The following is a 288,358-nucleotide window of genomic DNA, read 5'->3' as shown; positions in this document are numbered from 1 at the left end:
CTTGCCCATTGAGTTAAAAGTGGTTACTGTGTATAGCTGTACCGGTTTTTTTAATGCCTAACTTGTGGTCAATCATACTTGAATGTGACAAAACAACAAATAAGTAAATATACCTATGCTTTCTGCACGTTCAAGTTGATTCCATCAGACACCCAACACTTTGTACTGCCATTAACTTTATTTTTGCTGCTTCAAGTGAAGCCATTCAACTCCTCGCATTTTCTTTCCCTGTATCCACTACATGAATACTGGTCGCACACACCTGAATCCGAAAATTAAATTTAGCACCATCTAAGTATGATTACCTACCTAACTCTCGACTCGTGTAAATTATTCAGCAACCTATCGACAAATGTGGTCACGTATGGAAATCGATAGTTCCCAATGTCTTATTTTAGAAAAGCGTTCAGACAAACCAGTATTATTTTCTTTTAAAATTCTATTAAATAAAAAATTTCGAAATATAAAATCCTAATGTATAATTTTATTACTTACATGTGCTTCAAAAAAAAAAAAGTCACCTTCGAAAGGAAACTCGTTTGATAAAACCAAAAAATAGATCTGTAGTGCTGCACGTGTTCGATAATCATGATTCGAAATCGGTAATCAAACAACTATTCAAATCCACTACCTAGCTAATTACATCGCGAAATGATTAAACCTTGCAAAAAACCAACCACTGCACTGTGCAGCAAGTTGCACTTGAAATTATTCTAACAGGAACTTCATGTTCTCAGACTCTTGGTACTTGACAAAAGGTGAAAAAAAATGTACAAATAAAACAATCGGTACGAAATTTTATTCGTAGATGATCGTAATATTAATTAAAACACGTGTCTTCCTGGCAACGCACCTATTGCGGGATTTACTCGAGTAGGTATAAACTACTATGAATCAACTCGTAAACCTGTCGGCATTCATTCATAAACTAGCTACAGAGCAATCTCCTTGATCTAGTTCGGTAATGAAGTTCATTCAGTATACGCTTTAATAAGAGGGAAAATGATACATTTGAAAAACGCTGGTATAAGATTCACCTTCGTACTACATAGCCTATGTACGAGTTGGAGGCGAATTTCACCGCGTTTTTAGTGCAAATTCAGTGTCGAGTGTAGGTAAATTATCATTATTTTAATTATTTTAAATACATCTATCCCATAAAATTAACCTTTTAATGGCTAAATACACATTTGCTGGGAAGGTTTTGAATCTAAAAAAAAAAAAATTAAATCAAAGTAATCGCATCGTTGAGCGTTGAACAAATTACTTCGTTGGTCATCCCTTGAGCTGCTTATGCTCATAAACCCTACCTAGGTGCTCTTTTCCTTTCATCGTCCGTATCGAAGACGAAAAAAAAAAAAACTAATCAAACAAAGTGCGTTAGGATGGAATAAATACTTTACACTGCATTAGCCAAATACACGTAGAATTTTAAAAGAGAAAAAACGTAGTAGGTACAGAGAAATAGAGAAGTATTTTTTCCAGCAGGTATTTTTATTTCAACGACGAATCTTCGTATCAAAACAACTTCTATTATTTTAAATCAAAAGGTAATTTAAGGTTTTCAGCTATTTCCACTCCGATAGAAATATATATCTAAGTGCCTCTCTTATGAACCGGCATAAGTATATTTTTTTGAAAGAATAACGGTAGTTATAATAAATTTATCGAGACGAAGCTGCCTCGGTAATTTTAATTTCTTACACTCGAATAAAAATATTGCATTTTTTTTCGTTTCATTATATACTGCAATTTACTACCACGCGAACTTGCTATAATAATTTTTAGTACCAAATAAACAGCACTTTTTTTCTTTTTTTTAATGAAAAGTGAGAAGAAAAATACAATTTATTTGGTTTTTTATTGTAATATTTTTAAAAAATATGCTACCTACGTACTTGCTTGTATTCATTTGCATTACAATTTTGAGAAAGAAAATCATGATACCTACCTGATGCATAAATTTTAGTACCTACCTATTTTAGTCCATTAAAGGTGTTACATCATCCTCCTTCCTTCACCTCATCCTCCACTTTTCATAATTTCAGTACATACGTATTTTCAAAGAAGTCGTGAATCAAAATTATTGTTCAGAGGTGCATTTAAGGTATATTCTTGAAGAGCAATTTCTCGATGAATATTTGGGAGGGAGTCTTGTAATTATACAAGAAGGGGGATGATTTTCTTCACATGGACTCAGAAAATACATCTACATTCTTTAAGTATGTTTTTTTTCATACATACTATGAAGATAATAATTGAAATACCCCCCCACTCTCGCGCACCCTCTACCCATACAAAATGACTCCCAAATTCGAAACAAAAATCCAACACTTCTTGGAATTTTCACTTTTTTTTGGAAATCGTTGATGGCATGAAAATACAGAATGGCTCATTCGCAATGTTCTTACAAAAAAAAACATTCAATAGGTATATTGTATATTTGAGCATTCCAAATTTTTCTAGAAGTATTTCAGAAGCTAAGTCCCTTACAAGAAAACGTTTTGAGCTTACATATTCCAATTTGAACGAAACTTAGCCAGATCGTAAGACCATGACCTAAAGGCTAAAACCCCCAAAACCAAAATTTCAGGAGCTGGAGCTCATTTTTGGATCTGTTGACGAATTTTTCAAGATTCGAAAAGTCTATTTTAACGACAATTTTCAAACTTTATAATGAAATGTAAGTTTTACTGAGCAAAAATAACAAATGAAAATAATTTCTTCAATTCAACTCCCAAACATCAACGACCAATAGTTTTGAAAGCTTTCGGTAATTTTTTAATTTCCACCAGCAATTTCAAATCACTCTGAGAGAGTCAAAAATTGAGCTTTAGCACCTATAACTTTGATTGGTGCTTATTGGACACCCTTTCGACTGTTTTAGGTGGTTATACTTACCTCGAAATTTCAAAAGTGTGGGAGGGGAGGGGGGTCAAAAGTAATTTTTTTCAATTCCAGAAAAACTGAAAGATGTCAAAATGTTTTTGAGAAAGATAAATTAAAATTAGGTAACGAAAATGGTCGAAAGGATGCTCAATAAACACTGACCCCTTTCAGAGCAATTTGAAATGTCTGGAGTTTGCAAAAAGGTTAAATTGAGATTGTTTTATAGTAGAGTGAACAACAAACGATATCTTGCTGAACCCCCCCCTCCCCCCTCGTTTTGAGTCTTCTTTAAAATTTTGATTTTTTTTTTCACTTTTTCTGAAATTTACAAATTTATTAAAAATTCATTTTTGAACTCACGTTACTGTAATTTTCATCGACCAAAGTTATTACAAAATCGCTCGAGGCTCCATTAAATCGTACAAAACCGCTAGTTTTTTACGTCTGAGAGTTGAATTGATGAATTATTCACACTTTTGTTCACTATGCTCAAAAAATAATAATATTTGATGAAAAAGTTTCAAAATCGTAATTGAAAGTTTTTTAGGAAGGAGGAAGAGGGGGAGGTTAAAACAGCTTTTTTGAATTTTCAAAAATTTACCAAAAATTCAAAATTGTAGGTACTTATACGTTAGCAATTAAAAAGGTCAAGTGGTTTTTTTCAAGTTTTCAATCCAGCTTGGTTTTGTTCAATTCGAAAAATGCGATGGTGTGATTTCAAAAAGTCCCCTTGTTGAAAACAAAATGATAATTTCTCCACAGATCAGAAATGTTGGGCTCCATTTTTCCGCAGAGCCATGAATTTGTCTCAAAAATCCGTTCTTTGGTGATTATCAGTTATCACTGAGATTCTTGCAAAAAAAAATAAAAATAAAAATGAAGAGAAGCAGCCTGAAATTACATATTAATCTGTGAAAATATCAGGTCATTTTTTCCTACAGGCATTTTTGAAAAATTGTGAGTCCAAAATGCAAATCTCGATTTTTGAAAAAATATCATTCAACTCGTCCAGATGAGTTAAAATTTTGGTAGAAAATCAGAAATCTTTATCAGAACTTTTTTTTGAGCATTTTTGAAGAATTTCCAAGATGAAATTGTGTCACGACTTTTGGGATTTTTGCGAAAAAGTCATGCGATTTGCACATAAAAATTTTGAGAGAAAATCAAAAATTCAATTGATCCAGTTTTTTAGAATTTTAAAAGCATTTTAAGAAGTTTGAAATTCTGTCATGATTTTCAGGGTTTTTGAAAAAGTGTCGTGCAACTAATCAAAATTTGTTAAAATTTAGAGAGGAAATCAAAAATTCCCATGAAAACTTTTTTTTGAAAGTTCACTCAAATAGGTACTTAGATCGTTTTTCAAGAAAAATTCCAGATTTTTTTCAATACCCTATTTTTATTCCAAAAACTTGATTATGAGAAAAAACAAAAGATTCGATGGAAAAATAAAGAGAAACAAGACTATGGAGTATGAAATTACTTACTTACTCGAAAGACTGATTTGTGTTTTTTTCACAATTAGAAGGTTCAACTTAAATTTGTATTTACGTAAGTAAAGACCTCTCGAGTAAAAATTACATTATATCATTTATTCACATTCGACGGAAAAAATGCTAATTAGGTACTTACTTAAGCTCAATCTATTTTTAAAATTTTAATCTAATTTATTCAAGTGCTTTCGACTCTCTATTTTCCCTCATTTTCCGAGAAAAAGTTTGAAACCGGTTGAATTGCCAAAAAGAATATATTTTAAGATAATTTAACCGATTTTCTTTTTTTGTCGACCAAATTAAAAACTCTCCTGAAATGATTCAAATGTGATCTCAGACTGATTTTGCATACTTCAACATCGATTAGAAGAATTTGAAATAAAAAAATACGCATAAATAAATACTTAAATACTCTACTAATTTCCAAGTAATGCATTTTTTCAACCTCGATAATTTTTCTGATTAATATCTCGAATTCCTGTATCCATTCCAAAATGCATTTTCTTTGAAATACGAGTAGGTACAGTACCTCAATCTGAACCCTCTACATAAAATTTTTCTCCAGAATCAGGTCTTCAAACAGCTGAAAAAATGTTTTTTTCAAACATATCACGTTTTTTGGTGATTTTTTTTCATAACTTGGAAACTGATGCAGAGCTTATAATTTTTCAAAAGTGGAAACTTATGTTTAAGTAAAGAAAAAACCAACTTGTTTGTTTGTTTTTTTTTTTTACATAAGATAATTTCCACACTTTAAAAACACTATGCAAATAAATATCTAATTCTTTTTTCATTTTTTTTCTACAGCGAAAGGTTTCATTCAATGCAAGCAAAGCGATCCACAATTTGACCAATGTGTAACCAAAGCAGTCAACGAAGCTGTACCAGAATTAGTAAAAGGTAACGATATTTTTATAAGTATAAATCAATTATTAGGTACTTAGTGCGTAGGGATAATCCCGGATACGAGCACACCACGTTTTTAAACGATTAAAAAAACATTTGTCGATATCCCATAAAACATCAATCAGCGATGGTATTGAAAATATTATAATAACCTAGGAAGATAAATACTCACAAAAATATAAACCAGTTCGGTATCTATTCTAGGAAAAGTGTAGAAAAAATGAGGAAAACCCATTTCAAAGTTTGTCAATACATAAATTAAAAGAAAAATATACGAATGAACACAGTTGTTGTCACGTAGCATCTTCTTGTCCAAAACTAGTTTGATGATTCATCTGATTAGAAAAAAATAAAAATTACGGGTAGTCGCTAGGTAAATATCTCTTATTAGAAAACATACAACGAATCATCAATTAAGATTCGTTTATTATCACCACCGATAGTGATGCATATTCATAATGTGGAAAAAAAATGTATTACGAGCATTAAGAGTGATGATTTCGTTGTAGAAAGGATTATAAAGTAAAAACCAACTTCTTGGTTTAATAAACGTATCCTTATCCTATATCTCATTAACATATCTGTCAGATTTTAATGGTCTAAGATGATATTATCTTTAATAACCTACGAATTAAATAGGTAATATGGAACTATGGACGAATAATTTTTTTTTATTTGAAAAAAAAACGATATAATTTCCGCGTAATAACATTAATTTCTCAGAAAATGTAGGAGAAAAGTCCATCATACGTGAGTATCTTTATCGTCACGAATACTCAATTATGTAATAGGTACTAAGATACCTACACATTGACGTCAAAATAAAACAAGGTGCGCCGTAATTATACAAATAATTAAAAAATTCTGCCCCATTTGGACGTGCTAAAAGTATAAAACACTTGATCAAAATTTCTGCCAAAATTACCAACGATTAAATTGGAAAAAAATTTAGTATTTTGTAATCGAACAAAGAGAATACGTATCTTCGATTGTAAGTTATTTTTAGAGAAAGAGAGAAAAAATTATTTGAAGAGTGCCATTGAATACGTGTTTCGTATAGGTCTAGGTGCTAATTATTAACCTTCGTACGAGGCAAAGAACCTAATATGAGTCAAGATCAAGGTTACTCTATCGAGACATTGGAATAGGTACTCGTAAAGAAAGATCAGCTTTGAACGCATTAATGAATGGTCTGATTTAAACTAATCCGTCTTCTTTTCACCAACCACTGAATTCTTTTTTTTTGTGAAGGTTTTTAAGCATATTACATGATGTTTTATGGCAAGGACAATAATTGTGTATACTTAATTCTTGTAAAAAATATACCTACCTATAGTTGTAATTAACGTAGCGTGAGTTGAGCATGAGAAACGCGAACGAGTAGTTAGTTTTTAACTAGATTTCAATAATTTTATAAGTAGGTATACTTATAATAAATGAATTTATGTACTGGATAAGGTGGCAAGTGCGGGTATTTGGATTTCATAAACGTTTTTTTTTTTTACCATCACTCGTGCAGAACGAACAACGAAGTGGTGAGGTAGGTATTTCTAGGAAACTCGAATCTGCATGTGATTATTCGTAATAATGTTTTGGCAATTGTTCATATTTCCAGTGAAATGAAATACCTATTTATACCCGCAGAGTCGCGAAATCCAGTACCTATACCTCGAGGCACTAATAAAAATTTATAAATAGATAGAGTACCTAACGAGTGAAAAATTTCTTCCTTGATTCGAGACGACATTTTTGTACAATTATGGCGAAAAATTACGAGCTAAGTCTAAAATTAAACTTCGTGGTTGAATTCCAGACAGGTCATTGCTTTAGAGATTGTTGGTATTTTTCATCTACTCGACAAAACAAATCATATCCACCTGTGATTTGTTTGTTTTTTTTTGCATTTTGTTAGAGTAAGGTAGACAGAAACGCGAAATTCCGTCTTGCTAGCGGTTTTTTGTTGACACGTGCAAATGGTTTATTCTACAGATAGATTGGTATTTCATGATTTGAAACCACAGTGACAAAATATTATCTCTGAATGAGTTGAAAGGTTGCTCAAGAAAGAAACCATACTCCCAAAATATTCAAAAATGAAAAATCTTAGCTCATATGGAACGTGGAACCCCTCCCCCCCCCTTTGAAGACGAACCAAAAAAGTTTTTTTGGCCAAAACAGGCAATCCTCAAAATTAAAAGAGCTAAAAACAATTGAACATTATTTCAAAGAAATTTCCAAAGTGAAATGGATTTGTTCCACTTTTTTGATGCAATTTTTCAAGAAGAACCAAGAACGAAAAAGGTTTCATAACGAAATAGATCATTTTCGAAAGTGAAGCAATGATATCGCAGAAAATCAAATTATTGAAATTTGTAGCTTGGCCTCAAAATTTGGGTTTAATAACCTCCCAGTCTTTCAATTTTGAAGACCGGTTTATTTTTAAAAATTATAGGAATCAAAATCCGAAACGAGAGTTCGACTATGAAACGTTGGTCTTATCATATTTCTCAGTACTTAACCTATCTCACTCGTAAGTCAATATCTAGGTAATTGTCTATTTGATTATTTTGGAAAATGGTTTGAATTTCTATTACCTACCGCTTCAAACGTTAAATTTTTCACTGAACATCATAAAATTAACATTTCTAATTAAATTTCAAGGGCATATATACCTACCTATACTTACTCATTACATAATAATGTAAAAAAAAAAACGAATATGAAGATGAGAGTATCAGCTGGATATTTTTTATGAACCCCTGCTGTTCTCAAATTCATCGACTCTTCATACGATCTCCATTTTTCACTCGTAATAAAATGGGACAAAAGTTATGAGATAAAATTTATGTAAATTACCGACACACAATTCTGTTTTTATTGAAAGCAAGCCTCCAAAGGGAAGATCGAGGGATAAAATTGATCATTTCAAAATCTCGAAAAGCTTCAAATTTTATAAAATTTCTCATTTCAATTTACGCGGCGGAGAAAATGAGTTGAAAAAAAATTAGTACTGATCTAAAAAATGATGCGTTGGAGATTTTGATTTTTAGATGAAAACCATTGATGAAAATTATACGAAGTAACGAGAGTGAATTTTTCCGCCAAAAAGTAGGTTTCTCATATGTTGTGAACAATTTTTAATGTCTCAAGTGACGACTGAGTGAATTGAAAAAATAAACAAATTTTAATTTTTTCAAAATGAGTGTAATTTTTATTGACTTTTTCATGAAATATGTCAGAAAAAGGTCGAAATAAGATAATTGAATCAATTTAAAAAATTTTTTAATATGTTTGGCATTGAAAATTGCATTTTTTCGAATTTTGATTTTTTTGTGATGAGTTCGTTTCATCGAGTGAAAGGGGGTTTTTCAACTTTTTCAACGGATACGTAAAAATAGGGTTTAAATGGGTCAACTTCACCAATCAAAACTTTTATTCATGTTTTAAATCAAAAAATCATATTTACGAAATAATGCCATCCCAATTTTTTGACATGTTGTTCAGCATGAAAAGTTGTCCTTAATATACTTTTTTCAGAATTTTTAATCATGAGTTGGAACAGCATGAAAACTACGTTTTGAAACTTTTCGAGCTAATTTTTCGTACGAAAAAAAGTGACAACACTGATTTTTATGATATCACCAAAAAGTCTTTCAAAACCCCTATTTATTGTAAAAAATTCCATTTTGGTAGGTATCGCGCTATTGCAGCTATCGATTAATCCACTGCTGAAATGGACGATATTTCAAGTTCATTGAAAACTTTGACCCACCCCCACCCCCTAATACCCTTTAAAAAAGGGCAATCGCTGACTCCCCCCTTTACCACTTCTTGATCGAATTGACGTGGAATGACGCAGTTATTAAAATAACTTTAAAATATTATAGTCTTAATCTTCTTTATTTTTGAAAATTCGCCAGAAAAGGTTTTTGTTTTTAAAATTTGAATGTACAACATATATGGGCCACAAATAGGGAAAAATAAAAAAAAATGTCTATTTTTGAAACAATATTTGTGACAATGACAATACGTACCTACTTTTATGGGCTGATTAGAATCAATAGACATTTTTAATCAATTACGTGTATCATCAGATGCCAGTTTTTGAGTTACTCTTTACACAAAATATTTTTAAAAAAGAAACTTGATTTTTTCATTTTTTTTTAGAAAAAATATACTGAAAAAAATATACGAGGTGCTCGTCTTCGATTTGAATCAGATCTGAAACTCCTACAACTATAATTTCAGCTACCCAAATTGATATTTTGATTTTTGGCGAATTTTTGAAAATCCAAATTCGACCATTTTCAACGATTTAAGCCATGGCCATCGACTATGCTTTTTTTTCAAAATATAGGTAGGTCTGGTAGGCCTAGGTACACATAATAAGGAAACTTAATTCTAAAAATAATATCTTTTTTTACCATTTTCGTGTATTCTGGAGCCTCCAGTGCCATTACATTCTGAAGGGTTCGCCTGGAAATCGGCTTAAATGTGGATAAAATTATAAATCAGGTTAAGGGTAAGCTATGTACAATCAGATTTTAAGCTGCCCAATGAAATTTGCACACCTTCTGGAAAAGTTTTAAAATTCTGAAGAAAATGAGGGTCGCACTGGAGACTTTACAATGACTCGAAATGGTGAAATTTGGATTCAGAGGGAGGGGGGAAGGAGGATGGGCACAAATTTTTAAAAAATCGTTTTTTGATTTTTTGAATTTGTTTTCTAAATGAAATTGACTCAAATGTGAATAAACTCTTCAAACAGGTCGAGAATAAGCCACAACTCGACTTTTATAGCAGTCCAGATTTTACCTAATTTCTACGCTTTTTGAAGGAAATTCACATTACGAAGCATAATTTAGGCAAAAAGCTGTTTGTTTTCAAAGAAATTCACATTCTACGAAAATTATCAAAAAATTAATTAGATAGGAAATGATTTTCCACGAAAATAAACGCTAATCATTTTCTTTTCAAAAAAAAATATATTGATGTCAAGCTACTAATATCAAGAGGGTGTTCATTCAATCGAAAATACGAGTATTCCGAAATAAAAAAACGTCACTTTTAGAAAAAAAAATAAAGAAAACCTATCCAAACATTTTTTGATAAACATCGAAACAATACGGAAAATTTTCCACCCTGTGGCCTGGCAATCAATAAAAACAACAAAACCGGAAGAAATGCATCAATATTTATTTACGTAAAACACAACTCTTCCTTTCTTTGGATACCTAATTTTCCACCATCGTCGTAGAAAAATTAAAACAACTGTCACGCCCTTGGAAAAATTTCCAACAAACACATAAGTAGCTATGAAGTCGTGATTAGGTACCAAAAATCTTTGCAACAAACGTCAACCGACTTTGCACTGGTCGTATGCTTAGATAGGTCTATCTATATGGACAGATAGGTAGATATTTCGTATCGTATTATTTTCCATTTTCAGAAACGCTTCGAAGTTGAGTCACAGATCCGTAAAAGGTAAACACCCGTAATTAAAGCAGACAATAAAAATAAAACTGAATATACGCTACTATTTCATAACATGTTGACTACTCGTATAAATAATTCGTAAATAGTAGAATTAAAGGAAAAGAAATAAATAATAAGATAGGTAAATGTCTTTTCGATTTTTACATAAATGTATTGTCAGGCATGATAAACAGGAAGAGTTTGATGAATTCATATTTCCTTTTGATTTTGTTGCAACTTTGCAAGTGAAGATGATATTGTGTATGTGTTTTTAAATAAATTTGTTTTCAAATTCGTAAATAAGCGTAATCAAATTAATTACCTACCTAACGATTTAATTTAATTTAAACGATTATCACGATGGAAAAAACTACTGGCCAATTTCAAGGTTTATATATCGCAATCGCTCGTAACAAAAAATTTACAAATGTCATCGTTGCTCGCTTATTTCATTCTGATTTTACTTTTCTTCCAAAATCCTATACCTACATTCATTAACTAACCCGGTTTCTTTTTTATTTTATAGGAGTACCGAGATTCGGTTTACCACCAATCGATCCCTTAAGGATATCTACGCTTAGCATTGACCAAGGACATGGACCAGTGGCCATAAAAATGGATTTCAACGATTTAGATATTGTCAACATTGGTACCGCTGATGTGAAGGACGTAAAGTAAGAATAATTTACTCTATTGGAAATTTACTCGTTGAGTTGTTTACATTGTTGAATCTTCCATAATGAATGTGTTTTTTTCTTCATCAGAGTCGACATGGGTAAGAAAGCTATTAATATGAAACTCGACTTATCGGCTCCAGTCATCTTGGAGGGTCATTACAAGGTCAGCGGAAAAGTTTTAGTTTTGCCAATCCAAGGAGATGGACGAAGTAAATTCACCTTATGTGAGTATCTAACCAATGGTTTAGTTTCTCTCAGAAAGATCCAGGAAGTGAAAGGCCAAACTGAAACTTTGGATATGACAGAGGACCTCAAAGAAAGCCTCAGATGAACATATTGTTTAATCCAACTTAGTAATTGAAACAGCATACCTCTGTCTTTTGAAGAAAAACAGTCTGAAATAGTTTTTTGATCACAGAAACAGGCAGTACATTAAAAAGTGAAAAAATTGATTAAATGCATTTTTTGTCCAAGTTGCAAACTGAAGGGGCTACGAACAGGTGTTTCGGAAAAACAGATCCAGGAAATGTGACCTACTGTCCCTAAGTGGCAATCATTATGCACAACTTTGTGGAAATTTAAACATTCAAAAATTTACTGGAAGCTCCAGAACTGTTCGAAACGGTTTGAAGCCATTTTTAATCTTATCGGCTGGTTGAAAATGAGGTATTTCTAGGTCAATTTGGAAAACCCTTGTTCTTTATTTTTCAAGTAGTCGCTTTTAGATTTTTCTAGGATGGTTTTTCTTGGGCAAACAAATTGCAATCTTCAAAAAGAAATTCCTTCCTGTAAATTTGATTGATTTTTTGAAAAATGAGGTGTTCAAAAAATGTGAAATTCACTCTACCTCCGATTGATAGGTATGATTTTGAAACCGCCAATAGGTTGTTCACCTGAAGTTTTTTTTTCAAATGATAGGTAGAGGTACTCAATTGCACTCAAATTTTCAGTCAAACATTCACTCCTGGGACACCCTGACCATGAGAGTAAAGTAAGTGTAAATCTACTCGTTTAAAATGAATTAATTGGTGTAATATTTCTCATATTTAGCTGGCTTCAAAGCTGAAGCAACGTGCAATTTCAAAGAGACCACCAAGGATGGCGAAACGTTCTGGAGTTTGGATAATATGGATTTCAATTTCTCCGTCACCAAATTACACATTATAATGGAAAATTTGTTTAATGGAGACAAGGCATTAGGTAAGATGAAAATTTTCCTATGATGAAACAGCTATAGGTAGCTATAGCTAACATAAATAACAAAATACCTATATATTACGTTGAGTCATAGCCACGTGTAAACAATGTGAATATGATTACGTATCCAAATTAATGGATTATCAAGTAATGATAAAATTGTCCTTAAAATTAAAGACCATAAAACGGAAACGGTTTCGAAATGATCACCACCCACTTTTGCATTGTTGTTTTGGAAAATACATAGAAGCTATAATGTCTTAATTGCTCTTAGAATAGGTACCTATAGATACTTAGTAGTTAATTTTAAATGCTTACCTTTTTTTCCTTCATTTCTTTCCTGCTACAATTTTTTAAATTGTATTCTGGAATTTTCTCGACAAAAATTCAAATCTGAAATTTAAAGGGAAAACAATTTGTTAGTTGTCGGTTGGCATTACACATACGTATGTAGTATTGTGGGTAAATACATGGAAGGAATAATAATCGTTGGTGATAATTTTTATTATTTTCCAAACGGAAATACCTAGTGCGTTTACAATAGCAGATTGTAACGGTATTATAGGTACCTACTAAGTATGATACATTGATAATAACTTAGCATATAATTTAGCTACCTGCGGGTACTTCTAATAACGTAATAAAATTGTTTGTTGTAATTTTACAGGAGACAACATGAACGTATTTTTGAATGAAAACTGGCCGGAAATTTTAGGAGAATTACGTGGTGCTTTCAGAACCGCCTTCGCATCTGCGTTCTCGGAAATCGCTCAAAGATTCTTTGAAAAAGTACCGATTGAACAAGTATTCCCGAAATAATAAGTTCCTCGATTATTTTAATTTTTTATCATAAGTGCCTATTTATTGTATTTATTTCAAATTGTGTGTAAAATTATTGTAAAAAATCTCATTGTAGCTATGCATTTTTCACGATTAGCTACTTAGACTATATTAAATGTGATTATTATTCTTTTTCAATTTTCGAGTTTTCGTTCAATCGTTCGTCAATATTACCTTTTTCCATTCAGCTTTCAGCTTTCAGCTTTCAGCCTTCAGCTTTCAGCTTTTCAATTTTTTTGAATGAGGTGAATAGAAAGGAAAATGGAAACTCACAACCACAACGAAAAAAAAAACACGAGAAAACTGAAACTTGAGAAAAGTAAAATGTGAAATTAATCAAAAAAGAACTCAAATAGAAACTGAACCAAATGAATTTGTAAAAAAGCTGAAAGAAACCTGAATAAATAAAGCTTTTGGCTGGAGCTTTTAGCTTTCAAAAATCTCAAACTTCCTCAGCTTTCAACTTTCAGCTTTCAGCTAGCTTTCCATCTCTGACATTATGATGAAGAGGGGTGTTACTGTTATTGGATGGAAACGGCCATCGGGAGGGTGAGGGGTAAAGAGGGAAGTTCACCCTCGGTCCTCGCTTTCTGAAGGGCCCGGCAAAAGAAGGGCATGTGATGAAATAAAACCTGGTTTTTCTACTTCTAAAAATACAGATTTTCAAAATCTTTCCACCTCGCTTCACTCGAACATATGTTCTTTTCTTTTTCAAAATTGAAATTTATTTCTAAAAAAAAAATATCATTCAACTTTCAAGGTTTCAAAATGAAAAAATCAACTTCTTGCACATCATTTTCATGCTTCTTAAAATACGTAGGGTAAAAGCAGGTAATATGGGGTTGCTAGTTATATGGGGTACCCGCTTTTTTCATATTCTATGGGTGCTATCCAACAGGAAAAAATTTAAAGAGTGTTTTTAAATGATTCTAAGATGATCTGATCAGACCCGGAGGCGATTGGTCACGTGTACTCTTTTTTATTCGTCGGTGGTGACTTTTTCATGCAACCCCAAAACAGATACGTCAAGTTTTTTGAACATTTTCGCAAAAAATACAATCATGTTTTTTTTGAAATTTCAAGTAGAGTGCCGGAAAGAGCCATGATTTTACTACATATCTATTTCACAATTTACTTTTTCAGTGAGTCGTTTTTCGGAATTGAAAAAAAAATAGAACATTTTTGGCGTTGAAATTTCCACATGCTGGTAATATGGGGTACCTTGTTTTTTCGCAGATTTTTGACATATTCTGAACCGAAAATGCCTAAAACAGAACCAAAAGACTAATTGTAACAAGTGTAAAACTGATGAATAAAAATCATTTTTCCTGTTTGTTTTATTCGTTCATTTTCATTTTTACAAAATACTTCATGTTATCTGCCATTTTTTGGTGAATTTTCAACAATTTTTTTGAAAAATCAAAAAATTATGAAAAAAATCATGGGGAACCATGGTTTGTGTGTGACATAAATGTAAAAACTGGGAAAAAAATATTTTTTGGCTTTTTAAAAGTCATTTTATTGTAGTTTTTATTGGTACCCCATATTACCTGCACTTTTTCAAAAACGTCGATTTTGAACTTTTTTTTCAAAAAAAAAATTAAAAATAGTAAAAATGATTTTTAGTGGCCACAATTTTTATCACGGATGGGTAAATGTTTGAATTTTCGAATGTCGCAAAAATTTTCATTTTTCATCTATTTCTCTCCATTCAGGAAGAGTTTGAACTTATGTACCCCATATTAATACCTGCGTTTACCCTACATATAAATTTTCAAGGGATTAACTTATGTACTTCTTACATTTTTCCATCAACTTAACGTCCATTTACTGCAACAAAGGCCAGAGGCACAACAGGTAAAAAAGGTTACAGTTGAGTTAGAAGTCTGCTTGACTATGGTTTCTGGGCCATCACATAGAATGTCTGGTAAAGTAGTTAGTTGGTCTTGGTAATTTGAACTTATTTTTTAATTTGCGACATTCAAGATTAAGACAGTTAATTAGAATGTGATGGACGGCGATATGGACACAACATAGGGTACATATGGAGGAACATTCTACACATAACTACATTTCCTCTCGACAGTGGATTTGGTAGGAGGTGGATTAGAATTTCACGGAAAGTTTAATGGATCTCAGTTTATTAGAAGTGTTGATACAATTCCAAATTATTAGACCATTCTGAGCATAACCGGTTATTCACAACAATTTTGAAGTCAGCACTACAGACTGGTATGTGCTTTCACCCTCATTTGAACCAGTTTTCTTTTATTTTTCAAAATAAACATCCTAAAAAAGAAAATCTTTCAGATCCTCAGCATTACATAGTAACGACCCTATAGAGAATTTGTTGATGTGCACCCCTAGAGCGGAACTTTGTGTGCTGTAAAACGTACGTATGTGTGCGTACGTAAACAATCTCATTTGGTCCCAACCTGCGGAAGCGTTCCATAAGATTGCATGTAAATTTGCTACTTTTCAGTTTCAATTTTCTCTGAAATGTTGTGTTTAAAAAAAGCTAGTTTTATAATATGATATATTGGAAAGTCTAAATTTTTGTTTTAAATAAGTTCTTTATCAACAAGTGTCTTATTCATTGAGAAATTTGAACGACAAGCATACCACCCACTTGACAATAGATTCAACGATAAAAAAAGCCAGTGAAAAAGCCGGCTCAAATATGACAGTAAATTTACCATTGAAAAAACGCCAGGAAAAAATCGGCTGCTGTTTAAATACCTAATGCATTAAATCGCTGAATAAAAACCTGAAATCTACAAAAAATTTCCAGCTCAAGCGGGGATTGAACCCAGGACTCCCGCTTGACAATCCAATGCTCTAACCACGCAGCTATCATTGCAAGGTGAGTATTTCTGTTTTCAAGCGGTATACATGTACCGCACTTCGTACTTTTATTCAATTTTTTAAAAAGAAGTTGTGAATACCCATTGCGCATGTGCACTATAATCGGTGAATAAAAAACAGCTGATTTGTGAGAACCGGCAGTTCGGCAAATAAAAAATTCTGCCAATCGCTGGTCAAAAACGGCTGTTTAATGGCTGTTTTTATAAAAAGTAGCTTTTTCTAACCCGGCGTTTTTTCTACGGCAAATTTACTGTCATTTTTGCGCGCCTATTAAACGGCAAATTTACAAAAATCAACCGGCATTTCGGCTTAACCGGCAAATCTCTTGTCAAGTGGGCATTTTTACATGGTTTCTTATGGGACCACGGTTTTGTTTGGGACCAAATGAGAACGTGAAATCCGGTAAAAATGAGCTGTGACGTAATTGTGACGTCGCACTTCAATTCCCAATTCGTGAATGATAATGGTCACTAAGTAGACTGAAACCCGTCTCAAAAATTATGTTTTAATTTCAATTTTTTATACTAGTTTTTGTGTGAATAAAGTGTTCATACAGTAAAAGGTGTACCTATATTATTAAAGTAAAAAATGTGCGAAAAATGGAGAGTAACACTACATTCGAAAAAATTTGTCGCAATAATTCATCAAATCATATGTACCTAAGTATGTATCACGCACATTATTTTATTATGCGAGTGCTACGCAGACAGCTTATACGAGAGAGCCAAACTAAATTTGAATGAGAAAAATTCGTTTATCGAAAAAATCACCTTCACAAACATTTGTACAATCAAACGAGTAAAATTTATGACCACAATACGGTAGGTTAGGAAGGTATAGGCATCGTTATGATATCCAATTCAACACCTGTGGTTACTCTACCTCTGTCTACCCATTTGTGCAATTCGTTCACCAATGAAACATTAGGTAGACCTAGACTCCACTACATCGAACTTGAATGCAATACTCGCAGAGGACTTTTGTTTCGTACATATCATCTTCAACTCCGTACAGCAGCGAGTGATTAATCATGAGCACGTAAGTACACAACGATTTTATTCGAACCCATTAATAATAAGCATACGTCGATTTTACCTACTGTACCTCCTTAATGAAAAAAGTCTCTGAATCAACGATTCTTTTTGATTCCTTTTCTTCCTCTCATTCAACGAAGAAGAAACTCCAACTCTACATGATCATAGAATTGGAAAACAAATTCAAAGTATGACCAGTGGTGCAGGCAATAGGTGTAGGTACCACTGAAGTACTTGTTGACTTTTGTAATAATTATTTCAACTGCAAAAAAGAGTTGAGAAGTGTTCAAGAGAGTTCAGTTAGACTCCTAGAAACGATGTAACGATTCAATATAGTCTTTTCAACTGTTACGTTATCTGCTACGTCTTTTCGATAAATCATCAATGAGGTTTATTCACCAACTTCGATTCGTTTTAGGAAGGAATCATTTTTTGTGAACAATCCTATCACCCCTGAGAACGAACGCGTGCGTTTATTCCCAATAAATGTGGAATTCGCCACCAGGAAAGGATGTTTTTTGTTTGGAAAATTACATATAATTTATGTCCTGGCGTTGATACTGGTCATTGGGATACTTGCGATGTGGCATCATAAACATGAAAAAAATCAGGTGAGAATTTATTTGTATTTTGTTACCTAGGTTGAGTCGTTTATGTCATCATCGATCGTCGCATTATTTACCAACCGGTACCCATTTCAACATATTGAAACTCCGTCAAGTCGATGACGAACAATACCATATTATACACAAGCATTTTCATTTATGTACTTTGACAAATCTTCCTTGAATCTCCAGGAATTACGCGTAGAACCTTTATTCGCACAGCGTGCACCTTACGCAGCTGGCAACGAAGAGGATGAAAACTTGACAAAATACAAGCGAAAAAGTAGCCAGCTTTCACAAAATCTATATCCAAACGCGATAGATGATGATCCAGCTGAAGGGGATACACTTCTGCCAATAGCTTCGAGTCAGAGTATATCCGACGGGAATGAGTTCAGGACGACAGGTTTTCTTGAAAGTACGTCTGAGGGTATTAAGGATATGCCAACAGGTATGATTGAGAATGAGGTTTATGGGCGTAAAATTCATCCAACAGGTTCGGGTTTGATTGAGGAGAATGAGAGTACATCTTCAGGGAAACAGTTTCAGCCGGCAAAGCATACATGTAAGTCTGCAGGGAATAAGCCTAGGCCAGTAGATATTGCAACTGAAAGTATGTCTGAGGGGAGTAGGTATGAGCCGGAAAACGTGATCGAGGATAACAGCGTATATGATGGGAATAGGTTTCCGGCAGCAAATTTGATTGAAAGTAAGTTTACTGAAGATACGTGAAATATCTAAATTGAGCATAACTTTTAGATTAAATATAATTACGCATCTAATAGGTATTTGTATAAACAGACAGCAGATGTATTCACTCTTGTTTTGGATTAGATAGGTAAATAAAGATTATACTACGTTTCTGTTTTTTCTCAGTCTTGAAAATTCTCAATTTGACTTTTGAAAAACAAAATGTTGTTTTACTCAACCATCACCTGATGGAGCTTTTAGAGGATTATTTGGATTGAAGCATGGAAATTTTCAAACATCTCAGAATAAAACTTACAAGTGGTGATCGAATATTACAAAAGATTTTAAACATTTCAGAATGAGATTTGTTCTTTTCTTCAAGGGAAGGATGATTTTTTATAGGACGATCGAAAAGATATTATTTCTGAGACTAGAAATAATATTTTGGAATGCAGTGGTGCTGGTTTCTTGGTCATTATTGCAAATTTCAAAGAGTCGAGGAAATCGCCAAAAACTTGTCAATTTTTTTGGTGTCTTATAAGAAAAGAGAAAATATATAATCGAACGACAGAAAAAAAATTGCACAGCAAGCACAACTTACAACAGAATGTGGCATATCAACTGCAGTATTTGGGGTAGGTATAAACTGCATTTCATAATAGAAGCATGATATTTTTGTTAAGGTGCACCGGGGTAAGTCAGAAAACCCGCTCTAGAGGCTTATATGTATCTGCCAAGGTGCTACCTAAAGGTGACTTGAGGGTACTATCCCTACTTCATCATGGCATAACAATTTTCGCGATCGTGTTTAATTTTACATGCCTTTGGTTCAATTGTATTTTGTTGTTTTGAATTTGTTTTCAAATACAGATGTTCAATCTTCTAGTTTTTCGCATATAGTGGACAAACCGTGCGTCTTGGTTGAAATCTGATCACAGTAATCTGAAAGAGAATTAAATTCTCTACAATTTTGTTCGTGCGCAATTTTTCTTGGACGCTCTGTTTGGAACTACCCCTCTGCAAAGTAGAGCCTGTTCTGACACCTCAAATCGGGGTAAGTCGGAGCAATTTATATTTTATTCCACTGAGCGAAAGCTGCTGTGATAATCGCGCTCAAATTTTTACCACAGGTGAAGAACCCTTATCGGAACCTACATAAATAAAGAGCCTTATAGGATAAGATAGTGAAATCCGCACTTTCTCCAATTTTGACGAAACTCACCCAAAATGTTAGTATGGATGTAAAACCATCCCAAAAATTTTTTTGAGCCGACCCCCCCCCCACCTCAACCGGAGAAATGCCCCCCTATGTGTTGAAAATTCAAAATTCTCGTTCTCCGGAGGGGGTGGTCCAAAAATTTTGAAACTTTCACAAAAAATAGTCACTAGGTAGGTGCGTGTGTGAAATTTTTTTCAAAAAAAAATGTTCATATTTGGGGGTTGTTTGGGGGGGGGGGTTCCAATTTTCAAAAATTCGTAGGAAAAAAACGGGGAGGGGGCACATTACGAAATTTTCTCAAAAATTTAGTTACACCATAAGGTATAACATATAATTTTTCCAGGGTCCCAAAAGGGGTGCAACATGGTCAAAAAAATAAAGTTTGAAAAAAAAACATGTATCTCCACTCTCCAGTACTACCGCGCGTTTTGTCAACACTGTTCCACGGCACCACCCTGAGAAAACTTCATCAATCGCGCGCTCTCAAACTTGGATTTTTTTGAGAACCCTACTGAAATACCATAATTGCCATCAAAGGTTTTTTGGTGAAAATTTTCTAGGGTGGTGTGGTGAACTACAGAGGTATACCTACAAGAATTTTCAACCCCCTCTCTTCATATTTACCCCTCAAAATTGCGTTTTTCAACACTTTTTTAATGCTTTTTACTAAAAATGAAAATTGTGAGGTAGGTACATACAATATTTTAAACACGTTTTTTGGATGTATTTATGACCACTGAGTATCATATTTTTTTCAAAATTTTTGTTTTGGTGCGTCATGCTGAAAAATTGAAAAAAGGTGCCATAGCGGGGGTAAAATGAGAATTTTGAAAGAATCAAATATTAATGAATGTGGTATCGTTTCCGCATGATTCGGTACCGCTGAGCACGAATATGACGTCACATTTTCTGCTACACTAATTTAGACCCTCCACAGCCTTCAGCCCTCACCTCAATTTTTACTACACATTTTTGAAATATGTAAGTACATATAAGTTACTTTGATGTGATAATTATTGGTGTCGTTTCCATGTGATCTAAACACAAATAAAGACGTCTGATTTTGTTTTACGCTCACCCCCTTCAGAGCGTTTGCCCCCTACGGAGAGGCTGGGTATGAGCAAAACGAAATCAGATGTCTGTATTTGCATTCAGGTCTCTAGGAAAATATGGGAAATTGATGAGAGGGCTAAGCTTCGGAGGGGCCAGGTGAGTGTAAAACAACATCAGACGCAATATTTGTGCTCAGGAGGTTTGAATCATATGAAAATGAAACCAATATCATCAAAGTAACTTTATTTCAAAAATTTGTAGTAAAAATTGTGGTGGGGGCTGTAAGCTGTGGAGGGGCTAGATCATCAGAAAACGTGACGTCATATTCGTGATCAGCGGTATCGAATAATGAGGAAACCACACATTGTACCTCGCAATTTTCATTGTTGGTGAAAATCAAAAAATAAGTGTTGAAAAACGCAATTTTGAGGGGTAAATATGAAGGGAGGAGGTTGAAAATTCTTGTAGGTATACCTCTGTAGTTCACCACACCACCCTAGAAAATATTCACCAAAAAACCTTTGATGGCAATTATGGTATTTCAATAGGTTTCTCAAAAAAATCCAAGTTTGAGAGCGCGCGTTTGATGAAGTTTTCTCAGGGTGGTGCCGTGGAACAGTGTTGACAAAACGCGCGGTAGTACTGGAGAGTGGAGATAAATGTTTTTTTTTCAAACTTTATTTTTTTGACCATGTTGCACCCCTTTTGGGACCCTGGAAAAATTATATGTTATACCTTATGGTGTAACTAAATTTTTGAGAAAATTTCGTAATGTGCCCCCTCCTCGTTTTTTTCCTACGAATTTTTGAAAATTGGAACCCCCAAAAAAACCCCAAATATGAACATTTTTTTTTGAAAAAAATTTCACACACGCACCTACCTAGTGACTATTCTTTGTGAAAGTTTCAAAATTTTTGGACCACCCCCTCCGGAGAACGAGAATTTTGAATTTTCAACACATAGGGGGGCATTTCTCCGGTTGAGGTGGGGGGGGGGGGTCGGCTCAAAAAAATTTTTGGGATGGTTTTACATCCATACTAACATTTTGGGTGAGTTTCGTCAAAATTGGAGAAAGTGCGGATTTCACTATCTTATCCTATAAGGCTCTTTGATCCATATTGTTTCATTTGTAGAAGAGTAAGAGCTGGTCAAAGTTGAAATTGTGAGAAACTCATTCTGACTTACCCCGGTGCTCCTTTTACAATGAATAAGGATCCTAAAAGAGATTTTTGAAGCATGGGAGGTATTCAAGAAACCCCATAAGAGGGGCATGGAGGGATTCAAAGGCAGAGTTCAGCACCCCAGTCCACATTTTTCAAAATTTAGGTAATTATTCTGCCCGTTCTTGGGAACATTTCCGTACTGTATAATTCACCCACTTCAAGTTCAGAAATATCATAAAATACTTTCGAGATCTGAGAAGGATTGATAAGATTTCAGTAAATAAGCCAGGAGCTGTGCAGGAGGAATGAGAAGGGGTAAATAATTTTGTTGGGAAATCATATTTTTCGTCGAAATTTTATTCCTTCTCATTCCTCTCTACGTCTAGGAGTGCCCTAATGGTAAACCTGACAACGTATTCGAAATAATGTCCTTGAAAACCATGAAGGATTCAAACCACTAAATCGTGTTTCTATCATACATACATACATATGTATTAAGTACCTATAGTCGCATGTTTTGTTATTTTCAACTTTCTCGTTCGATGGTGGTGATCTGGTCTGCAATTATACCTATTATGATTTCCTGTTCGATGAATTTTCATGTCCGAATTATTAATGGTCCCTTTGATTAAATATTTTCATTGTTTACACTACTTCTTTCATCTGTGAAATATTTAATTGCCATAAAAGTAAAATTGTTTACCTTTTTTTTCGAGAGGCATAAAAACAATGTTTTTTTTTTAATGTGAAGATGAGGAGTTCAGTATTTGGGTTTTAAATTTTAGAATTTAAACGATAAAAGCTCTTTAAAATTTGTATTTTGAAAAACATGAAAAAATGTTTTTTTGGTGAGTTCGTTTTTTGGCATTTAAAATGAAACTCGATTTTTTTTAGAAATTTTGATGTTGATCTTGAAAAAGAAAAGAAAAGCAAGGGCAAAGCTTGCGAAAATTTATGTTTTGAGAAGTAAAAAATAATGTTTTTCATCCATCACAGGCCCTTATTCAAAATTTGCAATATATGATCATTTTTTCAAAATTCCAGGGGTTTTGTGTGAAAGTTCCAAAATTCCTTAACATTTCAAGACCGACTAAATTCCCAGACTTTTCTAGGTTTTTCTGAAGAATGGACACCCTGGGGTATAGAGGAGGAGAAGAGAGATACTGAATGAACAGGGCCATCTAGAGGGGAGCAAAGAGGGCAGTTCACCCCGGGCTCATGAATTCTGTAGGGCCAGACAAAAGAAAGGCCTGTTATGAAAATTAAGAAAGAAAACCCTGTTTTTTTACTTCTAAAAATACAAAATTTTGAAAGCTTTGCCCTCGATTAATTTCTTTTCTAAGAATTGAAATTTCTAAAAAAAAAAAATACCTATCCAACTTTTAAAGTTCCAAAGTGAAAAATAAACTTTAAGCATGAAAAGTATTGTTTTTATGCTTCTCGAAATAGAAATTTTCAAGAGCTTCCGCCCACACTTGCGCCTGTTTTCATTTATTTTTTAAAATTAACAAGCCAAAAAATAAACTTCTTACATAAAAACATTGTTTTTAGTTCTCTCAAAATACAAATTTTTTTGCCAGCCTATACCTCGTTTTGAAATTTTAAAAAATCACACTTGGGCCCCCAAAAATCCAAAACAGAAAATGAAAATTTTTATAAGTTCAGCCTCCCCCCCTCAAAAATCCTCTTTTCCGGGCCCACATTCTCTCTAGACGGCCCTGTGGGTCGATGAAATTGATGAAATATTCATGAGAACTTGGTTATCAAAAGGTAGGTCTTCTAGAGCTGTGATATTAATGACAAACTGCACTCGTAATTCGGTTTATTCATTTCAATTTACAGTCTTGATTGAAATGTGCACATAAGCTCGAGATACCTATGACGAAAATAAATTCTGTTCCCATATCGTGGTTCAATATATGCATTCAAGCAAACTTTTTTGAGATACGTATGAAATTCGTGAATCATGAATCTATCTTCCAGCTCATTCTGTATTCATGAACCAAATGCTTCGCAAGAAACCTTTTGTTGAAATTAAGTTTAAATTCGCTCCTTTTCAGTTCCAGATTAACAGGATCATTAACCAAGATATTTATTCATTTTTTTGAATGGTTCCCTAAATGAAAATAGCACCTTTCATCACGTAATCACGAGAGTATATGATGGAACAATTTGCCACTTTAATTCATCAAAAATCATATCATGCACATTTATAATGTTATACTGCTACGCAAATAGCTCATACCCGAGATCCAAACTAAATCAAAAAAATTCACCTTCATGAACATTTGTGCAATTAAACGAGTAAAATTTATGACCATAATACGTGGATTATAAAAGTAAGCATCTTCATGATATCCAGTTGAACACCTGTGGTTGGTAAACTTTCATGACAAGCACACAACTGTACCTATAAATTTGTACTTTATGACCACAATGCATACAAAAGCTAGGAAGGTACGCATAATTATGGTAACCTGTTATTCCTGTTCAACATCTGTGGTTGGTAAATTTTCATGAGAAGCGCCCATCTCTGGTCACATCTATATGCACCAGTTTGTTTATGAATGAAACATCAGACTCCGACTCGGCAGCATTGAACGTGAATGAAATAATCATCGAGGACCCCTGCATCATCTTCAACTACAGCAGAGAGTGATTGATTATGAGCACGTAAGTACACCACAATTTTATTCGACCTAATTAATAATGAGTAGGTAGGTACATGAAAACGTTACTCCAGTCATTCAATAAAGAAAGCATCTGAATCAACCATTATTTTTGATTCTTTTCTTCCTTTTCTTTCAACGAAGAAAGATTAACTCTCAGGGCCGTGCCGAAGTGGATCTTGAGGTGGGGGGGGGAGATAAAAATTCCAACTGGTAACATTTTTTGCCTTACCCAAGTTGGAAAAATGATTCTTAAAATACCTATCTAATCCACCTAGAACAAGTTTGATCGCATCGCCGTTAAATGTTATATCAAATTTCTTTTCGATTAATCAATGATGTTTATTCACCGACTTCAATTCGTTTTAGGAAGGAATCATTTTTTGTGATCGATCCAATTACCCCTGAAAACGAACGCGTGCGTTTGTTCCCTCCAAATGTGGAATTCACCTCCAGAAAAGGATATTTTTTATTTGGAAAATTGCATATTATAATTTATGTCCTGGCGGTGATACTGGTCATTGGGATATTTGTGATGTGGCATAATCATAGACATGAAAAAAACTTACCTTATGCTTCATCTGCTACGCCTTGGAAAGTATACGATGCGGATGGCAATAAGGTGGAAGAAAAATTGACAAAATACACGCAAAAATACAGCCAGATTCCACAATATGAATATCAAAGCGTGGTAGATGGTGACCCAGCTGAAGGGGATATTCAGTCAACAGATTTACCTTATGCTTCATCTGATAAGCCTTGGGAGATATACGATGCAAATGGCAATGTGCAGAATGAAAAATTGACAAAATACATGCGAAATAACGGCCAGATTCCACAATATGAATATCAGAATGTGATAGATGATGACACAGCTGAAGGGGATGCAACAGATTTACCTTATGCTTCATCTGCTAAGCCTTGGGAAATATACGATGCAGATGGCAATAAGGAGAATAAGTTTCCGGCAAAAGATTTGATTGGGAGTAAGTTTACTGAAGATACGTAAAATATGTACTACATATTTTCAATTGTGCGTAACTTTTAGATTAAATAATATGCATTATGTAATATAAGCAGACAGCAGATGTATTCACTCTTGTTTTGGATTAGGTAGGTAAATAAACATGTGTACAATTTATGTTTTTTCTCAGTGTTAAAAATTCTCAATTTGACTTTTGAAAAACAAAATGTTGTTTTGCTCAACCATCACACAACGGAGCCGAGGGAATGATTTGGATTATGGAAAGTTTTAAACATCTCAGAATAAAACTTACAAGTGGTGATCGAATATTACAAACGATTTTGGACATTTCAGAATAAAGTTTGTTCTCTTTTTCAAGAGAGGGATGATTTCTTATAGGATAATCAACCCCAAAAACTTGTCAATTTTTTTCGGTCTTTTATAAGAAAGCGAAACATGTGATAATTGAACGACAGAAAAAAAATCGCACGACTGGCACAACTTACTGCAGAATGTGGCATAATCACGTCAGATTCAAACGAAAACCTCATAACGTGATTTTTATATTTATGTCCTCACAACCGCACAACGACATAACGACTACAAGTATCAATACCTCCAGCTCGAACAATAGAGAAAACAATAAATGCAGGACTGGCTTTTCAATTGCTGAGAAAAGGATTTAACTAATTAGTCATAGTCAAGTGCTATCCGCCAATTAGAATCGCCAGTTTGTTACTATAACCGTGTGTTAAATTCCTCATGCGTTGGAAAAAAAAGGCCCTCAGCCTCAGACAGAAACAAACCTCAGTCATGCCCAATGAATGGAAAAATTGTGGGGGGGAGAAAGTAATTATGGCGCATTTTCTCTCGTCGTCTATGGTTGTACTCTTAAAATGCACACATCCGCGTCCAAAATGTGGGGGGCACGTCTCAAAATCGAACACATTACTTTTGTCAATTCTCGATATAATTGCATTTCTTCGCATAAATGCAATTATCCACCAACATTATGTCCTCTGACTCTTTCCTAAGGAGCCTCGTGAACGGAAACAGATACACGATTTAACGGGGAACTTGATATCGTGAAGCGCAAAGTCATAAAACAGTAGAAAACGTCATAAGTTGTTCAGGTATGAAGCCCTGATAATAGATCTTCTCAGGGTTAAAGCGTACAAAGGAAATTATGACATCTTGATTAACCAAATAATAAATTCATGTATTGATAGCGTAAACACGTAATATCACAGGTTGCTCAAATCATATACATGAATGAGACTTCTATAATTAAATGATAATTATAAACTTCTAGTAGAAAACGTAATAAATCAAATGCGTAATTTGATGGCAGGCTTTCAACATTTTTAGTTGCATATTGAGCCCAAAACCAAAAAGCTCATATACAACCCCCTGTTGGGGTCTTGGTTAAGGACATCGCGTTCAGTGCCGTGTCTACTGACGAGCTTTTAACCCCGATGCCCGAGTGCTAGTTACATTCCACAGTTCCTCATTTATGATCCTTCATGACTTATATCCCACAATATGGTGGAGATATAAGAACACGTTAGGCGTGACTCGATATGTTGGTCCATGATGAATGGGAAAAGTTCCAAGCGTCCTTAGAAAGCGTATCCACAGCATAAATTGGTATTTCGTAAGTCTTGGTCACCAAGGTATTCCACTGGGCAGCAAGAAGTCAAAAGCGTGAGGAGGAATGCGTACAACAACTGGAAGAGCTAGCGTGGTGAGTTGTTGGAACTAACAACTGAGGAAAAAACGCTTGTGCAGCAGCTTATAAGGGCGAAAGTTCAATGTAAAAGTAGCAGAGATGACGAATATTTGGTGTGAAAGTAGGGACATAACGGCGGGCGTTGCATAGGTCTCATTGGCGGTAGCAAATTGGTGGTGGTATCGTGGAAGGGTTGATGAGTCGCGAATATTTCCGGCGACTGACGTCACAAATACCTTAATAAAATGCGTATGACGTCACGACTACTTTGTAGAATTACGTAGAAACGTTCATTTTCTACCACCTATAGTGGAAAAAGTGATCATTTCTACCACTACAAAATAATATCATTTATGGTAATAAAATTATTAGGTTCCGAAAGAAGAAAGATGATTTTGAGATTCTGCATCGACCGAGTAATAGGTAGCTTAACGGCAAATTTCAATTTCAGGGGCATAAACTAGGTACATTTCATGATAGAAGCACAAAATTTTTGGTGTGATGCAAAAGGATTCTAAAAGAGATTTTTAAGCACGACGGTCAGAAAGTTGGCACCACTGCATTCAAAAATACTTCCTCAATTTCAGAAATTATTTTTTAACCGCTCAGCAGAACCCTAATTTTTGTTGTTTTTTCCTAGGGGAAGGGGGTGTTTATAATTACAAGATTATTGCTGGCAATCCATGTTTTAAAACTGGTCCTTTTTTTTAGAACCGGTTGGGCTAGAGCGAAAAAAACTATGATTTTAAGATCGAAGACCTCCCCCCCCCCCTCCTACTCATCGAAGACCTACACAGGGTGTCTGATAAAACTTCCAGACAAAAAATCATGACTTATTCATGACCTTTTTTTTCGCATTTTTACTACATGAACCACACTTAACAGAAACATCGACATGGTTTCAAAATTCAAAGCAAGTAATAAGCAGCGCTGTTCTCAATTCAACAACGTTGAAAGAGAAAAATGCAATAATGAAATGGAAAATTTTACTCCAGCCGTTCAACTAGCAATCAGTATAATAGATAACTGACGATAAATTAGTCCAGAGTATCCACCACTAGCATCTCATGGCACCTAATATGTGTAGATGAGTAGGTACTAGGTAGTGGGTCTAGGTACATTACGCACACAAAAATGTATCCACGTCCTTGCTTTACATAACATTCCAAATGTAGGTATAGACTACGTATTTTAAGGACGCAATGACTGTAATCCAATTCTCAAAACACAACATCATCATCGTCATCATCATCATCAACATAAAACAAACAAACAAGCAATACAGGTACCTGGTACCTCGAATAAAAATTTTCCGTTAAATTCAATAAATTAATTTATAACATGTAACTGGCGCAGAAAGGTAGGGAAGGCTCTTTTCACCAAAAAAACAACTTGATACCTACGTCAAGTCAAGTACACATTTTTCTCTATGGTTCCTTATTGAAAATAACACTTCTCATTCTCATCGTATAACCCGCTCAGGGGAACGAAAAAATTCGCCACAATTATTTGTCAAATCATATCGCACACATTTATAATACGTATCTACGAGTACCATGCAAACAGCTCGTATCACAAAGCCAGACTGAAATTCGGATGTAAAAAAAATTCATAAATCGAAAAATTCACCTTCACGAACATTTGTACAATTAAACGTGTAAAATTTACGACCGCAACGCGTAGGTTAGATAGGTAGGTAGAGAGGTACATGGTATCAAGTTTACCTACCATCTGTATTGGGTAAATTTTCACAACAAGTACCTAACTATACCTATGTATCTATTCGTTTATTAAAGAAACATTAAACCTGGACTCGGTCACGTCAAAACTTAAATGAATAATTATCGAGGATCTTCGCATCATCAACAACAACAACAACAGCAGCAGGAGCTCGTAATTAATTATGAACATGTAAGTACACGACGATTTATTTCACCCTCTTAATAAAGAAAGCTTTAGCTAGGCTATGGCAACAAACTTGATGTGAAATTTAAACCATATCGAAATTCGTAATGATTCTCGCAGCGGCGTCGAAACCATCAGTAGCCGATTTCCACACGTTAGATTTTCTCAGCCGTCAAACGTAAACGAAAAAAGTAGTTTGATGCAATTTCGTGATTGGAAAAGTAGCGAAAGTATTGAGATGATTTTTAAGTAAGCTGAAGAATTTTATTTGCTTCATTGACCGAGCTAGAAAAATTTCATTTAAAATAGTGTTTCGGATTTCGACGCCGCTATTGGAATTTCATTTTGACGAATAATGAATCAGATCTATTTCCTTCCATTCGTTTTAGGAAGGAATCGTTCACTATTGTTGATCCGATTCCTGTTGAAAACGATCGTGTACGTTCGTTCACTCTAAATGCGACGGAATCAACGACCAGAAGAGGATGTTTTGTGATCAGAAAATTACATATAATATGCGTCTTGGCGGTGATATTAGCCATCGGGATAATCGTGGCGTTACATCAAAAGTATAAAAAAGATCAGGTGAGAATTATTTACCTGTTTGGTTCGTACCTACTTGGGTAGGTATCAATGAATGATGTTGGAGAGGTGGATTCGCGATAAATGTGAGCTTTTTGGTAATTTTCTACTCTCACCGATTCAATTTTAATGAAAAATACCAACAAAAAAAATCAGGAGCAAAATTGTACATTAATTGTTACCGATTTGGGGAGTTGGGTTCAAGCATTACTCGGTTTATGTGTTCATTTCTTCGATCCGAACTCTTTTGACTTCTTTCTTCTCTGTTTACCAAAAAATCATCAAAACTTCAATAAATTGATTTGAACAATTCACCACATCCAATTTTTACAAAAAGCCAAAAAATTATGAAAATACCCAACGAACTTTTTCATTTGCCAAGAAAGTAACAACACTGATTATTAAAGTACATAGGTATGTATGTTCGAGTATTTTCTAATTTTTCTGTTTACAAAATTCATTCTTTATTTTGATAAAATCAGGCGCTCACCCCAAAAGTCTGCGTCGTCATTAAGACTAGAGCTAAGATTTTTATGCTTTGCAATCTAATTTTGCATATTTAGCATATTTCAGATCAAATTGCATATTTTAGCAATTTTTAGGGGAAATAATCCTGCATATTTCTTGAGCATTCTCAGGTACTTTTTTGCATATTGAGATTTTGAAGACTTTTTTGTTCAAAAAATCGCAACATTGCTGAAATGTCATCAAGAAACTTTTTTCCAAAATAATTTATGAATTTTATAAATGATTTGTTTTGCCCATTTTTCAAAAAAAAAAATGTACCTAGCCTATGTTTTGATTACAGGGTTCATCTAATATTGAATTAACAGTTTTCATGTTTTTTAGCTTGAAAAATTCTTTTCAGGCATGGGTCACTCAAACTGAAATTTTTGCATACTTTTTGCATATTCTGGGTAAAAAAATTTGCATAAAATATTGCATCATTTCTTAATATTTCTGCATAAAAATCCCAGCTCTAATTATGACACTGTTTGAATCTTTTCAAGGAAGGTGTTTTAGAGGGTGGAGGAAGGGGGAGGGTCGGATTAGAAAATAAAATCATGAATTCAAAATCTAAAATCAACATACATGAAAACCCAATATGAATTTTTGAAACATTTTATTGGCTTATTGTAGACTGTAGAACTAGTGGGCTCATGTAAAAAAAAATTGATACCTATTAAAATCAGCACCTCTGAAAACTCAACAAACTGAACTAATGTTACCGAGATTTTCTAATCAAAGGCTAATTGTAGGAATGTGCGTACCCTTATCAAAAAAATAATATCTAATAATAATAATTTAAAATAAGCACTGTTTTAAAAAAAAACGCATGATTTTGGATTTTTTTTCAAAAGTGGGCCAAATTGAGGAAAAGACTACTTTTTGAATTTTTTTTATCATAAATTGCGTATTTGATGCTGAAATTTCACATTCACTCCTATTCTGACCCCCCCCCCTTCTATACATCGATTGGAAACAGTTTCAGACTGTTTTGAGCAGTTCTGGAGCCTCCAGAAAATTTTTGAAAGCTTAAATTTACGCAAAATGTTACCCAATGAAGTTGGAAAACAAAATTATTTTATTAAAACTACGATTATTTCAACGTGTGTCGGATTGCCGATTCAACTAAACGAAGTTTCTCAAACCATTCTGAAGCTTCCGGCAAAATTTTGAAAATTCCCCATTTTCAAAAACTGCCATAAAAATTGCCCGAATTAATTTCAGCTCATACATATAAACGCAATTGGTGCATTGTTAGTAACCAAGTTGACTGATAAATATGCCATTTTTTCAAAATCCGTTCCCGCTAGTTCACAATCATGACATTTCTCCAGCGGTTTTATTAAGCTGCTAAAAAATTTTTAAATGACCGTTCTGTACCAGCAGAAATAAATTTTGGAAAATTGTTGAATAATCCGTCAAATAGGTTCCTACAATTCACTTGAGCCGTTTATTTTTCTCGAAAATTTTTTTGCCATTTTTTTGGGAATTTACAAAATTTTGCTAAGAGGCTCCAGAACTACTTGAAATGACCTCCTATATCGACTCAGCATGTTGATATTAGGGTATACAGTTGGTATCGGCTCATCAACTTATTAACTGGGTAAAATTTCGAGTATAATTTCGACCTTCAAAAATCCTCTGGAGGTTCCAGAACTTTTCAAAACGTTTTGAAACCGTATCAATTTAATTTAGGGGATTGAAAGTAAATTAATTACGACATCAAATTTCGTTTTTCTGGGTCAGTTTGAGAATTTTTATGTTAGTCGGGATACCTCCCTGGACGGTATTTCTGAAAGACTCGTCGAAAAAGAATAGGGGCGGGGGTGAAAAAGTTCGTACCAAGGACAAAAGTAAGTAATAGGGAGAGGGCCGCCAAATAAAATATTCTCGACAGCGCTGATTCTGATTCTGAAAATTGTTTGATCTCAATGAGATCAAAACTGAGCCTTCCATAGGTGGAGATTGAGGCCCAAAATGTTAAGAAAATATATTAGGGGTGTCAAAAATAAGGCTTTCAAGGGTGCTGATGCTCATTCTGATGTCCCTTTGCCCTAGAAACCAAAAAAGAGTGCTGCAGAGAGGTTGCAGCCCAAATTTTTTAAGAATTTTTGTGCATTGAGGTCAAACAATTTTCAGAATTAGAATTTGGGGATCGATGTCAAGAATACGTTGAAAGACTCGATGACGAACTGAGAAAAGGATCACACACACCCTCCCCTTCCTAGCGTTCATAATATTGGACTTGAATTCGGGAACATTGGATTTTAGTACCATAAGGAAATATTCAATTGTAATGATCTGATTATTCGGAAAAAATTATAAAAAATTGGAGAATTACAAAAACTTTGAAAAATTTATACCTACAGAGCATTAATTAGTAATTTGAATTTAAACATTGAGAAAATTCGCAAATTGTAGATGATATAACATTACAAACATAAAAGGACGGAATACATAATAAGAAAGAATAATGTCGTGAATTCACTAAAGTATAACGAAATCAGGTAATATTTCAAAATTTCGCCAAGCTTTCAAAACTGTCCATAAGAGTACGAGATACTTACTCGTATAATGTACACTTAGCAATCTAGTCGTTGAAATTGACTCTCACAAAGCAATTGAAAACTGTCGGAGATGTTCAATTTAACTAGTTCATATACAGAAATGTCAACCCTTTTAACGATTTTTACCCACTTATAGAAAAGCTCGAGTCGAAGTAACATAATGTTTTTAAACGTAGGTACTAGGTACGAATAGAGTACGATGAGCTCTCGCAATAACATTCACATTATAACGCTTTTAAGATTATGTGGTTTTCGGACAAAGCTCCGGTTTTCGGAATTAAGAAATTTCCTCATATTAAACGTATACAGAGGTAGAAATATCTATACGAGTACTTGACGATTTGCATTATTCATTTGACATCTCGCACCTCGTCGCTACAAGATGACGAAGAACACATTCGGGCTTCCTACTCGTACCAAAGCACAATGACTAGTCTACGAGATATTTCTACATTACATAAATACCTACATACGATATATTCAAACGAATAAAGTAATTTGCCAAACGATTTTATAGCGCGGTTATCCCTTCCTCTTTTTCGAACCTTTCGAGATGTCATGTCAAGCACTTACTACTACCTGCCTTAGCTACAGCGAGCTAACCGCTTACTTTTTGTTTGTCGTTTTAATCTTACATCGATCGCGGTGTGTTTTTAATAAAAATTCCTTTGAAGCTTTTCATACTCCGTAATTCTCGTTTATTTGGTTTTAATAAATATCTAATATTGTATACAACGACCTAACGTAACTAGGTATAAACTTATGTGTACCTATATAGTTGTGAAGTATGTTCGACGACGACGAGGAAATGAAGTTTTTTACATACCTAGTTTTTTTTCTCATTTCTTTTTTCAACTCATCTTCACATGAATAGAAATTACCCATTTTTAAGTTTCGTAAACAATGTCAAATTAAAATAAAAAAATTCTATTTCCGAGCAACCCAATCAAGGAAGTTAATTCAAAACACACAAAATCACACTGGCAGTTGCAACAATCTTGCAAAAGAACCTTTCGAATAGTTCAGTTTCAAAAGGCATGAAATTTGGATTTTTGGAGTTTATTGTAGGTATAAAAAGAAACAGTGAATTGTTTGAGTTTCTTCTTCACTCCTCTTTTCGTTTCGATTCCGTTCTTGTCCTTGAGAATACTGAAATTTTCCTTTCCACGTTTGTTCTCACACCCGAGACAAATAATATTATGAAGTTTTACTGTTTTAAATTAATGTTGAGAGGCCGGAAGGAGGAAGGGTATAGTGAACCCTGTAGCGCAAACATATTCACCTCTCTCGTTGAACTTGCCTGAAAATTAGCTAAGTAATTTCTAACGTCATCGTCACATCATTTACGTCTTCAACAACACACTTAAACTCTTTCAAGAAGTCGATGATAGTAAATAATACACGCGAGCATTTAACACTCTCTCGCCTTCTCACTCAAATAAGCTGTATACTCGATTCTCATAAACGTAAACAAAATTCAATAATCGGTAGCAAATGGAGAATGCGAAAACCTATTAAAAAGCATTCTCGTGTATCTTCGCAAATCTTTTCCGAATCTTTAATTAATACGATTATTCTCGCAGGATTCGCCTCTTGTTTCGTCGTGGGAACCGTATTCCAGCTACGAACCTGGGCCTGCTTTGGAGTATGGCGCAGAAGACAGTGCTGAGATGGAAATCTCGTCGGTGTTCGAACCAAACGATGGCATTGCTAGAGGGGATGAGTATAACCCGGCTGAAGAGAGTACGTCTTACACGTCGTCTCAAACAGTACAACAAAATGAAAATCGTATGTAAAATATTTTAGCTGTGTATATAATATCTTTTAAATTAGGTAGATAAATACTCGTATGTAGGTATAGGTATCTAACTACCTATACCTAATATCAGCAGAAATGAGCAACGACGCGACGAGTCGTGGTTCGTTAAAAGAGCATTCAACCAAACCTCAAAACAAAATTTTGAGCTGCCGAAGTTAATTTTTCAATAAATGGCAAAAATAGCCTCTCGGTATAATAATTCTTCACAAAATAATGCATACTGAAATTCACCCCCCCCCCCATCAACACCACCAAAAAAATCGGAGTTCATCATTTCTGAGCCGATTTGAAACCTATAACTTGACAGAAGTAGATTTTTTTCGGCAATCTCAAATCGCAACACCGATGAAGAAAAATCTAACTTATAGCTAGATAATCAATTTTGACAGATTAAAATGAAATCCCATTGCTAGGTCAATGTTCCGAATCGATTAAGGAACCTGACTCATAACTAGGTGAATTCGGTCCATCTAAAAAAAGATCAGATTTCTGTCAAAATGAAGTCAGATCTTGTGTCAAAATTGCAAAAAAGTCAACTTTTGCGTCAAATTTGCAAAATAATCAAATTATGTCTCAAAATTGCAAAAAAAAGTCGGATTTTGTGTTCAAATCGCAAAAAAGTCAAATTTTGTGCAAAAACCAAAAAAGTCAAATTATGTGTCAAGATTGCAAACAAGTCAGATTTTGTGTCAAAATTGCAAAAAAAAAAGTCAGATTTTGTGTCAAAATTGCATAAAATTCGAATTATGAGTCAAAATTGCAAAAAAGTCAGATTGTGCAAAATTGCAAAAAAAAAGTCGGATTTGGTGTCAAATTTGCAAAAGAGTCAAACTATGTGCCAAAATTGCAAAAGAGTCAAATTATGGGTCAAAATTGCAAAAAAAAAGTCAAATTATGTGTCAAAATTGCAAAAAAGTCAGATTGTGCAAAATTGCAAAAAAAGTCGGATTTTGTGTTAAATTTGCAAAAGAGTCAAACTATGTGTCAAAATTGCAAAAGAGTCAAATTATGTGTCAAAATTGCAAAAAAAAAAAGGTCAAATTATGTGTCAAAATTGCAAAAAAGTCAGATTGTGCAAAATTGCAAAAAAAAAAGTCGGATTTTGTGTTAAATTTGCAAAAGAGTCAAACTTGCAAAAGAGTCAAATTATGTGTCAAAATTGCAAAAAAAAGGTCAAATTATGTGTCAAAATTGCAAAAAAGTAAGATTGTGCAAAATTGCAAAAAAGTCGGATTTTGTGTCAAAGCAAAAGAGTCAAACTATGCGTCAAAATCGCAAAAAAGGTCAAATTTTGTGTCAAAATTGCAAACAAAGGTCAGATTTTGTGTCAAAATTGCAAAAAAAAAGTCAGATTTTGTATCAAAATTGCAAAAAAGTCAGATTTTGTGTCAAAAACCAAAAAAGTCAAATTATGTGTCAAAATTGCAAACAAAAGTCAGACTTTGTGTCATAATTGCAAAAAAAAAGTCAGATTTTGTGTCAAAATTGCATAAAATTCGAATTATGTGTCAAAATTGCCAAAAAAAAGTCAAATTATGTGTCAAAATTGCAAAAAAGTCGGATTTTGTGTCAAAGCAAAAGAGTCAAACTATGCGTCAAAATCGCAAAAAAGGTCAAATTTTGTGTCAAAATTGCAAAAAAAAAGTCAAATTATGTGTCAAAATTGCAAAAAAAAGTCGGATTTTGTGTCAAAACTGCAAAATAAAGTCAGATTTTGTGTCAAAATTGCAAAACAACAGATTTTGTGTCAAAATTGCAAAACAACAGATTTTGTGTCAAAATTGCAAAACAACACATAATCACAAAAAAATTAGTTATTTTGTGAAAATTGCATAAAAGATGACTTCTTTATCAAAATCGCCAAAAAGTGCATTACTTTTGCTCCCATTTTCGAATTATCTTTTTCTTTTTTTTTTTTGAAAGAACTGTACAAAAACTCGTTTTTTGTCGACTTTATCAACATAAAAACAGCGCTTAGTGACAATAAAATTGCCAAAAATCTGTTTTTTTGCCAAAATCCCAAAAAGACCAGGGTTTTTTCTTGTCATAGTTCTCCTAAAAATCTAGCTGACTTTTTGATTATCAAAATTGCAAAAAAAATCTCATTCATATAAATTGTGGAGAAGCCTCGTTTTTTGTCAAAATTGTCTCGAAGTTGTGTTTTGTTAGTGAAATTGCGAGAAATTTCTACATTTGGAAATTGAGTTTTTGGGGAAAATTCATTCGAAGGAATGATCATTCGCGGAATATTGATTCCAGAATTCAATAGTCTAGAAACAAAACTTATTCGGAGAAATGGTTACCTAAATGATCAATTTTTGATTTTCAAAAATTTTCTAAAATTCGAAAAAATCAACTTGCACGCTGGAATTTTATTTATTGGGTTTAAAATCATACCCTGCTCGAAAATCGTGATCGCGTTCAAATCTAAAGCGGGCTCCTCTTGTGGTTGGATTGTGAATTTCGCCAATACGTTCGTTTGTAATGAATTACCAACGACTTTGACAGAAAATAAATATTTAAAAATACATATTTTCAAAACAATTTCAGCTTTAAACAAAAAAGCATCCATCGCGGATCGTACAGCCAAACACTGGGACCCGACAATTGAAGGAGACAGCACAGATGTCAGCGATTTGAAACATCTCATACAACCTTTGGCGTACAAGATTTACATAGAAATGCCCGATAACGTGAACACGTTCAATGCATTAGAACAATTCACTTTTCACGGCAATGTATCGATAATAATTCGCGCCAAGCAGGAAATCAAGTGCATAATAATTGGAGCCAGCGATTTGAGGATTAGCTCGGCTAATTTGATGTCTCTGGACGTTAGTATACGTAATTATACATACACACACATACCTACATAGATTAGGGGTTATACTCGTAGGTAGTACTGGGTTAGATAGTACATACAATCGTTGCGAATATTAATTTCGCTCAACTAATTCCAATCATATTATGCGATTCGTATTGTACGCTAACATATAAAATAGACATGTTCATCTGTAAATTCGTTCGTGTATTTCACTTATCCATCTACAGGAATCAGAATACGGTGAAAATTATAAGATAAGCATCGATCAATATGACGCCGACGAAGGAATGCTAGTGTTACAAGTAGACAGACCTCTACGTCCGAATTTCAAGTACAGTTTACAAATCGAATACAATGGCGATATACAACAAATGCCTTACGGCTTGTTCAAAATATCCTCCAATATGACAGAGACCGGAGAGATCAAGTATGTATATCTTTTATATGTAATATGTTACGCGACGTACGAGGCTATAGCCTATGCTAGAATATATGCACTATACCCGCACTACTTCATAACGAGTAGGCACTATACTTACATATAATATTACAAGTATCATTCATAATAAAACTCTCGTATATTCTTCACATGCTCTTAATAAACCGCTCAACCGACGAATCCGCACATAATATAGAACATTAATATCTACCAACACAAACGTCCCTTTCGCTCGAACCATATTTCCATGTTTCGATTTACCAACTCAGACCGCCTCTTACGAGCTGCATATATGTCGAGGTATGAGTATGCTTACGGAGGCCAGTAGCCCTTACACAGTATCTAACACGGATGAGTAAGTATATCGCTATATTTATGGGCTTTTGTTTTCCTTATATTATAGTACATACGTACCGTATATGTCTTTATAGTACATATGTGTAGGGTGACCTGTGGTAGGTTGGGGAGGCTTAGCTATAGGTACAAACGTGTAAGTCAGGTACCGAACTTAATCCACCTATACCGAAAAGTACTACTACCACTGCAGGATGCTAGAAATATATTATGTAAAATAAAAGAAACGATACTTACTCGAGTATCTATTGATTTCGATAGAATAGAGCATCATTGAAAAACTATATATATAAGCAAGTTGAAGTATAACTGAGGCAATGAATTGATCAAACCCTAAAGTTATTTCGTAAAGATAGGTACTTATTGGATTTCGTTCATTTCTCTGTCGCTCTTACCCGAATCCAATTATTCGCGAAATTTCTCAGATATGCATACTTTTTGAAAAAAGCACTCCTGGCGCAGAAGCCCCCTATACTTATTTAGTCAGATATATTTACAAATTACACGGTAAACTGGTCCAAAATTCATAAATAAAACATTGTAAGAAAGGTGAAACGAATTGACAGGCAAAACAATCACGCAACAAAGAGAATGCAGGTCGTGTTGATGAGGTTGTGGAAAGGAAATCCTTCCTGCTGGTTTCCGAAGGTGAGACTGTAATGAAACCGTTTCACAGAGGAAAAAAGCTGCAGGAACAGACCACCAGGAGAGGCTGTACAAGTAGTTCAGTGGCTTCAAAAGGCCAATCAGCTGGCTCAATGACCTCAACTCAAGAGGTCAGACAGGCAGACAGATGACTTCCGGAGAGGAGGGCAGGAAAATTGCACGTTTAAGATAATTTAACGTGTGTGAAAATTGAACGTCTGAAAATAATTTAATGCGAGGTGAAAAATACAACTTTAGTTGATGCTTATTTAAAAATCTGCTGGATCATTCCAAGTAAAGAGCATATTAGTTGAAAAGTGAATTTTCGCCCAAAAATAAATACTCAAATAGGTAGATCAGAACATTATCAACCAAATAATTTATTTTTCAGCTGACACGCTTGAAATTTCACGACAGTCGGCTAAAAACAGTCCAGAAGGTCCTCAGTATAGTTTTTTATGTACCTAATCGAAGTTATAATTTCCAAACCTGATTTCTGGTTTTTCTGGTTTTTTTTTGAAATTCTTAAAATAAAAACGAAACCTCGCTGGAGGTTGCACAACTGGCCAAAAATTGGTCGTTTTTGAGTTGACAGGATTGGTATGAAATATTCGTCATAAGTATTCAAAATGGTTTGTTTTGTTGTTTTTTTTTTTCAATTTAAAAAAAAACACAAATTTGTCATAATTAGGTCCTTGTTAGCCGATTATATTATATATTTTTTTCAATTTTTTGAACTTGTCTTTTTTGCTAGTCGACCTTTGCAACTTGATCATTCCGATTGATCGGAATAATTTGGCTCACTGAAAAAATTTATCATCCACATTCTCAGAATCAAATTTTGAGCAGACGAAGTTGATTTTTTTATTTTTTGGAGAATTTTTGATTGGTATCTCAAAATGAGCTAAGAAAAATGAATAAATTTACAAAATTGCACAACTCGCATTTGAATAGCCGAATTTGAGGTTCAACTTTCATAGACGTTGAATTATCGTACATGTTCAATTGTAACGTGCAATTTCAAACGTTCAATTTTCACCAACCCGACCTCGGGAAGCCAGACAAAAAGGTCAATGACCTTGAGAGTGCAGACACGCGAGACAGACAAACAGACAGACGTCCTTGCGAAGCTGGATAAGTAGGTCAGCAATCTTGAGAGTTCAGACACCCGGGTCAATGACTTTGAGAGGCCAGACACACAGGCAAACAACCTTAAGATGCTAGACAGATGGGTCTCAATGACCTTAAGAAGCTGGACAGGCAAACAGACAACCTCTACAGGCCAGACAGACACATTGATGGACTGGCAGACGTTTTTGGAAAGCCAGACTGACGGGTCAATGACCCTAAGGCGCTACAAAAGAATAAAGACGACCTTGAGAAGCCAGATAAACAGGTTCACGACCTTAAGAAGCTAGACCTTTAGGCTGTAAAGATAAACAGACGACTTTGGGAAGCTTGGCTAACAGGTCAGTGACCTTGAGGGACCGACTTTGGAAAGTCAGACAGACGAGTCAATGACCTTAAGGCGTTGGAAAGGAATACAGACGACCTGGAGAAGCCAGATAGACGGGTCAATGACCTTCAGAAGCCGGACAATAGGGCTGTAAAGGTAGACAGTCGACTTTGGGAAGCTTGGCTAATAGGTCAGTGACCTTGAGTAACCAGACATACGGGCCAATGGCCTTGAGTGGACAAAAAATAGTACAGACCATCTTGAAAGGTCAGACAGACGGGTCACTTCAGTGACCTAAAAAGGATACCTACATAATACAGATAGACGACCTTGGAAACAAGGCAGGCAGGTCAGTGGCCTTGAGTGACCACACAGAGGGGCCAAAGACCTCAAATGGACAGAAAATATACAGACGATCTTGAGAGGTCAGACAAATGGGTCAGTGACCAAAAGAGGATTGACAGACAGACAGACAGACAGACAGACAGACAGACGACCTTGGGAAACAAGGCAGGTAGGTCAATGACCTTGAGTGTTCAGATAGGTAGGTCTATGACATTGAAGGGCAGATTCTTTGTCTGGAAAAGTGAAAGGTAAAAAATACGCCTACCCACAGAAAACATGAAAATTGGAAGTAGGTATATATTAAATATAAAAAATTGAGTACGTAGGATTGCTCCATAGGCTAAAGCTCATCTAATCACAATTTTTCAATTTTTGATCATTTTATGATGTTTTTTTCTCACAAGCAAGGTATTCCAACTGTAAGAAAAATTTTTGAACCTCAAAGTTCTAAATCGACAGAGCATAATATGTATAAAAATACATCATCTGCAAAAATTTCAGGGGCTAATGAAGGACATTTTTCAACATTTGGTGCTCTTTGTAAGGGAAATCTTTATTTTTATGCTAAAGTTTAAACCATTTTGGACCAAAAAATGTCCAAGATTGAGCAGAGAGTGTGAAAATCTTATGTTTTAAAGTCACATCCTACCACAGGGTAATAAAGTTTTAATTATTCACTCCAGTAGGTAGCTGAACCTTTTTTTTTGAAGTTCAAAAATGGGATCCAAACTCAGGGGCATGATTTTTGAAAAAGTAGTTAATATGATGGCAACTTTTTACGCGGATAAGTTTGAAATATTGTTCGTTTCAAAATGAATAATTTCGAAGGAAAGCCCCTCCCCCCCCCCCGTTAGAGAAAGATTGAAAACAGATGTCAAAATAATTCTGAGTCTCCAGCGCTCATCTACGTACTAACGTAAGCTCAAAATCTGAAAAAAATTGACGATCTCGTGTAATGTACAATTACGTTCTCAAAAGAGCTGAACACGAATATGATTCCATTTTTTCTATCTGATTGTTTCCAGCTCCCTCCCACCCCATCCCTCGTTCTTAGCTTACTCACCAAATAAAGGCAGTACACCGATCTGTGGGGGCTAAATCAAGAAATGAAACCACATTTTCGCGCAGCATTTATCAAAACTTGCCACTCAATTCATACTTGTATTATTAAATTCACAGTTCTAGAATGTGTATCTGGGAGAATTTCCAATCAAGCGACGTAATGCCTTTACATTTCTTCGGTTTCGTCATCTCAGACTACACGTTCAAACGTATATCGATCCCGAAGAATCGAACATTCACCGTATGGACACCTTACAAAACATGCGACGAAATCTCATACGCTCTAGAAATAGGACCAAGACTGATCAGCATTTTAGATAACTATTTTGGAATCGATTTACCAGTACAGAACATAGATATATATCCGGTACCTTCGGTATTTCCGTACTTATCTTCCAAATTGGGTTTGATTATAACGCAGTAAGTAATACATAATCTAGATATTTTTCCACAATTCACCTACATACTCAAACTTTTAGGCAAAAGTTGATATTTTTTTTCCACTCGTAGAGAATCCGAGATCTGTATCAAAGATTACATCACATCTGAGGCGGAAAAAGAGCACATAGTCAAGAATCTAGCAGCTCATCTGATAGAACAATGGACAGGTTTCATAAATTTCGAAGAAGAACAAGATAACTGGTTGAAAGAATCGATAGTGCAATATTTGCAGTACATCGCTATGGATTTGGTAAGTGAATATTCCAGTGCTTTTAAAAAATGCACAATTTTTCACGTTCGACCGAACACGTTTATGGTAAGTTGTAATACTTGTATCTACGTACAGGCTGAGCCCAGATGGAAAGTAATGGAGCACTTTTTCGCCGACGTTCATTTAACGGAAATGGACACCGATATCATCAACACACACAAAAAAGCGTTAAATTTAAAATACGTATCTCGTCTAAAACGACTCAACAAACACGCTCCTTTGTTTCCCATAAAAGAAACTTCGGTTTTCAGCAGTCACACTGATTATTCGAAAATTGTTTATTCCAACACGGACCAAGTTCAAATCATACCGGATATTTATTCGGAAATATTCGATCGTAAAGACATTGATAAAGGTAAAAGTTTTCTCTCTATTTATACGCTGAAAACATGCCCCTTTTATGCGATTCCAGCGAAATGGCGACAAACGTCGAACTTTTCATACGTATTTTACTCGTATATATACCATCACGTCTATACTATGAATCCAACATATCTAGTGTCACTATGCATGTAATATGTATAGGTACCTACATACATATATATGTAGTACATAGTATATCGATAAACACGAGCTATTTCTATTCAAACCGTAGGTATTTGTCTGATCAGAATGATACAACATATTGTTACCGAACCGGTGTTTCGAAAATCCATTAAAAAATTCATCGAATCGAGGTAAGTCATCGTAATCGTTTTATGTTTCGCTAGAATGGAAAAAATATTCGTCTCCGATTTTCATTTCATCGATAGAAAATTTCAATTTAAAAAAGAAAGAAAAAAAATATCGTCGAGATTTCACGTCGTGTTCATTTGTTAACCGAGTCTTCTTTTCTTGGCAACGCCAAACTTCAGTTTCCGGTGCGTTTCGAAAAAAAAGAAGGGAAAAAATGTGTATTCAATTCTCGACGTGTTTTGAGATAGACGATTCGAAGAGTGAAGGGTAAAAAGTAGCGAGAAAGAGGAATCGGTAGTACGAGAGGGTGGATGATTAAAAAGGCAGTATCGTAGGACATGGATATTTACGAAACAAAACTTTCGTAGCCCATAAAAATGAAGTTCAATGGAATGGATACGAGTTGTTTGACGATGACGAATGATTTGACCAAAAAAATGAATGAAAATTTGAACATGACAAAGAAATGGTCAGAAGTGATAGATGCCGATAAAAATGAAACTTTGTTTTTGCATGAAGAATTATTGGGGAGCGAGACGAGAGGGAGGAAACGATCGGAACTGTTAACAACAAACTCACCAGCCAACTCCCCCTGCAACACCCTGAAAGAAACAATTAGACACGCTAGATACCGGCTAATATAGATGGACATATACGCTATCTCCTGTAAAGGAGCGCGACTACGACGACGACGACGTTTGGCTGGTGATACGAGTTCAAAGGGCAATGTTTTGGAAAAAGTACGTATTACGTACACAACTACACATCTCGTATAACAAATCGTTAACTCTGATCGCGAGCTGAAATTCAGCTCACTGAAAGAGCATGTAAATCACACCTCAAAACAAAATTTTAAGCTACCTTACCTACCGAAGCAGATTTTCTGATTCTAGGAGAATTTTTGAAAATGGCGAAAATGGCTCGTTAGTATGTAAGTAGTATAATAGTATGGGTATTGATTCATTACAAAAAAAAATTTCAATAAAAAGAACGGGTCCCTCTACATGAATAGCCTGGTTCAGAATGGGATACAACTTCTAAAAATATGATTCAAATCACTGATTACGAATCACCGCCCCAAAAAAATATTCCACTCATTTTCACGAATCAGTTATTCAATAACTGAGATTCGCAAATCATTGAATTTAAAAAGTCTTTCGAATAACGCAATTTTTGAACCATTTTTTATTCAAAATGATTGTGTTTTATTTTTATTTATGATAAATGCTCTAAATTAATTTTATTGCTTCATTTGCCCTATTTTTTGACAAAAATTACGTTTAAAAAAATGCAAAATTTGTGTAAAAAAATCGAGAAAAAAAGATAAGAGATAACGACCAAAGATAAAAGTAAATTTTGATAATCTTAATACTAGAGAAAAAGAAATGAATAAATATTTATATGTACAATATTCAGTTGCTGAAAATTGGAAGCGTTCAAATTAAACTGTAAAATTGGTATAAAAATCACTTAAAGTTGCCAACAATTGATGGAATATGAGAAAACGATCAATAATGTTTTAAAATTTGGATAAATTTTGCATACATCGCTTACGTATGGGTAATCGAAAATTATCAAAAATTAATCAAAGTAATTCTCAAAACAGTGGCTCTGTCCAGTTATTAAAAATCACAATAAATTGAAGAAAAAAATTGACAACTTGAGCAACATTTTGCAAAAACTGCTTGAAAATTCGTTAATAAATTCATTTGAGCACTTTCAATTTTCAGCAACTGAATATTTTCAGCAAAGGTGCCTCCAAACTGTGCAGTGCAGAGTTATTTGTTTAGAAATTGACCAATAAATAGCCATTAAATAATGCTATCACTGCCCAACTTGTGTGCAGACACCTTCACTTTTCAACAAAATTTCACAAAAGAATTGAAAGCGCTTGAATAAACCTCTAATGCCAAGAAAATTGTGAAAATTTGTTGAAAATTCACGAAATATCACGAAAATGGTCAAATATCAGAAAAATTTATTGTGATAAACTATTTTTGATATTAAATAAGATTGTGAAAAAATCACATGCAGAATCCCAATAACTGTAAAATTTGTACAGAGACCACTAGTTTGTCAAAAATTGATGAAATTTCAATGAAATTGTTTAAAACTTTGTAATAATTGCTTAAAACGTCATCAGAACTTGTGAGAACAACAAAAAAAATTCTAAAAACGACCAAAACTTGATGAAGCTCTCAAAATTTAAGTAAAATTATGTCAAAGTTGCCAATTATAACACTAAAAAATATCAAAATTTCATGAAAATTAGTCAAAATTGTAGAAAGTACATAATATTATAAAATTTATTAAAAGTTACTTAAAATCTCAATGAGTACAAAAAACATTGATGAGAAAAAATGAAAATTGGCATAAATATCCAGCAAATTACAGAAAATTACGACAAATTGATCAAATAGGCTTTTATTATAAAATTGGATAAAATTTTGCAAAAATTACTTGAAGACATGAAGTACAAATTTAATAAATAATTATAACAGAAAGTTGCCAAATTGGCATGCAAATTGCTAAAAATCATCCCCAAATTGATGAAGTGCTGACAAATCAAAAATTGCAGGAACATCATTTTTTTAAAAAATACCTTAACCAAAAGCTGATGAAATAAATTCAAAAATATAATGTCGTCTAATGAAGAGAATCAGGAACAAAAAAATGATTCGTGAACGAGATTCATGGCTCTATTTTTGTTCCTGAACGTGATTCGAATCCATTCATAATTCAAAGTGTTCTAAACCAAGGTCTGTTTTCTAAAAAAAGATAAATATGCAACCAAAGTTACATTACGTTATGATGGTTGCATATCAACCAGATCGAAGATGGGCACACGATATACCTACAATAAACAATTTTCAAAGCTCATTTCCTTGGATTTTTTAAATTGTAAAATTGATTGACGAGGACCTTGGAGTTGAAGAGAAACTAACAATCCCAGAACCGAAACACATTCTAATAACTAAGCAATCATTTTTCTTAAACTTATTCTTAAACATTTTTTAATTTTTAAAAATATAATTAAAAAACATTCGAAACTTGACAACTAAAAGAGTCACAGTTCTGACGTGTTTGGTACATCATCTCGGTGCCAAAACCTCTTTGAAAACTTTCGAAAAATCAAAAATATGGCCAGAGGAACTTTTTTTTAATATGAAAGAAGCCCCGAAAATTTGTATTTTTTGTTTTTTTTTTTATTTATTTGCTTCTCTCTATTCTCTAAATTTTTAACCGGATGAGATGCTCCTCACATTGAGTCAAGTATGCATGCAACCCATCTCAGCATCCAACAGCCTGCAAAGTGCCACCATTTTGAATGTTTTTTTTTTTTTTAAATTTCCAATACAGGTACTTAATGCATTTTAGAAAAATTTTCAAGTTTCAGTAGGTAGGTATTTTGTGTCTCCTGCAGTCTTATCAATAGGTATGCAACTATCATAACATGATGTCATTTTGGTTGCATACTCGTTCAATTTAGAGGACCTGGACAACTCATGATTTACCCATCACCTTGTATACTATATAGGTTTCCACTGTTAAGAGTGAATTTAAAAAATGAGATAAGGCCCATTTCACAGAACTTGAGACGTATTTTTTTGCCAAAAATTCCACAAAAATCTCAAAATTATTAAAATTTTCCAATTATTCTGCTCCAGCAAAAAATCAGTAGAAACAGCCGAAGACTTCTGGGACCTTCTGACCATAGAAGCCGGAACCGGACTGATTCCACCCGAGATCTCATTAAAAGCAGCCATCAACGATTGGATATACACTCGAGAGTATCCGGTCATAAATGTAACTCGAGACTATGACAAGAATACAGTCACATTTCAACAATTCGTTGACCCTGAAGTACGACCAAGTATTTCTCACAATAATTTTGCACTTAAATATTGAGCAGGCAAGTCATTATAAATTCAAATTTAACCGAATTTGTAAACAAAAATTCCAGAATGATAGTCGAACAAGTCACCGATTCTTTGCTTCGATACCAATAAGCTACACGACCGAAGAAGAAAAATGTTTTTCATCGACAGCGCCGATATTCTGGATGAAGCATACTAGACAAGCTGTCAGAGACAATATATCAGGACTGAACAGAGATACTTGGATTTTGGTCAATCCTAAACAGACTAGTAAGAAATGAAAAACTCTTTCTTTATCTTTTCATTATTTTATGTTTTTCATCGCAACCAATTTTTTTTAAAAATTAATGAATTTTCTACAATAGATTTATACAGAGTAAATTACGATTTGACGAACTGGATAATGCTGCAAAGAAGCGCAGAACGAGGTGAACTTCCTGCAGATGTACGGGCCCATTTGGTAGACGATGCATTATTCTTAGCTCGGAGGGGACAGCTGAGTTACGATTTTGCGATGGATTTTACGAAAAGTTTATTAAAACTGGAAAAAGATTACGTTGTTTGGAACACAGCTTTACATCAATTTGGATACATGAGGAGTGCCATTATGATCGATGGTGAACAAAAGTACGAAGATCAACGACTCCTTTTTGAGGTACCTACATAACTTACCTAATTTTTGCATCTTATTTTTGGAAAATTTTATGAGAAAAATATTGGGGAAAAAATAACAAGGTTTTTCTTTCATTTTTTTTTTAATTTGGAAAAATAAAAATTAAGGTCATCCAAAAATTAAATAAAAAAAAATGCAAAGGTAAAATCACGTAATAAAAGATACAATACTCAATCACAATATTTCGTCGAATCCCAGAACGGGCAAATTTACATGCAATCGTGTTATTTAAATCATCGTACGAATATAGATATAGAAGGCAATACAGCAATCGAAACACGCCACATGATGACGTACGTCACTCTGTAATTAAAATTAACGTTGTAATCCACAGTAGACGACACATTTTAATATGCTTGTTGCGTACACTAAATATGATAATGACCCCCAACCACCTCATATTGACAATACATCCTCATCCACCATCAACGAGTATCAAATCTGTGTTGATCTCGTAGAATACAGAACATCTAATTCTCAATCACGTGGTTATACCTCTACCTACGTGCGTATTTTCCTTAGGGATTTCTCAAGAACATCATCCAGCCTATATACACGCATATTAATTTTCACGGTATAATAACCAAGAAGTACTACGCTCTGGATCAGCTATCGCCTAGCGAACACAACCAGCTACTAATGGAGTCGCAAATATTTCGATGGGCTTGCGAGGTGAATATCGAAAAATGCTCAGTCAAGGCTAAGATGGATTTTAGTCAATGGAAAAGGCAGCCGAATCCGCATCGTAACGTGTAAGTGTACAAGCTAAGCTTTGAAAGCTCGCGAAGAAACCCTTCGCCTATCCTACATACCTATACGATGAATTCCCCACTCGATAAATAATTTCCGATAATAATTCACGCGCAGAATAAATCCGAACCTACGCTACGCTACTTTATGTAACGCGATGCGAGTCGCTGGAGAATCGGATTTCGAATTCTTGTACCAAATGTATCGCAGAACGTCGTTCATGAATCCGAATAAATTCGTGTATTTGAAGAGCTTATATTGTTATAATGGAATCGAGCAAGTTATACCCAAGTAAGTGTCTAAACGAGTAGTTACGTTACGTTAGATAAAGACCCATTCTATCCACCAAGTATTTATTTAAGAGTAGGTAGGTAGCTAGGTACATATTTTAAGAGCATACTATGCGATATTATGGATCGCTTCAATATCCTACTCACGCACAGAGATGGATTAATTATTTTCAAAAATGAACTCACTTTGCAGTAAAATCGAAGAACAGAATTTTTTAAATCGTTAGATATGGTATTCGAGGAGGTAGGTAGAGGGCGAATTCATCTATCGAGAAGAGGCTTCAGCCACTCACCATAAATGTAGCCGCAAAAAAGTCAAAAACTGACTTGGTGAGTTCGGGTGAATCTCTCACCAGAAGTCACCAGGATTCACCAAGGCGTTACCAGATATCCGAAAACAATTTCTAGGGTCATTATGGCATTCTGGAGATTTTTTCACCATAAATTTAGTTGCAAAAAAGTCAAAAACTGACTTGAGGAGTCACCGAGCACTAAAAAAAATGTTCAAAGCCTCTAAGGACATTCTCGTGATTTTCTCATCATAAATTCACCTGACAAAAAGTTAAAAACGGACTTGGTGACTTCTGGTGACAGATTCACCAGAACTCATTCACCAGAAGTCACCAGGAATCGCCAAGGAATCACCAGCCATCCGAAAATAATTTCTAGGGTCATTAGGGCATTCTGGAGGTTTTTCCACCATAAATTTAGGTGCAAAAAAGTCAAAAACTGACTTGATGAATTTTGGCGAATCAGTCACCAGAAGTCACCAGGATTCACCAAGGAGTCACCAGATATCCGAAAACAATTTCTAGGGTCATTAGGGCATTCCGGAGATTTTTCCGCCATAAATTTAGTTGCAAAAAAGTCAAAAACTGACTTGATGAATTCTGGTGAATCAGTCACCAGAAGTCGCCAGGATTCACCAAGGAGTCACTGAGCACTGAAAAAAATTATTCAAAGGCTCTGACGGCATTCAGGTCTTTTTTTCACCATAAATTCAGCTGGAAAATTGTCGAAAACGCACCCCAGAATTCACCAAGCAGTCACCGAGCACTAAAAAAAAATTTTCAAAGGCTCTGAGGGCATCCTGGTGATTTATTCACCATAAATTCAGCTGAAAAAAAAATTGAAAACTGACTTCGTGAGTTCTGGAGAATCTGTCATCAGAAGTCACCAGGATTCACCAAAGAGTCACCAGACATTCGAAAACAATTTCTAGGGCCAGGAGAATATTGTGCTGATTTTCTCGTCTTAACGTAACCTTTAAAAAAATCAGATTGGGATCACTGACCATGAAAATGATAAAAATTTGATCAGATTTAAGTAAAAAACTAAATTCTGTTTTGAATTTCACAAATCGATTCATGATGATTTAATGGTCTTCTGAAGCCTCCAGCAGATATACCGGATTTTCCATTTTCATGAAAAATTACTACTAAAAAAAAAACAAAAATAAAATTCAACATTGCAAACTTGAATTTACTTCTTGAAAAATTTCTAAAAGACTGTAGTAGGTAAGGTACTTCTAAATCAAATTCAACACCGTATTTTTTCAGTTTAATATCTTTCTTTGGAAAATGTACCTTAAATGGTTAAAAATTCGCAAAAAATCGAAAACAGAAATCTGAAATTCACCTCGAAAATGTAATCTTCTCATTGGTCATACCTCGTGAAAAAATGAACGAACTGAAAAGAAAGAAAACACGATGAAAAAATTATGAAGTTGACAATATTCTCATCTCTCGGTCAATTTGAAAAAAGAGAAAAGAAAGTATGGAAAAAGAAGAAAAGAATGACTTTAAACGTTAAGAGTTTCCAAGTAGAATCTTGAAGTGACTCTTGGAATCTGTTCAGAATTATTACAAAATGATAGAAAAAAAAACTTGGTGTCCGTCTCTATGCACTTATACTTACTTAATATACAGGTACTTTTTTTCTCCACCCACCCTTCACTCTCCCTCCATATTCGATATAAAATTTATTATGTGTACTTTGTATCAAGTATGAATTTAATATATTTTATTTACAGAATCCTATCGTTAACGTTACTAAACGATTATTCGATAACGCATTTGAACGAAGTCAGCAACATATGGCAAGCACTCATCGAAAACCCGATCGCAACGACTGCTCCTTTCGACTACACGCTTATGTATTGGAAAAGTATACTGAAAACGTAATATAAAATATCATTTGTCAAACTCGTTCTAGGTACTCCCATCGTCAATTTTTTTTTTCACTGCTGCTTTCAAACGTCGCGTCATCGCTGCATACTATACGACCAAGTTATAATCTTATAATTCAAAATATTTCGCGACGCGACGTCGAAAGCTGCAGTAGGTATATGTACAAAATGCAACAAAATTTCATTAAGTACCTACCTATGGTACACGAGTAAACCTAATAATTTTACATGAAAAAATTACTTTCGAAAATTACCATAATGTAGGCACCAGCTATGCCTACCTAGACACGGTCTGGACGCATCGATACTTCGCACATGGACATTAATTTAATTCCAAACGATACGATCCTTTTTTTCACAACGTTAATTTAATCTGGTAACGATTTTTTTTTCGTTCGCAGGTTCGGCGATTTTATTCCCATCATACGTAATATCATCGAAGGGGCTACAATCAACATTCATAATGAACAGCAATTGAACGAGGTAATGAGATTATCTAAACTATAAACTATTTAATAACGTTCGTAGAAGGGATGAGAAGGGGGCAACATAGAAACTCGATGTGCATTTCCTATATGCTGAAATCGTTTTTAAAACAATTTCAAAAATTGATTGAGCCATTAAAATTTGCAACAGAAAAAAATAAAGGGAACATTCACGAGCCAGTTAGTAGTGCAGGTTTTGTTAAAGGATGGAATCAAAACATCCAGCACATAGAATGAAGTAACTACACCAAAGGGTGAAAATTCGTTAGAGAAATCATTCTAATAAATTATACAATTGTAACGATATTTCTATATTTTTTCGACGTTATGACAAAATATCGAGGATTTTTTCACACATATGTATTACACGTCAAATACACAATAAAATTTTATCATTTTCGCATTCTAACTGGAATTTTTATTTGTACTGTGCAGCTGATCTCCCTCAAGGATAGTTTTCGCAATAGTGACAAAACTGACATCTATGAAATTCTATACGTGTCATCGAGGCATGTTCATAACAGGATAGCTTGGAAAAATAAAGAAATGCCCGGATTTCTGGCCTGGCTCGAGAAGACTAAACCAGCAGCTCGTTAATGTTAAGCTAGTTAATTGGCCTCCTCGTCTGGATCCATTTGTAAATAAATCGTTTCAAATTGTCGTTAACTATAATTTTCTAATAGGAGATGAAGTTGTTGCTACAGTGCAATTTATACAGACAGAGGAACGAAGAAGACGGAAACAAAAAAGTAAATAAAACTGCTATATAAGTAAAGTAAAACGATGATGGAAATACGAAATAAACAGCGACGACTTTGGCCAATTAGAGCAGAACAATTGACCTATTTTAAATTTTCAAATTCGTCGTGTATTCGTTTCTTATACGTACCTACTTATCTGTTGTGTGGATGTTAGGTACCCGAGCTAACTACACATAAAAGTCGAACGGATAGCATTTTCATCGAGATACGTTTACACGTCATTTGACTTCGGAAACAATATTTATAATGGTTGTGCGAATTCGCACGAAGGGAAATCATCCATACGGCGAGTCTTTCTAAATTTTCGAGTGTGCGAAAATTGTAGTACATACAATTGTCCACCGTCTGTCGATCGTTATTCGTTCAAAATGAATATAAATTAGATTGGATCGGAAAAACGTAAAATTGAAAATTTTATTTCCAATCATTGGAGAAGTATTAAAAGATTAGAATTGAACGATTTCGTTTCAAAATCAAAACTGCTAACAATAAGTGAAAAAGATGCAATTTTTCAAGAAACAAAAAAAAACTATTGGAAAAGTCATAGGTTTTGAGAGAAGATTTTTTTTTACAGAATGAAAAGTTGGTAACATTGCAGCAAGCTGACAAAAAAACAGGCGCATAAATTTAAATTGAATGGGCGAAAAAATCTAATTTCAAATTCATTTAGCAGGTAAATTTTTCATATTTTTTTCCACAACCTACTAAAATGCAAATCTTGTTTCAAAACTTACTAAATTAATTTGATTATGAAATTTCAATTTGATTTTGGAAGCTTGCATGACCTTTAAATGACAAAATCTCAAATCATTTTTTGAAATTCGCTTGGCCTGCACATTAATTTTTAAAGTTTTCAAGGCTTCCAAGTTACAAAATTTTGATTTGATCTTTGGAGTTTGCATGGACCTGTAAATTAGGAAATTTCGATTTTCATTTTTAGAGCTAACATATGGCCTCTAAATTATGAAATTTTAAATTGATTTCTGGAGCTTTCATGACTTTTAAATTAAAAAATTTCAAATTGATCTCTGAGGCTTGCAAGGCTTCCAAATTAGGAAATTTCGATTTTAATTTTTAGAGCTAACATGGCCTCTAAATTATGAATTTTTAAATTGATTTCTGGAGCTTCCATGGCTTTTAAATTAAAAAATTTCAAACTGATCTCTAAGGCTTCCAAATTAGGAAATTTCAATTAAATTATCGAAGCGTAGCATAGCCTTCAAATTACAAAATTTAAAATTGAATTTTGGAGTTGGCACGGCTTCTAAATTACGAAATTCCAATTTGATTTTTGGAGCTGGCATAGCCTCCAAATTACGATATTTCAGATTGATTTTTTGAACTGGCATGGTCTCCAAATTACTTACTAAATTAAAAATAATTTTTCCGAAATCCCATGTCCTTGAAACTATAAAAAAGCAAATTAAGATTTGGAGTTTGCATGGCCTTCAAATTACAAAATTTAAAATTGAATTTTGAAGCTTACATGACCTCCAAATTACGAAATTTTCATTTCCATTTTGAAGTTTTGGGAAGCCAGAAAAGAGAACTTGAAACGCAGACAGACGACCTTGACAGACCCGGAAGTCAAACTGACAAACTTGAGAGATCATGACAGACGGGTTAATGACTCAAAGAGGCCAGATGAAAAGACAGACGACTTGAGGAAGTCAGACAGGCACACATACAACCTCGAGAGGTCAGACATGACGACCATGAGAAACTAGACAGGTAGGTCAGTGACCTTAAGAGGCCAGACAGACGGGTCAATGACCTTAAGAGGTCGGGTAGGCAGACAAACCACCTTAGAATTTGCCATATTGACAGGTCAATGACATTAAGAGGATATAACGACAGATATATACGGCACTGAGTGGCTAGACAGGTAGGTCAGTGACCTTGAGAGTCCAGACACAAGGGTCAATGACCCTAATAGGCCAACCAGACAGACAGGTAATGACTTAAGAGATCAGCCACTCAGACAGGCTAACAGACGACCTTCACAGCCCAACGACACAGGTAAACAACCTTAAGAGGTCAGACAGGGAGACAGATCGCCAATTCAATCCAGACACACAGGTCATACGACCTTGAGAAACCATCCATGTGGGTCAGTGACCCTAATATGCTTGACAGACGCCCCTTGGGAAGCCAGACAGGCACGCAGACAACCTTGAGAGGCTAGAAAGGTAAGTCGGTGACATTGAGAGGCCCGACAGTGAGCCTGAGAACCTTAAGAGGCCAGACAGAAAGGTCAATGGCCCTTGGAGGTCAGACACGAACACAGGCAGACAGACGACCATGAAGGCTAGGTAGGTAGGTCAAAAACGAGCCATGACCTTAATCGACCAAGCAGGCAGACAGACGACCTTGGAAAGCCATACTGACGGGTCAATTACTTTAAGAGATCAGACAGGAAAACAGACGACTTTGGGAAGCTAGACAGCGGTGCAGACAACCTCGAGAAACCAGACGGGATTATTTTCATGAATTTTGGACAATTTTGAATGGAAAAAAAATTGGAATTTTTTCAAACAGAATTTTTCATGACATTGATTTTTCTCGACTTTTTAACTACATATAAGTATTCAAGATAGGGAAACGGGAATTGCACCCTTGAGAAGACCAAACTTTTTTCTTCGAGAAATATCACCCCAACAAAAATTACCTAGTATGCATAATATTGCATAGTTACTTACTTGAAGAGAAATTTTTTTTGAGATATTCGAGAAAAGTCGTAAAAATCGTCAATTTTTCATCACTTTTATCAGATTTTTTGTTTTGATGGACCCTTTTTGAAACACAAGATATGCTATTATCAAGTTAATTAACAAGTTCAAAACTGTGACTTTTTATTCACTTAACATTTTTCATATCTAAATTAGAGCCTTTTCTGTTTCACATGAGTTCAACTTTTCAATTTTCTCAATCGGAAATATCACTTTGTACATTGAATATTAAGGTATTTTGGGGAAATGACTTGCTTTTTCATATTTAAAATCAAAAATTTTTGAATTTCTCATTTTATTCTTCCCTATTTATTTTGAAAATTTTAATTTCTAAATATTTTCTCTCAAGTGGTGAAAAATTTTGAGGGAAAGATCTAAGCATCTGAAAATTTAGAAATTGAAAAAAAAATCGAAATGCTTTCATAAGTAGTGAAAAAAATTGATACATAATAATAATATTGAACCTCTCCCCCCTGCATTCGAATAAAATTTGAGAAATTATCCTGCTTTTGTCTTCATTTATAATGTACTATATTTCAATAATGGAACACAAATGAGACTCCCCTTTCTGAAAAATATTGAGGTACCCTATTATTGGGGAAATGACTTGTTTTTTCATATTTTGAATCAATAACTTTTGAATTTTCCACTTACGCTTCCCTAATTTTGGAACATTTAATTTCTAAAAATTTTCTCTCAAGTGGTGATAAATTTTGGAGAAAAGATTTAAACATCTGAAAATTTTGAATTTGAAAAAAAAAATTGAAATGCTTTCTTAAATAGGAAGTGAAAAAAATTGATAGTAATAATACTTAATTGAACCCCTTCCCCTTCTATTCAAATAAAATTTGAGAAGTTGCCCAGCTTTTGTCCTGTTTTTTCATGTTTTTTAGTTTGTTGGACAACTTTTCGTCATGAAAATCACCATTTGTGGAATCTGCGCGCATTTTTACATCACTACTAAGGACACGATTTTCTGCCATATTTTGGCTGAACACAATTGTGTTTTCATTTTCCGGCCACATGTTTCGCAATTTATTAAATATCACGCAGCAATATACCTACACAGATACCTTACACATGAACGAAAATTCCCTAAAATGCAAACAAATTTTCATCCCATTTTGTTAGGTACTCGTACTTTCATCGAAAAAAAAATCTCACAACGAGTAAATTTTGCAGATGTATCAGATAGCAACACCGAGTAAGAGAAAATTTTGACCGTGAAAAGTTGCATTCAATGTTGAATACGAAATAAATTTCGCGTTAAAAAGTAAACACGGGAACGTATATCGAGTTGTTGATGACAATGGAGATCGCATACGTGCCATGCAAATTTCCACCTGGTGTCACCGTGTTGCAAATCGAACCAAAGATGAAAGTTATTTTAGATTATTCGTGCCAGGTTTTAATTAAGTAATCTGAAATCTGAAAATTAATACTTTTTCTCAACGAGGTTTCCAAAAGAAAACAGCTCAAATGCATGATAACGAGTAAGTAGGCAAAAAAATTCAATAAGTAGAAATGTTTACAGGATAAAATTTAATTATAAAATACCCTGAGTGAAAAAATTAACTCAAATATTTGCAACGTTGTTGCGAGCACTTCAAAAGAGCCAAGTTCACATTTAGGTTGATTTTCTTACTTATTACATACAAACAACCAACCATAAGGCGAAATACCACCTACCTACATTCCGACGACAAATATCCTACTATAAACAAGGAAGAAAACTCGCCGATTTTAAATTATTTATGAACCAAAATTAACATAAATTAGTGGTCGTGTTTTACTTAATTAAGAAAAGGGTAAAAAGAAAGAAATTTACTGTAGCATTAGCAATGATCGTTCCAAGCTTTTGGTAATTTCCAACATCAATATACTTTTATTTATTCTACACCGCTATTAACCATTCCCCGTACGATAACTCCATTAAAAACCGATAAACAGAACGAAAGTCTATAACCATTGGTCCCTAGAGAACGCAGACGAGAGTTCGAGTTGGCCTTTTTTTTTATCAACGTTAAAAATAAAAAATTAGCAAACAAATCGATGTTTAAAAGAATTTAAAATTATATTTTAGTTTTTTTTTTCAGAAGGGTTGTCGATGTAAAAAAAACACAGAATTTAATTAGGGATCCGTAAGTTGTTTGTTTAACAACGAGGGGTATTTTTGATGGAGCTTGTTTCGAGGCAGATTTTTTTTAATTGTCAGAATTCATTAGAATATTGTCAAAATATTCATCGATCGCGGAATTTTTCTTCTAGAGAGGAGGGGCTTCTTAAAATGAAGTTTGGAATACTTTTATCCAATACTTCGAACGTTTTCATTGCTCGTTGGTAAATTTTTCAACTATTTATACAGGAGAACAATTCGTCGATGCTCAAGTTTTCGATTCGAGATGTAGTTTTTTGTTGAAAAGTTACCACTTACTAGTAAAATTTTTTAATATTAACCAATTTGTTACCAACTACGTGGGCGTATCGTGTAATTATACAGGGTGTCCTATCAAATGTATGCCATAATTCAGATTTAGGCACGAAGTGAGATCAGAAAAAAATTATGAACTATTCACTTATAAGATATCTACAGTTTTTCAATATTTTAATTTACTATTACCAATTAAACTCAACTAAAAATACTATTTCAACAGCGACGAGTTTTCAAATGTGGACTTGCTTCCCAGCAAAAGAGAAGCGTTTTCCATCGACGATCAGAGTGCCATTTGTTACTTAGAAGACGAAATACTCGGCAGTAACGATCGTAAAAAAGTCACATATGGCAAAAAAGGCTGGTTTATGACGAGATGGCAAGCTTCACTAATCGGAATATCAATACTCATAATGCTATTTGTAGCCGTTCACATTAGCAGATCTAGAACTTCCAATGTTGAGAATATCAACGAAGTAAGAATTTTGAACTTCATTGCATATTAAATAGGTACCTATCTAACACGAATTTTGAATGAATCGATGGATAAGTATGAGAATTTTGGTAAAAACAAAATAAGTTTGCCCATTCTTGGTCAAATTTGTTGAAAGGGGCGGGGGGATTAAACAAAATTAACAATTATCAACAAGTAGCAATTTTTTCAAAAGTTTAAGAAAATTGATCAAAAAAAAAATCACGCTTGAACTGCTTCAAAGTATTTTTTATTCAATTTACGTATGACTGCAAGAACCACAGGAAACTTCTTTACCACTCAAAGTTGATAAAATTAATTTTCAAGAAGAAAGAATATCAGAATAGGTAGTTCCTCACAAGGAAGACATCCTGACAAACGGAACATTTTTCAAACCGGACACGAGACTCAGAAATATTAATAGAGCATGCAAAAATACTACGTCATCAGCCAAAATTTCAAGGGTTAAAATGAGTTTTTCAATTTTTGGTGAATTTTTGAAAATTTAAAGGCCCAATGTAGTTCTGAAGTCTTCAGCAAATTTTCAGAAGTTGAAATTTCCATAAAATTTTACCCAAAGAAGTTGAAAAGCTAAAATTCACTTTGCACTCTAATTTTAACACGTCAAGTCGATTGTAGAGGGTTTCATGCAATTCGAAATCGGATGCTTCCGGTTATATTTTGGAAATTCCACACTTTAAAAAAAACATAAAGCTGTCCAAATCAACCTTTAGAAGACAATAAAAGTGATTGGTGCTTCTTAGTGACTTATAATGTCTCCTTATGTATGACTGATTACACATCATTTTTCCAAAATCGACTTCTGCTGCTTCAAAACTGGATATTTCTGCAGCAATTTCATTATAAAAAATTTTAAAATTTCAAAAAAATTTGACACATTTGCTGTACTTGCGCTGCTTGACGAAAAAATATAATTCTGTATAATGCCTAAAACGACTAGAGAGGATTGAAAAATTGAAATTTTGCACTGAACAATTTTCCTTCTGCACTTTTTTTACGTACCTACTTATTTCGCATACTTATCTTCACCAAAAAAACAAATAAAAGTCTTTAAAGAAGGTTTTTTGTAAAAATGTGCACCTTGCAGACAGTTTTTTTTATTCAACTCGTATGTTGGAAAAAAGTACTACCTAATCAAAATACGCATTCTGACCGAAAAATAGTTCGTGAAGTAAGTATTTTTCAGTCCGAAGCTATGGCAATTCAAAGTTTTCTTTTGCCAATTTCACCCCAACCCCTGCGATACAAAAAAAGGCTTTAAAAAGAGTGCAAAAACCACAAAAAACTCACTTTTCGTATACACGTGACAACACCGGTCAATAAGAGTGGGGGTGGTGGAATTTCGGCTTGATTTTTTTTTAAAGGTACACAATCATAATACATCAATGATTTCCCAAATTTGAGAACAGGGGCATTTCACTTATCTTACCAGGAAATAGATATAAGTACTCTTTGAAAATACCTCAAACCTCGATACTAAATCATTGTAGGGGCTTCTGGTCAAGGATTTTCTTTTAAAAAGTAGACCTGGTAAATTTCCTGAATAATTGCATTTTTGAATTTGAGGGAAATTTATGAAATTCCGCAGGCTCATGAAATGTTGAATTAGGGTATAAAGTGAATTTTAGCTTTCAAACTTCAATAAGTAGGTAAAAAAAAAATTGTGAAAATATCAATTTTCAAAAATCTATTGAAGGCTTCAGAACTGCTCAAATCGGTTCAAAACTGTTTGCGATCGGTTCAGGGGGTCAAAAGATGGGTATACTACATACTAAATTTCAGATTTATAGGTTAATTGAATAAAATTGTGATTTTTTTCACATTTTTCTTCCATAAACATTTTCAAAAATTCACCAAAAGTCTACATAAAAGTGCACTTTAGGACTTTGAATGTTTATTGGTGATACGTATCTTTGTACACTCTTTCTATTTCGGTTTGTCCGGTTCAGAAATTTTCTGTTATTTGGGGTACCTTAGCTACGTCGCGAGAAAATCATTTTTGATCATTTGTCCAAAAAATCGATTGGCATTTCACTTCATTATAAAATTCAAGCTCTTGTAATAGTGAAAAAACATTACCCAATCTGGCCTTTGCGAATATACAGCTGCTCCTTGATAGAATAGCATAACTTTTTTTGTTCAAAATTAAAACACAATTTTTTTCTCGGAAAATTACGAGTCTCTCATCGTTCAACACTTTTTGTAGAGATTTATTGTGAGACAAAACTACTTACGTTGAAACTTCATCCCCAACAAATCAAGTTTGATTTTAATTTTTTTTTCTAAATAATATTCGTTGCTCACTTCTTTCACACAGCCCAAACCATGCTGTAGATTTCACGCATCGCACAACTTACCAGAAGCCAGCTCATCAGAAATAACTCCAGCAGCACTGGCAACAATATTTTCATCCCGTGCCAACCCAACTTCAACTACCCAAATATTAAACGACGATATGAGATATCTGGTCGAGCCTAAAAATTACGTAATTTATATCCAACCGTTCCTCGAAACATCTGCAGGAAAACACAATGCGTTTACATTTCGTGGCAATGTTTCCATAACTCTGAACGTGAAACAAGAAGTCAAATATTTGGTCATCGGCGTCAATGATTTACGTATCGTGTCCACGTATTTGTACGAAATCAACGAAGCGACTGCTGAAGAAGTAAGTTTTCCAAAACGTTCCTAAATAATTCAGTAAATTACTCGTACGCACTAAAAAAGACTTGATTTGATTTGAAAGGTAATACATCAGATAGAAGACACCATTGATCTGAATATCGATTCGTACGACGTTTACGAAGGTACCCTTAATCTGGAACTTTACAAATGGCTTCAACCTGGTAAAATCTACGAGCTTGTGATTGAATTCAACGGCGATGTTCAAAATCTACCTTATGGTTTGTTTAAATCTCAATTCTACGATGAGATAACTGGTCAAAGTCGGTAAGATGGTGATAGAATTAAGAAAAAAATTTAGGTAAAATCTAACCAAGCTGCAGAAATCAAGATTGTCAACTGATTTCCATTTTTAATAGATGGATCGTGGGCACCAATTTGGATGTACCATTTGCCAGGACAGTATTTCCATGTTTCGATGCTCCAACTCAAATGGCCACGATTCAGCTGAATATTGCTCGTCAGGATAATATGCTGGTTCAATCCAGCACAGAATATTGGCAATCTGTTGAATCAGGGTAAACCTACCCATGAATAGAATTTTCAAATTACTTGCCATATGATAGTATTCTTAAGCACCTTAATTCAAATATCTATGTAGATCACACATTTCTACTTATTTTTCTTAGCGATGGTTGGACTTGGATACTGCACAAGAAGACGAGTCCATTACCAATACATTCGTTGGCTTTCGCAGTGACCAATTTCGAAAACGAATCCAGAGTAACTCCACAAACATCTCATTTTATAATCTGGACTGCTACAAAACGCACAAAGGAATTGGAATACGTCCTAAACTTAGGCCCATTGCTATTGAACGACATTGAAGTACATCTAGTAATGGCCCTACCGGTCAAGAAAATCAATATTTTCGGTTTACCTCAAATACTACCGAAACAAAAGGCCAAAATAGGAATTATTTATATGTCGTAAGTTTTGCCACAAATTGTAGCCCTCAAAAAATATTATCAATCACTTGATTTTTTTTTGTTATTTGGATTCATTGAAGAGAGGCCGATTTGATAGTACAAGAAGGTAAGACTTCAGCAGCACATAAACAACATGTGGGTCACATGTTAGCAGGTCATTTGATAGAACAATGGATAGAGAATTCAATCACGTTTCGATGGAGGCAAGACAATTGGATCAAAGAAGCATTGGTGCAATTCCTCGAATATCATTTGCTCAAATTTGTAAGTTCAACTACCCATACTTATGCTTTGTATGCACCAAAGAAGTGCCTCCCTATTGCCTAACTAATCTTTATATGTATACCTATTGAAATTGATTTATTTGGAATATAATTCATAAATAGGTTGAGCCATCGTGGAAAACACTCGATCAATTCTTTGTGAACGTTCAGCAGTTGGAAATGGATAAAGAAATAGCTGATCCGAGTAGACAAGGAAAATATATAAGATGGATTCCACATATTGAAGAAAGCGAATTGCAGCATTTGTATCCCATCAATGAAACCAATGTATTCCGGCGAAGCGCAATGGACGAATTTCAATCACATCAATTAATAACAGAATCGCAAGCTAATCCAAACATTTACACACAATTGTACGAAAAGAGATTGGTAAATAAAGGTAAACTGAATAAATTAGTCAACTTATGAATTCTCGCAGTCACATGTTCGGATATGTAGTTTCCAACAATAAGGGAATATGTTGAACTGGTCTTCACCAATTTAAACGAAACCAAGCTAAGCCAAAAGAGCAAGTCTCAAAACTCCTAGAACCAAAATTTCAGATGTTGAAGTTCATTTGTAGATTTTTGACGAATTTTCGAAAATTTAGGAAATTCAAAAAAACTTTTTCAAGGGTTCGATTTTTAAACTTTTTTACGAAGTATACATTTTTTGATCAAAGTGAATCATTATGAACAATTCCTGTAATTCTACTCCCAGACATCATAGTAATAATTTTTGGGCCATTCTGGAGCCTCTAGTGAATTTTTAATTTCCTCCAGAAATTTCAAATCGTTCTAGGGAGAGGTTAAAAAGAAAATTTGGCACCCTCTAGACCATTCCATGTGGTTATCGTAGAATTCTAGAGGAATCAGTTTAAAAAAAGAATAATTTTAGCTCAATTTGTAAATTCCAAAAAAATTGAAAAAAATCACCATTTTCAATCAATGTATTCAAGTATAATCAGGGTAGATCACCCAAAAAAAGGTTGGCGGATTTTGACCAAATTCAGCAAACACCTTTATTTTAAATTGAAAGTCATTCAGAAAAAATTTTACCTCCGGAGGCGTCCCTGGAGGGGAGAAATGGGTCCTCAAAGAAGAGGCATTAAATTTTCAAAAAAGTCGTGATTTTTTTGTCTGGTTTGGGAAAAACGATCCCGTCCGTATAGGTAAGGTACGTTATGAAAAAGGTTGAAAATCGCCCTTAAAACAGCTTTTTAAAAGTTTTTTAAATAGGTAATCAAAAACTCTCCAAAATTCAAAAAATGATCTTTAGACTGGATTCTAACCCTCAAAAAAACAATTCTGTAAATCAAACCGAGGAAGGAAATGAAAATGTTCTGCATGGAAAATAGACTTACGGAAGAGCTCTCGCAGAAAATGCAATTTCCCCAGCGTTGCACCCGCTCATTTTCGAGATTGGTGTCCAAATGGGGCCGATTTAGGGCCCGTAAATTATCCGAGGGAACTAGGGAAGTGTGGGGAAATCGCATTTTAGGTAGTGTTGGCATCACAGATAGAAAATTTTCAGCCACCCCCCCCTCTTACAAAATTTCGACTTTCCAATAGAAACTCATTAGAATACAAAAAATTCACACTTTTAGTTAAAATTTTGATTACTTACTCATGAAGGCATGAAATCATATCCAGCGAGTTTTGGTCTTTCCAAGCTCCACATTTCACCTCCCCGATTTGATTTATAGAATCGTTTTTCTGAGCGTAAGAATTCAGTCTACTTTAGAACCTGAAATTTGGGTTAAAGAGGTTTCAGGGAAAGCTCTTTCGATCCAGCTTGATTTCGTCCAAATCGGAAAGTGTTTTAAAATGAGAAATAGAGGGAAGCACCTCGCCATCGTTGGCTTTTGCTAATTTTACTCTCAGTGTTTCTAATTGATTAACTTGATTTGAAGTTATTTCTGTTGCTTACAGGAGCCTGTTTAATAAGAATGATCGAACACATAGTCTCACCGCCCTTATTCATAACCTCTATCAGAATTTTTTTAGAAAAAAGGTACGTAAATGGAAGTACATTCGTCTTGTTTCAATAAAGCTCATGCGGATTCCGCCATTATCTTTTCAGTCGAGGAAAGGTTGTCGATGGAGAAGATTTTTGGAAAATAATGACAAAAGAAACGTTAAACATCTCTTATGCCGGTTATCAGCTGTTACCAAAGGGTGTTTCCCTGCAAACAGTGCTTGAAGACTGGATTTATACGAAAGGTTATCCGTTGATAACTGTGACGCGAAATTATGATAAAAATACTATCACATTCGCCCAACATGTTAAAACAACATTGGTATGAGTATGTAAAAATTTGATTTACATTTACTTACCTATGTACTAGAGACATGTCTTTCTTTTATATACACTATCAATATAAGCTGTAGCAAGTCTGTTCTAATAGAGATTAGAAGAACACAACAATGATAGGTATTTACTGGGTAGCTTGACTTTTAAAAAGTTTTACCTAGGAACCCAGTAACTGACTGTAGGGCAGAAATCACTGAAAATGTGACTGTTGATAAGAAATCTACCTAAAACTACCCGATTCGATTGTGTTTTTTGTGGTTTTCCAAATGTTGAATATTTCAAAACTCCATCGAAAAATTAGGATGGAGTTGGACCTTATTTTATTTAAAGTTTTGTGACTATTTTGAGAGTACAACATAAGCATTGCTTTTTTAAAGGCATAAAATTGGGTTGATCATGTAAAAAAAATAATAAAAAAAAACACATGCATTTCCATCGTTTTTCTCCTACCATTCTCACTTCACTTTTAAGAGGCACTACATCTTAATCACTGACAAAACAATTTTTTCTAGAGCCCTTACAAAGGACTGTCCAAAAGGTTGAACTTATGGTACATTCCAGTCAGTTACACTACCGAAAATGAGAAATTCTTCACCGCCACTGCTCCCAGATTCTGGCTAAATAAAGTTCGTTCCATTGACATCATACCACTCGCCAGTCTGAAGAATTCAAACTGGTTGTTAGTAAATCCCCAACAAACAAGTCAGTATGATTAAGTGTGAATTCGAAATTAATTGAAATAAGGACACCATATTCATCCATAGGTAATTAATTAATCATTTTGAATTTTCTTTCAATTTATATGTAGACTTTTACCGAGTATATTACGACATGCACAACTGGTCATTACTGCAAAACGCTGTGAGAAAAGGAGAACTTCCAGATATCGTCAGATCTCAGTTAATCGACGATGCTCTATTTTTCGCTCGTAAAGACATGTTGGATTACAATTTTGCCTTGGATTTCATCAGCAATCTTGCTTTGTATAGAGAAAAAGAGTACATCGTTTGGTCGACTGTGTTACGTCACATGAATTACATCCGGAATATGCTGTTGGAAAACGTACGAGTAGCTGTATCTCATGACGACGACTCAATAAGGCTCGATGTCAAAGATTCGGAAAATTTGCAGAAGTTCAAAGTAAGTATGCAGGTATTTTTTGATTGCTGGAAAGATCTAAAGTATTGAATTTCATCGAGAATCTGTTGACAAGAAAACAATTTGAACTCATACTTTTTCAAATTTGAACGAAACCAAATCAAATCGTAAGAGTATTTCCCAAAGCTATCGTATAACCAACATTTCAGATGCTGAAGTTCATTTTTGGATTTTTGGCGAATTTTTTAAAAACTTGAAAAATGAATCAATATTGTGAATAATTCCATAAATTCAACTTCCATTGCTAAAAATCATTTTTGGTCCTTCCGGAATAATTTTAAATTTCTGAAGAAAATTAAAAAATTTCTGAAGGCTTCAGAATGGCTCAAAACACAAGTTGTTGGTGAGTAGGTATAGGAGATGAATTGAAAGAATCATCCATAATATATTGCTTCACTTTGTTCAAAACAATTCATGTTTCAAGAAAAAGTGTAAAAATCACCCTTAAAACATTTTTTAGATTTCTAAAATTCAAAAAAACTCTCCAAAAATTGGCTACGAGGGTTTTAGGACTTGCTCTCTCGATCTAGCTTGGTTTCCTTCAAATCAAAGAATAATCAGTTCAAAAGGTTCCCACGTGAGTAAAAAATTGTGCCTTTTCAGGTGTTCATGAGAAGGTTAATAGCAACTCCGTTCAATGATCTTAATTCGAAATCGTCTGATTCGTCAACAATGAAGCATACCGATAGGCTTCTAAGAAGCGATATATTTTTATGGGCTTGTGCAATGGGTATATCCGAATGTAATACGATGGCGAGATCAGAATTCGATAAATGGAAAAACACGAATTTTCCCGACACTTCTACTAATCCGTACGTGAACTTTTCAACAATATTTTTGAGACAATCTTAAAAAGTTGATTTTTCAGATTTTTTTACCATTTCACAAAAAGTAGGGTAAAAAATCCTCTGATAAACAATGTTTTTTTTCGTCCCCTTCTTGTTTTTTTTTTGTCGCAGCATTGAACCTGACATGAGATACCCTGTTTTATGCTCAATCATGCAAATAGGAAGTACATCGGATTATGATTTTCTTCTATCTCAATATCAAAACACGCCCGAAACGAGTCCAGATAAAATCATATATTTGAAGAGCTTGTATTGCTTTAAAGAAGAAAAAAATTACAGAGAGTAAGAAATGCCTAGTTAGTTTACCAAGATTCATTAATGAGTTCATCGGTTTCTGCTTATTCGGTTCAAAACGAATAATAAATAATTTCATTTCAATTGTAGATTTTTGGCTTCAACTTTGTACGACAATTACTCGATAGATCATCTGCATAAAGTTAGCATGATGTGGGCAACGATACCACAAAGTTTTCACACTTCTACTGTACCTTTTAATTTCATGATCGATAACTGGAGTGCAATCAAGGCTCGGTAAGTTGATCAATTCCATTTTCTTGATACAAACGTGAATGTACCCAGATGCTCTGGCCAGCAGCGATTTAGCCCCAGATTGATAATTCAATAATTTTTCTAGTTTCTCAGAATTTAAAACCATAATGAAAACAATCGTCGAAGCAGCAACGTTCAATCTTCAAAAACAATCTGAACTCGACGCGGTATAATTTTATCGTCTTATTTCACTGAATTATCCAATATCCAATATCCATTCTAGTCAAGTTTTTGAATTTTATTTTGTAAAATATGTATTATGGTGATTCACAGTTGAACCAGTTGAGAAATAGCAACATTAGCGAGCTTCCTTACTTGGATCATACTTTTGATGACGCTATAAGAAATCTACAAGATCGTAGAAAATGGAGAGCCAAGCAAATGAACGATTTCGTATCTTGGCTGAGCAAGAATTCCGAATGCGTGTACGATGGATTAAATACTAGTAATAAAGTTCCAGTCCCGGTCTCGAGAAAAGGGAATGAGAAGAAGCTTACAACAATTGAACATGATAATATCTATAACAAATCTGATTACGCTAGTGCACTCTTTTCAAATCTGTAAAATATTTGTTTCATTTTTAAATAAATTAATTTGTAAAAACGTTAATCATTTTGCATAGGAAGGGCTTCATTAACTAGACCTACTATAACATAAAACTATTGAGCCAAAAAGTGGTGACGAATCCAACAGAGAGAAGCAATGGATGGCCCTCATCTCCCTTTCTTTTTTTTATCCATCTGGTTTTTTGGGAATTGCGAAAACAAGACGTTAAGATGTTCGAATCATGATTTTCCAAAATTTGGCAGCACACTGGAAGTATTAACCCTTCTCTCTGCCCCTTTCGTGTGTTCGTCATATTCAGGGGAAAGGAAATGTATCCATTCCGTTTGGGTATAGAATGAGGAGTTATATTAAGGTCGTCAGATATTTTTTCTACTTTTAATACCCCGAATAATAAATATTATGTTCGTATGAAAAGTAATGTAATAAGGCTCTATCTTCGGATTTTAAAACTAACTACTTACAGGAAATTGTTTGTTATGAATGATCTGAATTCTAAAGGGGTGAAATTGCAATAATTTTAGCTTAAAATTTCTACCTCAGGCAGTTCCTAATCGATTTTTTTTCAAATTTTCAGTCATGTTATACACAACCAAGGGTTATTTATGGACATTATTGAAAATTTTTGCAAACGTATTGGCAAAATGCACATTTTTTATAGGTAGTAACTTTTTAACGATATTTTCAGTGGGGGCAAGACCTTCAAAAAAGCGAAAAAAAATTTACGCTCGAATTGATCTTTTTTTATCGCAAAATTGTTGTCTCTCAATGCACGATTATATCATAAAAATTGCTCACTTGCTTCCATCCTCAACTCAAATTTGGACCAAATTTTATAATTTTTTCACGATTATATGTATAATTATAAGCTTTTTTTCAAACACTTGCTTTAATGAAAAATATAAGTGAAAAAATTCGAAAATTTTAATTTCTCTGAAATTGCAACGTGATGTATTTGGAATTGATATTATTATAGATATGGAATTTGGTCAAGTGGGTCACCCTAAAGGGGAGTCAGGAGTTCCCCAAATTGCACAATACAATTTTTCAGTAAAAATTGACAAATTGTGCCTGAATTCGAGTTGATAATGCAGTTGGGTATCTTTAGTGATATATTTCGAGAAAAAAATGTCCACCAAAATTATTCAATTTGGACCGGAAAAATCGTGAAAATCCCTGCAAACCTCACTCATTCAAGACAGAAATCGAAATCGGAAAAATTAAATGATTCAATTCCCCTTCAAATGACATTCAATTGAAAAAATGTTTTTCCTTGACGAGCAGAAAATTTTACTTCGTGTTGCCAACATTCAGCATGGTTTGTTTACGCGAGTAAAAAATAAAAACAGCACCTTGAAAGCAATAAAATTAAAAAATTATCCGAGGCCACATAATCTCTTCGCCATACTCGTATTCTGTCAACACATTCCAAAAAGTCGAACTGATCACACATTTGTGTTTATTTTCTACCACATGTTTTGCAATTTATTAAACATCGTGTGCTGCAATACGCCCTTGCAGAACGTACTTCATTAGAAAACAAACATCCCTACAAATTGAAGGGGAAGTACACCCTCTAGGAATTGTATTCATATTTTCGAACGGGTCCTGAATATGTTGAAACAAAAATCAAATTTAATTTTTATATCGAGCCTACGTTATTTTTATTCGTAAGAGTTTTCGTTACTCGTACATAGTATATCGAATACCTACCTGCATTTTGTGATTCATCAGACGACCGTGAAAAATCACATTCAATGTTGAAAACGAAATAAATTTCACGTTAAAAAGTAAACATGAAAAAAAATTGAGCGAGTTGTCGTTGGCAATATAGAGATTACATACGCGGCATTAATGATTTTATAACGATTTCTATCGAGCTACAGCCGCGTCGAAAATCAAAATCCAAGCAAAGATGGAAGCTATTTCAGAGTAATCGTATCCTGTTTTAATTAAGGCATCTGCGATCCTGAACGTATTTCTTCTTAACGAGGGTTCCAAAGGAAAACAACAGAAAATGCATGATCATGAGTAAGTAGGCAACATTATTATTAAGCAGAAATGTTCAAAAGGATAAAATTTAATCATAATTATGCCTAAGAGATAAAATCAAATCAAAGTATTTGAGTCCATCAAAAAAGAGTTGCATTATATCAAAAATGTCTGATGATGACTCATCAGAAGACAATTTTGAATTTTTAAAAATTTCTTAACAGTAACTACCATAGCTATACAGAGTATCCCATCAAACGTTTGTCACATTTCAGATTCTAATAGAACGACTTCAGTACCTACAAAAAATCAAACATTTTGAGTCCTCGTCCTTCTGCTAGAATTTTTCCTTAAAATATCGAAATTATTACAAGTACCTGGTCTGAATCTAAAACTATGGCAAACTTTCGATGGAACTCGATGTATTTCCACTCACTAAACTCGTCTAAAACTATTCTTTTAATAGTCTTGAATTTTCAAACGTGGACTTACTTTCCAGCAAAAGAGAAACGTTCGCTATCAGCGATCATACCGCCGCTTCGTACGCAGCAGCAGAAATACTCGGCAGTGATGATCGAGAGAAAGTGTCGTATCATGGCAAAAAAGGCTGGTTTGTGGCCAGATGGCAAGCTATAGCGATTGGAATAATAATCTTCATTATGCTGTTTGTAGCTGCTCATATTGGCAGATCTACTGGTGACATTGACGACGACGAGGAGGTAAGAATTGGACAAATTAATCACCTAGTACATACAATACCTCTATTACCTACATACATAATAATATTGGCGTTTCCAGTAATTTGATCGAACCTACCAACTTCAATCATCACAAATTCAAAACAACTAAGTCCTTTTTTTGAAAATATTTCTTCTAATGCTACCTTCTTTTCACACAGGAAAACACAATTCCTCCACTTTTTTCATCACACGAGGCAGTAGGACCACGATTAGCAGAAATTACTCCAGTTCAGGCAGCTATGATTTCAGCCCATACCAACATAACTACCGATGGATTAACAGACGACATGAGATTCCTAGTCGAACCCATTAATTACATAATTTACATTCAACCGTTCCTCGAAACACCCTTGGGTGGGAAACATAATTCGTTCACATTTCGTGGCAACGTTTCTGTAACTTTTCATGTGAAAGAAGAAGTCAAATATTTAGTCATCGGAGTCAACGACTTACGTATCGTGTCCACGTATTTGTACGAAATCAACGAAGCAACTACCGAAGAAGTGAGTTTTTCAATGTACACCTTAATCGAGTAAATTATTCGTATACCTATTGAAAAGATCTGATTTGAATCAAAAGGCCATACATCAGATAGAAGACACCATTGATCTGAGTATCGATTCGTACGACGTTTACGAAGGTACCCTTAATCTGGAACTTTACAAATGGCTCCAGCCTGGCAGCATCTACGAGCTTGTGATTGAATTCAACGGCGATGTTCAAAATCTACCCTATGGTTTATTCAAGTCTGAATTCCACGATGAATATACTGGTCAAAGTCGGTAAGATGGTGATAAAATTAAGGACGAAGATTTAGATAAAATCTAACCAATGGAGTCAAAATTGTCAACTGATTAATATTTTTAATAGATGGATCGTGGGCACCAATTTGGATATACCGTTTGCCCGGACAGTATTTCCATGTTTCGATGCTCCCACCCAAACGGCCACGTTTCAATTAAATATTGCTCGACAGGATAATATGTTGGTTCAGTCGAGTACACAATATTGGCAATCTGTTGAAACAGGGTAAATACCTACCTATCTAGAATCCTACAATGATATTATTCTAACAAACTGTCTTTTTCATAGATGTTTTTTAGTAGGTGTAAAATAAAATACATGAGATTTCAAGTGGTTATACTCAAAAAATCGCAGAGATCACAACTACCTTCAAACTGACGGTTTGGGGACCCGTAGGATAATCCCCCCCCCCCCAAAAAAAAAACATCACATGACTAAACGGAAAGTTGAGGGTCCTAAAGAGATTCGAATTTTTCTAGAATGATCCAAAAGTTGCGTTACGTAATTAATTAAAACACTGAATTGCCCAAGAAAACCTCATTTCTATTTTCCAAAAGTAGCTTTAGAAACTGGTTGGCACCTGGAATGACCAAAACAGAAAGAATACTTATTCCCAGACTTTCAGCTGCCTATGATGACACATGTCAAAATCTAGACATTTGAGGCATTCTGTAAAAATTGGTCCTTCAAAAAAATAAAATTATCACAATTGATGTCAAAATTAGGCCTCTCTTTTTTTCCAATGTAGAATAATAAAATTATCCCTATTGATGTCAAAATTAGGCCTCTCTTTTTTTTCAATGTAGAATACAATAAAAAATTGATTTTTTGTCTCTAAACTCAAAAAAATTCTCAAATTTTTATTCAAGTATTTTTTATTTTTATCTATTACCTATCTATCTATTTTTTTCGTTTGAGGCTCGAGAAAAGTTTACATGATTTGAAAAGTTTAGTATACTTACTCAAAATTCTGTACTCCAGAGCAAAATGAATGAAGTCCATTTTTTTTTCGATTTTGAGATCTTTACATCAATAGGAAAAGGTTTGCAAGAGCTTTCCACAGAATGATGTAAAAATCTCAAAATCCAAAAGAAAAATGGACTTCCATCCTTTTTGCTCTAGAGTATAGAATCATGACAAATTTGTATTAATTTTTTTTTCGCAAGAGAGTCAATTCCAAAAAAATTTACATTTCCAATAAATTCCTGAAAAAAATCACATTGCAAAAAGTTTGCAATTCCCATCGAAATTGAAAAACATGTCTAAAAACTTTAGAATTTTAAATTTCCTATAATTTTTTTTGTTTTTTCTATTGTATAAAAAAAAACTGAAGTTTGAGGAATTTTTTGATGGATTTTTTGTGATTATTTGAGGACCACTGCACCGTAAACCGATTTCAAAACGATCGAAAAAATAAGTACACGGTGTTTTTTTTTTAATGCCTATTATTAGAATACGAGCACTTCGAAATCTGACAGTGAACAAGCTCAGAAGGATATGATGACAATTTGAGCCCTTGAATCTATCATGTAAGCCCTCCCCACCCCCTTCCCCCGGTAACAAATAAGATGAAGCCTGGGACCTGATCTAGCTGCCAGTGTGTCTTGTAAATAATTTGAAAAGTAATGCATTTAACAAAGTGGCCCTGAAAATGGGAAAAGTTCTGCGTCTTGCATAACAATCCCCAGTTTTTTCATTGAAAATGACATTTTTTCCAAATTTGTAAGATAAAAATCTCGCTTTTATTTGTTTTTTTTTCTTGTTAAGAAAATTGGTCGAAGTTGAAGAAAACAGAAGGTAAAATGGTTTTGAATTTTTGACACCGTTTTTGGGAAAGAGGAAGAGCAAGTGAGGGGATGAAATCTGTTGAACTCTCTGCTCAAGGTCCTGCAGATCTTTTTGAAAGGTCTTACTATAAAGCACCAGCATTTCGATCTTGGAGATTTTTCTACACATCCTGTAAAAGCTCAAATCAATTCACTTAAAATTTGACAACATCGTGACTTTTTTTCAGAAATGTCTTCTTTTCGTAGGCTCATATTTCTCCTGCTGAGATTCCGGCAAAAAAACTTTTTTGAATGAGAGTAACTTTCAATATTCAAAATGAAGATTCTCATGAGATTTGCAGGTTATAATATCCTGACTTTTCTTTTGCAATTTGCAATTCACCTCAATATTATCAAGCATGTTGCTCATTTTTAAATTTGAAGAAAACATTGTTTGGAAAAATTAAGTGAATCGCAAAGAGCAAAATTTCTCTGAATGATTTGTTGCACAACTTTGAAACTGAAGGGGCTATAGATCAGCATCTTGACAAAAATTGTGGATAGTTGAAAAATAGTTTTTAAAAAAATACTTACAAAGGGAGTATTCCAACCGAAAGAAAAAATTTTGAACCAAAGTTAAATCTAAAAAGCATGCAAAAATACTCACTCATGACATGACCATTCTAGGTACTTGAGTGCATTTTTCGATTATGTATTAGTAATCGATTGGCAAATAATGGTTGTCGTTCTGGAGTATCCAGCCATATTTTGGAAATCCCAAGTGGAGCAGTAAGAAGCACCCATTGCGTTTATTTGTATCACAGTTGATTTGGTCAGTTTTTATGACACATTTTGAAAATCTGAAATTTTTGAAATATGGCTGGCTCGAGGCTTCAGAACGGCTTGAAACCATCTCCAATCGATTTCATTTGGTATAATTCTATGGAAATTTTAACATTCAAAAATCTGCTCGAGGCTCTAGAACTGTTTCATAAACAGTTCAAAATCGTTTTCAATCGATTCTGTGGACCAAAGGTCAAATTTGAGCTTCTTAGCTCAAAAAAATTGTGTAATTTTGATTTTTCAGCATTTTTGACCCTTTGATGTTCAACAACAATGGTAAGGGTACGGACATGACATGAGCGTTGAGCGTCAGCGTGAGCGTTTTCAAATTTTCAAAACTCGTTTGACGCTCTCGTTGTAGCTCAAATATCAAAATTGTTTGATATTTCTGAGCACTGAGTGTCATCGCTCAGAAATATTCTTGTCAAAACCGTCTAACGTTAAGATTACGTTTTTTAATTTTTCGCCAACGCTCTCGCTAACGCTCAACGCTCATGTCGTGTCCGCAGCCTAAGCCTCCGAAATCGGAGGTCCACATTTCAGGTCTTCGGAAAAATCAAAAAAAAAAAAAAAAAAATGAAAAATTATGACCTAGATTGAAAACTTTCAAAACTCATTTGTAACGATGGGCTGCCATTCACTCGGAATAAAACAAAATATTTCCATATAAATGAAGAAAAAAAAATGTTTTTTTAGCTCTTCTCCATCTTACCCCGTAAAGCTTCTACTCAGGATAAATTTAAGAAAATGATATAGATTCTTGAATCGTATACTATTTACAATTAATTTTATGCAATAAATGCACATAGGTGATTATTTCATCCCAAAACACCTCGATTTTTCTTTCAGCGATGGTTGGACTTGGATACTGCACAAAAAAACGAGTCCAATACCAGTCCACTCTTTAGCCTTCGTCGTAAACAATTTCGAAAACGAATTCAGAGTCACTCCCCAAATATCGCATTTCACAATCTGGACAGCAACGAAACGCACTCAAGAACTAGAGTATGTACTAAGTTTAGGCCCATTGTTGCTAAAGGACATCGAAGTATACCTAGGAACAGCTCTACCAGTCAAGAAAATAAACATTTACGGTTTACCTCAAGTACTACCGAGGCAAACGGCCAAAATAGGAATGATTTATATGTCGTAAGTTTCGCTTCGAAATAATACATAAAGCTTACATTTCTTTCAACTTTTCTAACATCTTTAGAAATTCGCTATATTTAAGTTAAAGTACTACTCGTATTTGCGTTGGCGCGTAGAAATAAGCAGAAAGTCATCAATTAATTTATTTGTTTGAAAGTTGGCAACTTTAATGATCATTGCTTTACTTAGTTATACTTACTGGGCGCGCGAACAAAAATCTTAATGTCTTCATTAAGAAAGTTTCACTTAATTGTGTTGTTATTTGGATCCATTTGTATAGAGAGGCTGATTTGATAGTACAAGAAGGCAAGACTTCTACAGCACATAAACAATACGTGGGTCAAATGATGGCTGGTCATTTGGTAGAACAATGGATAGAGAATTTAATCATGTTTCAATGGAGGCACGATAATTGGATTAAGGAAGCGTTGGTGCAATTTTTCGAATATCTTTTGCTTAGATTTGTAAGTGGATATAGTTTTGATGTACAGCGTTTGACCGCATCAATTTACCTATGTGTTAATTTGATAATTTACCAACAGGTTGAACCATCGTGGAAAACCGTAGATCAATTCTTCGTCAACGTTCAACAGCTAGAGATGGATAGAGAAATAGCTGATCCAAATAGACAAGGCAGATACATAAGATGGGTTCCTTACATCGAAGAAAGCAAAATTCAATACTTGTATCCGATCAACGAAACCGATATTTTCAGACGGAGCGCGATGGCCGAATCTCGATCACATCGATTGCTCCCAGAACAACAAGCTAAGCCGAACATTTATACGCAGCTGTATGAAAAAAGATTGGTGGATAAAGGTAAAGTACGAGTAAATATTGTAGAATCTCAAGAACTAGAAGTATTCGAGGAATGAGGAATGAGGAATGGGCTTAATTTGAACCACTTTTTCATAACTTTATTTCAAGCCCTGAGGAGTGAGGAGACATGTTGAAAGGACACAAAAAAGTAGAAATTTTTCATCAGCTCAAGAATAGTGTTTTACGATTTTTCAAATCCATTCTCGACCAAAACAAGAACGAATTTCGAAAAAAAAAAAAAAAGATTTTGGATCATCCACATTCCCGGCTCCCCTATACTGACCATACGAATACGACTTCCTCAGCCCATCTCTGAGGGATTTTGGGGCTTTGATGCATCCAAAAATATTGATGATTTCCACTGTTTGTTGAAAATGTGATGAATACACAGTTTATGTTGGGATAGATACCATAAATATTCGAGTTATTTCATAATATTTTACATACCTCTGTACAACTGCACGCTAACTTCTTCCATCGTAAAGTTGAAGATACCTATCACACAATGTCCGGTACCTTTGTTAAGATGGTCAACCACTTCATAATTTTAGCAGCGATGCATAGTATGAGAGTTGGCTCAACTGGCTCAAGTTTTGCGAACTCTTTAAAATTGATAACTTTGAACCACCGCGAATTTACAACGCAAAAATTGAACGAATCTTCATCAAAATCGAGTAAAATCCCTTCACCTTGGAAATAAAAACGAACTACGAATTCATCAAATAACCCTCTACGAACCGACAACCGAACCGAATCAACGCAACGACAATATTGATAACAATGATAACACCTTGGAAAAGAAAAAATCTTCGTAGGTATGACTAACTAACGAAGGGACGAAGGAATTTAGTCAACATTTACGAGTTTTAGAGTACATTATTTCGCACAATACACGTCTTCTTCTTCTTCTTTTGATTACGTCATTTAGTCCAGGAAAAATAGCATTCCATTGGGAAAAATGGGGGAGAAAGCTGAATTTTGGTATACTGGTCCATTTTTTTGTGCTGAACACGAATCCGATGAGTCCCCGGTCGTCCCTGGTGTGCGTTCTCCCCTATTGTGGATCTAAGCCCCCCAAAACCAGTTTTTTGCAATTTTCTCCCCCGCATTGCATTTTAGCGAGAAATAGGTGGTCGGATAAGAATCTACGTCAAATTTCCGATCTAGTGATATATCAACTTTCTTTCCACCCCCAAGGGGGGTGGAACCACAACCATTCAAAAAAGGGGGTTCCCCAAAAAATACATAAGGGCTGTAGGCGCCTAAGAGGGGTGAAATGGTCCCCAAAAGCGTTTAACATGAAAGGTGGGTACCATAGAGAAACCTCTGCGCAAAAAATTTCAGATCCACACCCCCTACCCTTTTTGCGGAGCCCCCCTTTTTGAAATTTCAGTAGCACTTTTCTCAGCCCCATTTCAACCGATTTTGAAAATTTTTCTGGAAGTTATGTATATCCTTGATAGGTATTCACACAAAAATTTTCAACCCCCTCCCCTCAAATTTACCCCTCAAAATGGCGTTTCTTTCATTTTTTTATGCCTATTAACAATCAAGATTGCGAGGTACAATTTTGTAAACACGTTTTTTGGATGTATTTTTGGCCCCCCACCAACATATACTATATTAGAAATTTTTGCTGTGGTGCGCCGTGGTGAAAACTTGGAATAATGTATCGTAGGGGGGTGGGGGGTGAAATGGGAATTTTGAAAAAAATAACTATCAATGAGTAGGGTATCGTTTTCATATGATTCGATACCGCTGAGCACGAATATGACCTCAGATTTTCTGCTACAATCACTTACCCCTCTCCAGAGCCCCTCAGCCCCCTCAATTTTCACGATTTTCGAAATAAAGTTATTTTCGTGATGTTGGTGTCGTTTTCATATGATTCGATACCGCTGAGCACGAATATGACCTCAGATTTTCTGCTACACTCACCTACCCCTCTCCAGAGCCCCTCAGCCCCCCTCAATTTTCACGATTTTCGAAATATAGTTATTTTCGTGATGTTGGTGTCGTTTTCATATAATTCGATACCGCTGAGCACGAATATGACCTCTGATTTTCTGCTACAATCACTTACCCCTCTCCAGAGCCCCTCAGCCCCCTCAATTTTCACGATTTTCAAAATAAAGTTATTTTCGTGATGTTGGTGTCGTTTTCATATGATTCGATACCGCTGAGCACGAATATGACCTCTGATTTTCTGCTACAATCACTTACCCCTCTCCAGAGCCCCTCAGCTCCCTCAATTTTCACAATTTTCGAAATAAAGTTATTTTCGTGATGTTGGTTTCATTTCTATGGGAAAATTACATAAGTTCATTGTTATTGTACATAAAATTTCTCGTAGAATCAGCTACAGCACATGGCTCCCCCTCGAGGGGGGTGGATCCTTCAATTTTTTTTCACGCAGAAAACGCCACAAATCTGTATGTGTACTGCACTGTGGTCTCGTTACCATATTTTTTTCTTGTGATTTTTTATGTAGGTAGTCATTGAATTATAAAATACATACTCATACATACTCAAGTTACAGTTATCATGAATAATTATTATGCCACATATGCTCCGCAGACCTGTACAGTCCAGTACACATACAGATTTGTTGCGTTTTCTGCGTGGAAAAAAATTGAAGGATCCACCCCCCTCGAGGGGGAGCCATGTGCTGTAGCTGATTCTACGAGAAATTTTATGTACAATAACAATGAACTTATGTAATTTTCCCATAGCAATGAAACCAACATCACGAAAATAACTTTATTTCGAAAATCGTGAAAATTGAGGGGGGCTGAGGGGCTCTGGAGAGGGGTAGGTGAGTGTAGCAGAAATTCTGAGGTCATATTCGTGCTCAGCGGTATCGAATCATATGAAAACGACACCAACATCACGAAAATAACTTTATTTCGAAAATCGTGAAAATTGAGGGGGCTGAGGGGCTCTGGAGAGGGGTAAGTGATTGTAGCAGAAAATCTGAGGTCATATTCGTGCTCAGCGGTATCGAATCATATGAAAACGATACCCTACTCATTGATAGTTATTTTTTTCAAAATTCCCATTTCACCCCCCACCCCCCTACGATACATTATTCCAAGTTTTCACCACGGCGCACCACAGCAAAAATTTCTAATATAGTATATGTTGGTGGGGGGCCAAAAATACATCCAAAAAACGTGTTTACAAAATTGTACCTCGCAATCTTGATTGTTAATAGGCATAAAAAAATGAAAGAAACGCCATTTTGAGGGGTAAATTTGAGGGGAGGGGGTTGAAAATTTTTGTGTGAATACCTATCAAGGATATACATAACTTCCAGAAAAATTTTCAAAATCGGTTGAAATGGGGCTGAGAAAAGTGCTACTGAAATTTCAAAAAGGGGGGCTCCGCAAAAAGGGTAGGGGGTGTGGATCTGAAATTTTTTGCGCAGAGGTTTCTCTATGGTACCCACCTTTCATGTTAAACGCTTTTGGGGACCATTTCACCCCTCTTAGGCGCCTACAGCCCTTATGTATTTTTTGGGGAACCCCCTTTTTTGAATGGTTGTGGTTCCACCCCCCTTGGGGGTGGAAAGAAAGTTGATATATCACTAGATCGGAAATTTGACGTAGATTCTTATCCGACCACCTATTTCTCGCTAAAATGCAATGCGGGGGAGAAAATTGCAAAAAACTGGTTTTGGGGGGCTTAGATCCACAATAGGGGAGAACGCACACCAGGGACGACCGGGGACTCATCGGATTCGTGTTCAGCACAAAAAAATGGACCAGTATACCAAAATTCAGCTTTCTCCCCCATTTTTCCCAATGACCCTTTTTTTTCATCTAATTTTCCTGGACTAATTGCGTCAATCCAACACACGGGCGTTCGAACTTCGAATGACAAAATGGATCACAGATAAGATAACGTTGAATAATGCGATAAAGAGCAGCTTTATCTTTTCAGAACCGAACGTCTTACGATTACGAATTAGGGATTACTTTGCCTGGACTGTTTGCAATTACTTTTTCGACTTGCTTAGAAAAAAGTCGGCGAGTTTTGACCAAATTCAGTCAGCAGAGCTGAGAGCCACAGACCCCTTCATTTTCAGTTGAAACTTTGAAAGTTAATCACAAAAACTTTTAGCTCCTGAGGTGCCAGGTGCCTCAAGAAGGTAGATTTGAGCCTCAAAAGAGGAGGAATTTTCAAAAAAAATCATGGTTTTTTGTTTTTTCGCTCCTATTGCTATACAACCTGTTTCGGGAAAAATGGACCCGCCCCAAATGAAAGTATTTGAGATTCTGCACATAAGTACTCAAGTATAAGTATAAAATCCAAGACCGTTAAGGTTCTACTGTGAACGGTTGACAATAAGCAAATCACTTACTTTTACCTAGTTATTTTTGCATGAATTCGTGTTCTGATAATTTTTTCTTGGAAAATATTTCGCATTAACCATGCCAAAATATTGAAAGAACATCATTCCTGAAACTGAAAACGTTTTTGCCAACTTCAAAACATCGAAAAAATTTATGTTTTTCGCTATTTTTTTATTTTTTGAAAGTTGATTGGTACCGCTTACCTACCACTACGTTCCAAAATATTTCCTCAGTTTCATTTCAAAGATGATATTTTTCAAGTTTCAATGTGAATACATATTTTGACCAGTGATGGCAAAACATTTACATTTCAGTTTCAATTCAAATTTCAGGAGGTTTTAGTTTCAGCTTTATTTAGTTTTAGTTTTAATTTCATCATTTCACACTCAGTTCTTAACCAGTTTAAGATAAAAGAAAACCCACCTATTATCCCTGACGAACCCCCTGAAATACAAAAATCCATCTCCCTAATAAAAAATATCAACCTCATGAACCCCCCCCCTTTTCCGGTGTAATAATCTTGTAATTAAAAACACTAAAATTTAAAAAAAAAAAGTTTTAGTTTTACTTATTTTTCCATTAAATTTGTTATATTTTGGAAATTTTGAGCAAAGAAACTTTAAATTTCAGTTTTGTTTTTTTCAGTTTCAGTTTTACCTACTCGTTTCAATTTCAGTTTTAGTTTCAATTTCCTTCATTCCAGTTTCAGTTTTTGATGTTTTTGACCAGTTTCAGTATTGGTTCCAGACTCAGTTTTCCACCTCTGATTTTGACATGATCAATACGAAATATTTTCCTATAGAACAAATTTTCAAAACATGTACCTACTTACTTACTTAATTATTCAAAAATACGCGATTTGCAAATTTTCAACCGCTCACGGTAGAACCCTGAACATGGTCTTGGATTTTGACGACAATAGCATAGATCACCGTAGAATCTCAAATAATTATGTACTTACATATTTATGTAGGTACTAGGTAGTAGGTACTTTCATTTGAAACTGGGCTAATTTCCCCAGAACAGGTTGTATAACGACGGGAGTGAAAAAACCACAATTTATTCGAAAATGCCCTCATATTGATCTTTGCCTTGGAGACTGAATCCAAGTCTTCCCTTCAAGGGCATCTCCGGAGCTGAAATTTTTTGTGGGCAACTTTAAACTCAAAATGAAGGTCGCTGCTAAATTTGGTCAAAATCCGTCAACTTTTTTTTGGGGAAATCCTCCATAATTATACCTAATTAGTAATTACCTATGTAAGTAGGTACGTCAGCTTGCATTTTTGAAAATCGCGAATGCGTCAGTTTACCGCTCCTGGAGGCGAAAGGAAGCGTCTCACAAACAAATTACACATGACCAAAATTGTAGAGAATTAAATTTCCATGAACTTTTGAAAAATTTGCAAACTGAGTTTCAAAAAATCAATCTGGAGGCCAAAGGAAGCGTCCTACAAAAAAATTACTCATGACCGAAAATTGAAGAGAATTAAATTTCCTAATCGTCTTAATGTCATTAGCTTTTTCTGAAATGGCTAGTTTTTGATTTTTTTTCAAAGAACTAAAACTTTTTGAAATTTGAAAATTTCATTTTTCAATTTTTTGCAAATTTGCAAGCTGACTTTCGCCCACTCCTGTACATTGATTAAAAATTTGATTTAAAAAAAAAATTGGGAATTTACAAATTGAGCTAAAATTCTTTTTCAAACTGATATTACCCCTAAATTTTGCAATTTTTGAGGGATTTTTGAAATTTTTTTATTGTGGTGAAGTTTTGAAACGTGATGTTTTCAAACTCACAATTTTCACCGAAACCTGAGTAAATGGATTGAAGTATCCTCGCGTTAAAATTTGCAATTGAATTATTCCAAGTAGATAAAAGTTAATGATCTAGAAAATTTTGCTACTATGTATCTTCAAAGTTCAAATTTCAAAAATCCTCAAAATGAATCTCCTGAGGATGGTACTCTCACATGGGGACCTCTTGATCACCCAGTCGTAGATTCTGTTCATTTTTTACACCCGTTTGGAGACCTATAGCACAACTCCCAAAACATGTCATGTAGTTGCCGAAGAATCCAAACAAAAACTTGAGGGTCCTATAGGGATTTGAATTTGTCAAAATATATCTGAAATTGCCTACTAGAGATAGGCAGGTACTTGAGCTGATAAAAAAAATTAAATAATCAGATTCAAAAGAAAATGCATTGCAAGTCCAGGGAAGACATACGGACAGGGAAGGACTGTCTCACCTGACACACCCATAGTTGAGCAATAAGTTGATAATTTTTGGGAAAAGTTTAGAAAATTTGAAAGAATTGAGTAGTGAGCGTACGTTCTTGAAGTTTTGAGCAGCATTGTGCGGTTTCCAGAGGAGGCCCCAAAAATTATTTTCGGTCAGCAATTCTACAAATTAAATAAAATGTTTCAAACTAGCAAAATTTTGGTAGTTGGTACCTAATTTTTCAACACCAAAAACAATTCTTTTTCAATTCTTGAATCATGAATTTTCAAAACTTTTGCCCTTAGTTTGCTTTCGGCTCCTTTGAAATTGCTGGTAGCCGGTAAGGTACACATTTTCAAAATTTCCCAAAAATGTGAAAATTGAACAGAAAAATTCTAGAAAAGCAACCAAATTAATTGAAAAATCAAATTGTTTGTATAGAACATAATGTTGAAAAATTATTTGGAATTTTTTAAATTTTTAGTGTGCTATTTTTATATTTGTTTGGCTCTTACTCCAAAAAAAATTTTCGAACCTCCTCTGGTCAATAATTAGTTGCGAAAATCTCGAAGGTGCTTGAGGTAAAAAAAATGGGAAAGTCGTAGTCTCGACTCACTTTCATTAAGTAGGTACTAGGTACCTACCTATACTTACAATCACTGTCGCATTCAGACCTAGAGGCTAAATTTTGGCATAAGGAAGGATTATGCCATAATAAAGACTTATTTTCGAAGAATAAAATTTTTTTGAAAAAATTTCTCTAAAATTTCTTGGATTTTGGAAAATTGCATCTAAATTAGCAAGTAGAAGTGGTCACGAATAGAATTTGATTGTCGTGGGGGGGGGGGTAGCCTCTTATATTCGCTTAGGTACATATCATTTCTTATCAACTTAAATTTAATAGTTTGTTATTTCTGTTGCTTACAGGAGCCTGTTTGATAAGAATGATAAAACACATAGTCTCGGAGCCCTTATTCATATCATCTTTACGGATTTTCCTAGAAAGAAGGTACGTACCAATCGATGAAAATATTTCATCTAAGTACATAACGCTCATTCTTACGTATTATTACACTTAATATGTACAAGAAGAATCCCCTCCCTCTTTCTGAAAAAATATTCCGTAATCGTATCCGTTGCAAATTTAGCCTATTTCAATGAATTTCTCGCCTGAATTCCATCATTATTATTATTTCAGTCGAGGAAACATCGTCGATGGAGACGATTTATGGGAAATAATGACGGAGGAGACGTTAAACACTTCGTACGCCGGTTATCAGCTGTTACCAGAAAGCGTTTCATTGCAAGTAGTACTCGAAGACTGGATTTACACAGAAGGTTATCCGTTGATAACTGTAACGCGAAATTACGACAATAATACCATCACATTCGCACAACATATCAAAACTACAATGGTACGAGTGTGTATAGAAATTTGATTTACGACAGATGGTTTTCCCTCAACCGTAAATCCTTCCACTCCACCAAAGGAAAAATTGTAGTCGATTGGTTTCGTATGAACTTTCGCCCTTTTACCACCATTTAACAACATGATAGCTTAAACTTCGAACTATTTCTATTTCTTGAACCTAGAAATTAAGGGGGGAAAGTTGAGGGATTTTTATCAAATTCAATGGAGACCTTCATTCGAGTTAAAAGGCACTCATAAAATTTTTTAGCTCTGAAAGTACCCCTGGAGATAAGATATGGGTTTTCAGAGAGGGGGTATATATTGGGGAAAATCGTGTTTTTTTTTGCTCTAGCCCCTGTTCTGGGAGTTCTGCATCAACCTAGGTCATTACCATCAAAATTCAAGGCCACTCCGTTTTTAAATTTAAATATTTATCACTCACTTCAGGATCCATACACCGGACACTCCAGAAGGCTGAACTTATGGTACATTCCAGTCAGTTACACGACCGAAAATGAAAAATTCTTCACCGCCACTGCTCCCAGATTCTGGTTAAATAAAGTTCGTTTCGTCGACATCATTACACCTGCCGATCTGACGAATTCGAACTGGCTCTTAGTGAATCCTCAGCAAACAAGTACGTTCAATTCACCATAAACTGAATATTTTCCGGAATTAGAACACCACGTCCCTAATTATTTGTATCTTGTTTGATATCTGGTAGACTTTTACCGAGTGCATTACGACATCCAGAACTGGTCATTGTTGCAAAGAGCTGTACAAAATGGAGAATTCCCAGATATCGTCAGATCTCAGTTAATCGACGACGCTTTATTTTTCGGTCGTAAAGGCATGCTGGATTACGACTTCGCCTTAGATTTCATCAGCTATTTCGCCGGATATAGAGAAAAAGAGTACACCGTTTGGTCAACCGTGTTACGTCATATGAATTACATTAGGCATATCTTGTTGGAAAACGAGACTGTATCCGAAATCTCCAACTCGAGATCGGATATCCAAGACACTGAAAATCTGCAATTGTTCAAAGTAGGTATTTTTTTGGAGAAATTTTAAATTGGATTTCGTTAAAAATCTGTCGAGACTGAGAGAATCGTAATTTCGAGTTTTTTTTTCTACCAACTTAAGTACATCGACTCGTTATTAAATTCCACTTTTTAGAAAATCCTTATGAAAAGAAACCATCGAACCATTGTACCTACTTTAATTTGACCTGCCTTTGAAATCCGAATACGGATTCTAAGTTAATTTTTGAATTGCTTTTGTTTTTTTCCTACTACACGATATAATAAATTGTCAACATAGCAATTGTAGGTAGGTAGGTAGGTAGGTAGGTAGGTAGGTACGAGTCATATATAAAAATTCACAGCGGAAATATAAGGTTTAATGTAACGTCATCAGATAAATAACAAGTACGACATTTTAACCTCTCGTTAAAATCCGCTCGCTTTATTTCATCTCTTTCCGAAAAAAAAAAAAGATGAAACGTAAAATTACTCGCTTTGTCAAGTTTTGTAAAATCCGTTCGTTCTAACGTGCAAAAGAGTCTTCGTCGCGTCGTTCTAATTAATCAAGTTTTGCCCCAATTTTAAAACCTTGACCTTATTTTTAGATGATGAGGTAAGTATTTATAAGATGTCTTTTTATGGAAAAAGCAATCGGTTACCTAAGATCGAACCGATATTTATTATACATTGGTATTCAATTTTATTGTGATAAATGTTTCAGGTGTTTATGAGATGGTTAATAGCACCTGCATTCAATGATTTTAATTCGAGATGGTCCGAGTCGTCAAAAATGAAGCATACTGATAGACTTTTAAGAAGCGATATATTTTTATGGGCTTGTGCAATGGGTATGACTGAATGTAATACGATGGCGAGATCAGAATTCGATAAATGGAAGACTGCGAACATGCGTGATGCTTCTGCTAATCCGTATGTGATTTTTAAAAACAATATCATCATTTCATTTACATACAATATACATTTATATGAAATTTGGGACTTGATTAGGGAAAAATTGAATTCAACTTCATTAATTTTCCCAATATTGTAGGTATTTTACACCCCTGAATTGTCCCATGAGAGTTTACAAGTTTCCCAAAATTGCATCGAAAATCGATTAATTTAATCTAGATTCAAGTTGGTGATATATTGAGGTATCTTGGTAGACATTTTTTTAAAGAATAACGATGATTTAGTGGCAAGGAAGGGGAAGGGGTCAATAGCTAATTTGGAAATTTCTAAAGATGATGCATCAGCACGACCGAATTTTTTTTTTTTTAATTCAATGTTGATACTTTTTTTTGTTGGTTTTAATATTTGAATAAACACACTGATATAAAGAGTGCCCCTAACTCCTTATCTGGCGATTGAGGAACTAAACCGAAAACTTTCTGCTCAACAAATAATAAAAATAAAAAAATTTACGCTTTTACATTCTAATTCTTGGATTTTGTTCATCTCCATCAGAAAAACACTATTCAATAGTTTCAACTTCCTCTAATACCGTCTGGATGATGAAAAAGCATGTCTAAAAGTAAATCAAATTTACTGAAAAATGTATTTAAAATTCTGACAGAGATTAAAATTTTTTGAAAAAAATTAAAATTGATTTTTTCAGTTTTTTTTTTTTTTTTAAGAAACTAACATTGTTTCAAAGGGACCAAAAACTTTTCTTCTTGGAAATCTATTCAAAATGATTTTGAACAGTAAAGAAAGATTCTTGAACATTTTTACAGACTTCAGCTTTTTATCTTTTTTGATATTTCAAACTTTTGGGGCTCTATACAAGAGGACCAAAATTATTTAGAGGATAGAAGGTTTTTTTTTTGGAAATTTTTGGAAGATGGTTGTGCACATAATATAGATGTACAAACTTTGACACAGAAATAAGAAATTTCTAAAAAATTCTAACCGATTTTGATTTAAGTATTCCATTTGTTTGATTTTTTTCAACGTTGGGAAACCTCACACTGAAAGGCCAACATAGCTTGAAGGATAAGACAATTTTTTTTTTTGAAAATGGGATTAAATTTAGAAAAATTTTGATGCAAAAATTTAAAATTTCCAGATTAAATTGGATTTTTACCATTTGAGGGGGGGGGATTTTTCAAACTTTGGGAAAGGTGTTATATCCTCATATGCCTAACCTGCCTGTGTGTACTATTATGTATTACTCCCTATGGTAACACTGCGTTGTCCTACTCGGAGCTGTACCCTAGACGCAGCTACGAGCGTGTGGAACGGCGTAGTTCTGTTTCTTGTGGCCAGAGAGATGGACTATCGTGTTAATGAAGTGCTCTGTTGCACTGGTTTGTACATTCTCGGACCAACTATCGTTGTAATCTGTGAATCTTGGTTAATTTCGGATAATCTTGGTTAATTTGGTGTTAATTTCGGTTTAATCGTCCATCGGGACACACTTCGTGATAAAATATACCATTTGTGTAACATGTGTGTGTATTTTATCCACATTCTGTGGTTTATTCTTATAACGCCATCCTGCTGAGCTAGCCAGGTAAGTTATTCTCCTCGGAGTATTTCTTAGTTCTCCCCTTTGAAGTAGTGATTTAACCCATTACGGTATCAGGCATAAAGTAGGAATATTCTCACATTGGCGCCCAATAATCTTCGAAAAAGACAGATTGGTGACTTACACTCGTCATCTGCCTTTAAATTTCCATTCCCAGTTGAAATTTCACACCATTGTGTGTGAAATTGCAACAAAGAGTGGAAATTTCCCACTGTAAAAACCATTTGTGTTTGTCCCCTCGTAAGGACAATAAATTTAGGTATAATTTATTTTTAGTCAGTGTGAGAGTTGATATTATTATATATTAACCTTACTCAGATATTCACATCATCGTATGTAATATCATAATAGATATTTAATACCATTGTGTGTAAATATTTCAAACTCAAATAAAGTTGATTCTAACTGAAAAACGAGTATCTTTTTCTTTCCATCTTCGATCTATTTTAGGTAGGTTTGCATAGTCAAAACCTACTTAAAAATGTGAAAACGTGGTCCCTCTATACCTCCGCTACCCCTGCCACCACCCAACGCAGGATCGCGCCAATTTTGGTTGCAAAAACAGCGTGAAGGTCATAGAGAATGTGAAAACGTGCTCGTCAGTTTTAGGTAGGTTTGCATAGTCAAAACCTACTTAAAGATGCAAAAACGTGGTGCAATCTATACCTCCGCTACCCCTGCCACCTCACAGCATAGGATCGCGCCAATTTTGGTACCAAAAACAGCGTGAAGGTTATAGAAAGAGCGCGAAGTCGCGAGCCAATCACGTTGCAGTAGCTACTTTACGCCATATTGTGCTGTTGTATCTGCCGCACCCCACCCTAACAACAACGGACGTTTCGTAGCTAGCTAACCACGTTGCAAGCCGCTGTATCACACCACAACGGCCTGTTAGAGCTACCTCACCCTCCCTACACCAACGGACGCGACCGCATCAAGCCAGTTGTGCTGTTGATGCAGCCACGCCCTTTTTATTTCATCACTTCGCGCCTTAACTCAGTAGTTGTTTTTTGCCGTGTATCTCGTGTGCCTCGTGTGCTGAATTTATTCCAGGTAATCACTACGTGTGTTTTTGCTTTCTTGCTTTTTAATTTTTTTTCAAAGTGTGCATATTTATTTTTTGCTTAGCTTATTTTTTGCTTTTAAACACTGTGCATATTTCCGCATTTTATTTTTTGTGTATTTTTGTGAATTTTGTCTCGTGTCAATTTTTCCCAAAATGCCAAGATTCTACCACTGTCTCTGTGTGTTAGGTAGACACAAAAGGTCTTGCCCAAACTATATAAATAATTTGCAGGATCGTGATTCTAATTCCATTTGTGAACAGAATACTAGCGATCCTACCACCCAAGAGGCTGAAATTGTTACTAATTTAAGCCCACTTTCCTACACCTCATTTTTCAAAAAATGGGATAATTCTCCAGTTTCTCCACTCGATTCTGAGGTGGATGGAGAGGATTCAGAGGAGGTCGATGCTGACGACTCTGAATCCACTAATTTAGCTAAAACCACCCTCCCTCCCCCTATTAAGCCCATTAAAGACGCAACTTCCGAATCAAATGCACAACCAGACCAACAACTGCAACAGAAGAATTCTGTCATCGTCGGTACTGACGATTCAGAATTCCCAGAATTGCCAGAAGACGTTGATACTAACGATCCACTTCTGGGATTATTCAAGGACACGTGGTCATCGCAGGTGCAGATGATTAAGAAAGTTAGGGCAGGCCAGGCTGTACATGATAAGTACATTCGCGAATTAGAGAAGGATAAGGAGGTGGTTGCTAAGGTATTGACTGCTAATACCAAAGCAATTAAAAAAACCCACAACCAGTTCAAGAAATTTGAACAAAAATGCAGTTCTTGGGCTGACAATCTTGTCAAAACAGCCGAGGAACATGCCACCCTAGCCACTAATACAGCCTCAGAAGCCCGCGAACTTGCTGCGAATACTGCACGCAAATTTCGCAAAGATAGGGAAGATAGGGATACCAGAATGGATCAACACGTGGCAGACTGCCAGGTGATGGCTTCGGAGCTTGCAAAAGTGAAAAAAGCCCAATTTGGTGGCTCTCACAATTGCAGCAACGCTATTAATGCGCCGAAGTCCAAAACCATGCCATTTGATTCAGCCTCCCTGAAAAGTGCAGGTATTTTTTATGATGAGTCTAGGAAATTTTTCCCCCACGAATTTGTTTCCCAATTTGAAAAATACTTCGAGAACTTGAATGTTGTGGAAGCTCACAAAATATTCTTGTTCATCGGAGCAGTGAAAGCGAAAAATGCCGACACCTGGAGAAGCAAAGTAGAGAATGTGATTTCTTACGATATGCTTATTCAGAAATTTTTTGATTTTTATTGGGACAAAGCTCATCAGAATGCTGCACTTAGGGAATGCGAATTACGATTCCGATCCCCCTCTGGTCCTAAAGAAATGGCTGACCAAATGATTCGTTGGGCTAAAACGCTCATGAAACAAAAATATGCCATCGAAGAATGCATAGTCGATCTTCTGGTGAGCAAAGCCCCCCTTGAGTATAGAATTTACCTTAAGGAGGATGGACAATCTGTGGAAAAACTCATCAGTAAATTGGAATTTTTTTCTAATGATGACGTTGATCCAGAAAACGAGGTACCTATTGTGTTCTCAGGTCCAGCTTACTCCAAGACTAGCTACCAACAATTTGGAACCCCAGTTTATAATAACGATGGTTCCAAGGAAGTTGAACTCTCTGATATGGCTACCCTCCAACGCCAATTTAGGAAAATGTTAGGTGGAAACGTCAACGAACACGATGTCTTAATCACCCTTACCCCTAAAAAGAAGTTTGGTCAGTCAGAAACTAGAAATTCCAACTCTGATGCTCAGAAATCTGCGGATACTGCAAAACCTGAGCAACACAGAGAGAAATTCCATGTTAAAATCCCATCTCACCCCCCTCATACCTCGAATCCCATTGCTCTAATTTTTAATAAACATGGGCTGGAGCCGATTCACGCTTCCGATTCTGAAAGCAGTTCATCAGAGGAATCCGGGGATGAAGAAACCCCCTAAAATAAACCTTGTCCTGAGTCCTAAAACAATGACGATCCTGTCATACCCCCAGCCGAAAATCAACTTGAAATTCAGGTTGAAATTCACCCACAGCTAGTTTGGGACCAAGAACCAAGTACCTCATCAGGGGTGAGTGTTGTTACTAACACCCCCACTGTACAATCTCCCCCCACTTCCAATGCTCAAACTCACGATACTGTGAATAACAGCATCCCCACTCCATCAATGTCAGCTGGGGCAAATGTCAATTTTGACACCCCCACAGACTCCATAGAACAACAAATGGAAACCACAGTCACCACTGCCTTGTGAATAGCTAAGGATGCATTGTCATTTTTAGTTATAAAAAGTTTCCCAATGTTGTTCCATAAATACCTATTTTATAATAAATAGTGATTTTTCTCGATGTGTGGATAATTTATTGACTTATGATAATCAATAGATTCCATTTTCAACAATTTCCTACCCTTCAAACGAATGATTGGGCCTCAAATATGATTTTGTGTCCTAAATTGTTCAAAAATTCACAATTTTGAGAAAATTTGAGCCAAGAATGCATAGTCATTTTTCAAATACCCTAAAAATGCAAATTTCAAGTCCAAAAAATACTAATTCAATGTTGAATGGTAGTTTTTCCCATGAAAACGAGTAATTTGGTTTCAAATATGATTTTGAGTCCAAAATTATTCAAAAATTTGCAATTTTTGGGAAATTTGAATCAAAAATGCATGGTTATTTTTCAAATAACCTGAAAATGCAAGTTTCCAATTCGAGAATACTTATTCAATGTTGAAAAGTATTTTTTCCCATGATTCGTAATTTTTGGGAAATCTGAGCCAAAAATAATGCATTGTCATTTTTCAGATCTCTCGAAAAGGCCAATTTCAACTCTAAAAATATTTATTCAATCTTGAATAATGTCTTCCCCCATCAACGAATAATGCGGCACCAAATATTATTTAATGTCCAAAATTGTTCAAAAATTCACGATTTTCGGAAAAGTTGAGTCAAAAATGCATTTGTCATTTTTCAAAAATTCTGAAAATTCCAAATTGTACCCCAAAAACAAGTTATTTAATGTTAAATAATTGTTTCCCTCGTAAAAATGAAAATTTTACGAGTCAAGAAGCACATGAGTTGCTTTGAAAACGCTAAATTTCACCCCATTCTAGCTAGAAAAATTTTAATTTGTTAATAATTGAAAATTTTTTCTATGGCAAAGATACCCAAGAAAAACCACTTTTCAACTAACATTTTCCCAAATTTGAAATTTTGATTCTAAAATTCAAATTGAAACCAAATTTTGGAAAATTGATTTCGATCCTGAAACTCAATTTTCACAGAATCAACACCTCCCAAATGACAGATTTGATCCTAAATTTTCCATTTTCAAAAAATGAACATTGTTTCCCACCTCAAACTTCACTGAAATTCTTTGATGAATTGAAAACACCCCCAAGTTTGAGAAAAAGGGCCAGTCAGATGGAATTCTATTTCCACAATCAGATGTGTAGAATTACCAAAAAAGCACATCTTACTAAAACCCCAAGTTGAGAAACCCTGGTACTACGCAGTTGTAATTTTACAACTACGTAGTTCTTTGTGTTCCAGCAATCGGCTCGTCAGCACAGGCCACATTATGCATTTTGCCGCCATCCTGGCACTGAGACATCTGTCTTGACAGTTTGTTAGAAGGTGCGGGGTAGGGTGAGTGTGATAAGCACACGAGCCAACAAGCGATTCTGCTATGAGCTCTCCGATCATTTCTTTTGTGTTCCTGATTGTATCAAATCCAATGTTGGATAATTTCTATTCCTTTTTATTTGAAATTGTTTTACCTACACTGTTATTATACATGTGTTTCTTCTTACTTTTGATACTATTTGTAAGAAGGCATAATCATTTTTTTCCTTTTGTGAAAAATGTTTATTATGCTAATTTCTTTGAAGTTTTCCAGTTTTTGGAAATTTCAAGCTTTTTTTTTCAAGTGATGTGATTTTTTTTTTCCAACAATAAAATGTGTCGTTCGCGTATATGTAATCGTTTTCGGTTTTTTTTTTTTTTTTCAATTTCTAATGCAAGCTGACAGTTCCTGATACTTGGAGTTCCTGATACTTGGTGAGTACAGTCGTTATTTTATGCTTTTAAAATTTAAAATCAAAGTGTTAACGTAAACGTGTCAATGCGGCTCCCAACGCCAACTTGACAGACATTTTATTTATCCCTAGTATTGCTTTTTTCACGCATTTCCGGTAATATGTTATTTTTTGTGCAAAAATTCTGTCTGACTGACCCCCCCCCCCCATCACCTTCTCTATTCGATTTCAGAAATGACTGAAATCCTCGATCATCTCTATGAGGGGTGCGATCTCTCCATCTTGTCTCTCAACCCTACCAAGGCATCCGAAGCCATTAGTGCGGAAGACCCTTCATCCATTACCCCATTCTGTTTCTTATCACAGTTCAATCACTGAGCAAAAATGATTCTATTATTTGCAACAGAGTGGTTGAAATTTTCAAGTACCCAAATTGAGAATAGAAATTCCATCAGAAAGTGCTCAATCTTGAGCAATTTTTGTACCAAAGGTTTTTCCAAATACTCGAATAACTAGGATTTAAAATTTACTTGGAAATTTTCAAAAAGCTAAGTCTTAGAAAATTACTTCAGGTAAATTTTTCCCAAATCAGTGAAAATCTTGAAACGAAAATTTTCCACATTGAAATTCTAAACCAGGTGACAATGTTGTCAAATGGAGTAGAAGTAGTTTTCACGATCTCAAACTATTAATTTTAATAGGTTGGGAGAAGTCATTTCAAAATTTTGCAATTTGAAAAAATGCAATTTGATACTGAATGAATTTTTTCTTCCTTTTTTCCTTTTTTTTTTTTTTTGTGTGTTTTTGGTTTTTTGGAAAATTTACCCAAATAACTAGTATAGCATGTGTCCAAACTATGAACAGCAGAGTGCTCAAAATTGATAACTGAAATGTCTCAGTGTCATTTAATCCAACATCAAGCAGGGCAAAGTTTCCTCGGAGAGTTTACACTCAAAAAGGCTCATAAACTTGCGATCATGCAATTTTTGACAAATTTTTGAATTGTAATCTTTGCTCAAAAATTCCACCTAGCTGAAAAACACCCTTAGCAGGGGCAAGGACTTCCCCCTCCCCCCTGTCATTGATTCCAATAGAACTGAAATAGTCCATATTGAAAAATAATTCCATTGTGAAATTTTTCGAGAAATTTTTTAAGGAAGTTTGTGTCCACTCCTCCACTCCAAGCAGGTAAGAATAGAATTTCGATACTGATTTTCAAAATTCAAACCAAGATAGGCCAAAATTCCCACCATCCTAAATTTTCACTATATTACGTTTTCCCAAAACTTTCAAAAATAGATTCGATACTGAATTTATTAATTTTTTTTTTTGGAGAGACTACCTTACGAAAACAAACAATATGACATATGCCCCGATATGTGGTACTCAAAGGGGACCAAAATGGCACATAGTTGCATTTTGGTTCCAAGTGAGGTAATTTCTCTGAAGAAAATAACCCATCCCAACAAAAAATACCCTGTCCCAAACCATTCTCAAAAGAATTGATTCCATAGTGAATTTAATTCAACTCCCCAAGTCATGTCCAAAAATTGAAATTTGAAATTTTTCGAATTCAATATATGCATTGTTTTCACAGAGATAGGGTAAAACTTGCATCAGTCAGTTGTTGAGTGGGAAAATTGAAATTTTTCAATACCCAATCCAACAAGACAAATCAGCAGACTGGTTGAATTTTGAAAAGATATGTATTTATTGTATCTCGAAAAATTCACCAAACTGCTGATTCTCATTTCAACAAGATGGAAAATGTACACAAGACGAATAATATCATGTAGACATTTCCATCCAAATTAAAACCACCAACACCACATTGCTCTCTCGTTTTGAAATTTACGAGTTATTATACTCAAATAATTTCCAAAACAAGCAACTTTTCACCTTACAGAAAACCCCCACAAAATTCTTTTCTCAGAAAATTGATTCGATAATGAATTTTATTAATTTTTGAGAGAGAATTTAGCCCACCAAAGGCAGCTGTAACGTATGCTCCAAAATACTTTACTTTCAGCCAAAATAGGTACAACACAGTACCTATTCCCAAATTTCAAAACCAAGATAGGGTAGATTTTCTCAGCTGAAAAAATCAGACAGTGGTTTTCCAAGATTCCAAACAGTTTCATTTGAAAATAAATTCCATGGTGAATTTTTTCTTTCAAACTAATTGGAGAGAAAATAGTCATCAACAGGGGCAAGAATTTCCACCCCCTCCCCCCTTCGGCTATTAATCTTAATAGTTCAAGGATCCAGCATGGAATTGTTTTTCCAAAAATGAATTCTATGATGAATTTTCATTTTTGAGAGAGATAATTTACTCTACAAAAATACTAGTAAGCTTTCCAAGACCGTCAAACTTCTCAAAAAATGAATTCTATGATGAATTTTCATTTTTATCTCTCTCCCTCTCCAGCTATTGATTCTAATAACTTGCAGAAAAGTATCCAAAATTTTTTACTGTTAGTAAAATTCCCAAAAAATGAATTCAAAACTGAATTTTTTTTTTGAAAAACCACTCTACAAAAACACCAGATACAATGTATGCCCCGATTGTGTGGTATCCAGGTGTCAAACTTGCACAATTAGTTGCTTTTTGGCCCAGAGTAGAGTGAATTTCCAAAACTTCAACCATGTGAAGAGATCAGATTCTCAAAACATGACGAGTTGGAAATCAAAAATACCCTTCCCTAAAACTTCTTCAAAAATACATTCTATGATGAATGCATTCTTCCCATTTTTTTTTTTTTTTATCATGAATTTACCCTACCAACTACAGATGTGACGTATGGCCCAACACACATTCAATTCAGAGAATTGAAGATTGAAATTTTTCAACTTCAGTTTAATTGCCTTCCAATGAAAGGGTAAATTTTCATCAAATTGCCAGACTTTGAGATTGGAAGATTGAAATTTTTCAGCTCCAATTTCAACAAGCAAAATCAGCAAATAAGGTGAATCTTTTTTTCCCAAAAAGGTATTCATTTTTCCCAACCACTATCAACCAAAATTCACCAAGTTGCTGATTCGTGATTGAACAAGATAAGAAAATCTACATGATGGTTACTATCACGTAGATATGTATCCTCCACCATGCCTCTTTCATCGAATATTTACGAGTTATGATACTCAAGAATATCCTAAAGAACACAACTTCACAACCTACAGTTGTCCAAATTTGAAATTTTGATGCTAAAATTCAAATTATAAGTCAATTGTTGAGAAGTATTTTCGATTCTGAAAATCAATTTCTACAAGTACCAAACGCTATAAACGAGAATGCTTTATAATAAGCTCTCTTTCTCACACAACTTGATTTGTTTCCCACATAATTATGCTATTTTTCTTTGTAAATTTTTCAACATTTTCTTTGTATTTTATTAATTTATTTTATTTTATTTTATTTTATTTTTTTGAGATTGATGCCAAATGTTGTATTTATTATTTATCGATGTAACTTTCTGCTGTTATTTATTTCTGTGCATTGTAACTCATAAATCACTTACTGTAAATTTTTCATTTTTTTTTTTTTTGAACAATTTTTTCTTGTATTATTGTACCATACCTGCATAGTCAGAATGTTCTTTTTGTTATCTAGTTAATAATCATATTTAACATTTTAATCGTCATTACAGTGGAATATCAAATCAACTGCTGGGTTTTAACAATCTAAAAGCTACACGAACAAACGAATTGATGCAAATTGGAATTGAGTACTTGTTAGAATTTGAGTTGTGTTATCTTTTTAAGTTGTACCTTGTCTGTTCAAAATATCCATTGTGATAATTCTGAACCCAAATAACTATTTGTGTTATTTCTATTCCCTGCTTATGATAGCAGTTGCCATTTGTGCAAGCTTTTCCCTAACAATTAGCACTTTTAGCCATGCTCTCCAAAACTTTCCCTTTTTAACATCGTCTGTTTTTTTCATATCATGGTATATGACAGACAGCTCCCGTTCCCCCCTTCCACGAACTATTATGTTTAGAGAAGGGAAGAACTCACCTTCCACACCCCCTCCCTTGTTTTTGATCCATTTGTGATCAAAACGTGGTGTTACCTGCTGGAGTTTCTTCAACTCTCTTTTGATCCTGTCTTAGTGTCGTTTAGTACGCGTTCACAGCGACGTATTGTTATTGGCTGGTGCATTAGTGATTTGGTGCCTTAGGGTGCCAGTTACTGGTGGCCAATTGGTGCAATACGGCGTTGTGAATAGCGCTTAACCTCACACCTCTAAATTTAACACACTTTTGTCTCTCTCGTAATTTTCTCATCGTAGAAAATACGGGGGGCAGAAGTATATACCCATAATATTACTTATAGTCAGGTTCTAGCTCATATGTGGTATATAATGTATCCGTAATTGTCTCCGATGAAGAAGCTCATCATCAAAGCTAATCTCGGAGGGGCATATGTTATATCCTCATATGCCTAACCTGCCTGTGTGTACTATTATGTATTACTCCCTATGGTAACACTGCGTTGTCCTACTCGGAGCTGTACCCTAGACGCAGCTACGAGCGTGTGGAACGGCGTAGTTCTGTTTCTTGTGGCCAGAGAGATGGACTATCGTGTTAATGAAGTGCTCTGTTGCACTGGTTTGTACATTCTCGGACCAACTATCGTTGTAATCTGTGAATCTTGGTTAATTTCGGATAATCTTGGTTAATTTGGTGTTAATTTCGGTTTAATCGTCCATCGGGACACACTTCGTGATAAAATATACCATTTGTGTAACATGTGTGTGTATTTTATCCACATTCTGTGGTTTATTCTTATAACGCCATCCTGCTGAGCTAGCCAGGTAAGTTATTCTCCTCGGAGTATTTCTTAGTTCTCCCCTTTGAAGTAGTGATTTAACCCATTACGGTATCAGGCATAAAGTAGGAATATTCTCACAAAGGATCTTTGGTTTTTCAAATGACTTTTCAATTTTCTCAACTGAGAGAAAAAAAACGGGGAATTGTTGTTTCATCTGAAGTAATAACTTTAAGAAGTGTTAAGCTTTAAGCAAAAAATTCCAACTTGACAAAATGAGGTTCAATTAAGTTTCAAAAAAATTATTTGAAATTGACAAAATAATGAAAATTTTAAAAGAAAAATTTCTTTCGACATTACTAAAGAAGATTGAAGAGAAGCAGGTGCTAAAACTCAATCTATTGAGTTTTCAAGCTATAGAATTCAACCTGTACTGAAGTGGTTAGTTTCATTTACATTAAAATTTTGACAAAAGTCTAAAATTTTTGGTTTTTTGTGCTCAAATTTTAGTATTATTGAAGAATACGACTCATCTTCATTTCGCAAACACGGGAAAAACTGAAGATAATCATTAGAGTGAGGATCAAAAAAATGCAATCTACATCTGGTTGAGTGGTTGAAAATTAAATCTTTCTTCAACTTGGAGATCTTGACTAACTTGAAATTGAGACGGGTTGTCTTCTGCATACTCACTTGGCCCAGAATCGATCGCCATACTTCTTTTTTCAGAATAAGTATAGGAAAAGAAAGTCATGAAAACAGTGTACACATTTTGAGGAGTTCTCTTATTAAATATCATTACATTTCAATTCTCACTCCTCTCACCTCTCTTATCAGGTTTCAGAAGATTCACCTGCAGTTATCAAACCAGAAAATTATTAGAGTACTTACCTATAGGTACCTCAATGAAATAACAGTTTCATTCAAGCAAAATTAGTCACAATTTTACAGCTTATCCCTTTTTTTGGGGGGGGGGGGTGCTTTTTCAAAATTAGGATATATACGAGTACATTTGTTTAACAGCCTTTTTACATTACATTCTTGTCCAATGATTGATGATAATTTTTAAAAACCCTCACAGGTCGTCTGGAAGTCATGAAGGCTTGATTTTTCTTTATTTATTAATATTTTTTTTTGAAAATTTGACAGATTTGAATAAGGTATCATAGGAAAAAAAAATCCTAGAACTTCTGTAGAATTTCTGATTTTTACGATCTACTTACCTATGATTTCTTCGCGTAATTTCACATTTTTTACTACCGCATTCCAGGATTTTTTTATTGTTACTTCTGAACAATTCACCTTAAATGTGTATTAAAACTGTGCATGTTTTTTGTTTTTTTTTGTTCGTAGCATTGAACCTGATATGAGATACGCTGTACTCTGTTCAATAATGCAAATAGGAGGTACATCGGATTACAGTTTTCTTCTATCTAAATATCAAAATACACCCGATACGAGTCCAGATAAAATTACATACTTGAAAAGTTTATATTGCTTTAAAAAAGAAAAAAATTATAAAGAGTAAGTAGCTACTTAAGTATAGCAATGCTTATCCGATTCAGACGATTAATAAATAAGAGTAGGTAAATATACGAATAAATAATATGATAAATTAAAATAGATTTCTGGCTTCAACTTTGGACGACGATTACTCGGTGGATCACCTGCACAAAGTTAGCATGATGTGGGCAGCAATACCACAAAGTTTCCACACTTCGACGGTGCCTTTTGATTTTATGATCGATAACTGGAGTACAATCAGAGCTCGGTAAGATGATCATTTTCTGCGTATAAATGGTTACCTGTAAAAAGAAATTATGTTAAATGGAAAATTCGATAATTTTTCTATAGTTTTTCCGAATTTAAAACAATCTTGAAAACAATCGTTGAAGCAGCAACGTTCAATCTTCAAAAACAATCTGAACTCGACGCGGTATAATTCGTTTGTTTTATTATCAACTAACTTATTATGTAGGTAGACACCTATTTGAATTAATTTTGAAAAATATTTTGATAATTTGCAGTTAAACCAGCTGAGAAATGATAACATAGGCGAACTTCCCTACTTGGATCATACGTTCGATGACGCTATCCGAAATTTAGAAGATCGTAAAAAATGGAGAGCCGAGCAAATGAACGATTTCCTATCTTGGATAAATAAGAATTCCAAAAAAGGAATTTACAACATGGAATACGTATACGAAGAATTAAATAATAAAGTTTCCCAATCCCAAGTTATGACTGAGGAGAAAACAGAAAAAGACCAAATGCGCAATTGGTAGATATTACATAATTTTAATTCGTGTATTTTTTTTGCCTTTAATAGGTCGTAACTATAATAAAAAATAAATCGTTATAAATTCTGATGTATATTTTTTAATCGCTCTCGCAGGCTGGCACACCACCGTCACTAAAAGAATGACTTTAACAATCCTTCATGAACGATAGGATAGGTTCGTAATTATTCTACTAGTCCTATCTAATATTACTTGAAAATTTATAAACTTTCAAGTTGATTGATGATTTTGAAATCAAATAAAAGTGGGTTTATGCCTTTTTATTCTTTATAATCGTAGGATTGCACTGAAATAAGGATTAATGTTTTACTTGTACTATATGTTTGTAATAAATACCTAATTGTACTGGAATGCATTTATTAATTTATGTATTATTCAAATAAAACTTGAAAAATATAAGAGTTTCCTACAGAATTTTATTATAGGTACAAAGAAAGTCTGTCTCAACGTACCCTGGTGCACTTCGACTATGAAAATAATATATTTGATAAAATACAGGTACATACCTTAATTAGCAATAATTTCAGAATCTGCCATTGGATTCTTCTTTTTGGAAGGTTTTCGGACTAATCCTTACAGTTTCATTGATATTAAAAGATGTTAAACGCTGATTATGAGATACTTGGGCATTACTTGCACTGGGCAGATTGAGATTATTATTCAAATGTTTACGCTGCGGTACTACAAAATGAATAAGTAAATTAGAATCGTAAATCTTACAAAAAAAAATTTCACTTTGGTGAATTTTCATTCAAGAAAACTCACCAGCCAAAGCAGGATCTTCGTAAACATGTTCGTCTTCGTTTTTCAAATATTCCAGATATTTGTGAGCGTTCCAAGTATGAATTTCTTTTTCCAATTCGGCGTTAGGTGTGTTGGGAACTGCGAACAAATTTTAAATGTAGTGGCTGATCTTTCAGACAAATGTTAGGTAGGTACGTATAAGCCAAAATTTTAAAAGCTGAAGTGTATTTTTCGATTTTTTGTGAATTTTTAAAAATCAAATTTTGAGCCAAAAATGAGAAAAAAAATCAAAATTTTACCGAATTGATCTAGAAAGCTGAAATTTGGAATGTATTCCGTTTATGACCCGCAAAATCGATTGGAAACGGTTTAGAATGGTTTTGAGCATTTCTGGAGCCTCCAGCAGAATTTATTGACACTTATTTTTACAAAATTTTACTAAATGAAGTTGGAATAAAGCCAAAATTTAATCCGCAATCTAATTTCAACATGCTTAGTCGATTTCAGATGATTTCAAGCCATTTTGAAGCCTCCATCAAATGTTTAGAAATTCTACGTCCCCCCCCCCCAAAAAAAACTCCATAAAATCTGTTTAAATTAATTTTAGTTCATTTTGAGTCTATTGCAAATAATAAACGGTGGAGGAATGTCTGTGCAACCTTCCAATATCGTCTGTCTGCTTGTCTGTCTTCTTAAGGTCATTGACTCGTTTTTCTGGGCTCCAGAGGTCACTGACGTACCTGCCTAGCCTCTCTAAGTCGTCTGTCTACCTAGCTGCCCTCTCTCAAGGTCATTGGCTCGTCTGTCTGGCTTTACAAAGTTGTTTGTCTTCCAGTCTGACTTCTCAAGGTCATTGACCTCTTTGGCTGGCCTCTCAAGGTCACTGGCCTATCTGTCTAGCTTCTCATGGTCGTCTTTCTGCCTGTCTCATCTCTCAAAGCCATTCGTCAAAAATCGAAAAATACACTTCAGCATCTGAAATTTTGGCTTGGCTGATGATATATTTTGCCATCTTCTTTATTCGATCCACGTACAAGTAGCTTTCTCCAAATCAAAAACTTTTCCTTGAAGCGAGTTGGAATACCTACCTTCCTTGTTAGCACTAATAAGTACCTACCTACGTAATTGATTGATTTTGCAAAAAAATGATAATAATAAGTGAATCGGTCAGTGCAGAAAGGTAACAAGTCACATTTTTGAAAAAAAATTTTTTTGCGGAAATGGGGGTTTCAAAGTATGGCGGATCGACTGGTGATGTCAGATTTCCGCAAAACTGCCGGGAAAGTGGTATTTGGGCGCAGAAAAAGGGCGGATCCGCATTTATGACTTTTTTGTAAAATTTTTTAAATTCCTTGAAAAATAACTAACATTTTTGAGAAGACCCCTCATAGAAAATCACTACTAGCGTCATTACTAAAAAAAAACACTAGTAACTTTTTCGGCAAGTAGCGTCACTACTACTGACAGACGTTACTAATGACTAGTAACGTTTGTCAATAGTAGTGACACGCGCAAATTTGCGCATTTTGCACTGAAAATCATGGCAGAAACATGTTAATGGCAGCTATTTACTCGTAGACCCTCCTAGAACAACGAATTCTCCCCCAAAAAATTTTGAAAATCAAAAAAAAATTCATGCCTGTGGTGGGGTTCGAACCTGCAATCCCTCACTTTCTAGTCACCTGCCTAACCAACTAGGCCACTGAGGAAGTTGGAAGGTGAGGTGTTTGAAACATTTATATGCACTTTTTAGCACTCTGGACTTTGAAAATTTCAAGTTTGATGATTTTTTTACAACATTAAAACTGAGTTTTTGGTGTGTTAATATTTCTAGATAAAAATTAAATGGATATCATACACTCGTATTCGATATTTCTTTGCAAAAATGGACCCTTCCTCGTCCCCTTACCCTCATCCCCCCTGCGAGGGGGCTGGTACCTCAAATTTTTTTATTTTTTTTCATTTTTCGACTGGAATTTAGGCTTTATTTGCAAAAATGGGCTTTTTTTCGTTCCTCTCCCCTCCTCTCCCCCTCCGAAGGGGCTGGTACCTCAATTTTTTTTTTCATTTTTCGACTGGAATTTAGGCTTTATTCGCAAAAATCATGGACTTTTTTCCGTTCCTCTCCCCTCCACTCCCTCTCCGAATTTTAAAAATATAAATGGGGCCCGAGAAACTGAGCAAGCCATGACAAAAGCTCTTGACAATTGACAATTCTTCATTTTTTTCAGCATATAATATCTATGTGCAAAAAATTGAAATGTTCAATGATTGTTTCCAGATATTTGGTGAAAAAAAGGGAGTTTTAAATTGAGGATGTCTAGGACCCTTTTTAAAAAAAAATTCAAGTAAAAAAAAATCGTTACTAGTGTCTGTTTGGTCATTAGTAGCGTTAAATCATTCACTAGTAATGTTGAGTCAGTCGCTAGTAGTGTCGAGCTGGTCGCTAGTAGTGTCAAGCTGGTCGCTAGTAGTGTCGAGCTGGTCGCTAGTAGTGTTGAGTTGGTCGCTAGTAGTGTCAAGTTGGTCACTAGTAGCGTCAGTACAAGCGCTAGTAACGTTTTCGGTATCACTAGTAACTTTTTCAGAAACGCTAGTAATTTTTTGAAGTCGCTAGTAGTGATTTTCTATGAGGGACCATTTTTTGAAATTTAAGTTAATCTCTGAACTGAAAAATGATGAAAAAATTAACAACTTCGACAAAAAGTCTTAGAACTCAAGGGGTTTTTGGTCAATTTAAACGGGATAGCAGTCTAAATGATGTACTTAGATGTAGAATCAAGCCCCATTCGTGCCCGAGAAATTTCGAAAGAAATTTTGTCAATTCAGTGCAGAAAGGGTCTAAGTCCCATTTGTTTAGGCAGCAACAGCACTGGCGCACGTGAATATTTTTTTTTGGAAACTGCGCTAAAAGTTGTGTCTTGGGGTCCTCTTTCAATGACCTTAAGCATGTTTACTGAATTTTTTTGATTTTTGAATGAATCAGTTTTTTGTTATTCCTGAAAAACGCAAAAATGGACTTATGCCCTTTCTGCACTGACCGATTCAAGTAGATAAGCACGATATTGGAATTTACCTGCTATAGTTGATGATATTGCTTGGTCACTAGCTTTACTGGTATTGGGTTCGTTCCGTGGAACAACAGTAGCATTATGATGAGCCAATAATTTTGAAACTGTTAACGGGTCGAGTGAATACCTAGGTTCTGAAACGGTTATAAAAATTCAATTAAAAACGGATATTAGGTATTAATCAGATCCATGGAATGAGTGTGTAAGATTCATAGAATCGAATGTCTGATTAATTGGCGTAACACTATCGTTAGATCCTATTTTTTTTTTTTTTTTCAAAGAAAAATTGGAAGGAAAAACATATTGTTTATCATACGAGATGTCCCAGAAACAGTGATTAATGCTTGAAATGTTAGTATAATCGGATCGGAAGTGATTGTCTCCAATTGGAATGAAAATTCGTTCATTATTATTTATTACACGAAGATGACTACCTATAATAATACAGCTCAACTCCATGGTACAATTTTAAAGCTCCCTACATCACCCTAACACATTTTCCCTTAAAATGAGCAAATACATATTTAAAAAATACCTGTATAAAAGTTATTATGTACTTATCTCATCAAAATATTTTTTTCAGAATTTTTTATGCATAAAAAATATGGAATATCTTCAAAACTGTAAAAAAAAAATGCTCCCCCCAAGGTCCAAAAAGATCCATTTTTAGACCAATTTAAAAAAAAAAAAAAAAAAAAAAGGAAACATACCTACAACGTGTAACATAAATCAAAACTCACAAGTGAGTCGGATTTGGGCACTTGGTGGGTACCTAACTACCTACGTATCTTAGCTACTACAGGGTGGCCAGAAATATCGGGTACCCCTAAAAAAGTTTTTTAACTAAATACTTCGGTTGGTCACAGTGAATGATAATAATGATAACACATCATTGGTTGTTGTACTGGAGAGATAACATTCCACCAATCATATGCATCTATTTCACGTTGCCAACCTATATTTTTAATGAAAAACTTTCTTAGGGGTACCCGATATTTCTGGCCACCCTGTAGCTAGCGTCTAATGTTAAAAAAAAAACTATTCGTACACTATGTAATGTATACTTGCTTGAAGAATAAAACTTAGATAAGGATTTACCTTCGCTCGGATTTCCAAGTTGGCACATTCTTTGCATCCGACAACTGCACTTTTTCGATTCAACTTCCATTCTTTTCAAATACAGTAAATACACGATACACATCAAAGCAAATATGCATACGAGAAGGAAAGCGCCAAACTGAAAGTTACTAATGAATGGAGTTGGAGGCACAGCATGGCAATTGGGTTCTGATTCTGAATCAATATTAAAACGAAGGAATAATGCAATGTGTGAAAAAAAAAACAGGAACCTTTAGTACCTAATTATTTTATTACTTACGCTTGCTAGGCGTTGTAGTCCTTAGTTCTGTAATGTTTGGTGCTGTTGTGCTCGGTGTTGCAAAATTTATACCCTGGGGCGTATTAACAGTTGTAAAATTTCCTTCGCATGTACAATAAAAAACCAATGCGAAAGTAAAACACCACCGAATCGAAATAGAAATCAAATTAAATTTCAAGCTCGCCATCATTGAACCAAGTAAATAAACAATAAAATCATCAGAAACCTTCCTACCACTTTTAAAAATGTTATGAATTTAATTTATTCTCAACTTTTACTCAACCACATTAAAAATTATCTCACGTATTCCACTTGATTGGAAAATAACGTCACAAAAAAATCATCTGAACAGTCATCAGATTTGTCCCCAGAATAACCTGATATGTATCATCGTTCAACCGTTATCAGTACAGAGAAATGGAGTGATCGCCGTAACAATTTGATTTCAAAAATACCTACATCCTTCCTACACAATTTTTTTCTAAATGACCAAACCGATAAGAGAGTGAAATTGAAAATTTTTTAGTACGTAGCCAAAAAAGTTTGAAAATGTAGGTATTCAAAAATTTACAAAAAATACAAAACATAAGTAAAACATTTTCATACACAAAAATACAAACAAAACGAACAAATAAAATTTCATGATTTAATTTCGGATTTAAAAAAAAAATACGAAACAGAACATTCCGTTTGGGACTCGATCTATGGAAATTTTATCCAAAACAGGATTCTGAAAATTATTGGCAAAAAAAGGTGAAATAATTTCGCAACTTCTTACCAAATTTTTGGTGGGAAAGGTAAAATTTTTCAAATTTTTTGCCCGAAAACAACAACTAATTTAAGCAAATTAAAAAAAAAATTAGACTACAGGGCACTTTTGACAACTGGTGATGAGACTTTTTATAATTGTATGTGCCAAAAAGCAAGGCCTCTCAGAAATTTTTTTCAAAAAAAAATGAGACATTGACAATTTATGAAAAAAGGCGAAACTTTTTTTTCTAATAATTACCGGTAAAAAGGTGGACTATTTTTAGAAATTATTTGCAAAAAAGTGATACCGACTTTTTGTAAAAAAAAAAAAAAAAAAAAAAAAAAGCAATTCTTATATTAGCAGTTCTGTTTAGTAGAAAGAAAATTTCGCCAACTGAACTAGAAAGCTGAAATTTGGCAAGTAGGTACTTACCCTATTTTCGACCCAGCGAATCGATTAAAAATGGTTTCCAGACGTTTTGAGCAGTTCTGGTTTTGAAAGTTGAAATTTCCACATAAATTACGCAAATGCGATGGCAAAGCTAAAATTTACTCTGTATAATTTCCACGCCTTCTGAAAAAAATTTAAAATTTTAAAAAAATCTTGCATATTATGGACTTTTTCAAAAGGTTCGCCTAAATCGGTCCAAAAAATGAATTTTTAGAATTGAATCAAAGTGATGGTGGAGAAAATGAGTACCTATTGAGACAGCAAAGGAAAATAAATGTGCAAGAAAAACCATTATTAATTAAATTTTCTTCCCCTCTTTTCTAGCCATAATTTTTATTCTTACAAACAATTGAATTGCAAAAAGTACACAGATAGGTAATTTTTACATAGTTATCTCTGTATGATCCATCTATGAAAATCAGTTTGAAAAACTGACCTAAGATGTAAGATCTATTTTAATATGTACAATAATTTATATAGGTATGTACATGTTTATTTATTTCGTTAAAATCTGTCATTGAATTTTTTCTTATGAAAGATTTTCGAATTGAGTATCTGATTTTCACTGGTGTTTGATGATGGCAAATGCTCGAAATTGAAGTTTTCATCTTTACTTGCACTGGGTCCTTGAAAATTGCGTAATTCTTCATATTCTGGTGCTGGTTGTTCTGCAATATTCATTGATACTAAATTACGAGTACGTCGAGATAATTCTGAATTCGGCGACACGTTCAAAATATGTACCTATTCGTATAATTCAAGTCTAGTCTACAAACCTTGAGGATATGGACGTCCTTTCAATATTTCAGGACTTTCGTAAACGCGTTCTTTTTCGGAGAATTGACTAGTTCGAGTGAAGGATCTATCTCGTCCGCTTCGAATTTCGGGTTGATTCATTTGTTGCACGTTGCATGGGCACAGTTTTGATTTAATTTCCACTGTTTTCAGGTACAGAAAATACATCATACAGATCAAAGCAAATACGCTTATGAGAAGGACACCGATGAATTGAATATCACTAATGAAAGGTGGAAGAGTTGAAGGCATTGCATTGCAATTGGGTTCTGAATCAACATCAAATAAAATAGAAGGATTAATACATACCTATAATTTACCTGAATTTAAGAAAAAGTAGATGTGTTTTGGTTTGTACTCGTAATAAAAAAATATAGGTACCCAGTACCTACTTAATTCCTTATCTACTCACTTACCTAGTATTTGTGGGATGGGCGTTGTACTCGCATTATTTTCAAGCTCAGGTCCACTTTGTATTCCTACAGCATCGTCACATTTGGAGTGGAAAATCGACGCGAAAATAAAACACAGCCCAATCGTTATTAAATTTAATTTCAAACCTGCCATTATAATATGACTATTACGAAACGTTTTTAAAATATCATAGCCAATGGCCCTGTGTGTAATTTTATTAAATTTTATTAAATCACGTCGAAAACTATTCTATAATTCATGATATCTATCGTCACATGGAGGATGACCGCAAGTATGTGCTCATCATATTTGCGCCTAGCAATAGCATGCGTGAAATCATCACTCAAATATCATCGAAAGTACCTATATGAAAGTCCTGCGCAACTTGATTCTACGTAGGTAATGATACTACCTACGTAAATACCTACATAATTTTTATCTGAGAGAACAAATTCACGACAAAAGCGAAAAATTTACAAAATTACGGATGCGGTACGTCATACGTAACTTACGCGTTAACTTGATTGATTTCATCATGCGTAAATGAGGGAAATTTATCGCAGAGGAATTTATTCGGAGTAGCTGTACTTGAATCACGCCATCAATTACATTTTTCTTTTATTTTCCGGGGGATATTCCCACATTTCCAGATTAATATTGAAAATAGCACATTTTTGACACACGCACTTCCATTTCTCGAGACAAGATTGTTCAAAGAATGATGCCCCCCCTCCCCACAACAACAAATCGCTTGAGCGATCATTTTGACAAATTTCCAGTCATTAGTAGTTGGTCCCTGAAGTCTTTTCCTGGGTTACAAAGCATCACCCATCCGAAAGAACAGTGTTTTTTTTATGGGAAAAAATCGAATTTTTGGCTTAAAAATGTCAAAATTTGAGTGATTTTTTTTCGAAATTCTAGTTCCGAAAAAGAAAAGCAAAAAGGCCCGAACGAAGATGAGCGCAAAAGCTATAAAAATTTTGTATTTCGAGAAGTAAAAAAATATTTTTTTCCATACGAGGAGTTTATTTTTGGATTCAAACATTTTTTTTGAGTTTCGGCAAGTCCAAGATTTGACAACTTTGAGGGCAGGACCGCCTCCCCACTACCTCTATAGTTTCGTATGGGTCATTCCACGTCATTTCGACCAAGAAGTGGTGGGGGGTTCGGCGATTTTTTTGAAATTTTTCCTGTGGAAAGACCTTCCAAAGGGATGACTAATGGCGCAAATCGCAGCCTTCTAGGGTCATTCCACGTCAATTAGACCTAAAAGTGGTGGGGGGTTCGGCGATTTTTTTGAAATTTTTCCTGTGGAAAGACCTTCCAAAGGTATGATGACCAATGGCGCAAATCGCAGCCCTCTAGCCCATTTTTAAAGGCAGCCAGGGGGTGTCAACGTTTTCAGTGAACCTAAAATGTCATCCATTTCAGCAGTGGATTACTCGATAACCGCGATACCTACCAAAATGGAACATTTTCCCATAGGTGGGGGTTTTGAAAATTTTGTTGGTGACATCATAAAAATCAGTGTTGCCACTTTTTTTCGTACAAAAAATTAGCTCAAAACGTTTCGAAACGTAGTTTTCATATCGTTCCGACTCTCAAACATTCTGAAAAAAATTTATTATGGACAACTTTTTATGCTGAACAACATATTAAAAAATTGGGATGGTACCATGTTGCAAAATTTATATTAAAAAAATTAAAGTTTGCGAAAAAATGCAATATTTTGATTTGAAACATGAAAAAAAGTTTTGATAGGTGAAGTTGACCCATTTGACCCCTATTTTTACGTATCTGTTGAAAAAGTTGAAAACACCCTTTCACTCGATGAAATGAACTCCTCACAAAAAAAATCAAAATTCGAAAAGATTCAAAAATGAACGAATTTTTATTTTTTTGTTATTGTGAGTGTGATTTTTATCAACTTTTTCATGAAATAGGTACGTCAGAAAAAGGTCAAAATAAGACAACTGAATAAATTTGAACTTTTTTTGGTGTTTGAAATTGAAAATTGAATTTTTTCGAATTTTGATAATTTTTTGTGAGGAGTTCATTTCATCGAGTGAAAGGGTGTAAAGAGGGGAATGAGAAAGATTAGAGATGGTAAAAGTTATCGTAAGTATTGTGTAGAGTTTTTCCAAGAATTATTCCCTAGAGAGGGAATATTTCTCTTCTACCTAGCTAGCTCCGAGGGTAGATTTTTAGGATCTTAATCAGTCACTACTACATCAGAAAAAGTGATGAGATGTAAATGAAAACACCTCAACAGAACTATTTATACTCATTTAATGGTGTAATTATTAAATTAAACAGTTCGGCGAAATTATATCAACTAAACATAAACTAATTATATTTATTTGAAGAGGTGCAAGATATGATAGTCTTGCCTTGAGATAGCCAGATGATAATCTGACCGGATAAGTAAGAAGACGTCCACAGGAAATCCTGGCATACTGTGTAAGAATCAACAAGGCAGATCAATCCAAAATATTGTAAAGTAAATAATAACTAAAGGCTAATTACTCACCGTTCAATATTCACGAATCGATTACGTAAGGCTGGGAAGCTTGGGTATAAAGGCATTTCAGCCAGTCCCTGTCACTGTTCACGTTGCCTACCTCTCCTTGGCATCCCCTAATACTAGGTGCATCAGTAGGTGATAGGTTCTGAGGCGACACATTTAAATTGATTACTATCTTCCTTTTGCCCGGGTAACAAGAAGATAGGTCTCGAAATGTAAAAGTAACCGTAAGAAACGTTAAACAAAACACATATTATCCACTCAAAAGGTGGGAAACAACGAATGAATGGATGTAAAGGGGGTACCCCTTTCTAGCCTATTAACTGTTTGTGACGAAGAACTGGACATCGCGAATATCAAGAACCAAGTGGTGATGCAGTTTTCGCATCGTAGCATCGCCATGCATTCGGCGATGCTCATAAGAATTGCACACGTATACCTTGCATAACCAGTTTAGGGAGGGATTACCATAGACTTCGTCATAGAAGGATTACGCGAATGACTACGTCATGGAGAAGTTATAATATTAAACACGTATACAGTCAGGGCATATATCCTCATCACAAGGGGTTTCTCAACTTTTTCAACAGATACGTAAAAATAGCGGTCAAATGAGTCAACTTCACCTATCAAAACTTTTTTTCATGTTTTAAATTAAAAAATCGCATTTTTTCGCAAAATTTCAATTTTTTTAAATCGACTTTACGAAATAACGCCAACCCAATTTTTTAATATGTTGTTCAGCATAAAAAGTTGTCTATAATATATTTTTTTCAGAATTTTTGAGAGTCGAAATGATATGAAAACTACGTTTCGAAACTTTTTGAACTAATTTTTTGTACGAAAAAAAGTGGCAACATTGATTTTTATGATATCACCAAAAAGCTTTTCAAAACCCCCAACTATTGGAAAAAATGCATTGTGGTGGGTATCACGGTTATCCAGTAATCCACTGCTGAAATGGATGATATTTCAAGTTCACTGAAAACTTTGACACCCCCTAGCAGCCTTTAAAAAAGGGCTAGAGGGCTGCGATTTGCGCCATTTGTCATTTCTTCAGAAGGTCTTTCCGCAGGAAAATCTTCAAACAAACCGCCGACCCCCCTTACCATTTCTAGGTTGAACTGACGTTGAATGACTTCTCTCTGTCGGCCATGAAAGTCAAAAAAGTAGGTAGCTGGAAGCTTCAAAGCGACTTGAAACCACCTGCAGTCAACTTCATAGCGTATTGAACTTAGTTTGCCGAGTGATTTTCGGCTTTCCAACTCCAATTTGGTGAAATTTTGTAGGAGTTTCAAGTATCAAAAATCTTCTGAAGGCTCTAAAAATTTTCAAAAAGTTGCTGGAGGCTCCAAAATGACTCGAACCCACCTGCAGTAGACATGATAACGTGTTGAAATTGGAGTGCAGAGTAAACTTTGGATTTCTAGCTCTATTTGGTAAAATTTTATGGAAATTTCGAACATTCAGAAATCTGCTGGTGGCTCCAATATTTTCCAAAAAGTTGCTGAAGGCTCCAAAACGACTTGAAATCTATTTGCAGTCGACTTCATGAAAATTTGAGTTTTTAATTTTCAAGATGAACAGAGTTCAAAAAAATTTATAACTTTTTTTCTACCGCGCGGATAAATAAAACCCAAGAAATTTTAAAAATATACCTACTGCATTAATGAAAAATTTCAGTTAGGTACACTGAAATAATTATTAAACATTTTTGTTTCCAACTTCCATTTTTTAAAAATGGTTCGAACAATCGCTGGCCAATTTATAGTTGAAAAAATGTTTGTGGAAGTATATGGGGGGGGGGGTAAAGTTTTACTAAGAATAGGGGGGACTCATCAAATGCTCAGTGGGATCACAGCATCCCTGAGTTTTACGACTTCGAGCTTACATCAACTTTTTTTTTTATAGCGCAGATAACTTTCAAACCCATTCCATCTTGTAGAGGATTTAACGTAGATTATTATTTTCCTCTTAATTTCGAGTAGCTAATTTTTATTTAAAAAAAAAAAACAGAAACAGTTGGTGCATCACAGACCGCTGCGGGGATATCAGTGGTGCCCTTATATCAATAGCTGAAGCGGGGTAGTGAAATGCTTTATCAGGATTCAAGAACCATATGACACATATGTAGGTACATGTTTGACTAGTGATGCGTATAGTATCGATACTATCGAAATCGATACCTTGGAAGGAATCGATAGTATCGTTACGATCATCACGTCACTGGCGTCGCTAACCGGTGTGCCCGGTGTGCACGGGCACACCTGTTCATTCTCAAAAAAAAAAAAAAAAAAAATTACAAATCAATTACCTCCGGGTATAAAAAAAGTTTGAACTTGCAATTTGGTTTGCTAAATGGTTGTATTGATTCTTTCGCACGGATTCTTACATCAAAGAAGGATGATGAGATGATAATTGAAGGAAGGGCAAAACAAAATCAATAGATGTGTTCTTTTTACACGGATTTTGGCAGCTTTTTGCGAGAATCTGGATCTTGGCAGATTCATAAATCCACAAAAATCGAATCTGCTTGGGTAGCAGCTTTTGAAAATGGATTTTGGATTTTACATAGGAAAAGAAGACTTGAGGTTTTCAAATATTGGTGAAAGTACTCTCAGAAATGTTTAAAAAAGAGATTTAAAAACACATCCAAAATCCAGATTCTCGAAAATCTTAAACTGATCAGAATCCATACTGTGCATAAGAATGACAAAATGAAAACCCTTACATTATTTAAAAAAGAAAAACATTTTTGGGTCAGAATGAGAATTTTGGTGGGGTGGGGGGGGGGTGGAAATTTTACAACTTGATTTCATAATTTTGAAAATTGGCACACCTGTTCAGATTGTCTAGCGACGCCACTGCATCACGTCGATACTTTCGATACTTTAACAGTACTATACTATATATCACTGATTAATAGCCAAAAATACTCCTTTCCTTCCAACAAAGCATGACATTGCCTCTTTTTTAATATTTAACAAAAAGAAAGAGAAACAGTTAGTCATTTTTTATCCATTCGCGTGCTGTTTTTAGTGTTTTTAATCGAGTTCTTTATTCATTTTAATGGTATCGATACCTTACCTACAATCGACACCAAATTCCATCGATACTTCGCATCATCACTAGTTTGACGTCATTTTTTACCACATACCTAAGCCGTCTACTTTGATTCTCTGAATGGCCTAAGCGCGTATAACTTCAGCGTACCTAGTACATTACATTTATGTACGTACGTACGTACGTGGAGTACGGGAGTTAGTGTACTTGTGTTTTGTAAATATATATTAGGCAGGTACTACAGTACTTTAGACACAAAGTTGCATCACATTCAAAGTATTTTTCGTTCGTGCTTAACTGCCTTTTTTTTTCTGGATAAGTATTTGTTTATATTTGAAAATATTACTGTTTAACATACCTATGTTCAATCAAGTCATTGAGATTCTGATCCAGTAAAAGTAGGTACCTAAGTGTTTTCAATTGCAAACAGTTACTAAAGACACCGTTTAAACATCAATCTAAGAGAGGTAATATGTGACCACAATCCACATCGCTCGTCCATCAAAACATCGATATCTACGTCAGAATATTAGGTAAACTAAAAATCTTTGCAGTTTTCTTTTCACAGATCAAATTCCTACCAATAGTAGACACTAGGTATCGGTCAGCAATCTTTTAAAGATGGGAGTAATCAAAGTACTATGTGGATTAGTAGTCATCAAAGTACTACTTGGATTGGGAACCGCAGTACTATGTGGATTATTGGGAGCCATCAATTCAGTACTATTAAGGGTTATAAATTACAACCACCTCTGGGAATTTTCATGTAAGTATAAACACAAACACATTACCAAAAGTACTTCCTAGTTAGTCCAGCATATGACAATAGGAATAATTGCACCCCCCCCCCCGCCCATCCTCCGGGACAACTTTTTTCTTAGAGGGGTCATCCTAAGGAACATTTTAAAGCAAACTTGCCAAAAAAAAGTTGGCTTTACTCACAAAATGGCGGCCATTTTGATTGACAGGTCAGCCGAAATCGCAGATTTTGCGTTTTAACATAGGACTTGCACGAATTTTTTCAAACTTTACAAAGGTAGATCGAAAGATCATGCAAAAATTTATCACCTGTCAAAATTTCAAGTGCTAATAAAGTTCGTTTTTCGATTTTTGGTGAATTTTTGAAAATCGAATTTAGGCCAAAAATGAGGGAAAAAATCAAAATTTTACCAAATTGACCAAGAAAGCTGAAATTTGAGATATACCCTTTAACACCCTCTGAAAACGACTTCTGGTGGACTTCAAGTTATTTTAGAGCATCCAACGACTTCTTTGAAAATTACTGGAGCCTCCATTAGATTTTTGAAACTTGAAATTTCCCCAAAATATCATCAAACTAAGATGGAGAGTCGAAATTCCTTCTGCAAACTAATTTCAATATGCTACGAAGTTGACTGCTGGTGAATTTCAAGTCGTTTTGGAGCCTTCAGCAACTTTATGAAAGGTTGTACCTATGGCGTTTTTTTGGAAAATTAAATTTTCCTAAAAGTAGCTGGAAGCTTCAAAACCATTAGAAACCACCATGTAGTCTGCGAAGTAAATTTCAGCTTGCCAACTCCATTTGATAAATTAATGTTGGGGAAATTTCAAGTTTCAAAAATCTACTGGAGGCTCCAGTAATTTTCAAAAAAGTCGCCGGAGGCCCTAAAATGACTTGAACCCCCACCTGAAGTCGTCTTCAGAGGGTGTTAAAATTGGAGTGTAGAGTAAATTTCAGATTTCCATCTCCATTTGATGAAATTTTGTGAAAATTTAAAGTTTCAAAAATCTGCTGGGGCTTCAGGAATTTTTAAAAAGTCACTGGAGGATCCAAAACGACTTGAAATTCACCTGCAGTACTTCGTAGCGTATTGAAATTAGTTTTTAGAATAAATTTTAGCTTTACAACTCCAATTTTGATGGAATTTTGTGGCAATTTCGAGTTTCAAAAATCTGCTGAAGGCTCCAGAACTGCTCAAAACGGGTTGATACCGTTTCCAATCGATTTGGCATGTCGAAAATAGGGTATATCTCAAATTTCAGCTTTCTTGGTCAATTTGGTAAAATTTTGATTTTTTCCCTCATTTTTGGCCTAAAAATCGATTTTCAAAAATTCACCAAAAATCGAAAAACAAACTTTAGCACTTGAAATTTTGACAGGTGATAAATTTTTGCATGATCTTTCGATCTACCTTTGTAAAGTTTGAAAAAATTCGTGCAAGTCCTATGTTAAAACGCAAAATCTGCGATTTCGGCTGACCTTTCAATCAAAATGGCCGCCATTTTGTGAGTAAAGCCAACTTTTTTTTGGCAAGTTTGCTTTAAAATGTTCTTAGGATGACCCCTCTAAGAAAAAAGTTGTCCCGGAGGCAAAATTTACATATGTAAAATCAAAGTATCGAATATCATAATAGGTAGGTATGTATGTACCTAGTAAGTACACATAACAGTACTGAAATATCCCATTATAGATACAATCAGCCGTAATGAGATAAATCCAGATGACGGAAGAAAAGAAACTATTACAGAAACCGGCCGTATATCATATGTACTTGTACTGCTTATACCTGTACTGTTCATACATGTACTAGACCTAGCATTGCAATACTTGGACTACATTGCACTGTTCGTAATCATATTTGTACTAGTCCCAGCATTTGCACACTGTGGGCCAGTTGTACACCTCTCGATCAAATTCTGATCTATAGTAAGTTTACCTAACTCATTGTTTTTGACCAGTTAAACTCAGTTCAACATCTTGAGCAAGAGTCATACAATCCACCCTTTCGTCAACCTTTTTTACATTAACTATAAAAGAAACCGCAATTACCCTCTCGATCATCATCGTTGTTTTCATTTTAAGATTTCATTTTTATTAATTTTTGCCATTTTGTTTTTATTTTATGGACACAGCCTTTATATGTGATATTTACCTACAAGTAAAATGTATGAAACGTTAATCCGCTTCGTGTCATCTACTTATTTTAGGCATCGAAAAATCTATCTTATCATAATAACTTAGATGAAAATATTAAAACAAGGTCACGATTGAACTTATTATCTGCAAATCAACATCCGATATTAGAAACTCAAGGAAGTAACAAATTGGTAACATATCACCAACTCAGTATTGAATTCCGAGAGAACTCGAAACAAGTAGGGTTAATCGAACATATTTCTCATTGCACATAATATACAGGGTTCCCGGTTTCAAAATGTATCGACTTAGTCGAGATGATATCACCAAAAAGTCTTTCAAAACCCCTAACTACTGGGAAAAGTTCCATTTTGGTGGGTATCGCTGTTATCGAGTAGGTAATCCACTGCTGAAATGGATAATATTTCAAGTTCACTGAAAACTTTAACACTCCCTAGCAGCCTTTAAAAAATGGCTAGAGGGCTGCAATTTGCGCCATTGGTCATCCCTTCGGAAGACCTTTCCACAGGAAAAACTTCAAACAAATCGCCGACCCCCTTTACCACTTCTTGGTCGAATTGACGTGGAATGGCTTTTTTCTGTCGGCCATGAAGGTGCAAAAAGTGTTGCTGGAAGTTTCAAAACGACTTGAAACCACCTGCAGTCAACTTCATAGCGTATTGAACTTAGTTTGCAGAGTGAATTTCGGCTTTCTAACTCCATTTTGGTGAAATTTTGTGGGAGTTTCAGTTTCAAAAATCTTCTGAAGGCTCTAAAAATTTTCAAAAAGTTGCTGGAGGCTCCAAAATGTCTTGAGAACTCATCTGCAGCTAGACTTGATAACGTGTTGAAATTGTAGTGCAGAGTGAACTTTGGATTTCTAGCTCTGTTTGGTAAAATTTTATGGAAATTTCAAGCATAAAGAAATCAGCTGGTGGCTCCAGTATTTTCCAAAAAGTTGCAGGAGGCTCCGAAACGACTTGAAATCTACCTGCAGTCGACTTCATGGCCGTACTATGGCTGAAAATTTGCGTTTTTAATATTCAAGATGAACAGAGTTCAAAAAAAATTATAACTTTTTTTCTACCGCGCAGATAATTAATAAAACCCAAGAAATTTTAAAAACATACCTACTGCATTAATGAAAAATTTCAATTAGGTACATTGAAATAATTATTCAACATTTTTGTTTCCAACTTCCATTTTTTAAAAATGGTTCGAACAATCGCTGGCCAATTTAGTTGAAAAAATGTTTGTGGAAGTATATGGGTGGGGGGGGAGGTAAAGTTTTACTAAGAATAGGGGGTACTCATCAAATGCTCAGTGGGATCACAGCATCCCTGAGTTTTACGACTTCGAGCTTACATCAACTTTTTTTTTATAGCGCAGATAACTTTCAAACCCATTCCATCTTGTAGAGGATTTAACGTAGATTATTTTCCTCTTAATTTCGAGTAATTTTTATTTTTAAAAAAAAACAGAAACAGTTGGTGCATCACAGACCGCTGCGGGGATATCAGTGGTGCCCTTATATCAATAGCTGAAGCGGGGTAGTGAAATGCTTTATCAGGATTCAAGAACCATATGACACATAATTATGTTAAGGGTAAGGTAGCCTAATATGGACTGGTTTTTTGTTTTTGAATGTCGTGGCAGCTGTAATTGAGCTACAAATTTGGTTGATAGCTCAAAATATACCTACATCTATCTAGTTTCATATTCCAAAGCCTCGATATTTTTGAGAAATTTTAAGTGTGTCAAAAATATCATTTTCTGAAAAGTGTCAAAAATCAAAAATTGAATTTTGGGTTCCTAATATGGACTGTTTCAAAAAATCAAAAAAAAAAAGCGCTGAAATATCGTAAAAATACGTTCAATTGCTGAAACACCATCAAAATATGTTTAATCAAGACAACAAGAGTAAATTCTAAGTGGGACAAATTAATTTTTTCCTAAAAGTAGTCAAAATTTGAAAAGTCAATTTTGGGTTCCTAATATAGACTGGTTTAACGTGAAATTAACTAAACCCATAACCCATAACAAATGCACACCAGTCCATATTAGGCTACCCTATAACTTTGAACTTTGAAAAATCATAAGTATAATTATGTACCTTGAATAATTTCTAGATTGTCTTGATTAATTCAGAAAACTTCACCACTTCTTAATATTAATAATAAAAAACATTATAGGGTGTCCCCGGAAAATTTTTCGAGAAGCTGGATTTTCGAAACATGTGAAAAAAATTTTGAGGTTCTCAATTTCCTTTTTTCGCTCTAAAATTGTGAGTTTTTGGTTTAGAGAGTTGATTTTGGTCTCATTGTGTTTTTCTGTGAAAAATGCACCAGATCAAGTTTGTTCCCACAAAGTAGCGCTAATAACCACCGAGATCGGCCATCAGTCCATATTAGGAACCAGTCCATATTAGGCTACCTTACCCTTATGTACATGTTTGACTAGTGAATTAGTGATGCGTAAAGTATCGATACCATTCGATACTATCGAAATCGATACCTTGGAAGGAATCGATAGTATCGATACAATCATCACATCGATACTTTCGATACTTTAACAGTACACTATACATCATTGATTAATAGCCAAAAATACTCCTTTCCTTCCAACAAAGCATGACATTTGGCAACAAAAAATAAAAAAAAAACTCAGTGCATTCTAAATTGTGATGCGATGCCGTTGGTTGCCTCTTTTTAAATAGGTCTTTAACAAAAAGAAAGAGAAACAGTTAGTCATTTTTTATCCATTTGCGTGCAGTTTTTAGTGTTTTTAATCGAGTTCTTTATTCATTTTAATGGTATCGATACCTTACCTACAATCGACACCAAATTTCATCGATACTTCGCATCATCACTAGTTTGACGTCACTTTTTTACCACATACCTAAGCCGTCTATTTTGATTCTCTGAATGGCCTAAGCGCGTATAACTTCAGCGTAGTACATACATTACATAAATGTACATACGTGGAGTACGGGAGTCAGTGTACTTGTGTTTTGTAAATATAAGTATATTAGGCTGGTACTACAGTACTTTATTAGACACAAAGTTTTGCATCACATTCAAAGTATTTTTCGTTCGTGCTTGACTGTCTTTTTTGCCATTTAGTACATAACTGTGCATTTTCTGGATAAGTATTTGTTTATATTAGAAAATATTACTGTTTAACATACATATGTTCAATCAAGTCATTGAGATTCTGATCCAGTAATAGTAGGTACCTAAGTGTTTTCAATTTCAAACGGTTACTAAAGACATCGTTAAAACATCAATCTAAGAGAGGTAATATGTGACCATAATCCACATCGTCCATCAAAACATCGATATCTACGTCAGAATATTAGGTAAACTAAATCTTTGCAGTTTTCTTTTCACAGATCAAATTCCTACCAATAGTAGACACTAGGTATCGGTCAGCAATCGTTTAAAAATGGGAGTAATCAAATTACTATGTGGATTAGTAGTCATCAAAGTACTATGTGGATTGGGAGTCATCAAAGTACTATATGGATTGGGAACTGTAGTACTATGTGGATTGGGAGCTATCAATTCAGTACTATTAAGGGTTATAAATTACAACCACCTCTGGGAATTTCCATGTAAGTACAAACACAAACACATTACCAAAAGTACTTCCTACAGTGCTTTTGAATCAAAGTATCGAATATCATAATAGGTAGGTATGTATGTACCTATAGTATAACAGTACTGTAATATCCCATTATATGTATAGATACAATCAGCCGTAATGTAATAAATCCAGATGACGGAAGAGAAGAAACTATTACAGAAACCGGCCGTATATCGTATGTACTTGTACTGCTTATACCTGTACTGTTCATACATGTACTAGACCTAGCATTGCAATACTTGGACTACATTGCACTGTTCGTACTCGTATTTGTACTAATCCCAGCATTTGCACACTATGGGCCAGTTGTACACCTCTCGATCAAATTCTAATCTATAGTACCTTAAGTTTACCTAACTCATTGTTTTTGATCAGTTAAACTCAGTTCAACATCTTGAGCAAGAGTCATACAATCCACCCTTTCGTCAGCCTTTTTTACAACTACTCGATCATCATCGTTGTTTTTATCTTAAGATTTCATTTAATAATTTTTTCCATTTTGTTTTTATTTTCTAGACACAGCCTTTATATGTGATATTTACCTTACAAATAAAATCTATGAAACGTTAACCCGCTTCGCGTCGTCTAGGTACTTATTTTAGGTACCAAAAAATAAATCTTATCATAATAACTTGGATGAAAACATTAAAACAAGGTCATGATTGAATTTGAATTTATTATCTGCAAATCAACATCCGACTATATTAGAAACTCAAGGAAGTAACAAATTGGTACCATACCACCAAGTCAGTATTGAATTTCGAGAAAACTAGAAACAAGTAGGGTTATATAATCGAACATATTTCTCATTGCACATAATATACAGGGTTTCCGGTTTCAAAATGTATCGACTTTGTCGAGTCTTGGCAAAGTCGGCAAGTCCAAGATTTGACAACTTTGAGGGGGAGTCCACCTACCCACTTCCCCCATATTTTTCTTCTGGGTCATTCCACGTCAATTCGACCAAAATGTGGTAAGGAGGGGTCGGCGATTTTTTTGAAATTTTTCCTGTGGAAATACCTCAAAATTCGGAAAAATTCAATTTTCAATTCTAAACATCAAAAAAAGTTTAGATTTAATCAATTGTATTATTTTGACCTCCTTCTGACGTATCTTATGAAAAAGTTCATAAAAATTATCCTCGTGGCAAAAAAATTGTATATTTTTTAAATTTTTTGTGACGAGTTCATTTCATCAAGTGAAAGGATTTTTTCAACTCTTTCAATGGATACGTAAAAATCGAGATCAAATGAGTGAACATTGCAATTCAAAACTTTTTTTCGTGTTTTTAATCAAAAAATCGCATTTTTTCCGCCAACTTTCAATTTTTTTTAAAATCGACTTTATAAAATAATGCCATGCCAATTTTTTAATACATATGTTATTCAGCATGAAAAGTTGTCCATAACATAGCTTATTTTTTTCAGAATTTTTGAGAGTCAGAACGATATGAAAAACAGTAAAAACACGTTTTGAAACTTTTTGAGCTAATTTTTTCGTATAACAAAAGTGACAACACAGATTTTTATGATACCACAAAAAGCTTTTCAAAACCCCTAACTATTGGAAAAAATCCGTTGTGGTGGGTAGGTATCGCGGTTATCGAGTAATCCACTGCTGAAATGGATAATAATTCAAGTTCACTGAAAACTTTAACACTTCCTAGCAGCCTTTAAAAAAGGGCTAGAGGGCTGCGATTTGCGCCATTTGTCATTTCTTCAGAAGGTCTTTCCACAGGAAAAACTTCAAACAAATCGTCGACCCCCCCCCTTACCACTTTTTGGTCGAATTGATGTGGAATGACTGTTTTCTGTCGGCCATGAAGGTACAAAAAGTGTAGCTGGAAGCTTCAAAACGACTTGAAACCACCTGCAGTAAACTTCATAGCGTATTGAACTTAGTTTGCAGAGTGAATTTCGGCTTTCTAACTACATTTGGTGACATTTTGTAGGAGTTTCAAGTTTCAAAAATCTGCTGAAGGATCTAAAAAATTTTCAAAAAGTCGCTGGAGGCTCCGAAATCACTTGAACCAGTTGACCCCATCTGCAGTAGACTTGATAACGTGTTGAAATTGGAGTGCAGAGTAAATTTTGGATTTGCAGCTCTGTTTGGTAAAATTTTATGGAAATTTCAAGCATTGAGAAATCTGCTGGGGGCTTCAATATTTTCCAAAAAGTTGCAGGAGGCTCCGAAACGACTTGAAATCTACCTGCAGTCGACTTCATGGCCATAGTACTTGGTTGAAAATTTTTTTTCTATCGCTCGGATAAATTTCAAACCTACCTGGCTACCCTATTTTGTAGAGAATTTTTCGCAGATTATTTTCCTTACCTCAAACACCTATGACCTGCCTCAAAATGTCGAGTAAATTCTATTTAAATACAAAAAAAAAACATTTTCCAAGAATTTTACAACTTTGAGCTTTCATAGCGCGGATAACTTTCAAACCATCTCCATCTTGTAGAGAATTTAACGTAGATCATTTTCCTTGCCTCAAATACCTATGCCCTCCCTCAAAATTTCAAGTAATTTTCATAAAAACAAAAAAAGTCGGTGCACCACAGATCGCCACGGGGAAATCAGTGGTGCCCTAAGCCCTAATATCAGTAGCTGAAGTGGGGTAGTGCAATGCTTCATCAGAATTCAGGAACCATATGACACATGACATCATTTCTTACCACATTCAGCTATCTATTTTAATTCTAAATCGTTTAAGCGCGTAACTTCATCGTAGTACGTGGATTTCGGGAATTGGTTCACTTGTGTTTTGGAAATATTATGCATAGGCCTAGGTACTTCAGTACTTTAGACACAAAGTTACATCACATTCAAAGTATTTTTCGTTCGTGCTTGACTGCCTGTTGTGCGATTTAGTCACTGTGCATTTTCTGGAAGTTTGGTTATTATTAGAGGATATTAAGTTATCGTTATTTCAATCACGTCCTTGAGATCCTGATCCAGTAAAGTAAGCGTTTTCAATCAATTACTAAAGACATAGGTAGTTCAACTTTAAAATACGGAGAGGTAATAGGTAGGTATGTGACAATAATCCTGAATATCCATATCTAATCGTAAGAGAGGTAATATTGCTAATATGTGACCATAATCCATATCACCCATCAAAACATCGATATCTAGTACGTCGGAAATCAGACTAGGTACCTGAACTGAATCTTTGCTGTTTCTTTTTCAGAGATCAAATAAGTAGGTACCAATTAGATAGGTAGTATCGATCAGCAATCGCTTAAAAATGGGAATCACCAGTTCAGTACTATGGTGTTTGGGAGCCATCAATGCAGTACTTTGTAGATGGGTGAATTACGATAATCTCTTGATTAAATGTGAGTACAAATACATTACCAAAACCACTTCTTAGAGTTTTTGATTGCATGCAAAATTTACCTAAAAGCAAAGTACCTACCGAATATTCAATACATTGAGTAAGAAATTCGCAATCATTTTGGTCCCAGTCCCCTCAGGGGATGAGGGGGGGGGGCTTCAATCATTTTCACTTTTCACATTGTCTCGAGGTACTCAACTTCAACCGCACATGCCTCCAAAGCTCAAAGCTATGATACTTTGATCAAAACTGATTTCACAGTTCAAAAGGGCTTGCATTTTGAAATTTAAAATGCAGTGCCCTTTCGAACTGTGAAATCAGTTTTGATCAAATAAAAGTATCATAGCTTTGGAGGCATGCGCTGCTGAAGTTGATTACCTCGAAATAATGTGAAAATAACTGAAGCTCCCCACCCACACTGAAAAAAAAAAAACAATAAAAATTACTATTTCAGTACAGTAACCGGATCCAATCCAAAAATAATAGTGATTTTTACTCAGCCAAAAAATACATTTTACTATAGAATTAGGTAAAATTTATTATTCTCATAGTAAAATTTACTAATCTCATAGTAAAATTTACTAATCTCATAGTAAAAATCGCAATATTTTTGAATGGGATCCGGTTACTGTATGAAATAGTAAAAATTATCCATAATTTTTTTTTCCGTGCACCCGTCCCCCGAGGGGGCTGGGACCAAACTGATTGCGGATTTCATACTTATTTGGTGCGTAGTTAGACACTGTAAAAAAATTTGAGCGAAATCGAAGGACATGAATGGAAAACGTTGTGGAATGACCTATAGTACTGTGATATCCTGTTACAGATACAATCACCTACAAGAAGACAAATCTAGATAACGGAGGAGAAGAAACAGTTACAGAAATCGGCCAGATATCGTCCATACTTGTATCGTTTATACTATTATCGTTCATAATTGTACTATCTAGCATTGAGATATTTCTTCTACGATGCATTGATCGTATTTGTACTGCCCAAGAAAGAAACTTTGATCGTATTTGTACTGCCCGGGAAAAAAACTTTGATAAAATTGTATAAAAAATACGTAATCATTTTTTATACAAAATTTGTCTTCATCAAACTGTAAATATTCTAGGGGGTAATCTCCTAACCTTTTTCTTGATTAACCAGCAAACTCATGACGTTTTGACAAACTCGTAACCTTTTTAGGACGTGACTTTTCGATGAGGTGCCATATGAATCTACAAGGTGTGGGAAGTCTACTGGCAAAGTTTGAGCAGGGACGTGAGATTGCTGTTTATACAATTTCACTTTTGACTCAATTTTCAAATGAGTACATAGTCTAACTAATAGGTATGAGGATATGAGGAAAAGGTTTTTATTGCCAAGAATCATTTTTTACGTTTTTTACGTTCTTTTTGGTGATTTTGGTGGTTGAAGATGTCCTCTTTCACATGGCGTGGTCAAAAATCGTCTAAAATAAATTTTTGACTGCTGAATTTTAATTTTGAGTTGATTATACAGGTCCAAATTTTCGTGTTTTTCAATCTAAACATTGATTTTATGGGAAAAGTATGCATCCTAGGAAAAAAATGCAATGAAGGAAATTGTAGAGAATTAAATTTCCTTTCTGCTTAGAGCTGGTTATTTTTCTGTAGGATGCTTTGTTAAAAAGGCATTTGCGAAAAACAGAGACGTATGAGACTTTTAAAAAAAAGCATTTCTGAAAAATTGATGTTTTGGCAATGAAATACTTTTCCACAGGTGACCCAAAAATCAAGTTAACGAATATAACGCGGCCTAACATCGAGTACTATCAGGCCTATGGGGTGACGCGTCGAGCGTATGCACAGCAACGAAGTTACAGAGGGGTCTTGAGATTGCTGTTTATACATACAACTGTATAAAATTTTATATCATTGTATAGGTACAATATAATTTTATAAATGTTTTATACAGTTTTATGAAGACAAAATTTGTATAAAAAATTATTCATAATATTAAATTAATGCAAGATCATTTGATAAATAATACATTTTGCGAATTGTGAACTTCCAAAACATTCACGTTTTTCAAAAATGAGGTACCACCCGCGTACACCTCCAAATTGTCATTGTTCATGACACCAAGTAGAATATTTCAAGCAGACCAGTAAAATCAATATATATGTAGGAAATGATGCAGTACGTTATCCAAGAGTACTAACTATACCATTTCATTTGATACAATTATATCATTTTTGACAAACTTACATAAAATTGTATAAAAATGTATACAATTGCACAATACTTACCTATTTGATAAAACTTCATAAATTTTGATTTTTTAAAAAATTAATCAAATTTAATGCAGCTGAATCAAATCTATACAAATGTGATCAGTTTTAAACAATTTTATAAACATTTATAAAATTCTTGCAAAATATTTTATCAGAGCATTTGCTCTTCTTTTTATCAAAATTGTATGCATTTAATACATCTTTATAAAAAGCTAATTCAATATTGATAAAATTCTATAAAATTTTATGCAATTTTATCAAAGCAAATAACTCTTCTTTTTATCAAAATCTATATGAATGAGGTACTGTGCCCTAAATACGCCAGGTCAAAAAGACATAGAGGTGATTAATAAGTAATAATTACCTATTTCAATATTATTGATTTTCAATACATTTTTTTTTATTTTTTACAATTTATTTTTTTGTTTTTGAAATTTGAAAATGCATTTTTATTGGGGTAAAAATTTACTTTTACGGATAATTTTGGTGGTAGGGTATTCATTTTTTATCGTAGATTTCAATAATTGCGTTAAAAATTGGTTTTATCTCAAAATTTTACATTTAAAATTGAAATCACTTTTTTAAAATTTGAAAATGCATTTTGATTGGGGTTAAAATTTACTTTTGCGGATAATTTTGGTGGTAGGGTATACATTTTTCATCATAGATTTCAATCATCATCATCAACGTCATAGTTGCAAGCGGCTAGTGTGCCCCCAACAACGACCGCCACTCCTCTCTATCTTGAGCTAGCGTGGCCGCATTCGCAACTGAACCAGCTATCTTCCGGACTGTATCGGTCCATTTTATTGGAGATCTTCCTCTCCCTCGTGTTCCAGGGACCTTGCCAAAGAGAATTCCCTTTTCGATGTTTTCTGGTCCTCTTCTGGCTATGTGTCCAAAATAACTCATTATCCTAGTCTCAGATATTTTATTCAGCCTGGTTGGTTCTTGCAGTTGTTCCACAATTGATGCACTTGTTCGGTGCGCAGTGTATGGTATCCTCAGCATCCTGCGCCATACCCACATTTCAAAAGCATCAATTCTTCTTCGATCATCTTGCTTCAATGTCCAGGTCTCCGCTCCATACAAGAAAACTGGGAAAACTAGCGTCCTGATTAGTCTCTTCCTTGTTTTTATGGAGATTTTCCGGTTGGTGGTGACTTTTCTCAACCGAGACATCGCTGCTTTCCCAAAAGCTATTCTTCTTCTAATTTCCTTGGCCGATCCTTCATCAGCATCCACCAGTGAACCCAAGTAAATAAATGAGTTCACTTTTTCAAATTCATTCAAGGCTTCAGATTCTGGTAGGTGTCCAGCTCTATCAACTACCATGACCTTGGTTTTCCCTACATTCATGAGGAGTCCCATGTCTTCACTGACCATCCTGACTGGCTTGATCAGTTCTGCCAGTTCCTCTTCACTTGCGGCTATTAAGGTGGTATCATCAGCGTAGCGGAGATTGGAGATTCTTCTTCCTCCTATCTTGATGCCGCCTTCCCAGTTCTCCAGGGCTTTCCGCATTATGTACTCGCCATAGATGTTGAACAACAGAGGCTAGAGTATGCAGCCCTGCCATACTCCTCTTTCTGACTGAAAAGTGTTTGACTATTCTCCGCCTACTCTCACCATCATAGATTTCAATAACTTCATTCAAAATTGTTTTATCACAAAATTTTATATTTAAAATATTTTTAAAAATTGCATTTTTTCACTTTTTCAAAATTTGAAATTATGCATTTTGATTGGGGTTAACATTTACTTTTGCGGATAATTTTGGTGGTAGGGTATACATTTTTTATCGTAGATTTCAATAATTGCACTCAAAATTGGTTATATCGCCAAATTCTACATTTAAAATTAAAAAAAAAAAATGTTGGCGTTGTTAGGTACCCAGTTTATAATAACACCAAAATGGTGACCTCACTTGGAACTGTTATAGCTGGAAGGAAAAAGATTATAAAAATTCAAACATTCACTCAAAATATACCTTCATGTATCCTTTATCACCTACACAAATCAGAATGGGAATAAGTTTAATTGTGGCTGAGTAATTCCAATTTTTCGAGTGCATGGCGTTAATAGGGCACAGTACGTTGTATAAAACTGTACACAATTGTATATATATACACATCTGATACACCTTTATAAAAAACTAATACCTAATTCAATATCGATAAAATTCTATAAAATTTTATGCAATTTTAATAGAATTCTATACAATTTTATAAAAGTTTTTTCCCGGGTGGTTCCAGTATTGCGATACTTTGTCAAAATTTTGTGCAACTACGAGTAAAAGTAACCAATCGTCTTCTCGATCCTCATCGTTGTTTTTATCTTAATGATTCCATTTTCCCTCATTTTTGCCATTTGTTTTGTCTTTTTTGGACACAACTTCTAGTATACCTAATGTCATAACTGTCATAAGTATAAATAAAAACTATGAAACGTTGACACGCTTCGTCTACTCAGATTTTTCCAATAGATATAGGTATACCAGCATATAAACGAAAAGTGATCGTGCATTTGAGTATTTTTCGCTTTAAGAACGTACCTTATCTACCTACAGGGTGCTCAGAAATATCGAGTACCCCTAATAAAGTTTTCTACTAAAATACTTTGGTTGGTCACAGTGAATGATAATAATGATAGCACATGATTGGTTGTTGGACTGGAGAGATAACATTCCACCAATCATATGCATCTATTTCACGTTGCCAACAGCTATGTTTTTAATGAAAACCCATTTTTGGGGTACTCGATATTTCTGGGCACCCTGTACATCAAATACACCATCAAGACAAATTTCAATCACTAAATGAAATTTTTCAATTTTTAGTGAATTTTTAATGATACAAAATTGCGTAAGGTGCATGCTTAAAGATAAAATCAAGATACAAAAGCTGAAATTTGTGAGTTTAAAATCGATTTTGAGCTCTTTTAGTGCCTTCAGAATATTTTTACAATTTCCTGCGTTGAAAAAATATTGAACTGAAGTTTGGTTCTGTTTTCCGCACAATGTTTCCAAAACTAGACAATTTAAAATTTGGTCTCGGGTATTCCCCTCGAATACGATTTCCCGAATGTACATTTCAGTTCATGAATCCAGTTCCAACCAACCAAGGCTGTCGAGAGGGAGAAAAAAGGAGCATTTTGCACCGAGCCCAGCAAAAAAAAATCTGCGATTAAGAAAAAAACACTGTTCCTTTTTACTTCTCGAAACACAAATTTTCGAAAGCTTTTGCCCTCGCTTCGTTTGGGTCTGTTTTTTACTTATTTTCAAATTGAAATTTGAAATTTCTAAAAAAAATATATAACCAATATCATTTGGGCTAAATTCCATAGCTTTAAAAACAAAAAATAACTCGTCGCATAAAAAATATCATTTTTATGTCTCTCGAAATGCGAATTTTTCAAAGTTTTTGCCCTGAATTCGCTCTCGGGCCTGTTCTTTTTCTAGTTGAAAATTCAACCGCCTAAAAAAAGTCATCATTTTTCTAGAAATGAAAATTTTAAAAATCTTTTGCCCTCACTTCACTCGTTCCGATTTGTTTTTCGTTTTAAAATTAGATAAATTTACATTTGACACTCCCAAAAATTCAAAAAAGAAAATGCAAATTTCTGTACCTAAGTCACATTTAGACGAGTAAGTATTATATCAACCGAAAAAATTGATATTTGCTCTTCATATCAGTCGACATCCTCTTCCTCCCCCCCCCCTCGAAAAATCCACGAGCCTGCATCGGCTCTCGAAGGCCTGCGGCACTAGCGCTATACGACGCAACCTTGAACCATTTAGAATAAATTTTTTGAAGAGTTTTGCAACTTTCAGCTTTCCTAATTTTTTTTTATCACACGTTACGTAGAATAATTTCTTCACCTGAAACACCTATGTCCGCAATCAAAATTTCAAGTAAATTTTATTTAGATAAATAGGTACAAAAAAAAAGAAAAAATTTTCCATGAGTTTAACTACTTTGAGCTTTCAATAAATTTTTTTCTACAGTGCGAATAATTTTCAAACTTACTCCATCTTGAATAGAGAATTTAGCGTAGATTATTGTCCTGGCCTCAAACTCCAATGTCCTCACTCAAAATTTCGAGTAGGTAATTTTCATAAAAACAGAAAAAGTCAGTGCATCATAGACCGCCGCGGGGATATCAGTAGTGCCCTTATATCAATAGCTGAAGCGGGGTAGTGAAATGCTTTATCAGGATTCAAGAACCATGACACACACATGTTTGTCGTTATTTTTTACCACATGACATAAGCGATCTATTTTGATTCTGTGAATGGCCTAAGCGCGTAACTTTAGCGTAGTAAGTCTAATTGTAAGTACATACGTGTAGTATGGGAGTTGGTCTACTTGTGTTTTGTAAATACGCAACTAACTATAGTAGTTTAGACATAAAGTTCAAAGTTGCATCATATTCAAAGTATTTTTCGTCCTGCCTGACTGCCTGTTGTGCGATTACACCTGTGAATTTCCTGGATAAGTATTTCGTTATATTATATTAGAGTTAGAGAATATTACTGTTAGTTCAATCAAGTTCTTCAGATTGTGATCCAGTAAAGTAAGTGTTTTCAATCAATTTACTAAAGACACAGTTTAAATGTCAATGACCATCTTCTTCTATATACATTAGGAAAGCTTTTGGAGCAATTTAAAGCTCAAAAAAGCTCAATAATTATTAAAAATTTATCACTTGGTAACACTGTAGCAAAAAACTTCATGGCAAATGCTTAGCTCAAATAAGAAATTCATCACATTATCGCTTCGTTCCTGCAGAAATGTTACCTATCAACATTCACGCTTATGATCAATCTTTTTTTCTAAATACCTAGTTTGTTTTTTTCCATCAAAACATCGATATCGACGATATCTACCTACGTCAGAATAATTAGGTAAACTAAATCTTTGCTGTTTTCTTTTCACAGATCAAATACCTACCAATAGTATCGATCAGCAATCGCTTAAGAATGGGAGTCATCGAAGTACTATGTGAATTAGGAACCACAGCACTATGTGGATTGGGAACCACAGTACTATGTGGATTGGGCGCCATAAATGCAGTACTATTAAGATTCGTGAATTACGGCCACCTCTTGGAATCTCCCTGTAAGTACAATAGTAGGTACATACAAACACATTAGGTACCAATAAACTAGATACTTACTTCCTAGGGCTTTTGATTGCATGCAAAATGTATGTAAAATCAAAGTTTCTAGGTACCTATATCTAATATCATGTAGTATTAATTAACAGTACTGTAATATCCTATTACAGATACACTCACCTACAAGCAGATGAATCCAGATGACGGAACAGAAGAAACAATTACAGAAACCGGCCATATATCGCACGTACTAATTGTACTGCTTACGCCTATACTGTTCATACTTGTACTAGACCTAGCACGGCGAATACGGCGATACTTCAACTACCCTGCACTAGGCATACTCCTATGTGCACTGGTCCCATCATATATATACTATGGGCCAATTTTACGAATCTCGTTCAATTTCTGATCTAACAATAAGTTTAACTCATTGTTTTTGTTTTTGACGAGTTACCTAATAAACTCAGTTCAACATCTTGACTGAGAATTGTACAATCAACCCTTCGTCAACCTTTTTTACAACTAAAAGTAACCGTAATCAACCTCTTGATCGTCATTGTTGTTTTTATCTTGAGATTTCGTTTTTCCTTATTTTTACCATTTTTTTTTCTTTTCTGGACACAACCTTCATGTGATACAAATAAAAAGTATGAAACGTTAACCCACTTCGTCTACCTATTTCAGTTACGAAAAAATAGATACCTACAATACTTAGATGAAAAAATTAAAACAAAAGTCATGATTGAATTTATTATCTGCGAATCAACATCCAACAATATTAGAAACTCAAGAAAGTAAGAAATGGTCTCATACGTAGGTATCACCAAAATCCAAATCAGTATTAAAATCCAAGAGAATTCAAAACATACCTACATGCATCAGTCATCACTTCGTTGATCAAATATGCCCAATGATTGTAATCACGCATATGCCCTACTGGTGCATATTGTAAGAACTACTCATATTTGATCAGCTCAAATTTTCAAATTCAAATTTATTAATTGCAGTTGACAGCTTTCACTGTATTTACAATGCCAATGCAACAACACTATGCGCATAAAATAACATAAAGCATGGTACAGGACGCAGGTAAAGGGTGAAAAAATGAAAGAAAAATACATACAAATAATTTTATGAATCATTTAGAAAAACTCTTATACTTACCTGCTTATGTTTGAGTTTATTTTTTAAAAGTTTTTTGGATATTACATTTTTTAGTTCCTGTGGTATTTTATTGTAAATTTTTGAGGCTATGAAATCAACGTTATTTTACATAGGTAATTGTTGTTCTTAAATTTTCACCTATTGCCAAATTACTTAATTGTGTTTCATAATGTGTGAGAATAAGGTACCTACACCTATGTACTACCTAGAGATTTAATATTCCATTCTTCATCATAATACTCACAAGGGAAGTGCCCCAGGTGACATTCACCAATAAACACAGCATAACTAGAACAAAAAACAGTTTTTTTTGGAAGTATGTTCAGTAAGTATGTTCAAAACAAATTTTTTGTTTTAAACCCAAATTCAAGTGTAAAATTTGACCTGTTTTAAACGTTTTTAAAACAAGTTTAAAACAAAAAATTGTTTTTTTTTTCAATGTGTAAATGTGGTTTTAGATTCAGTTTTTTTTTGTTTTTTTTCAGACTTTTTTGGTACTCCGTAACTTTGTTTGATTTTATTGCTCTTGTTCAATCAAAAAATGTAAATAAAATTCAAAAAGTATATTGCCTTTGGGTACCTATGTTTTATTCATTCGACAGATATCAAATAAGTGATTTAAAGTAGGTATGTTTTTTTTTTACAAGGATTTGCATAATCTATATTGTAGATTATGGATTGTCAAATTTCTTTTTTTTTTTTTTACAAAAAATAATATAAAATAAGTTTTTGAAAATTCGGCTGTTTTTTTTTACTGGATTGTGCCTAAACAAATTAAAATTGAAAATCCATAATCTACTGGGGTAGTAGATTATAAGAGGGTATTTTAGATTTTACTTTATCAGAAATGAACTGACAAACCCAGTCCGAGTCCCAGAATTCATATTATGGATTCTTGTAAAATCCATAATTTAGATAATGGATTCTTGTAAAATCCGTGTAAAAAAACATTATCATTTTTAAATTTTTTTTTGATAATTCTATGGTCAAAAATCTCGAAATAATTGAAAACAAAAACAAAAAAACAAGGTCTCAAAAAAAACAGTTTTAAACAATAAAAACAGCTTTAAATAGGTAGAAATTATGTTTTAAACAACAATGTTTTTTTCTCAGCATTTAAAATAGCTGTTTTAAACAATGTTTTAAACAATCGAGTTTTAAACAACCAACACTGAGTCTAACCCCAAATTTTCAGCTGCCAAAGTTGATATTTCAGTTTTTCAGAGCAATTTTTCGATTTTCACATAGCAATTTTGAAAAACTGACCAAAAACAGTTGGTGCAGGTAGCATACCTAAACCTCTGGCATTATTTTGACATTTTCATACAGAAGGTGAGACTAGCCCATGATGAAATTTTCAGCTGCTGAAGTTGATATTTCAGCAGCGCATGACGATTTTTCAATTTTCACATTGCAATTTTGAAAGAATTAGTCAAAAATTGAAAAATCGCTCTGCACTGCTGAAATATCAACTTCAGCAACTGAAAATTTTACTGCGGATTAGTCTAACCATGTGTATTAAAATGCCCAAATAATATGGCAGGTTTAGCCGTTCAGGTATGCGACCTAGGCCGACTATTTTTGGCCAATTTTTCAAAATAATTTGCCATGTGAAAAAGAAAAATTGCCCTGGATGGCTGAAATATGAACTTCAGCAGCTGAAAATTTTACAGTGGGCTAGTCTCATCATATCTATGTATATTGTATTAAAGTGCTCAAATAATATGAAAGGTTTAGGTATGTGACCTTTTTATGTTTTTTTTTTAATGCCAATGTTTCTAAAATAATTACTCTACTCAAAACAAACTTATGTGATATGCTATACACAATAAAGGAACATCTTAATAAGTATACCCTATAACAGCTATAACTAGTTAAGGAAACGTGGAAAACTATAGTTAGTGCTTAATGCTAACTACCCTTGCACCCATACTTACCTGACTGGAATTCCCTCACTGTAAGTGTGACCTTTCACTTGATGCTGGTCCCCCATTTTCTTGAAAAAGCAAATTTTCTATAAGTCAAAAACTGACATTTAGAGAAATTTTATATATTAGGAGAGCTTTTTTGTAGAGAATGAAAAAATATAACCAAATGTGCAAAAATCTTAAAATTTCATGCAGTAGAACTTAAAATTTAAAAAAAAATGAAAAAAGTTATGAAAAATTGTTTTGTTTGTTCATTGTTTTTTTTTAATTTTAAGTTCTACTGCATGAAATTTCATGATTTTTGCACAGTTGGTTATATTTTTTCATTCTCTACAAAAAAGCTCTCTTGTAAAATTTCTCTAAATGTCATATGTAGTTTTTGACTTATAGAAAATTCGCTATTGCAAGAAAATGGCGGCCCATCATACCCCCTGTTATAGTGCCCTAGTCAGTGGGGTTCAGAGGTAACTCAGGTCTATTGTCACTGTCTGCAAATCTGACACATTCTGTCAATATATGCTCTGCTGTCTCAGTGGGATGTCCGCATCTACAGTAAGGGCTAGTTTTTCTTTTTATGGAGTAAAAGGATTGAGCCGACTATTTTTGGCCAATTTTTCAAAATTGCGTTGTGAAAATTGAAAAATTGCTCTAGATTGCTGAAATATGAATTTCAGCGGCTGAAAATTTCACCATGGGCTAGTCTCATCATATGTACATATTAGGGTGTACCTTATTTTGAAAAGTTTGAATTTTGTAGCTCCCACCCCCCAAAAACATGACCTCAGGTGAGAAAATAATTCCCTATTTTTTATTTTTCCCCTATCTGTAAAAAAAGTGGTGCCGGTAGCCCCCTAAGTGAGAAAAAATCAAAAAAATCAAAAAAATCAAAAAAAAGTTCTATTCATGAAAATTTTTTATTTCTGCGCCAGAATGTTTCTAAATAATCCCCTTTTTAAAAAAAAAATTTCCCCGGCCCTTCAAACCATATTGGCCCCCTAGTAAGGAGCTCCTCAAAGTTGGAAAAACCACAAAAAATGATAATAAATCAAAGTTATGGAAAATTTGATGAAAATATCTCATTTTCACATTAGAATTGTTCTACATAACCCCCTTTTCAAGAAAAAACCATTGTTGGACCCCCAAATGATTTTGGCTCTCTTGCATGGAGCCTCTCAAAATTGGGAAAAATAAAAAAAATATTAAAAATTGATATCTGTAGAAATTTTTTGAAAATTTTTTATTTATGTGCAGAATCTTGTAGTGGGAGAAAATTTTACATTTTCTCCCACCTATACTGGGAGAAAATTATTTATTTTCTGTCGCCTATACTGGGAGAAAATTACACCCGAAAAAACCTCCCACCTATACTGGGAGAAATTTATTTCAGTCGCTTAATTGGGAACCTATTTTTCTGTCCCCTTAGATGACGGAGTTTAGTGACCATTTATTACGTAAATGACCGTGCCGCGACTATTTTCCCTCTACAATTCCAATTGACCAATGGGATGACATAAATGATCGATCTTATACGAATACCTTCGTATTTCCGATGATTTGACCTATAAAAACCCATTAATAATCGATCATCGCCGATGTTACGCGAATAGAACTTCGTATTTCCAGTGGTGGCGCCTAGTTTTCCACCACTTCCGCATCGGCGACCAATCAAAAGCGAGTATTTCACGAATATCGCCGAATATGCTCGATTAGGACGCGAATACAACGCCAGCCGCGGATCTTGGCGCCACCGGAAGTCTACGACGCGTGCGCCACTTATCCTACCCTCTCACCCACCCGATGACGACTATATAATGCCCTGCAGAGCACAGAATCGAGGATGGTTTTCGATGATCTTCTACTCGCTGGAATACACTCCTCGCGGTCCCAGGTAGAGGTGAGGCACCATCCTATCTCCCCCCAAATGCTACTTCTCGCTGGATTAATCTCCTCGCGGTCCCAGGAAGTCGGCATAAGTCCCTGCTCCCCCAGTTTCCCTCCCTTGGCCTTAAATCCAATGAAGAGAAACTTAATCCAAATCCTACCCTGTGAATATGAGATGCTAGAGATGGTGCATCGTCCCTATCATGCCAATAAACACTTCGAGAAGAAATGGATCTGAGCTTGAGACTCTCGTTATTGCCATGGCCATACGTGGTAATTCCTATTCCCTTGGATATAATGGTAATTATTCTGTCCATCTTGAATTACCATCGAAATATGGCACCGAAGATAGTCGTTTTGGCCATTTATTTTCCTTTGTTTCCCAAATCACACCCTATTGGATAAGTTTATTGGATAAGTTATTGGATAAGTTATTGGATAAGTCACCCCGGCATTGCGCACCCTGCCATTTATTGGATAAGTCATTTATTGGATAAGTCATTTATTGGATAAGTTATTGGATAAGTCAAACCCCGGCGTTCTCGCCCTTTATTGGATAAGTTATTGGATAAGTAAAAACCCCCAAACCCACAAAAAGTCCACAAGACAACAACGAAAATTTACAATTTTCTATTTTTGATTAAATATATTCCCTATATAATTCCATGTCACGAGTTCTTTTATTTATTGACTTTTATCTTCATTGACTTATGGTAATATTGTCGATCAAATATTTATTACGTCACCGAAGAGTAATAATTCCATCGACACTCGAGGTGAGTAGAAATACCTTACAGATGCCCCCACTTAGATACGCAATCGTGTCTAAGTCCCCCAGTGAAAAATGCTACGAGTTGAATATTCCCAAATATTCACCTAAATTCCCAATTCCCAATGCTCCAGATTGGGTATCTTCATACTCGATTGAAACAAATATTCCTATTCGAACGTCCGTTGATCTTCGAATGATATTACAAGCATTTCCCCATTACAGGCATCTTTGCGTCGTGTCCCCACGTAAATATAAATACATTTAAACCTTGGGAGGGAACCCCCTAAGGCCCTCGATACAAACGACCCTGAGTACCCCCTTTGAGCTAGTCAACGAATCGAGCGAGATATTAATTACAATCACTCTAACCACGCCATTACAATAGTCCCCAAAACAAGGAGAGTGCTTGATAGGATATCCAGTGCCGCAAAGTAGGTATAGGTCGAATAGCTCCTTTTAGAGGTCCGGCAGATCCTATATTTATAAAGAAAACAATCTTCAAAAGTTCATCTCAACCAGGAGAATGAGGATTTGAGACTTTTGAAAGAAATTCAAAAACCATAAAACAAAAAATTTAATTTTTTGTTTTATGTTAGTTTTTGAAATTTTCTCCCCCCACAGATTTTTGGCGCCCAACGTGGGGCGGCGACGCAACCCCCTGTATATTTAGAATTTCATAAAAATTCACAGTTGCGTCCTTACGTCCCCCCAGCCCCGACGAGCTCGCATTTTACGCGAAAAAAGCTCGAATTTTGAATTTTAGGTAATGATCCCCACTTGGCTCGATGTATTTGTCCATTACAAATTTTCCGAGACCATCGTGGGGCATGGATACAACCCCCTGCACATTTAAAATCAATTTTTCAGATATCCGAGGTTGTATCTTCTCGCCCCTCCATCCATTCCAATTTTGAAAATCAAAATGAAGCAGATTTTCAAAGTTCCGTTTTAAACCTACCCATCCATTTGAAAGATTAGATATTGGCCTTAATGACCCCAATGGAATTATCTTTGTCCATTACAAAGTCATCCTGAACGAGCTATGATGCAACCCAAATTTGGATACCTATTTTTCCTCGAAAATCCAAAGTTGCATCATTCCATCAGATCAATCTTGAAAATCAAAGATACATGAAGATTTTCAAATTAATGCTCGATTCATTATGTCCAATATTCCACGAAGATAATGGCTGGATTCTTCCACTCGTCAAGTATGTATTCTGTGAAGAAAAAGGACTTGATAAATTCATGGAAGTTTTTTGGTTAGATTTCTCATACCCCTCATAAAATAACTTCAAGTCAGAAAAGGAATTCGATGTACCCACCAGTTTCAGATCTTTAGGTACATTTTTGTTTGCGAAAATGAATCGAGAAATCAACCGACTTTTCACCTAGCGTATCATAAATTGAAGCCCGAATCCCAACACACAATTAGCTCGCGTTTTGTATAAAACAGCTCGATCGATTATACAAATTTTTGGCCATATTCATGAAGTCCCATTGAATCCATTTTTCTGAGCAAGAAGGGATTTGATCGACTTTCCACCTACCATAAATTCCCATACTATGAAGAAAGGATTTGGTCGAATTTATGCTCTATTTCAGCTTACAGTTTAATTTTCATGAAAATCCATCATGAAAATGGCTCGAAAAATCAGCCAAATTTTAGCCTAATTCACGTCCATAGCCCAGCATCCCATAGCTCACAAGTTCGTATTTTTATGCGAAACAACTCGAAGATTGCACAAATTTTTGGCTTGATTCATAAATTCTAATCGCGTCCATATGAACAAGAAAGGATTCGATCGAATTTGCACCCATCATAAATTCCATTTAGATTCGTGTGCTGAAACAGAGAGAATTTGGTTGAATTTTTTACCACACTTTAGCTCAAGAAAATTACAGAGTTTTTGGCCTATTTTGTATTCGAACTTCTATACCCCGACGAACTCGTATTTTATATGATAAAGTTCGAATTTCCACAGAAATTTTGGCGAATAGAAATTAGATAATTTGACCAAGTTTGGGAAGTTGTATATTTTTCAGGTTCAATAGTCGCGCATTTTGAGAATTCGTCGTCGTAACGTTTCCATTTTAAACTTGCCGTGATTTTCAATATTTTCGGCATGAAACGACAAAGTTGACCAGACGGAAATTCCCACGTAGATGAATACAATAGAAATCTACGTAGCGCCACTACAGATAACGAACCTGAGATTCATGTATTACACGATAGCGCCGTCAAGGCCAACATAACATTCCATTCTAACTCCCTCGAATAAGTTTCAGATTATCTACCGATCGAGCACCTTTTGAGCCAATATTTACCAGTTTCCACCAACAACAATAGTTTATAGATTAAATTCCTGGCGTTCGATTCTTTGAATCGAAGTGATTTTACGTATCATGTAGAATTACATACGAGATAGTTTTGAAGATTGAAAAAATACTCTGTATTTTCACACGTACTCACCACCCATATTACGAATTCCAATCAACTGTTCGATACAGTATGGGAAATTTCAGCTGTACCCGAGTTGAAATTTTGACCACTTGACCCGAGACAAGTTAATAAATTTTGATTCTGCCATCCCCATTTTCCAGTGTCGTGTCATTGATGTTTACATTTAGATGAGGAATAAATTTTGATTACACAATGCTGACAATGTACGTTGTATTGCTGAACTAAAATTCCCATTATACCATCCAAATTAAAGGATGAGATTTCTGTTCGAAGTTATGATTGTACCATCCGAAGAAGGATGAGATCGTTATGATATCGATTATGAACGAGTTTGAAAATATTTCCCAACTATACTAGAGCATCGAATACGAGTATTTACATCGATCAAATGGTCCATATCACACACACGAGACCTAATTTACCATCTTTAATTGCCACTTTATACTCAAGCACAAGTTGCGATTTTTCCATGCCTTAGGTTCAAAATGATACATTTATTTATCACGAGTTTGAGTATGTCTCCTTCCCAGAACTATCTCAGCCATTTTTTAGTCTGTCCCTTATACCTATACCGAACTGTTTAAATCCCATCTTGCACACACCCCTCGCCCTAGCTCACTCAGGACTATTTTCCAACCGTGGATTGGACAATTGCCATGGGGCAATAAGATGAATTAAATTGTTAATAAAGAAGACCCTCGTCAATGTTCATGTCTTTGTAAGAAAAATTCCAACAAGACTTAGACACCTTGTTGGTGTGGAAATCTCAACAGATTGGGTTCCTCTGGAAACGCGACGATGGACCATTCCGTCGCACTATGTCCATACAAAGGATTTCCTCATTCGTGCATTATAAAGGTCTTTGTAACAAAAATTCCTATAAGCCCTAGGCCCCTTATAGGTGTGGAAATAATTGTCATGAGACATCAATTTTGAGAGTTCGTTCCAACAACTTAGGAAAAGTCCTCCCCTAATTCACCATTATGATGATTAATTCTTCATTGATATATTTTTTTATTTATTTATGACTCTCCCCAGTTTTGCTGTGCTAATCGTAAAATGCTATTGCGGTTAAATCAGAGAATTTCGGATCGAGTCGCATCCCCAATTTACTTGTTTATTTTGTTTTAGATAATGTCTTTGTAACAAAATTCCCGCGAGAAGTGAGACACCTCGTTGGTGTGGAATTATTTGCCCGAAGAAATAAATTTCGAAAGTTCGTTCCGATAGTTGAGGAAAATGTCCTTCCCTAATTCATCATTCCGGTGATTAATTCTTCATTATGTACCCGACTCTCCCTGATTTATCTATTTTGATTGCAAAAAGCAATTGTAGTTGAAGTAGGGAACACTTGGATCGAGTCACATCACATTTACTTGTTTATTTTGTTTTGCACCCCATTTACTTGTTTATTTTGTTTTACGACGTGTGACAGAGGAGTATATTTCATAACCATGTATGTATTTTTTTTATCAACGCCCATGGAATTCAATATTCCATCACCTTAGCGATTTTCCACGTTTCTACGATTCACAACCTCGATTTATTCATAAATCGATACGTACATAATTTCAGCAGAATAAACCGAAGAGAATGCAATTACGATTGCATCAATTTTCACCTCAACTTTAGCAATTTTACGGTTTACACGCTACACGGATTAAGCCCCACGCCCTTAGTCCCATATCCTTTCGCAGGATTATCATTCACGATAAATTTCTAAATAATTTATCACTCGACCAATTATGACCATAATTATACCCGTAGAATTTAGAAGTATCCAGAGATTCTATTCACTACACGTCACTGGGGCAAATTTGGACTATTTGCAACGATTAATGTCCCAAATTCCGTTCATCCCATTTGTTCAAGTTTATACTGCCGAAGGATATCGAATATTCAAGAGTTTCGCAACCTTCGTAGATGATAACACAAAAATGTATTGAAATTCGGCCGGATTTCATCATTTTCCCATTGTTTTCATATTACTGAACGAGATTTTGTGTTAATTGATCGACATCAATTGGTCACTTCAGATCAAATTCGCAATTTACCACCAATTTGCATAATATTTCACATTGCCCAAATTTCACGTTTTGACAAAGACCAGAGGTGATAAGAAAACCGGACGAGAAGAGGTATGGCGCTACGTTTGCAGTCTTCTGGCTTGATTTTCCCCCCCACTTCGCTGTTGCCCGACCATTGTGTACAAAGAACACGAGATACATAAAACTAGGCCAACGCGGGTGTACTTCCCTCTTCATATCAATACATTCGCTCTACGTTTTGTAGCACAAATTACGTGTCGATCACAGAGAAAGCATAAGAAATCATTACGTCTACATCGCTCTTCCAGATCAGACTAAATTATTTTCAGCTGCTACAGTCAAGTGATTCCTGTCTTCAAGCGTTTCTGAAATAAATAATTACAACTTTACAATAAGATATTGGTTTTAAACCTCTATTCGTACTTTGAATATTTTACAGATTCCCTTTGCAGGAATTTTAGCTCTCTATTTCAGCGAATGTTATTATTAGCATTCCCTGGTGATAAGTGCATGTTGACATTTCTCTGGTCATACTTCCAATTTCCCTGTCATTTAATATTCGTATTGCTTACGATATTATTATTTTACAGCTACGTACACCATTTAATACTTTGTGCAATTAGTTCCCTATTGCAATCTACGAACGATTCAATTATCACAGACGTTGATGTTTATTTTTTCATCTTCCTATTTTTTTTGGTATATAAAAGGATGAATCATCTAAGTAATACCTGTCTTCAGCCCTCAACTACGCCGAATACTTTCCGAGTATTTGTTAATCGCCAGGCTGATTCAAATGTCCTACCTTAGAATGCTGATTTTAATGTTGATTCTCGTATTGTCAACACGATGGATTATTTGGATTACTCGAAATCAAAGACTCCAGCTGGCCAGAAATTACTCGCCGAACGAGCTGAGTCAGAATCAGCGTATGGTCCTCCACCTAGATTCTATCTTGACATTGAAGGTAAATTTCAGCCCATCCCTTCAGCGATGTATTGGCAAAGAACTTCACGATTAGATCCCAAAGTTGATATAACTTTTCCGCCACCTATTTCAGGTACACGTAGATCAATTTCTAAAGTACGAACCGAAAGCAGCGGTGATTCTACCTAACCATCAGTAATTGCCACTGACCAATATGTACCACGAGAATACCATTATGATACTTTCGATCACGGAGCTGAATTTGCGAGCTCCCAAGTAACTGAATTTCAGTTACCAGATGGCAAATTCGTCGTCCAAGTTGATCATCTACGTGGAATGGCAAGGTGAACCAAAGATGAGAAATCATCTTGCGAAACTCGTACGTCAGATGTTCAAGAACAAATCCGAGGAGTTGAATCCGGATTATTTCCACTCGCGGTGATTTATGTGATTTTGACATGCCAGTTGAGGAGAATCGTTTGACTGAAGACACCAGGATAAAGACCTTTCTTATATAATCGTTCAGGAAATTAGAATATCGTCAGCAAGCCAATGAAAATTGGATCCAATGTGTTAACGATAATTGTGTTGCGGTTATGAAAGATGTAAAAATCTTGGAAGAACATAATTATAAAAATACCCAGTCCATTAATGATTTATTCCATTACAGCCAACATGGACGATATCCCGAACGCAATGGAAATGATGTACAAGTATTAAATTCCCAACCGAGACAATTTCAACCACGACCACGTAATTTTAACACCCCTGATCGATTCCCTAACCCCACTGGGGCAAACAAACGCCAACATCAAAATTCCTGAGAATTTTCCCAACTACTCTGTACCTTCCCAACCTCTTACCACGATGAATGAAGTTAGCAGTAATCCACATAAACGTCAATTATGATACAATTTGGTATTTCAAGAAGGAACTCAATCAATAACCCCACAGCTTTTTGCTGCTTACAATGTTTATTACAATAATTTGAATAAATATGCGGTTATGAGTTTCATTCAGAAGTTTGAGTGCACCATGAACGAGAAATTGAATACCAACATTGCCGACTGTTGAGCCAACTCATTCAAAGTAACAAAGGTAAACGTTGGAAAGAGAGAGCTAGCTCCGAAAATGGATACTATGCTGATCGATAGTCGATCCCCTACTCAAATAGGCGACATCTTGCTCAAATGGTGCAGTATCTTAGCTGATACCGACCTTCCTGACGTGACCATTAAATCAACACGATTTTTATGAGGGTTCCTAATAATCTGTAGCATTATTTCCCTGGTGAAGCCCGAACAGATATCACTGTATTCGAGAAGAAATTACACGATATAGCACGTCAAGAAGAATTTATCAATTCACCACTTATGATACGTGATCCTCCCCACATATTGAGCAGTACCGGCCACTGGCGACCCCCTCAGGCACTTTATACGCGTTCGAACCAAAGAGCCCGCGAAATACGTAACCTAATACCGAATACTGGGGCAAGTTTCACAAATAAGTCCAACGGTGGATCTTCCTCAGAGATGATAGTTCGACAACCAAATCGACCACCTAGAAACAACGTAAATACCATCAATATGCCATTATTCGAAGAAATGGCTCAATGCAACGCTGAAGAGGAATTGTACCATCAACAAGAAGAAGAGAATACAAAAAACTTGAACTACCCCTCTGCCTGATCAGCGAAGGGACCATCCCAATAAATCATATTGATTTATACGATTCTTCACTCAATTCCAATTCCAGCTCTCAGGTTGAAATACATGATGTCACAACATTTTCCCTTACCAATTGCAATATAATTGGCGATGATTTGGCTTATTTTATTGAATATGGAATTGAACAAAGCGATACCCTGCAGGAGCCATATCTTAGAGAAGGTTTAACCTTAGAAGACTTAATTCTCGTTTTGGAAAATGTCAATTTTACCCAACCAAACGTCATCGTTTCTATAGCCCATTTCAAATTAAATGACTCCACTGTCGATGGTGAATATGTCGAACTATTACTTGACAAAATACTAGATATTTTAGTAAATCAAAATTTTACTACTATCTACGTATTATTCCCAATTACGAAACCTCAAGGTGATTTTACACTCACTGTATCATGTAACCGATGGTATAAATTCCTGTGTGCATCCCATTCCAGTTGTTCGAAGCATGAAAACGTACGTTTTTTATTTGACATCGCAGTGAAATTCTTGGAATACAATATCGACTTCAATGAAGTTCACCAATTAATCCTGGCCACGGATACGGATGCGATGTTAATTCCCCATAAAAATTGCTTTACCACTGTAACTGAAAATACGATCATATTTAATTTAGGCATGCGTGAAAAAATATTAGATTCGTTGAATCAGAGCTGCAATTCTAAGAATCATGTACCTAAATTTGATACGTCGATTACGTCATCCCTAAGCTACGAAGCAATTGAACAACTACCCACTGACCTTAAAATTGACGTCAATTAATTCGTTACAGATCCTACAGGATATTTTAGCATTACCGGATCAAGAGAGTGCGCTCGAATTTATGAAAGCATTGAATCAAAAAGCCACCAATGCGAGTAATATTCCCACGACGAGCGAAATTCGATCGGATCAATTAGATTCGGCAAATGCCCATTTAGTAGACACAAATGCCTCGAATATTGATTCAGGACCCTTGAACACCAATGCCCCAATTATTGGTCTTTTCTTCATTAATTCCATTGATCCTATAATTCCAGTAAATTGAGTATCAATCATTGAGAAATCGGAAGCGAATTACAACAAATATAAGCGTCAACCCAAATTCAACGAATATTTGTTCGATCAGACCCCCCAAGAAACTCAATGACATTGACAATAGCCTGAAATGTCAGCTACAACAGCCCCGTAAAAATATCATTACCTGTGTAATTCCCCTATTGATTGACGGAAAGAAATATCCAGCTCAGATTGATATGGAACACCCCAATAGCATGGATTATATCAAGCTCGATAGTCCGTCTGTATGCGCACTCGCTGACTATAAAGATATTAAAACATCGAAGATTATTCTCGTACCAACTTTACATTTCGGTCATCATGCGTTGAAAATCCCATTTTACGTTCTTCGTGATTGTAACCATACCATCATTGGTACCCAATCAATCGAGTATCTTGAGATTAATTTCCACGAACGTAAAGCGACGTGTCATCCAACGACAAAGCATCATCTGGAAACACTCGATTTCCCAACTCCAGACCAATATTGTGGAATGCTAGTAATTGGCAATATTCATATGAGACCACAATATAATCCCCAAATGAATCGAGTTTTACAACATACCAATACACGTGAGCGTTATTACAGACTCCCAGATGGCGTACGAGATGATGGACCCTAAATCTTTCTCCAGCAATTACATGATGACCTCGTCGAAGCAGTATCCGAAAATAGAATTACACAGGAGCAGTCCAATCTTGCTTACGATAAATTGTCGACATTTCAGGATGTATTTTCAAAGTTTCCTGGAAAATATACTGGAGATGAAGTGGAATTAAAATTCAACACACCTGTTGAAGATATTGAATATCGTGGAGCTAAATACAATTCTTTGAAAAAATTGATGAACGACTTGCGAAAAGAACTGCAAGTCATGCTAGCTACCAATGTCATCGAACCATCCGATTCTGTATAATTATGTTAATCCCATCGTCGTGAATGTAAAGAAGACTGGAGAAATCCGTGTATGTCTCAATCCCGTTGACCTAAACCCGATATTACCTAACAATTATAACGAAGCAGGTTTGCTTGATCGTATCATTACAGATAATCCCGAAGCCAAATTATTTAGTACCTTGGATTTTGTTTCAAGGTTTTGGCAATTAGTTCTGAGTAAATTGTCACGACAATATTGCGTTTTTCAGGTCAATGGTCGAGTAAATTCATTAGACTCCCATATGGACTGAAAATTTCCTCAGCGTTATTCGTTATAATGGTCAATGAAATCATTCCCAATATCGATGGTATTACGAAGTACGTCGATGATATTTTGCTACAATCTTCAACTTTCGACAAAATGTTAAAATTATTGATAATAATTTTATCAATTCTACGTACCCATAATCTACGACTAAATGCTCGAAAAACTATGTTTTTCAAGGCGAAAACAGATCATTTAGGTTTCGAGTTGAGCCACGGATTGATTTCCAAACAATCCAAGAAGATCGAAAAGTTCAATGCTTATATTCAAAAGCACACTTCGAAAGGTAAATTGAAATTGAAAGAGAAGAATCAAATACTCGAATTAATAGGTTTGACCAGTCTCTACAGACATTTTATCCCAACCTATCAACAAATTGCTGCTCCATTTTATGAGTTAACATGCGATGACATACCTTTCGAATGGGGTCCTCGACAGGACTAAGCCATTGAACAATTACGTAGAGAATATTGCAAAGATTTTTCTCTCGTTCCTCCCCGAGATAAAATTGATCTGTACCTCAACACTTATACTTCCACAGAATGCGATGAATGCTGTTTTATTCCAAATCTATGAAGGAAAGCATGAAATTATTATGTAGACGGGTCATAGCTTTAAACCCCACCAAAAGAAGTATACCCTAATTGAACGTGAGATGTACAATCTCGCCAAGAGTATCAAGAAATTACAGCTTTGGCTGCACGGACAAACAATCCATGTTTGTAGCGATTTAATGTCAATTGTCAATAAATTTGAGACAATCGCTGAAGTCCATCGCAAAGCCGCCAGTTGGAATACTCTGTTCAATTGTTACGATTTGGAGCATGACATTCGTACCAGACGTAAAAAATGGTTCGCTATTCAGGCCCCCGAGCTTACCATTAATTCCAACAGTATTTCTAGCTTGATTTCAGACAAAGATGAACTTCTTTCCCGATTGAAAACACGTTTAATCCATTATTTGCATCGTGTTGACAGAATTCAAGCCCGTGACTCCAAATGTATGAACATTATTCGACGATTAATGGAACCAGACCACAAGTTATCTGCAACAAATAAGACTATTAAAGATAATCTAGCTAAACGTTTTACGATCCATTATCATAACGGTAAACATCTACTGATGTTCAACAATCCCGATCGAACGTTTGTTCCAGTAGTTCCAGTCAAATTATTCAAGGATTTAGTAACATTCTTACACAAAACCTATGGTCACATAGGAGCGAATAAACTTGAAGTTATCTTTCGACGACTTTACTATTCCCCGAACGCGAAGTATTATATTCGATTCATTACGAACGAATGCTTACATTGTAAAGCTAATAAATCATATTCTGAGAAAAAACCGCTCGAATATGCTTATACCCAAGCCTACTCACTTGCGGATGTCATTTCCGTAGACATCCTTAGACCAATTTCCAATTATTCAGATGCTCCCCGATACCTCTTAGTCTCCAAAGATGTACTCTCCGGTCGTGTTTGGATCATACCCATGAAAGATACCATTCAGGAAACCGTTGCAGCTGCAATGGAAGATGTAATCAGCCAGATTAACGCTAAGAAGCTTAAAATACGTAAGATTATTACTGATAATGCTACCCAGTTCACGAATGCGTTTTTTAACAGCCTCCTTGATAAGCATAAAATCAAGCATAGTTACGCAACAGCGTATAATCCCCAATCTAACCTCGTAGAACGAACTATGAGATTGATAGGTGAGAGATTACGTATCAAGATGAACGCTAATTCCGAAGGTGCTTATTCCCATAATGGCTGGAGTGTATTTATCCAGGAAATCAAGGAAGAGATTAACAATACCCCGAATGACGTAGGAATCCCTCCAAATGAAGCTTGGAACGACGAAGATATGAATACCGATATTCCAACAGAGAGATTCAAAATTGATGCTCGATTTGAACTCAAAAAGCTACGTGAATTAAAAGAGCAACAGAACGTACCTTCTGTGACTAGTAGCGAATTATTCCTGAGTAAATTAGATCTCCAGAACGACGTGTATATTTCAGCTGACGATTACGCGTGGATTTCCGTTGACGGTGCTTGCGCTAACAACGGTTCACCGGAAGCCATCACTGGAATTGGCGTTTGTTTTCATCCTGAGGGATCGAAAAATATTTCAGAAAGAATCACGAACTCAGATTACCCATTTACAAATAATTTAGCTGAAGCCGTAGCTCTACTTACCGCAATGCGTATTATGATCTTCATGAAGTTCCCAAGCTTCCAGTATTTCAGATTCCTATTATCCCACGTCAGCTGTGAACCATACTTACGTAAAATGGTTAGAGAATGATTGGAAAAATTCTTCTAAGAAGCTCGTCCACCATCAAGATATATTCAAACAAACCCCTAAGCTTAAGAATGAGTTCGAAGATTTTCAATTGAATCATGTCTACGCACGACAAACGGATTATGGCAATTTCACAGCCGATTTATTAGCCAGAAAAGCAGTCTACACTAATGATTTTGATACTTCCCGAATTGACCGATTAACCAATCATCAAGCCCTAATTAAACTACTAAGAGAAAAGAAAGAGTTAAAACATCAGTCTAACAAGCAAAAACACAACAAGAAGTATGGAGACCCTAGAATTTTCCAGCTTGGAGAATTTGTTATGATCACTAACCACCGCTTATCATCGGCTGATAAGGGTGCTTCAGCTAAGTTATTCCCTAAGCGTTATGGGCCATTTGTAATAAGTGCTCATGCAGGTAAAAATTGCCATGAATTTAGAGGTATGGTTGATGAGAAAGACAAAAGACTCATCAACATTCGACAGATCTCTACATACCTTAACTTACATCATCTCAAAATGATGAAAGATGAGCCCAAACTCCACTCCAAATTCGATATCCGCTCCCTAGATAAACATATCAAACAATTCTCCGAGTACAGAGACCTTCTCAACGATTTTATTCATAAAATTGACACTGTTAAAAAGGCATAACGAGCCCGTAAATATGAGGGTCTCGATAATACAGAGCAAATCAAAGAATTTGACCACTTATGTGAGAAATTCCGAAAAAACCCATCTGAATCCGAAGCTGAGCAATGTGATGCTGTGTTGGCTGAAACTATTCCAGATAAAACCACTAGGAATTTTATTTGCAAAGATGCAAACGCACGATACCAATTACGTAAAAGACCACGTATTAATTATGATGAAGGAGTTAATCTACCTGAAGATAGCCGAACTACCCCTAAAAAGAAGAAATTTAAGCAATTAAATTCGATCATTTTATACCTTATAGATCGAGAGGAACGTATTAGATTTACTTATCTACACACTACTCATCCGACCTGGTCTTCCGTACCCCCCACCACCAAGGAGCTCGTTTGCACTGATATCATCTAGCGTGATAATTATGAGAATTGTGTCTCATTTCATTCCCTGTTGTTGTTTCGTTTAGACTGGCGTATTTCTGATTCGATCTTTCTCTCTTTATCCCTATCAATACGAAGTTAGGTATTTGTACAGCTTGTCTTTTTCAAAGTTTTCAGCTTTATTATTTACAGCAGATTTATTATTTCCCATTTTTAGATTTAAGTTAATAAATATAAAACCCAATAAAAATAGCAAAATCCCAATAAAGCCGTTCTATTCTCATAGAATACCCAAAAATATTCCATTGTTTACGAAGACAGTTTGCCCAATTCCAAGTATGGGTTTTTCTAGCAACGAAAGTATTTTCAGCATTGACCCAACTATACGCAAAATCAGAGTATTCGACGGTACTTACGAAGACGTGAGCTTACCCTTTAATTATGAGACTCTTGAGATGAAATTAATTGATGAGAGATGTAACGTGGGTCCGAATTTTCCTCCTACCCTACCCCATGAATATTTCTTCACTAGGCAGCATATGTACATAAGCAGATACCGATCCATTTCACATCATAATGGTACCAATTTAATCCATTCATTCCTTAATGTTAGGTGGATTGTTGGCAATGGAATCGCTCATGCCATAGTTTGAGGATTATTCATGGAAAATAGACGATTACTCCATCAATGGGACTGTTCTGTAGTATCTGGCACCAATCTCTCCCCGAAAAAGATGATGTCCAACATCAAACGCCATAGAATAATGATCCCACTGCGAATTATTCTCTCAATAGGTAGCCACGACCTACTCAATTTGCCATTCTTCGCAGTATGTGACAATACCCGAGCACTGATTGAGTTCCTCATAAGGCAAGGCGCTGAGGAAATCTTAGTACTTCCCAATATAAGCTCACGATCAATTCCAGATTGGAGAATTAGAGATAAATACCGTTTATTTTTTCGTGAAGTGCTTCCCTATCATTGGAGTGACATTGTGAATTTCGCTTGGTTCCTGGAAGATATACTGGACAAAGCGAGCCCTGTTTATAAAGACAAAAAGGGAAATTTTTACTCTCACCCGAGTATTCACGCTGAAATTGCATACCAACTAACTTTATTCACCCAGTCCTTCACCCCTCTCCGTCAAATACCCTGCATTTGGTAGTTATGAATAGTCTCACGACGTTGTGAATATACTTATTTCATTTATACCTACCAAACTTGCTGAACTTAAAGGCATGTTTTCTACATCAACTGTACGAGCTGAAATGAAGATTTATAAATATACGAATATATCATCGGTACCCTATGTTGATCAGGCCCATTATCTTACCTTTACCCAACTGGAGGAGGAATTTTTTCATCGATGTGGATTCCCAATTAACACCATACACGGGTATCAGGGAAAGCAGAGTAAATTCATAGTCGTTGTTCGATCCAACAATGAGAAAAACACAATCTACGACAGTTTACCACACGTAATCGTAGCACTCAGCGGACATACTGAGCAGTTAGTATACTACACAGTCGACTCAACGGATTTGCTGTCTTCATACATCAAGGGATCGCAGATTTTCGACGACACCATCTACGATGCAGTGTTTGTACGAGTTCCAGACTCGTAGTAAAAAAAAAAAACCAAAAAAAATTGTAAAACTTTAAAGTGTAATAAACACATGTAACTTTTCAAATAGGCTTCACCTATTTTCAAAACTTTTTTCATTTTCAAAGTTCATTCATTTAATTTCAACAAGTATTGTAACATTTTTCTTTTTCATTTTTCAAAAGAATTTTTCACTTTTTATTTTCTAGAAGATATTTTGATTTGTAATAATTATCATACTCTATATACCTATTTTTAAGATGTATCAAGTAACATATTATGTATTTGCATGTATTTTTTTTTTTGTTGGTTTGTGGACTTGTGGTACTTTATCTTGGCCTTCTAAATTAGTGGTTTGACTTATCATCCAATTCTAACTTAGCGCTTTGCCATTGCCATAATATCCAATACATCCCCCCAATGTCCCTACACAACTATCCCCTATATACGACTATTCCCTTGTGCCTATTGCTACGAAAATACGCCACGAAAATCGGGGCAGGGGGTGTACATCGGGATAAAGTGGTAGAAATTCCAAACATCGGCGATTGGTCAATTGGTCCCATGGTTTATGGTCACTGGTTCCCTGCAGCTACTTCGTCGACTGAACCCACGAATCAACTTTACATCTTACATCTTTAATTCCCATCATATCTCCAGTATAGCGACAAGCGGATTCCTCCCTATGTACAAGATTTACGTTCCCTATTTTCTTCGCTACATATGTCACCTAAATCGGGGCATTTGTAGTGGGAGAAAATTTTACATTTTCTCCCACCTATACTGGGAGAAAATTATTTATTTTCTGTCGCCTATACTGGGAGAAAATTACACCCGAAAAAACCTCCCACCTATACTGGGAGAAATTTATTTCAGTCGCTTAATTGGGAACCTATTTTTCTGTCCCCTTAGATGACGGAGTTTAGTGACCATTTATTACGTAAATGACCGTGCCGCGACTATTTTCCCTCTACAATTCCAATTGACCAATGGGATGACATAAATGATCGATCTTATACGAATACCTTCGTATTTCCGATGATTTGACCTATAAAAACCCATTAATAATCGATCATCGCCGATGTTACGCGAATAGAACTTCGTATTTCCAGTGGTGGCGCCTAGTTTTCCACCACTTCCGCATCGGCGACCAATCAAAAGCGAGTATTTCACGAATATCGCCGAATATGCTCGATTAGGACGCGAATACAACGCCAGCCGCGGATCTTGGCGCCACCGGAAGTCTACGACGCGTGCGCCACTTATCCTACCCTCTCACCCACCCGATGACGACTATATAATGCCCTGCAGAGCACAGAATCGAGGATGGTTTTCGATGATCTTCTACTCGCTGGAATACACTCCTCGCGGTCCCAGGTAGAGGTGAGGCACCATCCTATCTCCCCCCAAATGCTACTTCTCGCTGGATTAATCTCCTCGCGGTCCCAGGAAGTCGGCATAAGTCCCTGCTCCCCCAGTTTCCCTCCCTTGGCCTTAAATCCAATGAAGAGAAACTTAATCCAAATCCTACCCTGTGAATATGAGATGCTAGAGATGGTGCATCGTCCCTATCATGCCAATAAACACTTCGAGAAGAAATGGATCTGAGCTTGAGACTCTCGTTATTGCCATGGCCATACGTGGTAATTCCTATTCCCTTGGATATAATGGTAATTATTCTGTCCATCTTGAATTACCATCGAAATATGGCACCGAAGATAGTCGTTTTGGCCATTTATTTTCCTTTGTTTCCCAAATCACACCCTATTGGATAAGTTTATTGGATAAGTTATTGGATAAGTTATTGGATAAGTCACCCCGGCATTGCGCACCCTGCCATTTATTGGATAAGTCATTTATTGGATAAGTCATTTATTGGATAAGTTATTGGATAAGTCAAACCCCGGCGTTCTCGCCCTTTATTGGATAAGTTATTGGATAAGTAAAAACCCCCAAACCCACAAAAAGTCCACAAGACAACAACGAAAATTTACAATTTTCTATTTTTGATTAAATATATTCCCTATATAATTCCATGTCACGAGTTCTTTTATTTATTGACTTTTATCTTCATTGACTTATGGTAATATTGTCGATCAAATATTTATTACGTCACCGAAGAGTAATAATTCCATCGACACTCGAGGTGAGTAGAAATACCTTACAGATGCCCCCACTTAGATACGCAATCGTGTCTAAGTCCCCCAGTGAAAAATGCTACGAGTTGAATATTCCCAAATATTCACCTAAATTCCCAATTCCCAATGCTCCAGATTGGGTATCTTCATACTCGATTGAAACAAATATTCCTATTCGAACGTCCGTTGATCTTCGAATGATATTACAAGCATTTCCCCATTACAGGCATCTTTGCGTCGTGTCCCCACGTAAATATAAATACATTTAAACCTTGGGAGGGAACCCCCTAAGGCCCTCGATACAAACGACCCTGAGTACCCCCTTTGAGCTAGTCAACGAATCGAGCGAGATATTAATTACAATCACTCTAACCACGCCATTACAATAGTCCCCAAAACAAGGAGAGTGCTTGATAGGATATCCAGTGCCGCAAAGTAGGTATAGGTCGAATAGCTCCTTTTAGAGGTCCGGCAGATCCTATATTTATAAAGAAAACAATCTTCAAAAGTTCATCTCAACCAGGAGAATGAGGATTTGAGACTTTTGAAAGAAATTCAAAAACCATAAAACAAAAAATTTAATTTTTTGTTTTATGTTAGTTTTTGAAATTTTCTCCCCCCACAATCTTTCTGGATAAACTCTTTTTCAAGAAAAACCTTCCTCCGGTCTTCCAATACCATGTTGGTTACCTATAAAGCCCCTCAAAGTTGAAAAAAATCAACAAAAAAATGAAAAATTCATATCTACGCAAATTTTTTGATAATGTTTCATTTCTGAGCAGAGTACTTTTAGATAACCACCTTTTCAAGAAAAGCACCCTTTTGTCCTCCAAATGATGGTGGTCCTCTGTTATGAGGCCCCCAAAATTGAAGAATATTGAGAAATATGAAAATTGATGTCTATAGATACCTAGGTACTCGTAATTAGGTGAAAATTTTTCATCACTGTGCAGATTGCTTATAGATAATTCTTTTTTCCAGAAAACCCTTTTCTCTGTCCCCTCTACAATACTCACCACCTACATAAATGATAGAGGTCCACAAAGTTGAATTTTTTTTTGGAATGGTGGCGAAGTCTCCTCTGCAAAGATAGTTTCAAGTCATGGATATGTTTTTTTGCTCTAAACTTGAAAATGAAATCTCATTGATAGGGATTCTTGACGAGTTTTTCCAAGTTTTCAAGTCTTACATTACAAAATATCAGAACGTCAATAAGTCTTCGGTGAAAATTTGACATAGGTAGGTAATTTTATGACAAAACGTCCGCTTCAATGTTTCTCAAAGTTAAAATTCAGAAATTCGTCCATTTTCTACAAGTTTTTAAAAGTCTGACATAGGTAGTGCTTTTCTGATGAAGATCGACCAAATCCAAGGATTAAAATATGGAAGAAAAAAATGTAATAAATAATAATATTCATCTTTTTTCATTTTCTGGGGAATGAGACAAATTCCACCTTTTCATCATGTAGACAGGTCATAAAATATTTAACAGTATTTCTAATGAAAATGGACCAAATCCATGGATTATGATGTGAAAAAAAATGTAAAAATTTCAATTTTTCTGATTTCTTTTAAGTATATCTTGAGGGGGGGGGTGTGCTCCTTAGCACGACTCATTTTTACTAACCTGATTGGAGAAATTTTTCTTGTGAAACTAGACAACAATTTAGGGCGTCATTAAATATTTTTTCACTAGTACCTCATAAATATGAGCTCTCCCCTCTAATCCACTGGTTAGTCTTGGGTGGAGATAGGGGGCTGAAATTGGTATGTAGGTTGATTTTACGTAAGTAGGGACTTAACTGAGGTGTTAGAACTAGAAAGTTCACAATTTTAAAAATTTTGCCTGATACTTCGATTTTTTCATATTATGGGAAAATTGGGGGGCCCACCGGCACGACTTTTTTTTCACCTAGGGGGCTGAAATTTTCAGGGTATTATTTTCTCACCTGTGGTCATAATCGAAAATTTTTTTTTCACTATACAAATAAGGTACACCCTAGTACATATTAATATGCCCAAATAAAAGGAGAGGTTTAGGTATGCGACCCACGCCCACTATTTTTGGCCACTTTTTCAAAATTGCTGTAAAAATCGAAAAATTGCTCTGAAAAATCAAAATATCAACTTCAGCTGTCCTTCTCCCGATACTCTTGTCATCTACAGAGAAATCAATATTTTCAAAAGCTTGTGTCATGATCAAGAAAATACTGAAATTTACCTATTTTTATTCAAGTAGGTATACCTATACCTAATTCATTTACTGTTTTTTTTGTTTTTGTTTTTTTTTCATAAAATTCTCTTCTAATCTTACGCTAAATCTTGGAAAGCAATTTTTTCTGCCAAAATTTTGACAGAGGGCAGATTGGCCCCACTGCCGAAGGTAGTGCTGACGTAACATATCCCTTATCGTAATGTAGGTAACGTGTTAAATATCTTAAAAAAGAAGTAGGCTAAGTACACTACGTACTCGCGCATATAAGGCGGCACCCTCTCGAAGAGAAAGGGTTCGCGAGCCGCTAAGAAAGGGCTCGCGACGTGTTGACAGTTATAGCTCGAGATAGGGATTCTTGGTGACATTTATAGTCCGAGATAGGATTTTTGGACATAAATTAACAAAACCACATAAATTCATTAAACTTATGTGTACTTAGCAATTACGCGATTGGTACCCCACTAATAGGGGTGGAGACTTAACCATCTCAAGTCTCTTTATAATACTGATATTCGCGCCGATTTCCTCAGATTTCGGAGTCTCCTGGTCGAGTAATGTAGTCGAATCGCTGTTAAGCAGGACTTCGCGGTTCTCATGCTCAAAGCTCTGAAAGATGTCTTGTTTCTTATTTCGATGATTCGCGGTTGTCGGTTCGTATTCGAGACGTCGATATAATTAGTCCATGGGACCTCTTTACTTAAGAGTAGCATGGTATAGTCTTGTTGTTTTCCCCATCTCGTTAGATGGTAAATAGCCTGTTCCATTTAGTTAAGATTGATCACGCATATGCCCGGTCAATAACAAGTGAACCTTTTTGATATCCTGGGCTGTACTCGAGCACCTCCGGGATAGGCAAAGAATTAAAATGTACCTCGTTTAGTTAAGTTCCATCGACCGCCCTAGTATTGGTTGGGCACCCGAAAGAGATGGAAAAACAAGAACAGTTGGCAGTAAGTGGTGAAATTCCCTTACTCGTTTATTCGTAAGTATAATATTTGTAACCTTCGCATGGATTTCGAGCAAAGTGTCGTATTCCATGATGATTAAATTTATATTGTTTTCTTGTGTAAATACTAGCAAAACTACTTATTTTCGCATATCCTATTCTTCACAGGTGTTTAGGGTAAAATCTCATGTTAGATTATTGTCTCAACTTTTATGATCTACGCCAACACACGCATGGCGAGATCATCACAAATTAAATTCATTCTGTTCATACTTTCTACTAGGATTAGGGAAAAACACGTATGTAGATGAATTTTGTGTGTAAAAATGTAAATATACCTTGTAAATAGAGCAGAGTCTTATTTCATAGGTATGTTTTTTAAATGATGTATAGGACAGAATAGTCATTCTACGCCCTTCTGAGCTATCTAGGTATTGGCAAATATTCCCCGCCTAAGGAATATTTCTAAATCTCCCCAACTGGTAGGAATTAATATCCATATCACGAATAGTAGGGAGGCCATTCCGCCCTATATCATTATTTTGGCGCCTGAACGTGGGACCGGTGTTTTAATTTATTTATAAATTAAAGATGGGTTAATAAGTTTGCACTTTGAGATATTCGTCGTAGTGAATTAAGGAAAATTATCAAACCCCTTTCTATCCAAAAAATCACTTTTTTGGTATAGTTAGAGGAGCCTTTAGTTAGAATCTCCCTACTTGTGAAACGAATAAAATAGAGTAGAATAAACTCCTCAAATTCGGATCACAAGTAGATGAATTTCTGATCGGCGAAAAAATTAGAATTTTCTATTTTTTCGTCTATCAGAAAAAAGGGCACTCTCAAACTTGAAACACGAAAAATGCTGATTCTCAACCTGGCTACTTTGTACCAAAATGAGATCAAACGGGTCGTTAATGTCCTCATTTTTCGGGTGAAAGTGCGAGACTCTAAGGAGACCTACATTAGCAATTGGCATTAACGTATGTCTTTTGTGTAGGTCGCACTTTCATCGATTTTCCTAAGGATGAGATGCTCACAGAGGCCCTCGGCACTCTCCGGGAGCTTCGTTTAGAAGTTAGCCTCCGAAGTGAGTATTTTTCCATCTGAAAATCCTTGGTTAGCCTCAAAAAATGTAGGGAGATCTACTATAAGCACACAGAGTTGAAATTATACCTGGTGTTGTAGATCGCAATTTCATTGATTTTCGAGAAATCGGAATCTTTGGTTAGCCTGGAAAAATTCTCATCTCATTCACTGCGTACGAGTGTGGCAAATGTCCGGACTTATTACGAATTCTACCCTAAAATTACGAAATTACGCTTAGATTTTACTTAGCTCGTTCGATATCTTTTCCCAACTCGCCGGTGCGAACTGATGTCGGAAATTGAGAAAGCTTACTTAGAAATTAGTTAGGAATATCTAATTTATATTTTACCTCGTATTTGATAGTGTTACCCAATCTCAGTATTTCGAGAACCGATTGGTACATGGTCAGGCGACGGAAAGAAATTAATTTCTATGAGTAAAAATTTAGGCATAATTTTAATTTTTAACCTCATCTCCTTGACAAAGTATTTTTCTGCATGCTTCAGAAGAAAACAGAGTCGGAATGAGGAAACTATCTAGCTGATAATTAGAAGTATCCATACTAACCTAGAAATATATAATTGTAGACGAAATTAATTCCCTTCAAAATTGACCAAAATGTCACGAAATATTCTTGAACCAAATGTTCCAAAAAATAACTAGGTATCTAGGTGACTAGGTCAGGGACCTCGCATCGCATCCTTCACAGACAGAGGAGCGACGATGCGAAGTGTGAATGAACCCAGCAGCCTAGGGAAACGTGACGTTTTTAATGTACCATAGCACCATTAAACTAAACACTTCTCTTTGACAAATAGGGTGATTTTCACGTAATTTAGTCTTTAAATATATACTAGGTTACCGCATGGATTTGATAATTACGAGCCCTAGTGTTCAAAAATTATCAAAACCCCACTAGAATGTGTATTGCATTTTTTTCGATAACCAAGTGAAGTTTTCCTATGCATGAAGCTAAAACTTGACTTAGACAAAAAATGCAATACACCTTCTTACCTCATTTTGACGTTGTCCTTACCACATCGGAAGATGGCACATGTAACACAACGCCAAAATGAGAAATGCGTATGAAATAAGCATAAATAGTGCATTATTTTTTACATCAATTCTTGATACTGTTTTGTTGACTCCTTTCACTTAAATATTTTAACTGAGTCCAATCAGAGTCAAATTGAATAAATTCACAAGCTTAAGTAATTTCTAGTCGTAATTTATATTTTTTACCTTGTTTCCAAGCTGCGATCAGTGACGAAACTTAAATAATCACGTAATTATAAATTCCTAGATCTAATTACCTAAATAAAAATGTCAATTTACCTTTCTCTCAGCCTGCTACTTAGTTACGCATTCGGACACTTTTTCTAGAAGGAAAAATCGAAAAAAACAAGGTAGCAAGACAGTGTAGGGTTTGAAATATTTTTCAAGCAACTATTTCTGGTGCAGTTTTTAAAAATCACTCTTACAGTGTATTTTTTTTTCATATTCGTGTCGCTAGATCTTGGTCTAAAAATAACCCTCTTAAATTCCTTTCCAAGGGGAAGTATTTCTTCACCCTAGACCTAGCTCCGGAGGCGTAGTCTTTCTGAGAAAAAAGCGTTGTCGAATAGTACAGTAATTTCAAGAGAAGGGATGTGAGAATTTCTTAGAAACAGAGTCAAGTACATAGAGAGTACATTCACCTCCACCTACCCCACCGCCACCGGCGGCAAATACCAAAGCATTCACCGAAGTATTTATTAGGGCAGGTCACATAAATACTATTGTTTATGTCTAAATACACAACAAGTGTCACCCTTTTTATTTGGAAGCGCGTGCCAAGATCATAAATCTGTCAGATTTTTTACGACCAAAGGCGACGACTTGTAAAAAGGGGTGAGAAAGGCGTAAACAGCAGGACCACCTACTCGATGGTCAGGTCTCTCTAACTCTTTGATTCTAGAAACAGAATTCAGAATACTTCTTTCCATCGTGAGTTGCAGTACTCATCCGAGCCACTTCGCGTTTATGAATACTCCACCAGCTTTAAGCACTCGCAGTAGAGTAAGTAACAAAAAATCGTTTGTTTCACTGGACTTAGGCAATAGTAGTCGCAAGCCCATTCGCGTAATAAACTCGGATTTGAATATGGACAACGAGAATCATACTTCAAATCAAACACTTTTAAGTGATCAACCTCATGTGTACGCCACGGTGTGTATTAATGAGGATGATAGTAATTCAAATACACCTTCCGATGAAGGTGTCGGTACTCAAGAATATTCGTGTCCTTTTGACCCCGAATCATTTAAAGATATACTTGATGATGAGGTTTATGAAGCTTTTAATAAGACTTGGGATTGGAACCAAAAAGTTCATTCAGATATGAAATCAAATTTCGAAACTAATAATCAGGAAATTAGGAAAGCCAAAAATTATGCAAAAGAAGCAAAAAATGCTACGATTTATTTGAACGACAAATTAATGAAGTCTTCTATCAAACAATCGAAACATGCCGAATGCACTAATGCCTGGTTGAAAGAATTGACTGATAAATTAGACGAAACTGCTGTTTCCGTCAATGAAACGAAATCCGAAACTTCTGAAAATTCTTCAAACATTAAAAACCTTTCTGAACTCATCACAAAATTACGTTCTGATTCAAATTTCCAAAACAGTGACCACAATAAGATCGTTGATGATGTCAAATTTCTCAAAGATGTCATTCGAAACTTTTCTTCACTTTTGCCAAACAAACAGAAAAAGATCAAAACCAATCCAATAGATCCAGGTTCAGTAAAAAACGCAGGTGTCTATTTTTCGGACGAATTGCTATACTTTCCCTATGAATTTTTGGATGATTTCGAAAGATACTTTTCTAATGCAAGCGCAGATGAAGACCATAAAATTTTCGCGTTCAAAAAGGTCATTTGCACAAAAAATAGCAAACAATTTTTGGAAACAGTTCGTAACGTATACAAATTCGACGAATTAAAAAAGAAATTCTTGAATTACTACTGGGACAGGAGAGCTCAAAATGAAGCGATGAAATATTGTAAATACAATTTCACAACCGCAGATGATATTAAGGACATGGCAAATAATATGATTCGTTGGGCTAGGTCTCTCTCTCACCATCGTCATGGTCTATCAGAAGATCTTATTGAAATGTTTATCAACAAGACTCCAGAACCATATCGCGAAAAACTTAAAGAAGAGGGACAAACTTTAGAGGAATTTATTGACAAACTATCAAGATTTGCGGACATCCAATTAGATACCGAAAATGAGGTACCAATAACTTTCTCTCGAGCTCGTAGATACCCAAATAACGAACCATATGTACCACCTGTGCAAAAACAATCGCACACGTCCTATCCTCCTTATGAGCAATTGTTAGGTCTTTGGGACACTCTGTCTCAACAAGCCAGAAAATCAAACAATTATCGAAATAATCGTCCTAGTACTTCTTCAGAAAATCCTAAAAACCCGACCGATAAACCAAAAGATAAGCCAGAATCGTCAAAAGACAACCCTGTTACGATTCAAACTCCGTCTACGTCGAAATCTAACCCAAATTCGAAACCTTTTAATGTCGATAAATACGGAAACTTAGTCGCAAATAATTATAGAGCGAAACCTCCGCGTTCTCCTCCCGCACCAGTTCAGACAGTAGAATTTGATGAAAAAGCTGATAAATATGTACTCGTTGATACACCCCAAGAAGACTTAGAAGAAACTGTCTCAATGTGTAATTACCTCAACGAGATGTTCGAGGATCCACCTGAACAGTTAGATCTTCAAACGATAACTTTGGCTGTGAATTCAGTAACATCAATGATGTCCCCAGAACCAAGCGATGAGGAAGACGAATGCTCGAATTCGGGAAACGATCATCACTAGGTAGCCCAGGGGCACCTCCTAGTGCTAAGAAAGCCCCATTTCGAGATATCTTAAGTGACTATATATGGGTTGGCGATAGTCTAGCTCATTATATGGCACGCGGAGAGGTTGTCGTATCAAACCAACTACCTGATTATTTACGCGACCAAATTCCACTTGAAAAACTTTTCAATCGATTATTAAAAGTTGAATTTCCACCTCACTCGAATTTTATACTTTCGGCCGGTCAGTTAGAATTTAATTATTCGCGTAAACCATATCGAATAATTGAACGACAATTACTCAATATTATTGAGCTCTTATTAGATAGGAAAGCAGAAAGCATAATTCTCCTATTTCCTCTCGTAAAACCGCGTAATATTGACGAACCTGACGTAAAACTGTATAGGTATATCGATTTCAAAAATATGTACGCTCGTGTCGCCGCTCACCCAAATGTACTTTTCTGGAAAAATCCCGCTTTACGATTTTTACAAACCGAAGTTATATGCGATGAGGGACGATTTTACACACGACCGAAACTAGGAAATCGTAGAGAACTTTTACCTATCGAACCAAAATTCCATTATATTCCGGCACTTAGACGTTATTTTCCCTCGATTCTTGAATATCGCGATGTTCGTAATTCTATCATCATGGAATTAATACGCCAACGAAATTTCGAAGCGTGGATCGAACACGTTGACGCGATGGAACAAGAACAAAATTACACCAACTCTCAGGGTGAAATTTGGAAAACGAACACCGTACCAGTTAATCAAATTACAATTAAAAATCAAGAACATTTTGAACCACGAAAGGTCATAAGATCTGCATTTAAAGAACTTCAAAATGACCCTCGAGCAAAATCTTCTCAAAATTTAGGCGAATTATTTACATCCAAAATTAACCAATCATTAAGAAATGCTAAAAAACGTAAAAATAAAGAACCTCTCGGTAACCCTAAAAGACCAAATACTGCATTTATCGACGCAATCGATAACGCAATTATTGACAATCATAAACCTGAGCCACGTATCTCGCGTCAAATAGTAAGACAATGCACAGACGACCCCGCGTGCGTCGTACTTGTACATATTGGCCCAAGAAAAATGGCACTACAACTGGACACTGGGGCACTTCCAAATGTCATGACCAAATTAGTCTTAAAAACGCTCTTAATAGAAGCTCCCCAAAATATCAAATTCATTAAGCTAAAAAAGAAAGTTCAACTTAAACTTGCAGATAATTCGATAGTTACTGCTGCCATTCATATGGTTCAAATCACAATGAAATTAGGACCATCAATCCTGAGCGTACCATTCTATGTTATGGACGCTCCCGGAACGACATTCCTAATGGGTAGAGTTTCCATGGAATTTTTCTGTATGACCATAAGTGTCCACAAACGTGAAGTGACATGCGAACCTGAATTCAATGACGAATTCATAATTCCCTTCATGCCAACAATTGAATTTCAAAATGCGCTCACCGTATACTCAGTCGTAACGATAGATCAAGCCGACTATCAAAGAATTCTCGACAGTATGAAGGGGGCAACTTTCACTGAAATTGAAAGAGAAATCATTCAGGACAAAATGTCAGCGGTCAGAATATTCCGAGAAAATTTACGAAAAGATTTGAGAATGGCAGTAGCTAATGGTTCAATTACTCAAGAACAATCAAATGAAGGATTCGAGAGATTAGAACAATTTTACGATATTTTTGACTTAAATCCCGGAACATACTCAGGTGAACAAGTGAAATTTAATTTCCAAGAGGGTGATGAACATCTCAAACCCTGGAGAGGCGAAAAATTTCGTCCCAGCAAGAAATTATTGCCGGCATTACGTCGCGCTATAGCGAAAATGCTCGAATTGGAAATTATTCAATATTCACACTCACCATACATTAATACCTTAGCTCCAGTTGTAAAGAAAAATGGTGACATTCGTCTCTGCCTCGATGCAGACGAATTGAACAAATTTCTTGTCAATGTGCTGACAGAACCGAATACCATAGCAAGTATGATATACGACAATGCAGGAGATCGCCTATTCTGCACACTAGACTTCACAGCTGGCTTTTGGCAATTAGTCTTAGACCCAGAGTCACGAAAATTCGTAGCTTTTCAAGTCGAGGGGCAAGTCTTTGAATTCATAAGACTCCCCTATGGATTGAAAATTTCCTCCGGTGAATTCGTTCTTATGATCAACAAAGTAATTGACAACGAAGAAGGAATCACAAAGTATGTCGATGATATCAAAATATCAGGAAAAAACTTTGAGGAAACAATCACCCGACTAGAGAAAGTTTTCCAAAAAATTCGCGAACATGGTCTAACACTTAACCCGACTAAGACACAATTCTTCAGAAACTGTGCTGATCATTTAGGCTTCGTAATTTCCGACCAAGGTGTAGGGAAACAAAGCGAGAAAATCAGAAAGTTAGAAGAATTTGAAAAGAAACATACCAAGAAAGGAAAATTCTCCCTTTCTAAGAAAAATGACATACTCGCGTTAGTAGGCAATACAGGTCTCTATAGGGACTTTATACCCGAATATTCACAGATCGTTAATCCCATATACGAACTAACCAAAGGTGACGTACCTGTAGAGTGGACTGAAGTCCAACAAAATGCTTTCGAAAAATTAAAAGCCGAATTTCGTAAGGACTTCAAACTTCAACAGGCTCCAAAAACTGGTGACCTATTTCTTGATACAAAGCTCTCAAATGACGCTATGAATGGTGTCCTCTTTTACATAGAAGATGAAGAGAAACGAATCATCTTATTCGTCTCAATCGCGTTTAAGGAACACCAGAAAAATTTCACACTTTTTGATCGTGAAATTATGTGCCTTGTGAAATGTATCCAAAAATTACAAATTTGGTTACATGGTCGACGAATTCATGTAAGGTCGAACCTTTTACCTATTGTAAACCGTTTCCGAGAAATCGCTCAAACACATAGAAAGGCAGCCCACTGGATTACTGTCCTAAATTGTTACGATCTAGTCTACGACATAAATACTTCCAACAAGAAGCTTTACGATATAAAAGCTCCTGATCTAGAAATAAATTGTGTCGAAATTGAAGATTCTCCCGAAGAGGACGAAACTTCATCAAACGATATCGAAACTGACAAATTTGAGACAAGTATCGAACCTTTCGAATTGAAGTTTTTGAGCGAAAATATTTCCGAATTAAATCAACGACTTAAAAACATCGCATTTCACCAAAAACACGATCCCTTCTGTAAAAAACTCATTAAGATCCTTGAAGAAAGAGTCCCAGCAAACAACAAAAAGCAAAGAGATATTCAAAAATCTAAAATGTCGAAATTTGAACTTTTCACCAATCCAAATGGAGAAAAAGTCCTCTTACGTAAGCTCGAATATGGATCCAAAGTTCCATGCTTACCTGACGATTTATTTTTCGACACTGCTGATTATTTACATTGCGCTTACGGGCACGTAGGAGCAAACAAACTCGACGTAATTTTCAGGAGAATTTATTACCATAATAATTCTCTCTCTTACATTAGAGAAGTTTGCAATATTTGCATCGTATGCAAAGTAAATAAAAATTATGCAAAGCATAAGACAATTGAATATGCTCAAATCGAAGCTTACGCCCTTGGTGACGTATTATCTGTTGATATATTTGGACCTTTGCCAGCAAATACCTATGAGCCAAAATACCTACTCGTAGCCAAAGACGTATTCACGAATCGTACATGGATACGAACGTTATATAACACCAAAAAAGAGTCAGTATGTCAACAAATGGATTCCATAATAAAAGATATCAAAGACCAAAAAGTTCGAATCAGAAAAGTCATTACCGACAATGGCTGTCAATTTATATCTAACGCCTGGTATGACTTACTTGAATCCCATCGTATTCAAGTAGCACATACAAGTGCCTATAATCCTCAATCTTCCTCAGTCGAAAGAACAATGAGAAGCATAGGTGACAAAATTCGTGTAAAAACTAATGCGAATTACGACCCCCAGCGTTCCCACATAGGCTGGTATGATGTGATTGAGGAAATTGAGCTCGAACTTAACAACACTCCAACTTCGTTTGGATGCAAACCGAATGAGGCATGGGGCATTTCTGATACGATTACGTCAGAAATACCACATAAAAAATTGAGATTCAACTTCCCCCGTGAACTCGAAAAACTCCGCGAAAAATTGGCAAGACAAGAAATCCCATCCATTTCAGTCGCACAATGTTTAGGACAAACTTTAGATCCAAACACAGACCTGATAATAGATAGGGACGGTTATGCTCGAGTCACAGCCGATGGTGCGTGCTCGAAAAATGGAGATGCCAATGCTATCGCTGGAATAGGGATTTGCTTCGCGCCAGAATCTCCAATGAACATCTCTGAGCGCATCACTCACCCTGATTACCCCACATCCAATAACCTGGCAGAGCTAATTGCGATCAAAACAGCTCTTGAAATTTTGAAAGATAACGAGATTCCAAAAGTCAAAATGCTGAGTGATTCTAATTACGCTATAAAAGCACTCACCAACACTTGCTCAGCTTGGCAAACTAACAATTGGAAAAATTCACGAAACAAACCCGTTCACCATGAACAGTTGTTTAAAGAAATTCTCGATTTGAAAAAAGAATTCGAAGCCGTGGAATTTATTCATGTATTTGCACGCAAACATGAATATACCAATATAATAGCTGACTCGCTAGCCAAGAAAGCCGTTTACACGATTGAAGAACGAACTCAAAGAATCTTTGAAATGACTCAACGACAAGTAGTCGAAAACTTCATTCGTGAAAAACGAAGACTTAAGAAAATTGAAGAAGAATCTTCTTTCAATAAAAAACATCTCGATCCAACATTTTTCGAACCAGGCGATTGGGTCCTCATGACGAATCATAAATTATCATCTAGTGAGAAAGGAACTTCTGGAAAATTATACCAGAAGAAAATAGGACCTTTCATAGTTATCCAGAGAAATGGTCAGAACTGCTACTTGCTTGCACCAACTGACGACACAACAGATGATCGAGTATCAAACATTCGTCAATTGACCTTATTTATCACTAAAGAAAATTTGGAAAAACTAAAAGACGAAGTTTGCCTTCAATCCCACATTGATTCTCGTTCCTTAGAACAGAAAATCAAAGATTTCCTCACCGATTATCGTAATAATCCGGTGAACCACACTGAGGATGAGGAAAGCTCGACATCTGACCAAGATGACATCACAAGCGAAATCATTGTAAGCAACAAAGATTTCAGACGAGCATCTGAAGCAGTCTTGAGAGAAGTCAATAAAGCAGCACGAGAACTTCGCGCAAAAGCTCGAGCTGAACGCGCTGCATTAAACGATGAATTAGACTCTCGAGTACAAGATGGTGAAACCCTTGCGGATCCACCTCCCTCTTCGTCTGGGGCAGCTGTGGACAACAACTTGCCAACAAAAAAGACAAGAGGAAGACCAAGGAAAAATCCTCTAACGGACTCGCAAGAAACCATTTTTAGTCAATCCTCTCAAACAGACGATGACCAACCTTCTCAAGGGGCATCCGAGAACTCACCCCCAGTTGTAATTAGAAAACGAGGAAGACCTCCCAAAAACAAGGAAGGTGACTCTCAAAATACCCCTCCAAATGACTCCCAAGATAGTCCTCCAGACGATTCTCAAAATATAACAATGTCGCCTAATTCTCAACAATTTTCCGATAACAATACCTCCCAAGAAGTACTAGTAGACTCTCAAAATCAAGTATCGACATCTACTCCAGTAGTAATTAAAAGAGTTAAAAAATCGAAAAATTCTCCACCTGACTCAGGATTCGCGGAAACGCAGCAACCCGCAACGCAATCCCAAGTGGATTCTCAGCAAACAGCCACAAGTCCGCGATATCCTCCCCTTCCGATAATAAGAATATCTGATCGAGTCAGGGCAAGATTAGGGCGACCCCAACCCGAGTCTTATTGGAAAAAACAATTCGTAACAACTCCTGTTAAAACCTCAATCGATCCCAATACAAATGATAAAAGAAAGGATCACCCACCTAAGTAGTAAAACTCCTTGTCTTATGGGGCAAAAAATACGCTTAATCATACAACCGAATGTTCGTTACGCGAAACAAAATTATAGGTTAAGGAACCACGTATTTCTCAAACACACGCGTTGAAAATGCGTAAATATAGTTAGAAACCAGTTCATCAACCCCATGCAGTACGTATTGCGACGACTAGGTCAATATGCCAAGCGGGAGACAACCTTGCAGCACCCTCCGTTGAAGTATTTTTAAAATATGATTTCGATGTAGTGTGTTGCGAGATCATCTCCAGCACAAAGCAACGACATAGGAAAAATTTTATCTCTTTACATATTTGCATGAATTGTCATTTGAAGGTAGGGGAATCCAATATAGGTATGTAAATTAAAAATACTGTATTGACTTCCCTAGCGTTCGAATACAAACAATTGTATATTATTACTCATAACATTCCATTATCATTTGTCTGTAGAAAAATTTTACCAAACTGTCGATTGCCCTACAATTGAACAAAGTACACAGACAAATGACCTATGAGCATTCATTTTCTACATTTTTATTCCAATAACTCGACAGAGAAACAAATGAGTGCTCATATTATACACATATTCGTCTGTAGAAAAGATTGCACCGATCTGTCAGTGGCCCTACAATCGAATAAAAAACACAGGCGAATATACAAGCATTCTCGTATACAATAATTTTTTTTTTTTTACCTCGGTCGATTGTCCCAACAACTTGATAGAAACACTTAAATGGATGCTCGAATCCCTGATTCATTCAAAGCAAAAGCCACATCTTTCTATAAAAACTATAATCTACCATATGCCTTGTGCATCTTATAAACATTACGAATTTGCATTATTCAAATGCAAATAAATGCATTCATGTCATCTTGATGCTTGCATCAACTGACCCAAATTTACGAAAACCAAAATAGACAAGAATGGCAACGGCTCTGAATGAACATAACCTTAAGATATGTTAATTTCTGGTACATAGCTTTATTCACTTTTTAAAGTAAAAATACGAATCCATATGGATAAAATAGTTATAAGTTAGCTATAGAAATGCATTCTTTCACTGCCCAGGCGTAATGAAAGAAACATTGACCCTAAGTAAAATATATCCCTCCTTGTTTACGCAGAGAGACAGTGTAGCTGTCGCATCAATCACTGTCACAGTCGACAATAAGAAACCACCCTAGTTAGCACTTTTACGATCGCGAACATCATGACACGCTCGTAAAAATAAACTGTTTAATGACCTGACGCCTTCAGCGTAAAACCAGTAGCTAGGGTGCGTAAGATATGCCGACAACCTGCGCAGAACACACACATTGTTTTGATACATTAGTCTTTTTTTTCCATTTTCGATTAATCCAATTACAAAAATTATTTAAAAAATCCAAAAAACAATACGTTGGATATCGAAAATTAACAAAAATCACAGAAACTACGCCTTAAAAAGTCTTCATCCCTTTCGATGACATTTATGACCACCGATTTTTCAAGACTTCTAAACTACGAAAAAATCACGTTTCTGCGATCCCAAAATTTTATTACTTAAGGGTGTTACTTTGTCTCTTGTTTTAAACCTCTGTCTTTCACTCTTGGTCATTATTTTCGAAAAATAATCTACCCTTCGCCTCCAATACATATAAATGTCGCGAGAAAATTAAAATGCACTAAAATTTTATGTAAAAAGGAGTAGGGACATTTTTTCCTGAGAACAAAATAACCAAAAAATCACGTCCAAAGTATCCAGCAAAAAGGATCGACTACCATATATGTAGTGAAACTAGTGCAGAGAGGAGCTACTTCTGCATTTCTGGTGAGATCGACTCTTAGCATTTTCTACTATACTTATACTTTGCCTTTTAAATTTTTGCATTTTTTTTGTCTCGTATATGTAACAATACTATAGTACCTCCACGGCGAATACTATAGTATTTAGGACCGCTTAATTTTCTGTAAAAATTCAATTTTTTTTTTTTTTTGAAAAACTTCTTGCATCATGAATCATTGCGAAATCATATGCGATAAGTGTTCTCGACCACTGACCCATATGGGTCCAGATGTAGTGACAGGTAGAGACAAAATTGCGATTACAAAGTGCCTTCACCTTTTCCATTATAGTTGTATCTACAACTATTACATCGATAGTATGCAGACAAACGATCATAATATGAAAGTGATTACTTGTATGCGTCGAGGTTGCAGAGAGAAACTCGTAGGAACTGACTTTTCGGTAGTAAAGCATTCGTCCAAAATTGTGCATTATATGCAAAATGATACGAGGGTTCGAGATTTGAATAACCAACTCACAATGCAACGGGACTTATACACCCGACTACAGGCCACTGTGGCAGAAATCTTGACTGAGAATACAAATTTGAGAACTCAGAATGAGGATGCCCAGAGGGAGTTAGCGAACTTACAAGCTCGTTACAACATGTTGATCGATGAACAGAACAGCAATTTGTGTGCTAGTATTCGAGCGAGGAACACCCCGAATAGACCCTATACTCCGTTAGGATATAGACCACAGTCTCCTATCTACAGTCCGATACCGATGTCGTTTGCCTCAATGCCAACTTATAGTTCTGCACCTCATCAAGCTGAGGTCAATCCACCTTCGCTATTCTCAACCCCGAGTGCTCCACCTCCAACTCCGAATGTCACAATTCCACCTCTCCTCTTATGCTCTCAAGAATTTCCACAAGTACCATACTATCGACCTATCCTTCCGAAACCAGCCGAAAACACATATACTGTGACACCGTCAGCTTCATGCGCCTCGACGCCCCGCCGACATAATTCGTCCACAGAAAGCAATGGTCAAAAGCGACCAATTAGCTCCGATTCATACGACAACGAAGGAAGGAAGGATGAGACGACGTCGAATTTTCCACATCACGAAAAATCAAAAGATTCAAACGAATCAACGGATTCGCACGTTTCTAAAAAAGCAAAGATACCGCCACCAAAACAGAAGCGGGGTACTTCAGCTGAAAGGGGAAACAATCATCGCAAATACCGCCTTCGTTTCGGATCTGATTCCAGTCAACTCAATCCATTCTACCCTCTAAACTCGTATCCTAAAGGCTTTACGGCAGCGGCATACGAGGTTCACGACGAGACATATGTTGTTGTTCTATTTACATACAACATTCTAATGGTAGGGGATGGACACGTCTACAGCCTGATTAAGTATCTGTCACTAGGTAGACCTTACGCCGACGCAGTAAGCAAAGACCTTTATCGACAAGATTTATTACTCTCAAACCTCGTAAAATTTATCTCCAGCTTTAAAGAATTACCCTCTCGAATCATGTTATCGATAGGTACATATGATATACACTGCGGTACATCATATCACGAATTCTTTGAAAATATGCAAAAATTATGCATAAAACTAAAAGACAGAGGCGTGAATGAATTATTTATTTTACCCTTAGTTCATCACCCAAACGCTAATGTAACTCATTCTACTGAAATTTCAGATGCTTTAAACTATGATTGGTCACATACTCTAGGTGGTAGCATAATTCGAATTCCAGGTATCTTCGAGACCATTAACCACCACATACCAGACTGGAATAGCGCAGGAGCATATTACCCAATCACGATGTACGAAGGAGTGATATGCGCCCTACGTAAGCAATTTATTCCAGAGGTGACCAAGAAGAAGGATGTTACACCGTCTCCACCAGTGATACCCGCAGCTACGACACATCCGATTCTCTATAGACATCTGACCACTGTACCAATAACTCCAATGAACCTAACCACAACCGAACCTACACCTCAACCCTCCTCTAATAACACCTCCTCCAGCTCTAATAATCTCAATGAAATTAACAATTCAACCTCAAATTTGTCATTGATGGAAGTCGCCAATAATCCGACCCTATCAACTTCTAAAAATTTTGACCTTGTTAATCTAGACACAGAGCAACCCGTCACGGTAACCGAAGCGATACAAGCCAGCGGCTCAGGTGAACCTTTGCGCTGCACGATTCGGCGAACGTCAGACGACTCTTTTGAAATCACTAACCCTAGGCCAATTCAAACCCGGATTACAAATGGCACAGAGCAGCCACGCAGACCAGACGAACTTCAACCCTTTGTGAGGCTGCAAAATCTACAATCATGGTCTGAGGAAGTAGAGCAGGATCCTGAGGTGCGTCGTGCGGCAGGTATCATAAGGAGTTTTAGCTCCGGTATCCACTACATGGAAGCACTGAAAACCCCAGAAAAGAACCCGGAAGAATGAGTAATATGTATCAAATTCAATAATTTTAAATTTAATATTAGCTTAGATATAATAAATTCGGCTAAACACGGCATAAGTCGAGTTCTTGTAAATAAAACAGGGATATTCATTCCGACCAAAGCGTTAATATGAAACACCCTAATGTACATATTCAAAAAAGTATAAAAAATCTTTTGTTCAACAGTTTGAAGAAACACAGCGTAGTTGACGGCGTAATATAATACGTAGATATCGAAATGACACGACGACGTAATATCCACTCACAAGGAGATATTCCAACTACACAACTGATTGACAAAAACAAAAAACATTTAACTTTTAAGTTGATTAATCATAGACTAATTTTATCGTGTATATAGTATATGTGCTAATGTTAAGTGAATCTCACGACCCTGCACACTGTTCTTACAAATTTCGATTAGTTTCAAAAACCAAAACAGACAGGGTGACGAATTTTTCTAGAAAATACCAATAATTTTTAACATAGTCTTCTCTATTTTTAAACGTCACACCCAAAATCGAAAAAATTACACGATAGATAGGAAAAATGACGTATGACATATGAAAATTCAAAAAATGCGACTCGAAAAGTTTAGGAAAAAACCAGAATTCAGGAAAACCCGTCATACGTAAATAAGAAATTCAAAAAATGTAGGCCAAATTTTAATCAACGTCTTGACAACGAACCAATGCCGTCACCAAGTACATAAAATGGTCCACAAATTTGAACAACCAGCAAGTATGGAGTGGACAATTTTTATGTATTTCAATCGTCAAAACAAGTAAAACTAAGCTTTTCTTCTTTTTCCTCTTCTTTGAACTGACCCACCCTTTGTTAGTTATTTGGCCACATAAACAACCCCACTATTTTCCAAGTTTTTTTTGAATTTTTTTTTTTAGCGGAAAATAGCCTTAACTCCTTTAATATCATTAATTATCATCCGGATGATACAAAAATATTTTTAGACCCCATTCAAAAATCAAGTCTTTTTATTCAAAAATGGGATTCCCAAAAATCGTTACCAGATAAGTTGATCTACGATCCCCTTCTTTTTCGATCACCTTTGCGATGTTCTTGACACACTACCTATTTGTACTTGTTCATTTAAGAAAAAATTAGAGCTCCTCAGTCTTTTTATGTCTTACTCACTACTACGTAGCTCCAGTAACTCTACCACGAGTGCTTGTTCTATAGGACTGCTGGAACTTTATCAGGCCAAACATTATTCGTAACCGAATAATAATCGAGACTGACTCTAATGACAACTTAGTGACAATGCATTTAGGGGCTGTGTACAATACATTTGCAACCTAAATAGTTCCCGCCTCCGAACCATCTTTGAAAGTTTGTTCCCTCAAATTAGACTGCGAATCAACGCAGCGAAGAACGGAGGGGCAGTGGCATGCATATAGGTCAGGGGGTGTGGGGGTATCGGCGTGGGATCAATCTCCTCTATGCTTGTTCATGATCCGTGCTCCACTTCGATGATTTACTCTCCTCTGAGTGAACCCACGAAGGGGCAATTGACAGAGGGCAGATTGGCCCCACTGCCGAAGGTAGTGCTGACGTAACATATCCCTTATCGTAATGTAGGTAACGTGTTAAATATCTTAAAAAAGAAGTAGGCTAAGTACACTACGTACTCGCGCATATAAGGCGGCACCCTCTTGAAGAGAAAGGGTTCGCGAGCCGCTAAGAAAGGGCTCGCGACGTGTTGACAGTTATAGCTCGAGATAGGGATTCTTGGTGACATTTATAGTCCGAGATAGGATTTTTGGACATAAATTAACAAAACCACATAAATTCATTAAACTTATGTGTACTTAGCAATTACGCGATTGGTACCCCACTAATAGGGGTGGAGACTTAACCATCTCAAGTCTCTTTATAATACTGATATTCGCGCCGATTTCCTCAGATTTCGGAGTCTCCTGGTCGAGTAATGTAGTCGAATCGCTGTTAAGCAGGACTTCGCGGTTCTCATGCTCAAAGCTCTGAAAGATGTCTTGTTTCTTATTTCGATGATTCGCGGTTGTCGGTTCGTATTCGAGACGTCGATATAATTAGTCCATGGGACCTCTTTACTTAAGAGTAGCATGGTATAGTCTTGTTGTTTTCCCCATCTCGTTAGATGGTAAATAGCCTGTTCCATTTAGTTAAGATTGATCACGCATATGCCCGGTCAATAACAAGTGAACCTTTTTGATATCCTGGGCTGTACTCGAGCACCTCCGGGATAGGCAAAGAATTAAAATGTACCTCGTTTAGTTAAGTTCCATCGACCACCCTAGTATTGGTTGGGCACCCGAAAGAGATGGAAAAACAAGAACAGTTGGCAGTAAGTGGTGAAATTCCCTTACTCGTTTATTCGTAAGTATAATATTTGTAACCTTCGCATGGATTTCGAGCAAAGTGTCGTATTCCATGATGATTAAATTTATATTGTTTTCTTGTGTAAATACTAGCAAAACTACTTATTTTCGCATATCCTATTCTTCACAGGTGTTTAGGGTAAAATCTCATGTTAGATTATTGTCTCAACTTTTATGATCTACGCCAACACACGCATGGCGAGATCATCACAAATTAAATTCATTCTGTTCATACTTTCTACTAGGATTAGGGAAAAACACGTATGTAGATGAATTTTGTGTGTAAAAATGTAAATATACCTTGTAAATAGAGCAGAGTCTTATTTCATAGGTATGTTTTTTAAATGATGTATAGGACAGAATAGTCATTCTACGCCCTTCTGAGCTATCTAGGTATTGGCAAATATTCCCCGCCTAAGGAATATTTCTAAATCTCCCCAACTGGTAGGAATTAATATCCATATCAGGGATGTGCCTTTACCGTAAAGTATTATTTTTTACATAGTTTACACGTAAAGTAAAATGTAATGTAAATTGAATATGTAAAGTAAAAGTAAAGTAAACTATTCTGTGTTTTTTTTCGTTGGAAAATCAAAATTTGGAGCAATTTCTCTTCGTTTTTGCGTTCTCAGCTTTTTTCTTTGCTTTATTTTGGTTCTAATGATGGCATGATTACCTATTTTGTGTGATTATTGTTATTTTAACTCTAAATCAAGTGTCAGTGGGTCAAAAGCGAAATCTGGCATTCAAAACCCTATGGTTTTGTACTTTGTTTACATAATTTTTTACCAAATTTTCATTTGTTTCGTCTTTTGTGCAAATTCATTTCATTTTTCATTGATTATGAACACAGAGGTATTCAAAATGTGTTTTTAGGAACTCAAAACGTCAAAACAGTACAAAAACTGACCAAAAACACGAAAATTTACAAAGTTTACCTTTTAGTTTACTTTACAGTAAAATAAAAATATTTTACTTTACAATTTTACATTACATTTTACTGTAAACTATGTAAAGTATTTAGTTTACGGCCAACCCTGATCCATATCACGAATAGTAGGGAGGCCATTCCGCCCTATATCAATTTTTGTGGAATTCGCCTTTTTACATTTTTTTTTTTTGAGTTTTTGATGGTTTGTTTTGGACTTCCAAGACTTGAAGTACAAATTCTGATCTGGAATGAAATGAAATATTAAGCAGACGAATATACTTAGTTCAAATGAAATGGGAACTTGAACGTGAATTTTTTTCGAGAGTTTTGCAACTTTGAGCTTTCCTAACTTTTTCCTATTGTGTGGATAACTTTCAAACCAGCTTCATCTCGTAGAGAATTTAACGTAGATTATTTTCCAAAACCTCCAAACACCTAGCCTCTGTCTTTCACTCAAAATTTCGAGTAATCTTCATTAAAACAAAAAATTCAGTGCATCACAGACCGCCGCGGGAATATCAGTGGCGTTCTAATAATAGTAGCTGAAGCGGGGTTAGTGAAATGTGCATCAAGAACAATAATATGACACATAATCGTATGTTTGACGTCATTTATGAAGCGCGTAACTTCAGCGTAGTACGTGGAGTATGGGAGTTGGTCTATTTGTATTTTGTAAATATTAGGTACTTATGGTACTGTCTGTAGTACTTACTTTCAACACGAACTTGCATCACATTCAAAGTATTTTTCGTCTGTGCCTGACTGTCTGTTGTGCCATTTAGTACTTAAAAAACTGTGCATTTTCTGTATTATATTTCGTTGTAGGTACCTATTAGAGAATAATATTGTTCGTTCAATCAAGTCCTTCAGATTCTGATCCAGTAAAAGTAAGTGTTTCCAATAAATTACTAAAGAGTAAAGACATAGGTAGTTTAAATATCAATCTAATTCTAAGGCAGGTAATATGTCACCATAATCCATACACCCACCAAAACATCGATATCTACATAGGTATGTCAGAATATAGGTAAACTAAATCTTTGCTGTTTCCTTTTCACAGATCAAATACAAATACCAATACATACGTGAGTAATCGATCCGCAATCGCTTAAAAATGGAAATCATCAATTCAGTACTATATTGGTCGGGAGCCACAGTATTATGTGGATTGAAAACCATAGGACTATGTGGATTGGAAGCCATCAATTCAGTACTATTTATTTTGGGATCCATCAATGCAATACTCAACAATTCATTATTTCGAGGATTGGTAGCCATGAATTCAATACTATTGAGATTTATGAATTACAACCACCTCTTGGAAATTCCATGTAAGTACAAACAAATTACCAAAACCATTTTCTAGTGCTTTTGATTGAATGCCAAATTTACGTAAAATCAAAGTATAGGTATTGAATATCATAAATGTACCAAGTACCTACATATTATTAACAGAACTATATCCTATTACAGATACAATGGAGCTCCCGAAGATAAATCCAGATGATGGAATAGAAGAAAAAATTACAAAAGATGGGCATATATCGTACGTACTTGTACTGTTTATACTTGCAGTGCTCATACCTGTAATTGACCGAGCATTGCGACACTTCTTCTACGTTACAATGTTCTTATTATTTGTACTGGTCCCAGCATTGCGATACTTCGTCGGAGTTTTGTACCAATCGCCTTCTCGATCACCATTGTTGTTTTTATCTTAAGATTTCATTTTTCCTCATTTTTTTTTTTTTTTTTTTCTTTTATGGACACAACTTCTTATGTGATACAAATAAAAACTATGGAACGTTAACCCGCTTCGTCTATTTCTTTTTCCAATAGAAATACCGGCATAGACGAAAAGTGATACCTACACATATAGGCTCTTTTAAGGTGTTAAAAAGTTACTGAAAAATAAATATAATAGATAAAGAAAATAAAAACAAGATCATCATTGAATTTATTCTGCAAATTAACATCCAAACAATAATAGAAAGTGACAAATGGTAACATCGATCAGATCTAAGAATATTTCAAATCACTAAATCAGTATTGAATCCAAGAGAAGGAACTCAAAACATGCCTATATCCATCGGTCATCACTTCGAGAATTCGGGTGAATATTGCGATACCTATTTGGGCAGCTGAAATTTTGGTAACGGGAATTTCTGACCGAGCACTTACGTATTTCGCAATGACTTCATTTATTTTTACCATCAGCAACGATGGAACAATGCTATATATAATGTTAATGTTATTGAAACCGTCGGTATGACTCATTACCTCTGCATCGCCAAATTTACGCACCTACGAACCTAAGACGCGATTAAGTCATTTCCTCAAAATTATTTATACCTTTTGATGCTTTTTCGAAATATTCAATTTTCGAGATGGGATCTTTCAATAGAGGGGGAGCACCCCCTCCCCCATTTCGTGCATTGAGAAATCTGCTGGCGGCTTCAGTATTTTCCAAAAAGTTGCCGAAGGCTCCGAAACGACTAGAAATCTACCTGCAGTCAACTTCATGACCATAGTACGTATAGTGAAATTTGAGTTTTCAATTTTCAAGATGAACAGAGTTCAAAAAAATTTATAACTTTTTTTTCTACGTCCTCGCTCAAAATTTCGAGTAAATTTTATTTAGATAAATATCTACAAAAAAACGTTTTCCATGAGTTTAACTAAGTACTTTGAGCTTTCAATAGCTTTTTTCCTACAGTGCGAATAACTTTCAAACTTACTCCATCTTGTAGAGAATTTAACGTAGATTATTGTCCTGGTCTCAACCTCCATGTCCTCACTCAAAATTTCGAGTAGATAATTTTCATAAAAACAGAAAAAATCAGTGCATCACAGACAGTGGTGCCCTAATGTTAGTAGTTGCAGAAGCGGGGTAATGAACTGCTTCATCGGGATTCAAGATCGAACCATATGACAATATATGTTTGACGTCATTTTTTACCACGTGAGCGTCTATTTTGATTCTGAATGGCTTAACCTATAAGCGATAAGCGCGTAACTTTAACGTAGTACGTGGAGTACGGTAGTTGGTCTACTTGTGTTTTGTAAACATTAGGTACCTTTGTACTTTAACCTTATAGACACAAAGTTTGCATCACATTCATAATATTTTTCGTACGTGCCATGACTGTCTGTTGTTTCAATTAGTAAACTGTGCATTTTCTGGATAGGTATTTCGTTATAGTATTAGAGAATATTTCCTACTGTTAGTTCAATCAAGTCCTCGAGATTCTGATCCAGTATAAAAGTAAGTGTTTTCAATTTTCAATCAATTTCTATAGGGTCATTCCATGCCAAATCGGTGGATTTTTGCACGAGGGATCTTCGATTTTTTTCAAAATCAGATCATGTGTAGAGGTCATCAAACGATGGCAAATGCCGCAAACCGGTCATTTTTTCGATTTTTTTTGGCGGAGTTGTGGGGCTTCAAAGTTTTCCAAAATGACTGAAAATAGAAAATTTCAGTTCGCAAATTGCTCCGGTTGTACGTGGTACAGAATTTTGAACTTTTTTTCAAATTTTAGTACTTTGAGAGGGTAATTGACGAATGATGTCTGAATCAGTGTGGCCACTTTCAAAAATCCCAAAAAATTGATTTAAAAACTTACAATTTAAATATAACCACGATGTCCGCGAGTAAAAATTCTGAAAAATTCCTAGTTTTAGACTTAGTCCTTTTCATGTAGAATAACATATCAAAAAATTAGACTGGTATTTTTTTTTCATTTTCGAGAAAAAAATTACAAGTTTGGCACTTATTGCAAAAATATCAGAAACCTAAAAAATGAAAATTTTTGCATTTTTGAGATGTTTTACCAATGTGTAGACGAACATGTGAAAAAAAGTCCCCCTCCCACCAATTTGTCGACGTATTGACGAGAAATAGGTACCATTTTTCGTGCTACAATTTTATGAGTGAAGCATAAGTATTGAAAAAATTTCATCGATGTTTTAAAACAAAAGCAGAAACCTAAAAAATGGATATTTTTGCATTTTTGAAATATTTCTCCAATATTTTGACAGGCATATGAAAAATCCCCCTACCTATCTCTAATTTGTCAGTGAATTTACGAAAAATACCATTTTTCTGGCTACGATTTTGCAAGTGATAGATACATATTGGAAAAATGTTGCTACCGTTACCATTTTCATAAAACTTTTCACTAGTGGTGAAACCGGGTTAACTAGACAGATTTTTACTTGACCGAAAATTGTGACTACTTGTTTCCACTTTGAGACCCCCATCCTTTGGCTAAGTACAAAATGATTCCTCATTTTTCAAATTTGGTCCAAAAACTTGGGCTCCAGATTTTTTTTGTGAACCAACTTTTTTCGTTCCTTTTGACCCGATGATGTGTTCAAGTGAGACAGACGGGTGGCTCAAGTGGAATGAACAGTTTCTAATAAGAAAATAATAGAAAATTTACGTATGATTCTGAATTTTTAATATGTTCTTCGCCTCAACGAGAATTCTAATTTGATATCTGAAATTAGCATTTTGAGACAATTTATGAAATCATTTAATGTTCCTGTCAAAAGAAAATTATTGAACCAATATGCGTCCAATTTTGTACAGTGATGTAAATAAGCGTGTTAAGTATTTCAAAATATAATTCCATTTTTCAAAGAAAATCATTTTTGACCTTTTTCTTACTTTGAAAATTTCTTTCCTTCTTAAGACCCCCCCCCTCCAATTAAAATTTTTCGTTGTACAAATACTATAAAAAAGGGTCGTTTACATGATAATTGCTATTTTACTGTGCAATATCTCAAGCAATGTCAACGGAAATTTCAAGGGAAATTTTTTTCAAATATTCGTCTACCTACACTTTGGTAAATATCTCAAAAATGCAAAAATTTTCATTTTTTAGGTTTCTGATGGTATTATTGCAATAAGTGCCAAACTTGTAATTTTTTCTCGTTTCCAATGTTGTTTCTAGACCCATTTCTCTGAGAATCTTTGCTGATGATATAAACATTTCCTTTCGTTCAAATAATATTCAACTAGCTATTCAAGTAATCTAAGAAACCCTTGAAAAAATTGAATCATGGGCAGATTCAAACGGTCTAACCTTCTCTGAGTCAAAAACCCACTGTATACTTTTCACCAAAAAAAAATAAGATTCCTCCAGATCTCATTCTCAACTTCAAAGGACACTCTTTAGAATTCAAAACCACAACTAAATTTCTTGGCTTAACTTTTGATAGAAAACTAAATTGGACTCCTCATTTTCTAAAAGTAAAATCAGATATCATGAAACGCCTAAATCTGTTGAAAATAATCAAAAACACCAAGTATAAACCATCTCGCAAACACTTGTATAAATCTCTAATTCGCAGTAAAATTGAGTATGGAAGCCCATGTTTTGCAAATATCTCAAATAAAACTTCAAATAAGTATCCTAAAAACAATTCAAAATTCAGCCCTAAGGATTACCCCCAGATTTCAGAAGAACTCTCATAACAAACAAATTCATCTCAAATGCATCCACCAACCCTTCCCATCCACTCCAAAACTCAATTAATCCTAAAACTCTCATCCAAAAACCAATATTATACCCCCCTTGGCTTCTAAAACCTCCTCAAGTCAACCTACAGCTTATTAACTACCCAAAAAATAGCCACTCTCCATTAGTAATAAAACAGAACTATCTTGAACTCTTATCAGAATACAAAAAATTCAATCTTTGCTTTACAGATGGATCAAAAATACCAACACTTCACACAGGATATGCATACTCTATAAATGATAGAATTTCAAATTTTAAAATCCATAACTGTTCTTCAATCTACACTGCCGAACTCACAGCTATTTTCCACTGTCTCTATGATATATGTACTCACTTATGAATCAGAAAATAAGTCCTTCTTAATTCAAAGTGATTCCCTCAGCTCACTAACTGCTATCCAAAATCTTTTTTCCGATCACCTTCTAATTCAAAATATTCATAAAACTCTATTTGACTTACAAAATTCAAACTTCTTCATACAGTTTATGTATGCACCCAGCCACGTTGGAATCTTAGGAAATAAAATTGTAGACATTAATGCAAAATCTGCCACCATCCTTTCTCCCCTTATATTTATCACAGCTGACGCCCTCAAATCTATCTTTACCCAAAGCACACTTAAGAAATGGCAAAACTTTTGGTCCCTCCAAACCACAAACAAGCTCTTTCAACATAAAAAATTAGTCCATCCTTGGAAAAACCTCTCCCACTTAAACAGACTTGAAGAAATCATTATAACCAGACTGAGAATTGGCCACACAAAAATCACACACAATCACCTGTATGAAAAGGCCCCAAAACCCACATGTCAGTTCTGCCTGTCAGAACTTACATAAATATCTGTCCAACACTTACTATTTCACTGTCCCTTCTTACATCAGCACAGACTATCCCTTCAAATAGATGAAAGATCCCTATTCATACCAGACGACCCTTCCGAAATTAAAAAATTCTTAGACCTAATTAAAAATAAACTTGACCTTACCAACTCGATTTAAATCTCATACGACGGGTGTAATAATCAAGTAATTATAAACACCCCACAAAAAAAAAATGAAAAAAAATGCCAGTCTAATTTTTTGATATGTTGTTCTACATGAAAAGGACTAAAACTGGGAATTTTTTCAGAATTTTTACTCGTGAAGATCATGGTCTTGTATTATAATTAAATTATAAGTTTTTAAATCGATTTTTTTATGTTTTTGAAATTGGCAACACTGATTTTTACATCATACGTCAATTACCCTCTCAAAGTACTAAAATTTGAAAAAAAGTTCAAAATTCTGTACCACGCACAACCGGAGCAATTTGCTAACTGAAATTTTCTATTTTCGGCCATTTTAGAGAACTTTGAAGCCCCACAGCTCCGTCAAAAAAAAATCGAAAAAATGTCCGGTTTGCGTCATTTGTCATCGTTTGATGACCTCTAAACGTGATCTGATTTTGAAAAAAATCGAAGACCCCTCGTGCAAAAATCCGCCGATTTGGCGTGGAATGACCCTATAAAGACATAGGTAGGTACCTCTACCTAGTTTATAATATCAATCTAAGAGATGTAATGTGTGACCATAATCCATATCACCCACCAAAACATCGATATCTACGTCGGAATAGGTAGGTGAACTAAATCTTTGCTGTTTCCTTTTCACAGATCAAATACCAATAGTATCGATCAGCAATCGCTCAAAAATGGCAATCATCGATTCAGTACGATGTAGTTTGGGAGCCATCTTAGCATCTACCAATTCAGTACTATTAAGATATATGAATTACAACCACCTCTTGGAAATTCCATGTAAGTACAAACACATCACCCAAAGTACTTCCTAGTGTTCTTGATTGCAAGCAAAATTTAGATACCTACGTAATATCAAAGTAGGTATCAAATAATTTCATATGTAGTACCTAGCTACCTACCTATTAACAGAATATCCCATTACAGATAGAACCACCCGCAAGAATACGAGTATAAATTCAGTTGACGGAATCGGAATAGAACAAACAATAATTATAGAAGACGGCCATATATCGTACGTACTTGTACTGCTTATATGTGTATTGTTCGGAGCTGTACTAGGCCTAGCATTGCGATACTTCTTCTACGTTGCAGTGTTCATATTCGTACTGGTCCCAGCATTGCGATTCTACGTCGACCTTTTTTACAAGTTTTACAACAGACCCGTACGCGTACGAGTGTTGTGTGAATATAGTGCCAGTGGGTGTCTAAGCATTGTTTTTCTTATGCAAAAGTTGTCCCGGTGAACCCGGTTCACCGGCACAACAAAAGAAAAAAAAAACCCTTCGAGTACGAAATATCACCATCGGCCTCTCGATCCTCATCGTTGTTTTTAGCTTAAGATTTCGTTTTCCCTCATTTTTGCCATTTTTTCTTGTGTATGTTTTGTCTTTTCTAGACACAACCTCTGTGTGATACAAATAAAAACTATGAAACGTTAACCCTCGCGCATCATCTACCTTATATTTTACCAATAGAAATACCAGCATAGATGAAAAAGTGATACACGTAGGCATTGGCATAGGCTCTTTTCAGACGTTGAATTAAAAGTTACTGAAAAATAAATACAAGGATGAAAAAAATAATTAAAACAATGGTCATGATTGAATTTTTTCTGCAAGTCAACATCGCATTCAACAATATTGGGAAGTAACAATGGGAATAACATTAATCGATCAGATCCAAGAATATTTCATGAAGTAAGTATATAGGTAATCAAACATATTTCTCATCGAACATAATATACAGGGTGTCCGGAGAGTGGTAGTACAAACTTCAGGCAAGTAAAAAAAAGTAAGATGAACAAGTTGCCTATCTTGACAATACGTTTTCAAAATCCAAGAGCTAAAATCCAATTTTAACCATGGGGGTTGGTAGTACTTTGAAAAATGAATAAAATTACCTACACATATGACTTTTTGCCTCATTGCTTGACTTGCAAATTGAATAAGGGGCTAAAAATGATTTTTAATTTCAAAAATCGCGACGAAAAAAATAAATGCGGAAATGAATACTACCTACGTTAAAAATAAAACAAATTTTGTTATAATAATTTCATTTTAACTCTAAAATTTAATACGTTTTTGAAACTCAACAATTTTCGATTTGCTAAAAATTTCATTATAAATTTACAACTTTCGAGCTTCAAAAACTTATTGCCCCACTATTGAAGGAGTCGTCAAAAAGAGCTTAAAAATCGTTTCAATCAAAAATAAGCAACGAACAGATTTCAATTTTATCAATTTTTTTATTCATGGAAAACAGACCGTTTGAATTGTAAAAAATGAAAAATTCATTAGGCCTACTTATTAATTAAGGAAATATAAAATTCAACACTTAAACTTCTGCTTGTTAGAGAACTAATTTTTGAATGCCCTTTCAATGAGAAAAATACTCGTATATCATGATTTCTAGTCATTTCTTCCTATTTTCAGATCGCATTGGTCTCGTTAAACGTATAATCAAAAAAGACATCAAGTATACTTGAGTAAAAAAATAAAATTAAAAAAAATTCAAGAGGGTAGATAATTTTGACCTCATAGGAGGGAAGGCTTATTCAAGGAAACTGGTACGCTGCAAAATTACTGCTTTATTGATTCCAATTTCCAGACCAATCATTTGAACTAAAACCACATTTTTGCAATTTTTTCACCCTTTCTTTTTGCACTTTTGAATGAAGTCATCGATATTACGGTTCATTTTTGAATTGTTTTTGAATTCCAATCAAAATTATGGAACTTTGCACCCTCAAAGGTGTTGAGATCTCATTTTGATAACCGTTTATTGAAAATATGATTATGAAGTGTTTAATTTGCAAATTTTTCAACTTTTTAAACGATGATTTTCAGCTTTCGCTATCAATGTTCAATCGCGAGTTTTTCGATTTTGATGATTCATTTTCAATCTTCATAAAATATCGCTTTCGATCACCTCGAGATATTTTTCACGTGCGGAATAAACTCCCAACACAGTTTTATTCTTTTTCATCAACTTTTATTACCGAAAAAATAAAACTGTACAAAAATTAGTGAATATAAAAGACCGCGATAATAATAATAAATAATAAATCACAGGTAATGATTATTCATCCGATACAAACATATTAAAAATCAAGAAAAAAAAAACAAAAACACATTTACAAAATGACATAAAAATACACAGTTAAAATTACATAATTTAAAATACATACGCTAAAATCATCATTTAAAATAATTCGTCTCGCAAAATACATGTAAAATTGAAAAAATGCGAAAGCGAAAAGAAAGGAAGAAGGCTCACGAAGCCGGTAAAATATTAAAATAGCACAATTTATAGTACCTTACGTACCTACAAATTCACAGATTAAAAACATCTCCACACAATAACATTACATCAAGGTAAGTCTTGTGAACACCACCTTATTAATAATGCCAATAATGCGTATGTACTTCTATAAAAATTGATATTGATGTTAATATAATTTCGTTCAATTAAAATAGAAAATAATGAACACGTCATACACTCGCATGAAATTGAAAAAAAAAAATGCCGCTGACATTAGACCTCAATTTAGACTAGAAATTATTGCAATATAATCAGAAAACTTGTAGGTACTAGAGAACAAATTTGGAATAGATTTAAAATTATTATCGTTGAGAAAAAATATTGTAAGACTTAAATTACAATCCAACCGGTGGTATTTAAATACATACGTGGAATTAAAATGAAAATAAATTCTCGTTTACGTCCTGATCAAAAAAAAAAAAAAAATTAAAAATTGATGATTACAATAAAATGATCTACATATTTAAAAAAAAAAAAAAAAAAAATTAAATGGAAAATATCATAATTATTCAAATACTCGCTAAAAGCATTGGAACTTCACTCACGAGAATTTATAATAATTTCAGAAGCAAATAGGTAAATATGAATCAGCTAAGTATACTTTAAAATACAGGGAAAAAATTACAAAAATAAACTCAGTTTTTTAAAAATGTTGCAAAGTCAATTTGCAAGTAAAAAGTGTCCGTAATTCGGGTAACAGGTTCGTAATTTATATTCTCACGAAAGCAATATTTTTACAGATGCTATTGATGAAAATTAATTTCAAGGAGATCAATCTTTTCCTCATGAGAAGATTCGAGTTCGAAAAATCTCGTTTATATTTCGCAAAAATCACATCGCTCAACGATCCAAAAAAAAAAGGGCCGGGCATTTACAATACAACAATATACGTAGTAAGCCTATTAATCGATCGATTCAACGCAGCTGGATCAAACTACATCTAGACGAAAGAATCGATTAATTGACTAGAACTGTGAAAAAAAGCGATCAACGCGCAACGAAAGAAAGAGAATTACAATAAAGCTGGCAAATTTGAGAAATGGGTATTTCATTTCGTCACGTTTAAAGCGTTCTCATCGTGGCCAAGTGATGAGAGATGATTAGAAATGAACCCGGGAACGTAAAAGTACACATACAACGTAAAAATTAATAGAAAAATACGCCTTAAAAAATTATTCGTCTAATTTATCGGAGTCTTTGGTAGTACTACTAGTAGAATCAGCTTCTTCGTTTTTCAACGCTGAAGACATCCGTTGGTAATGCGGTTTCCACGTTCCGCTGGGTCGAGTATAGTTCAAATGATCGTATTGGTCGCTTTCTGCGAAACGAATTCGACAATTTAGTATTTTAGAAAAGTAGGTACTTAATAAATAATAATAATAGGTAGTTAAAATCAACAAAAATGATGAAATTACCTTTGAATTTGATATCTTCGTAGAGATGTTCGGGGTTTAGATTTTCAAGACTGTTGTATAAATTAGGATTACCAGAATCAGCGTCGAAATTTTTTCTTCCTATGGTTGACGAACACGCTGTAGAACTGCTTGGTCCAACTGGAGAAAAAATACGAGTATTTAATTTCCCACGAATAATAATATAGAGAAATAAGTAGGGTGAAATTTCCTTCAGGAAATAAGCATACTTACCACCGTACATCCAACTCTCAGTATCCGATCCATAGGTGGAATTCACAGCTATTTTTTGCTTATCTAAATTATTTTCTTTATGAATACCATTTAAATTATTTCTTATCTGAGTATTATTAAGTTTATTACTAAAACTATCGTTTCGGTCTGGCGCGTTCATAGAGTAGACCGGATTATCGAAATGATGACGTCCTAAGGAGGAGAAAGTCACACGTTAGAGAAATATTCCATCACATCGTATTATAGTAAGCAGGCAGCTACTCGTATAAGTATACATGGATGAAAAACTTACCATCTATACTGGTATCCCTCGTGTAACGTACGTGTTGTTCCAAGACTTCTTTAAACGTGGCCATTCGTCTCTTATGATACAGCCAGAAAATAATAAATCCGCAAGCTATGATGGCTAAAAGTATTCCGAAAAGGAATGGCATGTTACCACCAGTTTTAGCGGTATCTATTTCGTTAACGAGTCTCGATTCTTGTAGAATATCGCAATTCTCTCCTAATAAATAACAAATTCAGTACATTAGCACTTTTTTGAAATACTGCCACTTTTTTGAAAATTTTATCGACCATTGGCCGACGATGTTTTTACAATAGATACTTACCGGTATATCCATGTTTACATACGCAGCCATCTATAGCATGGCAAACGAAATTATCTTTACAGGTACAAGGATGCATACACTGATCACCATAGTATCCTTCGGGGCAAACTGTAACAGAAAAAAAAAATAATAATTAGGTACCAATTTATTAAGTTGTACCTAATTCAGAGATGTACGAATGCAGTAAAAAAAAGAGAAACATTTATGGCCAATTTTCAAAAAACTTATGGACCATTTCAAACAAATTCGAAGAAAATTTTACTAACACCGTAACACATTACAAGTGAAGGGATTTTTTTTTTCAATTTTCACAGAATAAGGAAACTCCTTTCTCCTCCAGAACTTTGCATAGGGATATCAGATCTCAAAACAAATTTGAATAAAGTAAATTTGATAATTATTGGTACATATGTAATTCAATTATGGTAATCCTGTTCTTTTTGAAAATTTATTCTCCAAGAAAAAATATGAGAAAATAACGTGAAAAGGACATTGATTTTGAAATTTTTGCTGGTGTTGTATTTTGGGATCCTCTTTCGGCTGCTTCGGTTTGATCCAAAAAAATTTTGTGCCAATTGGAATAGGTATCTACTTTCTTTGTCAGTGTGAATCGAAATTTCAGAATTTCTCAACAAAATTCGTACCTAACTACCTATATACATACTATAAACAATTTTCGCCGTTATTAAATTAAAAACAATTTTTAAAAACTTCATTCCAAAATTTTGAAATTTTTTTCAAAAAAATCAGCTTTTTTAGAAAGATTTTACTTTTTTTAACCCTTAAAAGGCACACTGGGGTGAATTTCACCCCACCGGTTTTTCGTTGCGTTACGCTGGAAGGAAAGAGTGCTCAGGTGGTAAGGACTATTGGTACATGTGTGTGTATGTCTTGCGCTTCCATTCCGCTGTTGAGCATATTGCATACTTTTTTATTTTAAGGGGCAGAATTTTTTTAAGATGAGTGAAATAAAAATTATTTTTGAATGTTTGCATTTTTTTTGCCCCTTAAATGAGAAAGATAGGCAAGTTGTTGTATATTAATTGGTAGAGCATGGATTCATAAATATTTACCAGGTAGTAGTTTCATTCCAGCATTTCCAGCCGCTTTCGATTGGCCACAAAAAATTGTCAAAAAATATGAAAAAAATGGAATTTTTTCAAAAAATTCTGCCCCTTAAAATACGAAAGTAGGCAATGAGTCAAACATGTCAAATGAAAGGGTGAACATTTACGCACATGTATCAGGGAGCTACAATATCATATATGACTCGTCAGTATAGCGCAGGAAATTCTTGAAAAAATATCAATTGTATCATGTGCCATTAACGGGTTAAAAATGAAAAAATTAAACAAAATAAAAATATTTTAATGCCAAAAAATCACCTTTGATGATTTTTTACTCATTTTTTTTTAGAATGACACGAATTGACCAAATTTTACAAATTTCTCTTTTTTACAAAAATTATGAAAAATTTCTCTTTAAGTATAGAAAAATTTTTAAATTATGGACACGTTTTTCAGTACTTAGTTGGTTTCACATGGGCCTATTTTCTTCGATTGCTCAAACTTGAGTAGTGAATTGAATACATGTCAGAATATGCTTCGTATTCTTTAATATTGGTTCTCATCAATCATTTTTTTTCAAAAGACTCAAAATTTTCTCGAAATAAGTATTATAGAATAAAATACGAGTATATTCAATTTGTTTTATGTTTTGACAAAACTCCTGCAGTTTGGTGTTTTGTTCGTTTCTTGGGGATAATTTTAAAAAAAAAGAAATTGGTGACTTTTTGGAGACTTTCAATGGTCTTTACAACACTTATTTTTGGGAGAAAAGCATCAAACAAGGAGTTAACTCAGAATTGACTCTCAGTTGTAATTGAAAAAAAATCTTTACTCAACTCTGATTTCAACCTATTAATTTCGTTGTTTTTTTATTTTTCTTTCAATCCTTCCAAAGTGCTTGAAAAAAAATGTTTCAAACAAAAAAAAATCTGATTAACATTTCTGGTCATGAAAAAAAAAATTTCTAAATTCTAAATTATAATGAAAGATGGAAGATGAATAAAGTTATTGAAATAATGCAAATAAATCAGAAAACATTAAATTATAATAACATTTTCTATTCCCCTCTCCCGTCACCCCAATGCTTTTCCTCAATAAATTGACAATTTCAGAAAATTTGAACAAAGAAACGTAGGCATCGCACCTCATTGCAACAACTCAAAATTTATAAAAAAAAAAAAAAAAAAAAAATGCAATTTCCTGTACTTACTATTTTAATACAAAAAAAAATAACCAAAAACAAAAAAAATTGATCATTTTTTTCAAAATTCCAGATTTTTAGGGAAAAAAATATATGAATTATGCGATGATAATATTGAAATGCAAGTAATTCATAAAAATGAAATTTAATGCCGAAAAAGGAAAAGTATTTTACCCGCTAAAAACATTCTTAACAGACGAAGAAAAATCAAAATACACCAACAGCGAAAAATTTCAAGCTCTGGATTTCATTTCCCAAAGTTCGAGCAATTTTTTTCAAATTTTTCGGTTCAGTTTTCGTGAGAAAAAAATTGAAAATTTGATTAGATTAAAAGCAGAAATTTGGCCAATAAGAACTCAATTTTCAAACTCAAATTTCCAGAAAATATTTGAATTTTCCAGTACCTATTCAAAATGAACACTGGTAGGAAAATAATTTTTTTCAAGTCGCAACTCACAATTAATTTAGCACAATTTTTGAAAATTTGTGTCCATTTATTCAAATTTTAAATCCATAACGCCGTTTATGTGATTTTTTTTCAAAACTGAAAATCTGCAAATTAGCTGAAGAATCCAGAATAGTTCAAAACGTCCACTAATAAACTCAAAATGTCAAAAAATTGAATAAAACCCAAATTTTAGTTTTTTAACAAAATTTCACCCAAATTCGAAAATTTTTAAAAATCTTTTAAAAATTGTAAAATTGAAATTGAACGCTTAAAACTTCGCAATATGTATTCGATGAAAAATGCAGAAAAAAGTAACTTTTTTGAAAAAAATTGAGACCATGACAAATTTAAGTACCTATACATAACTCCAAAGTAATCGAGCACGATATCTGAGATTCTGATTGAAACAAGGATTGAAATTGAAAAACCAGATCAATAATTACCTAATTTCATCGAATGAATTTTCACCCAGATGCTGATTTGCAACAATACGTTTTATTCAATCAACTTACTCTCAGTACAATGGGTGCCAATCCAACCACGAGGACATTTACAGACACCATCATTTGCTCGACAAATACCGCCATTCTGGCATTTACAACGCTGGCTGCAATTTATACCGAAGAATCCTTCTTTACATGGTGTACCGCAACTGAGTCCCGACCATCCAGGAATGCACTGGCAAGCTCCTAAATATCAGAAAAAATCAATCAAGGTTAGAATTAGAAAATTGAATAATAATTTAGGAATCTGAAGAACAAAGCTGATTTGGTTTGCAAAACTGACCAGTTTCGTGATGGCAATCGCCGCCATTTTTACAGTGGCATCGTTTCGAGCAATCTTGACCATAATATTCCAGCTGACAAGGTTGCTCGCACATGATTCCGGTGTATCCTGGACGGCATTTGAATTCTCCGGTAACATGATCGCATGTTCTATTGCCTGAAAATCGAACAAGATTTTATGAATTGTTTCGTTCTATTTATTAAGGATACTGGATACTCGTGATATATTTAATTTGTAAGATTCTAGGTATACTAACCGTAATCAGTCTTTGGACATTTTTCTTTACATTGCTGGCCATAAGATCCAGCGTCACACGGTTGATTACAAAATGCACCTTGCCATCCCCTTTCGCAGTTGCATTTTCCGGTTTCTTTGTCGCAAGAACCGTGATTCGAGCAATCGCACTTGTGATCACAATCTTCTCCATAATATCCGTACGTACAATTGGTTTCACATTTAACTCCTACCAAACACAAAATATATTAAGTTTGTAGATTATTCTCATAATCAATTGATTTACTAAATTAATACTTTGATATGTGAACATCTCTCGGCAATATACCTAGACACTTTGAACATAACTAACCTTGGAATGGTTCTTTACAAATACAAGTTCCAGTAACAACGTCGCAATCTGCAGTGTTTGCATTTTCACAGACGCAAGTTTGTGCACAGCCTCGTCCGAATTTTCCAGTATCACATTTCGATTCGCAGAATTTACCAGTGTAACCAGGTAAGCAAGTACATTCTCCTGTAATTAATAAATAATAATGAGCACTTATTATTTTATTTTCATCGTGATAATCATTCTTACTAGGTACCTACACTTCTAGAAGTAGCTCAACTCTAGCAATAAGTATTGATTTAGCCAAAAATGCATTTTTTTTTTTTTTTTTTTGGATTTCGAAATATACACATGAGGTAGGTTAGGTACTGTACTTAATTACCTACATAATACGAACATTATAATTGGAGTTTATTGTTTTTGAAAATTTTATATGTACTTCCAGGTGATGATAGATGCGATAGTAGGTAGGTATATGATTCGCTTATGAAGACGACGAAAGTAAATTACTATTCGTGTTATAAAAGCTAATGATGCTATATTGCAATTGCGACTCGACTTTCATAGTGCTGTATTATTATTAAACGTATTGATAAGCGCTTAGTTATGGAAATTGTTCCATTTAAGTAGATAATAAAGCATTTTTTATCGAGGTAATACGCTAGATGGATTTAAATCACGGCGATATTTACCTGTAATTGGATTACACGTGGCGTTATTCTTGCATTGGCAAGGTTGAGAACAATTTACGCCGAACATTTGGTTTTCACAGGGTCTGTCGCAGAAACGTCCAGTCCATCCTAAAAAATATAAGAAACCACGTAAGTATAATAAATTAGACTAATGAGAAAACAAATCGAATTTATTTTCTCATTCTTGATGATGAAGCCTCACGCTCTAATTAGATCTTAATATCTTGATGGCAAACAAAAGATGCCATTATCCTAACTCGGTTTTCCCAAACTTTAGTTCCACTTGAAAAAATATTCCTTTGATTTGAACTAAATTGCAATCAGCTAATCAAAAAATCAAATATTTGCGATCGCTGTCCTTAAAATACTCGTAAGTGCTTTTGTCAGTAATTTTCATTAAACCTCGAATTTTTCTAAAAATATGAAATGAACAAAGATTAACACTTGAATTCTTTTCATTTAAAAACGAAAATATTGAAACCTACATACTCGTACTTATCATGCAATGAAAATTTTATCCCAGATTCAAAAGGTTTTTTTTTGGAGAGGAGGGACGAGAGACTTTCGAATTTCAAAAACATTTACTATTTTATCCAACGCTCGATTTAATATGTTATTAAAGTCGAGCTATAGGCCATAATTTCGACTCAGTTTTTTATTTTAATAATCTAGGTAGATATAAGTTTTTTGTTTCTTTTTTTTTCTTTTTTTTCGAAAAATACCTAATCAACTTATTACGTTCGGTTTAGTTAAATACAAAAAGTTAAATAGGTACCTCATTGAAAACAATTTGAAATGAAATTTCATTAGGTATTTGAACATTTTTTAAAATTAGTTTCCCCTCGCCGAATTTTTTAAGGCTCACAAAAGTAATAGAGAAACACAATTAAACACTTAATGTTCTCCAACACAGTATTTCATTTTTTTTTTTTTTTTTTTTTTTTTAGAAAAATTGGAATGAAATGTGGTAAGATTGTGGACAGCTTATTATGGAGATTTCTATCACGAAAAAAATTCACTTAATTTTAAAATTTAAGATCTACATATTTAGAAAAAAATTGATCGAAAACCAAAATTTTTATAGCAAAAAATTTTAATATGAATTTGAAAACAACAAGTATTTTAAAATTCCAAAAAGAAATTTTTAAAAGTACTCAAAAATTTATGTTTGCCTACATATTTTCCATATTTACGTACTTAAATAAGCCAAGAAGTCGAAATTTTTTAATGAATAAAATCACGAAAAATATGATTCGAATCACAGATCACGAATCACTGTTCAAAAATAAACTGATTCGACTCATTTTCACGAATTAATGATATTACTCAAAACAAAATGATAATCTCTCAAAAATGCATAAAATTTCTAAAAATTTGCTAAATTGACCTCTCCGTTTTTAAAAACCACCATAATTTGATGAAAAATCAGGATAGATACCTACTTAATTGGGCTTAGATTTGTTAAAATGTAATAGGTACCTACCTAATAATAGTTGAAATTACCTAATTGAAAATTGACGAAGAATCGCATAAATTAAACAAAACATCCATAAATGCTCAAAAATGTAAAAACAAAAAAAAAATGTTGACAATTGAATTGGTATAAAAAAAAGATCGAATATGATCGAAATGAAATAAGATTATGAAAAAATCACATAAATTAGAAATCAATCGAAAAAGTTTTAAAACTTTTATAAAATGGAAATCACTCGAAAATAACCAAAAACAGATAAAATTTCAGAGAATTTGAGTAAAATTTGGCAACAATTGCTGAAAACATCGTTGTGTTAAAAAGACCGAGAACGTCTAGAAACGACCAAAATTTGATGATATATTCTGAAATTTGAGTAAAATCTTGCAAGTGACAAAGTCGTTCAGAAAATTGATGAAATATTCCCAAAATTGCATAAAATATAATGAAAAATTCCTGTCAAATCGCACAAAAATTTTCAGAAAATTACGAAAAATTCGAATATAAAATTTGCAAAAGTCCAAGTAATGTCGTCCAATAAAGAGAACGAGGAGCGAAAAAGTGATTTAAATTACGGATCATAAATCACATCACAAAAAATGATTCGAATCACGAATCGAATCCCTACATTTTTCATTCGAATCGTTCCCAAACCCTGATGTGAGCTATCGAAATTGTCAACAAGTAGAGAAGAGGTATCAAAAAAAAAATTCAGATGGTAAAATTCCATTAAGAATAATTTCAAATTTGATTTTAGAAATTCACATAGTTTCAATAGGTAGTTTTGGTTTTGAGAAAATTATCAGTTTCCAAAGTGAGCGATGACTAGATTAGTTCAATTTTCGAATAAAAATTTTTGAAAATCCTCCAATCAGAATGTCAAGTGTGGAATCACAGGAATCTGAAGTCATTTCATTTTGTCGCAGAAGAGTGATCAAGACAGAAAAGTTTTTGGACGCTCTAGATTGATTTTTTTTATTGTTACCTCGTCAGATCAGCAAACCAAAAAGTTATCCATCATTTTAAAACTTTCTATTTTTATTGATAGTTCTTGATTTGAAATCCTAATCAATACTTCAACATTCCTCAACCCTTCTCCATCTTTAAAAGCACTCATGCACGTCAGAACAACCGCAAAAGCTCAAGAAAAAAATGAAAAAAAGAATCAAAAAGAAATTATAATCTTAACCCCTTAGCTTTTCCTAAATTACGAGATTTTTTCAAGCATTCGAATCCAAAAAAAATTCCCCCACAAAATCTACTCGTCGATAAACCAACTATCTACCCCGAACCAAAGCTCTACAATAAAGAAAAAATTAACATAGCCAAGCTCTACCTTCGGTACAAATACATTCTCCAGTCTCAGGCGCACATTGAGCGTTATTTTTGCACCGGCAATCGAACGAACATTCTTCTCCGTAGTAGCCTTTGGGGCACACTTGGTCACAAGTTTCTCCTCTAAAGCCTACGTAATGCGAAATAGGTCAACATTAATTATTAATTTCTACAAGCTTTAGCATTTTCTACAAAAAATAATAAAAAAAAAACTACGAAAGTTTATCAAACTACTCAGCAGTGTTGATGAATAATCATGCAAAAGAAAAATAAAAGCAGCACACTCGAAGACGAAAAAAAATTCTAGGTATAAAAGGGAAAAAATACAAACCAGGGTTACAAATACAAGTTCCATTCGTAGGTGAACACATCGAATTATTTTTATTACACGAACACTGTTTGCTACAACCATCTCCAAAGGTGAAATAAGTACAAGGTCTCACACACGTATTACCATCCCATCCAGCTTTGCATTTGCATTTACCAGTATAAGGATGACAACTGAAAAAAAAATAATAATATTTTGATTAGTTTACTGTACCTACACGAGAAGATCTGTCAACGAACTTCAGCAATATCTATAATAGGTATTCGAACCAACCTCAACGTATTTTCCATAACACATTCGCACTCTTTTCTGCAGTCTTCGCCGTATAAACCATCGGGACATCTCCTAACATCACATTTGCCACCGGTCCAGCCTGGTTCGCAAGAGCATGCGCCGTCGCTAGCAGAACACTCGTAATTCTCTCCGATGCAGGTGCAATTGTTACGGCAGTTTTTACCCCATTTACCTTTAGGGCAAATATCTTTACACTGAGTTCCGATGAAACCTGGTCTGCAATTGCACTGTCCAGTAGTCGAATTGCAAGACGCTCCGTTCAAGCAATCGCACACGCTACGACAGTTCTTGCCGTAGTATCCGGCAGAACATGTTTCAGTGCAAAGAGGACCCTGTAAAATTAACTTAGATTAAAAGCTGACCTTGTGACTGATTTTTTTATGACGAGAAAGAAACTTTTACGAACCGTCCATCCTTCTGAACACAAACATCTTCCATCCGGATCGCAATCTCCGCCATTTTGACATTTGCAATCGACTGTACAGTTGTGGCCCAGTCTACCACCAGGGCATCTTTGATCACATCTGCAAAACAAGAAGCAGCCGTTACTGAATTTGAAATTTTAATGAGGGAAGTAGGTAAAAGTAAGTATTGCACATTAGGGTGGATCGCGAAAAAAAATGTCCGTGGAATTTGACCAAATTTTGTGAAGATTTTAATTTTGAGTTGAAAGCCTCTCAGAAATTTTTTTAGCTATGGAGGTGCCCATGGAGGGGAGATGTGCGTTTTCAAAGAGAAGGCATTTTTCGAAAAAATTGTGATTTTTTTGGGGAGTGATTCCAAAAGACAGTATTATGAGATTCTATGTCGACCAAGGCCATTGTCAATACTCAATAATATCTAAGATCACTTTCAGGGTTCCACTGAGCGGTTGAAAATTTGCAAATCGCTTATTTTTGGATAATTTTGAGTTTTGAAGATTGTTTTCTTCTCAAATATTTCGCATTAATTCAGCCAAAGCACAAAAAGATATTATTTCTGATGATAAGCAAATATTTTGGAATACAACGCTGCCAATTTTTTTATTGTATATTATTATTGCCAACTAAAAAAAAAAAAAAAAAAAAAAAAGATTGGTAAGTACCTACTTAATTTTTTTTATTTTTGGGATATTTTTCGAGATTTGCAATACTGACCAGAAAATTGGTGCCACTCCCCCAATTCACCAGTCATTTACCGAAAATTGACATTATTTTACGTACATACGTACAATTACAAGTCCTTTACGAAAAAAATTCCAGTCATTCAAGAGAAATGGCTCACCCTGACAATTTACCAGAAGTGACCAGTAATTTACCGGAAATAATTGTATTTACCAAAAATTACCTGCTGTTTAACAAAAATAATCAGTAGTTTGAAAATTTCCAGGTAGTTTTTACTCAAAATTATCGCAAAGATGACAAAAATTACTAAAAATTTACATACCAAATAGGTACAACCTGTAATTTCGCATCGTACTAAATTACCAGAAATTTACTAAAAATGACCAGAAATATGCGAAAAAATTGACGAAAATGTATCAAAAATTAAGTAGGTACCAGTAATTTGATGATGTAATTACCCAAGATTGCCAAATTAATCGCATAAAAATGTCCAGTAATTTACCATTATTTCTTATTAAATTTAGCCCAAAAAAATATTTTAATAATTTTCTAAAAATTACCAGTAAGTAATGAAATTACCATTAGTAATTTACCGGTAATTACGAGTGATTTATCTATCACCAGTAATTTACCAAAAACAGCTGGTGCTGATGATATGGTCAATGGTGATTTACCAAATTAGGTACCGAAGATACTAAAGTCTCCTCTTGGAGAAAAACTTTAAATCATGGAAATGTTTTTTGCTTAAAATTTGAATATGAAATATCGTTAAAAATCACCAGAAATTGACCAACAAAAATTATCAGTAGGCATGTTCATTAAAAATACCAGTAATTGACCAAAAAATACTAGTATTTACTAAAAAATACCAGGAATGTACTAGAAGTTATCAAAAATTTATCTAAAATTTTACTCTACTAGTATTTACCGAAAAATAGTATGTGCCAGAAATTACCCAAAATTATTCAAAAATTATCATGAAAATTTAATCAAAAAGTACTAGAAAATTATCAAAAACTTATCAAAATTAACAGAGATTTACCAAAAAATTACCAGCACTGTAGGTACCAAAAGTTATCAAAAATTACAAGAAGTTACCCAGAAAATACCAGTTTACTAAAAATTACTAGAAATTTAACCAAAAAGTACCATGAAAATAACCAAAAACGTATCAAAAATCACCAAAATTTGCCAAAAAATCACCTAAAATTTACCAAAAATTACCCAAGTTTACCAAAAATGAAAAATTACTTAAGATTTATCAAAAATTACCAGAAATATACTTACAAAAATTTATCAAATATTACAAAAAATTATTTACTCAAAAGATACCAGTTACCAGATTACCAAAAATTACCAGAAATTTACCAAAAATTTACCAAAAAAATTACTCAAGATTTACCAAAAATTACCAGAAATATACCTACCTACAAAAATTTATCAAAATATTACAAAAAGTTATTTACTCAAAAAATACCAGTTTACCAAAAATTACCAGAAATTCACCAAATAATTACTCATCAAAATTAGTCAGAAATTACCAGCCAAAAAATTACCTAAAAATTATCAAAAATTCTCAGACATTTACCAAAAAATCACCAGAAATGTATCAACAAAAATTGATTTAAAAAATTACAAAAAATTACTCAAAAAATACCAGTTTACCAAAAATTACTAGAAATTTACCAAAAAATTACCTACCAAAATTAATCAAAAATTACCAGAAATTTAACCAAAAAGTACCAGAAAATTACCAAAAAATTATCAAAAATTATCAGAAAATTATCAAAAAATTACCAGAAATGTACCAACAAAAGTTGATTAAAAATTACAAAAAATACCACTTTACCAAAAATTTCCAGAAGTGTTAACCAATAAATTACTCAAAATTTATCAAGAATTACCGGTATTTTCTCAAATTTACCAGTAATGTAGGTGCCAAGAAATGAAATTACTGAAGATTCACCAAAAAGTTCCAGTAGGCAAAAATTTTCTAGAAATTAAAAATAATTACGTAACCAAAAACGTTAATAAAAACACTATTGCCAACAAACCGAAAAACAATTGAAAATTTGCTTGTTTTTTCAAATGGATGGTTGAAAGACGACAATGCTGATCTTTGTGGTGGACTATGTGGACATTGAATAATGAACCATTCACTGTCCAGTCATCTTTTATCACCTTTATTTGCTAACATGAGCTCCCCTCCTCCCTCACACATTCACTCATTGCGGGAGCAATGTGTCAGAAAAGCCAGAAGTGAGGAAATGAGAGAAAATCCTGAAAACTTGAAATTAAAAGCATTTTATATTATTTTAGATTTTCTTATCATTCTTTTCCAACAAGAGGTCAAAAGTTGAAACTTTTTAAATAACTAAGTATTCGTTATTGTTTCACTACATTACTTATTACTCGAAGGTGTTTGGATTTGATCTCAACAAAACTTAGATCTCTAAAATGATCTCGAGTGTAATCACAAATACAAAAAAATTCTGGGAACCAAATGAAAGACTTAGGTAGGCTTATCCAAGCTCAGACATAAAACAAAACATAACTAGATCACTTACAATGGTCCCATGTATCCAGATCGGCATTGGCATTCTCCGGTGACATGATTGCACTCTCCTCCATTTAGACAAACGCATTTCTTGCTGCAGTTCTCGCCGTAATATCCAGCATTACATTTATTCTGACATCGATCGCCGGAATACCCAGGAGCACAGAAACACTCTCCGGTGTCCGGATCGCAATCGGCGTCGTTCTCGCAGACACAATGTTTCTCACATTGTTCGCCAAACAATCCAAGAGGGCAAGCTGATCAATCAATAATCGATTAGATATTTTTTAGAAAATATTGTACCTATATTTTTCAAAAAATATGTAGGTATAAATTGACATTTATAAGCTTACTTTTATTACAGGTGAATCCACCATAACCAGGATTACATTTACACACATTAGGACTGGTACAGTTGCCATGATTATTACAATTTTGACTACATTTTGGGATACATGCTTTGTTAAAATCTTCTTCGTAACCGTCGCAGCAAGTTTCTACCAATCTAGTCTTTGGAACAGTCTGCAAAAAAATAAAAAATAATTTTAATTACATAATAAAATAAAAACAAAACATTAGGTAGGTAGTTCGTATTCGAATCGTCAAAAGGAAAACAAAAATGACCTGGTTTCAGTCGAAAAACAAGCCTATGGTATTCTCCTCCATTTTCAACAGAGGCCAATTCTTATTTACATTTAATTAAAAGGTTTCTCGTAAGGCTATAGGTCAATTATGAATTTACCATACTCTATGCGGGGTTCAGTTCGCTACAACGCATTAATATTTTTCAATTTATCGTAAAGAGTCTCCGCTTGTTAGTTTGGCTTCCCTTTTTTTCTTCTTCTTTTAGACAAACCTATATTTAAATTCTTCGCTTTAACGAGCGTGTAATTGGATTTTTTTTTAGATATTTGATATTTTACTCGAAAACAAAAAACAATACGCTGTATTTAGTTTGCCTCTGTGCACATCTATTTCATCATATCCTTTGCCTAAAATGACCCCATGTTTGATGTTTTGTAACGAAACTTGAGCTGATGGTTTCTCAAACCCAAACTTTGATCTGTCTGGAAATTTTTTCTCAACTGGATAAAAACATCTTTATTTTACATCACATGGTGAAGTACATACAAGTACGGTACCTAGACCTACTCAGCTCGCCCATCATGCAAATGAAACCAGCCAACAACGACTACGCATTATCAAAGTCATGTACTGCGTCTTACGATGCTTGGTAATGTTAATGACCACTTGTGTCCACCTTGATCTATCTCTCGGCTATTCCCAGTAAAATATAACTGGTTTACGTGTTAAAAGACGTACTTTACCTACTCATGTTGTACCTACTCGTAGACCCAAACGTGTTATTGTTCGAGATTACGAGATGTGAGTTCAATTTTATCAACATCTCGTATGTACTACAGAGATGCAGTAAGTTTTTACGATTAAGATAAAAGCTACTGCTTATATTTTTATTGTTACACGCGAGTTCAGATTAGTTGAGAAGTCAAACTGTGGTTTGTATTATGATTAAGAAATGGCGAATTATCATTGAACTATTTACGTAGGTACTCGACAATAATCAAGATCTAACACTATATAGATTCATAATATTTGCAACCTTATCTTATTCATAATGTGTTTATAAATTTTTTTTCTGAACAATATAAGTTGGCTCATATAAGGGTTACAAAATTCGTATCGATGAATCTATTCCCACTTAGAATAATACACTCGTACCATGACGTTCGCGGAAGCGATAAGTCTTTACTTCGGTACTTCATTAGCATATTGATGGGAAAATACAGATAAATAGGTACTTCGTGAGGCTCATATTGCTCTACCTATCTATGTAATATTCACAATGGCTGGCCTAGGAAACGATCGCTCAATTATACAGGCAGATCGATGATATAATATACGATATCATTAAAACGTAGGTAGGTTAAATGTATCGTCGTTGGTTTTAATTCCTCTGTTCCTCTGCTTATAAAGAGACTAAAAGAATTGCGAGAATGTCTCAAATTAGTTGATATTCATTGTGTTCCATCAGCTCGTGAAATTCATTCGAACAAAACTGATTGAACAGTACAAAGTAAGGTAGACATACAAGAGGATAGAGTTAGTTACCGCATAAGTATGCAAATGCACTAGGTATTTAGTTAGGTACTGGTATATTGAAGAACAAACACAGAGATACGAAGAAAGAAGACTACCTAACTGTGTTTCGAATGAGATGAATGGTTGAGCAACTAAAGCGAAGTGAAAATACATTACACGAAGTTACCAACGCGCATAATTTGATTTTATTCTGACACTGGCAGAAAAAAAGTAAATGAAGCCGTACAAAATGAAGCAAATTAAAGATACCAACAACCAATTACCTACGTATCTAATCGTTTTATAGATTTTTTATCATACACACACCTAAACAATCAAACAAAAAACCGTTCTCAAGAATTAGACATAGGTACTTAACAGGGCTCGTACTCAACTTTTTCCAAAACAAAGTGACTTTAGTAATCAGAAAAAATTGAAAAAGTTACTAAAAAGTAACTAAAGAAAAAAAACTTACAAAACGTGAGAGGAACATTTCCAAGCACAAAAAAAATCACCTGAAGAAAACATTTTTCAATTTCGAATAAAAAATGTAAAAAAAATAACAAAATAAAACATGGCGATTAAAATCCGATAATGAAACTCGATGGAAACTTTGGCAATTTTGCCAAAAAATGATGCATTTTTACTTTTTTTTATGTTCTTGGGGGGGGACACTACTTTACCCTCCTGGGTACCCAAAGTGGTCTCTGTTGCTCCCTATGGGGACTGATATAGGGATTTAACAGAGACCACTTTGGGTACACGAGAGCATAAAATAGTATTTCCCCCAAACATTGGCGCCCAACATGGGGCGCCAATGCTGGGAGAGTTTACATCTTTCCCCAGTCTAAGCCCCCCACCAGTGTTGCTGAGCGGAACTGAACGAGAACTAACCAGAATGCTAAACCCCTTACTTTTGGGACTCGGGAGAATTTTTGCGGAGCAGAACGGAACTTGGAGCAACTTACAAAAAATTTACAGGAGCGAAACCAGAGCTGAACCGGAATAAAAATATGGGTTTTTAACACTCCAACCTCACAAAATTGTTTGACCTTTAATGAACATTTTGCAAGATTGTAATGAACATTTTGCAAGATGGTAGTGTGAACAACACGTGTTTTTGCTGAAATTTTACCTCAATAGTTAACCAGAAAATTATAACAAGACATGGTAAATGACATGAAATAGACCATTTTCAGCTCATCAAAATTCAAATCCAGAATAGTCAAAACACCAAGTAAGATATCCCGTACAATCAAACATACAAAGGTATCATGCGATGGTATATTCAGTTTAAGTAGTGCACCAGGTACAGAGCATATCTACAATAGTGTACAATACAACAACTTGTGTTATTCTGCTGAGTGGCTATTATACAGCAGGCTGGGACTCAGCGTGAAATGTCCTTCATCTAAGAGAGATGTAATAAACTGTGAAGTGGCCAGTTTCAGCAGCTCTGATAGTGCATCTGTGGCACTAAACCACCAGAGAGCGCTCAGTGTTACCTACACTTGGGCATAAAGTTCCCACCTATAGTGGGTTACTTGGAGTCCCTAGTCCTCACTACAAAGTGATGACTATTTTTGCTACTTTTTGTCAAAAAAGCGAAATTTTATGGCAATTTTTGAAAAAATTGAGAATTTTTGGCAAAGAGCTTTAGGTCATGGTGCCAAAATTAGTGGTGCATTTTTTGATGATGTACAAAAATAGTTATTTTAACGTAGAGCAACATATCAAAAATCTGTGATGATGTTTTTTGATATTTTTGGGAAAGTAATTTTCAAAGATTGTGAGTAAATACCTACTAAATTGCTCTAAACAATTTTTTTAAAAAATCCGTAATGTCAAAATGCTTTAGTATTTTTTTGATGGAAAAGACGAATAAAAAATTTTTCTTGCCTTAAAAGAGAAAAAAATTACAAAAAGAATGTGTTTTTTAAACAAAATTTTGGCATAGGTAACTACATTTTCTCATCATTTGATAACCTCTACCGACATGCAAAATATGAAAAAAAATCAGGAAAAAATAGATGACCCTTCGTGTAAAATCTGGCTAATTTGGCATGGAAATTGGAACAAACCTTTTAAATTTTTTGTAAAAAAAAAACAAAAATTTTCTGCACAAAATGAGACTATACATATTATGGCATTTTTTACAAATGGTAGGATTTTTTCCTATTTCTGACATTTTATGGAAAATTTTTTAGCGCAAATATGTACTTACATACGAAATTTTGACCATTTATCGTTGAAAAAATTAACTTTTTTCTCAATTTTAGGTAAGAACGCAAATTTTTTCAACAATTTGGATAAAAAGCTAAAAATTTCTCCAATTTTGGGGCAAAAGCATTAGCAAGAATGTAATACTCATTCGAAATTTTTTATGTTGAGCTACCAAAGTTGATTTTCCGATGTTTTGGCGAATTTTTGAATTTCGTTGCTGCTTATCACAGGTTCCAATAATTAGTTAGGCAGGTACCTAGTTTGAAAATTTTGAATGTTCACGATTTCTGTACAGCATTGAAGATTCTCACTTTTTTCACAACAGTATAGATGTATTTCAAAATTATGATTTTTAATGGCATTGTTGGGTGTAACTGTGCAGAAATCGTTTTATAGGTACCTACCTAGAAGTCTAACATGAATAATAGATAAATTCTAAGAAACTGGCGAAAATATCAAAAAATGATACAAACTATCTCAAGTAAGTACGTATAAATAATAGCCGATGTAACTGTAGGTTATCTACCTGGTGTAGTTTCTAAAAACTTGAAATACTAGATTTATATTATTTTTCGAATTCGATGTATAAAATTGTTATAGGTAAGGGTTAAAATCACGAGCATATGTCTGAAATCATCGCACTGTCGTCATTGAATACCACCAGCAGCATCAGCAATTCAGCATTTCCATTGTCTCGCACTCATTTATTAACCAATACGTATAGCTAGGTATTCCGCGATAACATTAAATTCCAAATGATCAAGTCACAATATCTTCAACACGATAAAAATTTATACAGGTAGGTAATACAACTACGCCAATTACACACAGCAATCGAATATTAACTCAAGTTATTCCCAATGCCTCTCTTCTTGATCCTCTTATTTCACAATAGTGTTTTTTTCTCCTAACATCAGCATCACCTCAAACAGTTTCCCTTGATCTTTCACCTAAAAGTACACATAAGAAAAATTTCAGCTCACACTATCAAATGTACTTCTTCACTTTTTTAAACCAATATTAGCTGTTCTCAAATACATACAAGACAAAGGTTACAGAACGAATAGCTATAAGTTGGTTAACTTTCCAGCTGATTACACTGCTGCATTGTGGTTTGACATTTAACATCAGCAGCGTTCTCTTCAATTAGGCATACGTAAACATTTTAATCAATTTATTATCGACATTTCAATACAGCTAAGTACGTTTTAACTAATCGAACGTCATTTCAACAGCATAATAGCATGCACCATGCAGCGCAATTAAAAAATTAAAAGTTACGTTAGCATCAAATAGTTGCAAAAACTCACCTTTTCTTCAAAACCAACATTGTATTGGATTTTGATCTTGGAGCATCTAGGAGGTACATTCACACACCACACGTATGTCTTCACTTCGTAAGGTACTAGTTTGGAAACTCGAATAGTTGCCGTGTAGCTGAAAAATAGAAAAAAAAATGGTCACAATAATGTTTTTTAAAAAAATACACAAGTATACATATATACAAAATTATAATGGCAGATTTTCAAAACAGAAAAATATAACAAGTCGAAAATTTTCATTGTACCTAGTTAATTTTATCAAAAGATGAAATTTTTAAAATAAATCAAAATATTTTCTTTACGGATTTGTTCGCAAAACAAAAAGCTTAAATACAAATAAGTAAATTTTTCAACTTCACGACTCAAGTTACTTATTATTTAGAAATTAATAATTTGCTTTCAATTTTTTGACATATTCAAAGGAGCGAGAGAAGGGTGATTTTTTTAGTCAGTTGCCAAACATTGTTTTCGAGAGCTTTTATACTTTTTTTTTCAGTTGTTTTGAAAAGAGTCTTTTTTGGACTCCACCTTCTAACCCTTCAGAAGACGTTTTTAGCTCTTTGAATTTTTTTTACTAGATGTCTCAGGGACAAAAATCATATCAGAAATGTGAAAATATTAAAATTTTATAAGGGCTGCAATTAAATTGATAAATAATTAACAATTGACTACCTAATCATTCTTTTCCATTTGAATTATTTCAAAATCCACGAAACTGACGAAACTTTTTTTTTAAATCCAAATTTTGACTCAATCGCCTCCTTGCCCTTCTAGCAATTTTTTCAATGTCGATATCACACGAAAATTTCACTCATCTTTTTCAAAACTTTATTTGTGACATTTTTTAATACACAATAGGTAAGGCTTACCAAATTTGAAAAGTTATGAATTGGCATTTTTTTATGCTAAGAAAAATTATGGATCAACTTTCGAAACTTTGAAAGTTCATCCAAACTCATCTGGATGACATCAGTTTCTTCAACAATTTTTTTTTATTTCTTTGAATATTTAGCAGATTTTAAACCCTTTTTTACAATAATTGTTACCTTCAAAAAACAATTTTCGTCACTCTTTTTTTTCATACCTAGGTATATTTAATGCTTCATCTTCTGTTAGAAAGAAGACATCTAAACCACAGTGAAAATTTTCGTTAAAAAATGATGACTATTCTGGTGGGTTCGACTTTGGAAAAGCAGGTACGATGGTCCAAAATTTTGATCTTTCTCGACGTGTGAGAGCTCAAACTAGACGTTTCTCATTCCTTGAAGAATACTGAATTTCACAACCTGGCACCTGTTCTAATAGATCAAAAGAGGTCAAAAATGGAGAATGGGATTTCTTGAGTATTTACATTTAACTATTGAAGTGAAGAAAGTCCAACTTGAAAATCACAGAACGTCATTTTTCTAGATGAAGACTATAAGAAACGTGCGAATCGATAAAAATGGTCAAAAATTGAACCACAAATAAGTATTAGGTAGATATTCTTTCATTTTGACTAACAAATCTAAATTTCAGAGTTTCAGCCTCAGGTCATCTCCAACCTCATCCAAGATGGAAAAAACTCAATTTTGCTCTTATTTTATTGTACCTCCAGCTACCTCAAATCGACCTAGACGGTTCAAATTTGACACAACTAGTGAGAAAAGTGCCACAAATGTGTCTTTTACGGTGTTCAATCTTCTAACCATACAACTCGACCCCTCTTCAGGCCCGAAAAAACCTATTTTTGAGCTACTGCAACCACTTTTGAACTTACATAGTGGGATCAAAGTTGCACCGTATAACAACAAAGTGTCATTTATGCGCCTTTTGCAGATGCAAACCTACTAACTTCATTTAACCCCTCTTCAGAGTCAAAAAAATCGATTTCTAGGGAATATATTTCGATGTTTTTTCACCTTTAGAACGGCCTGCCTCCCACCCCCCCTTCCAATAGATATAAGAAGTCCAAATTTGCATCATATATAATATATGTACAATGGGTGACGTCATAGATGTGCATTTTGTAGATTTTTTCAGCATTATGACACTAAATTCTGAGTCAGATTCATTTATGATATTTTATTTTTCAAAATTGTGTTCGGTTTTCTATTGAAAAAGTAACCATTACTAACTACAAAAATGGTAATAAAAAATAACAATGGTACTAAAAAGAAACCACGCTATGATGCCTGTTTTAATCCATCAAATTACTCTGAAATTACTAGATGAATGTCCTTACATAAACATAAAAAACGTCGACTTATGAATAGGCAATCAATGAAAATTGAACTTTGGATTGGAGTAACTTGGCAATTAGGTATTTTAGAATCGATTTTCACTTTCACAATTTTTATGCAACTTTTATTACCTACTATACTTACATAGCAAGGTCACAATCTGGATCCAAAAAAAAATTAAAATAAAAAAATTTTTATAACATTTTGTGATTTTTGGGAATGAAGTTTCAACCGAGAGTCGAAAATCTGGTCACTGGCTCATTTTGCACCTATAATAATTCATTTAAAAAATGTGTTGTGGGCTGAAAAAAATATTCAAATAGCAGAAAAATGCGAAAATTACCCTATATTTTTTTCTAATATCACACTTTTTTTCAATTTTCTGGGCCTTTTCTCGTCGAAACATTTTTTTTTAAAAATGAACTCTGAGAAATTTTTAAACAGGCAAAATAAAGTTGAATTTTCAGTTTAAAAAAGTCAAATTTTGAATTTTACAGGTTTTTTGTGCAGGGGGGGTTCAATGTCGGTAAAATATTAATCCTTTGCCTTCAGCAAGTAGATATTTGAGGGTGAACAAAACATGTACGGAAAGAGTCACTCAGCAGGATCAACGATAGTCGATATTTGATTTAAAATTTGATCGAAATTTGATCACGTCACATCGAGTCAAAGTTGAAGTGATAGAATCAGGAGGATTCCTGATTTACACGATCTATCTGGAGAAACTTTCCAATCTGCGAGTTTCCAGGGGGCTTCCCCAACTGCTAACGACCAACTAATTGCATCTTTCTACCTCCTTAAATGTATGAAAGATGGACAATATCCTATATTAGTACACGTTGAATTACCTCAAACACAACCGCGAAGAACAGTAACTTAGTCTTGTAAAAACACACTCAAGTTAGTGTCTCGACAGTTTTACGTTTTAATTTTTTCAACACTATTCGTGTGTTCACATCCCTCATCCCTTCTTCATTCAAAACCACCTGCGACATCCGCTTTCGTTCGATTATTACGACAGAAAAGAGCGAAAATTCCGCTAGTTTCTACGATGACTGATCACAATGACCTTAAAAATGTGAAGAAAAAAAACCTACGGTAAAGATGCACGAGCACGATCTTGGAGTAAGGGTCGAGTATCACGCTTGCCAGCCAATGTTAACGTAGGTATAGGTATATTGTAATAACACACTTTTATCTCTCTCTACCCAGGCGACTACCGGTTTCAATTTCAACACGTCTCTTTAACGTACCTTTATGTGTGTGTATTTGCACGTAAAAAAGTACTGGTAAACTGGTTTCGAACCATTTCACTGATCGTACTTGTATATACATATAGGATAGGTACTATAGTCGCAGACGACACCATACTAAATCGATCGATTGCAGATAATTATTAAGAAAAAAAATACCAGTACAATACTGGAAAACTTCAACTTTTTATTTCGAGGAAATATTGCTTGCGGTTTTTTACCCTGTTAGTAGCTGTCCTTAACATCTTTCCTTTCTCTCGAGCGAAATGAAAAAAATTAAAAGGAAAAAAAATTCATCGCAGTATAGAATAGGCTATCCAGTATCCACTTCGTATAACATTAACATTTGCAACTAATTAACTAGGCTATATTTTTCACATCTTAATCGTTTTAATTGCGTTCAATTAACATTACCATGTCATTTCACACCAGCACTAAAGTACTTACTTATACGTCTCTTTTTACCAAGAGAGAACGTGGACAACGTGATAGCGTTAACGAATAGAAAAAAAAACACTCGCGGATTTGCGGTTTTAAAAATGAGCTAGGTCAATCGGATTCCAATGAGCTAGGTACTTGAAAATATTTATTTAGCCAATCCTGTTAGGCGATATTTTGCCTAATTTCTGACCCATGAAAAGCTAGTGCTCAAATGTTCTTCAGTAGGTATGTACTATGTAGTATATAAAAATAGGTGGGCTTTTACATTTTTTTTCGAGACTCGCTTGGTTTACTGGACAGTTAGGTAGTCGATGATTCTAAAAAAAATGTAATTTGTAGGTCTTTGCACCAATTTGTCTACTTTAAGTCGAAATGGAGAAGGTGAAAGTAGGGGCAAGGAAATACCCAACAAACAAACAGGCCATGTTGGATGAAAAAATGAAGATTTGAAAGTTGAGAAATAATAATTATAGCTACCATAAATACGTTTTGATAAAATAAATTAAGAATAAAATAATGCACGCTTGACCTTTCTGTATATCTACAAATTATCGCAAAAACCCTCGCTATCAATATTAGGTACTTTTACAATGAGTCACAATAAATTTTATTATTATTTTTTTTTAGTCAAATATCGTGTTACTCATTTCATTTTGTACCTTATCAAATTGTTTTTTTCGTAGATTTTTTTGAAGAAAGCAACGATGATGTTTTGATATTAGAATTACTCATAGGTCATGAGTGAAATCAGAGCGACAGATATAAGCAATGAATTTTGATTATTTTTTTTTACCTACCTACACAACTATGTACATCTACATGGGTAGCTCTAGCTACATTTTAAAAATTTTCTATGAGTTTTCTTATTATTGCTATGCAATTTTTGTAGAATTCTCTTTTCAAATTTTGACATGGATATGTTTTTTGCGCCGAGGATCTGTACAAAATTTGTGTAACGCTAATTCGCGTCACGCTGACTTTTGCAAACAGAAATTTTTTTTATCAATTTTCGAGAACCATCAGACCTATCTAATTTTACAATAATTTGTCTGACTTGAAAATTTAAAAAAAAATGACAATTTGTGACATTTTAACATTAAGTATATCACACTTTTAGGAACTGAAAAAAAAAAATGATAAATTTTCTAATATTTATGACAATAATTTCACAATATTTGGACTGTCTTTTAAGAACTTGCCAAAAATTCCAATGAATTTTCAACATTATATGGGACTTTTATTAAATACTTTGAAAAAATGAACACTTAAAACTTTCTATATTTCATTGAAGAAGACATTTGGATATCGAATCTGACTTTTATAAATTCGAAGAAACCACTGAATTGCTAAAATCATGCTAAACTCTCAAAAATGACTTTTCTGACATTTTGTAAAAACTTCCTATGAGAAAAGGTACTTCAGGGGCTCCGTGAAAAATGATAAAGAAGCTATTTTATCGACTTTTTTGGAACTTGAATTACAAATTTTCAAGAGCTTTCTATTTCTGAATTACGCTCTGAGAAAAATGACCCATTTCTGAAATTTCTACTTACACTAAAGTTGAATTCCAGATATCAAATTCGACTTTTAAAAATTAATTTCTAAAATTACCCTAAGTCAATTTTTTAAACTGATTTTCTATTTTGCCAAACTTTCAAATCAAATCAAGTTTATTCGTGCAATGGGCAGCGGTGCTGCATTTACAAAAGTCATCTTAAGTTTAAGTAATGCAGGTACAGCAGTTCAAATAGATGTGTTTAAGGAAAAATATAGATAAGTACTACTAATGATGCTAACATTAAAATTTAAATGGAATAAAAGTATACACATAATACATTTCAGAGCAAAGAAACTTTGCCATGATTTTACTCCAGCTGCACAAACGCATCAATGCTGTAGAACGCATATCCCTGTAACCAGTTTTTGAGTTTATTTTTGAACAGTTTACCAGATGTCAGAGATTTGAATTCCTGAGGGATTTTATTGTATATTTTAGAAGCCATAAAATCAACATTATTTTGCATATTTTTTGTCCTTAAATTTTCACTCATTGCCAAATTTCGATGTCGTGTATCATAGGTATGAGAACTTTTCTGTTTAGTCCATTTTTTCTACTGAAATTGTCTCTTGCTTCTTGTTAAAAATTGTCAAAAATTTTCAATTTTTCAAAAATTGATAAAAATTTTTGCTTTTTAGCAAAATTGTTGAAGAGTTTTCCTTTTTGACAAAAGTTGCTAAAAAAACAACTGGCATTTTTTTGCTTATAAATTACGTATATACTGTCAAAAGTTTTGCTTTTTATGTACCAAGAATAACAAAACTATGTATTTTCTCCCATCTGAAGGGCCTAAAAACCTTTTTTTTTTTGCCAAAAATAAAATTGCTAAAAATTTTTGTTATTTTGAAAAAAATTTTAAATTTTCGGTTTTTAGAAAAAATATTGAAAAATTAATTTTTTCCATAGATTGTCCAAAAGTTTCACTGTCTTACTAAAAATTGCCAAAAAAGTCCTTCCCTTTGCCGAAAATTGTTTTTTTTTTGCCGGAAATTGCGAAATTCTCACTTTGTTGCCAAAAATTATCTAAAAAACCTCGCTTTTTCATCAAAAAGTTTGGAAATTATCCAACTTTCTTGATAAAAAATGAAAAAAAAATATTCATATTTTTTTTACCCATAATTGCCAAAAAAAAAGTCCTACTGTTTGCTAAAATTTTCAAAGTAGGTATATCAATATTCAATTTTAAATTACTTAAACCAAAATGTTTGAATTTTGAAAGTTTTGCCACTTTTTTGTTCACTTTTCGGTTACTTACTGAAATTATACCTTTTTTTGGGGGGGGAGAGAGTTGAGCACGAGCCCTGGTCATGGAGAAATTAGAATGAGTATGGTCGACTTGGGAGGAAGTTAGAGGAAATTTCCATTTATTTCAATAATATTGAAGACCGAAATTTTTTTGAAATTTCATCAGTCGTCTCCCAAGATTCACGATCACGATTCACCTTCTCTAATCGACCCAATAACATGTCCAACTTCATACGAGAATCCATCCGATGAGAAAAATTATTCATCAATGAAGCTTTCTGCATATATCTACTTATGGAATTATGATATTTTCTTGAACATAATATAAGTATAACAATACGTATATGAGTTCGCGATCCGAAAATTTATTGTTGTTCGCGACAGAGTCGACAGATTATAAACCGGGCCAGTAAGTAGGTTATAATAATTTCACCATATTGTTTTACTTGTTGCGACTTTCAGCTCGGCAGCATCGAGATTCGAGACATCTCGAGTCCAATATTATGAACGAGGCCTCGATAAATTCAAATTACCAACGTCAGTCACTCAGTCAGTCATTGCCGCGAAGAAATTATCTCACGGTGCGAACAATTACAAAGACAGCTCTGCATTTGCAGGTAGAATTCTTTTTTATCCTCTTTAGAATACTTACGATGCCGACTTGAGTTCATCGCAGGTGCACTATTTTGAAATATTCACACGCCATATTTCCACGAGAAAAGTGTATCTAATCCTGTAAAGTATAGTGCGATTTTAGCCGTATTTAATTTCGATTTAGATTCGAGGTGTGGTGCATTTTGACGGCGGCCGGTGCGCGAATTACGAAAATCTTCCATGATAACGTAACCTTATTACGGTTAGGAAATATCTATTTGTAAATACTACAGGTGCCTATAAATAATAGGTAGAGTACATGAAGTACCTACGAAGCAAATCGAACGTATTAAAAAATAAATAAAATAATTCTTCAACGACTTCCTGTTCATTATCGATGTTTAAATTACAGCACTTCGTATTCATCGGTTAAGTAGTTCGTAAATCCTGCGTAAAAATTATTCTAATAATTTACTCATCTGATTTTGAGATAGCGCCGATATCGCTATAACGCCATTATTTTTTAATTTCTATAATTTCTGTGTACTTTACAGAGTCTTGTACGTCCTGGTACTGCGTTTTTCGCAGACTTATGGCATTTTTCATTTCGATGCAGACTGGCATCAGGCTTACCTCTACTCTACCTATAGTGACTATATAGTCGGGCTGGATGCCAGTCTAAGTGTAATAAAAGCCTACACGTGCGAGGACCGGAAATTCATCTCAGAGAATTTTTTTTTTCATTATCATTAAATTAATATTATGTACGTCGAAATAATATACGTTCGATGGATGAGTCACGATACAGATTAACAAATGTGTTGTTGTGTATCGGTAAGAGTGTAGGTAAATAATTTCAATTAAGTATTATAGTATACTTATTAAGCCATCTAAATGCAATACACTTAGACTTACATTGTAATTCTATAAGTATAGGGTTTCCGGTATGCGTTGTTTTACAATACATACGTTGGCGCTGGTTCGATTTTGTTGATATATTTTGCTATATTTTGAATACTTTGCTAGGTGACAGTACAAGTAAAATTCAAATATTAACAACTTCCCCCTCTACTGAAACGATATCAGCTTACATGAAACTACATGTCTTGCGCCTTGTACAAATATGTACTTCGATTTACAGTCCACACTGCGAGAAATAAAAGTGGATTTTTTGCTGAAAAATTAGCTGTTTTTGTACCCTGCAGTCGTGGTTTTTAAAAAAGCAAATGTTTGGTTTCGAATTTTGTCAATAAAAATGTCCTAAAAACTTGAAATTTGCGATTAGGGAGATTTGTTGAGATAAATTATTTGATAGGTAGGTAGAGGTACCCTTTAAGTTGATCACTTGAAAAAAATACTTGGAGTTCATCATTATGTTCATAGACAATTTGGGTATACAACTGCAATGTGATTTTTTTTATATTCTCGAAATTTGGAAAATAATTTTGAACAAGATCTAAAAGAATTTCAGGGCTCATACTTAATCATCCCCCCCCCCCCCCCCCAAAAAAAGGTAATCAACTTAATAACTAAAAAAACTAGAAAAAGTAACTAGAAAGTGAGAAAATTAGGGCAAAACATTAAAATTCATAAAGAATGGCAAAAAAACAAAAAAAACAGAACATTATAGTCCAGTAGAATTAGCAAAAAAATAAGCTCTATAGTGAATCTCTAGGTGGCAAGCTGATTTTTGGTATACTGACTGGTCCATTTTGATGTCCTGAAAACGAATCCGAGGAGTCCCCTACTGTCCCGGGTGTGCTTTCCCCCAAATTGTGGATCTTAGCCCCCCAAAATCGGTTTTTGACCAATTCATCGAAAAATATGGACTCTAGCGCAAAAATGGTTGAAGAATGTTGTTCTACGTCAAATTTCCCATCAGATGAGCCATGTATCGATGAAAATGAACCTTCGTTCATATTTCTCGCCCCAGAGGGAGGAGGAGTGAACCTAAAACATTGAATAGGCACCTACTTTCTCGTTCTCACAATGTGCAGATCTCTAGGTATAAAATTTCCAATTCAATCGCAATATGAAGCGTAAAAATTTGAAATTAGGTAGATAAGTAATTATATAAATCCTTAGATAAATTTGAGGAAATTTTATACCTAGAGATCTGCACATTGTGAGAACGAGAAAGTAGGTGCCTATTCAATGTTTTAGGTTCACTCCTCCTCCCTCTGGGGCGAGAAATATGAACGAAGGTTCATTTTATGGCAACTTTTATGGATTAGAACATAACAATTGTAGAATTTTTTCAATTTGACCAATATTGAAGAAGATGGATTGAAAAAAGTTTTGGGGGGCTTGGGATCCACAAAGGGGGAGAATTGGTTACGCTTCGTTAAAATTGGCGTTTGAAACGCGTATCAACATTCCATTTGACATTTTTACACTTTTTTGTAGATACATTTCAATTCACCGGACGTACGTTATATCGACAGATAACTGAATGGTGAGGGGGAGGGGGGAGGGGGTAACGCTGTAGTCCGTTCTGTATCTCAGATAAACAAAAAGAAGTACCCCCACATCATTTTTAAACGATTAAAAATATTACGACCAATATTAACAATCAATGTAATAGCGCTATTACAGCCCCCTTTATGTTCAAAGCGCCGTAGGTCCACCCCCCTTGGGGATGGAAAATCGATACATGGCTCATCTGATGGGAAATTTGACGTAGAACAACATTCTTCAACCATTTTTGCGCTAGAGTCCATATTTTTCGATGAATTGGTCAAAAACCGATTTTGGGGGGCTAAGATCCACAATTTGGGGGAAAGCACACCCGGGACAGTAGGGGACTCCTCAGATTCGTTTTCAGGACATCAAAATGGACCAGTATACCAAAAATCAGCTTGCCACCTAGAGATTCACTATTCAATGCTAATTCTACTGGACTATTACAGATTTAAATGAAATTTCGAACTATTTCGCAACTTTTTGATAAATGACCCAGTTAGAATTTTCGAAATTTTTTGATTTAAAAAAAAGTTGATTTTTGGCAAAAATTAAACTGAATTTTGGCAAAATAAAGAGCTTTTTTTGCAATTTCTGGCAAAAAAGCGATACTCTTGGACAATTTTTGAAAAAAATGTAGAGATTTTTTGCAAAAAAAAATAATTTTAAACATTTTGCAAAAAAGTGTCAATTTTTGTAAATTATTGTAAAAAAAATATGACAATTTCAGCAAAAAACAGGACTTTGAAAATTATTGGATTATTGGTAAAAAGGTGAAACTTTTAAATAATTTTAGAGGGGAAAAAAGTGATAATCTTGAGAAACTTTGCTAAAAAGCAGAAACTTGGGTCAAAAAGCAATATTTCAACAACTTTAGCATAAAAGTAGATGTTTTTTGGTAATTATTGGCAAAAAATTGTTCTCAAAAAAACGAGTTTTTTTGTAACTACCTATACCTATAAATGTACCCATATGGTGAAAAAACGAGACTTCTCAGTAATTTTTGACACCTTCACATCTGCTGAAAAATCGAGACTGAAATTTTTCTAAAAAGCGAAAACTTCTGATAATTCTAGGCAAAAAGCAAGACAGACAGTTTTAATAAAAAGAAAAGGTATTTTTGGTACCAAATTAATAAATTACCTACGAAACAAAAAATGATGCTTTTCAGAAATTTTTGTCAGAACAGGGAACATTTTTTTTCAATTTGTTGGCAAAAAAATGAGACTATTTGCATTTTTTGATATATGTACCTAGAAGCCACACTTTTGGGAATTCTTTGCGAAAAAATGAAAATTTTTCATATGTAATTTTTTTTTTGGGGGGGGGGGAAGCAAGACTGGCAATTTTAGCAAAAAGCAGGCCTTTTTGGAAATCATAATAAAAAAATGTTTCGCAATTTTTGTCAAAAAAGCGAGACATTTTTTCCAATTTGTTGGCAAAAAATGAAATTTTTGGCATTTTTTGATAAAAAAGCGAAACTTTTAAATACTTAATGTTTGGAGAATTTTAATTATTTGCAACAAAAATATAATTTTTTTGACAACTTCTGAAAAAGTGAAATTTTTTAAAAATTTTGGGAAAAAGCAAGAATGACAATTTTAGCAAAAAAACGGCTTTTTAGGAATTGTATAGGTAAAAAAATGTATATATAGGGTGCTTTTTGACAATTTCTGGCAAAAAAGCGAGACTTGGAGCAATTTTTTTAAAAACAGCTGCGATTTTTCAGAAATACTTAGATAGTGAAAATTTTTGTCAATTTTTGGTAAAAAGTAAGCACTTTTTTGAAAGTTGGAAAAAATGTACCTTTTTTTGGCAATTTTTGTCGAAAAAGCGTGGCTTTTTCAATTTTTTGATAAAAAAGTGAGACTTGTGGGTATTATTTGAAAAGAAACTATATTGGCAATTTTTATAAGAGGCAAGGAGCAATTTCGGAAATTTTAAATTCCAGTAAGACCCTCAATTTTCCATTTGGGTGCCTAAATTTTTTTTATGGCTTCCTCATGGGTCCTCATGGCTGGCTATGTGATTAAGAGTTGTGGGCTTGAGCGAAATTAGGGCAGGGCTGAATTGTTTGAAATGTGGTATTTTCAGTTTCATTATCCTGATTTCTTTGTGAAATGAAAATTTTTTGACTTTCGACAATTCTTGATCTCATGATCTGAATTTGTTTGCCTGAAATTTTAGGTTGATAAATTTAATGTCTTCTCCACCCCACTGAGGCCTCATTCATTAATAAGTAAAAAAAAATTAATTTTCAATTTTCAAAAAAATGTTTCAGAAATTGTTAAAGGCAAAATTTACTGCATTTAAAACAATTTTCGAAATATTTTGAACCGTTTTCTCAATTTTAATGATATTTAATCAGTTTAGGTGTCTCAATTGCTTTCATCATCAGATACCTTATCTCACTTCATCTCTTAAAAAAAGTTAGGTTGAAAATTGAGGAATAATTTGAACCATTGAACGATATCCCTTCAAAACATCTAGAAATCCCGTCTAGGTATATCTTCCATTAAAATAAAAATACGAATTTTCCACCGCTCGAATCAACCGCAATACTACACGAAGCATTAAGTAAGGAAAACACTTTCGATGCGAATGACCCATTGACCATTTGTCGGTACAATTATCAAACAAAGAGATTTCACCCACTTCCTCAAATCATCACCAACGAATTCCGACTAATCTTTCGCGGTGATTTTTGATCGTAATATATTTTTCACGAATTGAATGAATACTCATCCGAGTGGAACAATGCCTTCACTTCATCTCACTAACGCGTCACATTTCACTAAAACACAATTCTAGCTTACCCCAGTCCCTGCCTATATGCCTAAATAGCAAGATATGAGATACAATTGTCGAGTGTCGACTTTGTTATCTTTACTCCCATGTCGATATCCAGGTCATCGTCAATCTTACCAAATTCTTTCGCGTCTCGCGCCCAAAAAAAATATAAACGAAAATGGCCGCGGTATATCACGACAATGATTATAACACAGCCCACGGCGAAGGACCTAGTGGGTGTTGTTCTAATACGTATAGGTAGGTGAATTGCTTTCTAACATACATATGTTAAGTTTACAAAGAAGAAAAAATAATAATAACTCCAATTTACGTTCAAATACTTCAAATAAGTATATGTAAGCAAATGACATGTAGCATTGTAGCTAAATTGCACGTACATACTTACTAATTCAGCAAAAAATAGTTATTTTAATCACTTGGGATTATAAAAATAGCAATAATTATTGTTTGATAAGCTAATTTTTTTTACAGTCAATCTACAATAATCCAGGTGCACAAGCACAGCATATTATTGATTCCAATCTCGATTATGGTATAAACGTCCAAAGACTGGCGACAAACAGTACGTGATTAAACAAAGTTCTGTCAAGTAAGTCGCGAGAACATATAAGAAGACGCAGACGCAGCATTTCTCATGCATTCGCTCGACTGGATACCGACAAATTACCGCTCAATATGGAACGACTCATGTCATGTTGGACGTTGCGTTAATTACCTAATAAGCGAAATTATTTACTTACATTATTCCCATAAGCCGGCCATCATTCACCTCATCGCCAGTTAATCAATTAAAGCGCAAGATGACCGGTGGCGAGGTGAATAAATCGCTTTCACACATTCTCCGAAATAATGAATATCACTTTCACATTTTATCTTCGCATATTCCCAACAATACGTTTACCATCGTCATAAATGTGTTACTGTTTACATTTTGCAAAACAAAAGATCAACGTTTTATATCATTTTATGCAGTACCTCACATTTTTCTTACGTTGGTTGGTTAGTTAGTTATTGAGTTACGCAAAAAGTTTAATCGAATTATGATTTATAATACACGATAATAAAGAGCATTGATCGTAATTTGAAAAGCAGTATATTATTCTGAGAATGGAATTAGTAAGGAGTAAATAATAAATATTGGTTCGATCGAGGATCGATGATAAGAAATTGAATTGATAAGCCCCCCATAGTGAAACTATGGTGTGAAACTGATAAAATTAAGTTTAGTACAAATTTACTCAATTATAAGGAACAAATCCAACTTTTTCTAGCCATATTCCGCTGATTAGGGATATCGTGTCAAGTCGTTTTATATTCTAAATTAGGTACACATTTAGATTCGAAAATAGCTCCAAGATACGAACAAAACAAATAAGATTATGCTTTGCACTTGCTATATACGTGATAATGGGTCATTTTTGAAATATGAGTGGCCCTACCTGTATACCTCACCTACACGGAAAATATGTAGGCCTAACATTTAGATTTTAAACTATACTAAAGGTTCAATTGCATAATTTTTTTTAGGGAAATATGAGTAATTGAACGATAAAAAAGTGCTTTGCACGATCAGTCATTTGAACGATAAAAAGTGGGTACCTAGTTCAAGAACGACAATTTAGGTGCCAAGCACAGCATTTTTAAACGATAGAAGAAGGTGCTAGCACAATATTTTTCATTGATAAAAGAAGGCATTGGCTCTATAAATTTCTCTGAGAGATAAGCAGGCCTTTTTTATTCACCTGTTTGGGGGGGGGGGGCACACCAATTCTCGAAATTTGTAAGTCAATAATTTGTTGTACCCCCTCCCCACTGCAAACATCGCAAAAATTGATTTTCGCGTTAAAATATTCCTCTTTTTGTTCTAAAGTTGCCAAACAAGTCCTGTTTTTTTCCAAGGTTTATACAATTTTGGTTTTTTTTTTTGCCAAAGCCCAAGTCAAAAAGTGTCAATTTTTAGATAAGTTGTCAAAAAGTGTCAATTTTTGGAAAAATTGTCAAAAAGTGTCAATTTTCGGAAAAGTTGTCAAAAAGTGCCCATTTTTGGAAAATGTGTCAAAAAGGCATGTCAATCCTTAAAAAAGGTGTCAAAAAGTGTCAATTTTTAGAAACGTTGTCAAAAAGACGGGTCAATTTTTGGAAAATTATTGATGAAAATTTTTTAGAAAAGTTGTCAGAAAGTGTCAGTTTTTGAAAAAGCTGTCAAAAGTGTCAGTTCTGGAGAAGTCGTCAATGTGTCAATTTTTGGAAAAGTTTTCAAGCGTGAATTTTTAGAAAAGTTGTCAAAAAGTGTCAATTTTTGGAAAAGTTGTCAAAAAGTGTCAAATTTTAGAAATGTTGTCCAAAAATTGTCAACTTATAGAAAGTTTCAATTTTTGGTAAAATGGTCAAAATGTGGCCATTTTTGGAAAAGTTGTCAAAAAGTGTCAATTTTTGGAAAAGTTGTCAAAAAGTGTCAGTTACTGGAAAAATTGTCAAAATGTGTCAATTTTTGGAAAAGTTTTCAAGCGTGAATTTATAGAAAAGTTGTCAAAAAGTGTCAAATTTTAGAAATGTTGTCCAAAAATTGTCAACTTATAGAAAGTTTCAATTTTTGGTAAAATGGTCAAAATGTGGCCATTTTTGGAAAAGTTGTCAAGAAGTGTCAATTTTTGGAAAAGTTGTCAAAAAGTGTCAGTTATTGGAAAAGTTGTCAAAATGTGTCAATTTTTGGAAAAGTTGTCAAAAAGTGTCAATTTATGGAAAGTTTTAATTTTTTGTAAAATGGTCAAAACATGTCAATTTTTGGAAAAATTGTCATTGTCAAGTTTTTGAGAAATTGTCAGTGTCAAGTTTTTGAAAAGTTGACAAAAAGTGTCAATTTTTAGAAAAGTTGTCAAAAAGTGTCAACTTAGTATGAAAAGTTTCAATTTTTTGTAAAATGGTCCAAAAATGTGCAATTTCTGGAAAAGTTGACAAAAAGTGTCAATTTTTGGGAAAAGTTGTCAAAAAGTGTCAACTTATGAAAAGTTTCAATTTTTAGTAAAATGGTCAAAATGTGTCAATTTTTGGAAAAAATGTCAAGAAGTGCCAATTTTTAAAAAAGTTGTCAAAATGTGTCAATTTATAAAAAAGTTGTCACAAAGTGTCAATTTTTGGAAATGTGTCAATTTTAGAAAAAATTGTCAAAAAGTGTCAGTTTTTGGAAAAGTTTTTAAAACGTGTCAATTTTTGGAAAAGTTGTCAAAGAGTGTCTATTTAAAAAAAATTTCAATTTTTGGTAAAAATGGTCAAAAAGTGTCAATTTTTGAAAAAGTTGTCAAAAAAACGTGTCAAAGTTTCATAAAAATTATAAAATTAGCATAAAAATAATTGCAAATTACCAAACATTGATAACATTTTTGTAAAACTGAAGTAAAATTGACAACAACAGCTTGAAATATCATTAGATTTGGAATTTAGACGATGCAAATAATTCATCTTAAGAAGTAGGGAATATCTAAAAAATAAACTACAACACCGAAAATATCACATTAAGAAGTTTATAAAAATTGGGTACGTCATCGGGAGTTAACACGATTCACACATAAATCAGCTGTCAAACATAGGTAGGTACCTATACCTAATACTCACATCAATGTCTTGTGATTTTCTCAACACTAACCACTAGTACGAGTACATTCGACCTTCAACTGATCTTAAACCATTACCAATCACTACAATTAGTTTTCAGTGCAATCAGAACGTAATTTTTGACATTCGATGAGGTAAGATGAAGAAACATCAGGTATATTTTCATATACCGGATGCATTATGCAAATTCTTATTTAAATCGTAGAAGGATCGGTTGAAAGGAGATGGGAAAAGAGATAACTGCAAAAGGTTATACTTTCAGAAGAGAGAAATATAAACAGTAAATTTTTTCCAGAGTAGATTTGATGAAAGAACAGAATTTTAGGCTGAAATAATTTTTTTATTCCAAATTTTGTGCATAATTTAGAACTTTTTAACCATCTGAATTTTTGTTTCACTTTGAGTATGAATTTTCAAGTCAAAAATAACTTTATTTAAACTAAAAATGTTGGTAGTTAAAAATTCAACATGGGCCAAGTAATCCTTTTTTTTTTTTAATAGATATTAAAACTAAATTGCAGGAAAGAGAAAAAATGATGACATCAAGCATCAAGTCTCAAACATTAAGTACACCGAAATAATATTATATCATTTCACAATCAAATATTTATAATAACAAAAGTAATCAAATATCATTAAGCCAGGTTTGCAATCACAAATCTGCACATATGAAATTGTAAGGATCATTTAATCTCTCTCACGCCCCCTTACTTCCCTCTCCTTTCCAAAAAAGAACAAAAAAAGTTATCACAGAAAAGAAAATCGAGCAACAAATTTCACGGTCTTCAAATGTTCAATTACCCATACGAATTTATTGTTCTCGATTTGATGTTTTTTTTCCTAGCAGCCTTCATTATGCTTAATTTCAAACGCTAGTATATCTACGTATAAAATTAAACATCACGAAATCATTTGCTTAATCACTGAAGAATCACGACATTTCCTTCTTTTTTGCTCTACCCTAAAATTAGCTAAAATCGTGTCAACAAAAAATCATCCTTTATGTATAAACTTTCTATGACGTGACCATGTTAAAAGAGCTCGAGATGTGATCATGATCACATCATCTTGACTTAGCCTAAGCCATCTTAGATTAACGGATCACTGCTTTTTGATAATTTTTGCGTAGGTACACACACAAAGGTACTTACTCTACACAGGTAGTTTTTTACTCATAGACTGATAACCTGTAGTCCATCGTATCGGATAATCTAGCACATACTGGCTTTATGTGGTTCGCAAATATGAAATTAAATTGTGTATGAATTATAATCAAACGTAGTCGCGTAAAGTGGTAAAATAGATTCAACAATCAGTACCTATTTACGCCATGACTAATCCTTTAATTTAAGTCCTTATCGCGATGAAAAATCTTACGCTAGGTTTACCCACTAAATTCGCCATTTAAAAAACATATCAAAATATTCCTAATCCGATTTCGATTTGAATTGGATACATATATGTACTTATGAACTTTATAATTTATATACTTCTATACTTTTTACTTTTCAAATTGAAACATGAGAATTGAGAATGGAAAAAACAACTCACCTTTCAACTTGACTGCATCTATTCTGTCCATGAAGTCCATCGCCTCCGCAAATGAATATTAAGGAGAATCCGATGCTCAAACAGAGCCACGCACCACTTCCGAAATTTAAATTCGCAAGCATGATTGAAAAAAAAATAACTTATTTTTATACTCGCGGAATCAAACCGAACACATGGTAAATTTTGGTAGGTAACTGGTTGAAAACCGAACAATTTGCGGCAATTACGTCATCTGTAACAGAACAAAAATTCTAATTAGTGTAAATTACCGACAACAAATCCGATACCTATGTAAGTACATATGAACTACTATTGAATTTAACACGTGAATTAGCCTTATGCAATACAAACACTTGTACATATGTATGGATTTGTTGATTATATTGCGGCTTGTCTGTGTCGTCGTTGAATGTATGTACCTACTTGTACGAGTATATTGCGTACTCGTACATTGAACGAAGCAAAGATCATACAAGTAATTACGAAGCTTCGATAATTACGAGAGGAGGGTTTTGTTTATTTTAAATCAATGGAAAGGGTTTTTGATTCATTAAGTTTTCACTACCTAATGAGATAGGTACCTATGATTATACTGACGACGAGACGTAGCCTACTCGCACTTCAAAGGAGCCAAGATGTGATATGTAGGTATGTATTTCTTCTTATCTGACGTACAGATTCAGAAAACTAAAATGAATCAAAGGAAGCACAAACGTGTGTTTCAAATTTAACAATTTTTGCCGAACCAGCAGTTGAGTACTTAATTTTGTGAAAAGGTAATTAATAGGTACCTACAAATAATTTTTTTTTAAAGTACTCACAATGGAACAACTTTTCTAAATTTTTCTTTTCAAAAAAAAAACAACTCGATTTTTGTAAACGCATAAACAGCGAAAATAATGATTACTTTGGTTCCTGCATCTACACCTCTTTGATCTAATAACGAGAGTTCATCAGCCCATCAGCTAGGTAGACCATTTTTGCTCAACGAGCAAAGTATTTATACAATTTCAGAATACAGCTAACCCCCTCCCTCCCTCCCTCCCTCACTCACTCACTCACTCCCTTCCATCTCGAACGAACTGAAATAATGAAGAAATCTTATTTTTAGATTTTTTCCTCAAAAAAGAAAAAACATGCCCGTTCTACAATTTTTTGATTTTCAAAAAGTCATATCCACAGAAATAGCTTTGACAATTTTGAATTTAATAAGTTGGGTTTAAAGTAAGATGGGTAAGGACTTCTTATAGAATGGTGATTTTTCAGGTTGGAAACCATAGATAGAAAATAATTTTTCGAGATCCAAATCAAATTTCAAGCTTTCGATTTCGAAAATGTATGAAGAAAAACAAAATAGGTATCCAGCGAAGACTTTATTAGGACGTTAAACCGGAATTTTCTTTCAATTTGGTAAATTTCATTTCCAACAGAATTGCCATTTTTGCCAATTACTTATTCTAGAAAATTCCTGGGCAATTTCATATTTTTCATCGATTTTTTTCATCATAGTTCATGAACGATTTCTAGTCAATTCCGCAAAATTTCAGATCAATTTTAGTTTAGTTTTTTTTGCGCCAATTTTTGCATCATTTTAAATTTAACGATAATTTGATATTTTTAAAATTTTTTTGTGAATCACAACAAATGAACCTATGTTAATTTTGTACCTAATATGCAAATTATTTCATCAATTTTTCCACAATTTTTAACGATTCATTTTATATTTTACTGAATTTCTGTGAAATTTTAGATTTTTTCTTTTTTAGATTTTGGTAATCAATTTTTGTAATGTTTTATACTCGAATAATATTTTTTCAACTTCTGTTTATTTTTTTGGGAAATTTTGGGTGAGAATTTTGTAGGTAGGTATGCATATTTTCAATGTGTATTTTACAAAATTTTGGCAATTTTTTTTTTTTTGCAATTTTCATTGCATGATTCATTTTTAGTTTCGCTAAAGTGCTGTACAACTTCAACTTTTTTTGACTTTTTAGCCATTTTTTTTCTATGTTTCGCCCTACTTTGATTATATCTTCTCGACTTTGCCTAAATTTGCAACAAATCCAGTCATTTGTGCTAATTTTTTAGCAACTTCAAGAAATTTTGCCATTTTTGTACCTATACCTTGTTATGCAATTTTCAATACCTAGGTACCTATTTTGATAAATTTTGGAAAACTTTCCGTCAATTTTTTCACAATTTTTAATGAGTTTTTAGTCATTCGCACCAGTTTTACTCATACGTTGAAATTTGGACAACTTTTTCAACTTTTCTAGCAAATCATGAAATACTTTGAACAATTTTTGGTCACGATATGAGAGTCCCAGGGTTCTTTCTGCCTCACTTGTGTCCAGAATTTTGCAGAGGTGAAATTTTTCAGTCAAAGAATATGTCTTGAATTAGGCAAAGTCTAAAGATTTTAAAAATTTTTAGATCTCATTAACCCTCTTCCTTCCACCAATTAACCTCTATCAAATCAATATTACTCTGCGCGAATCGCTTTTCAAGTTTTTTTTTTTTTTTTTTTGGTTTTAAAGTCAATGGGCAAGAATGACAAAAGCATCAATTTTCAAGTTCGAGATTTTGTAGGTACCTATACACCTATTTGAACCTCCAACTTCTTTCCCTTCTCGATTTCAGTGCCTCATGCCCCCAAATACGACCGAGAAATTTTTTAAATTCATAAATCAAAATAAAAATATTCAGGCAAATTATTGAATTTTTTTCGATTTTGGGACGCACAACCCTCTTGCTGTAGGTCTTGCAGTCAGAATTATTTTTTGAAGTTCATCTATGTACTACCTAATTCTAAAGTTCGAAAAGTCAACAGCCAACGCGACTACAAAATGTTCAAAAACGAAGGAAATACTTACTTATTTTTACAATTTTAGAGATATTAATCCTCCCTCCAGCTCATCCAACCAACCTTATAACTCAAATGCAACAATTATCTTTTAGAAATACAATAATTGGAATGGAGTATCTATGTAGGACTTGAAACATCATACGTGCAGTTGAAGTGTTTCGTTCGATTTTTAGCCAAAAATATCAGTGGTGGAAAAAAAATGTTTTTTCGTGTCCAAATTCAAGTATAAAATTTGGCCTGCTTAAAACAAAAAATTTGGTTTTTTTCAGTATGCAAAATGGTTTTAGAATTCAAATTCATTTTTCTTTTCTTTCTTTTTTTTTGACTTTTTTGGTACCTACGTTTGATTTTGTTGTTCTTGTTCGTTCAAAAAATGTGAATAAAATTCGAAAAAGATACGTTTGACAGATATCAAATAAGTGCCTGATTAATCATTTTTTAAAAAGTTCTTGATAAATTCTATGGTCAAAAATGTCAAAAAAATTTAAAACAAAAAAACAAAAAAACGAGGTTTTAAAAAAAAAAACATGTTTTTTTCTCGGTGTTTAAAATAGCTGTCTTAGGCAAAGGTTTAAACGATTGAATTTTAAACAACCAACACTGAAAAATATTCCTCAAGTAACTAAATTTTATTTCAATAGTATCGTGTCACCCCCCCTCCCCCAGATCTCTATAAATTTATTTTTTTTATGAAAGAGCAGTTGAAATGGCATATCAGATATCAGCTTTGAGTTTCCATCATACCTATGCCCGAAATAAGTAAGTACCCAATTAAGTTCACACGGTCCTATTTTTAAACACTTTTTAAGATAGTACTTACTTATCATCAGGGTGAAAATTTAGATAAGAAGCTTTTTTTCATGACCTTTTGGGAAATTTTCACACATGGTAATTAGTAAGCCTCATTAGTCAGCTGCTGTTTGTTTTATAGCATTATTTTATTTCAGTTGAAGATAAAAACAGGAGAAGATCGTATTAAACATAGTATCATTTCTGATAAAAATCAGGAAAAAATAGTATAATTTCTGATAAAAATGAGGAATAAACGATTAAAATACATTCCACTCATCAGCTTCTTTGATAAAAACAAGAAAAATTGAGGTAATTCATGGCACCCTTCGTACCCTGTATCTACTTCATTACTCAATGAAACACTCGAGAATGATAAAATAGATAAATAAATAAATAAATAATATAATGATATTGCCATTAAAAAAATTAATTCGAGTGAATAATGATTCATCTCGAACCTTCTCACACGTATGTGCTTCCGGAAACCTAATTTTGCAAGATAAATAATTAGGTATGGATCGCTTCCCAATGATAAAATTGATAATTGATAAATAATAAATAAAAGATATTGCCATTAAAATGTTACATTGTGAATAATGATTCATCTCTAAATTTCTTCATGCTTTTGGAAACGTAAGTTGAGTTTGCTAGAGAGATAGGTATAGGTTACATATGTATGTATCATTGTATCACTTCTCAATCACAACTGACATAAATTTCATTCGTCAGAAGGTCTAGGTAGTGCGATGAGACGCCAAAGCAACGCGTCAAATGATGTAATACACATTACATTATCAATGCTCTGCAGCTCGGTAAAATAGGAAAAGATTAATAAATTCGTCGCAAATTGAAACAATAACAAACGGATGTCCTTTGTGTTCATCTCTCGTTTGCCGGAACACAATATCGTTTATTCGTTCTGAATGACACGGCGACGAGGATGAAACTATTACCAAAACGATGTATTCGCATTCAACAAGTTGCATGATACGATATGATATCAAAAATTTATCTTACAGGTTTTAAAATATATCGCTCTCATGCACTTAACTAGCAACATTGTCGCAGATAAAATGAAGATAACACGAATCGTATCGTAATTTACTTTACACTTTACCAGCTCTATAAAATCGCGTATAAATAGATGCTGCGCCATTGTCAAAGATTAAAACTAGAGATGCACTTCAGGTCACGTCACATGACACAGAGTGCATTAGAAAATGAAAATATTCCCCCCTCCCCCGCCTTCACATGTACCTATAGGTACCTCACCTACAAATAGAAATTCTCTTCATTAATTTCAACGGCAATGACCTAGATGAATAGAGATGTCATCGGAGATAATCGCAAACACAGAAAAAACATGCTACTTGAAATAATTTAGCGCCAGATTAATAATAACATGGGCATATTTTTTTTTATATGTAGTAGGTAATTCGGAAACGAACGATAATCTACGTGTGAGTATCTTGGTAAAGTAAACGAAGTGTTACCAATAACGTACCTAGACCCATACGTGTTACTTTACAAATTATGTAATTTTCAATTACTTATGCACGAAGAATAATTAATTAGATCAATCTTCGTATTTCAAAATCTGACTAATATTGCGTAATATGACGTGAAATGTGTACGTTGTGCACTGTGCACGTATTAGAATGTCATATTATTTGAATAAAGTAACTGTAACTACCTGTACAGTGTACACCTATCTCATCGTCTATGATGAAAAAGCATCGCTGAAATGTTCCGTTAATGTGATCACGAAAGTGAAGAATATTATCAAGATATCATTATTATGAACCTGCTGAATAAAGATTGTCGTCTCTATCATGAAGAACAAATTACGATAATGGTCAAAAGAAAATGAAACTAATCATTCATATACATTACATATGTATAGGAAGATGAAGTTCATTTCTTGTTTACTTCCTTGAATAGGCTGGGAATTTTCTGATGAGAAGAGAAAGAAAATTTTCGATAGTTTTTGTAAAGGAGGGGATGAGAAATTATAATAATATATAATGAAGATTCAAGTTCCAAAATTCTCAGTATAGATGTGTAAAGTAGGTAAGATGAAAAAAAAAAATGAAATGCCTAAAAATTGAGATGTTTTAAAGAGCATTAGTTCTATGTAATTAGACACGATAGGTAGGTAACCGATGAGTGGATGGGAGCGCTTTAGATTGGATACAACAGAGTACCACTAAAAAAATGTTATGCGAAGTTGCATCGCTCATTTTGAAAATTGAAGGGTCAAATTATATAATTTTTTTTGAAACGAGCAAAATCTTCTTGTTCGACTTTTTGCCCAACTCGCAAAATGAAGAGTCACGAGCAGATTTTGAGAAAAAAAATGTCGCAATTTAAAAAATTACTGGAAGAATAAGTGCTTAAAAGTGATTAAAAAATTTCAAAAATTTGCAGGCTCAAATTTTAACTAACTATAACGCATGCCAAGTGTAAAAAACAGAAAAAAATGTTGAAAAATGAAAAAAAGTTCAAAAAAATTGGTTTTAAGTCTCCTCCCCAAAGAAAGTTTTGAATCATAGATACTTATAGGTTTTTTGGTCAAGTTGACTTACAATGCTCGATCAAACGTGATCATCCGGACCAGATCGTCAGTCTGATCCGGACCAAGCCTGAGCTCTATGCTGAGATATCTTCAACGGGCTGATGCCCGGTTCCGGTCAAATGTGTATGTATGGATATGTGGGTCATCTAACAAAAATTTGATTTGATCACTGATCAGGTCTGATCTCGTCTGATCATCCAGACCAGGTTTTCAGCCAATCAACTTGTTCGTTCGCTTCCCAAAGTCGTCTGTCTCACTTCTGTCTGCCTGGTTTCTTAAGGTCATTGGCCCGTGTGATACTCAAGGTCACTGACCAACCTGTTTAGCCTCCCAAAGTCGTTTTTCTGCCTGTCTGACCTCTTAAGGTCATTGACCCGTCTGCCTGGCTTCTCAAGCTCGGCTGTCTGTTTGTATGGCTTCTCAAGGCCATTGACCCCTCCCCCGGTCAGTATAGCTAGCTTCCCAAGACCGTTTGTCTGCCTGTCTGGCATCTTATAAGTTCATCGACTCGATTGTCTGGCTTCTCAAGGTCGTCAATCTTCTTGTTTGACCTCTGGAGGTCATTGACCCGACCGTCTGGCTTCTCAAAATCGTCTGTCTGTCTATTTGTTTGGCCTCTTATGGTCACTGACCCCCCCCCCCCCGTCAGTATAGTTTTCCAAGATCATCTATCTGTCTGTCTGTCTGTCTGTCTGGTCTCTTATAAGTTCATTGACCAAACTGTCTGGCTTCTGAAGGTCGTATATCATCTTGTTTGTCCTCTTAAGACCATTGACCCGTCAATATGGTTTCCCAAGAGCGTCTGTCTGCCTGTCTGGCCTCTTATAAGTTCATTGACCCATCTGTCTAGCTTCTCAAGGTTATCTGTCTGCTTGTCTGGTCTCTCAAGGTCATTGACCCGTCAGTATGGCTTCCCAAGATTGTCTGTCTGTCTGTCTGTTTGTCTGGCCTCTTAGGGTCATTGACCCGCAAGTGTGTCTTCGCAAGATCATCTGTCTGCCTATCTGGCCTCTTATAAGTTCATTGATGCATCTGTCTGGCTTCTCAAAGTCGTTGTCTAATTTATTGAGGTCATTGACCCGTCTGTCTGGCTTCTCGAGATCGTCTGTCTGTTTGTCTGGCCTCTTAAGGTCATTGACCCATCTGTCTGGCATCTTAAAGTCATTTAGGTACCATTAGTATGGCATCCCAAGATTGTATGTCTGCCTGTCTGGATTTTTAAGGTCAATGACCCATATTGCTGGCTTCTGAAGGTCACTGATCTACCCATGGAGCCTCTCATGGTAATCTATCTCCCTCTGCGGTCTCTCCGAAGTTGTCTGCGTGCTTGTCTGGTCTCTTTGGAAATTCACTAATATTGTTTCAAGTTCTTATAAGTTAGATTTGGTATCTGAAAGTCCACTTTTCAATGATTATTAAATTTTTCAATTTTTCAAAAGTCAGATCAAATATTGTAAAATTAAATAAATTTTGGTCAGTTTGTGATAATTCTAGGTTTAGAATAAATTTGCAAATAGTTTTTGAATGCATTTTTATGACTAAGTAGTTACTTATAATTTTATTTGAATCACTCTGTACATGAAAAACGAGTTTTTTGGAAAGTTTTGTTTTTGTTCTTGATGGGATTAAATTGTTTTAGTTTGTTTTAAGACTTCGAACGAAAAAAGAAAAATGAAAATTTTATCCCAATATACAAAAAAGAGTTTGAAATTAGATAAAAATGATCCATATTAGGTAAATAATTATGTAATTAAAATTCGTGATTTTTTTCTTTTTTTTAAGGATGCAATTTTATTTGATATCGATGATGCAAAATTGGCAGGAATATGGTTTATGGAGACTTTAAAAAATAAGTAGATTTCACTCGCAAATTTTCAGCAAATTAAAATCCAAAAAAATTTACCTATAAGATTTTGGCTCGAATTTGAGATTATGGGTGATAAGAGGGGTCGGAATTGTATCAGAAATTTCAACACAACTTACCTATACCCTTCACCCTTCTCCAGAAAAAAATCATAAAATTGTGTTTTCAACTTTTTTGAAATTTATAGCCAAGCCCACATTTTGCCTCTGACAAGATCTGCATCATTAACCATAATACTCGTAAAATAATCTATAAAACGAGGAAACACAGCTAAAAATCGAAATTAAATTTTTATATTTCGCCGAATTGATCATCAACGATATCGTTAGTAAAAAAAGTTTAAAAATGAACTTTTTTGAAATTTTCTCCAACTTTTTTCAAACATCGTCGTCGAAAGTGAATCACAAATAGCCCACTTACATCTACCTTTCCAGATGAGAATATTTACTTTGTCATTTTTAAGTGGGATATTGCATCTGGCGAACAGCAGTCTGTTCGCTAAATGAGTCACAATGTGACTCTTCCAGAACCTACCTAATTTCATGTTAATTTCAATTCAAAAAACGAACTACTCGTAATCGTATATGATTTCAAAACATGTTTTTTTTTTTTGGTATCATATGCCATCTGGTAGTTCATGAAGACCACTATACCCGCAGATATTGCTACGAAATATAAAATCTTATTTCACATATGTTTCAAGAATGAGAATTCTTTAGATTTCATAAGTATTTGACAACAATGAGGGTATGTACTATGTACTGTACATATACAATAAATTGCACCCAATAAAATGTTCGAATTCGTCAAAACCAACAATAAGCTTCCATTTTCTCTAATACCTAATCGTGAAATCGAAGGAAAGGAAACCTTTCAAAAACTTAACAAGTACCTATACTTACCTACCTATTTTACTTGTAAGCCTCATAACACGAATAAAACAAAATTCAATTACGCTTATAGGTGAGTAAAATGATTTCTCCTTCGTTTCTTTTTTTGGCATAATTTGAGGAAATTTCATTTATCCATACTTTATTATATGTAAAAGTGTAACAGGCAATAGCGTTAAGTCCCCGTACCCTCGAAACGCTTAATTACTCGTACGATTAAAATTAAACGATTACGTATTGTCTTGACTCGATGTAAAAATTCACATCGTAATTAATATTTGGTCTCATATTACCAAATATTACCTTATGTCCTCGTATACAAATACTTAGGTATTCATATAAAACCAGGATGAATTCTTCTCTTCTGCGTTTCTTTATTACTTTATACGCAGGATTTTTGCGGTTCAACAATAAAAAATCATTTAACCGAGAGCTCTGGTCGTAATTAGGCGTCGTATAAAACGTGATAGTTACGCGTTATATTTATATGTATTTACAAAAATAGCATGTATGGGTAGTGTACCAAGAGTACCAACAACGTATACCACTCTTGCCTTGCCATATTCAACGAAAGAGAACGCTAATAATTCGCGATCCGACTATGCTTCCGCTACACATACTCGTAATGCGTTTTACTGTCCATGAACCGCATTTCAAATACACAAGCCAGAGAATCTACAGCGTATTTGAAATAATGTAAACAGACCCAATAGTGTAGACGAATCGAGGAAAACGAGCGAAAAAAAATTCTAATTGAAATCTTCTAAATTTATCATTTTTAATGAGTGAGAGGATGAGAGGGAAGGGAAAGTAAAACTGGAATATTTCAATGTGAGAAGATGATTAATGAGAGACAGAGAAATTAATCTTATGGTTTTTGTTTTCATTAAAAATTCCGTTCTACTTCCGAAATTATTCAAATGTGAACGTAAATAAATGTAACGTGATGGAAATATTTTTCATTCCAATGAACATACAAGTACCTACCAAAAATATTTAAGGAAATTTTTTCTACAAAATAAAAATGCCCAATAAAATTTGCAAAACTAATCTGCTTTCTTTTTCCTTCCTTTAGATTTGATAACACTTATGCTAAGAAAAAAATGACCAAATCATAAAAAAATTACCTATTCTCGACATAAACCAATAAGGTAACAAAAACTTGAACTTGAAAGAATTAATCGAAGGAAATTTTCACCGAAAATTACTCGTATCGAAAATAAATTTCAAAACATCATTTATGGTCTGTTCAATCGCAATTTTTGAGACTTTGAAGCATTTTTTTTTTTTTTTAATACGAGTCCTGAAAGTGCTATTTTTTCTCACTCATGTCGAGAGTAGACCTCACAACATAGGTAATGCAATAATAATATTAAATCGGTATTTCACCGAATTAGAATTTTAACAATACGAGTAGATAGGAAGCTATTTTTTTTTTCATCGAAAGCTCTCGACGAGTATTTAGGTGCTTGCTCCTAAAAATACATAGAGAAATGGGCCAATTATGATTTTAATGGTAAAAAATTTGGGAGAAAAAGTGCTAAAATCAGCATTTAAAACTTTTATTTTCTTTTTAGAAATCGAAGAGATATGGCCAAAAATGCAAATTTTTAGGAATTTTAAATTCATATCCCTCCAAGTATTAAACAGCCACAACATATTTTAATATAAAGTGTCCTTATAGTACATCAGTGTTGGAAAAAAACTGTTTTTTTTTTTTTGTTTAAAACAGGGTTTTAAACTGCTGGATTCTCATGTGTTTTAAACACGTTTTTAACAGAAATTCATTTGTTTTGGATTCGGTTTTTCAAATTTACGTTATCCAGTCATCAATTTTCAAGATGCGACGTCATAAAATAGCTATAAGGCTCAAGAAATATTGAAAAATTGAAATCAAAACATAAAATTTGCCTTTAAAAAAAGTATAGGAAGAAGAATGAAAATCTAAAAATTCAGTTTCTTCAATTTCACTACTTTTTCAACGAGAAATTGAAAAAAAACGTGTTTTTTTTAGGAAATTGGAGTTGAAAAAAAACTTGTTTAAAACAAAAAAAAAAAACATTTTAAACAGAATTTTGTTTTAAACACTGTCTGTTTTTTTTTCTCGACGTTTAAAACAGTGTTTTAAACGTTTTAAACATACGGTACTGTTTTAAACTGACAACAATAGCACCTATCTGGGGGAAATAAAATTTGAACAATTTTACCTGAATGGAAGGAAGCGAAAAGTTCTTTCAATTTTCATTATGTTCCTACGATTTCTCTTAAAAATATAAATGAAGAGCCAACTTTGATTCTAAGGGTCCCAAATGTGGGGACCAGGGTGCTGAAATCGGCATAAACGTAATAAATGATGGAAATTTTTTTCAGAATCGTATTTTAACCTAAAATTACAAATTTGAACCGATATTGTTCCATTGAGAGAAGGAGGAAGATATGCCCAATTGCTCCAAAACCCATATTTCTGTAATTTTTGAACCTCCTTCTACAATTTCGAGAAAATTGTAATACAGAAGCAGTATGTTTCAATTAATATACTCAAGAGAGAGATTTTCTATTCCAACATCCTCAATACCTTCCCGCTACCCCCTCTCCTCCACAATCAACCGTTCAATTCTTCGAATTAAATTTAAGATTTTTAGTACATTTTTGAAAATTTATTCATTTTTTGCAAAAGTTCAAGAACTAGGCAGGCGAAGAGGCATTTTGAGTAGTGAAATAAATTTTTTTAAATTATTTTGTTTCCAAAAAAAAAACATACCTAACTCTAGGACAAGAGAAGTAAAGCTCACTTTTTCTTGACTTTTCAAAATGGGAAAACTTTAATTGAACGACAGAAAAAGTGAATTGCACGACAGAAAAATCCCACGACGAAATCGTGTTTTTGAACGACAGGGATTTAACGACAGTTTTCGTCATTACAACGACAGCATTGAACGACAGACCTTGAACGACTAGCATAGAAAATTCCCGCCACGAAAAAGGGAATGCACGACGAGTATGGGAAAGCCCGACGAAATTATTTCAATTGCCCGATACCCCAAATTTTTGTCCTCTAGTTTGAATTAGTGTAGGTACATGAATATGCTTGTTTCAATAAGTGATATCTTATCAGCGCCTCTCCCTGTTGGTCAATTTCTGCGGGGATTTTCGATTTAGTATCAAGATGGTCCACTTCAAGAGATCCCACTTGCGTGAATTGTGTACCTTTTTCGAGTGAGGTGGCCATCTCACTACCAATTTGTCATATCAATGGGCTGTTAACAATGTCCCCATTGTAGAAGATACCTGCACTTCCGAAGGTCAGCTTTTCTTTGTTGCTTCCTCCTCAGCCAAAAAACCAATTTCAGACCTCATAGTAGCGAGGTATACTATACGAAAATATGAGTCCTGAAAAACATTCGACAAAATGAAAAATGAGATGTTCAGTGTCTGGGCTATTTCTGTAAAGGATGATGTACGACAATCAAACTGCACTTGCCCGTTTTTTGCCAAGAACACGTTGTGCAAACATACGTTGGGGATGCAAATACGACTTGATAAAGTATCTGTGCCAATAGAAGCCAAAAATGTGCCTCTAGGGCAGAAAAGAAAGAGGGGTAGGCCAAGCAAGGCTAAAAAGGCACTCCTCATCTAATCATTCATACCTACTTACTGTTCTTATGTTATGTACATTGATATCTTTAATTCTTTAATAATTAATCATTTTTAGAAATTTTATTTTGTGAATAAATTCGTCGCTATTATCATTATGTCGTCGTTCATTTCCTAAAGTCGTCGATGCATTTCATTCTATTTGTCGGGCATACATTGGCGTTCATTTGATTTTTTTGGCGTGCACTTCAATTTTTGTTGTCGTGCGATTGATGAAAACTGTTTCCGTCGTTAAAAAAGTGGTTTTGGGACGTTAGCATCTGTCGTGCAAAACCCTTTTTTTCTGTCGTTCGAATGATTTAATCTGTCGTGCCGATAAATGGCACCCTTTCAAAATACATACTCGAAAGCTTTTGAAATAATTTCATTTGAGAAAAAAAAACAACGGAGCTAAGCGAAGGATAAGAATGAAAATGAATTCTCAATTTATAACAATAATGTACAGCACAAAAAATACTTTCTTCTTCTCTCCCCCCCCCCCCTTATGCTAAAAAATATCACATTTTTTTGTAAAAAAAAAAAAAAAAAAAAAAAACAGTGATAAAATCACCTGACTAAACAAAATTATTTTTTATCTCACTCAATTTTCTAACACATTTTTTAAAAAATTTTTGGGACTATTTCTGGGCTTATTTGATGATTTTCAAGTAGATAAATTTCTCGACTTTCTTACTGCTTTTCTGCTTAAAATTTGATGTCTTGCTCTTTCCTTTACTTCATCGATTTTGTTCCAACACTCAATTGTTAAACATTTTCGGAACAGATTTCTTTTTTAAAAAAGTTTCAGAAAGCCAAAAAATAGGCTAACTTACATAAGGTTATGAAAGTACATTTTAACGTTCCTACATAATTGATAATTCAGAAAAAATTCCAACATGGATTCCAGCCCTCGCTCTTCAAGGGGTTTTCCTCTATTTTTCCAACTTTTCGAGCAGAATATCTTTCTCAACTATCTCCCTCCCTCTCTTCTTTCCTTCCTTTCGTCCTTCCTTTCTTCAAAAAAAACCATGTGTTCTAATTTCAAACAATAATTTATCGCAGAGCTTTTCACCTCTTTTTTTTCATCGACTTCCCTACCAACGATTGTTGAGATATCAAAGAATGACTCTCTGAGCATTTCAAAGTTGTCTAGCTGTTGGCACCAATAAATATTACCATTTTGATTGGTAAATTATCACTCATATCAGCAAAAAAGAGATATGAAATGTCAGTCATTGTTATTTTTCATAACGTACTTAATAATTTAATCGTGTGCTTTTCTTCCTCTATTTTTATTTATTTTATTTATCAAATGTCATCATCGCCATTTTGTAAACATTCATTCCGATCCGACGGAATACATTCGTGATTAAGATAATTTCTCAGAATTTTTAGGTAGCCTATACGAGTACGTATAAATTTTACGATTTCACATTTCAAAACACTCGTGTAAAAATTTACAACTCACGAACTGTAATGAATTTAACTACCTTCTTAATGAAGCATTCCACCAAATACGCGAGTACAAAAAAATGACAATTTCTCAGCGATAAAAATTTTACAGGAACAATTTCTTCTTGAAAAATTTTTCTTTTGAAAATACCATAAAGGCTCCAGGCTCGATTCAAATATACATAAAAAGAACCCACATTAGGCTACGATATAATTCAAAGCACATGGAAAAAAATCCATCTCGACACTCGACAGCCACCCATGCTAGACAAATTCGCGATTTTACGCTTCCATTCAACAGGAAACAATTACAACGACTGTTTTCAATTCACGTCTGGGCACATGTTATTTGAAGTTAATGAGTCGCCCACCTTCTCTAACCCTAAATGAGCTTTAAAACATGAGTAATGCGTACCATTCACGAGTATATATAGATATTAAATTTCGAATGAAAAAAAATATATATAATAATTACTCGTACATTCGCGTATTCGCCATCGCCATTCAACCAAGTTCATGAGTCATGGCTTATACATGAATGAACTCTCAAATCGCAGGTTCATGATCGGTATAGGACTGAAAATGCACGCGTTTCTATTTCTACTCGTAAAAAAATTTCAGTTCAATTTATGAATGGGATCCACCTACGATCGTATTTCCTGTTATTCGACAACGCACACGCGTTTGTTGAGAGGAATCTTCTTAAAATTGAGCACAAATATCATCGTCGTCACGAGCTCATTTTTTTTCCAATTTCACGCCACACGTTTGAAGAAAAATTTGCATCGCCGAGTCCAATCGTTGATAGTATAATGGACATGTTAAACGTTTTAAAGACTCGATAATGACTCGAATTTTAAAAAGAAGTATCCGGATAAGTTATGCCATCTTAACGGTACAAAAGCACGCACCTATAATTACTACTTCTTGGAGCGATGAGGAGCGGTTTATTAACCGACCTTCGGATTCACGATGGAGTGTTTCTAAACAAGAGTCGTATTTTACGAAAGCACACTCTTTTTCATTTTGAGTTGTACAATCGATAATGCATAATCGCGTCGGCCATTACGAAGTTCATTGTCATTGTTTTCCTCGCAGCAGCGTAAGAATAACACGTCTATGTACCAGAATTCTTTCATGTTAACCCTACGGTCTACGATCTTGAAATTAGAGCGAGTATCACGTTCATGTGCGACAACACGATAAGACATGTTTTTAAAATCGATACCAGCTTCTCGGTGCGCTTATTGGTCGATACCTTTTTAGAGATGAAAAAATATTTACGTGTGCAACGACCCTTTCGAAATGCATTCTGGCGTTCAGTCTTTCGTAAAGTTCATCTCTTGCATTGGTGCATAGCGAAAATGCACAATCGCAACGGTGCATTGACAGCATCGGACAACGCGACCTTTATATTTTAAGCCGTGATGTAAATTAATAAATTAGCGAAATAACCGGAGATGGAGAATAAGGTCAGTATGAGGATACACACGTTATGCATATGCACATAACAACCGTATAGGTAGATATATAGGTATGTATGTATGAAGTATGATTACCCTTTTCTCACACGTTCACATATGGGTAGGATAGGAAAGGGACCTACGTCAATGGTAAAAGTTGCACATGAGTATATGTACTTAAGTAAATGAATACGCACATACGCAGAAGTGTACCTGCCTACAGATGTTTATAAGTATTACTGCAATATCTCCAGGTTATGAAAACTTTCAATTTTGTAATGAGAATTCCAAAGGTGCAACAGAATTTTCTTCCATATGAGGCTGATGACATGAGCGATACGATATCGATTGCTGTTTTTACTCGGATGACGAGGAGCTGAGCCATGTTAGATTATAGAGCACGCGAATTTGATGATAGGTGTGTAATGTACATGAAATTATTTTTCATGAAACGTGACCACTTGACAAGTACAAATTCGTGTTGTGGGGGGGGGGTCGTGTGCAAAAAAGCTAAAAAGTTGTAGGAAAATGTGAGCTTTCTATCTTGATTTAACAAAAAGTGGTAACACTTGAAATGGGGTCATTTTTTCAGAAAACATAAATCCAAATAATAAGTAGACCTAGCTCGAAACCAAGTGTAGCTTATTTTGGTTGATCTGGAACTTCCAGTCAGATTTCGATTTTTTTTTCAAATTCTTGAAAAATGATTCGATTAAAAAAATATAGGGTAGGTATATTTCTTTACTGCTTGCATAATATTCATTCATACTATGAAAATTCCAATTTCATCTCTTTCAGTGTTGTTTTTTTTTTGTGGAGATTTAAAATATGCCGAAAATCGTAGACGTTCGACTAAATTTTTTTTAAGCGAAGATTTTCAGATAGAATAGATTAAAAACAAATTTTGAACATTTTGAATCAAATTCAGAAATATTTGTGAATGGTGAAGGAGTCTACATACAGGCGAAGACTGGATCGGTTTGGAGCCCCTGGGGAATACACTGAACGTTGCCATCAAAATTTTATCCCCTCCCTTTCAGAATCTTCCTCCTCCTGATTTATCACAGGTTTGGAAACTTGGATCAGGGTGTCCACTCATTTCTGGAAATGATTTTCTCTGACTTTTCCAGGATTTCCAGACCAATTTTTCCATTTTTCCAGACCATTTTTTTTTCAATTTTCTATGCTTACCCCATACTTTGGTTAAAGAAAAAAAAAATTTTGGGGGGGTGTATTTTTTTTATATGCTTCTCTTCGAACTGGATAATTCTTCGGATATAAAAAACAGCTCAACTTTGATAATTAACTTTTTAAATTAAAAATAAATAAATAAATGAATAAAACATGCATCAAGTTTGGCCAATTGATTACAATATTCATAATAACTTTTGAAAATGTTTCTTTTCTTTTATGGTTTTTTGGAGACATCAAAATGTGAAATTTGTTCATCTTAAAATTGAAAAACTAATTGGCCCGAGCGAAGCGAGAACTTTTGAAAATTGTCATTTCTAGAAAGCCTAAAAACGAGGTTTTTTTTTAATGAGAAGAGTTTATTTTTTGATTTTTCAAATTTCAATATTGGAATGATGTTTTTTTTGAAGGTACATAGTTAACTACTTTTGAAAAAAAGAGAACAAGGTCGAGCGAAGCGAGGGCGAAAGCTTCTGAAAATTTGCATTTCAAAAGGCATAAAAACGAGGTATTTTTATGTGAGAACGAGTAGGTTTTTTTTGGCTTTTAAAATTTTAGAATTTGAATAATGCTTTTTTAAATGAAGTTGATTTTGAAAAAGAAAACAGAACTGGCCCAAGTGAGGGCGAAAACTCTTGTAAATTTGTATTTCGAAATGCATAAAAACGATGCTTTTTTCGTGAGTTCATTTTTTGGCTTTAAAACTTTGATTTTTATTATCTAGAAATGTTCATCTGGCCGTTTAAAAAGAAAAGAAAACAAGCCCGAGCGAAACGAGGGAAAAATCTTTTGAAAATTTGTGGTTCGAGAAGTGAAAAATAATGTTTTCCTTTCATAACACGTCCTTATCTGAAATTTGCAATTGATCGTTTTTTCAAAATTCCAGGGATTTTACGTGAAAATCACGAAATTCCCTGACTTTTCCAGGTTTTCCAGGTTTTCCAGGCTTGTGGACACTGTGTGGATGCTAATTATGCAATTAATTTTTATTTTTGCTTTTTTATTCAATTTTGAAAAAAATAACTCAAACTAGCGAGAACAAAACTAGAAGTTTTTTGGGAGGGGGGGGTGACTAAAAATTTGCCAATCTGTATGTAAAAAAAAAAAATACCAATATTGTCGAATAAAAGTGACGAGTTTCCAAAATTAAATAAGAGATGAAATAACAATTTCAGCCATTATTGATATTGTTATTTTTCTTTTTGAATTTATGGAAGTTTCAAAATATGGAATTTGTTTAGTTTAGGAAAGATATAAAAATTGGCCCAAGGGAAACGAAGGCAAAAGCTTTCAAAAATTCGTATTTCGAGAGGTGAAAAACAATGTGTTTTTTAAAAATTGGTTCATTTTTTTGGCCCAACATTTTAGAATTTGAGAGCTGAGTTTTTAAAAATTCAAATTTTGAAAATGAAAAGCTATCATATCTGAGCGAAGCGAGAACAAAAGCAGGTGTATTTTGTTTGGTTCAAACATTTAAAAAAATTTGATGATGAATTTTTTTCCAAGTTCAATTTTTAAAAAAACACACAGAAGCCCAAACTAAGCTAGAGCAAAAACTTTCAAATTTTGTACTTTGAGAAGTAAGAAACAATATTTTTTGTAATGAGTCGTATTTTTTTTACTCTAAAATTTTAGAATTTGAATATCTAGTAGGTAATTATAAATTTCAATTTTTATGTAAAAGGCAAACAAACAGGTCCGAGCGAAGCGAGGGCAAATTTGAAGTCATATTTTACAAAATCACCTATACTTGGCTAATTTATTTTTCCAGAATTCTCAGGAACGATTCATCGTCAGAAATCCAATTTTCATCAGTCCTCATCAATTTTCACGCTTTTGAGGAGACTTTGGAAAATTATGAAAAAAAAATCAACCCTGAAAATGATAATTTCACAAAAATTGGAAAAGTATAAATTTAGATACCTACCTATAAAATTTTATTGACGAATGTTCGTTCCTAAAATTCAACTTTTCGTTGAAATTATAGAGTTGAACATGATGCATTGTAATCAAAATAATAACCGAGAAGACAAATGCTGAAAAAATTTGGGAGCATTTGAATCATATTCCAAGTCTCTTATGCCTCAAATGTTTATGCACCATCAGAACTTTCCAATTATGTACCTATGTATTCTTAAATTAAAAGAATTTGAGTTTTCAGAAATTTTGGATCACACAACTTCCCTCCTATAACCTCTTTTTAAGGATCAAAATTGCTTTCGGTTCATTTCTCTACAATTTTGAGTTTTAGATTTAAAAAATACATCAACAAGATGCTTGAAAATGAAGGAAATACTGATTTTCAAAATTGGGGGGGGGGCGGCAAAATACGATAACAATTTTTTCAGAAAAAATGTTCAACAAACTTTCGGGGTTTTTAGAAATGTTGACGAAATAATAGCACCTTTTTTTGCTAAAATTGACTACCGAAAGTCGAAAATAGGACATAATTTGAAGAGATAGCTCACTTCAATTGAAAGAGGCTGGGTAAAATAGGTACCCGATCCTTGTACATATTTAAACATTCTTATAGGTAGGTAAGGTACCTACTCAATAGATCATTATAAAAATCATGATAAATTGACTCACTCATCACGTTATTCTTTTCTGATAATGGAAATTTGCACTCACCTAGAACAAAAAAATAAAATAAATTGTCGATTAGTGGATTGGCAATCATCTCATAAGGCACATAATTTAAAAGAAAATTAATATAGACCAAGAATTTATTTATTCATTCATTCATTCATTCATTCATTCACTCATTCACTCATTCATTCAACACATCTGATAGAATGAATTTTTGGATCGTCAAAATTCTCTAATTTCAACACAAAAATCGTAGCTAAAAATTAAAAAAAATTTAAATCAGTGGTAAACCATAAGTATGGGATAGGTATAAAAACAAAATATCAAAATAAAACGTGTCAAAAATACCATAAAATTAAATACTCTGATTAAAAAATGAAGCACAGATTCATTTTTAAAAGTTTCTTACAAGCCGTTGAAAAAATCGTGAAATTTGTTACAAAAAAAATTTAACGAATGAAGAGCTCTATTTCAAAGTGGGTTAGGTCATTTTTTTCTCAAAAATGCGTTTAAAATTTTTGTTGCTAAAATTTGTTCTGTTTCCAAAGGTCGGTGCACTTTTCCTTTCTTTGGACATAGAACAATTGTTTGCTGAAAAATTTACTTTGAAAAATCGGTGACTTCACCCACTTTTGAAGTAAAAATCTCCGTAAAACGTGCTTTTTTAAAAAATGACTTAACCCACTTTGGAATAGAGCTCTTCAAATGCAATTCAGTAAAAATAATATTAAATTCTCAAGGAAATAATTTAAAAAACAAAGAAAAAGTAAGTAGACATAATATTAAACAAATTTTTTGAAAATTGTTCTGAAACTATCAAAAAAAAAACATTTTTGAAAAGAGCTATCATACGATAATTAAACTTTTAAAAGCAAAAAAATTGTTCAAAATGATATCAAAACAAGCTATCAAGTAACAATACATCAATTTTTATGATATTTTTTTCATCAACATAAAATAGTCTCACGACATTAAAATGAAATCAGAAATTTGAACATTTGTACTCGTACATATATTATTGTTGCCAGGCAAAGAAAGTAGTTACGACAATTAGGTACAAATGAATACATGCTTGCTGCTTGCTGTACCTACTCATTCATACAATTAGAGTTTTAAATGTTTGCATGAATTAAGATTAAATTTTAGGTGAGAAGCACCTGATTATATTTTAGTTTCAAGGCACACTCGTAGGTAAGTAGTACGTTTGAAATTAAATGCAAACGTATACATACAATGTACGTAAATATGAGTCACCATTACGTGAAACAGTAGCAAAAAATTTAAGGAGACAATGAAAAAACCTCGGTTACCTTGATATCATCATAATTATTCGAGATACACACTGAATCATTGTATTAAAAATACAAAAACACCGAAGGAAAAAGTTCATCAAGCAGATTAAAATAATTTCACTACAGAACTTTCAATCTATAGAATCAAGAATGCAGTCCGTTCTATGAATTTCAAAATATGTCTTTATTTATTCCATAACAAAAACATCAGCCTATACAAACTCTCCTCTTGCCAAGTCGTTTGGTTGAATAACTCAGCAATTTTCCAATTTAAACGTCTCGAGTGCCGGACATTATTAATCAAAATGAACAAATTCGAGCAATCTTATGGTCTTCTCTATAAGCTTCTTATTCGTAATACTAACCAACGATAAAATTATAAACCACTTCACTCCTGCACCACTCGAGCGAATACGTCAACCGTGTATTCTGAAGTCATTCAATACTCCACAATAATTATTCTTATGTAGGTAGGTATTCGATCCGTTGAAATTCATCTGCGTATATATGTAGCGTACAATTCAAACAATTCGGTACAATTAGTTTGTTAAATAATTAGCGAATGTTTTCTACAACGACTTCGACTACTACGAGGACCATTGTTCGTGAAATAATATATGCAACAGAGCGCACCAAGGCAGGGTGTACGACTGTACAACGCAGATGAATTTTTTTTTTCTCGGTATTTCAAACATCGATAGGCTACAGCTTACGTGACGAATAAAATCGATTGTTTTTTTTTTTCATCTGTGCTCTGCAGACGCAGTTTCAGCAAACGTAATCAAAATATTGGTACGATATACGATAGCCTGTGTAACCTGGCGTTATCGCCATCAATTACCGATAGCAATATACGACTACGAGTGAACAAATCGTCTAAAGGTACTGGAAATAAACTCGAATGGAATTTGCTCTTGAATCATTAAGAATGGGAAAACTATTAAGATGACCTTCGTGATTCGTCAAGCCACGTATATCGTGTACAATTTTTTTAAACGTAAAATGGCGGAATTATTACGTGCCCGTGTCACATGTATAAAGAATAATTGTCACAACGTCAATATCAGTTTTAATTCTTCTCTTTTTTTTATTGGATTGGTACCTACTTACATAGCAGAGGTAGAGAGAATAAAATATGAAAAAAGTGTACATTCATCCAATCAAATATTTTGAGCGGTTAATTCGGATTCGGCTTACATGTAAAAATAAAAACCATTTCCCGTTCAGTGCAGTTGTCCTTGTTAGCATTACTCATTACATACTCGTGTCGGTTTAAATTTTCATAAAAATAATTATTACATCGAGTGAATTCATTTTTTTAAACCAACAATGAAGCTTGACCGAGAATGACGGATTTCGAATTGAGAAAAAAAAACTCGGAAAGTATTAACAATAGTGGTGAGAAATCGCTATTTTGGTAAGCCCTGTTTTCAGTTCATGTTCGCAAAAAAAAATCTGGAAAATTACAGCAGAAAAAGAAAAATTGAACAAATACTCTGATGAGTTAGAAAATTGTTCATTTAAACTGTTCATCATATTAAATCATTCATTAAAAGTCATCTCTTCAATTTTTTTTAAAAAAATGTTTTGAAAATAAAGACTCTTGGGAAAAAAATAATTGTATACTACAGAAATATCAAATTCAGGTAACTCGTGGTTTTTCCTAAAAATCGATTTTTTTGTGATGACAGAATTTTAAAAAATGCCAAGTTTTTCATCATAGACAATCGATTTTTATGGATAAGATAAAATGTTGGGAGGGGGAGTAGAACAAAACTAAAAATTTATTGTAGAGCATAAAATTTTCCATTTTGTGACGTGAGTACGAGTAAAATTGATTTTTTTTAGAAATAAATATCGATAAAAAACTGTAAGTTTGAAATGAAAACGGCTAAAAATTCTCAAAAATTGATAAAATTCAATGAGACTGAATCAAATTACAAAAAAAAATAATAAATAAATGAATAAATAAACTAATAAAAACAGCTAAAAGTCGATGTTTTGAGCAATATTTTTCAAAAATTATCTGAATTCTGAAGCACTTAAAATTTCTAAAAATTAGTCAAATACATATTGTAAAAATGAAATAAAATTCAGGATGAATTACATAAAATTGAACAAAAGTTGAAAAGTTCATATATAGATTTTTTAAATTGTTAAAATTTTGTAATAATACCCACTTAAAAATGGCTGTAAATTGATTAAACATAGTATTTGAGTAAAATATCACCCAAAAGTATCAAGAAAATTTTAAAAACTACCAAAAATTACGTACATATAACGTAAAATTAAATATTAAATTTTTCAAAAATTACAATTACAAAAAAACAGTAAGATTTGCATAAAAATGATTACGAGAAATTGAACAAAAATTGCATAAAATCTCATTTTATTGAAATTATACACAAAAAGCAATTACAAATTCTGGAAGTTCATAACATCTCACATACTCGATTTGAACAAAATCAGGCAAAAATGGCACAGATTAACTAATCATTACAAAAATCAATGAAAATCACCAAAAGTTGATGAAATTTCAGTAAACTTGAACAAAATCTGGCAAAAATTGCCTCAAAATTGTGAGATGATGTTTAAAAACAGCTAAAAGTAGATGAAATATCCCAAAATTTGAGCTAAACATTACTTTAAAAATGTACAAAAAGGTACCAAAAAATATATGAAAATTGAAAATCACATAAAATTGATGAAATAACATCAAACCGGAATAAAACTTTACAAAAATTGCTCAATGTATCAGAAAAACAGTAAAAATCACCTTAAAAATCTCTCTAAAAAAAAAAGTACTAAAACTTATGAAATTTCAATAAAATGAAGCTAAACTAAGCAATAATTGCATAAAACATTATTTTACAACTTGTTAAATTCATATAAAAATAATCAAAAACCTCTGGACGTTTATATGTTACCATGTTACATAGGTAATTTGAAAAAAAAAACTGGAAAAATCATCTAGATTACTTGAAAATTACTAAAAAATGGTATAATATCATTAACACGAATTATAAAATGAAATTCTGCATAAGTTAAGTACTCCAAGTTTCAAAAAAAAAAAACTGAAATCATCATAAAAAATCATCATAAAAATTACTTACCAGAAATTGCCAAAAAATTAATGAAATTCAGTGAAAGTTTGAATAAAATTAAAGAAAAATTGCTTCAAAACTTGTTGAAATGTGATTTAAGTTTTGAAGTGAATAAAAATTGGCGAAACAGCTCAAAATTTGAGTAAGATATCCCAAAAATGTCCAACACATCAAAAAAATTATTGGAGACTACGGAAAATTGATGACATAACATCAACATCGAATAAAATTTCGCAAAAAATATTCAACGTTTCATAAAAATAGTAAAATTAGCATAAAAGTTACGAAAAAGTACCAAAAATTTATGAAATTTCACAGAAATGTAGCAGAATTGAACTGAAAACATTTGGAAGTTCATTAAAGTGTCATGTAATTTGAACAAAACCCCACAAAAATTGCCCAAATTAATTAAAAATGACTAAAAATTGATGTATGTAATATTATCAATCAAAACGAAATAAAATTCTGCAAAAATAACTTGAAGTTTTGTGTTGAAAAAAAAAAAAAAAACCGTGAAGTCTTTACAAAGTTACTAAAAATGATCAAAAATTGTTTTAATTTGGGTGAAATTAAACAAAATAGGCATGACAAAACTTGATTACATCATAAAAAAGTATCCCAAAAATTGAGTAAAATACAAAAAATTCATACAACATAAAAAAATGGTGAAAAATTGCAGAAAATTCATGAAATAACTACTTGAAAAAAAGTAGAATGAAATTTTGCAAAAATTACTCGAGCCAACATAAAAAAAGCAAAAATCGGCATAAAAATCTCTAAAAATCGATGCTATTAGTTCTAGAAAAATGAGCATAATTGTACAAAAATTGCATTAAAAAAATAAAAGTAACCACAAGTTGATGAAATCTCAGAATTTGAGCATAAAATGACAAAACCACCTTATTAAGAGCTATAATTCACCCATCAATGTGGTTTCTAAAAACTACCCCTAAATAATATTTGTATTGGTTTTTGGAATTGAAAAATTCTCAATATATTTTTAATAAAATAGAAATTTTTCGATCAATAGACTCGATCCTCTCATTCTCAGTCAACTTGAATTTTCATAAGTACAATTATTTAAGTTTTATAGTTTTATTCAACGAATAATTTCCTGAGCTAGACCAGTAAGTATCTTGAGATGGAAAATTTCAAATTTTCACGCTCGTCTCAGACTACATTCAGTTAATCCGATTAGATGAACTAGAAATCCAGATTAATTAATTCGTTGCAAAAAAATCGTTTCGATTAATTTGCCAAATCAATCACAACGCATCGAAGCTTCACACACAACATGCAAAATGTCCGTTATAATTTCACTTTTTTTCAGTAGTTAATTCACCCAATTTGATACTGTTGGGTGTTACGTTTCAATTAATTCGCGACACCGACGACAGACACAATGTATAGCAGTATACGATATTGTGTCATTTGAAAAACAAAGAATTGGCTCGCCTCTTCCTCGACGATGGGAGAACACGTCTCCATAATATATGCAACTTCATTGTCTTTTGAGGTAAAATTACATCACGACGGTATATACGGTAATGGTCCTGGTCGCCATCATCGTCGCTGTCGGTTTAACCAAATATACCAGAATATGTCTCTTCTTTGGATAAAATAATATAATAATTTATCAGTCGCCAAGCGCAAGCAGCGTCTCGTCGTAAATTTATAGAGAAAATAAAGCGTCGTCGTCGCATATCCATCTCACGTATTCTGATTTTCGTCATTGTTGATATTTTTTCGTTTTGCGCGTATATAAAAAAAATTTATTTACTCGTATGTAATAACAGCGCTTTCTATAGTAAATATAATTTCATCGAATTAATATTAATATAATCGCTCTCGATTAATTATGCTTCGATATGCGTTGAGATGTTCGACCCGAAAAAAAGATGACGTCTTGTAACTTTCTATACGTTTACGTATATCTTTAACCTACCTACACGAGGAACAAATCGTATTTTCCAATTTCTCTGCGGTACTTGGTGATATTATTTTGTGTATTGGTTTAACATAAATATTTGTATTTAGGTAGATACCATCCAAAACTTATAATATCTACTTGCAATTTGTGTATATCAAGTTGGGGGTTAATGAGAGACGTAATTTTGATATTCTCTTATCTTTTAATATGATTAACCAAACCAATTTGTAATTACATATGCAAAACATTTATCACAAGTGATTAAATGCTTCGTTGTCGATAAATTAGAACGCAAATTGGTTTCAATGAAAGCTCCAATCAGCAATATTTAATAATTTTTGCTGACGATGAAGGTAACGATAGGTATCTGTGTTATTGTTTTTGTATTGTCATCATGTTCTTATAAATGTAGGTATTATTCAGTCCATAGTTGAGTATACGTATCAGCCATATCATGAAAGTAAGTTATAACAATCATGACGATGAACTTCGATTGACGTTTTGTTCCATGTTACTATATTGATGGCAGATTTTCAAGAACTTTTTCAATAGGTATTGTAGACAAACGAACTTTTATAAAAATCAATGTCATTTCAGTTCATTCGTCCAATAATAGTGAGAAAAAAATACTTAGATAAGAAAAATATTGCAGTGCTCTGCTCTGTGATATTGTAAATACAAACAAGAAACTTGCAACGTTATATATTTGATTCAGTAGCTGTAATTTATCTGACCTACCATTTACCAATACAACATAATTGTGGTTTCAAATTATCAACAAGTAGGTACGTTAACGCTACATACTGAACTATGGACCGAAATAATTGGATATACATAAGTTAATAATCTATCGAATCATTGAAGTACGCAGCTAGTGTGATAGGTGTGATATTCAAGGACTTTAAATAGGCACCTATAAACTAGATAATTAACTTTGATTTTTTTCTTGAAGATAAGATTATTTTGATACAGAAAGATGAGCGATAAGAAAATTTCCCATGATGATAAGGAAGGGAGCGGGTCTTGGAAAATCAGTTTCTCAGTCAGTCGGACATTTTTTTTTTTCAAATTTTAAAGAAACGATTTACTAATAATTCTGTTTTTTGTTTTTTCAAAAATTGTATTATGTAGGTACTTGAAATGATTTTAATGAACACTCGTTTATTTTTTAATTTGTATTCAAAATATCTCAAACAAATCATGCTCCAGCTACGTTGAAGATTATTCGTTTAGAAGCAGGGTTGTTGCGGATCACGGAAATTTGATCCGAATCACGGATCACGAATCATTGAGAAATTTGTGATCCGGATCACGGATCAAAGATCTTCCGGGAAATTGTGATCCGGATCACGAATCACGAATCACTCCAGAAAAAAGTGATCCGGATCAAATTTCACGGATCGTTTTTCGGATCATTTCAAGGAAATTGAACTAGGTACTAAATTGTTTTTTTTAAATTGAAGATTGAACAAAAACGTGAAAAAACGAAATAGTCTCCATTTTATTTTCAAAAAATTTGCAATAACACATTATACAGGGGTGGGAAAAAGTCAGCCTCAGCTTGAAAATTTGCAGAAATTGAAAAATGAAATTTTTACATTTCAAAAAATTTTAGTTTTTTGTCAATAAATCAAAAACTAAGCATCCTAGAGAAAAACTAATGAGATCATGTCGATTGGAAATTTAATTCTCTACAATTTTGGTCATGTGTAATTTTTTCGTATGACGCTTCCTTTCGCCTCCAGATTGACTTTTATGAAACACAGTGTGCAAATTTTTCAAAAAATAATTTTCAAAAAGTTTTACTTGCGGTTTTTTGGTCAAAAAATCAAAAACTAGGCATCCTAGCGAAAAACTAATGACATTACGTCGATTTTACCTACATCAATATCCAACAAATTGAGTTCAACTCCATTAATTTTTAATAAAATCGAATTTTCAAAGCAAAAACATGCAGCAATGCAGCATTACTGGTGAAAAAAAAGGATCCGTGAAAAAATGATCTGCGGAAAATTTTGAATCGGATCATAGATCACGAATCCTTGTGGAATAATGATCCGGATCACGGATCACGATTCCTACTGCAGAAAATGATCCGGATCACGGATACAGATCACTCAGATGTGATCCGGATCACAACAACCCTGTTTAGAAGTCATCACTCATCGGTTTCTCTTAATTTTTCCCGTAGGATTATTATTTTTTCTCAAAAATTTATTGTTTTTATTGCATAATTTCAGAATCAAGTTAATCCATTTCTGAAAAACATCAAAAGCCCTCTGAGAAAAAATGAAAGTATTATGAATTAGAGTAAGAAAGCTAGATTCAAATCAAAACGTGATGAATGTTGAAAAATTTGAAATTTTTTCATCCCAAAAATCAGTTATTAGGTAAGAGAGATAGAACTGCATAAAGAACCAAAAATATAGATAAATAAAATTATAAAATTTGAACGAAAATGCTGCCCAAAAAAAAAATTAAAAATTTGTTATACACTTAGTTTTGAACACTGGATGATATCCTCATTTCAGCAGCCCAGATTAATTTTTTTATTTCTGAGGAATTTTTGAAAATTTAAAAATCACTATTTTCAGTAATTTATACTTTTTTTAAAATGTACCCTTACCTCTGTTTTTATTCAGTAAAAATGATGGAAATTTGTTCTAAAACTGATATCAATTCCCCCTCGAACTGAATTTCACCAATTTCCAAAACTCTGGAGCCTTCATCGCGAATTTCGATTTCTCCAAAATTTTAAGTAAGGTGCACTGGGGGAAGTTGGAATTCGGGGTAAGTTAGAAAACTTGCTCTAGCGCCTAGAGGTTTATATCTGGCGAAGTGCTACTAAAGGTGACTTGAGGGTACTACCTCTACTTCATCACGGCATAAAAATTTTCGCGATTCAGTTTCATTTTAGATGTCTTTGGTTCAATTGTATTTTGTTGTTGTTTTGAACTTATTTTGAATTTGGTCTAAAATACAGACTTTCTATATCTTAGTTTTTCGCATATAGCGGACGAACCGTGCGTCCTAGTGAAAATCTGATGAGAGTGTTCTCAAAGAGAATTAAATTTTCTACAATTTTGTTTTTATGCAATTTTTCTAGGACGCTCGGTTTGTGATCTACACCTCTGCAAAGTTTAGCCTGTTCTGACTTCCCCCAATTGGGGTAAGTCAGGACAGTTTATATTTTATTCCACTGAGCGAAAGCTACTGTGTCAATCGCGCTCAAATTTTTACCATAGGTTAAGAACCCTTATGGGAACCTACATAATAAATTTGATCCATATTGGTTCATTAGAAGGGGAGTAACAGCTGGTCAAAGTTGAAATTGTGAAAAATCATTCTGACTTGCCCCGGTGCACCTTATTTCTTTAAAAGACAAGGGAAGGAAAGATGAGCCTTTTGACAGGATTTTTTCAGAATTTTGTATCACAGTTAAACGAAGGTCATGGTTGTTGATAGAGCTAGATACCTACCAGAATCCGAAGCCCTGAATGAATTTGAAAAAGTGAACTCATTTATTTATTTGGGTTCACTTGTGAATGCTGATGTAGGATCAGCCAAGGAAATTAGAAGAAGAATAGCTCTTGAAAAAGCAGCGACGCGATGTCTCAGTTAAGAAAAGCCACCACCAACCGGAAAATCTCCATAAAAATGAGGAAGAGACTAATCGGGACGCTAGTTTTTCCAGTTTTCTTATATGGAGCGGAGACCTGGACAAGAATAAAATTGATGCATTTGAAATGTGGGTAGGTATGGCGCAGGATGTTGAAGATATCATACACTGTGCACCAAACAAATGCATCAGTTGTGGAACAACTGCAAGAAACAACCAGGCTAAATATAATATGTGAAACCAGGATAATGAGTTATTTTGGACACATAGCCAGAAGAGGACTAGAAAACATTGAAAAAGGGATTCTCTTTGGCAAGGTCCCCAGAACACGAGGGAGAGGAAGATCTCCAACAAGGTGGACTCATGCAGTCCAGAAAATAGTTGGTTCAGTTGTGACTGTGGCCACACTAGCTCGACAGAGAGGAGTGCCCTATTGACAAAATTATGCTTAACCCTTCTGTAGGTGCAAATCGGTCAAAAGTTCCGCAAGGGGATTTCCAGCGCACCCTGGTTGAAAGTACCAAATACATATGAATTGAGTCCAATTTCAAACATTTTCAGGCGCACCCTGGTTGAAAGTACCAACATGCTGATTTTGAACGCTTTCTGGTGCACCCTGGTCAAAAGTACCAAAAAATTGTAAATTAATAAATTCCAGTTACATTTCACAAATTGAACTTGATTTTGATTTCAGTAAACATTTAGACACTATCCACTCGGATAGGTCAAAAAAAATTGATTTTGGTATTTTAGACCTGGGTGAACTGAAAAAAATTAATTTTGGTACTTTCGACTAGAGTGCGCCGAAAAAGATTGATTTCGGAATTTTCGACCAGGGTGCGCCGGAAAATATTCAAAATCAGTATTTCGATACTTTTGACCAGGGTGCACCAAAAATAGCATGCGACTGCTCGATGGTTAAAAGCATGCATAACAATGCATGATTTTGGACTGGTGTAAAAGCGTGCATTATCGTCTTAAAAATGTTCATTTTCGCATTCTAAACAGAAGCAATCTAGCAACCAAGTATTTTCTAAAGTGCACCAGTGAGTAAAAATTTTTCCAAGTCCAAAAAATGATAACATTTATGCAAAAATAACCTCTATTCTAATAAGCTGCGAGGTGGCTGAGTGAGTTAAGCGGCAGCACAATGCAGTGACTGGGGAACTATCACCGCACACACAGCGGACATTTTTTAATTTTTTTTAAATTTTTCTGAAAAAATTATCTATTGGAATGTCTTAAAATTCACAATTAATTGTTAGATAGTATTGCCTGCGAGTTATGAGCAATTTTTCTGCTAAAATTTCTGCATTTTTTGTACATAGATACTTTTAGTTTACTTTTAAGCATGCTATTCACTGGCTAAATAGCATGCGATTTTTTGAAAAAGTCCAAATTCACGTAAGTAAGTATGCGTGTGATATGCAAAAAAGCATGCATTTCAGCATGTTGTACACACAACTTTTGTCAATAGGGTGGTGGTTGTTAATATTGAGGGCACACTACAGCCCTGCCCCACCACCGCCACCAATTTTTCAAACATTTTTCCCCCTACCACTACCATTTCAAGAATTCCTTCAGTGGCCACCGAGTAACCTGTTTGGCTAAGCCGGCTTAACTCACTCAACCGGCAAATTTCAGGGTGATTTTTTGAGTATTTTGATTTTTTCAAGTGGCAAACATTTTTTTAGTATTGCCATACACTACAAAAATCAAAAATGGTCTCTCTTCTCAGCTTGGAAAAGAATACGTATCTCTATTTTGAGATTGAGAAGTTGAATTTAATTTTTCATACAAATTCGTATTTTGGGGTGATTTTATAATTTACAAAAAATGACTTTAAAATTTCGGTTTTTTAGCCAGCCGAGCCGCCGCCGAGTAAAATTTTTGCAGCCGCGCCAAACACGTTGGCTGGAATTGGCTCCGCTGTCAGCCATAGTGCTGCTTACTTGCCATAGCCGGCGACCGATCATTTCGTCATCAGCGCAGGGCTCTAGGGTAGGGCACACTAGTCGCTTGCTAGTATTATGTTGATGATGATGATGATGATTGATGATGAATTGTGGATATACATATAAAATTGGCAAAAGAAAACTGTAATTGATTTTTTTTCACCAATGTTTTGAATTTTTTTAAATTTCAAACTTGCAAAATTTTGTGTAGGAATACCTACTTTTTTTTACTGATATCTTGTCGACCATTGATCGTATCAGAGCTTTAGAGAGAATACATAGAAGATTCAGACTCATACTCGTAGGATTTGAAAACTAAGACTTTGTTGAGGATAAGGTATTTAAAAATTGCAGTAAAAATCTTTCCTTGTCCTTTTCTCAACAAAACTAATTCTCAAAATGAGATTTTAACCCATCTGAGGAAAACCATAAAACTACCAATTGATTAAAATTTAAGAAAAAACAAACTTTTAAAAATCAAATGGCATAATGATCGAGTGTGAGACTAATTTGAAAAGGGTGAATAACAATTAACTCATTTTTTCGATTCATTCGCTTTTCACCATTCTCCCCTGCTCCTATCAGTGCCCTCAAACATGATTACGATGCCAAAATCTTTAAAATGACATGTAGCATGTCGTTAATGTTATGTTTTTGAACGCTTTCTGGGTTTAATAACACTAGTCAACGATTTTGAACTTTTTTGGGGTGTGTTTGGGATAAAAAGAGGTTTAACCGATAGTTTGGACACTAAAAAAAAAAAAAAAAAAAAAAACAGAGTGAGTAATGAGTATTTTAAAGAGTTGTTTTTGTGGTCAGGAGAGTGATTTTTGTTTCAGTGTCTAAAGTATCGAATAAGCCCATTTTCAACTCGAACACAAATTTGCCGTTGCCTAGTGTAGGTAATTGAACCCATCAGTGGTCTTCCAGGCTCAAGTCCGCTAATTTTAGAAAAACATTCGAAAAATTATGAATTTGATTTCTACCATAATGTTATATTTTTTCAATCTCGCTCATCCATCCAATTTTGGAAAAAATCGAGTAGGCACTGTGAAAACAAAAAATCTATACTCTCATGAATTAGATATTCACCACGATGCCTAACAATTATGAAATTGTCTCGATATCTGGATATTTTTTTCTATTCACATCTCAAGGTGCTCATATCTCACGTAAAAGTGAAAGAAGCCGATGTATTGGCCGGATGCCTATAACTACTATAAACGAACCCATGATACACGCGTCAAATTAGAAACACAAACAGCAATAAAAGCAATAAAATACCTCATTCGGATTTGTTCATGTCACTGTAAATCAGATACGGATATCGTTTAATGAAAATAAATAAACGAAAAAGAGAAGTAAAAAAAAATCATAAATCACAGAAGAAGAATACCTATATACCAAATAAGATAGGTACCTACAATTATTATACCAACAGTATAAAACATCGTATTCTATTGTAACGAAACGACGATTAATTTAAACGAAAAGAGAGCTTCGAAACGACTTATGATGGAAAAAACAAGAGAAAATAAAAATGATCGTTTAAAAAGCAGTCGAGAAACTAAACACTTGACGCAGATTGAAGTGTAGGTAGGTACACGAGACAAGACTAAATTGCAGCTCAAACTCGAGCGAGAGTCACTGTGAAAATGAAAATGAAACAAGGCACAGCTCACATAACAACCCTTGAGAATTGCGTTTAAATTATACTTTATACTTCTGACAATAAAGATGAGTAACCAGACCCACATAAACGTATATAAATTACACCCGGATGTTTCAATTGAGGAAAAAGCTCCCGGTACGCAGCTTCGCGTTGAATTTGTAACTCACGTTGTGAAAAATAATCACAACGATGAAGACTTGTATGGATATGGATGTTAGAAAAATACCCTGTATTCGTTTAACAATAAATTGAAATAAATTACAGCGACGAATACCAACAAATGGATGTCTTTATTGTAGCAGTACCTATTATCGATACATATGTATAATCCTACCTATCCATCGTAATTAAAAGTACACAAAGTAAGTAGGTACATATTCTTTTTCTCGTCTACAACAAACTGCAATATGCAAATCGAAATGAGGGTGAGAAGAAAATCAATACAGTCGAGATGAGATGAATCAGAACATAAACACGAGTCAGCTGATTACAACATCTGGTAAGCTTATGTTCAAACTTCAAAGGGGTAGATGAAAATGGATAGAGGGAAAAGTTTGCTCAACACCGAGATTTCGATACTTTACTCATAGAATCATCTTGGGTTTTTTATTGCGCCAGTGTATGGTAAGTGACACACTTACCCATAAAGATAACAAATCATCGGTATCTCGGTACCTATTTATGTGATTGAGATGGTACTTTCTCTCATTCCAGCACTATTTTAGTATCGTAGTTTTGATAAAAATTTATAAACGATGAAATCTAGGTATTAGCTCAATATCTACGATTACATTTATCATGTTTTATCCGAGAAAAAACATCATAAATTAATGTAACGAATAAACGTTGACATTCTGAATGAAAAAACACATTCATTTTTCAAATTAAAAACACAATTCCAGCCAACCTGCCAACCTGAAGAAGATAATTAGTCAATTTTTGGCGTTATTGGGAAAAAACCTCATACATCTACGTCACAAAATACAAAATATTATAAATGGTTGAACAAACAATAACCGAAGTAACACCCAAAGTCACTATCTACCTGTATTTTATATTTCAGTGATAATTTTTTATTCTAAAATGTGAAGTTACAAGAACGATTTTTTTCTTGAAAATTCTCATAATATTAGGGAAAAAGTGCTTTCGGGTTGAAATTCATCACGCAGCCTGCGAGCAAACGTAAAATCCAAATATTTTACAAACACAACCTGTTGTTTGGCAATGAATATTGAATATATATACAAGAAACCCATTACAATCATGACGATTGCATTTTGTGTTTTTTGGTTGGTTTTCGCTATAAAAACCCAGTTCTGCTTTTCAATCGTTGAAATAACGAGTATATAAATTCTTAATTTACTAAAATTATCGCTACAAAATACAAATAACGAGTAATGTGACGTGTATTTAAAAATAAGATAAGTATAAAACAAACATTACCATTTTAAAATAAAAATCAGGTACTGGAAGTTACGACTTGCGAAACACAGAATGGATGAAACGTTGTTTAAAATAATATCGGCGGTATTTTCAAAACAAAAATATTAACAACACGGTATAAAATTGAATTAAAATCACTAAAATATTATTCTAAAAACACTTGAACAAAAAAAAATTAAATAAAAAATACGGATAACAAAATCACTAACACCTGGAACGAACAACCCAGACAACCACAACAACGTACATTACAAGGAGGGAACGCGATCAAGCAACGTTTTGGCTCCGCGTATTTCAGGTTGTTCAAGTAATGGCGTAAAAATCCCTCCATTCGTGTTCAAGTTTACTCACCTGAGTGGTTTTTTACCTGCTGAGATGTTTGATGAAGTAAATTTGATCGTATCGAGGGATTATTTGAGTCTGTTCCTTTTGAAAAAAAAAGTTTGATGAATTTATTTCGAAATTATTTTTTCTTCGCAAAATTGAAATGGAAATCAAACGATCAAAATCACAAAATGTGTGATCGAAAGGAGAAAGTCAACTATATTCAACACTGAATTGAATAACGTACTTGTACTTAACGTACTGCATTAAATTGAAGAAGGAGCGACGAGGTTCTTCCACACTGCACCATCGTGGGTCTTGGTCAACATTCCTTCGTCTCTTTCTATTATTTTTCTTGTTTTGTTGAAGAAGAATAAAAACTAGACAGACAGCTCTAGACGAGAGGACTAGACTGAGCAGAAGCCATTGTAGGTGACATAAAACTGATCTTCGATGAAATAATGATAGATGAAACTGAGTGGTAATGGTGTTGGCTGCCCTTGAACGTTGAGATTGAAAAGATGCAATTTCATTGGATATTGGGTCGAAATCGAAGGTGCATCTAATTGATTTGGAATTTGGACTTGGAGGAGTGCTACTCAATTAGAGCAAATTGAGTCGGTCATCAGAGCTTAACTGCTCAAGTGTTAAGTATAGGTACCTACCTACATTAAAAAATTTGAGTAAAAAAAAGAAATATAATTATGCTCAACTTAACAGTTGTAAGTACTTGGTGAATTTTTTTTTCAAAAACGAAAAAAAAAACATTCAATTTTTTGTACAGAAGAAGAAATTTGATGAAAATTGAAGAAAATCTATCGTTCGATTCCTTTAACCTTCATTCTCGAATTCGAGATAGTTTTTCTTTCTGTAGAAAGATCACACAGAATTATCAAAGTACCTATAGCAAGACTTGCAGCATATAAACTGCAGATTTCAGGCTCTATGAAATCGCTAAAGTTTTTAAAAATGAGAATTTCCTTGCTATTTTCAAAAAAATGAATCGAAAAACTCAATTGATGAGAGGGAGGGGGTCGTATTGCACACAGATTACCCTGACAATTATTCAATTTTTTCAAAAAAAAAAAAAAAAAAAAAACTGCCTCAGGCCTGCTTACAATACATATTTACTCATAGTCTATCACGTACCTACCTACCTACCTACCTACCTACCTACCTACCTACCTACCTACCTACCTACCTACCTACCTACCTACCTACCTACCTATCTACCTACCTACCTACCTACCTACCTACCAAAAGTGATTCAATAATCCTGAAGTGCAACACTTCGATTGAGAATATGAGAATTAAATTGATTCCTCGATATTAATGTTTGCATTTTTTTTTTCAACTACCCAGGATATAATTTGTTGGGGCATTTGTGAAAAAACACCTTGAGAAAGGCCTAGTATAAATATGGTTGCCTAATTGAAATTCTAAGGAGCAACGATAGATAGGTAGGGGTAGTTATTATTTTCTAGATATCAATATTTCGAAAAAGTAGCAGAATTTTTCGAGTCTGAATTCGAACATATTGAATAAAAATAAATAAAAATATGGTTTGTCTAATGAATTAATAATCTACATATTTTATAGAATTGAAAAAAGTTGCCTCGTCACAAGAAAGAAGGTGTTTTATGAAATCCAAGTGATACGCCTCATAGCCAGTCACCTTTTGTAAGGGGTTTTGACGGTTTTCCACGGGGACTTGACTAAGAATTATTTCTGGGGGAGGGAGGGGGGGGGGTTAAACATCTCAAAATTGTCAACTGACTCGTCTAAAAACTTCCAATTATTATCAAAAAAATTTATAATGCATTTCGGGAGTTTTCAAATAAAATTTTCAGTAGACCTTTGCCATCCACAACTTGTAGAAAAAACGTTGACTGCAGTAAAGAGAATTTTTGAGATTTTCTTCAAATTTTTTTGTATGTAGGTAGGTATCTATCTATCCACTTATTAATTTTTTTTTTGCACCGAACGGAGCGAGGGCAGAAGCCTCAACTAGTTTATTTTCTAGGATGTGAAAAAAAAAATATGTATGTGTAGAATCAATCTACTCACTTTTAATACAGGTAAGTAGTAGGTACCTAATATTTTTCAGATTTGAAAGAAAACTTGTCCAAAAGGTACCTTGGTTAAGATAGGTGAATTGGCATTTGGCTCAGATTTTGAAAATATTCACAGGGTATCTTTGGAGGGCCAAAAAATAATTTTAGACCTCAAAAATGGTCAGCCAATTCTTCTCCTCTCTCCCCCATATCAAAAAACGTTTTTTTTTCACGCAAAAAATTCCTAAATTCTTCACCATGTTGGCCAAATTTTTGGAATCTCTGTGGTATACAGAGAGACTGGCCAATCCAGAACTTTTTTTCGATTTTTTTGCACTGTTTTCTAGCCAGAAATCTCGAAAGAAAATTTCAAACTGCTATTGCTCCGAAATTAAAAGTGATGCGGGCTAGAGTAATTCATTTGTCAAAATGTCGACCTCATTTTAAATCGTAAAAAATCCAAAAAAAAACTAACTTTTTGAGGGATTTTTCTTTCGTTTTCGAACGCATAAAAATATATAGGATATTTACCTAAAATAGCTGATTTCAGACTTTTTGTTGGTTTTCCACCCCTCCCCCTTCTCTTACATTTCTGTATTTATTTGCCATTCAGCATGTTAAAGAACTTTACTATTTTGAATAAACGAAATTGAGAAATACAAATGTAAGGTAAGATGTAAATATAGACATTAGAGAGGTGTACCTAAGTAAATAAAATACCTACTTATCTATATCCTGAAATTTGACGAAATTGATGAAGAAGTGTACTACCTACTTTAAGAGAGAGAGACTAGGTACGAGAAATGTTGAATTCTCAGTCGTTCAAGAGGCTGAAGCAGTGGTCCTCAAAGTGGGGTCATTTTTGAAAAAAAAATCGTGTTTGGTTTTTTTGCCACTTTTGGCTTATACAAATATGTAGGTACATACCTTTTAGGTAAATAACCTGTGCAGTACATTAAACATCCTCTAAAAAGTTGGGATTTGAGTTTCTGAACCTCCTTGATGCACTGAATTCAATACTCAAGACCACTCTTGGCACTCTGCCAACCAATTGCTGATAGGTAGTTTAAAAATTTACTTTACAAAAAATTAGCGCTGGATTTCTGTCCAGCAGGTTAAAATACCCCTATGAACAATTTTTTTGAGGTCACTTTGACCAAATATTCAAAATTCATATTTTCCCACTCATTCTAGTTGGCACATAGAAAAAAAAATTGAGCAAAAAAACTGTATATGAGCAATTTTATTTTAATGAACGTCAAATTTTTGGCCATTATTGCCAATTTCAAAAAATCGACGCACAAAGTGATGAAAAAATTGAGCTTAAAACCTCATAATGTAGTCACATTTGAATTAAAACCATGTTTAGAGGCCTAAATTTGACATTAGCAGGAAAAGTAGGTACCTACTATTTTGGGGGCTTAAGTTTTTCAAAAAATGTTGTAGAATGTCAAAAATACACTTTTTTTAACTGGACATTTTCATGTTGTTTGAGGAGAGAGTACCTATACCTAAGTTACAATTACACATGAAGAGTCCACGGAAAGAACCAGGTAAGTCACTTTTTTTCAAAAATGAGTTTAGGGTTGAATTAAATTCACACTGAGGAGTAGAAAAATGTAGTCCATTTACGTTTTGAAAAAAATCGATTTTTCGTGGTTAAAATGTCCTTTAAAAAAAAGAGGAGAAGAGAAAAATGAGCCGAGACCAAAATGTGAGGCGACAGGAAGAAAATTTCAACATCGTCAACTATTTAGAATACAAAAATTTTTCATTATGTCATCATAATAATCGATTTTCATCGAATTCAAGTTGTTGCAAAACACTGATTTTTCGATTTTTTGCTTGATTTTTTCACGAAAACAGTGACTTTTCAAGTCGTGACTGGCTCATCTCTTCATTTTTTTCCTACAATGCCTCAAGTTGTGTTTGTGGGATGTTGTGTGATGTATTTCCAGTCATTACCTTGATGAAATTCAAATTCGCTACAAAATTGGAGCCTTCTGATACTTCAAAACGCCGTAACTCAGAAGTTTGAAAAAGTGACTTACCTGGTTCTTTCCCTGGACTCTTCACATTTTCTACTGTTTATGACTGAAAAATTTATGACTTTCCTCTCCAAGTTTTTTTGCAGGCTCAAACGCACTAAAAATACCTTAAAGGATAATAGGGTTTTTTCCCAGTTCCCAGAACGACCAGTCTTGGAAAATAATCAACGAAATCTCCATAATGAATTAGATAAAATAATTGGAAGTTGGTTCTCATTTTCAAAATGTATTCATTATTTTTTTAAACGGTACCGTGGAAAGCGTACCTTATCGTTTTCTTTGCATTTTTCATTTCTAAATCAACGTTAATGATTCCCCTATGACCTCAAGTGCCTACTTCACTCATTAACTGGAGTAAAAGTTACCTAAATTCTTTGATAGGTAATTTATTTTAAGACGAATTCAGATTCAGAAGAGAATCATATTTGTTCAGAATGATAAATTAGTTGAGTATACTTAATTATTTAGTGTATTTTACGATAAGCCAGCCCACATATAGAATCAAAATGGCTTCCATGCTCATTAAAATATAGGTACCTATTTTTGTAGTTGAGTGCAGGCATGTATACTCAAAAGAAAGATGAGTGGTTCATGAATAGATTCATACAGAAGAGATAATTCTCCAATCATCAATCAATGATTATGATAATTAATGATTAAGTATATTATCATCTTCTTTAAAAAAAAATAAATAAATAAATAAGAAAAGTAGGGAAAAGCCAGTCCAATTATCGATAAAAATATAAGATTTAAGTATCTAAAAATAAAATTATAAAATGAGCCCTCATTACCTATCTTAACATATCACAAGATTTAAATTTTGACCATTCCAAAATAACAACTACCTACCTATCTACTCAAAAACACTTGAAATTCATAAGTAGACTACCTACGTTTAAAAGTAGGCTAATTATAAAAGTACTTGAAAGGAAAAAAAATCAACAAAACAAACACGTATAATTCATTAACCCCAAAATATTACCTATACATAATAAATTAATTAAATAAATATATAAAAATGTCTTCAAAACGATGATTTATTTAGATTTTACTCTTGTCGTAGATGGAGCACCTCCCAAAGCTTTTTTTCGTTGCTGGAATAAATGTCTGTACATAGTTACAACCCCTGAAAACAAAAGTTCATGAAAAAAATGATTAATTTATGCATTTGAAGCATAATACTTTGTTGATGCTGAAATTTATTTTGAGAAAAAATATTATACCTTGTAAGGTTACTAGCATTATTAAAATTATGAAATGTCTGTATCCAACGGTAATGTTGACATTGGGGATTTTGTACGTCCACTTATTTGCATAAAGTGATTGAATCATGTACTGTCCGAGTAATTCTCCACCAACACCAATTGGTATCAGGACTATAAATGCTGAGTATCTGGAAATAAAAAAAAAGAAAAATCAGACAAGTGAACATTACAGGCTATTTATTAATAACTAATGACTGTTTTTGTGTAGGTAATAATCATTGAAATTTGTAATATAAACTTCAAATAAAATGAATCAGCTACCAAAACACGTACCCTAAAATTTTATAAACTTTGATGCCATGTCCCTAATCAAAGTCTTATTTTAACAAAAGAATTATTTTTTAAAAAAAAGATAATAATAATTTTAAAAAACCTAAACCATTAGTAACAAATTTTTATTTTTTATTTTTAAATCACAGGGTCATTCCATGTCAACTCAACCAACGTTTTTGAGTCAGGTCTTTCGATTTCGCTCAAATTTCCTCACCCATGGCCCCCAGAACCTTCCCCAATATCGATATGTAAACGTCCAAAAAAATTGTTGGAGGCCGTGGATAGGTCCAATCAAAAATCTGACGTCATATTCGTGTTCAGCGTCCCCAAAAACATACTATTCCATGTGTCGCACGAACAAAACACTTTTTTGAACTTTTACCCCCTTGGGGGGGTGCTAGGGACCATCAATGGGGTCCTATCAAAAATCTGACGTCATATCCGTATTCAGCGTCACCAAAAACATACAATTCGATGTATCACATGTCCCAGATTTTTTTTCAAAAGTTTCGCCCAAAATTGGGGGTGGGGGTGCTCCCTTTCCATTAAGAGATCCCATCTTTAAACTTGAATATTTCGAAAAAACATCAAAAGGTACATCTATGGGAATTTTTTCATAATTTTAAATGGTAGCTCCCACTTACAGCGCCATTTTGAAATTTGAACTTTCAATTTAAAAGTTCAACTTTCAACTTTTGAAAATTTCAAAATTCTTAAAAAGTTCTAAATGCAATGTCCTTCCGAACTGTGAAATCAGTTTTGATCAAAGTATCATAGTTTTGGAGGAGTGAGCGGTTGAAGTTGAGTACCTCGAGACAATAAGAAAATGATGGAAGCCCCCCACCCGCCCTCTGAGGGGCTGAGACCAAAATAATCGCGGGGTTCTTACTTACTGGGTGGGTATATATTGTAAAAAAAATTTGAATGAAATCGAAAGACATGACTTTCAAAATCGCCTTTTTTTGGCTGAGTTGACATGAAATGACCCCACAGATAGGCACTGCTATTATTTTGACAAGCAAATTGTACCTAAACAGCAATAAATTATTTTGCTAAAACGCCAAATTTCAATTTATGAAAAGGGAACTTGAATAAAAACTGGTTCATTTTTTTAAATTGTTGGTACCAGCAATAAACTCACCTTAACCAAGTAACCACGTAAGGTACGAAATTCAATTCTTTGAAAATATGGAAAGCATATCTAGTGATTTCAGCTCCACACCATGCAAATAAAGTCATAGGAACTGCAATCGTATCAATATTGGCTGGCAGTAAATTAAAAACTCCGAAAGCATTCAGAATTCTAAATAATATTTGCATCGTGGTAATCATAATACTGGTTTTCACGAAACCTACTGCCACATGGATGATCTATAACATTTAACATTTGTAGGTAATTATAAGGTAATTAATGCGCAATTCGTCGATGTCACGTTACTCACTTCTAATATTGCGGCTACTTGGAAAGTGACAACTGGTATGAAAACGTAATTCCATAATTTTCCTTTACGATATTCTTGGTTGATGTAAAAAGTGACGAATAAGTAGGCGATGTAAGACCATCTGTAAATATTTAAAAAGTATTGTAAAAAATGTAATAAAATTCTAGTAAATAACGCTTGAAAGTATGGAACCAACTATGTACCAAGGACATGAACAGGAGTTACGAGTGTTCACTTGTCCAGCTGTCCACAAATAAATTTTGAGTGGCATGAGAATGATCAAAAGCTTTGGGCAGCTCATAATACGTAAATGAATCGATCACAGTATTTAAATATGGGTTGGAGGGGGGGGCGAGTAGGCAGAATATTTAAATTTAGAAATAACATTTGCAATTGAACGTTTCACATTAAAATAGCAAGACTTTCATTGCACCTTTTTTTTGATTATCTACCAAAAATTTATGGATTAATTATATGGGTTGTAAAAAAAAGAAATAGGTAAGCTTAGAAATAATAACATCAAAAGGAAACAACATGAAACACCTATATTCTCATAGGTATATTATTAGGAGTTGCATCTTTAGAAATAGGTACCTCTACCTATACCTATTGCGAGAAACCGTTATGATGCCGCAATATAATCAAGTGTCATGATACAGACCAAATTTAAATTCCTGATAAACTTATATCGGTACAATTGGTTTATATGTATTCAAAAGTGCATTCTTCCAAAAATTCATTTTCTTACTTTGGACTCGAGTTAATGATAAATTTTTACTTATAAAACCGCCAAGAACGCTAATAATTCCGAATCACGTACAATTCGGGAAAAATTCCACCAGTTTTAAGAATGTGTCAATACCACCAGTTACCTTTTATTTTCGATCTTTAAAAATTATTTGAATTCTCGCTACAAACTAGGTAATTGAACGTAAATTTGTAATTTACTTACCCTATTAATTGGATTAAATTATAAAAAAATAAATATTTCTTCAAAAGTGCACTGGGCTCGGATTTACTATTTCGTTTCGGTGGCATATCTTTATGAAATCTAAGTCAGCCTAAATTAAAATTAAAAAAAAAAAGAGAAACACTGTGTTTTATTTAGGCAGGTACACTATGAAATACACATTTATTAACTTTAAAAACACATTATTCTAATTTAGAAAGCTGTCCAATGTACATAGTTACTATTGTATTCGTACCTGAGAACTAATCGTTAGGATTTATCGTACCTGCTCGCTTCCGACAATACCGAATAACGGAACCAGTTTATCGAGAAAACACGTACAAACACTACAACACACTTGCAACCGCAACATTCGGTCATTAACAAACGAGTACCTACCATAAGCCAACTCTGATTTAATATCTTGAATTCGGCGTCAGCCAAAAAGGTAAATAGCAATAGGGAAAACCTCAAAATCACGATGAACCTGTGTCAGAATTTTTGGATAAATAACCTTGACTTGAATTGCTGCGTTAATTTCAGTTACCTACTTGGACTCTTGGTAATGACATTTTTACGAGTGAGAGTAGCTTAATGGTAATCTATTTCAATTTTAAACCGAATGTACTCGTAACTTCAAGAGATTTCAAGATCTTCAAAATACGTACGAGTACACCTTTCTCATTTCTACTTATTCGTATAGGTATGTACTCAACTTTTAAATCCCATTTTTAAAAAGCTGTTATTGTCCTTTGGGATACATAGAATAAACTTTTATGAGCCTTATACCTATTTGAAGAAATAAAATAAAAAGACATTTTCTAATAGGTAGTGCTAAGTGTAGGTTTTTGCTTAGTTTGATTGACTTTCAGCTTTCGATTGCGCATTAAAAATTCAATAGTCGCGGTTTTAAACCACACAGGAATTGAAGTCATAGTTTATATTTACATAATGAACTGATTATGCAGCTAGTTAAATAATTAAAGCTAAGCGGTTTTCAATACGATAGCATTCGATATATACTTGTATAGATTCATGAGCACATAAATACCTACCTACCTAAATGTAGCTCACTGCTTGCTTACTAAGCCAAAAAGTAAAGGTACTTATTTGTAAATACAAAAATAAATTGTTGAATTCATGAAAAAGGAACATACACCGAATTAAACTTTAAATACTTACATATGATAGAACTACTACTTAAATCAAAAAAATATGCATATGTACTCAATTGAACGAACTGGGCTTTTATTTTTTTACTTTTTGTCTCCGCAAAGATTAATTTCCGAGTGAAAATGTCAAATGTGTATCTTCATATTTGATATTTGAATCTAAATATTATTTTGAATGGATCATTGCCTTTCTGTAGTTACTTCTTTGATTGCGTCGTGACATTCGCGACTCCGTGGATAAAAGATGGAACGTTTTATTAAAAAAAAAAAAAAAAAAAAAAAAAACTAGGAGAAAAAAAAGAAAAACAATTATTTGTTTTATTTGGTGTTTTTCCAACATACTCGTAAATTGACAAAATCACTGAAAATGACCAAAAACTGCTCAAATTTGAAATTTCAACGAATATACTCGAAAAAAGAAAAAAAAACATTACACCCGCAGTGAAAATTGCGAAAAAGTGTTGGAATTTCTAGTAAAATTGTAGAAAAAAATTTGTGTATTATAATCATAAATGCATCAAAACGATGTAAAAACAAATACGTACCTAACTAAAAATTAGCCTACAAAAAAAAAACATAAAATTCCAGTAACATTTTCCTAGAATGTCCAACAACTGCTGAAATTATAATTGTAGTTGCCTAAAATGCATGAAAATGCGTTAAAAATTTAAGTATCCAAGTACCCTACCTAAGTATTTAAATTGAGAAAAAAAATAAATTAAAAAACATTGGAATGGCTGAAAATATTACCAAACAGCTTCCAAACAGTGATGAAATTTTAATGAAAAAAGTTTCACATGATTTTTGGAAGTTTATCCTCGTTTTGTAGTTCGTTCAGTCTGATGAGGTTTCATTGTATTATCCTAAATTGTGTATTTTTTCAAAATGATGCTTTGAAATTGGAACTATTGAGAAAAGAACGTAGCTAAAATAAGTTGAACTTTGATTTAGGTCGGTGATTTACAGTTGAAATGAAATATGCAGATCTGTGCATTATATTTTACCTATACGGCTATACCTATACCTATAATTTTACTACATAAAATGAATACCTTACCTATATATGCCCAATTGCCCAAACTTGAAAATTTTACACATTTTCTTGATCTTCAAACAATTTTAGATTATGTGCTCAAAAAGTTCGGCATGTTCTTTCTCAAAAAGTGAGTAATTTGTCGTATCATACTCTTTCAATAAATATCTCCTTTTTCAGAAAAAAACCTTCACTGGACCTTCGCTGGACCTTCGAATGAGGTCTTGTAGGGAGCAGGAGTCCCTCAAATTTGGAAAAAATCATAAAAATAAAAAATCGATGCCTTGGCAAATGTTTTGATTTTTTTTTTCATTTCTCAGCAGAATCTTTCTAAATAACTGCATTTTTAGAAGAAGCCTTCCCCCCCCCATGATGGTTGGTTTGGTACCTGTATGTAAAGCCCCTCAAAAGTTTTAAAAAAATGACAAAATTGTCATCTGTATAAAGTTTTTGAAAATCAAAATATTTAATTTCTACCTAAGTAGAGCCTTTTTAAATAACTACAGTTTTAAAAATAAACCTTTGCTTGCTCCCTCAAAGTCAAAATGAAGAAAAGAACATTAGAGGGTGAGATGAAAGCAAAACAACTGAAATAAATAAATAAATATTAAGAGTGTGAAATGGGCAACACTAATCGATAAAAAATTACAGAAAATATCCAATTCCAGAAACAGCTTGCCAGTTGAAGAATTTGGTATGTTGTTCGAGTACAATGAACCAGATGACAGAAATAATTCGACTGTTTATTGGGTTGTTGGGTAAGGATAAAAATACCTATCTATTGAAATCATATTTGGTAATTTTCCTGAAAAGTAAGCTTTATTCAATTGGTTTTTTCTTGTTTTTTCAGACGTGCATTTAATAAAGATCATCTAGGCGAAATCTACATCTGTTATGAAGACAAGACTCCTCAAAATTTGGTGGAAATTGCATTTAGATTGGCAATGGCTACGTAATTTTGATCATTCCTTGATCCTTGTACTTGTACATCTTCCTACCTATCTTCGTGTTGAATTTTATTATTTCAATTCATTTTATTGTGTTAGAATTTTGTACAAATCTTGTAATATTTATGATGAACGATGAATGAATTTTCGATGTATTCTGTCTATTTTTGTTTTTAATATTGAGATTATTTAAAGAAATGTTTTCTTAATGTTAGCGGACGATGTTTGTAAGCTAAAGTGGATCTAGGATGCTACATATCGAGATGGTCCTTGACCTTTAATCTAATGCACGTGCAGATGTATGTCTATGCAAGTGCTATCTTGTCATGTTTCATGTCAGTGTCATGTGGTTGAAAGATAGATGTCCATGATATCCAAAAATTCCTCCTAAAGCTTAAAATTTGACTCTACCTCTCGAAAACTCAAGCCTGAATTTTGAAATCGAGACTCGAGAGTTCGAGTATAGGGCAAAACGCGAATTTCAGGTTGCATACTTGAACCCTTGGTTTTGTAGGCTAAACCTTACAAGTCTAGCTGTAAACAATGCCGTTTACTTCTACATTTCAGCTCGTCAAGTCACTTTTCTCGAGGAAGGCCTTTGCGGATTTCAAAAAATGTAGTACCGTTGGAAAGAGGACAAAATCCTCTACAATTTAGAGCCATAAAATAATGGGGTCCTCGAGATGGTTTAAAAGTTCTGTCGCCTCAAAGTTCAAAGTGTACAGAAAATATGTTGAATTGGCTACATTTTTCAGCTCGTTAAGTCAATTTTCTCAAGGAAGACCTTTGAGGATTTCAAAAAATTTATTACCGTTGGAAAGGGGACAAATTTCTCTACAATTTAGAGCCATAAAATAATGGGGTCCTCGAGATGGTTTCAAAGCTCTGTCGCCTCAAAGTTCAAAGTGTACAGAAAAATATGTTGAATTGGCTTCATTTTTTGGCTCGTTAAGTCAATTTTCTCAAGGAAGACCTTTGAGGATTTCAAAAAATTTATTACCGTTGGAAAGGGGACAAATTTCTCTACAATTTAGAGCCATAAAATAATGGGGTCCTCGAGATGGTTTCAAAGCTCTGTCGCCTCAAAGTTCAAAGTGTACGAAAAATATGTTGAATTGGCTTCATTTTTCGGCTCGTTAAGTCAATTTTCTCAAGGAAGACCTTTGAGGATTTCAAAAAATTTATTACCGTTGGAAAGGGGACAAATTTCTCTACAATTTAGAGCCATAAAATAATGGGGTCCTCGAGATGGTTTCAAAGCTCTGTCGCCTCAAAGTTCAAAGTGTACAGAAAAATATGTTGAATTGGCTTCATTTTTCGGCTCGTTAAGTCAATTTTCTCAAGGAAGACCTTTGAGGATTTCAAAAAATTTATTACCGTTGGAAAGGGGACAAATTTCTCTACAATTTAGAGCCATAATATAATGGGATCCTCGAGATGGTTTGAAAGTTTTGGCATATCAAAATGCAAAGTGGACAAACAATCAGTACAATCACTAGCATGTAGCCTACAATATGTAAGGGGAATCAAGAGATACCACCATTTATACACCTTGTGACGTCAGGGCGTTTTGCCCTATTGAGATAGAGCATTTACAAAATTGCTGCATACCCTAGCGCCTGAACCGCGAGAGGACAACTTCGCCGACGTTACTATAGATGCGTATGAGTTTTCATGTAAAAAATACAATTTTTTCGATTGTACTCGAGTTCGGGTGAATTTTTACGTAGTCTCAAATTAAAGACAATAAAATTCTGTATCGATTGATGTTAAATTTTCATCATTTCGCGCAAAAATAACGATTACTTCGATTTTACTGAGGTTTGAATACTACGTACGTCATCTTCAAACTAAAAATACTCGAAATTTTCAATGAGCACATATGTGTTTTGAATGATTAAAATATTCAGAATTTCATCCCCTTTAAAATGAGTTTTTCCCGAAAGCTCTACCTTTTACCATTCAAAAGTTTTCGAAGCTTTAAGTTGCAAAAACCAGCTGCGGGCAGTAATTATTGAACTTTCTACTGAAATTAATCGAAATTTTCAGTGAACACACAGGTATTTTAATACAGCGAAATGTTTGTAATTTCATCTTCTTTAAAATGGGGGTTTCCAAAAGCTCTGCCATTTACCGTTCATAAGTTCTCGAAGCTTGAAGTCGCAAAAACAAGGCGAAAACCAGCTGTGAGAAGGAAGGTATTGAACTTTGAACTGAAATTAATCGAAATTTTCAGCAAACACATAGATATTTTAATGCAGCAAAATGTTTGTAATTTTATCCTTTTTAAAATGGATTTGTATCCAAAGCTCTATCTTTTCCATTCAAAAGCTCTTGAAGATCAAAGTTGCCGAAAGTGGTCAAATTCAAAATTGTATCATCAATATCAGCAGGGATCGCGGAGCGGAGCGGAGGTGGAGGCCCGGAGGCCCCCGGAGGGTACCCTTTTTTTGCCTTGCTCCTGGAGCAGGAGCCGGAGCAAGAGGTACTTGAAATTTTTTTACTGGAGCCGGAGGTGGAGGCGGAGGCACTTACAAAAAAAAAACCAGAGCCGGAGCTGGAGCCGGAGGTATTTTTTTTCAAATAGCCGGAGGCGAAGGCTCAAAACCCCCCTCCTTGACCTCCGGAGGCGGAGCTGGAGGGCAGGAGCCCCCCGGAGGGTACCCTTTTTTGGGCCTTGCTCCGGGAGCCGGAGCTGGAGCAAGAGGTACTTGAAATTTTTCAAGTGGAGCCGGAGGTGGAGGTGGAGGTACTCATGAAAAATCTCTGGAGCTGGAGCCGGAGCCGGAGGTATTTTTTTAAAAATTTTGGGAGCTGGAGCTGGAGGTGGAGGCACTAGACCCCCCCCCCTCCGCGATCCCTGAATATCAGTTTGCTTTGGTATTGATCATGTGATAACTTTGGCAACTTTGATCTTCAAGAACTTTTGAGCAGTAAAAGGGAGAGTTTTTGGGAAACCTCCTTTTTATAAAGAAGATGAAATTACAAACATTTCGCTGTATTAAAATACCTATGTGTTCACTGAAAATTTCGATTAATTTCAGTTCAAAGTTCAATAATTATACTGCCCGCAACTGGTTTTTGCAACTTAAAGCTTCGAAAACTTTTGAACGGCAAAAGGTAGAGCTTTCGGAAAAAACTCATTTTAAAGAGGATGGAATTCTGAATATTTTAACCCTGCATAGACCACTGGTGCCAAAAACGGCACTACAATGTTATTTTCATTTAAAAAACCACCTCGTGCCAAAAACGGCACTAAATGTATTTTGTAATTTTTGTAATACATTTAGTGCCGTTTTTGGCACGAGGTGGTTTTTTACATAAAAATAACATTGTAGTGCCGTTTTTGGCACGCGGTGGTTTTTTTTTGGTGGTCTATGCAAGGTTAATCATTCAAAACAGGAAAACACACATGTGCTCATTGAAAATTTCGAGTATTTTTAGTTTGAAGATGACGTACTTAGTATTCAAAAATCAGTAAAATCGAAGTATTCATAAAATCGTTATTTTTACGCGAAATGATGAAAATTTAACATCAATCGATACAGAATTTTATTGTCTTTAATTTGAGACTACGTTAAAATTCACCCGAACTCGAGTACAATCGAAAAAATTGTATTTTTTACATGAAAAGTCATACGCATCTATAGTAACGTCGGCGAAGTTGTCCTCTCGCGGTTCAGGCGCTAGGGTAAACTATCCCGCACACGGTGGATTTTTTCATTTCAAAACTACGAAGGCACTAAAATCTGATGGGCAAACACGTAATTACGACGTAAATACGTAATAAAACACGAAATTCCCCACAATAAATTTTACAAAATATTCCTCCGGCCCCCCTTGGCCCTTCGAACACGTCAGATTGACTTTAGATTGTTTGCATTTCACGTTATCACAAGGTGAGCTTCTTTATCTTTCATTCAAGTTTTCTTCGGGGAATTGGTGGGTTCGTCTGGTTATAGTTTAATTATGTGATTAGTCGTGATTCGGGAGGTAGAAGTGAAATCATCGCGCGAATACGAAACAATATTATAAATGTGCCATTATTGTACGGAATCCATTTCTTAAAATTCAACTTTCGCTGACCGAAAATGGCCACTGATAAAAGCAGTAGAAAAGAGCCGGGGATTTTAGTCAAAGGCTATCTCATTTTGTACAATGCCGCTCAAGTTTTGGGGTAAGTATCTCTGTAACACAGATTTAAATGTCTGTTATTGTAAAATAATTACTTATGATTATTTGATCGGTGGTATTAAGTACAGCGTTGGTTGTTGTGAGACCAATCGAGTCTTCTGACATGTTCTTCATCGTGATAAGGTATCTTCATTCATCAGTTTCGCTGTTTGTTCGAACAGCGTGACTTCCAAAGTCTGAATTTTACCACAAACTTATTCTGATAGATACGAGTAGTAGGCTATGCTATTTTTGCGAAGAATAAACGTCTCCTTCAAATTTTTCATCGTATATAGAATCATCGTATATTAGCTATACGATTTCTCAAGTTAACGTCAACGTCTGACCACACATCTTTTCTTCGCACGAAAATCATAACCATTCGTAAATTCGATTTCCTTCTTCATTCATTCGTTCATTCGGCTTATGAAGTTCTCATGTACCTAGTACCTATCAAGGGGATGAACCAGTGGGTCATTTTGATCTGGCATCTGGCACAGAATGATCGATATAACACCTTACTTTGACCTTTGCTTAATTAAGTATGCAAGTGTATTTATAATTCTGTTCGATTGAACCACTCGATAAAGAATCGTTCACGCATTGTGTTATTTTTCGACACAATTTTCACACTTCACATTGAACTTCTGGTTGTTCTAATTGCAGGTACCTACCCACAACGTACGTAATAGGTTATAAAAATGTCCACTCAACATTTTACCTATTCGTACAAATACCTACTTACTTTTTATCGTAGAAAAATGTCTACATATTTTAACATGTCGAATTTATGTCTAAAAAATTTACATATGTAAATACTGACAAATGAACGTCACCGTAATTTAATTACTCGCAAGTGTGTACTAATGAGTCTTTACGTCGATGTTTGTTCCAGTTGGAGTTATTTGCTATACCAAATCGTAACTTTCTATTTGTCTGGAGAATACGAAAATAAAAAATTATGGGATCACGTCAAAACGACTGTTATAATTTTTCAGAATGCTGCATTGTTGGAAGTAAGTATATACCGGCTTTTAGTAGAATTTTCGTCTCGAGATCCAGATTATATACGTACGACGAGTATTAATAATTGGTGAAAAAACGAGTACGAAAAATTTATACCTACCTACTTTAATCAGTTAATGAGAAAAGTGTAAGGTAATTATATTCAAGGTCTTAGCGAGCGTACATAAAGGTCAATATTTTCGTATAAACTGAGTAAAAGTGTATGTACTTGTATCAAGTTGATAGTCGGATTAAATTTTGAAATATCCTACAAGTACATTCGAGCGAATAAAACCATGAGAATGAAATAAAACACGTCAAAAAGACGTACCGACACGTGCATTTTGGAGCTCACTGGAAAAAAACCAATATATTCTAGCGTTGGTTTTTTCCAACTGATGTCATCGAAATAACATCTCTATCGTATAGAATTACTCGATTTAACCATTCGATTGTAAATAATGTTGTGTTTTTTTTTCTCGTAGATTTTCCACACGATCTTCGGATTCGTAAGGTCTGGTGTTTTCCTGACCGCAATGCAAGTATACTCGAGAGTACTCGTCGTTCTCGGAGTACTGATCGCCATTCCGGCATCTCAAAACTCAATCGGCGTTCCTTTAGCTTTAGTTTGCTGGTCCATTACTGAAATCATAAGATACTCTTTTTACGCTCTCGGTATTCTCAACGCTGTGCCTTACTTTTTGCTATGGTGCAGGTAAATCCATCAAGGTTTCATTATAACGAACGTGTACTCGCATACGATTTATTACACCGAGGAAATGTCATGTATCGTATATGTTTCAGATACACTTTTTTCATCGTTTTGTACCCATTTGGTGTAAGCGGTGAATTACTGTGCATGTACGCCGCTCAAGCGTACGTCGCCGAACATAAAAATTTCACCATCGAATTACCAAATGCGATGAATTTCACTTTCAGTTATCAGTATTTCTTACTCTTCAACATGATCGGTTACATTCCAGGTACTTGAAATAATTCTACGAATATGCGATGTACTTACTAGTTCAATTCGACCAATATTTATACTTACGTTGGCTTTTTTTTTCCTTCGCAGGTTTCCCTCAACTTTACTTGCACATGTTTACGCAACGTAAGAAAATTATTGGTGGTTCCTCTGGTGCTGACAGGGCAAAAAAGTCCAGCTGAACTTGTAGTTTCTAACTGGCGTTTACTCTTTTATTTTTTTTTTCTGTTGTATTTTTCTTGTTGTTATGTGAAGATAATTACTTGATTTACTCCTTATATTTTAGTATTTAATTTATAATTTTCAAGCTGGTGATCTTTTAGGTATGGTTATAAATTCAAGTCGTACAGATGATCAATTGTTTAAATTTTTATAATGTTTTACAAAAATGTTTAGAATAAAAAAACATGTACAATTTTTATTCTCATATATTCGTATTATTAATGTTCGTACGTAAAACTACACATTTATAGATAGTACATAAAAGTAATGGTATAATGAGGTATACGATTTCGTAGTATAAAATTTATAGTCTTATATCGATACATATTATGTAAAAATTGACCATATCTATCTATAGGTAAACATGAAATAAGACTGCGACTCGGTTAAATAATCTCACTTTTACGTAGGTACCCAGTAAAAAGAGAAATTAGGAACAGGTTTTCGCATGTACACGCGCTCCATCCGTATAATATCTTGTTTTGGAAAGAGAAGAGTGGATGGTAATACGTTTGATGTAACGTAAGTAGGGGGAGTGTACATGTTAAAAATAACAGTACTTTTTTTATTATATGTATTTTAAATCGACACGTGGGATAAAAAATCAAGCAGAATACTCGAAAAAAAAAATTTAAAAACATTACTTGAGATTTAATCTCGTAGCGATGAGTTTAAAATTCAATGATCTAAAATGTACCTACGTCAATTATGAATATGATCGTTCGAGTTTGGAAAAGAATAGTCGAAATGTGGACAGTGGTTCCCAAAAATTCCATAAACAAGTACAGTCAGCTGTATTGTAATTCAACTTGAGCTAATTTTCTGTCATAGACTGTCGGTTTCAAGCCACCCCGAGAGTCCAGTTTTTTTTTGAAAAAAAATGATAGTAAAAAGTGATAATTTTTGAGCATTTTTGCGCTCCACTTGATTTGCTCCCCCCTCCCCAATTTACTCGTTGTTGCCATTAGTAAAAAAAAATCATTTTTTGAGAACAAAATTTCGGAGTAGTTTGCCAAATTTTGTAAAAAAAAAAAAAAACAGTGATTTGGCGGAATAATTTATTTTAAAATTATTCACGAACATGTTTTTTTTCAAATAATAACTCGAGGCTCTTGAGTTTATTTTCCATTTTTTTTTTTTTTTTTTTGTACATACGAGTACGAAAGCTCTATATGAGAGCAATGCAATGATAAAATCAAACCGTTTTGCAATGGGACATTTTAAAAGTATCCAAGATCGAAAAAGGAACCTATACTTTGCAGGAGCAGAACATATTCTTCGATTTTTGGCCAACATCGCTTCATTGGGTATTTTTGAGCAACAAATATTCGGAAAATTGCACCAAAAATGATCGAAAATACGATTGGGCAGCTACAACTCTGGTAATTGTCTGTTCTAGTCGCAAGTCGAGTTTCCTGGGGATTGCATGGGCACAATTTCGAATCTGAGCATCGGAAAGGGAATTTTTTGGGCTCAAAATTTTCAACAAAAAAAAATTCCCAGAAAAGGTTGAAAAATGTGATTGGGCAGCTGCAACTTTGGAATCGTCTGAAACTCGAATTGTGAGGAGAAAAGACGAATCCCAAAGTTGTAGCAGCCCAATCACATTTTCTGACCATTACTTGAAAGTTTTGGGCCCAAAAAATCGACTTATGAGTGTAAAAGAAGATTCCAAGAGTTATAGCTGTCTATGCCCAATCAAATGTTTTGATTTTTTTGGCAATTTTGAGCATATTTTTTTGGAAATTTTGAGCCCAAAAATACTTTTTTGAAAGCTTGAACTCGAAATTGCTCCCAAAACTCAGGAAACTCAACTTGTGACTAGAAAAAACGTTGTCCAGAGTTGTAACAGTCCAACTGCATTTTCGACCATTTTTGGGCAATTTTTTTTTTGTTCAAAATTTTGGGTTTAAAAAAGTACTTTTCGGATGCGCAGACTGGAAATCGTACTAAATCCTCAAGAAGTTTGACTCATGACTAGAAAAGACGATAACCAAAGTTGTAGCTGCCCAATCATTTTTATCGACTATTTTTGGGCAATTTTTTGAAAATTTTGGCACAAAAAAAAATACCTTTATAAGCCCCATAACTTTTTGACGTTTGATGTGTCCTGGAAATCACTGTTTTACAGTTTTAAGCGCGTGTTTTCATTTATTTTCATACACGGATTTGCCAGAAATGAAAATTTTGAGTCCTTTGAATCGCTGAGGGACTTGTAGTTTTGCGATTGAGTAACTATTAATTTTGTGGCGGACAATCCTAAGAATCATGGTTATTACAAAAAAATCGGATCAAATTGGTCACTGCACACTCGTGAGATTCCCTTGTAAGTTGAAACATTTCATCACAACTGCAAAGATAAATTTTCTGATTAATTCAACTCTTCTCTTTAATCACATGGAATATAAATTTATTGATAATTTTTTGGAAACCTAATTCACCGGTAATATAGATTAAAAAGATGAGTTAAAATAACACAAAAATATGTAAAACAAAAACAACTGTGGGCTTAAAACAATATTTTCCACTTGGGAACGCTCAAGTCTTCAAGTAATTATACTTTGAGTTTGAGGAACATGAAGAAACAAAAAATAACAAGATTTTCTCGAAGATACACAAACATAATAAAAAGATTTTAAAAAATGGACGTTTTCGCTATCAGCAATACATTAAAAATTAAATGCGGATTGTCTCACTGAAAAGTAAGCACAATATAAATGACTTGAAAATACAGCTCAGTTCTCATACCATCTTGGAACTAGATTTTTTCGAGGCGTACATCTGAGCAGCTTCTTTTTCTAGTTCGGCCAATTGTTTGCGTAATTGAATGGCCTTCGTTTTCAACTCTTTGTTGTCTTTGACAATGGTATCGATTTTATTCCAAATGGATTTTTCTTTGGTCAGATCTACAGCCCATCTTAGAAATAAATCTCGCCATAACGTCTACAGAAAAAAAAAACGAACATCGGGTATAATTTTACCTCGAATTAAAGTCATTACAAAGATCTCAATGATGGTTTACCAAGCTCATGGGTGCTACAGATGGCCATACTATCTTATTACTCGGTACATATATAGGATTCAATAATTTTTCTAAAACATCGAAACGATTCACGTAGGACCATAGGCTGACTGTTTTCCGAGGTAATTCTAACATTTCTCTATCAGCTTCGCAGTTACCGAGGAAAGTTCCTAGAAAATAATCTCAGATAAGTATAAATTCGAGTACATAAAACGTGTCTGATTGAATATCTAGGTAATGAAAACGTTACCATATTCTGAAGAAACGGAATGTTCAAATAATAGAATCAGGAGAGAAGGCGAGAATTCAAAACTACAAATGAATTGATTTTGAATTTGCCACACGCAGTCTAAAAATAATAAAAACGTGGCACCGTGAGATTTCGTTCGACCTGTGCTATTTGTAGAGAAGCAACCTCTGGTATGTCGAAGCTGGAACGGATGGCCGGCTTGTAACCATTCTCTTTCAATTAACGCCTGAAAACTATACGAGAGAAGAAATTTAAAATAGAAATCGATAATTAATAATCGTAAACGAATGGTGAAAACATGAAACTGACCCTCTCATCGTTCGACAATCTGGATTAAGGATAACTTGAGCAATTGATGTTACAAGTAACGTACTGTCAGTTCCTTCAGATCCGTGTACCAATACGGATGATCCCTCCTGGAATTTTACTCCAATATTAAAGAGAAAAAATACAATAATGTGGGATATTTTTGATTCGAATCGTACCTGATCTAAACATTGAGCAGTGAGACAGGCACAATTCAACGCATCTCTGATATGTGTTAACCAATTGGAAGACTCGAGACGAGAGGACCACCTGTCCATTGAACTAGATTTATCGTTGCAGGCTACAAAAGTACGTACATTAATTACTTAGTTCTGAATATATGTCCTAGAATTACTCCAGAAACTAGCATTACCATCGACTAATTTGGATAAACTATCCAACAATGCTTGATGCCTTTCAACAGGTTTTTGTATTCTTCTCCATTGAGGATAATGAACTTCAACTTCGTAGCCAAATCCTCGATTCTAAATAAAATTAATTACCCCAGGTTATTTTCTCATCCGAATACATTTTCTGGGAGTTTATTATTTTACCTTGGCTACTTGAGCAATATTTTGACTCCTGGTATCGATTATATAACCTCGTTTCCCAATACCTAAAACAGCATTCAACAGTCTTTCATCTTCTTTGCATCTTTTATTCGAAGGACCGACTAGAGGTTGACTACTACGCATCAAAACGCTCTGTAAAATAAATAATTTTTCATCTCGTAATAAAATTCATCAAAACGTACGATTAACCATCAACTATCGTCTTATCAGTCAACTTACGCCCCCATTATGACGATAACTGAGCACAGGAAAACGACCACCTTCGCGAAACTTGGCCGACATAACGATAGTCTCATCATCTACGTTTTTTGGAACGACTAAAACGCACGGATATGTTGGACAAATCTAATCAAAAACAACTCCATTAATTGAATTGCAAAAACAATCAACGAAACGAATAAAAACACTCACATCGAAATGTTGGTTTATATGGGTAATTCTCCACTCTTCACCTAATGTAAGTTTTGTAAACTCTGCTTCTGGTCTGTAAGCAGTCCAGCCATCTTCGATAATTGAATTCGTAGGTCGATAGTAGAATGGATACATGAGTAGGATATTATCTAAAACATGTACATATGTAATAGAGAATAATTCCCAAGTGAATTTTCAAACAGGAAAATAGACGAATACTTACTGACTGAAATGATAGATTCGATGGTAGTGGCGGCATTATTCAAATCATCGGTTTGTCCAATATCTAATTTCACTAGACGGAAATCTTTACATTTTACTATCAAACTACCGCCATTCAAGTTGTTCGGTTTACGTTCAACGACATCTATATTCTGATGCATTAGCTGCAAAAATATTCCAATTTATAAGACATGTATGGAATAAAGACTACATAGAGAGATGATTAATTACCAAGAGCTCATCGATGCCTTTCTTACGAGATGATAAAATTAGATGGTGTCCAGTGATACACATCGTTCCATCTACAGGTTGTTTATAAGGACATGCGTGCATAATCACTCTATCCACCTGGGATACTAGAATCAAATCTACAAAATCCATTGTGTTTTTGCGAATCTGAAAAATAATCCTTCGTAAGTAAAAACCTATAGTAAGTATCATAATAACAGAGATGAAAAATTCATATACATACTTTTTAAAAAAGTAACAATACGTCGAAAGTTGATTTAAATCGATAAAATATTTGACTGAAAAGCATAGAAGGGTAATGCACCATATGAAACTCGAGATAGGCTAAATAAAACGTCCACCTATGGGAGATACCGGTGGAATATGAACATCCGACAGCTTACATTTTAGAAATAACAATAACCAATTACCAAAGTATATTTTTCATATCATTTAAAACAATTAAATTCAAGAGACACCGAAATTCATCTCATTTTTTTAATCCGATCAATTTATTCTCTTCTATTGTTCTGTTGTTTACTGTTGTCCGCTTGTTTACGTTTTTCAAAATTTTGATTAGATAAAAAATTTTGATAAATTCAGATTTTTGCCAGGTTTGAACAGAAAAAATAAATTAGTTCGATAATTCAACAGTAGAAGCGCTAAGGAAAATTCAGAAATTCGCGTTTCTGATTGGTTAATGAAATTTCAGAATCTTGGCAACGTTGTCACATCAAATGACCTGGCAACCTTGCCATGTGGGGGTTCCTCTAATCTTTCATAACATAACCCAACAGTTTCAAAGTTCGTGTGATGTATGTAAATCTTCTTTTTCATGAGAAATATAGTGAAAACACAAACGAGTATTTGATATATGCGATATTTGTTATAATCATCTTTCGTTTAAAAACCTAATCGAGTGAAATATGGCTGCCAAACGTCGCGCACTGACTCAGTTGGATCATCGTACCTTCGATATAGACGAACCAGATGACCCAGAAGAACCAGAAGAAGTCAGTAGATTAGCTACCGATGATGTCCTGAGAACGAGGGTGATCAGAACAGCCAAACGGCGAGGCGTCGCACCGTCAAATGAAGAAGGTAAAACGAGTAGCACGAAACCATTGTTCTCTGGTTTCAGTGGTTTTTCCTCGGCAGATTCCAACAACGGTCCGAAAACATTTTCGTTCTTATCAAGCTCTAAAAGCTCGGATTCGAATCAAGCAGGTGACAGTAAGCCTTCATCGTTTTCCTTCTTATCTAAAAGTACCAACTCGGATACTGTCAAAAGTACTGCCAACGAGCCTACTTCATTTCTCTCGAAACCTGAGCTGCCCAACGGCAATGCCTGTAAAAAGAGTTTTCTCACATCGGAGATTACCTCGAAGACCACTACCAGCACTTCGGATGAAAATAAATTATCGTTTTTCGCACCCGATAAAACCAACAACGAATCCAACGATAAGCCTTCCATCAAAAACACCTCCAGTACTGGCAGTAGTGATAACAGTACGGAAGACTTATTTCTACGTAAATTGAAATCGTTGAATTTATTATGCGCCGAGTGGATTCTGGAACATCTCAACGAAAATCCGCATTGTATCCTGACTCCAGTTTTTGACGATTACAAGAAACATTTAAATCAGTTGAGAGAAGAACGTAAAGCGAAGACCGCGTCTTCTTTGTCTACTTTTAAAAGAGCCAAAGTCGAGACGAAGGTAGAAGCCGAAGTAACTCCTCCACCAGCTGCTCCGTTCAAAGCGCCAGATTTCAAGGAAAGTTTATCCAAAGTAAATTTCGGTACTTCCTTCTTCAGTAAACCTTTACCGCAATCTCAATCCGACTTGCAATTCGTTATCGGTAATACCGAAACAAAACCTTACGATTTCAAAAAAAGTACAAAATCAGAACCCGATAAACAAGTTTTTAAACCTACTTGTGCAACTTCAGCATTCGTTTTCGGATCTAACGCATCGTCTTCGGATTCTAAAACGGATAAAACTGGAGAATCCGACGAGCCTAAAGCAGCTCCTGCTTTCAGTTTTACTGCTAAAAATCCGTTCTTCAATGCTAGCGCAATTTCTACCGCTATTCCTACCACTACTGAGAGTAGTAAACCGGCTGAAAATAACGAAGACAACGAAGATCAGCCTCCGGTTCTCGAAGACGCATCAATCACCGAAGAAGGTTCCGTGTTTGACAAAAAATGCAAAGTTTTTATCAGAAAGGATGGCAAATTCGTTGATCACGGCGTAGGCTTTGCATTCTTAAAAGAGGTCGGAGATGAGAAGAAATGTCAACTCATCGTTCGCGCTAACAACAAGCTAGCCAATATTATCATCAACGTACTTATCTCGAGTAATATACCAATACAGAAACAAGGCGAAAATCACGTGATGATTGTTTGCTGCCCAACTCCAGATGCTAAACCATCCGCTGTTCTGATTAAAGTCAAAACTTCCGAAGATGCTGATCAACTTCTAGAATTAATGAATAAACTTAAAAAGTAAATTTTCCCTCGACTCGCGAAATTTTGTGATATTTTAATTATATTGAAGAGTAACGATTGAATTTTAAGGCAATTTTTTTTAAAAAATTTTAACAAAACGACTTTCCTATGTGATTTTTTATCTTATTTATTTATTCATTATATTGTAAAAGTCCCTTTGAAACTTTCTTAACTTGAAGTTATATTCTTGTTCGATTTTTTTTTCTTTATAAATTACGATTTATTTGATGTGGTTGAAAAATGTTGATTTCTCGATTACTCTTCATAGAAATAATTATATCCAAGGAAATTCAAATTTTCTTTTTCAAAAATGAAATCGGATTATTTAATTTTCGTTATAAATGATTCCTATTTTTACTTTGGTTACCATTCTAACGTGAAAAATTTATTGATGATTTTGAAAATTTTCTCAATTTATATTAAAGCTTGAATTTTAATTTGATTTTTTTGTAAGTACTTTTCATTAGATTTTTTTTTGTTTTGTCGAAGAATTTATTATTTTGTGACGATTTTTTGTTTCATTATTTTGTTGTTTACTTGTAAACGCGTTTTAAAATATTTTAATTTTACGTCGAAAATTATTAATTATTTTCTTTATTGTTCGAGACAGATTTTTATTTTATATTCCGAATTGTTAATTCTTCTGTAATCGTAAGCCTGAATTATATCATAAGTAAAGTTTTTTATTTTAATTTTTGATTTATATCATCAGTCTGATTATTGTTTGCTTTTTTTTCTCGTGAAAATTATGTCATTATTACAATTTTTATTTCAATAAAAATGTTCGAAATTACTTCAAATATTGATATCAAATTATTTCACTTCGGTTCTGAATACTCTGACAATTTCAGATTCTGATTCTGCTGATTTGGGAAACTGATCAAACATTGATTCATTCGATGTGAAAGAATTCGTTTTTAGAATAGAAATGTCAAAAAAACGTAACAATTCAGATTTCTGAAAAACTCAACAAAACTTGAAAATGTTTAAAATGAAAAACGTTGTCAACTAAATTTAAAAAATTGTATAATATACAAAAAATTATAAGCTTAAAACAATAATAAAAGAAGTTCTTAGAGCAAAGAATTCTAAAATACAGGAATAAGATGAACACCATCATCATGCTTATACTGAGGAAAAGGCAAAAAATACAATTAAAACTCATATAAAAATTTCAGTAGTAACGCTAGTAATTAGCGGGCAACTTATCTCACTATTTTCAGCCACAACTGGCAAAACTTGATTAGTCACACGAGTAATCAAAGGCAATAATAAATCATTCTTTAACTCTTTCCAACTCTCTTTCAAGGCATTTTCAGCTGCTTCGACGGGTTTACTGCTTTTCAAATGCGAAGGTATCTTCAACGTGAGAACATATACAGCTTCTCTAATCACCGGATTGTATTCATCGACCAAGAAATGAAATCCTTGAGCTAACTTCGCAGGAATATGTTGTACATCGGTGACAACCATAATTTTATGTTTTTCGATCGTGTTGGCAATCTTATCGATTAATTCGCCGGGGTCGTTGATTTGCGAATCGGTCAGCAACGAACCGTTCAGGAAACTCCAGCCGTTTTTCTCCAGCATAAAACTAGAAATGAGAAGTTTCAAAATAAATTATCATTATTTTTCATAACTAAACTAGTACGAAAATGATCCCATTTATGAATTTTAGCTACTAAAAATTACCTATTTGCTGCGGTCGTAATAACTTCCACAATACAAGAAGATGGATGCATTGAATTTTCATCGTAAGTTAACAAGTATACAGCTGGGTTTTTTGGATCATTTGATAACCCTTTCAAACCACTCGAAATTTGAAACCATATATCTTCTTTCTGAGATGGAAATTTATTACGCTTCTCCATCAGATGAGGTTGTAATTTGGTAACTATATCTTTCCATTCCGCTTTAGAGGTAACAGGGGCCGTTTCTCGATTGTACATACGATATGAAATCGTAGCCAAGATTGGAGCCAAAAACATGATAAAAAGGAACAGCACAGATACGCCATTCGCTGTTGAAAAGAGTAACAGAATCGTAAAATTAAACGATTATAGACTGATTGTGAGACGATTGGTACCATAATTTAATTACTTTCTTGAGTATCTTCAGATTGAGGTTTCCGAATCGGTGAATGAGTAGCAGAACTTGGAGTTCGTTGATGTGTCGTTGGACTAGACCGGTGTGCTTTATAGAGAGAAAAAAACACATTTAATATTGTTCGCTTTTCACAGTGCATCAACAAAGGGCAAATAATATGATGTAAATATATGAAAATTACTTATGAATTCTTCACCAGCTTCTTCGTCGGAATTTTCATCTTGAGTTGAAATACTTTCGATTGCATCAGGCAACTCTGGATACTGAAAAATCAAAGACAGAATACAACACACCGGCATAACACATCATGACATCACTCTAAGAGTAAATTAAACACGATTTCATTTATATTTCTAATAAGTTTGAAGTTTTACCTCGTTCAAGGCACATCGAGCAGACATGTTAGGTTACAATTCTCTTACAACAATGTTAACAAGATGAATATTTAAACTAACTGACATTCTACTGCTAACACACCATTTTATCAAAAATTATTCCGGCGGACTCACACTTTTGAATCACATTCCCAAACAGAACGAAACGAGTTATCAACTGTACTGTGATTATTTCTTCAAAGCGGCGAATCTTATCACTGAATTTACATATTTTTGAGGAAAAAAGAAAAACAACAGCTCTTTTCAAGTACTCACCAGTCTTTTATAATTCTCATCTTTCTTTTCCATCGCAGGTAAAATTGATATCAAATTGCAGAAAATAGCAGCAATTTATAATGGAAAGATTCATGGGCTGAAGTAAATCTCCAGCTGGATAATTCTTCCGGTTTCCAGTGACTGCAAAATGCAAATTAATTATAAAATAACTGTTGTTTTTCCACAATTTGAAAATTCTAAATTCAAAACTCAAAAGTTATCAAAATTTTTCTTATCAGATTTCAAAATGTAAAGTTCAACTTTCAAACACATTTTCTCAAAAAGTCGAAGCATTTTTCTCAAGGCGACAGCTTTCATACTTGTTTCCCTTCTTTCCCCTTGCCCACATCTGCCCAAATCTCTCTTGTTTTCTTTCTCTTTTGTGTGTTATGTTTAATTTAGATATCAATCAATTTTTACATTTATGCGTATTTTAAAATTCGTGACCATTGTTTGGCGAAACGTTTGTTAAACTTTGAAGAATCACGTTTCCAAAGACACCGTGGGTAAAACTGAGTTGATAAATTGTGAAAAGAAGCAGTCGCTTGCAATATGGGAGCTTTGTTAGCTGTTTGTTCTGCTACTCAGGTGAGTCATATTAATATTCTTGTAAACCTGTAGCTTTCCTTTGTACTTTAAATTCAAACACTCAGAATATTCAAGATGTATCCTAACTGCATTGAATTAATCCCATCTTACGTCTGTTGAACTTACAGCTAGCCACATGCTGTGGAAGTGCAGCTTGCTCATTGTGCTGTGCAGCTTGTCCATCATGTCGCAATTCCACTTCAACGCGTATTATGTACGCCGTAATGTTGCTAGTGAACACCATCGTAGCTTGCATAATGCTGGCTCCTGGACTACAATCATTTCTACAATCTGTACGTATAATTATTAAACAAACTTGGATCGATTGAGGTTCTGGCCTAGACCTATAACTCATCAAAATTCTGTTTCGTTTCAGGTACCGTTTTGCTCTGATAAAAATTCCAAAAATTTGATACTCCCATCGATAGATTGTTCGATTGCTGTCGGTTATGTGGCTGTTTATAGGCTTTGTTTCGCTTTATGTATGTTCTTCTTGTTAATGGCTTTGATTATGATAGGCGTAAGGACATCGAAAGATGGAAGAGCTCCTATTCAAAATGGGTAAGCATTGATGTCGGAAATTTTCAAATTTAAACGAAATCTTCACGAACTAAACTAATACTGTTCGCAGATTCTGGGGAATCAAATACCTAATTGTGATTGCTGGCGTGTTCGGTGCGTTTTTCATCCCCGAAGGCTCTTTCGGAACAGTATGGATGTATTTTGGAATGATCGGAGCATTCTTGTTCATTTTCGTTCAGTTGATATTGATCGTGGATTTCGCTCATTCGTGGGCTGAAAATTGGGTCTCGAAATACGAGCAAACTGAATCCAAGAAGTGGTATGCTGCTCTATTGATCGCCATGTTCGTACTTTACGCGTTATCAATCTCCGGATATATTTTCCTGTTCTATAGATACACTAAAGTATGACTCATTTATTCGATTACGTGTGTATTTAGATAAATTTGTATTTCATATGCATTCTCTCATTACAGTCGAACTATTGCGGATTAAATAAATTCTTCATCACGAGTAATATTATACTGAGCGTTATCGCCAGCGGAGTTTCAATCTTACCGAATGTTCAAGAAGCTCAACCGAAATCTGGTCTTTTACAATCATCAATCGTGTCCTTATACGTGACCTATTTAACTTGGTCCGCTCTAGCAAACAGTCCAGGTAAAGTAAACTCGAATATAATTGATTACAGTATTCGAGTATTTTGACTAATGAAATTTTCCGTTCTGCAGTGGCTAAATGCAATCCTGGTACGTTCGGTACTTCCTCCAGCTACATTGACGATGCCACCACCAAAGTTCATTTTGATTCGGAAAATATTATCGGATTAGCCGTTTGGATGGCTTGCGTGTTATATTCGTCTTTAAGAACTGCCTCAAGCTCTTCGAAAATCGTAGGCAGTGATAAAATGCTCGTTCACGATACCGCTACAGGTAACGTTTAAAACTGGATTTTTTACAGTCGTGCTTTCTTCGCTTGTTTACTTATAGGGTTATTTATATTTAGAATCTGAAACAAACGAAGATGGCGGTGAAGCTGGCAACCAAGGTCATAAAGTTTGGGATAACGAAGAAGACGAAGTCGCTTATTCTTGGTCCTTTTTCCACGTCATGTTTGCCTTTGCTACCTTATACGTTATGATGACGTTGACCAATTGGTATTCGTAAGTATCGTATTTTGTATTTCGTATCGAAAATAAATTACGTATTGATCTAATCGATTCGTCGTGTATTTCAGACCGAATTCATCTATTCAAGAAATGAACTCTAGCACTGCGTCAATGTGGGTGAAACAAATATCAAGTTGGCTGTGCTTAAGCTTGTACACATGGACATTGATTGCCCCGTTGCTATTGACCGATCGAGAATTTTAAGCGATGTGATCCCAAATGCATTAATTTCTTTCGCCCTCTTATTATATAATGTACCATTTTTCCATTATTTTTCCATGTACCGTTGCTACTTTAATTATTGTCCATGGTACGATGCTATTGATTCTATTAAGAAATGTAGAAGAAGGTTGTACTCGATTGAAATGGAACCAAGGCAAGTGTATTTTTCACGGTTATATTTCTACTTTTCTATTAACAATTCGAACTTGGTAGATGTTCTATTCTGTACCGTTTCTAGAATTATTCTAAGATGATCATTCTTTTTAAATTAATCAATATTTGTACGATGTATTGCTCAGTAATGAAGTTGATAAAATAGCTGATTAGTGTTGAAACGAGTGACCGCGTAATGTACGTACCAAAGTTTAACGAATCAAAAAATGTATGTGGTTATATTCAACAAGATTTCAATTTCTTGTTGTTATATATTTTCTATTATTTGTGATGCTGCTTTAGTGTTTATTGTCCCTATGTATGAAGTTGCAGCAGAAACATTTCGATGTAAAATACGTGATTTCTTACTTTTCGGCGTGTAATTTTTAAAAAAACGACTTGAAATAGAATCATTTTTTTATATTTGTCTGTGTTACGCAACAAAATCATTTTTAAGCGCTTTCGTCCTTCTGTAAATTATTAATTATTACACGTGTGTTATAATATCGTTCCACGTATTTGCTGTAAATGTTCGTAATTCACCGCTGCATTTTTTTTTTGTTTTTTTGAAGAAATTTTCCTTTACCGTTTTTTGATGTAAAAACTAGTCATTACATGTGATGGGAAAGTTATAATTTCTTTCGTGTTTCACAACTTATTGCTTACCTACGCATGACATGCACATTCACTTTTTTCTAGTAATTAGAAATATTAGACTGTTCTGGTATACGTTTCTTCCTACTTATAGATTCGTTTGTATTGTATTTGTACATAGTTAATAAAATTCAAAAACGTGTCACGAAGTAGGTACAGTTTGATGGTAACAGCTGAACAATTAAAGTGTAATTTGTGTATTAGATTTTAAAAGATACCTTTTTGAAGTACCTACGTTAGTCCAATTCGTTACAAATATGACAGTACTTTTTTATTATTATTATTACTATTATGTCTACTATATTTGCACATCGACTTTTATTAACCTAGACCGCTAATCATACGCGAAAAAAAACAATTGGTTATGTCGCCAACTCTGTGTAATAAACAAACGCAACTGCGCATGAGTCAACAACTGATGATGTGAGTGTGTGTATATGTGTGTATATTGCTGTTAGTAGTAGTTGAGTTGAGTTTACGGTAAGGGTAAACGGGGTAAACTCAACTCAACTACTAACAGCAATATACACACATATACACACACACTCACATCATCAGTTGTTGACTCATGCGCAGTTGCGTTTGTTTATTACACAGAGTTGGCGACATAACCAATTGTTTTTTTTCGCGTTTGATTAGCGGTCTAGGTTAATAAAAGTCGATGTATTTGCACTACGTTATGCGAAGTTTTGATTTTGAATGATTTTATTCACTTTACGATTAAGTGTTTATTGAATTGATCTTCTCTTTTTTTTTGTTCTAAGTTTTTACTTTATGTCGCGATTGAATCGAAATATATATATTATGTTGGAAAACGCGATGTTTTTATTTTAAAATGGAGAATCAACGGTGTGTTCTGATTTGTGTTTGAGATAAAACTTGTCTCACATAATTTGGCAACAATACTCGCGGATCTCCTTGAAAAAATGGAAGGGTATTACGTTCGATCACCCGATGATAACCGAAAAAATATTATTGATGAATTGAGAATAATAATGAATATTATTTCAATGTAAATTAATGTAGAAAACTGTGTTTATTGTACAAAAATTGTACAGGTACCTGAAAATGAAATATCACTCCTGATAAATACTTACCGACGTCATGTAGTTAAACATTACTAAATGTACATAATATGTAGTTAGGTAATCCATTTAATCATCATTCGTAAAACATACAATATTTTAATCATAAAATTCATCGAAGTACATAAACGTGTTCGTGCATTGTTTTCAAAACTAGCAATAAATTTCTTTCCAAGCCACATTCAACTTAACGAATCACTTGTGGAAACTTTAGAGAGGAAAAGAACCCAAGTTGAATTACAGAAACAAAATAGGTAGAGTATTTTGTTCAAAAAGGACAAGACTATAAAGTATGTATTACCTATTTGGTATTCTGTATGGTGGTGATTTATTCATTGCGAGTGTATCGCAGAAATAAACTGCCTGATGGTAACGAAATTCTTTCAGTGGGAAAAGATTTCATGCTACAAAAGAGGGTTTTTTAGGAATGAATTATGCATACAATATTA

General features: G+C 34.2%; 14 protein-coding genes and 7 long non-coding RNA genes across 28 annotated transcripts in view; 14 read left to right on the top strand and 7 right to left on the bottom strand.

The window, feature by feature from the left end:
- Positions 1 to 13,612, top strand: part of LOC135841674 (protein takeout-like) — a 16,751-nt gene extending 3,139 nt beyond the window's left edge. Inside the window, exons 2-6 of the mRNA XM_065358773.1 lie at positions 5,187 to 5,279; positions 11,287 to 11,434; positions 11,525 to 11,661; positions 12,488 to 12,637; positions 13,302 to 13,612. Of these exons, the coding sequence (XP_065214845.1) occupies positions 5,187 to 5,279; positions 11,287 to 11,434; positions 11,525 to 11,661; positions 12,488 to 12,637; positions 13,302 to 13,453 (680 nt within the window). The 3' untranslated portion in view covers positions 13,454 to 13,612. The remainder of the gene's footprint in view (positions 1 to 5,186; positions 5,280 to 11,286; positions 11,435 to 11,524; positions 11,662 to 12,487; positions 12,638 to 13,301) is intronic.
- A 3,289-nt stretch (positions 13,613 to 16,901) lies between these two features.
- LOC135841675 (uncharacterized) lies at positions 16,902 to 18,839 on the top strand. The gene is made up of 3 exons (XR_010557970.1): positions 16,902 to 17,377; positions 17,792 to 17,984; positions 18,171 to 18,839. It is a non-coding gene; the product is annotated as an uncharacterized LOC135841675 (long non-coding RNA).
- Positions 18,840 to 29,222: 10,383 nt separating this feature from the next.
- Positions 29,223 to 52,282, top strand: LOC135841673 (aminopeptidase N-like). Of its 2 annotated transcripts, none has more exons than XM_065358772.1 (18): positions 29,223 to 29,376; positions 29,760 to 29,955; positions 34,610 to 34,814; positions 37,396 to 37,679; positions 37,897 to 38,096; positions 38,305 to 38,463; positions 42,088 to 42,390; positions 42,481 to 42,661; positions 42,758 to 43,037; positions 43,278 to 43,359; positions 47,026 to 47,221; positions 47,322 to 47,505; positions 47,601 to 47,890; positions 48,431 to 48,660; positions 48,776 to 48,949; positions 50,981 to 51,127; positions 51,538 to 51,619; positions 52,057 to 52,282. In XM_065358772.1, the coding sequence occupies exons 1-18, from the start codon at positions 29,369 to 29,371 to the stop codon at positions 52,216 to 52,218; spliced, it is 3,363 nt and encodes a 1,120-aa protein (XP_065214844.1). In that variant the 5' UTR covers positions 29,223 to 29,368; the 3' UTR covers positions 52,219 to 52,282. The 2 variants fall into 2 exon arrangements, with proteins under 2 accessions (XP_065214844.1, XP_065214843.1); XM_065358771.1 differs by lacking the exon at positions 29,223 to 29,376 and adding an exon at positions 29,494 to 29,619.
- Positions 52,283 to 56,380: 4,098 nt separating this feature from the next.
- LOC135840625 (aminopeptidase N-like) lies at positions 56,381 to 67,341 on the top strand. Its single transcript, XM_065357249.1, has 17 exons — positions 56,381 to 56,604; positions 57,766 to 58,018; positions 60,353 to 60,703; positions 60,782 to 60,984; positions 61,077 to 61,235; positions 61,347 to 61,646; positions 61,727 to 61,910; positions 62,033 to 62,309; positions 63,841 to 63,922; positions 63,992 to 64,208; positions 64,735 to 64,924; positions 65,031 to 65,362; positions 65,984 to 66,192; positions 66,340 to 66,510; positions 66,613 to 66,759; positions 66,863 to 66,944; positions 67,051 to 67,341. Exons 1-17 carry the CDS (start codon positions 56,591 to 56,593, stop codon positions 67,339 to 67,341), a joined length of 3,462 nt encoding a protein of 1,153 aa, XP_065213321.1. The 5' UTR covers positions 56,381 to 56,590.
- A 1,703-nt stretch (positions 67,342 to 69,044) lies between these two features.
- Positions 69,045 to 99,607, top strand: LOC135841669 (aminopeptidase N-like). Of its 3 annotated transcripts, none has more exons than XM_065358764.1 (18): positions 69,045 to 69,372; positions 69,800 to 70,052; positions 70,232 to 70,576; positions 70,653 to 70,855; positions 70,944 to 71,102; positions 74,336 to 74,635; positions 74,916 to 75,099; positions 75,178 to 75,454; positions 82,958 to 83,039; positions 83,229 to 83,445; positions 83,889 to 84,078; positions 84,166 to 84,488; positions 85,188 to 85,396; positions 98,271 to 98,441; positions 98,542 to 98,688; positions 98,772 to 98,853; positions 98,945 to 99,198; positions 99,313 to 99,607. In XM_065358764.1, exons 1-18 carry the CDS (start codon positions 69,359 to 69,361, stop codon positions 99,332 to 99,334), a joined length of 3,432 nt encoding a protein of 1,143 aa, XP_065214836.1. In that variant the 5' UTR covers positions 69,045 to 69,358; the 3' UTR covers positions 99,335 to 99,607. The 3 variants fall into 3 exon arrangements, with proteins under 3 accessions (XP_065214836.1, XP_065214837.1, XP_065214838.1); XM_065358766.1 differs by having other exon boundaries at positions 69,047 to 69,372; positions 69,833 to 70,052; XM_065358765.1 differs by having other exon boundaries at positions 69,046 to 69,372; positions 98,945 to 99,607.
- Positions 98,385 to 105,046, bottom strand: LOC135841670 (uncharacterized). The gene is made up of 6 exons (XM_065358768.1): positions 104,411 to 105,046; positions 104,131 to 104,325; positions 103,038 to 103,166; positions 99,983 to 100,099; positions 99,724 to 99,898; positions 98,385 to 98,722 (listed from the first exon to the last, which is right to left on the bottom strand). The coding sequence occupies exons 1-5, from the start codon at positions 104,598 to 104,600 to the stop codon at positions 99,741 to 99,743; spliced, it is 789 nt and encodes a 262-aa protein (XP_065214840.1). The 5' UTR covers positions 104,601 to 105,046; the 3' UTR covers positions 98,385 to 98,722; positions 99,724 to 99,740.
- Positions 105,047 to 105,852: 806 nt separating this feature from the next.
- Positions 105,853 to 107,338, bottom strand: LOC135840780 (uncharacterized). Its single transcript, XM_065357454.1, has 3 exons — positions 106,823 to 107,338; positions 106,388 to 106,675; positions 105,853 to 106,279 (listed from the first exon to the last, which is right to left on the bottom strand). Exons 1-3 carry the CDS (start codon positions 106,971 to 106,973, stop codon positions 106,116 to 106,118), a joined length of 603 nt encoding a protein of 200 aa, XP_065213526.1. The 5' UTR covers positions 106,974 to 107,338; the 3' UTR covers positions 105,853 to 106,115.
- A 1,753-nt stretch (positions 107,339 to 109,091) lies between these two features.
- Positions 109,092 to 109,697, bottom strand: LOC135841183 (uncharacterized). The gene is made up of 2 exons (XR_010557857.1): positions 109,351 to 109,697; positions 109,092 to 109,276 (listed from the first exon to the last, which is right to left on the bottom strand). It is a non-coding gene; the product is annotated as an uncharacterized LOC135841183 (long non-coding RNA).
- Positions 109,698 to 112,511: 2,814 nt separating this feature from the next.
- Positions 112,512 to 115,346, top strand: LOC135840432 (uncharacterized). The gene is made up of 3 exons (XR_010557742.1): positions 112,512 to 112,874; positions 112,962 to 113,173; positions 114,858 to 115,346. It is a non-coding gene; the product is annotated as an uncharacterized LOC135840432 (long non-coding RNA).
- A 2,871-nt stretch (positions 115,347 to 118,217) lies between these two features.
- LOC135841664 (uncharacterized) lies at positions 118,218 to 119,518 on the top strand. Of its 2 annotated transcripts, none has more exons than XR_010557969.1 (3): positions 118,218 to 118,599; positions 118,681 to 118,916; positions 119,051 to 119,518. It is a non-coding gene; the product is annotated as an uncharacterized LOC135841664 (long non-coding RNA). The 2 variants fall into 2 exon arrangements; XR_010557968.1 differs by having other exon boundaries at positions 118,224 to 118,599; positions 118,695 to 118,916.
- Positions 119,519 to 128,833: 9,315 nt separating this feature from the next.
- LOC135841662 (uncharacterized) lies at positions 128,834 to 130,330 on the top strand. Its single transcript, XR_010557967.1, has 3 exons — positions 128,834 to 129,123; positions 129,488 to 129,668; positions 129,837 to 130,330. It is a non-coding gene; the product is annotated as an uncharacterized LOC135841662 (long non-coding RNA).
- A 15,144-nt stretch (positions 130,331 to 145,474) lies between these two features.
- LOC135840622 (uncharacterized) lies at positions 145,475 to 147,130 on the top strand. Its single transcript, XM_065357248.1, has one exon. The coding sequence runs from the start codon at positions 145,475 to 145,477 to the stop codon at positions 147,128 to 147,130; it is 1,656 nt and encodes a 551-aa protein (XP_065213320.1).
- A 27,151-nt stretch (positions 147,131 to 174,281) lies between these two features.
- Positions 174,282 to 175,467, top strand: LOC135841656 (uncharacterized). The gene is made up of 3 exons (XR_010557965.1): positions 174,282 to 174,544; positions 174,718 to 174,988; positions 175,131 to 175,467. It is a non-coding gene; the product is annotated as an uncharacterized LOC135841656 (long non-coding RNA).
- Positions 175,468 to 176,669: 1,202 nt separating this feature from the next.
- On the top strand, positions 176,670 to 181,642 carry LOC135841655 (uncharacterized). The gene is made up of 3 exons (XR_010557964.1): positions 176,670 to 176,922; positions 180,837 to 180,980; positions 181,128 to 181,642. It is a non-coding gene; the product is annotated as an uncharacterized LOC135841655 (long non-coding RNA).
- Positions 181,643 to 183,172: 1,530 nt separating this feature from the next.
- On the bottom strand, positions 183,173 to 255,608 carry drpr (draper). Of its 2 annotated transcripts, XM_065358729.1 has the most exons (20): positions 255,351 to 255,608; positions 221,021 to 221,252; positions 203,262 to 203,388; positions 197,982 to 198,150; positions 197,639 to 197,885; positions 194,375 to 194,492; positions 193,948 to 194,300; positions 193,678 to 193,847; positions 193,348 to 193,476; positions 190,541 to 190,648; positions 189,870 to 190,034; positions 189,540 to 189,746; positions 189,284 to 189,439; positions 189,010 to 189,186; positions 185,782 to 185,889; positions 185,463 to 185,675; positions 185,300 to 185,362; positions 185,171 to 185,233; positions 184,940 to 185,077; positions 183,173 to 184,842 (listed from the first exon to the last, which is right to left on the bottom strand). In XM_065358729.1, exons 2-20 carry the CDS (start codon positions 221,140 to 221,142, stop codon positions 184,697 to 184,699), a joined length of 2,979 nt encoding a protein of 992 aa, XP_065214801.1. In that variant the 5' UTR covers positions 221,143 to 221,252; positions 255,351 to 255,608; the 3' UTR covers positions 183,173 to 184,696. The 2 variants fall into 2 exon arrangements, with proteins under 2 accessions (XP_065214801.1, XP_065214800.1); XM_065358728.1 differs by having other exon boundaries at positions 185,171 to 185,362.
- Positions 255,609 to 260,716: 5,108 nt separating this feature from the next.
- On the bottom strand, positions 260,717 to 264,137 carry LOC135841642 (very-long-chain (3R)-3-hydroxyacyl-CoA dehydratase 2-like). 2 transcript variants are annotated; one of them, XM_065358710.1, is made up of 6 exons: positions 263,992 to 264,137; positions 263,709 to 263,817; positions 262,757 to 262,877; positions 262,456 to 262,685; positions 261,000 to 261,169; positions 260,717 to 260,902 (listed from the first exon to the last, which is right to left on the bottom strand). In XM_065358710.1, exons 2-6 carry the CDS (start codon positions 263,792 to 263,794, stop codon positions 260,814 to 260,816), a joined length of 696 nt encoding a protein of 231 aa, XP_065214782.1. In that variant the 5' UTR covers positions 263,795 to 263,817; positions 263,992 to 264,137; the 3' UTR covers positions 260,717 to 260,813. The 2 variants fall into 2 exon arrangements, with proteins under 2 accessions (XP_065214782.1, XP_065214781.1); XM_065358709.1 differs by having other exon boundaries at positions 263,962 to 264,125.
- Positions 264,138 to 270,751: 6,614 nt separating this feature from the next.
- LOC135841641 (very-long-chain (3R)-3-hydroxyacyl-CoA dehydratase hpo-8-like) lies at positions 270,752 to 273,449 on the top strand. The gene is made up of 5 exons (XM_065358708.1): positions 270,752 to 271,034; positions 271,926 to 272,046; positions 272,521 to 272,750; positions 272,840 to 273,018; positions 273,111 to 273,449. Exons 1-5 carry the CDS (start codon positions 270,949 to 270,951, stop codon positions 273,200 to 273,202), a joined length of 708 nt encoding a protein of 235 aa, XP_065214780.1. The 5' UTR covers positions 270,752 to 270,948; the 3' UTR covers positions 273,203 to 273,449.
- A 2,181-nt stretch (positions 273,450 to 275,630) lies between these two features.
- Positions 275,631 to 278,805, bottom strand: LOC135841637 (myotubularin-related protein 9). The gene is made up of 12 exons (XM_065358703.1): positions 278,498 to 278,805; positions 278,257 to 278,421; positions 278,027 to 278,189; positions 277,804 to 277,952; positions 277,612 to 277,737; positions 277,375 to 277,524; positions 277,194 to 277,305; positions 277,000 to 277,121; positions 276,824 to 276,930; positions 276,515 to 276,747; positions 276,265 to 276,434; positions 275,631 to 276,185 (listed from the first exon to the last, which is right to left on the bottom strand). Exons 2-12 carry the CDS (start codon positions 278,404 to 278,406, stop codon positions 275,985 to 275,987), a joined length of 1,683 nt encoding a protein of 560 aa, XP_065214775.1. The 5' UTR covers positions 278,407 to 278,421; positions 278,498 to 278,805; the 3' UTR covers positions 275,631 to 275,984.
- Positions 278,806 to 279,019: 214 nt separating this feature from the next.
- Nup50 (nuclear pore complex protein Nup50) lies at positions 279,020 to 281,562 on the top strand. Its single transcript, XM_065358704.1, has one exon. The coding sequence runs from the start codon at positions 279,180 to 279,182 to the stop codon at positions 280,761 to 280,763; it is 1,584 nt and encodes a 527-aa protein (XP_065214776.1). The 5' UTR covers positions 279,020 to 279,179; the 3' UTR covers positions 280,764 to 281,562.
- A 209-nt stretch (positions 281,563 to 281,771) lies between these two features.
- On the bottom strand, positions 281,772 to 283,753 carry LOC135841640 (uncharacterized). 2 transcript variants are annotated; one of them, XM_065358706.1, is made up of 5 exons: positions 283,519 to 283,753; positions 283,050 to 283,131; positions 282,863 to 282,955; positions 282,455 to 282,782; positions 281,772 to 282,356 (listed from the first exon to the last, which is right to left on the bottom strand). In XM_065358706.1, exons 1-5 carry the CDS (start codon positions 283,549 to 283,551, stop codon positions 281,924 to 281,926), a joined length of 969 nt encoding a protein of 322 aa, XP_065214778.1. In that variant the 5' UTR covers positions 283,552 to 283,753; the 3' UTR covers positions 281,772 to 281,923. The 2 variants fall into 2 exon arrangements, with proteins under 2 accessions (XP_065214778.1, XP_065214779.1); XM_065358707.1 differs by lacking the exon at positions 283,519 to 283,753 and adding an exon at positions 283,243 to 283,492.
- Positions 283,754 to 283,875: 122 nt separating this feature from the next.
- Positions 283,876 to 287,639, top strand: TMS1 (serine incorporator TMS1). Its single transcript, XM_065358705.1, has 8 exons — positions 283,876 to 284,106; positions 284,235 to 284,399; positions 284,483 to 284,667; positions 284,738 to 285,032; positions 285,104 to 285,287; positions 285,359 to 285,559; positions 285,633 to 285,789; positions 285,864 to 287,639. The coding sequence occupies exons 1-8, from the start codon at positions 284,071 to 284,073 to the stop codon at positions 285,997 to 285,999; spliced, it is 1,359 nt and encodes a 452-aa protein (XP_065214777.1). The 5' UTR covers positions 283,876 to 284,070; the 3' UTR covers positions 286,000 to 287,639.
- Positions 287,640 to 288,358: the final 719 nt, after the last annotated feature.

This window comes from Planococcus citri, chromosome 3 (assembly GCF_950023065.1).
Source record: "Planococcus citri chromosome 3, ihPlaCitr1.1, whole genome shotgun sequence".
Taxonomy (NCBI): Eukaryota; Metazoa; Arthropoda; class Insecta; order Hemiptera; family Pseudococcidae; genus Planococcus; species Planococcus citri.
The sequence above is the reverse complement of the archived record's forward strand: the minus strand, read 5'-3'. Positions and strand labels throughout refer to the sequence as shown.

Excerpts from the sequence above, each read along its gene's own strand:
- LOC135841642 (XM_065358710.1), bottom strand. The coding sequence starts at position 263,794 with ATGCCACCGAAACGAAATAGTAAATCCGAGCCCAGTGCACTTTTGAAG. Across the intron at positions 262,686-262,756 it reads AAGTAGCCGCAATATTAGAA|ATCATCCATGTGGCAGTAGG; the intron begins GTGAGTAACGTG and ends TAAATGTTATAG. Across the intron at positions 260,903-260,999 it reads AATGCTAGTAACCTTACAAG|GGGTTGTAACTATGTACAGA; the intron begins GTATAATATTTT and ends TTTTGTTTTCAG.
- drpr (XM_065358728.1), bottom strand. The coding sequence starts at position 221,142 with ATGCTTGCGAATTTAAATTTCGGAAGTGGTGCGTGGCTCTGTTTGAGC. Across the intron at positions 193,848-193,947 it reads GTTATGGAAAATACGTTGAG|TTGTCATCCTTATACTGGTA; the intron begins GTTGGTTCGAAT and ends TTTTTTTTTCAG. Across the intron at positions 185,890-189,009 it reads TGGCACCCATTGTACTGAGA|TTTGCCCCGAAGGATACTAT; the intron begins GTAAGTTGATTG and ends TTTCTGTTACAG.
- LOC135841641 (XM_065358708.1), top strand. The coding sequence starts at position 270,949 with ATGGCCACTGATAAAAGCAGTAGAAAAGAGCCGGGGATTTTAGTCAAA. Across the intron at positions 272,751-272,839 it reads TACTTTTTGCTATGGTGCAG|ATACACTTTTTTCATCGTTT; the intron begins GTAAATCCATCA and ends TATATGTTTCAG. Across the intron at positions 273,019-273,110 it reads CATGATCGGTTACATTCCAG|GTTTCCCTCAACTTTACTTG; the intron begins GTACTTGAAATA and ends TTTCCTTCGCAG.
- LOC135841669 (XM_065358764.1), top strand. Across the intron at positions 74,636-74,915 it reads ATAGGAATGATTTATATGTC|AGAGGCTGATTTGATAGTAC; the intron begins GTAAGTTTCGCT and ends CCATTTGTATAG. Across the intron at positions 84,079-84,165 it reads AGTGAATCCTCAGCAAACAA|ACTTTTACCGAGTGCATTAC; the intron begins GTACGTTCAATT and ends GATATCTGGTAG.
- LOC135841670 (XM_065358768.1), bottom strand. The coding sequence starts at position 104,600 with ATGATGGCGAGCTTGAAATTTAATTTGATTTCTATTTCGATTCGGTGG. Across the intron at positions 103,167-104,130 it reads ACTTGGAAATCCGAGCGAAG|AACCTAGGTATTCACTCGAC; the intron begins GTAAATCCTTAT and ends TAACCGTTTCAG. Across the intron at positions 99,899-99,982 it reads CGAAGATCCTGCTTTGGCTG|TACCGCAGCGTAAACATTTG; the intron begins GTGAGTTTTCTT and ends TTCATTTTGTAG.
- Nup50 (XM_065358704.1), top strand. The coding sequence starts at position 279,180 with ATGGCTGCCAAACGTCGCGCACTGACTCAGTTGGATCATCGTACCTTC.
- TMS1 (XM_065358705.1), top strand. The coding sequence starts at position 284,071 with ATGGGAGCTTTGTTAGCTGTTTGTTCTGCTACTCAG. Across the intron at positions 284,107-284,234 it reads CTGTTTGTTCTGCTACTCAG|CTAGCCACATGCTGTGGAAG; the intron begins GTGAGTCATATT and ends TTGAACTTACAG. Across the intron at positions 285,790-285,863 it reads ACGTTGACCAATTGGTATTC|ACCGAATTCATCTATTCAAG; the intron begins GTAAGTATCGTA and ends CGTGTATTTCAG.
- LOC135840780 (XM_065357454.1), bottom strand. The coding sequence starts at position 106,973 with ATGGCAGGTTTGAAATTAAATTTAATAACGATTGGGCTGTGTTTTATT. Across the intron at positions 106,676-106,822 it reads GCCCATCCCACAAATACTAG|AACCCAATTGCAATGCAATG; the intron begins GTAAGTGAGTAG and ends ATGTTGATTCAG. Across the intron at positions 106,280-106,387 it reads AGGACGTCCATATCCTCAAG|AACAACCAGCACCAGAATAT; the intron begins GTTTGTAGACTA and ends TGAATATTGCAG.
- LOC135841673 (XM_065358771.1), top strand. The coding sequence starts at position 29,570 with ATGCAATTTCGTGATTGGAAAAGTAGCGAAAGTATTGAGATGATTTTT. Across the intron at positions 42,391-42,480 it reads TTGGGTTTGATTATAACGCA|AGAATCCGAGATCTGTATCA; the intron begins GTAAGTAATACA and ends TTCCACTCGTAG. Across the intron at positions 51,128-51,537 it reads TGGAAAAGTATACTGAAAAC|GTTCGGCGATTTTATTCCCA; the intron begins GTAATATAAAAT and ends TTTCGTTCGCAG.
- LOC135841637 (XM_065358703.1), bottom strand. The coding sequence starts at position 278,406 with ATGGATTTTGTAGATTTGATTCTAGTATCCCAGGTGGATAGAGTGATT. Across the intron at positions 277,953-278,026 it reads CGAATCTATCATTTCAGTCA|ATAATATCCTACTCATGTAT; the intron begins GTAAGTATTCGT and ends TACATGTTTTAG. Across the intron at positions 277,738-277,803 it reads ATATAAACCAACATTTCGAT|ATTTGTCCAACATATCCGTG; the intron begins GTGAGTGTTTTT and ends GTTTTTGATTAG.
- LOC135840625 (XM_065357249.1), top strand. Across the intron at positions 61,647-61,726 it reads ATAGGAATTATTTATATGTC|AGAGGCCGATTTGATAGTAC; the intron begins GTAAGTTTTGCC and ends GATTCATTGAAG. Across the intron at positions 66,511-66,612 it reads GAAGAAAAAAATTACAGAGA|ATTTTTGGCTTCAACTTTGT; the intron begins GTAAGAAATGCC and ends TTTCAATTGTAG.
- LOC135841640 (XM_065358706.1), bottom strand. The coding sequence starts at position 283,551 with ATGGAAAAGAAAGATGAGAATTATAAAAGACTG. Across the intron at positions 283,132-283,518 it reads ATGAGAATTATAAAAGACTG|TATCCAGAGTTGCCTGATGC; the intron begins GTGAGTACTTGA and ends TTGATTTTTCAG. Across the intron at positions 282,783-282,862 it reads ATCTGAAGATACTCAAGAAA|CGAATGGCGTATCTGTGCTG; the intron begins GTAATTAAATTA and ends TCTTTTCAACAG.
- LOC135840622 (XM_065357248.1), top strand. The coding sequence starts at position 145,475 with ATGTACAATCTCGCCAAGAGTATCAAGAAATTACAGCTTTGGCTGCAC.